General features: G+C 37.3%; 12 protein-coding genes, 1 long non-coding RNA gene and 1 pseudogene across 28 annotated transcripts in view; 6 read left to right on the top strand and 8 right to left on the bottom strand.

Annotated features, from left to right (window-relative positions):
• Window positions 1-6,766: 6,766 nt before the first annotated feature.
• rprm3 (reprimo, TP53 dependent G2 arrest mediator homolog 3) lies at window positions 6,767-9,294 on the bottom strand. Its single transcript, XM_048178414.1, has one exon. It carries the CDS (start codon window positions 8,035-8,037, stop codon window positions 7,726-7,728), a length of 312 nt encoding a protein of 103 aa, XP_048034371.1. The 5' UTR covers window positions 8,038-9,294; the 3' UTR covers window positions 6,767-7,725.
• An 11,018-nt stretch (window positions 9,295-20,312) lies between these two features.
• Window positions 20,313-25,819, bottom strand: nr4a1 (nuclear receptor subfamily 4, group A, member 1). 2 transcript variants are annotated; one of them, XM_048178138.1, is made up of 7 exons: window positions 25,662-25,819; window positions 23,306-24,087; window positions 23,068-23,197; window positions 22,817-22,980; window positions 22,442-22,644; window positions 22,185-22,363; window positions 20,313-22,085 (listed from the first exon to the last, which is right to left on the bottom strand). In XM_048178138.1, the coding sequence occupies exons 2-7, from the start codon at window positions 24,083-24,085 to the stop codon at window positions 21,829-21,831; spliced, it is 1,713 nt and encodes a 570-aa protein (XP_048034095.1). In that variant the 5' UTR covers window positions 24,086-24,087; window positions 25,662-25,819; the 3' UTR covers window positions 20,313-21,828. The 2 variants fall into 2 exon arrangements, with proteins under 2 accessions (XP_048034095.1, XP_048034096.1); XM_048178139.1 differs by having other exon boundaries at window positions 23,306-23,996; window positions 25,662-25,793.
• Window positions 25,820-48,863: 23,044 nt separating this feature from the next.
• Window positions 48,864-67,790, bottom strand: tamalin (trafficking regulator and scaffold protein tamalin). 2 transcript variants are annotated; one of them, XM_048177233.1, is made up of 8 exons: window positions 67,372-67,790; window positions 61,329-61,381; window positions 60,378-60,432; window positions 55,327-55,429; window positions 53,227-53,320; window positions 52,587-52,653; window positions 50,701-50,767; window positions 48,864-50,146 (listed from the first exon to the last, which is right to left on the bottom strand). In XM_048177233.1, the coding sequence occupies exons 1-8, from the start codon at window positions 67,582-67,584 to the stop codon at window positions 49,638-49,640; spliced, it is 1,161 nt and encodes a 386-aa protein (XP_048033190.1). In that variant the 5' UTR covers window positions 67,585-67,790; the 3' UTR covers window positions 48,864-49,637. The 2 variants fall into 2 exon arrangements, with proteins under 2 accessions (XP_048033190.1, XP_048033191.1); XM_048177234.1 differs by lacking the exons at window positions 61,329-61,381; window positions 67,372-67,790 and adding an exon at window positions 60,568-61,306.
• A 1,290-nt stretch (window positions 67,791-69,080) lies between these two features.
• dgkaa (diacylglycerol kinase, alpha a) lies at window positions 69,081-109,391 on the bottom strand. Of its 2 annotated transcripts, XM_048177231.1 has the most exons (24): window positions 109,182-109,391; window positions 92,960-93,058; window positions 89,783-89,859; window positions 86,331-86,460; window positions 85,549-85,623; window positions 85,410-85,459; window positions 85,213-85,287; window positions 84,768-84,884; window positions 80,279-80,396; window positions 79,326-79,414; window positions 78,022-78,141; window positions 77,764-77,862; window positions 76,472-76,558; window positions 76,287-76,360; window positions 76,112-76,186; window positions 75,796-75,881; window positions 75,596-75,685; window positions 75,355-75,515; window positions 75,092-75,156; window positions 74,094-74,184; window positions 73,527-73,704; window positions 72,757-72,874; window positions 70,651-70,711; window positions 69,081-70,120 (listed from the first exon to the last, which is right to left on the bottom strand). In XM_048177231.1, exons 2-24 carry the CDS (start codon window positions 93,033-93,035, stop codon window positions 70,043-70,045), a joined length of 2,190 nt encoding a protein of 729 aa, XP_048033188.1. In that variant the 5' UTR covers window positions 93,036-93,058; window positions 109,182-109,391; the 3' UTR covers window positions 69,081-70,042. The 2 variants fall into 2 exon arrangements, with proteins under 2 accessions (XP_048033188.1, XP_048033189.1); XM_048177232.1 differs by lacking the exons at window positions 84,768-84,884; window positions 85,213-85,287; window positions 85,410-85,459; ... (3 more) ...; window positions 92,960-93,058; window positions 109,182-109,391 and having other exon boundaries at window positions 80,263-80,394.
• Window positions 109,392-112,521: 3,130 nt separating this feature from the next.
• rnf41 (ring finger protein 41) lies at window positions 112,522-128,462 on the bottom strand. The gene is given in 9 exon segments (XM_048177871.1): window positions 112,522-114,891; window positions 116,309-116,412; window positions 116,555-116,593; window positions 116,595-116,691; window positions 116,916-117,100; window positions 117,102-117,188; window positions 117,640-117,755; window positions 125,899-125,998; window positions 128,161-128,462. Coding segments are annotated over 7 exon segments (957 nt in total). The 5' UTR covers window positions 117,730-117,755; window positions 125,899-125,998; window positions 128,161-128,462; the 3' UTR covers window positions 112,522-114,536.
• A 2,201-nt stretch (window positions 128,463-130,663) lies between these two features.
• slc39a5 (solute carrier family 39 member 5) lies at window positions 130,664-138,578 on the top strand. Its single transcript, XM_048177870.1, has 12 exons — window positions 130,664-130,758; window positions 131,275-131,443; window positions 131,847-132,070; window positions 132,252-132,402; window positions 133,850-134,024; window positions 134,121-134,290; window positions 135,494-135,613; window positions 135,750-135,807; window positions 135,896-136,042; window positions 136,846-136,926; window positions 137,012-137,202; window positions 138,292-138,578. The coding sequence occupies exons 1-12, from the start codon at window positions 130,739-130,741 to the stop codon at window positions 138,439-138,441; spliced, it is 1,656 nt and encodes a 551-aa protein (XP_048033827.1). The 5' UTR covers window positions 130,664-130,738; the 3' UTR covers window positions 138,442-138,578.
• Window positions 138,579-140,099: 1,521 nt separating this feature from the next.
• On the bottom strand, window positions 140,100-176,934 carry ankrd52a (ankyrin repeat domain 52a). Its single transcript, XM_048179284.1, is given in 29 exon segments — window positions 140,100-149,232; window positions 151,665-151,707; window positions 151,709-151,757; window positions 151,995-152,077; window positions 152,405-152,487; window positions 152,599-152,744; window positions 152,858-152,944; window positions 155,050-155,137; window positions 155,231-155,450; window positions 155,525-155,642; window positions 159,023-159,110; window positions 159,198-159,399; window positions 159,522-159,593; window positions 159,949-160,060; window positions 161,460-161,522; window positions 161,611-161,751; window positions 161,959-162,027; window positions 162,239-162,356; window positions 162,706-162,788; window positions 164,713-164,827; window positions 164,909-164,987; window positions 165,170-165,382; window positions 168,258-168,400; window positions 168,552-168,639; window positions 169,613-169,813; window positions 170,443-170,513; window positions 175,717-175,795; window positions 175,999-176,082; window positions 176,726-176,934. Coding segments are annotated over 29 exon segments (3,216 nt in total). The 5' UTR covers window positions 176,753-176,934; the 3' UTR covers window positions 140,100-148,981.
• Window positions 176,935-179,544: 2,610 nt separating this feature from the next.
• On the top strand, window positions 179,545-183,916 carry taf8 (TAF8 RNA polymerase II, TATA box binding protein (TBP)-associated factor). 3 transcript variants are annotated; one of them, XM_048178548.1, is made up of 9 exons: window positions 179,545-179,772; window positions 180,292-180,451; window positions 181,424-181,522; window positions 182,236-182,298; window positions 182,393-182,517; window positions 182,617-182,764; window positions 182,866-183,008; window positions 183,293-183,396; window positions 183,472-183,916. In XM_048178548.1, the coding sequence occupies exons 1-9, from the start codon at window positions 179,725-179,727 to the stop codon at window positions 183,476-183,478; spliced, it is 897 nt and encodes a 298-aa protein (XP_048034505.1). In that variant the 5' UTR covers window positions 179,545-179,724; the 3' UTR covers window positions 183,479-183,916. The 3 variants fall into 3 exon arrangements, with proteins under 3 accessions (XP_048034505.1, XP_048034504.1, XP_048034506.1); XM_048178547.1 differs by having other exon boundaries at window positions 183,293-183,916; XM_048178549.1 differs by lacking the exon at window positions 179,545-179,772 and adding an exon at window positions 179,828-179,949 and having other exon boundaries at window positions 183,293-183,916.
• A 140-nt stretch (window positions 183,917-184,056) lies between these two features.
• On the bottom strand, window positions 184,057-185,793 carry si:ch211-66i15.4 (uncharacterized protein LOC560315 homolog). The gene is made up of 6 exons (XM_048178550.1): window positions 185,649-185,793; window positions 185,411-185,556; window positions 185,232-185,330; window positions 185,015-185,142; window positions 184,335-184,452; window positions 184,057-184,196 (listed from the first exon to the last, which is right to left on the bottom strand). Exons 1-6 carry the CDS (start codon window positions 185,665-185,667, stop codon window positions 184,131-184,133), a joined length of 576 nt encoding a protein of 191 aa, XP_048034507.1. The 5' UTR covers window positions 185,668-185,793; the 3' UTR covers window positions 184,057-184,130.
• Window positions 185,794-199,656: 13,863 nt separating this feature from the next.
• LOC125259934 (gastrula zinc finger protein XlCGF7.1-like) lies at window positions 199,657-202,171 on the top strand. The gene is made up of 3 exons (XM_048177950.1): window positions 199,657-199,734; window positions 200,376-200,701; window positions 201,334-202,171. Exons 2-3 carry the CDS (start codon window positions 200,443-200,445, stop codon window positions 201,927-201,929), a joined length of 855 nt encoding a protein of 284 aa, XP_048033907.1. The 5' UTR covers window positions 199,657-199,734; window positions 200,376-200,442; the 3' UTR covers window positions 201,930-202,171.
• Window positions 202,172-202,838: 667 nt separating this feature from the next.
• Window positions 202,839-211,741, top strand: LOC125260745 (annotated as a pseudogene).
• A 1,793-nt stretch (window positions 211,742-213,534) lies between these two features.
• On the top strand, window positions 213,535-215,933 carry LOC125259935 (H-2 class II histocompatibility antigen, E-S beta chain-like). Of its 3 annotated transcripts, none has more exons than XR_007182932.1 (6): window positions 213,535-213,633; window positions 214,065-214,340; window positions 214,489-214,770; window positions 215,104-215,236; window positions 215,346-215,394; window positions 215,501-215,933. XR_007182932.1 is itself a non-coding variant. In XM_048177951.1 (6 exons), the coding sequence occupies exons 1-5, from the start codon at window positions 213,570-213,572 to the stop codon at window positions 215,361-215,363; spliced, it is 768 nt and encodes a 255-aa protein (XP_048033908.1). In that variant the 5' UTR covers window positions 213,535-213,569; the 3' UTR covers window positions 215,364-215,394; window positions 215,501-215,933. The 3 variants fall into 3 exon arrangements, 1 of the variants encoding a protein (XP_048033908.1); XR_007182931.1 differs by having other exon boundaries at window positions 215,341-215,394; XM_048177951.1 differs by having other exon boundaries at window positions 215,104-215,226; window positions 215,341-215,394.
• A 5,022-nt stretch (window positions 215,934-220,955) lies between these two features.
• Window positions 220,956-229,762, bottom strand: part of LOC125259952 — a 10,852-nt gene continuing 2,045 nt past the window's right edge. For both annotated transcript variants that reach the window (XR_007182936.1, XR_007182935.1), the window contains 4 exons: window positions 229,595-229,762; window positions 228,336-228,607; window positions 225,422-225,546; window positions 220,956-221,181 (listed from right to left, as the gene is read on the bottom strand). The exon at window positions 229,595-229,762 is cut by the window's right edge. This is a non-coding gene — a long non-coding RNA (uncharacterized LOC125259952). The remainder of the gene's footprint in view (window positions 221,182-225,421; window positions 225,547-228,335; window positions 228,608-229,594) is intronic.
• LOC125259951 overlaps window positions 227,309-229,762 on the top strand; it is an 18,060-nt gene continuing 15,606 nt past the window's right edge. For all 8 annotated transcript variants that reach the window (XM_048177984.1, XM_048177980.1, XM_048177985.1 and 5 more), the window contains exon 1: window positions 227,309-227,685. The gene's annotated coding sequence lies outside the window, so the exon portion shown is untranslated. The remainder of the gene's footprint in view (window positions 227,686-229,762) is intronic.

Raw genomic sequence — 229,762 nt, 5'->3', positions numbered from 1 at the left:
GGGGGAAGGACACTTAATAAAGGTTCATTATTTGCATGCAGTCTGATAACTGAAGGACTCGGAGCTTAGGTCGGAGTCTCACCACTGTCTGGGTCACCATCTGCGTAAGCACCGTGTGAAAAGGCCACTCAGCAGGACTCGATCTGCTGCAGTTTGAGACTGCATGTTTGAAAAGGTTCAGCAAGACGTTTGTGACACAAACCCATGGGAAGCACAGTTAAGCAGAGCGAGTGGGTGGACATCCAGCAAGAATTTGATTACATCAGTACACTGTTTAAGTCTCAGAGAAGTTGCCAACATGATTGTTTTGTTTTTTATTGTCATTTATCATGCAGCTTTCTGGAATACTTGATTTGATTCAATCATGACATTTTGGCTCTTCACGATCTCGTTTTATACAAATGCATCTCGCACATCGTCTCAGTTATCGACTGTGGTAAAAAAGACCTCAGAGGACTTAAGTATGTTACTGTAATATTGTTTCGAATGTTACTTAGGCCTACATCTATGGAAGCTTGTTTCCGCCACTGAATAAAAAATATAAGGTACAGGTAAATAAAGGTAATTCCATCTGGCAATTATGACTTTTTCTCGCAATTGCAAGTTTATATCCCGCAATTGCTAGTTTATATCTCTCAGTTCTGAGAAAATAAGTCAATTGCGAGATGTAATATCACATTTGTGAGAGGAAAAAGTCAGAATTCTGAGAGAAAAAGTCGCAATTCCCTTTATGTTTTATTCAGTGGTGGAAACAAGCTTCCATATGCATGTAATATAAATGTATAGTAAATGGAAAGAATGATTTGTTTGTTTTGTTTAATACATTTGTTTTAAATGTTCCATATGTGGAAGAAATATAAATGGTAAATTCATATTAAGAAATGCAAGCTTGTTTTGCATTCGAATACCAAATGTACGTCACAGGACGTAACACAAACCTAAAATTGTTTCAAGGTAAAGCTTTTGCCTACCTCATTTGACCTTGATATAAACACCCATAAAACTATAGTAAGCCGTTCATCAGAAAAAAAAAAAAAAAAAAAAAAGTATAATCTATATGCAGCCAGTAACTCAAGCTGTCAATTCTCATTAAAATCTTGTTATGCAATATTTGGTGTGCTGTAAAAACATTTTTGCTTTGCAGTGGCTGGGCTTAAAATGCCTTTTGCTGTCAATCACATTTAGACTCATTGGACTGAACAAAAAGGAAGGGATGGGGGGAAAAACAGTCTGTCACTTCCTGTTCCTCACACACCACTGGAGTGATGGGTCGCTCTGTCCTGACTGCGATGGAAAGGTATTGCAGCTGTTGCTCCCAAATGCTGAGCGAAAGTCTGGGGCTTGTGGGACGACAGAGATCGCATTAGAGCATTTGCATTTGTGCATGCAAAACAGAGAGGGGGAGAGAGAGAGAACAATAGCAACTATGATGCCTTGACAAAACAACTGAATTAAAAAGGATGAGAAGGAGCAGCCAGGTTCACTGTCTGGACGTCACGGTGCCTCATGTCGGTTAATTAAAGCATTTGTGGTTTGTATGACTAATGCTATACTAGAGCATCATTCAATTAAAGTCTATTTTAAGATCTTTAAATACTACTAGCCATTATGTTGTTTTTCTCCAATGCTTTCAATCATTCATATTTATGACACCAGAACTTCTCCAAAAAACTATATTCTAGAATTCTTCCAAATAAAGGATTCTGTGCAGAGAATGTTGAGTATCAGTCGAGGGTAACTGAGGTTGTGAGATGGTGTGATTAAATGCTGCAAGTTTTATTCCTGGAGTCACAGAGTTAGTCTCCAGAGAAGCTTTTTTAGACCTTGTCCCCTGTGGCTTTTTAGCAGTTCCATGATTTTGTATAACATCTGTCAACGATGAATAAAAATACTGATTATATGTGCGAGTTAAAGCTGTCACATATGATCTAAAATAAGAGATGGTGAAACCATTCATAGATGGTGAATGGTTTTGGATTCACCACACAGTAGTTTAGGGCATCGTTGTATTATGTTTATCTGTCAGTGAATGTCTCGGTGAAGGTTGGTGGCAAACGGTGTGCAAAATATCTCTAGTACTGCAGAATCACTTTAAAACTTCTTGAGTTTTACACAATTGCTTGTTGCATAACGATTAAGGTGGCTGAATCCCTCCTAGTCCCTTTTTTTTTTTTTTTTTTTTATGTTTTTTGTACATGTATTGTAGAGACCTCACATTTTTTTTCTCTTCTTTTTTACTCTGACATTTCCCCTGTTCCTTAGCCTTTCTATAGCTCTGTCAGTTTGTAATGCCACGTCACTTCTCAGGACCATACCGCTGTCTGACAGCCACTACCACCGGGAGTGACCTTTTCTTCCATTCCTTTCATCCATGCTACCACTCGCTCTGCCTCTATCTTTAAAAAAGGGCTGAAGAAATATAAAGCAATCACGGCATCAATCATTCAAAGCCTCTCTGAGGAAAATTCATGAGAACCCGTAGCAAGATTCTCTCTTTTTAGCTCTGTCATCGTGATATTCTGAGGGAGGAAAATAAGATATGCATAGACTGAAAAAAGTCTACATTTTTTATTTCATAACTGTGAAATATTTAAAATATTTAAACTCCAGATGTGCATAAAGATACCTACCCATAATATATATTCATCTTAGACAAGCCCAGATGGAATCTGCAATATATTTTTGTATTATTTGCACTTTTTGTAGTTCAAATCATTATCAAATTAGCCCATATATATGTAAGCAATAAGGTACGAGAGGCTGTGCTGTATCTTGAATAAGTCATGGCTGAAGGGCGTTGTTAGGTACGATGCGGAGCTTCAGCCGTGACTTATTCACGATACAGCACTAGCCTCAAGTACCTTATTGCTTTTATAAAACGGTTACCACACAATACAAATATTAAAGCCAAAAATAAAAAATATTTCATGCAACTTTCATGAAATAAACTTTCACTAAAAGCCTTCCTTCAGCCAGAAAAAATAGTCCCTGACCGTGAACAGCAACAGAAGTTACATTATTACACCATTAGATGGCGGCAAAGACTGTCTTTATGAGTGTGTCAGTCAGTAGCGAAGACTTTTACACTGAAAAGACTGAATTGTTGTGAACACGGAACAAGACGAAACTGACAAATGCTTTGACTAGCGACTGTCAGTCACGGAAAACCCCTTAACAGTTAAAAGGACAAGATAATATATCATACATTTAAACAGATTTTTTATTATGAACATAGGACTGACCTGAAGGAAAATGCTGGTAATTTCTCACAATACTCTTCTACATAATACAGTAAGCTTCAATGAACAATATCAATTGAGAACATACAGTTTACATTGCTAAGAGTGGTTGCTAAGGGTGTTGTGTAGTGATACACAGAACTGTTGGGTGAAGCGGTCATAGCTATGTTTTATCGTGAATAAAACACAACTATTGACCAATCAGAATCAAGGACAGGAACTAACCATTTTATAAATACGGTCAGAATTATTGGTACCCTTGGTAAATATGAACTAAGGCGACTGTAAAAAGATATCTGCATTGTTTATCCTTTTGATCTTTAATTCCAAAAATTCACAAAAATCTAATCATTTGTTGAAGAGAATTGAAAGTGGGGGGAAAATCACATTATGAAATAAATGTTTCTCATCAAAACACGTTGGCCACAATAATTAGCACCCCTAGAATTTTTTTCATGAGTAAACATCTCTGAAGTATATTTACATATTTACATTTCTGGCAAACAAGGAACATGAAATTGTCCATCCATGACTTCCTGTATAAACATGAGGAAACACAAAAGCCAAATTCCCACAATCATTCATCACAATGAGTAAAACCAAAGAATATAGTTCTGATGTGCAGCAAAAGATTGTTGAGCTTCACAAAATAGAAAGAGGCTGTCAGAAAATAGCTAAAGCATTGAAAATCCCCATTTCCACCATCAGGGCAATAATTAAAATTAAAATTAAATTAAAATCTGCCTTGAAGAGGGCGTGTGTCTATATTGTCTTAATACAGCAAGGAGGATAGTTTGAGTGGCCAAAGACTCTTCAAGGATCAATGAGAAATTGGGGTCAGAAAGCCTAAAAAAATCAAACAGCACCTACATCACTACATTATTTGGGAAGGTTTCAAGGAAAATCCTCCTTGCTCATCCAAAAAAACAATCTCCAGCATATTTAGTTGTCAGACAAGACTGAAACTTTAAACGGGACCAGCTTCTATGGTCAGATGAAACTAAAAAAAGACCTTATTGGCAGTAAACCCTGTACCCTAGAAAATGGTGAACTGAAGAGGAGAAGCACCAACATGGAGCTGGAATCTGAAGGATCTGGAGAGATTCTGCATGAAGGAATGGTCTCTGATCTCTTGTCAGGTGTTCTCCAAACTCATCAGGCATAGAAGAAGAGTCAGAGCTGTTTTCTTGGCAAAAGGAGGTTGCAAAAAGTATTTAATAAAAAGGTGTCATTAATTGTAGCCAACGTGTTTTGGATATAACATTTATTTCATGAGATTTTCCCCACATTTTTAATTCATTTACTTCAATGAAAGGTTAGATTTTTGTGATTTTTTTTTTTTTTTTTTTTTTTTTTTTTTAGTAAAAGATCAAAAGGACTAACAATGCAGATTTATTTTACTTCTTTGTTCATATTTACCAAGGGTGCCAATAATTCTGACCATGACTGCATACTGCATTTATTTGGTTACAAAAGCTGTAATATTGTGAAATATTATATATATGTTATTTATTCCTACAATGGCAAAGCTGAATTTTCAGCATCATTAGTGTCACATGATCCTTCAGAAATCATTCTAATATGCCGATTTGCGGCTCAAGAAACATTTATTATTATTATTATTATTATTATTAATAATAATGTTGAAAACACTTGTTCTGCTTAATACTTTGGTGGATACTGATATTTTTTTCAGGACTCTTTGATAAATCGAAAGTTTTTTGAAACATTATAAATGTCTTTACAATCAATTTTAATTCATTTAATGCATGCTTACAAAATAAAAGTATAATTTCTTATACTTTTATTTAAAAGTATAAGAACTGATTCTTCCTGGGCCTTATCATAGCTTGTTTATGAATGAAAAAAAAATGAAAACTTGATTTACGTTGTTTATGTTATCAGAAACCCACATCTATATAGTAAAGTGGTGCATTACAAGCTTCTTGAAAAGCACTGTTATTCAAAAACTCAGCAGTGATCGGTTACATGTGTCCAACTAGGGTCTTACGAGCTGGATTGGGGTCAGTAATAGCACGCAGCCTTAATCTCTAATTTGGATTATGGCCCTTTGTCCTCCAATGCATGTATTTCAGCCCCATCTGCTTTATGATTACAGTAACGTCTTTGGCACGTTCTCAGCTGTCACATGTTTTGTACTGAAATGGCTTTGACCATGTTCTTATGATGTCATGGAGTGATGTGTGTATAAAAACTGAGGACACAGTATTATAAAATTGATTTTAGAGAATTATGCAACATCACAGTAAAGTTACTTTTAGGTTTTGGTTTAAGAACACTGATATACAATGATGCTCATGCAAATAAAAACAATGCTGCTATTTTGCATATAGCAGTTTGTTAATGTAATTCAGATGCTGAGAGCCCCAGGTTAAATTACATAATGTTATAGTTTGCCTGTTTGGTTTGAAACATCATTCATTCAATGTTTGCGGTGCACTGTGCAAATACGGTCTTAAAATAAAATGTACATCGTCTCTTGTTATATTTACCTAAAGCTAAAACTGCTGTGGAAAGGCGGTTGGTGAGTCAGCACAATATCAAATTAAAAAGCTGACATTCTGAACCATTCTCTTTAGCAGCTTGCTAGTGTAAAATCATATTAGTTAAAAATAACCATCTGTTTTAAAATAGAACCAGCAACCAAGAACATTAGCTGTTAATTTGAAAGAAAAAAAAGCCTTTTAAAAAATTACATGGAGACTGAATTGTGCTGCACTGCTATATTTTGCCATGCTGAGATGTTTTAAGGCCTGTGCACAACTTGGGAGGACAGAAATTGCATTACGTAAACTACAGTTACTAAGAAATGTATTAAAAGATTTACACCAAACTGTGGTGTAATGAAGCCTCAAGATACGGCAGAAGGAATAGACTGGAAAAAACGGGATTCCATCATATAGAAAACGTCATGTGATTCATTTTTAAATGATTTAACTCATTTATTGTCTCATCTTTCTTTTAATTAATTTTCATTCTTTTTTTCTTTTTATTCTTGATTCACATTCTTGCTCAGCTGCAGACCTGCCATTTGAATATATATGTAGGCTATGTATGTATGTATATACAGTGTTGGGCAAAGTTACTTTTAAAAGTAATGCATATTGTGTTACTCCCTTAAAAAGTAACTAATTGCGTTAGTTACTTTTTATGAAAAGTAATGCGTTACATTACTTTTGCGTTACTTTTTCTCACCGGGGCTGGGCTGTTTGTTTGCTTTTTAATAACTGCAAAAAAAGTTCTATTTTTGGCAAATGTAAAGGCCCTTTCATGCCAAAAGTTAAATGAATAAACCTCAGGCTGATCACAAATGTGATGTTTTTCTAGTCATTTTTGTTTATTAGTATGGTTGAACTGGATCATTGAAGACATTGTTTAATAAAGTGAAATTAAATACATCAAATATATTTGTTTAATTTAATATATTTAATTATTGCAGGTTTGTGCAATATTCTGAGATTGCATTCCACACAGTTTTTGTTCATTTTGAGGAATACTGACTCTGTTTTTGTGCAAGTGAGATGAATAAATGTTCACATTTTCTAGAACTACAATATTCGTCATGTTTAAACACAACACCTCTGCACTTACTCTCGATTTCTCTCAAAATGGCGACAGGAGAGTTGTCAGTCAGTACATGGGAAAACAAAGCAACTTGCGTTATTATTTGAAAAAGTAACTCAGATATGTTGTTATAAATTTAAAAGTAATGCGTTACTTTACTAGTTACTTGAAAAAAGTAATCTGATTACATAACTCGAGTTACTTGTAATGCGTTACCCCCAACACTGTGCGTATGTGTATTTGCGCGCGTGTGCATTCTGATATTTACAGACATCTTTCATGAATTTGTCAAAAACCTGCACGTGATGACAGCTATGTACCCTGATAGACAAATGTTATGTAACTAATTAGTAAACTGGATTATGTTTTGATTCAGCCTGAATTCTGTTAGGAAAATTCCAAAAACGTCCTTTAGAAACTAAAACAATGTTTTAGAATGCAGAATGAAATTCATGTTTAATTTCATTTTAATCCATTTTGCATGCAAGTACACACAATGATCTTTCTTTAACCCATTAAAAATGATCGAATTATTTTAACGGAATCAATATATGCAAATCATGAGTAACATAAATCTAGATACAAAACAAGGGACAAATTCTTCTCATTTGGAATCGTCCATCCTGGATTAATGAATTTGGTTATCTTTCTCTGCTCTTGTTGTTTCAGGTGCTTTCACGGAGATGTGTTTTGATAGAATATGCAGAAAAATATTTAACACCTTTTAAGAATAAAAATTGAACGCACTGTTCAAGACTCCGGTCTTCATTGTCAGCCACATTAAATGGTTCAAGTCCAAGATGAAATAGCCTATATAAAAATCAGTTTAGTTTAGCAGCTGGCATGGAAATCATACCAACAGGTGTCTTTTATTAAAGATGATCAGTTTGTGTCAGTTAAGTCATGCAGCAATCATAATAATTTCCGCGTCTTTAGAGGGTCTTCTGTCCTCCACCAGCAGGTTTATCATACTCTCGGACTTGATGAGTAGATTGCACCCTAGGAAAAAGATGCCGAAAATGACTGTCAGTGACAGCACACAGAGAACCGCTATCTGCACCAAACGCATGATGAACTGATCGCGCTCGTCCTGAATCGGTGACCCAAACCCGTCGCTGGTGATCACCGAGAAGTTGCAGCATCCTCGGACGCTTTCCAAAGGATGCTTCGCTGTAGAGATCGTCCGGTTCAGTAGTCCGTGTGAAACATTCATGTCGAGTTTTCTGTGGCGTCTAACGATTATTGATGTTTTGGAACTTCCAAAGGGTACCGGGATTGCCAAGATCACTTGTGCGTTTCCATGGATATCATATTTTAAAATGAACAAACATTCGTCGGTACGTGGAAGATAGTCTGGTTTATTTGTGATATACGATAGAATGCATCATCCAAGCATCTCTGCAGCAGTCTTAGTGATGTCTGGAAGAGCGCACACGGTATTTCAGTGCGCCTTTGAGCGCGCGCTGAGAGGCGCGGCCACGCGCATACACTTTCTTCTGAACTGAGTGACCATAGAGGTTTGGAGGGAGGGGGGTCTTAAAAGTATGTGTGTAGGCTGCATATAACTGTTTGTTTTGAACCTCGAAAGCTACTTTATATGGCTTGGAATTCGCTGTTTGTAATGACCACAATTTGGACACTACGAGTCAGGACAGGAGACAACCGAGTCAATCAAGAACAGACTACCTGAGATAAAATGTGTGAAGAAAATTCATGATAAATCAAGGTAAATATCACTTGTGAAGAGAATATTTGTATCATTTCGAATCAAGATGAAATTCGGTTCAGATTGCAAAAAGTGTGAAAATAGCTAGGCCTATTATTTATTTGTGCGTATTTAGCATGCTAGCTATGAAATTAGCCTTAGCAACAAATGAGTCGAAGAATTTATTCCAAAAATGATTAAAATATAATTTCCACCACCAATATTTTCGTTTTCATAATGTTTTGAGATGTGGTAAAAATGACATTTGTTGAAGACGGTTTAGAGTTTCAATTACAATTCTGCTGTGACATCGAACATTGTTTGTTAAAAAAATAATAATAAACGAATCAGTGTGAAAAGTGGGGTTGTGCCCATATTTGAAGAAACCACGCTATTAATATGGCCACATATTAATAGTGTATTCAAATAACTCGGTGTAAATCTACCTGGGAACGCTAGATGGCAGTATTACCTTGCTTTACCAGGGTCATTGGCTGTACCTAGCCGTTTTCTATACCATTAAACATCAGAAAAGATTTTTTTAAAGTTTAAAATAGTTTTAAACCTCCAAACAGTGTAAGTGCACCTAGAACACTGAATTTGATTCATTTTATTTAGCATAAACAAAGACTATTGCATTTTTATGCAAGAAAGTCAAAGGAAATTTTGAAGAAGCAAGAAATGCAATCACAATACATTAGTTTAATTCATAATAAAGCAACATAAGGATTAAATGAATATAGCAGCTATAGTAAATGCAAGTGGCTTTCAGGAATAGTAGCACATACATTGTGTTTTTCATGTTATATTGCATTTAAATCCCTAATGGAATAACTTATTTTTTCAATGCCAAAGTAGCAGGAAAGTATATATGCACAAATGTGACTTTTCAAGTGTATGCTTTTAAACATCAAACAATGTTAATAAAACACATTATCTGAAATTCATTGCATCACATGTATATACATAATGCTTGTTCTTACAGAACATTGTTATTTGAATTATTTGAATGTTTTAAACAATTATGTTACGCTTTACACATCCTCATGCCAGCAGTTCTGAGAAAATGCACCTTCAGCCTTTTGCTTTCTAGAGCACATATGTAATTGCTGGTTTAAAGTTACTTTCTGAGTAGAGGCTGATGATCTTAGCTGATACATGACACAGCCTTATGACATTATATAAATAATATTATGCAACAGTTTTTTCCGAATCTCTCAAATTGATTGGCCGAGCATCCTTCCAAGAGTGTTGATAAACAGTCCAGCAGCACTTTTTAATCTTTGTTATTGTTAGTTAATAAAAAATTCTATTATTCATGTTAGTTCATGTTAGGTCCAGTAAATAAAATATGAATAGATAACACTATTAATAATTTTAATAGTGTATTAGTAAATGTTGAAATTAACATTAACTAAGAATAATAAATGCTTTAGAATATTTAGTTGTTAATTGTTAGTTTATGTTAACTAATGTAGTGAAGTAACAGTTAAAAGTAATGTGTTACAATATTGCATTACTCTCTAATGTAACTAACTATGTTACTTAGTTATGTTCTATGGAATGTAATCTGTTACATTACTTTTGCGTTACTTTTTCTCACCTGGGCTGGGCTCGCTTGTTTTTAATAATGGAAAGAAATTCTAATTTTGGCCCTTTCATTGAATGCGACTCAGTCTAAAGGAAATGCAAATTCACGTCTGTACAGCAGAGGGAGCAGCTCAAACAAATAACAGGTGTCGGCTGTGCTGCCAAGCCATTCTGGATTGTAGAAGAATAGGACATAAGAGAAGAAAAACACTTTAGCAACAAAAACAGAAAAACGAAAAACAAATGTGATATTTAACTTAAGTCATTTTTGCGTATTATTGGGATTGAATTGGATCATCGAAGGTCAGCAGCAAAGACATTGATTAATGAAGTCATATTAAATACATAAAGTATATTTGTGTTATTTAACATTTAATTATTGTTGGTTTTTGTAATATGCTGAGTTTGCACTTTATTGTTTTTATTCATTTTGAGGATTACTGAATCTGTTTTTGTGTAAGTGAGTTGAAAAAATGCTCACATTTAGTCTAGAACTACAATAACCGTCATGTTTACACAACAACACTTCTAAACCTTACTCATGATTACTTTCAACAGAACAGTCAATAAATGGGAAAACAAGTAACTTGCATTACTTATTTGAAAAAGTTACTCAAATATTTTGTTGTAAATTTAAATGCAATGCGTTACTTTACTAGTTAGTTGAAAAAAGTAATCTGATTACGTAACTTGCGTTACTTGTAATGTGTTACCCCCAACACTGTTAAAGGGTTAGTTCACCCAAAAAATGAAAATTCAGTCATTAATTACTCAACCTCATGTCGTTCCACACCCCCATTACACCATGTCCTAACCAGACGCGATGCGATAATATTACAGCGACGAGCAATTTGACTGTCCACACTAGACGCGACGCGAAAATGAGAAGCGATAAAATCAATCAGATACCACAGCCAATCAGAAGAGAGTGTGGGAGGGCTCTCTCGGCAAGAGCACAACAGACACAATGAAATGGGCAAGTACATAGTAAAATTCATAAATACACAATTTAAACATTTAAAGTACATACGGAGTGACTGAAATGATCTCAGAATACACTTGTTTGTTTGCATTGAGTTGACAGTTTGAATGTTCTTGTGCCCATTTATTTATTTTCAAGATATGAGGTGAATTATTACAGCTAAAAAGCTGGGAACACAGAATGATATTCAAACTCACATTAGATGCTTTTAACATTAAATAAAGCACATAAACAGTACCTGATGTTATCATTGCCATACTCTGTGTTGCTGTTTCAGCCGCGATGTCGCGGAGAAATAGAATCCTTTTCTAAAATAGAAAATTCGCTTGTCGCGAAGCTCAGATTAACATGGAAAAGATACCTTTTATCGCTTGTCGCGGTGAACCACTGTAGTCACATGAACTGTTTTAAATACGTTAGTAGCTTTCTGGGCATTTGAAAGTGTAAATTATCTTGCTGTCAATGCAGGCCTCACTGAGTCATTGGATTTTATCAAAAATATCTTAATTTGTATTTCGAAGGTCTTACGGGTGTGGAACAACATGAGGGTGAGTAATTAATGACAGAATTGTAATTTTTGGGTGAACTAACCCTTTAATTAATGTTAATAATTGGAACCTTGCTGTAAAGTGTTACCATTTTTTGTTTATGAAATATTGTAAAAAATCAAGCTCGTAACGCTTAAGTAGATTTTTCTCAGACCATAGTCAGAATGAAATTAAAATAAACAAGACGAGGTTGATTTATTCTGTGGAAAATTATTTGCTTCAACAACTTATAAGTAGAGAACCCTGAATATTGGTAGCTGGTAAAGTAGTCACCACATTGTTGTAGCAACTTGTTTCCGTTTTCCTATGGTGCAGGATTTTCCTCAGGTCCAGGTGAGAGTGATGGTGTCACTTACTCTTGCCAAGTAGTGTGATAATCCCAGAGGGGCCTGACTTCGCGAACACGCACTCCGTTACATCTAAGTGCCATTATTGATTTCATGTGATGAGAGGTTATTTTTAAACTCAAGGCTAATGTTAGGGACCGGCAATCCCCAGCCATGACACCCTTCTGAAATCCCAAAATATAATTCCTCTGGGGAACAACGTGTACACTGAGAGGAATCTACGCCTGTGGAGTGTGAGAGATGTGTATGAGCAGGTTAGAATGTGTTCACATGTTTGTATATTTGTGAATGATATAAAATATACAAATACATGACTGGAAAAAGTTAGGAATAAGCATATTTCAAATTTTAAAAGCATAAGTGGAAACACGGCAGTTCAGGTCAAATATTACTTTATATTTATGTTGGCATAGATGTTTTACTCATTCATTTGCATTTAAATAAACCTGCTCAGCCAGTTTCCTAGAAGTGCTGAGACAAGACCCTGCCTATTGTGGTTGACAAAACATGTAAATTGTGTGAAATGCCATGTTAATACAAACAGAGAATTTTTTACTATACATCATATGAAATGCAACATTCCTGTCTGTTCTCACTGTCTGTCATGGTAAAGCTGGTTTTCTAACAGCTGTGTTTTAACAATGCAGTTGCTGGGTGAACAGGCCTCTCTGCACATACAGCATTCCCTGCAGGTCATGCTGCTCTAAGAGGGGGTCCCTACGTGACCAGCTGAGCGTTATTATTTCCATATATTTTTGTTATGCATGTAAGATGCCATATACTGAAAAATTACATTTTCCTTATTAAGATAAAAGATCATAATAAAAATGACTAGTTCTGAATGTTTTGATGACAGGAACACATCAACACATGATTGACAAAGTTCACTTTATTATACTTATTCTAAGTATTGTAGATTATTGTTATTTATTAAAATAACATTGTCATGATCACCGTCTGTTCCTGTCACTTCCCGGACTTCATTCCCCATAATCCTCTCTGCCAATCACCTGTCCACTCATGAGGGGGAGGTGCCTGTGTTGCATACATAGACTGTAAAAAAATATGGACGTAGTGTCCGTGACGTCACCCATAGATTTCTGAACAGCAGTTTTGACGCATAACTCATCTTAGCTGCGCGTCACCGCACGTCACTCCCGGATAACTGAAAATGGGCAATATTTAAGCTGATGTGACTGGTTGCTGAAACCATGCCCGCCTGTCGACGTGACCATGTTAGCAAGCAAAGGAGCTATCTATCTATCTAGATACTATCTAAAATTAGCTTGAATGTAACTCTACACCCTTGCCTCAAAAAGTTTACAGTTTACTTCAATCCATTGGTTTGGCTCATTAGATGCTTGAACACCAGAAATTACATTCTCAAATAACAACATGGACAAATCTCCAAACCCCTTGGCAATTGTTCACAACAGAATTGAATTTCTCATTCATTTCATCAAATTGCAAATGTCTAAGTACATGTCTCAATGTCTCAGTACATCTTTGCAAATGATTAAGTACTGGTAGCCTACATTTAGCACAATTTCCAAGTGAATAGATCTTGTTGATCCATGAAACTGATTGTTGATTCTCAGTCTAATGGTCGTTCGCTCCAAAACGTGTCAGCATCATTTCATTGTATAAGTCATCACGTGCACAATAGTCTGTTCAATTGTCAAAATTAGTCAAGAACATAATACCATGAATACCATTTATGAATCCTTGGAACATTTGATAAATTTATTACAGCAATTGACAGTCAGGTGAAACTAGAACTTGACTAACGAAGGAGGCGAGGGGGCAATATAACTATGCGTGCTGCCATATCTGAGAATGGTGTGGTCACTCACATCCCCAGACTTGGCCCATACAATACACAGAAGCTTCACATCTTCTTGGACCGCCTTCATTTTGATTTGAACCCTGAAAATGAGAGAGGTCTCGTAGGGCCTCACCTACCACAATATGTCATTGTATGGGACAATGTGAATTTCCACCGTGGCCCGCTCACCTGGTTCACTACTCATCCAAGGATGGTTATGGTGTTCCTACCACCTTACTCTCAATCCTATTGAGGAGTTTTTCTCTGCTTGCAGGTGGAGAGTGTATGAGCATCTCAAGATCAGAGGTCCCTGCTCCAAGCAATGGACACTGCGTGTGAGGATATTACAGGAGATCATTGTAGGGGATGGTTGCGACATGCACACCGTTTCTTCCCTCGTTGCATTGCAAAGGAGAATATATACGCTGTGATGTGGGTGAGAATCTGTGGCCAGACAGACAGCAGCATGTGGATGGCCAGGAGGGTGAGGACGATGTCCAGGAGAGGGAGGGTGAGGACAGTGACCAGTGAAGAACTGTTAGTTGTGAAACTCCAGCTTTGTGTACAGCACTGTAGGCTGCATATAATTTTCATTGTTTTTGTTTGTGTGTTTATATTACAGTATATTATGCTGTATACATTTTCTTTTTACTCTGATGTATGGAAGTTACTTTATGTGTGTGAATGATAATGTGTGATGTCAAACCTTGGAGGCTACTCTTACCCTAAAATCCTATTTCTTTTTTTCAGTTTTATATACCGTGCATGTCACAACCATCCCCTACAATGATCTCCTGTAATATCCTCACACACAGTGTCCATTGCATGGAGCAGGGACCTCTGATCTTGAGCCCGATGCTCATACACTCTCCACCTGCAAGCAGAGAAAAAATTCCTCAATAGGATTGAGGAAAGGAGAGTAAGGTGGTAGGAACACCATGACCATCCTTGGATGAGTAGTGAACCAGGCCCTGATGAGCAGGCCACAGTGGAAATTCACATTGTCCCATACAATGGCCCATTACAGTTTTAATGTATTATGCTGGCTAGACAAAAACAGTACAGTAACCATTGTCAATGAAGGACTGGGGTAAGACTGAAAGGTGGGCATGAGGGATATTTCAATGGTCCTCTGCCATAGTGACAAAACATCTAAACATTTTGACTTGCAGTGCTTACACAATGCCAAAGGGACGAAGCATTTTGGGGGCACTGACTGTTTAAATGAGAACGAAATTTAGTTTTGACACATGAGTGAACTGTTTTGGGAGAGGTATGAGCTTTTGCAGGTGAACCATGGTGTTGTGCCGAACCATCCACATTATTTTGACAAAAGCACCAAGTGTGTTCAGAATGTCCGGTCTGTTTCAAGAAATGAGCCAAAGCAATTGAGAGGGATCTTTGCCATTTCTGTGGCACTGACTATTTATTTGGTAAAGGAATTTAGTTTTTAAATATGAGTGAACAGTTTTGGGAGAGATATGAGCTTTTGCAAGTGAGCTATAGTGTTGTACTGAACTGTAAGACTGTTTTGCCAAATGATCTTAGAGTTTTGAGAATGTAATTTCTGTTTCAAAAAATGAGCCAAACCAATGGAGAAAAACTGTAATATACACAGATCAATGAATATGCAAATTAGCCCCACCTCCACTCACTCACGCCAGCTCAGAGATCCACACTGTCAACTTACTGAGGTAAACACTGAACAATGGTATCGCTCTTTACAGCATCGGACACACAACGGTAATTAATATGATTAGCCTTTTGCTTGACTATGTTATCAAAGAGCTAATAATGTGTTGCTAATGTTACACAAACCATGTTCCTGTTCACCATCTGAGTCAGACAGCTGCCTTCTAACAATCAGTATCCTTAGAAATGCTTTGAACAACTCAGAATGTCAGTGGAGAAAGTTCATCATAACATCATAATATACATCACACACCTGCCATATTGCTAAATCTACACGATTTTTCATATCAACAGAAAAATATACCAGGATAACCTGGCTTCTTCTCTCAAACTCCCCTACTAGTTCATGTTAATGATATGCTAATGCCCGCTGGCACATTGACATGATTGATGATTGATCAAGACACCATCGATTTCAATCCACGGGTTTGAGACTGTCTTTTTTCACTGTCTCATACTCAGCAATGGTGCTGACTTATGAATTTGCACATGGTTTGTCTTAAAGCATATTAAAAACACAACATAGACATATAAACAACATTAAAATCTTGATGTTCACTACAGGTGGTCTTTAAAAATGACATGCTATAATGAATTATATTTATTTAATTTTAATTCCATTAAATGTGTGCTGAGTGTAATCATCTTTACGTTTTGTAATTTTTATAATAATAATAATAGTAATAATAATAATAATTATTATTATTATTATTAAAATAACAAACAAAACACTGACCAAATTAAAAGCATAACATTTAATAATAATAATTATTATTATTTTTATTATTTGATGTCACATTTTTAGGGGGAATTTTTATGTCACCCTTATGGCATTTGTTGCTAATGCATGGCAAACTGCATGCTTGTGAAGTTTAGTTGATAGAAACACTTGATGTTCTCATTCAGTCTCCCATCGAGATCACACTACAATATTTTGCGGGAATATTTGGTGAATTGTGTCCCATTTCAGGCAGGAGAATGAACTGAGAGTGTTGACTTGTCAGAGCTGAATTGTGGTGTTTGGAATCAGGAATTCTTGTGATTATTCTCGAGAATAAGGCTTTCTCTGTTGAGTGGGCCGGCTCATGTCCGGGAGCTGTTCTGTGATTTCTTTTATTATCTGTCCAAGCATTCATTCAAATGGAACGATTGAGTGTTGATTCGAAACAAGAGCTGGATAGAAATTACTAGAGATCCTCATTTTTAACACTTGAGTCATACAACATTCATCTATATCTTATCTATTATCCTTATCTCCTATCTCTCTATCTATCCTTATCTCCTATTATAAGTATTCTATCTCTCCCTCACCCTCTCAACACCCCTAATTTACAACTACAAGGCCATATTATTATAGATGAAACATGACACATTTTCACACTGCATGATATACCACATGATGCTCAGTGTGGATTGGTTTAGCATGTTCAGACTGAGTCATGAGTTCAGTGTGTACAGTAAATGTTCCCTCTGCTTTATGCTCCACTCACTATCGACCATAAGGCCACTGCACCTGTTTGGTGCCTGACAAGTCATCAACAACACTTTGTCAACTCTTTCACTGAATATACATGGGCTCACAGTTTATAAAAATAGCCTTGCTGTCTGTCCCCGAGTGAGAAAGGCTGCAGGCTTCGGGAATCGGGAAATAATTATTTTACAAATAACACAAAGTTGCTAAGGCATATTTTAGGCTAAATCCAGGAAGAGGACTTGCACTTAAAATGTGTTAGTTGGGAGTGCACTGTGCATGCAGTGTCCTTGGAAGTTGAATTTTCAGATTTATTTGCACCAAAGTAGCATAGCTTAAGACATGAAAGTCTATGCACCTGTTATGTAGTTATTAGGGTCATTCTGTACCTCCTTGTTCTTGGGCTGTTGGAAGATCTTAGAACAACCTTTGGGCTCTTTTCCAAAACTTGCAGCTCTCCTTCGAAACTTGAGCCGCCCTGTCGGTCTTGTTTTATATCCCAGCGTTCTCATGTTCTCTAGGCTGTCAGTGACCAGTGCAGGACATTGGTGGAGGTTAATATAATAACTGTATTCTTTGAAGGTAAACCAGTCTAGTTATATTGTCATCATGGCAATGCGCTTTTCAACACCTTGTTCTGATGTTGCACCAGTAACCTGTCTTTAACAGAGTCGAACATGGAAACTGTGGATATTTTTGTATGTTGTTCCTGGCCCTGCCCACATAACTGCTGTAATCGGAGTGATAGTGACTTTATCCAATTACTTCTTGTGGATGAGCTCTGGTATTTTTTATTAGGGTGCTGCCATGCCCTTCAGATGCTCCTGTAAAGTTTCCAGACATTTTCTTAACAGTTAATAGATCTATCTATCTATCTATCTATCTATCTATCTATCTATCTATCTATCTATCTATCTATCTATCTATCTATCTGTCCTTCTGTCTATCTATCTATCTATCTATCTATCTATCTATCTATCTATCTATCTATCTATCTATCTATCATCTGGCTGTCTGTCCTCCTATCTATCTATCTATCTATCTATCTATCTATCTATCTATCTATCTATCTATCTATCTATCTGTCTGTCTGTCTGTCTGTCTGTCCTTCTATCTATCTATCTATCTATCTATCTATCTATCTATCTATCTATCTATCTATCTATCTATCTATCTATCTATCTATCTATCTATCTGTCTGTCTGTCTGTCTGTCTGTCCTTCTATCTATCTATCTATCTATCTATCTATCTATCTATCTATCTATCTATCTATCTATCTGTCTGTCTGTCTGTCTGTCTATCTATCTATCTATCTATCTATCTATCTATCTATCTATCTATCTGTCTGTCTGTCTGTCTGTCTGTCTATCTATCTATCTATCTATCTATCTATCTCTTTGTCTGTCAGTCATTCTGTCCTTCTGTCTGTCTGTCTTCAGTTTGAAATAACTCATTTCATAATAATTCATAAACCAAGAAAATGTGCCTCTTCCCCTCTCATTCATCATTGTCAAGTTGACAATGGAGCAGATTGAGTTACATGGAACAATAATGAGCTGAAATGTATTTACCACAGGGTTTCCTCTTTCCTCTCAATGTCTGTGTAAGGTGCTCATAAGAGCTGTGTGAATTCTTTATAAAACTATAAAAATATACACCAGACAAGTTGTTTATACAGACATAAAGTTCACTGCAGAGAGTTTTAACAACACACTATGCAAATAATTATATAATGTAATGTGTTTCACGGGCCAGGTCTCAGAAATCTCATTGTTTTTTGGGATATCCCTTTTCTGTAATGACTCAATTTCATGAGACGTAAGCCACTTTCAGGCCAATTTCATTGCCACCGCCCAGGTATTATGTATTATATAGTTAAATTTAGAATGGTCTGTGATATTACATAACATTTCTGCCCAGGGTCACTAATGTTGAGGATCCTTATCAATTTAAGCCCCCAAAATGCATCTGTTGGTCTGGCTGCTGGAGGAAGGTATCACACGAAGTCCCTGGCACTTACTCTGTCTGCTCAGTTGTACTTTCCTTGGTGGTACCATCGGCCACATACCTTGGCAAGCACAGGACATATCAGAATAAATTACAGTGGCCCAAAATTAGGCCACAGAATACGGTGTTCTCTGCAGAGGAGGAGGGGATATGTGACACCCTGCAGGCCTTGTGGTGTGTAACGTGACAGTCAGCCATCAGACAGGCTCAGCGTTTTGAAGCTACTGCACAAAATGATGTAGAAATACCTCACTGTAGGCCTAGTTTACCTTAATTCAGAGTCGGGTATGTTGAAATCCCTAACCTATAAAGCAATAGTAATTTCACTGCTATTGTTGTCCTCATAAAGTAATATAATGACGTATGTTATGATCTGATTAATGGCCTGATAATAAAAATGAAAAAAAAGTTCTAAATATAGTTCAAGATCGACGTCAAACTGATGTGACGACAGAACATCAGGTCTGAATCATTCACATGACACAAATTAGCCGACTAACTGTCCATATGGAAAATGTTCAAAACCACAACTTCCTTCTAAGCAGGGAAAGCTAAACGCTGTGAAGTAAACCAGATGACATCATGATTACTCAGATTACAGCTGTTATGAAAGCAGTGTTGAAACCCTATATAGTAAAAAGACAATTTTTTGTCATTTTATTCTAGTTTTTTGTTTGTTTGTTTACTTTTTTCATTGATTGATGTTGTGAGAATGTAAGAAAGTTATATTTGGGCTATATAATAAAGGAATTAAAAATCATTTAGAAACTTGTTGTTCTATGACTTTCTTTCCTCTGTAGAACAACAATGGTTCAATTTGGCAACTCTCTTCAATATAATAAAGTGTATGAAGGCTGGAGGTGTCAAGGTCCACAACGTCAAAAAATGTAATAAAATTCATGACTCTATTTTAAGTCTTCTGACTTCCATGAGATAGCTTAATGTGCAAAACAGACTGAATTTTAAGTCATTATTCATATTGTCTTGTACTAGGTCTCTTTGGCGTGTTCATTAGAATGATTCTTTTAAATCAGATATTTTCAGTGAATCCAGTTCACAAACCAGGTTTAATGATTTGTTCACAAATCAGACTCACTGACAACATACATTTCAATCAGAAGAATTAGAATACAATATAGAAGTAGTAAAGGCATGTTTTATATTTCACAGAAGAAAGAAAAAACATGGTTTGGAATGGCATAAGGGTGAGTAAATAATGATAGAAAACCATGCAAATCTTGCTTTATTTCTTTTATCGATAAACCATTTTGTGTCAAATGCTAACATATGATGTAAAGAAATGTTCAGAAACACCCAAGATGATTTTTGTTCAAAATTTATTTTATGTAGAGAGCTGCACAAAATCAGTGAAAGATAAGCAATACCTCTCATTTATGTAAAAAAAATTCAGAATGCCCGATCTTGATTTTGTCATTATGAGAAAAAGAATTACAGTCTGGAGGAGCTCTAGCCATATCTATACATACTTAAAATATATACATACAAATATAATTACTCTAAGGTTTGACAGGTACACTATGTCAGGCATCTGTAATAATACTCAAAGTATTTGCATGTAAGAGGCTGTACGTGGTACATGTACAGTAGCTGCACTGGATCTCTTGAGAACATATTCATGAACTGCCTTTATGTATAAACTACTGACTCTTAAAATACACTTATATGCTAAAGTTTTTATTACACAAGTGTACCACAGTCCTCGAATGCAGTCACATCAGTCCTGTACTCATGTGTATCAGTGTATCTCTGTTTTCAGTGTAAGCACTATGGTGCATGTTTTTGAGCATGTTCAAGGGAGATAATGCTTGGGCACTTGAGAGTATTTAAGGCTTTGTCTGATCTTCAAGCATCCAAGCTTTTTGGTCCATGGCTATTCTAACTTGAAGTTGGAAAATGAGCACTGGATTCTTGGATGCTTTCTATTTGGAATATGCCCTCTGAATATAGCTGTAATACTGATGGGAATATCATGTCTTTCATTCGGAAGTCACATGTAGAGCATTTGAGCTTCTTGATTTGCTCCACTGACATGAAATGCTACTGACTCAAGCTATCAATTCAGCTTAAAATATGCAAAGATTTAAAATTCCATGGGGCCTCATTTCTAAAACGTGCGTATGCACAGATTTGAACTTAGAGTGTGCGTACGCTAAAATCCACGCCAACATTCATATTTATAAAAACGGTGTTTGACGTGGAAAAGTGCTTAGCACCACTTCAGGGTCTGAGCAGATGTACGCGCTTTTCCTCGTGGCAGAGAGTCGCAGTACTGCAGGTATTTGGAAATCTAAGCAATTATTGCTGCTCACCATTCTCTCAAGTAAAGCATTTGGACGTTCATCTGAAGCTATTCAGCTGCACACAGTTTCAAGATCATTTGCGATTTATAAATTTCACATCTTGAAAAGAGGTGCACGCATGTTTTTTTGTGCATACATTCGTTCTCTGAATCACGTACTGTACGCATCATTTGAGAAATGATCGTAAGATCAAATGTAGGATGGTTTCTATGCAACATTTTATAAATGAGGCACCCATGTGTGTTTAGAGTTACCAAAATGTTCCACCAAATGTATATTTCTCATTATGTGTCGGTTAGTGAGTTCATTGTTGAAGATTGTGATGAAGGTTTCCAAATGCAGGCGCAAGTAGAATGTCATCTTTCTCCGATTCCATTCCAAGAAAGCAGAGAACAGTAAGCGATACAGTCCTTTGACTAGCCAAACCATCAAGAGTTCCCCAAACATCTCATATCCATTTCTTTCATCGGTTTAAGTCACCACGGTTGTCCATTTATAAAATCTCTTTGGTGCATTCAGAATGGCAATGTGTCCATGAAGATTTTATCCACAATGGGTGGAGGTGGCACCAAGTCTTCCAGTTTAAGATAGAAGATTCGCTGGAGGCCCTGGGTGCACAGTGTTCTCAGCTCCGGAAGCTTGCTCAGGAGTCGGGACAGGTAGTTGGGCCGGGTGGCCTCAGGGGCACTTGTGGAGACGTGGTCTCTGAGACACGTGACCAGGCGGTTTTGGAGGTCTTCGATCCGTTTGGGCTCTTTCAGGCCGTGTCGATCTGTTGGTCACAGTCAGGGTTAGAGATTTGCTTGGGATAAAACATATTTCTATATTCTGTGAAGAAAAAATAGAAACGGACTAAAAGACAGTCATGTACCTGTGATTATGACCAGTGTGGCAAGACAGGAGAAAGACGACAAATCCAAGTTCAAGCGATGTAAACTCTGAGAGAACTCCATAATTGAGTCAATCCAGTCACCGAAGCTTCGTACGCACTGCGTCCGGTGCAAAACCACACCGTTGCAGAAAATAAGTTTGTCTGTCTCAGGGTTTGACCTAAATGAGATAAATGAATGCTTAGTCACTTCACATTATTACAATACTAAATTTATTGTCATATGAACTGACTTGTACCTGTAAGCTAGCCGAAGTATGAAGAGCTCAACAAACGCTGACTCAAGAAGAAGTTCTTGGTCCTCCTTACAGAAGGCACTGAATCCAGGGATGTTTCCAGCCCACTTCCTGATCACATCCATTGAACCCGTTAGCAGGTCATAAAATTGCTGTATGTCGTTGGCATCCTCCTTCTCAGACAATCCAGATACTGATTCCTGATACTAGACCAAAAATACAATATATTAATTAACATTGTAAGTGCACAGAAATATGACAATACTATTAAAAAAGCAACCCAAGTTGGGTTGAAAATGGATAAACTCAGTGATTGGGTTTTTTTAACCCAGCAGTTGGGTTAAAACATTATGCAAGCTTAAATTTTGCTTTCCTCACCTTTGAATAGTCTAGAGTTCCACTGGCAGGGTTTGAGTCCATATGGGCAGTGACGAGAGAGGCAATGATGTTTACAGGTGAAGAGACAGACAATGAGTCCTGAACGACTTTTGGCTTGGACGGCAGACGACCTCTTCTACCTTTCAGGCTGTCTGTTCTCACAACTACACAGAGGAACAATATGTACACTTATTAAAAACGCTTAGTTGGTATGCAAGTATAATAATTAAAAAAAAAAGATTAATTCCCACCTTCTTTCACCATCCCCACAGCTAGGCACTTTTGGAAGCGGCAGAACTGGCACCTGTTTCGCCGCCTTTTGTCCACTGGGCAGTCCTTGTTGGAGAGGCAAACGTACTTGGCGTTTTTCTGTACCGTGCGCTACAAAACCAGAAAGGTTGAAGTTTGTCAATAAAATGAGCTTAATGGCCAAATACAAAATGCAGAGGTGAGTTAACATGATTTATCAGCAAGATCACTCTCTCTCACCTTGAAAAAGCCTTTGCATCCTTCGCAGGTTCGCACCCCGTAATGCTGACAGGAAGCGTTGTCTCCACACACTGCGCAGCGTCCCTCGTTTCCTGTGGGGCTCCTTATTTTAGGAGACAGGTGTCCGTCCATCATTCCTGAGCCATCCCGGCTGCCCTGCTCCAGGCCGAGGGGGCTGAAGGGATGTGGAGAACTGTGCTGTGGGGTCTGAGAAAAGGGATCCTGCTCCTGAATCTGTGGCTGCAACGAGCCACGTGGAGAAAGCTCATCGTGCCCGAACGTGAAGAAAGAGGCAGACTGGTTCATAGGCTTCTCTGATCCCCAGCATCCCTCATCGGGAGAGCAGGGACCAAAGGTGCTATCCCAGGTAGACATGGGCTGGAACCCCGGGGTAGAGGGTGACGGTGCAGACGCCGGACTCCCGAAGCAGTTTGACCCACCTGAAGAGGACAGCGTCTCATCTAGGTAACTCAAAGCGAACGTTCCTGGGTAACAGCCGTACACCTGGAGGTCGTCCAGCTTGAACGAGTCTTGCCCAGAGGTGCCGCCCACACAGGTAGAAGCAGCGCCTGTTGCGATCTGGCATGAGTAGGTATCAAACTCGCCGACGTAGCCTCCGACCAGAGAGGTGATGCTGGGCAGGGAGGGCGCGGAGAGCTGGTCCAGCTGGTCAGTTACATCCATGGCCAACCTGGAGGTGAAGTCAGGATTCAAAAACTCTGAGCTGAAGAGGGAGCTCTCATAGGTCTGGACTCCATGTTGACTTTGAACACAGGTCATTTCTGTAGAACAGAACCACAACATCTACTTTTCAATACCGTAGATATTGCTGCGGAAATGTCATATGCCTCGAGAGCTCAACAGCGCATTCTAACCTAGACAGACTTGCTTGCCAGCCAAAGAGTCTGTATAGACACAGTTCTCTGAAGTGATTTCAGAGAAAACTTAGAGAGCCGTCTGGCTGGAAAGGACAGCCATGCTTATTGTGTTACCGCATTAAGAACGTCAGACGAACACGACACGTGGGTTGCCTCACTGAGAGGGCGTGTGTGTTTGTGAAGGCGCGTGTGAGTGGGTGGTGTATGTATATGGAACTTTTTTAGATAGACTCAAATTTCCCCAGCAAAATCAGACATAGTGTTCCATAATGCAAATGATAAGATAAATCAAAGGGGGAAAAACTATTTGCAGTGAAGAAATACTTATATTCAATCAACATTATCGCTCTACATGGGTTAAATATTTAGACTGGCAATTAAAACATTTCTAAAATGTGCCAATATCACTTGTAACTTTATTTTAAAAGAGTCATTCTGCAGAAAGTATTTTAATGCACTATGCAAATGTGAAAGATAATTATGGCTTAGCAGTTTGACAGACGTTCATGACCTTGCACACAGAGCAAGGTGAGAACACGACACCTAATGATCATTTGACCCCTGAACGTTTCATCACCTCCATATGTTGACTAAAACAGTCAATGCATTTGTTTCTTAAAGTCAAAATGTGTAGTTAGTGTAACTGTCTGAAAATTATATAAAAAAAAGTAAAAATAATTAAAAAACAAAAATATCTGCCAAATCAGCAGGAATCTGAGTCATTTTGTTGACAATAAATAAATAAAGATCAAAATAAATAAATAAATAAACAGACAGGACTCCTTTAAGAACAGGTCAAGGTCATTATTATTATAAAACTTTACAATTACTCGTTTTTTTCAAGTGAGTGACTAATTCTAAGAAAGCTTCTTTATATTCATGACTCAAAATGATATTACTAAAAACAAATTAGCTTGAAACACGTTAATTTTTTATTATTATTACTATTGTGTGTACACCAAATGAAGGCGTATGTCGTGTAATGAAGTTTAGAGTCAATCAAAATGTGTATTATTCAAATAGCCAAAGTACAGCCAGGTTTATTAGGAGAATATGTGCAGCTAAGTTCTCGGCTCTTGCGCGAGCACCTGTTGCATCGTGACACTGCGCGTGCAGAAGCGAACCACTGTACCACACACCCCCTTTTAGTCTATTCCTTCATTTCGTACGGTTTCACATCGCGTATGTATATCCAAATTGACTAACATTTTAAATACTACAGCCAACTCATTCTGCGAATATAACTGTTGTGGATACGCACTGTGCTATTAGTTTCGAAATAACTCGCGCGCACCAAGTAGTAAAACATACAAATACATTCAATTACAATGCGTAAATATTTCAGCTCAACACATACACATATTTTATATGACTAAAAACACATTTTCTGTTCGTATAGGATTTAAAAGAAGCATAAAAATACAAAGAGAAGAGTATTAACTGACTTCCGAATTTTAAAAGCAAAAATCCTTACGTACCTGAAAATGTATTGTGGTGAGGGACTTATCAGCGTCCGTATTCCAAGTGATGGATAACCATGTATAAACGTCCCCGGCTAAGACAAGACTGTTTTCTCATATTTCTGTGAGCGAGCAGATATATAGCACTACTTTATTGTGCCGTTACGTCAGAGGTGCATCCTCTCGAGGCGTTCCACTGGCAAATATGGCCATGCAGGGGCGGAGATTCTCGGCAAATCTTTCCGGCTGCCGACCAATCAGAGCGCTCGAAGACAAAAGACATGACGCACACACGGGATTCCATTGACGCAAACAATCCGCACGTTTATTGTTCTAATTATAGCAGCGCACTGCTGTGCAACTGGCTGAATTTAGTTAAAAATAGGGAGGAGAAGACACAAATAACTAGAAGATAAGTAAAGACGATCAACAGAAAGAGTAAAAAGAAACACACAAAAACGTTTTAAACAGGATTCACTGAGTGGAATGAGGAAAATGAAAAGGTTTATCTTTTTTTTTTTTTTTTTTTTTTTTTTTTTTTAAATAAAATTTGAAGTAGCCTGTATATATTTTGTTAATAAAATAAATAATATATGGGTTAAATATTTAGATTTAAAAAAAAATAAAAAAAAATCCCCCCTTAAAATCTCAGTTATTACTGTTAGTGATTAAGACATTTTCCTCCCCAAGAAAACCACAAAGAGCCCACGAGGAGAGGGTAGGGCTACACCTGCACAAGCTGAACATGTCAAAACATGATAGTGTTCGAAGAAAAAAATCAAAACGGAAGTAAGCGCTGTCTGAAGTATTACAATGCAGGGTGTGTGAGGGATTGACAGTGCCAGTAAATGCCACGTCTGTTGTGCCATGCGGTGATTCTCAAGCTTAAATGTTTTCCTTTTAACTGAGAATGAATATCAAGCATAACTTCAAGTCACAAATATCATTTTAGTGTGTCATGCATCCTGCACCACCAGTACTCGGGTCTGAAAAATAAGTCTATTTTAATGAACCTATTTTTCAAAACATATTAAGATATTGAGCACAAATAAAAAGAATGTAACGAAATATTCAATATTACGGGGAACCAAATGTAAAAGCAGCATTGAAAAAGCACTATTCTGAATATTTGGTGGTTATGGCCCTGTCTGTCATATCTACAGACATGCTCCTCCATAAGGTCATCAATCTGACCTTACTGTGTGCAGTACCTCCATTTCACTTTAACTTGCGGATATAATCACAAGACGAAAGACATTGAAAGAATAGCGCTTTATAGATGTCCATCCTCTTTATAGGTTGACATTTGAGCATTATCCTGTCTCTGCATGTAGTAGGTGTACATTTCAATAATGAGAGTCTTGTTGGCTACCTTTTTGGTACAATAAATCAACAGCCAGCCATGAACGTCTGAAGGTAAGATGCTTGCTATTTAGTGTGCAGCGTTCTGATCCAGACATGCCTTCTGTGATTTCTGAGTGGGATGATATGTACAAGCCGTGTCCATATCAGTTATTTCTCACAATACTTTCACGCCTCAGGCGCAGTTTCCATGCCATAATCCATTTTTCTCTGCCACATGCCAGCCAAGTATGACCTTTTTCAGTAAAACGCAGTGAGCGAGTGACCCAGTCTTGCTGAATAGGTTGATTTAGTGCAGGGGGCGAAGTAACATGAAATGCAGGCCGCTGACACAGTATCCAGCTTGGGTATTTAAAAACAAGGCTGATGGGTCTTGCAGAGGAATTCAGAGCCAGCCAACATGGTAGCAGGTTGGCAAGTTGACTTGCATACTTTCTCTGGGGGTGTCACACGGAGAATATTTTACCTGTTCTTGACCTGGGACAGTGTTAGGTCAATATTGGCTGAAAGGATAAAAATGTACTACCATTTATTCTCATTTATATACAACAACATGCTGCATGGAGCTATTCCAGTGATCTTCTTTATTCTTTATAAAGGTTGATTCTCTTGTCCAAGTAACATTTCAAACCAATATACACTGCCAGGGGTGTTTCCAAACTTTTGGAGGGCAAAGTGTGGTTTTGGATGATATCAGCATATATCCTTATCATTTTTTGGTGCAAATACATTAAAGTAACTTGACATTATCATTGAAGACCAGCAATAATAATTTTCATTTTGATTACATAATAATGGCAATATATACATGTCAAAGTCAGACATGCCCCTTTGCCAGCTGTGATGCCTGGTTACTGGTTTAAACTTGGCCCAGGTTTGTAAAAGATAGGTTAGCACACCTTAATTAAGTTTAGAATACAATGAACCAATCAGAACCCAGTTTCGGTCAGATAGCTGCTAATGCTGGATACTTTGATGAATCAAAAATGTAAGTTTTTTTCTATGTATAAACTGTTTATGTAATAAAATATGTTTTCGTAGTTTGTGTTGTCCCTTATCAGTGCAAAATTATCACAAATTAAAAAGGATTCATGCCAATATTGTCCAAAGCCCCACTTTTCTAGGGCGTTTCCAAACTTTTGGCCAGTGTATATGTAATACTATATATACTCAAATAGCCTACAATCGTGATGTATAAATTCCTGGTACACCACATTACATTAATTATGCAAATGAAAAAACATAGACTAACTGTAAAGCAATTCATAATATAATTATTTATTCTTTAAGTAAAATGTAATAACTTCTTTCTTATGATTTTTGGTGTTAAATATGACCTGGGAATGTTCTTGGAAGGTTTCACCCAAAAACACACATTTTCGAAATGAAGTCTTTCTTTAATCGGTCTTTCCTGACATTGTCGGTGTTTTTGCCAATTTCCATCTCGCAGTCTGTAGCTACTCAGAACTGGCTTTACCGCTTCTTTCCGCCATTATCACGAGTTGACATCTTTTCCTGATCAAAGACTTTTGCTCACGAGATTGTTATTTCTCTAGGCAGCCGCGGAATCTCCTTCTTTCTTCCACCTGTGATGCGCAGACAGGACCGGGAGCCGCGCGCGCGCGCGCATCGATCTCTGAGTAGATTCGCTCTTCCTCTTTTGACTGTGCGGTCGGAGAAAAGAAAGGATGTGTCTGTCTCTGTCACAGAGACCAAAAAAGAGGAAGCTCCGCCAATGACGCAATGAAGCGCTTTGGCTGACGTAGCAGGAATCCCTCCCGCGCGCGCTGCCATATGGGGAAGCCCAGCCGAATACAGCAGAAGAGCCTGTTGCTAAATGACGCGACAGTTTTCCATTACTGCGTCCATTTACAAGCCGGATCGCGAGCTTAATTACTTTTAAAATAAACCTTTTAGGAACTGATGATAAGGTAAACGAGCACCGAGGGAGAGTTACAGTTCAATTAACTTACAGCTGCTGAGTTGTTGGCACATAGGTTGAGCTGAAGTTGTCACTAGGGGCGGGATAGGAAAAAGACGACGAGGAAGTGGTCACAAGACCATGAGAAAAACATTGTGCAGACACGCAGTAAGCGATCAGATCGGAACAGGTGTTACGAGAAAAAAAAGATAAAAAAAAAAAAATAGCCTACATATTTTAAATAAGTAAGAAAAGAAAATAGTCTAATTAGAACTCAACAGGACATGCAACAGTCACTATAGGCTATTGATTCCACATAGTTTGACAAAGTCTGTTTTAAAGGTGCACTCAAGTACAGTAGTTTTCACAAAGAAATTAACCACACCGAAATTAACAGATAGGCTATCTTTAAAATGATAAACACTCCAAACATGTCCAAAAATGGCACTACTGGTCATGTGATCTCAGCAACCTTAAGGGGGAGCTGTCTGTTTAAATTAAAAACCTGTAAAATGAAACCGCTTTTTCAAGGCCACCGAAAAAGCTGCAGTGCCAGTGGACAGCCATGGTGTACTTGTCAAACATTTGATTTCAACACCATAGGGGATTGGTCCTCCTTCACAACTTCCACTCTTCTGGCAAGACTTTCCATTAAATGTTGGAACATGGCGGTGGGGATTTGCACGCATTGAGACACAAGAAGACATTAGTGTAGTCAGGTGCTGATGTTGGGTAATGGGTCTGGCTTGCAGTCTGCGTTCCAATTCATCCCAAAGGTGTTCAGTAGTTCAGCAGGGTTCAGGTTTGGCCTAATTGGAAGCTCTTCTGCATTGGGATATGAAAGTGCCACGTTTAAAGTCTGAGCTCTTCCATTCCACTGAAAATGTTTGTCTGAGGAGATTATATACTTGAGTTCATGCAACTGTTATCTTTGGGTGTAGTGGGAAAACCCAAACCTGTTAATTATGAAGGGGTGTCCACATACCTTTAGCCATGTTGTGTATTTATAGAAAGCACTCTTCATGTCTTTAGATCTAAATCTTTTTTTATTTTATTTTTTTAGTGGACAAAATACTTGCTGTTAAATCACCTTTTCAGTCGAGTCGTTGCTTGGTCTGTTCAACAAAGCAGATTTGCACTAGCTATTTTTGATATTATATATATATAACAAAATAAAAAGTTAAAATGTTTGAGGTTGATAAGATTGTTTTTGAAAGACCGAAAGGTTTGTTTATTATTAAAACAGAGTTTGAGAGCATTGTGTCAGTGCCCTTTTGTTCTTTCTTGAAGGCCTTCTTGGATGTTTCTGGTCACGCACCTGCTTTTTTTTTGGATGTGCACATACCCATTTCGTTTTGTTTGAGTAACGTTATGCACCATAGAACATTACGCACTGCTCATTTAAACATATAGCACGTACCCGGTTACTGCATGGGCTTTTTCGGGCACCTGTTGTTGAATCAAAGTGATTTACGTACAGCTGTTAGCTTACAGGACAGAGTGAGCTCCCCCTGTCTGTACGTTGGTAACTGCATCATGTGGCTTACCACACTGCAGCATGCCTGGAGAGCCTTGAACGCAGCCTGGCTTTTGAATCAAATCAAGAGCATATCATCCCCTGAATAGCCAGTTTGTTGTCTCGAGTGAACCGTAGCTTAGCACACTGATTATGCAATGATATGCAAACGTGCTAAGATAAGGTCTCTTGACTTTGGCTGGATCTTAAACTTGACCTTGACAAGTACCAAAAGGCTTAGCTGAAGCCTGACAGCTGCCTTATACATCCAAGCTAAAGATATCAAATGTGAACCACCAACTTGATCACTGTAGTTTTATTTCAATGAGGACATCTGTTGCTCTTACATTATTTTTAGTCAAATTTTTTAAGAACAATATTCAGTAATTCTTTATTCACAGAAAATCTTGTTATACGCACTAGCTCTGATTGGCATCTTTATGACAGAAATAAAGTCTAATTCCAGAACAAATCATGCTTTGGAGTTTTTTTTCCCCATTAATCATTTGATTCAGTTCATAAAACTGGCCTAGAAGATTCAGTAAAAAACTTCATTGCATCCGAAATCGAATACTTCCCTATACATAGTATCGAAAAACAGTACGCCAAATGTCCGAATACATGGTATTCATAAAAAGTTGGCGAAAAGTACCAGGATGACCTACTACTTGCACTAGATTCTGAAGTGCGCATTTGATGAACACTTTACTATCCCATGAGGCCACGGGAGAGGATTTGTGAATGGCGTTCAAGCGACACAACTGACGCCATAGGTCACGTGACAGTAACAACATGGCGGATGAGAAATCGAGTCCCCCAACCCAGGAATTGGGTTTCCTTTAAGACCCAGGTGGTAATGCCTGATCAAAAGTTGTTATTGTGATGTCTTGACTAATTATAACCTATTTCACTGTTGTATGTTTATTACATTAAGTGCATAAACAACATGCTTGAAATATAAAATTAATGTTTCAGTATTGCATAATAAACAGACTGGAAACATTAATTGGAAGCAAAAAACATAGCTAATATAATATAAGCTAAGCTAGCAGGATAATTGGATAGATATATGCTATGCTAGTACATAAGCTGAAAAACAAACAACAAAAAAAAACCCAGTAAAAACAAGAAATGCTTGATTTAACAACCTATAGCTTCAGTTATGTACTAGTATATGAACCATGAAATTTAAAAAAAAAAAATTAATGGTCATTATAACGCATTTTAAACTATATAAATCATAATGTGATTTTGCAGGAATTATAATCAGGTGCTAAAAATACTACCTATTAAAAGCCTGATAAACCAATGGGATCACTCGGGGTCCTAAAGGAGACCCAATTCCTGGGGGGACTCAATTTCTCACCACACCGGATTACATTTATACTACACGCATTCATACTATATAGAATGGTCACGAAGTAGTTTTCAGACCAAATGTAGTAACAACTATACAGTATGAGATTTCAGACGCAGCGCATATGAATCTGGTTCTTGTGTTCAACTGACTGAGTCAAAGATCCATCAGCAAAGATTTACAGCTCATTGGCAGGGACAAATATCAAGTAACAGCTTAAATTTTGTTTCGTTTTGGTGGTTTCAGAAGTCGTTTGTAATATCACCCACAGATCATATGCTCTTTTGCTTTTTTGGAAGGCATTTGTCAGCTCTAGTCTTAAAGGGTTAGTTCACCCAAAAATGAAAATAATGTAATTAATTACTCATTAACCCTCATGTCGTTCCACACCCGTAAGACCTTTGTTCATCTTTGGAACACAAATTAAGATATTTTTGATTAAATCTGATGGCTCAGTGAGGCCTGCATAGACAGCAATGACATTTCCTCTCTCAAGATCCATAAAGGTACTAAAAACATATTTAAATCAGTTCATGTGAGTACAGTGGTTCAACCTTAATATTATAAAGCCACAAGAATATTTTTTGTGCGCCAAAAAAAACCCAAAAATGACTTTTTAACAATATCTAGTGATGGCCGATTTCAAAACACTGCTTCAGAGCGTTATGAATCTTTTGAATCAGAGATTCGGATCGTGTATCAAACCGCTAAACTTCTGAAATCATGTGACTTTGGCACTCCGATCCACTGATGTGATTCGTAAAGCTCCGAAGCTTCAAGAAGCAGTGTTTTGAAATCGCCTATCACTACATATTGTTGAAAAGTCGTTATTTTGTTTTTTTGGCGCACAAAAAATATTCTCATCGCTTTATAATATTAAGGTTGAACTCACATGAACTGATTTAAATATGTTTTTAGTAACTTTACGGATCTTGAGAGAGGAAGTACCATTGCTGTCTATGAAGGCCTCACTGAGCCATCAGATTTAATCAAAAATATCTTAATTTGTGTTCCAAAGATGAACAAAGGTCTTACGGGTGTGAACGACATGAGGGTTAATGAGTAATTAATGAAATTATTTTCATTTTTGGGTGAACTAACCCTTTAATTCACTTCAATTCTATAAAAGCCAATTCACACCACACAGACAAACGACAACAAACAAATTGGCTGTTGAATTTAGAATTTTATGAAAAATAACTGTCATGTTTACACTGCCCCAACAGACACCAACAAATGCTGATTGAACATACAGTCGGGTGAAAACAAACCCTGACCAACGTTGACAGACGCTGACAAGGGTAACACACTGATTCAACAAAATCCAACAAATGTGTTTGTCTGTGTTAACTGTCCTTAAAGAACCAGTCAGGCGCTTCATATATAGAATCTTTTAGGGGTTCCCAAATGGGATCATTTTTTATATTAATTACATTTTTATAAAACATGAAAGTATTATATAATCATTTAAGACATTTACTGATGACAAACCTTTTTGTCTTAAAGGTGATAGAGAGGATTTTTTCGTCAACTGAGAATCCAAAGACTGTTACTGAGTTTTTGAAATGAGCGTATGCGTAAGAACAGCCCCCCTCTTTCACATTTCAAAGGAACGCCTCCCAAAACTCGTGCACGAGTATTGGAACACGAGTGTTTACCACCGGCATTCGCTGTGTTGTGTTTTTTGGATTATGTCGGACTCACCGCAGGTAACTCATAATCTGCAGTTGTTATTCCTATCTCATGCAGCGCCTGTGGAGTGTGGAAAGTTACTGGAGCGCGCAGGCGCGCATGTCTCTCACAAGGAACGTCACGGCAGTGATTGACAAGCCAGAGGGCCAATCGTTTACGCGATGATCGCGTAAACGATTGGCTGATGTTTTTAAGGCCCTACCTCGTGCACAGATGATGTATATTAATATTATTACTTTCAGTGCACCTAATAAATAGTCTTTTATCAGTTAGTAAAGACAGTTTCAAGTAATATTGCAAAAATGTATAAAACAAAACATCCTCTTTAGCACCTTTAAAGGTTCTTTAAAAGTGAGTCAAAAATCCTCTGGTTCTATACAGAGCCCCACAGAAACTTATTTTTCCTGAGAGTGTAGTATTCAGGATATTCTTCAAAAATTCACTTTGAACTGGACCACATTATTGTGTTGGAATCCCAGAGCCTCTAGTGCAGTGCTTTCTAGAGTTCAGGCATTCCTCCAGCAGGCTTAATTCACCATTCACCTTATCCAGTTCCACTCCTGGCGCTCCAGTAAATAGATAGGAGGCCATATTTAAATATAGACCACATAAATTACCCCAGTGAATTTGTTAGGGGACCACAAGATATTGAGTCTCAGCTCTGTAGTCCACTGTCAATCCCTCTGTGCATTCCGGTTTTGGTTGAAGACACTGTCATTGCCTTTGAGGTACCAAGATGACAAACACTGAGTCATTTGGGTAGGGGTAAGGTGGAAGAGTAGACAATGTCTTAAACTGATTTTAGGTTAATTGGGATATCAAACATTCAAAACAATAATACAGTAATGTTTTATAAAAGTAGGCCCTAAAGATATTCAATTAGAGTCATAATGAAAAATCCAGGTTTATATAAAGAAGTTTTTCAGAACCTGTTGTGTCTGTTGGAAGCTTCTGCATTAAATAGGTTGTCTTTTGCACTTATTGGCCATTACTTTAAAATTTCACATTAAGCTACTGCTATAGGACTCATTATAGGCCCATTATTGATCATATACGCCCTCTGCTGGTGCAAGAAGTTAATTAAAAAAAAACATTGGATGAGGCGAAATGATGTTGATTGTAGTGCAGTGATATCTGGTCTGTCATCAAGTAAAGGACAGCTCACACCTCATGGATGCACAAACTCAATACTTATACACAGTTCTCAAATGAGAAGGATGTCTCTCCAAAGCCTTTGACACTTGATTCGTGTCGACATTTAGCACATGGTTTAGCAGCGTTGGTGTGAATTCATAACCATATTAGACTCCCGGTGTGCCCTTGACGAACCCCAATAGTTTTGAAAAAAATCCTACTGGCTGAAAACAAACTACAGCCTGAAAATTAAAGCATATATATATATATTTTATATATATAAAATAAAAAACGTATATATATATATATATATATATATATATATATATATATATATAAATAAAAAACTTATATACTTCTATAGCCAACCATGGTACTCGACAAATCCGTCAAGGCTTCAGTGTTAATTTAATGAAAACATTTATATCCATTAGTATACACTACTGTTCAAAAATTAGGGGTCAGTAAGTTTTTTTTTTTTTTTTTTGGAAAGAAATTAATACTTTTATTCAGCATGGATGCATTAAATTAATCAAAAGTAATAGTAAAGATATTTATAATGTTCCAAAAGATATATTTCAAATAAATGCTGTTCTTTTGAACTTACTATTCATCAAAAAACTTGGAAAATGATTTCAACAAAAACTGTTTCCAACATGTTTCTTGAGCAGAAATGATTTCTGAAGGTTCAGACATGTATGTATGTATGTATTTCCTTTATTTTTCCACATTACATCAAATGAATAAATACATATAATAGTTGTACATTAATGCACTTTCACAAAATTACCCCTTGGTTAATTATCTATCCATCTGTGGATGACCACTCTGCTACATGAGGACACACACTGCCATGTTTGTTGGAATAGTGCTAATAGTTAAGAGCTTGGCTCTTAGTTAGGTAGTGTCCAACTGACTAAATTTCCCATAAACACTGGTTTATTTTGCTGTGTTGAATTTCTGCTCGGGGCAGCACAGGGTCAGGTGTCTCGGCTGTGTGAAGCTGTGGGACAAGAACCATTCCTCAAGTTACACAGCTACTGGTGCTAATACTCCCCTAGCATCGCTTCAGGATGTGTCTGAGTGGAAAGATAGGAGCTGGAAACTGTACAAACACTATAAACGGAACCATATTTAGCATACTGTCATATGATTTGACAGTGTGAATGCATACACAAACAGCAAATATAGAGAAGCACTTTAGTTATAAAGAACTTTCCATATCATTTTCATATTCTTTCAAACATTATATGCCTGCAAACCCTAACCCTTTCTAACCCTAACTCTACTTGTATGACATTCTTTTTTTCTGTGGAACACAAAATTAAAAGTTTAGCAGATTATCTTGGGCTTTTCCATACAAAATCATTATTAAAAAAAATAGATAAATGACAATATTATCTAGTGTTGTAACTGGATGATTGATTTGACCCACTAGAGGGCAGTCTGTGATCAAGTGCATGGAATTCACTCTACAATTCTGTTCAAGTTTACAGTGCTGTTTAGCACGGACTCTGTTGCAGCATATCTATCTTTATGCCATTTTATGCACTTTTTGTGTCTTTTGTGTGTTTTTTTTTAGTATATAACGTTCAGTTTTTTCAAGCCATCTGCAACTATTTCAATAATTGAGTATAGATATAGAGTACAGACTTAGTCTTTTCTTATTGGCCAGTCTTATATGCAAAATGCTTTGCATTTCTGCAGTCATAAATTATTGCTGGCATGTGCTGAATGAGTCCTAGAGAACACAGATCAACTGTTTCCCCTTTTAAAATGTGGAAATTAGCAAAGCCTCTCAACAATATTGCTCATTGTTGAAGAGAAGGCCGTTGTTCCAGATTTCATTTCCTAAATACGTCACAACTTTGAAGACATCTTTAAGTTTAACATTTTAATAATACTTGGCCTTTTCTGTATGATTTCAGTCCAAGACTTCTTGATTCTTGCTGTTGCCTGTTTTCTGTCTCTCACACCAACATCATTGTCCCTCTGAAAGACCTCTTTTGATTGTGCCCACTCTCACATTCTCTAAGCTGGTAAACTACCCACTCTCTCAAACATGTGTAATGGCTGTCCAAGTGTGTGAGATTTCATTCTGATCTCTCACTTTTCCCATATGGCTCGAGTGATAACTCAATGACAAAACAAAGACTTCCTTCCATAAAGAACAAGTAAAACCTCCAACTTAGGAATATTTATGATAAATGATTTATGTGTGCACAACATTTTTTTTTTTTTTTTTAAATGTATGAGACTTCATAATCTTTAATCAAAAACAGTAACTTCTCCCCCTTGTAACAACTTCTCTGAGTGACGTGTGCACCAGCGTAAGAGCAGGACAATAATCTGGCCCTTTTAGAAAGCGGTCACTCGCTTGAGATCGCAGCAAACGACAATGATTCAGTTAAAGGTGCAGTAAGTGATTTCTGGAAAAAGCTGTTGAAAGTGGATCAGACACCGAGCACCACAACAAACTTGTAGCCAATCAGCAGTAGGGGGCGTGTCCACTCATGATGGGGGAGGAGAGAGATTGAGCAAGAGGAAGATTTGAAGAAAGACTGTAGAAAGAGAGATGGCTGAGAGACATTACAAAAGAGAAAAGCTATCATTGGAAAAAGAAGGGTTATAATCAGGCAAAAGCTTTAGGATTAGAACAGCTTTCCAGCGCTAGAGAGAATTAAAAAAAAGATGGAGAGGTTGTGTTGTTTTTGTTCCATACGTGGCTAACATTGCTTTTGAGTGTGTGCTGCTGGTGACTAACAATGAACTCTTGCTTGTATATACTAATGTACTGTATGTTCATTTTTTTGTTCTTCTAGTCATTCGTTCGTCATCTTTGCTTTATTTTTCACGAAGCTTTATTTTGCTATGATAAAGAGACATCCACTCTTGCATTGCATGTTTGTGCATTTTGGGGGCGGAGCAATGAAGGGTTGGTGTGTTTGTTTGGGTTGATTTTAAATATCAACAGTGTTCAACAATGATTTTTAGAAATTGCTTACTGCACCTTTAATTCTCGATGGACAAAATCAAGCCCTGCCCTACATTTTTTTCACCTTCAAGAAGTCACTCGGATATACGTATTTCACAGTAGGGAAGCAAAAACACACCTGATGCTCATTCTTTATTCATCATGTTGTAGAAATGCTCTAAAGTGACTTTAAATGCACCTGAACTGATAATTGCAACTTCCCAACTTTGACTTGCACCAGAAGATTCCATGAGTCTGCATGCTTTTTTTTCTTTGGAGTACTTTGTGTTTTTTCTCATTAATGGTGCTTGCTATCCAAACTTCCAAAAAGAATGAGCTATACTTTTGTGATCGGATCAACTATTTCTGCCTGAAGTAGTAGTCTTGCATTTAAGAAGTGACCTGAGCCATTTATAGGGGCCAGAATATCATTCAGAATCTTTTGAGGGCTTTTTGACTGAATCAACTACCTAGCAATGCTCTAAAATGACTAAAATGGCCATCCAAAACACTAGCATTGTGGGGGCTACTTAAATTATTCACATTTTCTTCAGAAAGTCTAGTTTATATTTAAATTTGGCATAAGACACTATTTCACTCTTAGTTTTATCCTGTAAAGCCTGAAATAATAATCAGAAAAATCTAAAGGCCTGTTCACACTAACACAGTGTCTACACCAGACGTGACTTTTTTCGTCGCCAAAGCTCACTGTCCTAAGATAAGATATCGCTTTGCTTCAGAAGGCCTTTATTAACCCCCCGGAGCTGTGCGGAACACATATTTATGATGGATGGATGTGGACGGAAGCACTTTCTTCAGCTCATACTCATTGATCCCTATTACTGCCATTATAAAGCTCGGATGCATCAGGATATTTATTAATATGTTCATCATAAAGAAGAAAGTCATATACACCTAGGATGGCTTGAGGGTGAGTAAAGCTTGGGCTAATTTTCATTTCAAAGTGAACAAATACTTTAACAGTTTACTGAACCTATAGATAAGATCTTTAAAAAAAAACATAGCATATGTGTTTTTGGTTGAGTATCATATTTGACACATCAGGCTATTGTAGCATATATAAAATGTATCTCCCAATAATATGTCTTAGTAAGATGATATTTAAATGCTTAGTTTTATGATCAAAGCTCTGTAGTTCTAAATAAACCAACATAGGTTTAATTATACATAAATTATACTATAATTTTATATTATAAAACACTATTACTAACAAAAAGTTTAGTCTTACGTTTACTTTAAAGTTACTTTGTGGATTTCACATGTACCATGACCTGTAAATTATCAGACAACTAAGCATGTAGTAGATTGTGTACAGCAGGCTTTTCAAAGTTCTGTTCATGTCGATAATTTAGAGGCCTTCAATTTGTGTATCCAATAGGACACAATAGGTTTAGGGTTAACTTTTAATATGGGACACTGGGTGTCACTATGAACTTCCAAATGCAGGGAAGCAGTGAAGGGTGGGGGTGCACGTAGTTTGCATTCCCTGAGCTGAACAGGAAAACAGTCAGGAAGCTGCGCTGAGGCTCAAGCTGAGGGCTCAGCCAGGAAAAGGAGAGGCGGCAAGTGCTAAGAGGGACGCTGCCTCAGCCAACACCTCTACCGTTGTGTCTGATTTCACTCCAAACCAGGACCGACGCCATCTATGACTCATTCATGCAGATTCAAGCAGTCTTTTTAAATTTCTTGAGTTTTTTTCTCGCATAGTCCAATACTCATGTTGATAGCTCCAAGGAACAGCTCATAGACAGCACAACAGTAATACTGTCTCAGAGTTTCCTTGATTCACTCAGGGTTGCCGTCGCCAAGTAAACTTTAATAGTGGAAGAAGAAATGGAAGAAGGATGGGGAAGTTATTCAATCTGTTTGTGTTTCATAAGAGGCTTATCTCATCTAATTAAAGTCAGACTGAATGTTTTAGCCCTACAGTATGTGTTCAGAAATGTCCTCCCATGTCATGCTCTTTCTGTTGTAACTAACCAATGCTGAGGTGACAAACCGCTCCATGTCTAAATCAGACTGGCTGCAGAGATCATGGAGATCTGTCAGCAAACGGAAAACTTGTGGCAACCAATCAGAAACCACAGAACTTCCTCTTGCTCCATAGAACCCAACGCCTACGTGATAACAGCGCGACTGCTGCTGCTTGCATTCGTCCATCTGCCTCTTTCGTTGTCGTCAATACTACTTTTTTTAATTCAGCCTCATCATGTATGCTTTTCATATCTCACACACTGACTAATAACATTGTCACTAATACATCACCAGTCGCTGGAATAGGGTTTTTTCACTTTTAGGTGTTTTTTAGGTGTTTCACTTCTCTGTCAGTTTGTTGTCTAATATCTAATTTCTGATATTAGTATACAACTCTTTTGCCTTATATGACATTATGCTCTTGGTCTTTATAAACATCCTGACCTCAGAGATGATGCAGATATGCATATTTGTCTCTTTTTAATCCATGTATGACAAACTGTCACATGAGACAGTCAGTGGGCAGACAGTCAGTGGGAAGGCCCCATTTTGGCACTCTAAGCTAATGAGATTTTTAATGTTTTGGAAAGAAGTCTCTCTCGGGCTGCATTTATTTGATCAGAAATACAGTCAAAACAGCAATATTTTGCAATATTAATACAATTTAAAATAACTGTTATCTACTTTAATATATTTAAAAATGTATTTCATTCCTGTGACGGCAAAGCTGAATTTTGAGCATCATTACTCCAGTCTTCAGTGTCACATGATCCTTCAAAAATCATTCTAATATGATTTGTTGCTCAAGAAAAATGTCTTTATTCTTTATTCTGTTTATTCTGTGATTCTGTGAATTATAGAATATTTAGTCATTGAAACTTTCTAAATAACAGAAGCCCAAATGTTTTTCAGTGTAAAAAAAAAATAAATAAATAAATAAAAAATTCTAAGTCAAGATTTTTATCCATCTTATCAACTGCAGATAAAATATGTGATCCCTGAACATAAACATTACAAAAGAAGTAAAAAAAAAACATTTGAAATGTTGGTCACACTTTAGATTAGGGTCCAACTATTAACTAACTATTAACCATGACTTTTGCTTTTTGTAAACTCTTAATTACTGCTTATTAATAGTAAGGTAGTTGTTAACTTTAGGTATCGGGTAGGATTAAGAGATGTAGAATATGGTCATGCAGAATAAGGCATTAATATGTGATTTATATGTACTAATAAACAGCCAATATCCTAGTAATAAGCATGCTAATAAGCAGCTAGTTAATAGTGATAACTGGACCCTAAACCAAAGTGTTACTTAATTTTTTTGTTTATCAATTTCTGACCTATTGTGTTTCTGATTGGCTGGTTGAAGCATCCGTTCATTAATATTGGGTGACAGTGATAGTTCAGTAAGAGAGAAAGTAGTGTGATTACAGGCAGCTGGTCAAGATGACCTACTTCATCTGGAATTTACACTGGAAAACACGCGGGAACGACGTACAGTATCTCCAAGTTCCATGCTTTCAGCTCTCTTCCTCTCGTTCTTGGAACGCAGTGATGGCTTGGCCTCTTGGAAAACCCTGATGAATCAACATCCCGACCTCCTGATAAACACGCTCACCAGTGATACAGAATGGACCTGCAGAGCCAAGCTGTTCAAACACACACACACACACACACACACACACAACAACAACAACAACATTCAGTTAGTGAGACCTGGCTGGACATTATGTTCCACTTGAGGTGTTTTTGGGCAACCGTAGTAATAACAACAAAGCATAAAAAAAAAAAATCTCTCAGTCTACAATTCTAAAATCCATTCATTGCAAGGCAAGGCAAGGCCATATTGTGTTGAAGTATCTTTTCTTTGGTGTTGTAGTGTGCCTTAGTTTTAGCAAAGACATTTCCTTTCAGCGTTGAGATGGAAAGCTTTTACTACTAATGCATGTGTTCATTTCTTTTAATAACCAAGTAGAGAAGGCACCATTCACGAGGCACAAACAGACGTGCACAAGTACACAGTGTCTTCCCTCTGATCTCCACGGGGCGATATGTATCTTTGATCTCTTGGAGAGAAACAATACACAGGACAATACAGAGTCACCAAAATAAACCCACATTATGTGCAATGTCTTCCAGTATGTAAATTCTATAAAGACTTTCTATAGTATTTAATTTCATTTTCATGTGCAATCTGTTGATGTTAGATTTGCGTAACGCAAATTGTTTTTTGCCACATTTCTCACCGTTAGTTAACAGTCTACTATCTTAAAATCCCCCTGTAGTCAATAATTTTATCCCTTTAAAACTTACCAAAATGGCATATTTAAGCATTTTTTCCTTGTGAAAAATGTCTTCATGCCTTAAAATAGCTTGAATGTAACTCTACACCCTTGCTTCATTTAATATACGCAGATCTATGAATATGCTAATTAGCCCCACCTTCACTCACTCGCACAAGCTCAGAGATCCACACGGTCAACTTACTGAGGTAAACACAGCACAATGGTATCGCTCTTTACAACATTGGACACACAACGGTAAGAAATACGATTAGCCTTTTGCTTGACTACATTATCAAACAGCTAATAATGTGTTGCTAATGTTACACAAACCATGTTCCCATTCGCCATCTGAGTCTGCCTTCTAAAAATCAGTATCCTTAGAAACACTTTGAACAACTCAGAACGCCAGAAGAAAGGCATATAGTTCATCATAACGTCGTAATGTACATTATACACCTGCTATATTGCTAAATCTAACCAATTTTGTATATCAACAGAACAATATACCAGGACAACCTGGCTTCTTGAGACTCTCCTGCTTCAGAGTGGTCCTAATGATATGCTAAAGTCCGCAGGCACATTTATGTGATTGGTTAATAGGTAGATTGTGATGTCACAAACACCAGCGTTGTCAAACCATGTTTCTGAAACTGTCTTTAGATCACTGCAGTTTTAAACAGAAAATACTCAGCAATGGCGTTGACTTATGAATTTACACATGGTTTGTCTTAAAAGGCTGCGCGTCCACCAAAGCGTTTTTAGCCAACTGAAAACGCTAGACACTGCTGAAAACGCGTATCTGTGAGCGTTTGAGAGCACTTCGGCAGCGCAGCGGTTTTTTTCCCCTTTTTTTCAGTTGAGACGCTTTGTTGCTATGATACGGAATATGCACGGCACTGTTACTTGTAACGTTAACTGATTTCGCAGATAATTAGTTTCAGACTAAAAATGTCGACACAATGTAGAGTAGCCTACTTACTACTATGTATGTTCGAAGACCAGCAATATTAATTTATCACCCATTTTGTTCCGTTCTCTACTTGTTGATGTTGTTGTACAGCAAGAGTGTTGTGACAGTTGGCCGATGTTGTATTTGTCCCGCCCCTCCTCTACTCTGATTGGACGGCTGGCTAAAAAGTGACAGTGATGAGCGCAGCGTTTTACTCAAAGTTGAACATTCATCATCAACTCGAGGCGACTAGTAAAAAACGCCGAGCTCTCATCGCTTGAGCGTAAAAAAGACGTTCAGCGCCGCGCTACGCTCTTGGCGTTTAAAAAAAACCGCTGTGCTCCCATTGAAAACAATTGGAAAAAGTACGCTAGCCACTGGAAAAAGCCAAAGTCCCTTTAAGACAAGTCATTTCACCTGGCGGCCATCTTTGAAATGCCTCTCGGGCATGCAAGTGCAACTCCTATCTCTTTGAATGGGGAAACATCAAATTCTCCAAAGCTGTTTTTTTTTTTAAACTGAACTTAAGTTACCTACTTATCAGTGCTTGTTATGTCAAATAGGCTCCGCTTCCTGCAACAACCTGCTTTCCCTTCCTGCTGTTTCTTTTGGGATTTTCTATAAAAAGCGTTAAGAATTGTTGTGAAATTCCCTTTTTCATCTACGTAATCCAAGTATTGACACACATATTTCCACATAACAGGCCAGATAATTATTATATAACGACTGGTCAGATGGCTTTCCTGTCTCAAAGGCTGTCATGGAAATAGACCTTGAAATTACGTTGGCAATCAATATAATCTTTTAACCAGGTGCACACTGATTTACCAGCACCAGACAAACATTACTCACAAGATGAGAGGAAAAACGGTTGTAATGGTGGGCAGATGGCGTCCACTCGAAAACTAACGTCCATGCTGATAACCACTATCAGAGAGGTTCTGTCATCATAAAACCACTGAAAATGAGGAACTAAGTCTGTGGCCAAAATACAGGATGGAGTGTAATTTAGATAGTCTTCTGTTTAAATGCCTGACAACGGGCCTCCATATCCTAGCTTTGGTTATTTCACCTGTCCATACAGAGACACACAATCCTAATAAGTGTATTGGCTCACAGCCATAGGGTTTAATGTGAATGGAAGAGCTTCCCATTTTGTTAGCAGGTTGCTCTTAACTCACTCCACTGAGAGCGGCCGAAGTGCAGCTGTCTGTACTTCTCCAGTTCTTAATCTTTGCTATCAGTAGATGTGTTATAGTCTGACTGACCCTTTTTGCTTCACAGTTCCAAGAGGAAAGACAGAGAGGCTGGAGAGGTGGAAGGAAGCAGTAACGTTCATTAACAAACATTTACACATCTGTTACAGCCTGAGGCACTGGAATGAATGTGTACTGTAGATGTGAGGAACTGAATAACCGCTTGCGAAGCGTATGTGATATATTAACAATCAAGCATTGAAAAATTTCACCAAAATTTCCAAATCAAACTACATTATTATCCATTAAAGTCAACAAAAACACAAAGATGGTCTATTCTCTATTGGCATAAATAACAAAGCTGCACAGATGCTTGTTTTGAATGTGTTTGTTTTAAGGCCATTATTTACTCACCTGCTATGGTCGACAAAGTCATATTAAACCCTGTAGACAGAGGGAATATTGTCTCAACTAGGTAATAAGCTGGAAGTACTACCCTCACCGTGTGTGAATGGAAAGAGTGAGTCTGTGCAGAACTTGGACAGTAGTTAGGAAAGTGGTTTATGTTGTTTCTGAGTCCTCAGGCATTACAGAGGCTTTCAACAACACCTCCTTTACAGGTTAAGGTGCTCAGTGAGGTTCACACACATTTACTTTTGCAAACTGACAATGAACTAATGCAATGTTTCATTTTGAAATTTTAAAGAAAATGTCAGTGATGCTTGGCTTTGCCAAACCTGCTGCCATGACACAATGGTGTTGTAGACTAGAGGTTGGCAGAGCATTTAAATCGGTGGTTCTCAACCAGGGGGCTGGACCCACTAGGGGGCCTCAAAAAACTTCAAAGGGGGCCTCGAGATGACTTTTTTGTTCAAAATTAACAAAATGCTTTTCACGCAAAATTTCAAACTTGTGTCACTCGTCAGTGTGTGTCTCGTCATATCCATAAATAGAGGAAAGTTGCTCTGGCTACTTTGACGTGTGTATGGAAACGTGAGAGTGGAATAGGTTAGTTGTCACAATGAGCGAGAAAAGTTGTCACGGAGCATGCTAAATCTCGAACCTCCGGGGAACGCCGGACAGAGGAGCTTCTGCTTGCAAAAACAGAATGCGACAGAGCTCGTAATAAAACAAGAATCAACATTGGCTTTTTGGAGATGGTGAGAACTGAGGGATTTGAAATGTTGTTCTGCAAAATACAAGCAGTTTTGTTTTTTAACCGCTAGAGGGCCAAAAGCTACCTGTACCTTTAAAATAATTTAAAATAAGACAAAACAAGCATAAAAATAAGCTGTTTTTTTATTATATATATATATACACACTTGAAGTCAAAAAGAGATCCACTGATTTAAATATGTTGCCAACTTGTTATTTTTTTTTTTTTGTATTGTAAAAATCACATTTTTAAAGTCAGCATTGTACTGAATTTGCAAAACATTTTGACATAAAGCGAACAAGAAAAAAAAGTTGGGCGGGACTTTAATTTTGTCCATCTGGAATTGATGGTTGGATTGTTGTGGTTTGCTATTTCTGTGACAGGTTCGCTCACCCTCGCACCAGTAAATGTCATCAGACAAGATGTGGGTGCAAGTGGGAGGGGAAGTTATTTTAGTTAAGGGCACATGAATAAAAAAAAAAAATGATGTGCACAGATAAATCATTTATAATAAATACTGCAATATTCCATAAAAATATGAATTGTCAATTTTGATTTCATGATGACTTTAACTATTTAACTTAATTAAATTAGATTACAATCCACTATATAAATGCAATAAAAGGATCAGCGTAGCATAGGTTAACTGAAATAAACTGGGGGGGAAAAAAACACCAATGACATTATTGGTGATTATAGCGGTAAAAAAAAAAAAAAAGATTCAAGCGATGCGATATAAATATGTCTTGTTTTAATCTGGGGAACTTCTCAGGTGGAAAAGAGGTTTTACTTTGATTTCAATCTCGAAACATTATCCTGTCCTGTGAATCCCCTTCAAATGGGACTAGATAACAAAAACTTTTCTTTCTCTGGAAAGAGTTGCAGTCTCTTTTTCATCAGGCAGCTTTGCATTGTGATGCATTTCCTGCACAATCTCTCTGCCACATCCTGTCTGCACATGTGACTTGAGTCTCTCTCGTGTTCATGTGAGCACACCAAGATGCACATATATCAATCCATTCAACTTCCTCCTTAGCAATAGGCAACAAAACACACTTGTGGACTGCTACAATATTCTTTTGCACTTGTCAGCAAAGGGATTTAATGATTGTTACTGTTTCTCAATTAATATTAAATATTATTTGTAATACTGGCATGACATCTGTTTTTCAAAAATGAAACTCATAAATTATACTTGTTTTGTGACAATCTTTTTTAGTCAGCAGTTTTATGCTTTAAAAAAATGAGGGCCAACAAATGTCTTCCTTTTTCCAAATAAGTCTGTCAACAGCAAAACCTTCTTAATTTATTTAAAGTCTCTATATTACGTAGTTTAAGTTCAAACTAATTTAATTAAACTCCAATGACGTACATTTTTTAAGTTAATTTCACCAGGATAGTGTAATGAGATGCAGAAGCAGCTCAATGCATTCTGGCCTATTCCGCAAGTTATTATATAACACGCTCTAATTAAAAGCATGAACATAGACTGTTCTGTGTGAATGTTGGAAACACAGTATTAAGGATGCAGACAGTCATGCAGTCAGTTCAGAAAACTGGAATATCATCACAGGCAAAGTAAGTCTCTCGAGTTTTGCATGTCAGTTGTAACGTCTGGGGAGAAAAGCCGTTGTCCACATGTTGTTTTTACTGTTGGTGCTGAACATCTAAACGCCTCATGACTTTTGGGACTGTTTACTTACTTTCCCGTGTTGGCAATCACACAAACAAATATTTTTATAGTACACAATATATTTTATGAAGACTATTGAGCTCTTTAATTAATGACTGCAAACAAATTACGTATTTATGTGTACCGACTTACGTTTTCGTGCAAAATTTCCCCCGGAATCATAACACGTGCCAGCGCACTCACATTTCCTACCCTCGTTTGATATTAATGAATTCAAAATAAGGGGGCGCGTGCCTGCAGGTAGTAATTTGCATAAAACACGCCCAAACATTTCCATATAAGGGCTTTCCGCAACTTAATCGGTCTCTCTCTCTCTCTTGCTTATTTTCGCCTACGTGTATTCTGATTTTTTTAATTTAATTCAGATTCATTTTATGATGTGGGTGGTTGTTTGAGCGTTGCTGTGTGGTTGCAAAAGTGTTTTAGCGTGTCCTTTTGCATTTGTTTGGTGGTACTGGCCCAATTTAAAAAAGTCCACTCCTAAGTTTCTGACATTGATATTCTGGCCAACATATGTGACTCAGGTCGCTTCTTTAATGCAAATACTATATTGGATTTTTATTTTTTTTAAATAGACCTGCCCCTTTTCAGCGCTGCGCTCGTTGTCTGACTTCTGGCTTGTATTTCCACAGCTATCTTATGTACGAATGAACTGCTCATTTTAAAATCTTCCCGGTCTACTGACATTTGTTAAGACATCTGCTTTAAACATAACAATGCTCATGATAACTTTCATTAACTCTACAACACGTAAATCCACTTCACCAGCTAATTATTCTTCAACAGCGATGCCATAGAAATATACAGGGCTACCGCAAAAACGGCAGTTCAAAGACAATATTCTAAAGATGGCGGCGCGCATGTTTCTCTGAAAACCCTAACCAAGTATCAGTCCAAAGCACACATGGTGCGAAACAAGTTACACATAAATTTTTTTTTTTTTTTTCATTTAGTGGTTTAGAACAAACCCAAGTATAAGCAATAATAATAGTGACGCTTACTTCAGCAAACATCACTAAGATATGAATACACATATAAACTCTAGTGTCCCATCTCTACCAAGCTCCCATCTCTCTTGCTGTGCTAATTACATGCAACAACTGTCATCCCATTGTTTTGCCCAACCATTAAATGGCCCATTCATGGCTTAGCTTTAGGTCCCCTTGTCTTCTAACTAATTATGCATTCACTTTTTTTTTTAACAATCGTCATGACTTGAAATGACTTCAGCCTTCAAAATCTGCTCAAAAACCCAATTATGTCTTCAGCTGACAAGTTACCCACACACCCATCTCTGTAACTGAAGACAAAACAATAGCTAATCAAGACACAGGGAGTTATGCAGTACTGACACCACCAGTGACCATCCAAAGAGGCTCTGACGTAACGGGCACCGGCTGTGAAGGCAGACAAAAGGGAAACGACGTAAAGAGAGCCATAGAAAACAGAAGGGGGGGTATTTTGTGACCTGGAAGGTCAGGCGCTACACTGGGATGATGATGCGGTTTGTGTCTTGTCAAAGCACCATGGGAGAATGTGTTTGTGTGTGCAGGCAGAGGGCAAGGGTTCAGCTCTGACCTAAAGCAAGAGAATCAAGGCTTGTGGCCTGGAATCCTGGGGTCACTCTTTAGATGCACATTCCAATAGATATTCCTAACAGCGATCCACACATTCCCTACAATGAATTAGTTTGACATCACTGAAAGTCTCAAAGAGCCCAGCATTAGAGGAATGTAACTAGCCCCTTCATACAACAAAACACACAGTCTCTGCCCCATAGGAAGATGTTGTTTCTGAGGTTAGGAAAGCACATTAGGCTGTAGTCTTTTGTATGAGCTGCCGGTATCGTAAGTGCAAAGAAAAATATTTTGGGAAGAAATCAAAGCACAATAAGAGCACTTGTGGGAACTTCTGGGAAAAATTACCTGAGCAATGGCAATATGAATTCAACATAGAAGAAAACAAAAAAAGCATACTAGAGAAATTATAAGCGAAAATCCTTTTATTTTCAATATGTATTTTCAAAAAAAAAAAAAAAAAAAAGTTATTTACAAATACTTGCCAAAAAGGCAGTAATTAAATATCCTTCAGGACCCAAGTATTTTCAAATATAAATGATCAAATTATAAAAACAAAAAATCCTTCATTTTGTGCATCTTCAAATATCAAAAGAACAACAACAACAAAAAAACTTCACAAAAACTGAAAACAAACATTAAATAAATAACTTAAACATTAAACAAAATATGTACAAACATCTGCTTCTTGATTTAGATGAAAAATGTGCACCAGGAAATAAAGTTAGACAATGTTAATAAAGTTTAAGGGGTTGACAAAGTGATTTTTTTTTTAGTCTACATTTTCGCCACATATTTAGGTCTTGTTAACTGTTACTGGTTATAGAACTTTAAACAATATTCCAGCAACAAACAGAAATACATCCACACCTACTCAGCATTTTAGACAAACATTTAAGTTGCCCAACCAGTCCTGTGTAAATGTTTTGTGTTCAGATTTTAAAAGCAAAGGCTTTGAAACTTTTGACACACTCAAATTAAATGACTTCTAAACTGATCTAAACATTGGAAATGAATGAGGCTCTCATTAACAGGCTCTCTGAAAAAAAAAAAAATGATCATCACTAGATTCTTTGGTTTATCTTGGCCTCCAATTTTGGTCTTCAGTGTGCTTTATTGGATACATTTCTCTTGTTTTAAACCTTCAGTCTTTGGCTAAGTGAATTTCAGTTCATTGTAGTTTCTCAAAGTTTGCTTTCCTCCTCTTCCAGGGGTCGGTTTAGTCCAGGAATGTATTTCAACAGCCTCCGTCTGAAGCTCTTCTGTTTGGGTTTGCGCTGCAGTGTGCTGAACCCTCCGCACTGCTGTTTTTCTCCATTAGGCACCGAGGATGACGACGATGCCGGGCCCCTCATGTAGCTACGTGTGCTGGCGCTGCGTGTCAGGGTTGTCTTGGCAGTAGCAAAGAGCTCGCTGGCGGGCCGGATGAGCCGTGGACGGCCGCTTTGAGTCTTCTCTTGGTTTGTGTCGAGCTCATCATTGCTGGCAGTGTTGGCACGTTCCCCCTGGAAGATGCAGGTTTGGTAGAGTGGATCGTCCTCGGCCGTGGCGGCACTGAGGCGGCTCGCGCTGCTGCTCGTGCTATCGGTGCCACGTAACGCACGCATGGCCGCTGGGCTTGGAGCTCCCAGACTACCGTACACTCCGGCTGACTCCAGGGACTCGTACACAGAAACGTCACTCATTACGATGCCTGTGAGAGTGAAAACAGACAGCTAAATTAACCTCTGAAAGAATGAGAACTTAAAAGAATTTAACTAATAGATTGACCAGCCATTGTGGCTAGTGGTTTTCAAAAGTTATCAGCCACTCAGCATTTGCCACAATTTTGACATCGTTATCATGGGGAAAAACTGCCTTATAGATGTTTTTAATATTATCTCATAATTTGGCAGCAGGTATATTAGGCTGCCGTCACTTTAAGACCTAAGATTTTCTACAATTAGTCTTTAAGAGATCCTGCAGGCTAGTAAAGTACTATGCTAAGATGTTTGGTTTGAGCCTTAGTCCCGCCGGAAATATACTAGCATATGCTTCTAAATTGGTTTCTCTTTTAATACATTCTTTAAGTGTCTAATACAACATTGTGCTAACAGGAAGTGTTTTGTGTTATATAAATACACGCAGAAGTGTTCAGATGTCACACGTCCAGCATTTACATGCTTCTAAAACAACCTCATAAGCAACTGGTGGCTTATCATTCAAAGGCCTGGGTTAGCAAGATTGGTATCATGTGCTAAAACTCACCATGCACAAGCCGCTGTTCTTGCACCATTAGAGATCTGTATTCATCCCATTTCTCATGCAGAGTTTGCTGGAGAAACAAAAGACACAGTAAGAGTCATTTCACATGTCGTTTGGCTGGTCTGTTCATTTATTTTTTCCCAGCCATCATCATAGAGAACAGGGAAGTGTGTGGTCAGTGAAGTCAGACATAGCTCTCAGTTCTCCATCGCTACTTCTCACACCAACAAGCCATCAATATATGAATGAAATGCATAACAGTTTTTTGTTGTCTGGGTCCAATTTTTTAGATCATAGTTCTTTTCTTAAAGTTAATTTGCTGAAGGAATGACTGAAAAAGTGGTTTGTCATGATATTTTTAAGCTTTTTGTAATTATTGAGGTTTTGATTGGTTTTATCTGTTATTCTACTGAATCTGAAATAAACAACAACAACAACAACAACAATAAAAAAAACTAAACTCATGGCAAGTATTTTACTGGTATGCACTGATATTCAAATTCTGGTCAATAGCAAAGAGCAGATAATTATTTTTATGTTATGGGAGATAACTGTTATCGGCTGATATTAATTCAACACTATTTTGTTTAAATATATAAAAATTAAAAAATTAAAATCAATGATACAAGTAAATTTAGGCAGAACAACGTTATAATGTTCGGTATGAAAAACGAATATTCATTTTAAGGTTTTAAAACAAATTACATTCAACAGAGTTATTAAATTAGTGTTTTTAAATATTAACTGTAAGTGTTATTTTAGTATTATTTATATACTATTATAGTTATTGTTTTGAATTGGCTTTTATATTTTCAGTTTTTATTTTAATTAGTTTTTTTTATAGTAATTTTGTTATGCGACTGCCATTTTATTGTTCTTTTATTATTTCTATTAAGCTTTAATTGTTTTATTTTATTTATTTATTTATTTATTTTTAATTACAGTTTTAGTCATTTTGATACTTCAACTTAAATGGAAATTAGATCTGTTGCTGAAATACAAAGTTTAGGTTTCATCATGTAACATTATTATATTATATTATATTATATTATATTTCAGTTTTATTTCGATTTTATTTTTTTAACCGTTCCAGTTAACGATAACACTAAAGCATGAGCATTACATGATGGCCAACATGCCCTAAATGTAAAACAAAATGTAAATTAGCATTCAAAAAAAAAAAAGTCTGATTACGAATATGGCACCATTATATGGTGCATCCCCATTATTTTCCCATTAGCCACTAGTTTAATTGGTAGATATCAGACATTCCTGTCTACTACTCCACCGATTGACTTTAAATGAGTTTTAAGTTTGTATTTAAATAACTTCTTTCAACCATGACAAAGGCATGTGTGCCAAAACATACTGGTTTAAAGTTCTCCAATGAACGACTGTAAAACTCTTCCCGTCTAGTCACATCATCAGCTCAGTTAATATTATAACATTTACAAAAGACAGCCTCATATCCAACTGTGAATTCAAAAGAGCTCTGTATCAAATATGACAGGAACACATTTAGAAGCATGTTCACCATCACGGTGATTCAGCTACTCTCAAAGACTGCAGAAGTGAGTACCACAATGAAACCGTAGTCTTTTTGTAGTTAAACTTTATAGCCTAGGCATCTTCTTTCACATATGAGAATGTCCCGAGGAATGTAAAAATGTGCCTTGCTTCTTTTCAGCTGTACTGCGGTATGTGAGGATTAAGACTGGACTGTCATTGGAACAGGTGGGGTGTGAGAGGAAACAGGTGTGATCAGCACTAGCGTTTGGTGCCAGACCGGGGCAGCTGTGTGAAAGCTGGGCTTACATTACAACACTTGTAAACGTCTCGGTATACGAGACGACACGCACGACGGTTTGCATGTGGTTGGAGAAACTTACCTTTAGGTACTGCAGTCGGGCTTCCAATTCTGCTTTTCTAATAGAGTTGCTGTAAACCGTTTCTAGCCTAGACAGGAACAAAATAACAGAGTGTTGCATGATAAAGCCACTTCCTATACCGTGCGGTATTACACGTCTTCAAACCTTCAATTTAATAAACACACCAATTAAAGTCAAAGAGCTCTTTAAAACAGACTTCAGACCACAACGTGTGCGAATATGAGCTTAATGGTAATTTAAAACTCCCCTTCCCCCAAATGTGTATGATTTCAAAACCAGCACTGGTGATATGGATATGAAGAGGAAACCTCTTTTTACTGGGTTGTTGTAAACTTTCTCATTTACAACATAACCCCGTGTGTTCAAAGCCGTGGAGAGCGAAAGCATGAACTGCTGTGCATTCATGTGGTTCACATCCACACTTTATAAATGGAGGTTCATTCTCACTGGGCTTTCATCTTTTATTAAACAGGAAATAAAAGGGGGGAAGGAAAGTGTGGTTCCAATCAAGTAATAGCAGATCTAATTCTTCAAGCTAATCAGAAAAGACCACAGGTACACTTAAAACAATTTAGTTTCAATTTAAACCATTCTATTTTGGGGAAAGTGTGACATGAAAGAACATCGAACATCTACATACCTAATGCTGTCGCCTGATGATTTAATGAGCTGGACGATTTCTTTATGGCGAAAGCCTTCCACAGAAGTGTCGTTCACGCTGGCAATCGTGTCTCCTACAAACGCCAGAGAAGAGTGTTCAACTGAGAACAGATCTGAATTGGAAACTGTATACTAACATTTTGTGTGCTGTGCTGCCAGCAAAAAATGTCAATTCTTTCATGATTATTTACTCACCCTCATGTATTTTGAAACCTGTATTGACTGATTTTCTTCTAAGGAACACAAAAGACGACACTTATTGCAGAATGTCCCATTTCAACACAATAAAAGTGAATGGTGAATGACCACAGGTGTTACGCATGAGTTCAGAGGAAACATTTTCAGTGAAAACGTTCAGTTTAGTCTGTTACTCACAGAAAGCTATTGTTGAAATATAGTTGAATGGACTGCTATTATGGAGCTTTTTCAAAACTTGACATCACATTCACTTTCATTGTACAGAAAAGAGCAGCGTAATCATTCTGCTAAACACCTCCTTTTGTGTTCCACTGGAATAGATTATAATCTTGTGTTTTTTTTCTTCTCACATTACAAATCAACTCAAAATAACACTTAATTTTATTTGATGTAAAAATGTAGCTTTTTCTCCATACAAAATCAACTTTGTTTTTGGGACACATCTGCCGGGGAGGGGCTGGACTTCACACATCGATATGTAATGAACAAGAGTTTTGGGTTTTCTTGTCTTAAACGGATGAGGTCATGTGCTTTTGAGAGACAGACTAAGGACGACAATAGCGCAAAGCATGCAGGGAATGCAGGAAGCGAAACCAACACACACGCACAGCAACTCTGAGTAGGAGTTCCTCTTTACTACTGATCTGACATCAGTTTATCTATGAATAGTATTTGTTATATTTTAAACTTTGGAGAAGATCAGCTGATCCTAGGACAGAGCAAATGGGTATTTTAGATGCAGAACTGTTTGTTCTCTTTGAGATTAGACAAAAGATTGCAGATTTTTGCATATATTAAATTTCCAGCAAGTGTTAACAACTCATAAAAGCCTGAATATGGCATTATAGGACAATGACAAAATCTTGCTTAAAAATCTTTTTTAAAAATCTAAAAAACCCTAGTTTTAAAACTCTAAATAAAGTTGCTTACAAGTTTTTTTTAAAGATTAAACTACCACAAAGATGCAAAATTACATGCGTGACGAACCGGACAACCGTTGTAACAAACGATGCTTTCAAAATTCATGGTTGAGATATAATACATTTATTTCATAGAGCAAAATTAGTTTAAGCAATGTTAACCACAAACCTACTGTTTAAAAGTTTCCGCTGAATAAGTTTGCATTAAAGTGACAATAAAGATACATAATGTTAAAAAAAAAAAAAACTTATGTTTAAATTGTAATATTTCACAATATTACAGTTTTTACTGTATTTTTGACCAAATAAATGCAGTCTTAGTGAGCATGAGACTCCAAACATTTTAACATAGAGTATTTATTAAATTTGAAAATTGTCACATTTTCTAAAGGGAACTCATGGCTTAAAAATGCTAAATTATCTTCTAGATTTTTTGGACTAAAAAGCTCCATTTTATTTATGCCCGGATAAACGATTTATGCCAAGTACAACAAGAGCTCAAACAAAAAGGAAACAAAAGAAATGTTCAGAAAAAAAAATTTGCAGATTAAAATAGAGCTTGTATATAAACATGCAGCCCACAAAAAGCCACAGAGTGGCTTGACTGTATCCTGTTTTACAGTTTGAAAGAGTAAAAATCCATCAACTGTCTGCGTGGGTGCTGCGCTGTAATATTTGCTCTTGCTTAAACAGTAGGGCTGCCACTCAACTGTCCTGCTGTCAGAAAGCAAGACATTTGCAAGCCTTCTGAAATATTACTCCCGTTCACAGAGACTCATTTTACTACAAAACAGGATGTTCAAGAGGTGGATGAGGGAAACTGATCCTTGTTATTGCTTTGAAATGTACTCCCTTTGACCCCGAGGACCACTCTGAATATTCTAGCCTTTGTGTCAAATGCTGGTTTAGAGCAGGATTGAATGAGCAAACATTAAGGGTGGTGTTAATGTAAGCACACTTACCGATTTTAAGGCCTGCAAGTTGGGCAGGACTGTCTTCGTGAACTTTGCAAACAAAGGTGCACATCTCCACCGAGTTCTCACTCTGGTGATGCAGTCCGTACGTCTGCAGACACACACACGAAAAGGATGGTAAACAATGCTGTCTCTTGTGCTGGGAGTAATGTTATTTATAGATATGCATTCAGATTATACTAAAGTAAACAAAATGAGTCATAGACTAGCTAGCAAAGGTGTGCCATTTTCTTGAAAGCTGGGGCTTATTGTTCGACGTAGCATTGCTAAATCAGGTCTGATAGCCTTTCCACAGTGGCTTAACACCAACATGTGCTCAAAGACTAGATTGTTGACCTGCACGGCTTCACAAAGACTGACTGACAGACTCAATGGCTTAAAGGAAGCTGAACGTGAGGAATGGCTCCAGGTGGTTTACTCGCATGCAAACATCCTTGATAAACAAGGCACACCGAAACTAGGCCATTTGAAAAGTCTGTGTTTTGTTGTCATTTGGATGTTTGAACTCTATAGCAGTTCATTACGCCCAAATAACTCCAAGCCAACTAGCTGAGGCTAACAATATTTTTTGGTTGATCAGCATTTTACATTTTAAGACCATTTCTGAGCGTTAGCAAAAGATACAGCGAGTTTACTTGGTGTCAAAACACATTTTACTTCTGTAACATGAAGCATTTTAGAGTGATAATCAGTCAAAAAGGAAAGATTTTCAGAGGTGTAACAAGTTACATTTACTTTTAATAATATAATATAATATAATAAAATATAATATAATATAATATAATATACTTTTATTTTGGATGTGATTAATCATGAATTAATCGTTTGACAGCACTAAATCTACAATATATAATATAATATAATATAATATAATATAATATAATATAATATAATATAATATAATATAATATAATATACTTTTATTTTGGATGTGATTAATCATGAATTAATCATTTGACAGCACTAAATCTATAATATAATATAATATAATATAATATAATATAATATAATTAGTGCTGTGAAAAACGATTCATCACAATTAATCGCATCCAAAATAAAAGTAAATACAAACTTTTATTTTGGATGCGATTAATCGTGAATTAATCATTTGACAGCACAAAATATATAATATAATATAATATAATATAATATAATATAATATAATATAATATATTAGTGCCGTGAAAATCTATTAATCACAATTAAACGCATCCAAAATAAAAGTAAACACAAACTTTTATTTTGGATGTGATCAATCACAAATTAATAATTTGACAGCACTAAATAATATAACATAACATAACATAACATAACATAAAATATAACATAATATAATTAGTGCCGTCAAATGATTAATCACGATTAATCGCGATTAATCACATCCAAAATAAATGTAAATACAAGCTTTTATTTTGGATGCGATTAATCACAAATTAATAGTTTGACAGCACTACATAACATAACATAACATAACATAACATAACATAACTAGTGTCGTCAAATGATTAATCACGATTAATTGCGATTAATCATATCCAAAATAAATGTAAATACAAACTTTTATTTCATTTTTCATAACATAACATAACATAACATAACATAACATAACATAACATATATATAATGTAGATGGATAATACAAAATATTATAATATAACACAATATAATACAATAAAATAGTATATCCATGACCCTACATGGGTCAAGTGGTTTTCAAAATGGCTGGATAATATATGTTTTAAATTTAAATTATGTAAATTGAGTAAAAAAATTAAGTTTATAAAAGTAATATTTTAAATAATAGCAATACAATGAAGTTTGCACCAGTAAGATCTTGTGAAGTTTATCTACTCTACAATAAAACAACTTAAGTCAGCTTCAGTGGACTACCATATGAATCTCTGTGTAAACTGAAGGATGTTAAGCAGCTATAACACATCAGGTTGATGTGAGATATTTTAGAGAATTACACTTCAAATTCTATGAGTTAAGAATACAATGCACCTCTGCACAGCAAGAGCTTAAAACAGAGCAGGAAGAGACTCAGTGAGAAGTCGATATGCAAAATATCAGCTTCAGTTTCCACCATAACTGTAATCAGTAGCTCATGTCAAGACGCACATGCTGATATACTGACGCCATTTGGAAGGGTCATTTGCATGTTAGTGCCTTTAGTATCAGTGGTATCTTTGGTTCTCTGACATGAGCAGATTCAAATGAGCATCTCAATTTGCTGCTAGTTTCCTGATGTGCATGGAGCCATAATGTTTTTTTGCGGCGCGCAATGTTTTCACCAGTCACCAAAGTGACGCGCTGTGGCTCTAAGCTCTCACGATGTTTCGCTTTCACAATGAATGACAATTTCTTAAGCGTGTAAAATGCGTAGGAACGCTTCATTTCAACGGCTTTGAGGATGACTGATGTTGGTGCTCATTTCCTATTCTGAAACCCAAAGCAGTTGTTGAGGTTAACAGCTTCGTGAGCGGAGGACACTGTTAAACCTCATTTTGTCAAAAAAGAAAGGTGAATCTGACTAAACTCTTGATGACTTCATGAAGATTATCTTAAAGGTATGGTTCACCCAAAAACGGTCATCATTTCTGTCATCATTTACTCACCCACTGTTACAAACCCCTATGACTTTCTTTCTTCAGCAGAGGACAAAAGATGTTTTAAAGAAAGCTCACGCTGCTCCTTACCATTACAATGAAAGTGAATGGGGACTGGGACCAAAAAGGCACCATAAAAAGTGGTCCATATGACTTGTGTGCTATATTTCAAGTCTTCGAAAACCATGCAACAGATTTACGTGAGAAACATACTGACATTTCATCCGATATTCACTGAAAATCTTGCAGAACAGCCAGTCACCATTCACTTTCATTGTACGGAAAACCAGCATTTTTGATATTCTCATTCTGCTACAAAAAACTTATTTAATATATTACAGAAGAAAGAAGCTAACACATGTTTCAAATATCACGAGGATGAGTAAATTTTGAAAACATCATTTTTTGGGTGAACTGTCCCTTTAAGAAAAGCCACAAAAAAAACAAAAAAAAAATGCAAACATCTCTGAAACGTGAATCATTTGTAAAGTGTTTTCAAACGTTTGGAATCGTCTGCTTCCTTCCTCTTCCCACACACTCCAAATGCTTACACGAATCTCTGAGACACTAAGAGCCTCAGGATGCAAAGTACAGACATATTTACATAGTAGATATGGCCAACCGTATCCCCGCTGCAAAGAGACTCAAACAATGTTGTCTACAGTATGCCGTCCCAGAAAACAATTCATTTCTTGATATGTCGCCTATCATGTGACAAAAACTTGATGTCATATCCTATACTAGAGGACAAGGCAGGAAAGGAGGGGTCCTCCATCCTGCATCTGAACTATTATACATTACTAAATATAGCTATCTGGCACATTTGTCATAACAAATGACATACTGCTTTGAAGCGGGATAAATAATTACTAATGTAGAGTTCATAATCGGTTCCACATTGAGGAACCGGGCTTTGATAAAGCGAGTGTTGTGAGGAATAAATTACAAGAAAACAAGCTAAGACAGACAATTAGGTTCCCACACCGAGATTTTTGATTCTGTCAAAACTACAACTGGATTATACATGGATAAACCTTAGCTAATACTTGATTCTGTTGAAATGAGGTGCCATCCACTGCAGTGTAATCACAAGTGAGACCTTAAAGCTAAATATAACCGCTATTTAACAATGAAGAGATCTTTCATCCAAGGTCTTGCTTTTATTTAATCCTGAGCAGCCCACCCACATGTACAAGCTTCATGACACCATTTCCAACTAAAAACAGAAAACTTTTTGCATTTTTGGGGTCCTGAAAATGCAAACTTTTGAAAATGGGTTTCAAAGTGCACTTTTTTTTTTTTAAACAAAGATACTGTTATCGTTTCCGTGTAAACTTCAAAAAAGTGAATTTGTGAAAACGGTGACGTCATGCGTGTGCGTATTACTTGTTCAGTCTACAGGCGTGTAGAGTTTCTTTACAAAGTGACATCGCCAACTACTGGCTAATTCACCCAAAAATGAAAATTTGATGTTTATCTGCTTACCACCAGGGCATCCATGATGCAGGTGACTTTGTTTCTTCAGTAGAACACAAATGATGATTTTTAACTCCAACCTTTGCCATCTGTCAGTCGTATAATGCATGTCAATGGTAACACAATCTATTAGAGTCAAAAAAACACGCACAGACAAATCCAAATTAAACCCTGCGGCTCATGACGACACATTGATGTCCTAAGACACGAAACAATCTGTTTGTGCGAGAAACCGAACTGTATTTATATCAATTTTTTTACCTCTAATACACCGCTATGTCCAACTGCGTTCAGCACTCGTTTAGTGAGGCCTGATCGCGCTCTGACAACGGCAGTGATGTCTCGTGCTTATACTTCAATGAGTGCTAGACATTACTTCCATTGTCAGAACGCGATCAGACCTCACTAAACGAGTGCTGAACGCAGTTGGACATAGTGGTGTATTAGAGGTAAAAAATGATATAAATACTGTTCGGTTTCTCGCACAAACCGATCGTTTCGTGTCTTAGGACATTAATGTGTCCGTCATGAGCCGCAGGGTATAATTTGGATTTGTCTAAGCAAGTTTTATTTACTCTTATAAAAGAAGTTCCCATTGACACCCATTATATGGCTGACAGACCCCAACGGTTGGAGTTAAAATCATCATTTGTGTTCTACTGAAGAAACAAAGTCACCTACATCTTGGATGTCCCTGGGGGTAAGCAGATAAACATCAAATTTTCATTTTTGGGTGAACTATCCCTTTAAGTTGTTTTTAATCTGTGTGAACGAGGACCATTTTGACAACCTTGTCATCGGTATGTGAAAAACGAGGGAAAAACGGTGCCGTTATCATGTAAACATACCCTAAATCTTTTTTAAAAAGGTTTTACATTATATATTATTTTACATGATATATTACTTATAATATACATCTCATTTACAGTGACTGAGTTTCTAAATCCCTCTTACCTGGATTTCAAAGCCAAAGGCCTCCTCCTCTTTCTTCTCCAGGATCACTGTTTTCCTGGAAGGAAATTCAGCAAAGTATTCTGTTAATATGAGCAGAGGAAAGGGCTGCTGTACAGAGACGGTCTTAGTAAAGTGACGTTCTGAATGGTTTAGTCTCAATCCACAACCTTGTCAAACTGTCAATGCTTACAGGAACAAGGATGATGAAATATCACAGAGGAAATGCATAATCAACCCCATGATACTGCTATAGTGGAGGATGTGTCTTCATGGCGTAATAGGAAACGTGTGAAAAAGGACTAAAAGCAAAAAAAAAAGCACCCAATTCTGGGTGTGACATCTGAACAGCTCATTCTTAAACTATGCTTTCAGTGTGCTTTCAGTTTCATACATATACAGTGTTTTTTTTTTTCTCAATAACATCAACCTCAGGGCATGAATGACTACCACACTTTAAACTAGAGATGACTTCTGTAATAGTAGCCGTCTAGACAATTAAGAAATCTGTAGATTCAAACATGTAAATCATGAATACTTCGATATGACAAGACCCCTGTTTTTCTGAAAGCACTCTTACATCATTAGGCACTCATGAATTATGCATCTGCATATACTCAACAATAAAGAGACACATACATACAGTGAAGAAAGATACGTGTATCTGACCATCTGGCTGATCCAACACACACTACCTTTTTATTCACAGGTTCATTCAGGCCTCATTTCATTCATTTGGTCCTCTGAAAAAGGCCATTTATGTAAACATATAATTGTGTTTGTTCAAATGGGGTTATTTTTATTCCATTACACCTTGTAAAAGGCGTGAATGACTATGGTCTGACGTTTTCATAACTGTCTGAATAAATAGAGTGTATTTTAGGGAAATAACGATGACGCATGCATACGCCAATCAAATCTGTGTAGGTGGAAGAAAAGAAGTGGCAATCTTACCTTTGTGGTTCTGGAGACTGTGAGAGGGGCTTCCATTTTTGCAGCCCACCGTTCTGTGCAGCAAGACAGATAGATGAGGAGGAAAAATAGAAAGATAAGAAGGAAAATTAGTGTCTGTGTGATTTTTGGAAGATCTGCCCTTGTGCACTTGAAATCCCCCCTGATCAACAGGTCTTTTCCCAAACAGTCCGAGCTGTAGGTTGTGCAATGTGTTCATTTCACACTTCTTGTTTGACAGCTCGGATGACAATCACAGACATAACCTGAAAGGCATGTCTGCCTGTCGCCACTCTGAACCATTTCTGTCGCAGCTTTCTCTGGTTCATGCTCTTTTATCTCCAAACTACAGGTATACATATCACTGTAAATGTCATGGAAATTATCACAAGGATGATCTAAGATGTAGCCAGATTGGCGAATACAGGTTCTGTCATGTTCTACAACAACTTCCCTGATTACTGGCTGATAACTTTGAAAACACAACCTAAACCACACAACGGACATAAGAATTCATTCATATTACACCCGCACTTACAGACGTCTATTCAATCGGGCTTCTACCTCAACCCCAACAACTTCAGCTTTCCACAAAGTGCACTTTGTGCACGAACGCTCCTAAGCTAGTAAAACGTTGCCTTTCTTTATTTTCGTACTCTTTGAGAATTGTCGTAGGGACCCCTCAATGACTTCATTTATTTCCATGTAACTAAGAGGGTCCCTCGAGGGCAGTTGGAAGGAGAAGCAAAGCTCTCCGCCGCACAATACCCTGTTGTGGCCCGGCGTTCACGCGAAAGTGTAGGAGTCCAGATACAGAGAGCTGTTCATAAACCTGCCCTGCCCGACAATCCGAAAGCTTGCCATGTAGTACTCCGCTGTGAGTAAGCTTTGTTTAGGACTCATTTCTGCAAATTAAAATACAACATTTAAATGTTGCTGTTGGCTAGTTTTTGAGTAAAGCAGCTGTCAAGGAGCTATTGTTTTTGACCTTAAAATGGCAAATTGAAAAACCATTCCACCCAATACATCTTAAATACGCCAACATAAATGGATAGCTCATCCAAAAAAATGAAAACTGTCATCATTTACCCACCCTCCTCTTATTCCAAACCTAAATGACAAAGCATTGGACCTCATTGGCTTTCAATGCATGGATAACACAAAACAAAACACACTGAGACATTTTTTAAAATATCTTCTTTTGCATTCCACATTAGAAAGTATGGAAGCTTTTTTCCGACATGGAATAAAAAAATAATTGTTTTTATCTCACAATTCAGACTTTTTTCTTCGCAATTGTGAGTTTAAATCTCGCAATTCTTACTTTTTTCTCAGAATTGCATGATATAAAGTCACAATTACATGTTATAAAATCAGAATTGTGAGATATAAACTCACAATTCTGAGAAAAAAGTCTTTTTCCCCACAGAATTGGACTATAAAATTCACAATTGCAAGTTTATATCTCACAATTCTGAGAAAGTCATAATTGCGATGTATAAACTGGCAATTATGAGTAAAAAAAAAGTCAGAATTGCGAGATATAAACTTGCAATTGCGAAGAAAAAAGTCAGAATTGTAAGATAAAAACTGGCAATTGGGAGTAAAAAAGTCAAAATTGCGAGATATAAACTCGCAATTGCGATAAAAAGTCAGAATTGTACGTTTATATCCCACAGTTCTGACATAACTCGCAATTGCGAGTTGCGACTTTATATAACTCAATTCTGAGATAAGTCAGAATTGCGAGATATAAACTGGCAATTGTGAATAAAAAAAGAATTGTAAGATATGAACTTGCAATTGTGAGAAAAAAGTCAGAATTGCGAGATATAAACAATTGCGAAGAAAAAAGTCTGAATTGTAAGATAAAAACTGGCAATTGGGAGTAAAAAAAGTCAAAATTGCGAGACAAACTTGCAATTGTGAGAAAAAAGTCAGAATTGCGAGATATAAACAATTGCGAAGAAAAAAGTCTGAATTGTAAGATAAAAACTGGCAATTGGGAGTAAAAAAGTCAAAATTGCGAGATATAAACTCGCAATTGCGATAAAAAGTCAGAATTGTACGTTTATATCCCACAGTTCTGACATAACTCGCAATTGCGAGTTGCGACTTTATATAACTCAATTCTGAGATAAGTCAGAAATGCGAGCTATAAACTGGCAATTGTGAATAAAAAAAAAAAAAAGAATTGTGAGATATGAACTCGCAATTGCGCTAAAAAGTCAGAATTGAGAGATATAAAGTTTATCGTTTAAAATTATTGCAATTAGGGCTGACCGATTTCGCAAGCGATTGTCACGCGCATTTCGTCATAAAGCCGGTTCCCTGATTACCGCTAAATCGCCATCACCTGCTTTCAAATGGAGCGGCATTTAATAGACAGAGCCATATCACTGACAAGCTACGCAATATCGCGTTCATTATCGAAGGCGATTCATCTGCGATAATGAACGCGATATTGCGTAGCTTGTCAGTGATCTACGGCTCTGTCTATTAAATGCCGCTCCATTGAAAGCAGGTGATGGCGATTTAGCGGTAATCAGGGAACCGGCTTTACTGACGAAATGCGCGTGACAATCGCATGCGATATATCGGTCAGCCCTAATTGCAATTATCTTTTATTATTATTTTGTGACAGAAACAAACTTCCATAATAAAGAGAGTCATACACATTTGAAATGACATGAGGGTGAATATATGATGACAGAATTGTCATTTTTGGGTGAACTATCCCTTTAAGAACATCAGAGCCATAACACATACTAGATTATAGATGTTGTTTTGATTGCCACCAGACAGCTACCCAGAGGTACTGAGATCATATCAGACCTATTTGAATTTCAAAAGCCATTTCATGACACGATCAACAACAAAACCACACTAAACCCTGTTTACTCAGGCTTTTTCAATTCCACAGTAAATTCACTTCCACACCACAGAGGTCACAGACAATCCAAAAAGGGCTTCACTGCCCCGGACACTTGGTCAGGTTCCATAAAATGGCTCGGCTGGCCACACAGGAGGTGGACTGTAAAAAAGCAGGGCCAGAATTCAGCAGGGACACATACGAGCTGTTTACAGTTACTCAAGAGAGTCAGACCTGCATGTGGGTGGTCCAAAGGCACCGGGAAACACTTTACACCATGAGTGACCATGAAACACACTTCAGTGTGTCTAAACCCAAGGGCCAGAACCGAGCTGGCTCACATCTGTACGGTCAAAGCCCAGGAGAGCAACTCCTTTTGCCGAAAGCCGAGTACGGTGTAGAGGTAAGCAGCAGATTAATGTCTCTCTTTAGATTTGGAAGGAAGCGTGGGATACTTTATACTAGACACTGTCTATACCTACCTACCAACCATCCATCCATCCATCCATTACAAATTGGTGTAATAATAATAATATCAGCAACAGTACCGGGAAACATTTTCAGATATGTAAGTGCAAATCTAATTTGCATTATTAATAATAATAATTAGGGGTGTGACGAGATCTCATGTCACGAGATCTCGCGAGACTAAACTGTGACGAGATTTCTCGTCGAGGCGAAAAGTAGTCTTGTGATGTTGCCATGAAGAGTGTTAGGATATTAGGAAAGAATATGCCACCGCTACATTTACATTACGCCTCCACTGTCCTTTTGCTTTGTATTTAAAAAAAAACATAAATTCATTGGATAACGGTCGCCGCCGCTCCATATTCACAGAGTACGCGCGATCGCTGAAAGTGAAAGTAAACGCGAGCGCGCATTCAAACGCGATTTCAATACCTCGCATTTTGAAAGCGGCTCCCTGATGAATGCAAGTATCTCTCAATATGAAAGCTATTTTAGGCTGGGCAGTGTAGTTGTAACCATCTCTCAGCTCTGTATCAAAGAAAAATTTGGTCTTATTTGCACTTTGAATATTGAGAGAGTGCCATTATGTTGCACTTAATGAAAGTGTTACCAGAAAACGAATAACAGTTTTCTCTTAATCGTATTAAGCACAAACAACAAGGTTTCATTTGTTAACATTAGTTAATGCACTTTAAACTATGAACTAACAATGAATGACTTTTTTATTAACTAACATAAACCAAGATTAATAAATACTGTAGCAAATGATTGCTCATGTTAGTTGATGTTGGTTAATACATTAATGTTAATAAATGAGACTTTATTGTAAAGTTTTAACTTTTTATTTAACTGTTTTTATTAGTAGAACTGAAATGACATTCATTACAAGATGATTAGTTAAAACTTTCAAATACACCTGAGAATATTTTTTCTAGTCTTATTTCACCATTGAGGATTTCTTATAAATAATGTGTAAAAATCTTGTCTCGTCTCGTCTCGTGAAATTCGAGTTTGCTCGTGAAACTGTCTCGTCACACCCCTAATAATAATATAAATAGAATAAAATAAATAATACATGTTCTGATATGTAAATGGAAATCTAATTTAAATAACAAAATATATATAATATTATTAATAAATGTTTAATATAAAATGATTCATGTGAAAATGTATTTTCCTCTTGTTTGAGCCAGTTTAGGCTCTATGCATTTCTCACTTGAGAATGAATGGTTGCTACCTAAAGTTAAGTACACAACCTTTGACCTTGGGCAAATTTTTGCAAACTATGAATAAAATAAGTTAGTTCTGGTGTTTGATTTGAATGCGCAGTGGTGTCATGGCATTGCAATCTCTACTTTCTATGGCATGATATGAGAGATCTGTGTTTTATGATCGCTAATGATTCAGAATATACATGAGATTTGACCGCACACTCACTTGCAAAAAGTTTTACCATGACAAAGGCTTTGTGCCGAAACGTTGGTTAATAAAAACTTTTTTCAAGTGAGTGTGCGGTCAAATCTCATCACTAATGATTCAGAATCATTCAGAAATGAAAAAAAGTGTAGCCACTCCTAAATCTTTGCATGACTGTTCACACACATACATGCAAATAAGGTTCTTCAGGAGGAACCGTCACACGCTGATGGTCACAGATGCACACAGATGGACAGGTGTGAATGAACGCAGATCTAGAAATTCTTCACATGCCAAGCAAAGTGTGACAACTGCTTGAATCATTCAGGACAAGACTCATACAAGGACTACCTACTTTAACTACTCCCCTTCAACTATGGTTATTAAACCTGCAGCATTCCAGAATTGTACATTTTGAATGTCTCCTGCCCAGTTCAGAGCATCAAACAATGTGCTGATGATACGAATCAGGTGTGTTAATAAGCGAAACATCCAAAATGTCCAGTTCTAGCCAATGACGATGGCATATAAAGTCATTAAGAGAGATGGAGATGAACTTGTGTGCCTTCAAACTAATCTAACTTGAGTGGCGCATGAACACTGCTGGTTCTAATCAAGCAAACTCATCACAGGATTGTTTCTGTGCTTAATTAAGGCCAGACAAAATCATACAATACATTCAAGATGTTCATGCATAGAGGACAGATATAAAAGTGGCTAACAAGTGTAATATTACTTCTAAAGTTTTTACTCTAGTAGCTGATAGTAATGAAGTGTGACCGAGTTCAGTATTAACATACTGTGGAAACTACAGCTCAACCTAGCTGAAGAAAACAAAAACTGGTGTGCTGGTCTCAGCTGGTCAAGACCAGCTAAACATTAGTTTGGCCAGACCAGCTTAACCCAGCTAAAATCTTAATAACATAGTTTAAGATGTTTTAGCAGGATTTCCTGCTTTTTTTTTGTCATATAATAGCTCGACTGCTGTGAAATAAACAGCTTAAACCAGTCTAAAATGGTTCATTGGTCTGGTTTAAGATAGTCTTAGCTAGCTGAAAAAAGTGCTCAGAATTTTTCTAAAACCACCTAAAATACCAGTTTGACCATAGAGAGGCTGACTAAGCCCAGCAAATCATCTAAGCCTGGACTTTTTTTTTTCCAGCAGGGAATTAAAAGTTAGATAAATATCATAACATAAACTGATGACTTGTGTGTAAACTGCCAATGCACATGTAAACAGGAGTCAAATACAGCGTATCGAATCTAGAAACTAAAATGAAATGCTCTAACCTTCTTAAAGTTCCTCGGTAGGGTCCCTCCAGAGTAAGCGAGGGTCTTATAATTATAAACCTCCGTGGAGTTTGAGGGTCCACGCTCCACAGTCCCACAGCTGTCCGATTTGGAGGACGTAAAGTAGATATCTCCGCTGTCATGACACAACGACCCGCTGTCCGGCTCGTTTGAGTTCAGCTTCTTCACGCGTCGGAAAGTCATATTTTTCATAGTCCGCGTGTCACTCAATAAGCAAGTAACAGCAGATGAAAGAAGAGCAAGAGATGAAAAGTACTGAGTGTGGGTGAGGAGACACCCACTCGGCACCAGCCTACACTTTGGCTTGTGCAATAATCCCCAGCTCTAGCTTTCAGTCTCAGCAGCAGCAGCAGCATCTGCGGACAGACTCGTCGGGTTAACAAAAGCAAAGCACATGTGTGTTGGAAGTACTTGAAAAGTGGGAGGGACCTAGCGATGCTAAAATATTAAAAGGGGGGCGGGGATATACAATTGGCGCGATGCGATTGGCCGTCATGCACAGAAGCGATGTTTTGGTTTTTTAAGAGAAACTTAGGAACGACCATACATTGAAACTGTTTTGCAGGTATAAGTAGTATTATTTACGATTACATTTAAGGCATTTAGTTAACACTATTTTCAAGGGTGAATTAATAAGTCTTGAAAAGTACTTTAATTTCAAGTGTTTGACTTTTATTTATTAAAACCAATTATGTGGATTTTGTGAGTTGACAAAACGGTTACACAATAAACGTATATTTCTAAGAAATTTTATTTGTAATATATCGTTGTGTTTTTATATTAAAGTAACTTACTTTTAGCCACATCATTCAACTCCTCGATTCCCTCCATCAGCTCACGATCGGTTCGTTCGAACGGCTCAGTGAATCATTTAAAAAAAAATTGATTTCCAGCATATAATATACAAGTACTTAACAAATATAAACTACAACAAAGAAATAGAAAATGTACAGCATAGTATAAATAATATTATTAATAATAAAATAATATTAGTATAAATAATAAGGTAATAATAATACAAAAATAAACAGGAAAAAAGAATCATCATATAAATAACATAAAAGCTTCACAAAGAAATCTAGTGCGTTTTGCTTTACTGTTTTCCAACCCAAGTAGTAACTCTATATAATTTTGGCTCAATGAATCATTGAGTTGTTTTCAGTCCGATACATGGCGTACGCGTTTGGTGAACCGAGTCATTAAAAAGATTCGACTCAAAAGAGCAATACGTCCACTGACTAATCAATCACAATCAGATAGGCTATAGCTAATATGTATATAGGTTAGTGAAAGTTTTTAAAATATGGTGAACCTTGAGTTGAAACCAAACACAATTAAGGATTAGACAACTATTCACAACATTTTGGTAAAAAAAAAAAAAATTGAGCTCATGTAAATATTGATATTAATTTATTAATATTTGGGCTATTTTAAGAAATTATATGAGAGCTAAGTATGAGAGTCTACTCGTTTCAGTTGAGTATTTTGGTGTATGCCTGGCTATACATACAAAACTTAAGATTCAGTAGCCCAGTTATATGAGAAAATGAACTTGAACCCGATTGCTTGATCAGGCTAGTGTAAAATGATTCAAACTGATGGCGCCCTCTAGTGCTTAAATGCGGTTAAAAGCGTTGAGGCAATATGACATTAGACTTATCAAAACAAAGAGACATCAATGAGAATCATTAAACATTGAAATGTTTATTCAGACAAATTCACAAAATTAATAGATCCTCTACATTCTCAGGAACAACATAAAATTATAAAGCTTGCCAGAGTGCCATTCATTTGCAGTGTGCAATCTAAAACCTTTAGGATTTTGCCCATTGAGTTATCTTAAGGAAATAGAATAACAGAGAACTAGCACTATGCAAATGTATGAAATGTTGCAAAATCATTAATTTACACAATACATTCTTAATACAATGAAACCTAATAAAATTATTTAACATTCCGTGGATTTCATTTCAATATACTATTAAAATATTACACCTACTATTTTAGGTGTACAATTTAACAGCAAATAAATTCTATGTCTCATAAAGCTTATCAGATTTTGATTTGCTAACTCTAGTCATTGTTCTGGTAAAGAGCACACTGGCACCTTGGATTAATCTTGACATTCATGATTAGTAACTGCAGTAGCAACAGAAGATTTAGGCTTAGCTGAGAAAAACAAATCTAAAGGAAAAACAAAAAGCACTGCAGAGTTGTTTCTAAAGTCACTGTGCAATCAAACGTTGGGTACTTTGGAGTGATGCATATTTTTATGTATATCTACATAACCTTAACACAAATATTCAACCTATGTACTGTACTTGGAATGAACTGTGCATATGATATATGTATATCACAGCAAAAACAAAAAATGCATGCAAAAATGCATGGCCTACCATTTAAGAGCACTACATTTCTTTAAAGAGAGCGTATGTTAACTGATGTTAAAGATGGACTAGTGAAGAGTTTGTACCTCATGTAAGGATAATCTCCTAAAAACACACAAGGATTTGAGTAAGAGCTAAAACCTTAGTAAGCATTTTTTGCAAAATTTACATAGCGGCTTTAAACGTTCATTGGCTTCAGAGTCCTTGTTAAATGCACACACAGTTTTGAAGCGATCTGGATCATCCTCAAGCGCAGGTAAACTCTATTTCAGGTTGAAAAAGCCAGATTTGGCTTGAGGGCCCATCAACATACTGGCTTGGTTCTTATGTGTGATGTGAATCTGAGGAAGAAAAATAAAAATGATAAAATAAGTTAAATCTCATTTAATGCTGACATGTTTTAATTGGTCTAAACTAAAGTTTAAATACAATTAATTAATATTAATATTTGTCATTTAAATTTAAAGCGAGTTTTAGTGATGAATGAATCAGTATTTTTAAACAAATCCTTTTTGTTATCTTTCACTACAAATCTTAATTTAGGCATATAAATGATAGCTGTATTTTTTATTCATCTGGAAACAACACTTATGATGCTTAAACACAGTTTATGTCATTTCTTAGTAGATTTGTAGACGCACATTTTAATAAGACTCGTTTTGGTCATGAACCACTAAGCTGAGTGAATGAATCAAATGACTCACTCATAAAACACAAAAAGACACTCACTTTTCACCACTTACAATGTAATCTGCAGAAATGGTTACTGAACAAATCAGTCTATGAATCTGAATAAATCTTTTTAGTGATCAGATTCAAAAAAGGTAAAAAGGTGTAAAAAGGTAGTATTTTGAAAGTGGTGGACTCTTACGGTGCAAGGTGGCTGCATCCACGGTTCTCCATCAATCTGCATGGGCAACGGCTTCTTTGTCCTATAAATGAGTGTGCATTTTTGAATTAAACACTTAGGTAACATTTTTAGAAACAAAAATAATGAGTGAATGATATAATGCACAATTGCTTGGGTGACTAAGCACACTTTTATTTTGACAATGACAAATGACAAAAGAATTAATGGGATGTAAATTGAATATTTCAATTTTGAATAAAATGTGAATGAGTATGCAAATGTAGGGTATGCAGACTGACAGTAATGAACATGTCTGAGCATGTCTTGACTTGTAAGTATGGAAGCTTGTATCCACCACTAAATAAAAAAATAAAAAAGGTAATTGCGACTTTTTCCCCCTCAAAATTCTTCACGCAATTGCGAGATTTGAACTCTATATCTCGCAATTCTGATTTTTTTCTTGCAGCTGCTAGTTTTTATTACACAATTCTGACTTTATAACTTGCAATTGTGTTTATATCTCAAAATTCTTATAAAAAACATTAAGAATTGCAAGTTATAAAGTCAGAACTGTGAGATATAAACTCGCAATTCTGACAAAAAACGTAAGTCTTTTTTCTCCTCACAATTGAACTTTATAACACGCAATTGCGAGTTTATATCTCACAATTGCGAGAAAAAAGGTCAGAATTGCGAGATATAAACTCGCAATTTTGACTTTTTTTCTTCACAATTGCGAGTTTATATCATGCAATTCTGACTTTATAACTCGCAATTCTGACTTTATAACTTGCAATTGTGAGTTTATATCTCGCAATTCTGAGAAAAAAGTCAGAATTGCGATATATAAACTTGCAATTGCGAGAAGAAAAGTTGGAATTGAGAGATAAACTCACAATTGTGAGGAAAAAAGTCAGAATTGTGAGATATAAACTCGCAATTGTGAGAAAAAAAGTCGGAATTAAGAGATAAACTTGCAATTGCGATAAAAGTCGGAATTGAGAGATACAAACTTGCAATTGCAAGAAAAAAGTTTGAATTGAGAGATACAAACTTGCAATTGCGAGAAGAAAAGTCGGAATTGAGAGAAACATACTTGCAATTGCGAGAAGAAAAGTCGGAATTGAGAGATACAAACTTGCAATTGCGAGAAGAAAAGTCGGAATTGAGAGAAACATACTTGCAATTGCGAGAAAAAAAGAATTGCGAGATATAAACTTGAAATTGCGAGAAAAAAGTTTGAATTGAGAGATACAAACTTGCAATTGCGAGAAAGAAAAGTCGGAATTGAGAGATACAAACTTGCAATTGCGAGAAGAAAAGTCGGAATTGAGAGAAACATACTTGCAATTGCGAGAAAAAAAGTTTGAATTGAGAGATACAAACTTGCAATTGCGAGAAGAAAAGTCAGAATTGAGAGAAACATACTTGCAATTGCAAGAAAAAAAGTTTGAATTGAGAGATACAAACTTGCAATTGCGAGAAGAAAAGTCGGAATTGAGAGAAACATACTTGCAATTGCGAGAAAAAAAGTTTGAATTGAGAGATACATACTTGCAATTGCGAGAAAAAAAGTTTGAATTGAGAGATACATACTTGCAATTGCGAGAAAAAAAGTTTGAATTGAGAGATACAAACTTGCAATTGCGAGAAAAAAAGTTTGAATTGAGAGATACAAACCTGCAATTGCGAGAAAAAAAGTCAGAATTGAGAGAAACATACTTGCAATTGCGAGAAAAAAAGTTTGAATTGAGAGATACATACTTGCAATTGCGAGAAAAAAAGTTTGAATTGAGAGATACAAACTTGCAATTGCGAGAAAAAAAGTTTGAATTGAGAGATACATACTTGCAATTGCGAGAAGAAAAGTCGGAATTGAGAGATACAAACTTGAAATTGCGAGAAAAAGTCAGAATTGTGAGATGTAAACTCGCAATTGCGAGTAAAAAAAATTGGAATCGAGAGATATAAACTCGCAATTGTGAGAAAAAAAGTCAGAATTGCGAGAAAAAAAAAGTCTCAATTACCTTGTTTATTTTTTATTTCATGGCGGAAACAAGCTTCCATAAGTGTGAGCTTGTTTACAGACATCCATTGCTGACATTTGTTGGTAACTGTTTGTCTCACCTGATGGTAATCTGAGATGTTTTGGCAAGCCGGACTGCGCTCTTCAGCCCTGTGTATATCTGTCCCATCTCAATGGCTCCTTCCAATCCCACCAATTCCACACGTTTATCGCTCATGTCTGTTTGAAGACATTCATTTGAGTGTTTTAAATAACCTTAATGTTAGTGCCCCTATTATACTTTTTCAGATATTTTTGTGAATGTAAAAGGTCTGCAAAGTTTCAAAGATCAAACTGCACAATAAATGGAGTTATTGTCTCCCAAAAGAAAGAAACGATTCTGAACTGCCTGAAACGAGTTGTAGCTGAGGCCTGGAAGAGTTTGGTTAGTGTTGTCAACATGTCGAGAAGATGCCGTTTTCTGCACTGTGAAAGCAAATCCACTTGTGCATTTCCAAAGGATGAGGGATTGATAAAACAGACACCTGTTCATATCACTTGTATACAAAAGCTGAGGAAGCATCCGGAGCTGAAATTCAGTTATGGTAATGTCCATTTAATTTCCAACACCAATCACAACAGACTGGGCCATTTGACCAATCAGAGTAGAGCAGGCTCTCAGAAAGTAAAAGTTTAGAGAGACCGAATCTGAACTGTTTCAGACACTGTGAGAAAAGATGTGATGCTGCAGTGTATATTATGAGAAAATTAAAGTGTTTTTTGACCTGTATTTAAACCTATTGTAGGTGACCTCTAAAACAAATTTAGGAACTTTTAAAATAACATAATAGGGGCACTTTAAAAGTTTATCTCTATATATAACGAAACGTACCTTGTGGGCTCACTTTTAAGACTTCAGGGTCTACTATGACCTCGGGCAAGTCCTGGTCCCCTCTGTCACTTTTTTTGGCTTCACCCCACAGGTTGGAGCCGCCGTGCATGCTGGGAATGTTGAGGACGGCGATTCCCTCCAGAGAAAGACTACTGAGATCCAACTGGTTCCCGCAACACTGGATAAGGCCAGACAGAGGCGCTGGAGTCAGTTCCATTCCGTTTTTCCATATTTAAAATTATTTCAAGCGGATACTTCTAACGTGCGTAAGCAGATTTTTAAGTAATGAATTGCATTTGCTTCATATTCTGAATGAATGGCCCTGATCTGGTAGATTGAAATGGGCCTGGCTTGAGCTCTGACAGACGACTAATACCAAAAGCAGGTTAATAACAGGTTTCATCACTCTAATGCCCTCACTGTGTTCATGCTTTTTAGTTGATGCTTTTTGATGGGCTTTCAGCACAAGGGAAGAAGGAACAAGGGTAGCTGGAATGATCAATAACCTCTTTGAACTCACATGGGAGTGTGATCTCTCTTTTTTTTGTGTGAAGCATTTTTTCTTACCTCAATGGTGAGACACTCCTTGAGTTTTTTACAAGATGCTGAGATTGTCTCGGATGTGGCAAATTCAAAATACCAAAGTTTGTTCTTCATCCTGAAAGAAAGATATATATGCATGAAGTGGAAGCCACAAACTCATGCAAGCCTTTTCAGGCTTGAGTTTTTTATGGTTTATGGTTTTGGTCATATGGTTCCTCCCAAATCAGAAATTATCATTAAAATGGATGCTGCCAAGGCAAACTGCTTTTCAAAAAAAAAGAAGTAATAAATCAAACTATTACAAATATACACTTCCATTCAAAAGATTGGGGTCAGTAAGATTTTTTTGTAATGTTTTTGACAGAAGTCTCTTATTCTCACCAAGACTGCATTTATTTGATCAAAAATGAAAGTAAAAACAGTAATATTGTGAAATATTATTACAATTTAAAAAAACTGTTTTCTATTTTAATATATTTTGAAGTGTAATTTATTCCTGTGATCAAAGCTGAATTTTCAGCATCATTACTCCAGTCTTCAGTGTCACATGATCCTTCAGAAATCATTCTAATATGCTGATTTGTTCCTCAAGTAACATTTATTATTATTATAAATGTTAAAAATGGTTGTGCTACTTAATATTTTGTGGAAACTGAGAAATCTTATGTAGCAATATAAAAGTTTTTACTGTCACTTTTGATTCATTTTAATGTAACCCTTGCTGAATTAATTAAATTTAATTTTTTAGTTAAAAAATATTTTTATTTTTAAATTAAAAAATTAATGATTTACATAAAATCCACTGTTCAAAACCAATGTGCATTGTAATGGACATTAGATATATGCCCTGTGTACAAACACAGCATAATTATAAAAAGCCAAGACTAAGTTATTGTCTCATATCATTAACTACTAAAATTAGGTGATGGATTTTGTGTATTTTTAAGAAAATATCGTAAAGAAATACTTATTGCTAAGTAGACCTGTTGCCTCTAGTGGGGTTTAGTGTGTGACATGCTCACCTGCTGTTAAACTTCTGTGGATGTTTCTCTCTCATAGTGTGGAAGCGGTGAGCAATGGAGGCATCCTGTTCCAGACACAGCCAAAACAGAGAGAATGATAAATATACTATTAGTAAAATATTCTTTATTATTATAATTTGTATTTTTCTTCACAAATAACATATCATATTAGCAGAAAAATCAAAGAAAGAAAGTCTTGAAACTACCTTTAAAGGTAATATATTAGACGATTTCAGATGAATGCTGTACTGTAAGTGTCTTACCACTCCAATGGAGAAGTAGTTGTTGATGATTTCATAGGGAACAGGATCACCTCTCTCCTGACTGTCCTCCAGGGTCACCTGTATGCTCCAGCGATCCATCGGGACCACAGAACTGCTCTCAATGTCCTTCAAGATCCGGCCCAGATCCATCCCATCATAACCTACGGCATCATAACCGTGAGACACTAAATATAGACACACAGGAACGTGTTCAAATTTCAAGTTCAGCTTCTGTCCTCACCTCCTCCCCACCGAAGACAGCGTGCAAGATCATTTCCTGTGCCAAGAGGAAGCACGGCCACCGGGGGGCGCACTGGCAGGTTGGCTTTATCTTTGAGGAATTGAAAAGAACAGTTGATTGAGAGTGAAATGAGAGCAAAACATGTTCATACTGTTTTGCTTTGAGCGTCACAGAAAGTATGTTTCGTTTTAGTTTCCAACCTATAGCATCGAGGATCCAGCCCACTGTGCCGTCACCGCCACAAACTAATATTCTAAAGTCTGGCAGATTTCTGAAGAAACATAACCTGGTTTGGAAACAGATGATCACATAGATTACTACTTTGAGTTTCTACAAACTTCTGTTAAGGTATTATACACAGTTTAAGACCATCCACATCTATGAAACATAAAATGTGGATGATATCATGCATTTTTTTATCTTTAGTCCATTTTTAATAGTTTTTGTTTTCCAACCAAGTGGATGCAGGGCACAAATAAATATTTATATATGCTGAAATGGTAGTGATGTCCTTACCCTGGTCCTGGTCCACCATTGGAAAGGTTATAGACCTGCCGAGGATTCAACAAGTATTGGAATTTCCGAAGGACTCTGTAAAAATACATATTTAGTGATTAAAAACTGCGATTTAAAATACACATATCTAACACATTCAATTAGATAATGGATGGATGGATGGATGTGTTCTCACCTCTCTCCCTGTTTACCGCCGCTTTTAGGATTTACAAACACCAAAAGAGGATGAGTGTCAGGAATTGGGTTTATCTATTTGGGGACAGGAAGCTGTGCTTTAGTTTCACTGCCGTCATTCAGTGCCTATTGTCTCTGCCTGGTAAGGCAGCAGAAACATAAAAGAATGTCCATGCTGTGTCTTACCTGTAGTACCTGTCCATCAGGTGTAGTGTTGTGGTCACTGTCATCACCTGCAACTGTACAGCCGTTCTTTATGCAGTTTTGCCTCTCCTAAGTGAGGAAACAAAGAACAAAATGTACAAAGGAGAATCACAAATAATCTGTGTTTAACTATCTTCATGATGTTTTTAGTATAACAAAATGGTGGTGTTGTGCTTTTGTGCAGCCAAAGAGCTTTGTAGGCAATATTTATTATCTGATAAACCAGGAACATATTTCTTGCTTAGGTAAAAAAAAAAAAAAAAAAAAAAAAAAAAACTTTTTTGACTTGAAGGCCCCCCACTGTCTAACAAAATAGGCCCCTTATGTAATAAAATATTATCAGAACTATATTATATCATATTATATTAATCTATATACAGACACTGATAAGCCAAAACTATGACCAGTCACAGGTGAAGCGAATATCACTGATCATCTCCTAACAATAAGATATTAAAGGGTTAGTTCACCCAAAAATACAGTGGTTCTGAAAAAAAAAAATGAGTAGTACAGTGGTTCAATATTAATATTATAAGGCGACGAGAATATTTTTGGAGCGCCAAAAAAACAAAATAACGACTTATTTAGTGATGGCCGATTTCAAAACACTGCTTCAGGAAGATTCGGAGCGTTATGAATCAGTGTGTCGAATCATGATTCAGATCGCGTGTCAAACTGCCAACGGCTAAAATCACGTGACTTTGGCGCTCCGAACAGCAGATTCGACACACTGATTCATCTGCGCTCCGATGCTTCCTGAAGCAGTGTTTTGAAATCGGCCACCACTAAAGAAGTCGTTATTTAGTTTTTTTGGCGCTCCAAAAATATTCTCGTCGCTTTATAATATTAATATTGAACCACTGTGCTCACATTAACGGATTTAAATATGTTTTTAGTACCTTTATGGATCTTGAGAGAGGAAGTGTCATTGCTCCCTATGGAGGCCTCACGGAGCCATCAGATTTCAACTAAAATATCTTCATTTGTGTTAATGAAGGTCTTACGGGTGTGGAACAGCATGAGGGTAAGTAATAAACGACAGAATTTTCATTTTTGGGTGAACAAACCCTTTAAAGTCTTGGGTAGATTAGATGGTAAGCAAACAATCAGTTCTCATAATCATGCAGGAGGAGTGACTTTGACCACTGGCCTAGAATTAAATTAATTAAATAAGTATAAATGAGTGTATTTTGCTGTATAGTATGGTTGCAAATACTGCAACTTGTATCCATGTTATTTACTGGGTCTTCCAGAGAGACTTTTGTTTGCATTACCTTGATGACGGGATAAATTGCCCATGGTGGTAAGATATGATCTCTGAAAGGGCCACAATCACATTCGAAGGGTTCCTGGGTTGCACACTCATCATGTCTCTAAATTATGACAGTAAAAAGTAATAAAAAATAATGAACCAGAGTGAATGACAAATTGACCTGCTTCATGAGGCCTCTGATATTGAGAGTGATATTTTATCAACAGTGTTTACAGTAACTGTAAAATGTAATGTAGCTTTTCAGAAGTCCCAATCTCACCATGGTGTGACACCAGACACATCGTTTCCCAGTAAGACCGTGCAAACTCTTGATCTTCTTCTGACACCGGTCACACTTCCCAGAATCACAGTTTCCGCTCACCCAGTCATGGGCCGCAATCTGCATACAGACAAATGAGGTGAACATTTGCAGTTTACATTTCCACTGTCCACTGGATGGCAGTACTAAAGAAAGAAGCTTATAGGAGATGCTTGAAGAGGGTCCCTTCTCCGCTAGGCCCAATATGTAGGGTTTACAATAGAAAACCCTATTGAGACACCCTCATTACAAGACCTGGATAATGTTCACAGTTGAAAAGAAATAAACAGATTTTTTTAAAGACATGCAGCCCATTTTACACTATTTAAAAGAGATGAGCTGAGGGCCTAAAACTAACTTTTTGCCACACTTGCCAATGGCCAGTGACTTTACCAGCCATAAATATTTTTTACCAGTCATGAAACATAGATTAATCCTTATTAAAGTTACAAAAGTTATTCAGTCAAGAGCAATGAGTGACTGTCCTTTGTTTTTGTTGTTTGATTAACATTAAAAACGCAGACAGCAGCAGGAATATTAGGCTGCTGTCACTTTAAGAGCGAATGCACAGATCCAGTATACTGATTCACATGCGTATTAACCGATATAACTGATTATGTTTACAAGGATACTTGCCAAGACGGGCATTTTGATGTAATTTTGTTTGAATATGTCTGTTCAAGCGCAAAAAGGCATGAAAGAAAGCTCAATTCAGTATTCGCGTGTTGTCAGTGACTTTGTGCGCTTCGAATGTCTGCAACATCCCACACAGCATGCGACTAACGAACTGAGTTCCCTTTTGCGTTTTCATGTGCTTGAATATTTAAATTGGCAAGGCTTAAACTTTTGTGACAATGCAGTCCCATCAGTTGTCCCGAGCGTCGTTCACATTTGTTCACAATTGTTCACATTCATGTTTTCACAATTTTGTTAGAATTCATAAAAATGTTAATGACCAACTGCCGATTGACACCGTTTCATATACCCGCCCAGATTTTTATTATAAATTTTAATTTTTATTTAAATTTTATAAATTATATAATTTTTTTAGTTTTATTTTAGTAAAGGTTTTTACTTTTGTATATATAAATTTATAAATTATATAACAAAGGTGGCACAAAAGGTTTCCTTTTTTTTATGTTTTATGCATATTGATTTTATGCTATTTACTGTTACTATGTCATACACTCCTTGGATGTTTAACAGTATTGGTTTTAAACTGAATTTAAAAATGAAAAGAAAAGAAAAGAGTACAGTGTACTTACCCCCGTTTCTTTCTTTGACATCACATATGTGCGGGTGCAAGGAGACGGGTTTTTATTGGCACACCGGCCATGGACTGTGTATTTGCAGCCTGTGTATGATAGCGAATGGTTGTCATACCAAACTGATCAGAACTAAACATATGGAATCACTAGATTATGCATAACTATAATAATAATAATAATAATTTTTATTTGTATAGCACCTTTCCAGAGCTCAAGGACGCTTTACAATGTTCATTTAACAAGGAAGAGATAATACAAGTAGAGTAGACAATGATGACAAACAATAGTTAGAAGATACAGTAAAGGAATATTATATGGACAGGGCAGCATACAGAAGAAAAGAATCAAGCACAACAAAATGCAAAACAGAACTTAAGAGACATAACATTCAGAGAATTATTAGTTAAATAATCAATAAATCAATCCATCAATTCAGAGACATGACATTCAGAAAATAAGTGAGTTGAGTATTGATTTAAATTCAGAAATATTATTAGCACAACAGAGTGAGCGGGGGAGAGAATTCCAGAGTTTTGGAGCAACAACACTGAATGATCTGCCCCCCATTGAGGGTCAATGAGAAGGCCAGAGTCAGAGGAACGTAGTGAGCGAGTCGGAGTGTAGGGGACGAGCATGTTACAAAGATAAGGGGGAGCCAAGCCATGCAAAGATTTAAAAGCGAGCAGGAGAATTTTGAATTTAATATGGTAAGCAACTGGAAGCCAGTGGAGATCAGGGTGATATGAGCAGAACATAGCTAACTACATAACTACATAGCTAGGTAGATGACCACAAAACACATTGATACATTGGATTTCTGGACTGTATCTTGACAATTTCAGCATTTTAATTGTTAAAATGAAACATTTTATTGGCAGTCTGGAAATATTAATTGCATTTGCAAAACAATCTGTGAACCTTTCTTGCAAATTACCCAGAATTCCACTCACAGGTGCAGCAGAGACCCTGTTTGCGGAGCCCCAGCAGCATATTCTGACAGACGTTGCAGTACACAGGCTTGTTGAAATGTTTCATCCTCCACAGGTGCTGGCCATCTCTTTGGGTCATCTTGGGAAAACGGAAAAACAGGTTAGAGAACAGATTATGTTTTTCTTGATAATCTAGCTCAAATATGTTTTTATGAGGCTAATGCTTTACATTCTTTAACATGCCTCTAACCAGAGTGTTACTGTAGATACAAGGTAAAAAAAAAGGTAAAGAAACCGCTATGACAGAGTATGTAGCCTCATGACAAGAAAAATTTAAATTCTGTCATAATTCAATCACTCTCATATCATTTCAAACCTGCATGACTGACTTTCTTCTGTGCAACAGAAGAATTAATATATTTTAAAAAATGTTCACATTGTAAAAGTGTAACAGTAATATCTCACAATGATAATTCTGAATCAAAAAAATTGCAAAAAAGCATTCCATATGACTTTTCCAGGTCTTCCGAGATGAAGTCATTATTCAGTGATATTATCCCTCTCCAGTGAACTGTTAACCTGAGAACCACTGTGAACGATTACATTTACCATTATTCAGTAAAGTTTTGTGAGTGAAATCCAGTCATTTTAATGGGAATCCATGTGATTGAGAATTTTGCGTGTGGGCGAAAGATTTCCCCAACACAAATTTCGCAACATTATGTTTTATTAACATAGTTCAGCAGGAACAAGTCAAATAAGCTACCCAATCATTACGTCATCTTAATGATTACGTCATCTCAACCAGCTGTCAACAATCTGTAATCAACGTATCTACCCAATCGGCATGAGTTCAGGCCTGTATATAATCACAGTCAAAACTCACACAAGGATCCTCGACAGTTTCCAGAATCCCTCCACCACCCCGTCTCCTCACACTCTCTGGGTTACTTCATATAATCTAAAGGGGGGGGTACTCTGTGTTCGGGCCGATTACTGAGCTCGGAGCCCTCTCCCTGGACAGCACGCCAAATACGTTTTCCAATTTATTTACCTGACTTATTTGTAAGTGTGAACTCGTGAAATACAAATTCATCACGTCGACCAACAGAAACGTGCATCCTGCAAAAATTAGCCAAAATTTCACTATAAGTCACGATTCATGAACAATTTGTGATTCATGAACTAATCTGTTGGATCTGTGAACAAGATCAATGAAAACAATCAGATAATTTATTCACAGATTCAGTTCTTGAGTTCAATTCACTGGATGGAAAGTTTGATAAATCCTCACAAAACACTTTCATATGACTTCAGAAGACTTGGAATAAAGTGCTTGAGTCACTACTTTGATAGTGCTTTTTGGTGTTTTTTGCCATTTTTATCTTAATGAAATGAAATGTATTCATCTATTAAAGAAACAGATGACGACTTAAGCGTAAATAAAATGATAATCAGTGCAAAGTGTTTTTAACACTGTCGGTGACTCGCACAAGTGTCGTCTTGTTTATTTCACATTGTTTCCTTATCTTACACCTACTGGCTATTTTTTTATTAATTCAGCGGCTGGCTGAAGGTGGTTAGGGTGGGCTGAGGACATTGACTCATGCAGTCACATCAGAGAATTATTAATAATGCATAATATTATTGGTTTGGATGACTCAGGCGGGAACTTCAGGCAGCCGAACAGGAGGTCAGAAACTGTAGCCCACACAACCATGCTGTAACTGTGCCCAATGGCTCAGCATAGCCCTCGTGCGTCGCTCGGGCAGGTAGAAATAGCACACGGGGAAGTCCCTGGCTTTGATACATGGTTGAGCATGACCATGCTACAAAGCTCTGGATCGCAAATGCAAGACATCGGGAATATGAGTTTAACATGACTAAATTCATGTCAGCCTTCTGTGTTCAAAACAATCTATGTGATCTGTACGTAACTGACTGTTACTGCTGGAGTTAACAACAAATTACTTGTAATCGTAACTTCCGCATTGACTTTGTGTATGTGGTTTAACTGTGAAGTATACTTATATTTATTTTTAGTGCGAAAGTGACATAAGCTTAGCATTTATTGGGTTGAACTTTGGTTTTTTTATATTTAGGTGTATTTAGTCATGGAAAAAAGCTGCTGTTAACCCTGTGGCTTGTCTCCAGGTCATGCACTGGCACAGTGTGGACAGACAGAGGAGTCTCGGGAGTTAGACGGCTTATGTTGCCCCTCCAGAGGAGTGTGAAGCCAGCTACTGCTATAGCGTTACTTGCTGGATGCTAGCATGAGCTTGCATTCTAAAGCTGCAAAATGGCTTGTGTGAAAAAAATGCATGTGAGGGATATTCTGAATGCATGCTTATTTTAATGAGATCTTATGTAAAGTAGATCCTATATATGGCATGCTAATGAGATTCATAGGATATCAGGTTTGCAAAGATTCACAAATCTATTTGCATCACACTGCTGGTATGTTTTTTGCTTCCTTCTGGTTGGGAACCACCACAGACATATGCTGCAATATTTAGATTATTAGAAAATCAATATGTGTTTATCACTGAAAAATTCTTACCCCCGGTTTCACAGACAAGGCTTAAGCTAGTCCTAGACTAAAATGCATGTTTGAGCTGTTTCAACTGAAAGAAACTTGTACTGATATATCTTAAAATATGTCAGTGCCATTGTTTTGTCTCAAGATGCACACCAGTCATGTTTTTTTTTTAATAAGGTAGGTTTATAAAAGCTAACTAAATACCCTAATTGAACTAAAACCTAATCCTGGCTTAGTCTAAGCCCTGTCTGTGAAACCAGGCCTTAAAGGTGCCCTAGATTATGTTTTTAAAAGATGTAATATAAGTCTAAGGTGTCCCCTGAATGTGTCTGTGAAGTTTCAGATCAAAATACCCCATAGATTTTTTTTAATTAAATTTTTTTAACTGCCTATTTTGGGGCATCATTATAAACGCGCCGATTTTATGCTGTGGCCCCTTTAAATCCCGTGGTCCACGCCCACAGAGCTCGCGCTTGCCTTGAACAGTGCCTTAACAAAGTTTACACAGCTAATATAACCCTCAAAATGGATCTTTACAAAGTGTTCGTCATGCATGCGGCATGTATGCGTCGGATTATGTGAGTATTGTATACTGTTATATTGTTTACTTCTGATTTTGAATGAGTTTGATAGTGCTCCGTGGCTAACGGCTAATGCTACTCTGTTGGAGAGATTTATAAAGAATGAAGTTGTGTTTATGCATTATACAGACTGCAAGTGTTTAAAAATGAAAATAGTGACAGCTCTCTTGTCTCCGTGAATACAGTAATAAAACGATGGTAACTTTAACCACATTTAACAGTACATTAGCAACATGCTAACGAAACATTTAGAAAGACAGTTTACAAATATCACTAAAAATATCATGTTATCATGGATCATGTCAGTTATTATTGCTCCATCTGCCATTTTTCGCTATTGTTCTTGCTTGCTTACCTAGTCTGATTATTCAGCAGTGCACATCCAGACGTTAATACTGGCTGCCCTTGTCTAATGCCTTTCATAATGTTGGGAAACATGAGCTGGCATATGCAAATATTGGGGGCGTACACCCCGACTGTTACGTAACAGTCAGTGTTATGTTGAGATTCGCCTGTTCTTCGGAGGTCTTTTAAACAAATGAGATTTATATAAAAAGGAGGAAACAATGTTGTTTGAGACTCACTGTATGTCATTTCCATGTACTGAACTCTTGTTATTTAACAATGCCAAGATAAATTCAATTTTTCATTCGAGGGCACCTTTAAAGTTTTAAATCTGCCCCCACCCCCGATCATGAATATATGGCCAAAATATGTGGACACCATCCATACATGCTTGTAAAAAAAGTAAAATAAATAATAATAATAATAATAATAATAAAATGAAAAATGTAACAAAAATTAAACATAAAAATATATAAAAAAATAATAAATTATATCAAATTTAAAATAAAAATATTGCTAATGTTGGTTGTGCATATAAGCGTTTACATGTATGCAAGCTTGCCTTAGAAGTGTCACTGTTACACCAGGGTTTAAATAAATAAATTAAACATGATTAAACATGACCTTCAGAAATTATTCTAATATGATAAATCAAATTTAAAAAAAAAATAATAAAATAAATTAATGAAATAATCAAATTTAAATGTAAATAAAATTAAATATTAAAAAAAAAGCAAAATACTCCTACTGTGTATTTGGTTGTGCATATAAGTGTGTGTGTGCATGCAAGCAAGGATGTGTTAGAACTTAGAAGTGTCAGTGTTGCTTACACCAGTGCAAAGTCAGCAGGCCTTTGGTGTAATATGGTGAGGCTGAGCTACACTACAAAACCAGATGTGTCCTTAGATAGACAGAGCGTAATAGATACATACTAAATTCTACATTGTTTCTTTCCTTCTGAGCAGTGTAATCTGAGGTAATAGCAAAAATAGCACTGCAGCTCTCTTGACTTTGCATCTGAATCTGTGTGAGAATCTGTTCTTACCTTCAGTCCCAGTAAAACCAGTAGCGGGACGTTATTCATTCCCCCTTCCACCCATTCCTGTAATGACACTGTTCCACTGCTGTCTGCGTCAATTGCTGTCATCATATCCTTCAGCACCTGAGAACACGCACAATGTGCAATGAGAATGTACATGTTTTTGTATTAGTGTATTAGTGCATTTCTGTTGTAACATGTACATGATGTAACTAAATGATTACCTCAGGGAATCATTTGAATTATAAGGAGCGACTTTATGCAAATACATCTTGTCATAATATTTTTTTCCCTTCCTTAACTTGCTTTATTACAAGTTGATTCATGCCATATGAGGGAGGAATTTCTCTTCAGCAGGGTGTGGTTAAGATGGAAAATGTCATGACGAGCGCATAGGCATTTCACTTCTTCTCGGCAAATGTTACACACGCACAAACAAAATACAACTCACAGGCCTCAGTTCAGACACATCCCAACCGAGGTAATCTGCTGCGTGCATCATCTGGGCAATAATGCGGTCCACTTCCTGTTTCATAGAAACATGACATACAGATATTACCGAAAGATGTAATTTGAGTATGATGATTCACTTTTGTTACATAATGGAGGAATTTGAAGTGGATTACATTTCAGGCTAAGACCACCTACCGAACTGTCCAGAACACCGTTGCCATCTCTGTCATAGAGTCTAAAGGCAACTGTGAAGGGAAAAACATGGGGACGTATTGCAAAGTTGTCAACAATCATTGGATATATTTGAAATGGCAAAAAAAAAAAAGAGGTTTACATTCTAGTTTGTCCCTGGGCTGCCCATCTTCCAGGAGAGAGAAGTAACAGGATACATCCTTCAGAAAGACTTCCCCTTAGAGAGAAATCATTTGTTTCATTAGTTTAATTATATTAAACAGGACTTTTTAAGTGTTGTTAAAAATCAATAATTATTTTTATAGAGTAAAAGATTCATTCCTTTAACTCCTGATGTGACTTTGACAGGGTTTTTTGTTTTCAGTAAATGAAGTCAAAATGAACTGATATTCATTTAAAAAAATGAATGATAAAAAGGGTTTAAATAAATAAACATGATTCCCAGTATTTTGACCAAATCTGTTGATTCACTTGCAGATTTGTTTATACATGTACAGATTCATTCAAAAGTTTGGTGTCAGTAAGATTTTCTTATTTTCACCAAGGTTGCATTTATCTCTTAAAAAATACAGTAAAAAAAAGAGTCATATTGTGAAATACTATTACAATTTAAAATAACTGTTTTCTATTTTTACTAGATTATTTTATTCCTGTGATGGCAAAGCTGAATTTTCAGCATCATTACTCCAGTCTGTCACATGATCCTTCAGAAATCATCACACTGCTTAATATTTTTGTGGAAACTAACATTTTTCAGGATTATATGATGAATAGAAAGAACAGTGTTTATTTATAACATTATAAATATCTTTATTGTCACTTTTCTTTAATTTAATGCATCTTTGCTGAAAAAAAAAAACCTTTTTTGAACCATACTCTATATGTGTATGTACATATACATATACAAGCATATACATGACCCACTGTTTTCATCTGATTTTGCCGACTCTGAGTTCTGGAAGGATTTGAACAGTCGCTGGCACAGATTAGTTGGGAAGTCCTCCACCTCCAAATATGTCTTCAGAAAGAGCCGGAAACCTTCCTCATCAATGCACTAAAAGAATACGAAGGAGATTAATCATTTTTGACAATAAAAGATGAGTGTGCTACATTAAAGGATTAGTCCACTTTTAAATACACTTTTCCTGATAAATTTACTCACCCCCATGTCATCCAAGATGTTCATGTCTTTCTTTTGTCAGTCGAAAAGAAATGAAGGTTTTTGAGGAAAACATTTCAGGATTATTCTCCTTACAGTGGATTTCAATGGCTACCAACAGGTTGAAGGTCAAAATTACAGTTTCAGTGCAGCTTCAATGCTTTAAACGATACCAGATGAGTAATAAGGGTCTTATCTAGCGAATCGATCGGTCATTTTCGAAAAAAATACAACCGTTTATGCTTTATAAACAAAATATCGCCTTGAACGTACTTTCCGCTTCCGCATTCTTCATAACGCTTACGCTGAATGTCCTACGCCTTCCCTATTCAAGTTACGGAAAAAAACGAAACTGGCGCCACATTCGTTCCCTAACTTGAATAGGAAAATGACCGATCGATTTGCTAGATAAGACCCTTATTACTCATCTGGTATCGTTTAAAGCCCTTGAAGCTGCACTGAAACTGTAATTTTGACCTTCAACCTGTTGGTAGCCATTGAAATCCACTGTAAGGAGAATAATCCTGGAATGTTTTCCTCAAAAACCTTCATTTCTTCATTTCTCTGACGAAAGAAAGACATGAACATGTTGGATGACATGGGGGTGAGTAAATTTATCAGGAAAAGTGTATTTAAAAGTGGACAAATGCATAAAAGCCTTTAAAGGATTAAAGGAACACATACACAAATATATATATATATATATATATATATATATATATATATATATATATATATATATATATATATATATATATATATAAAAATTCACACATATAGTGTTTTGAATATATCATTGGGCTTTTTAATAACATCTATTTTGGTGATCATTCAGAAGGCACACATTATTGGAAACTAATAAAGTCACTGGAACCTTCTCAAGGGGATGTCATTGAGAACCAATTAGATTCTGCACTACAAACCTAATCCTAGTTCTACTAACAGTGCCTGCTGTTCCTGTCCTAGTTCTTAACAGAGAAAAAAAACGGCAAGATGTATTCAAACTTCAAAGGCCTCAGGATACTGCTGTTCTATCTGGAGTAAAAAGAGGAAAAGCAAGGCTACATTCACATACTCCTCCCATTCTGACATACATAAGATTTCCATGACATCATTCAGTGTTTATTTTTGTTTTAGCTATCCAACACAAGCAAAATATAAAGCTCAGAATGAGACGAACACAAAATTCTGAAACAAAACTCTGAGTGCCAAGTCAGCACACAGTCAGCTGAAAAACTAGTGCACAGATCAGGTATACTGAGCAAATCTTTGCCACATGAGCCTGTCTGAATAGCAAATCTTTAAGAGCTACAATTTCATGACTTCTGAGCAGCCTCTTCCCATTTTACACTGAACTTCCTGTTGTTGTCATTGGAACCATTAAACTTAGGCTTAGGGTGCATAGCTTGTCACGCGTTATTACTCTGGACAAGGATGAACAGTTTATTGAACTAAGACAAAATATAAATAATAATAATAAAAAGCTTGCATATATTTTGTAAGTGTTGTATCATATTTGATACATCAGGCTTTTATGGCCCATACAGTATGATATAGGGAGAATATGGAACTCACAATTGAGGAAGAAAGGGCCAAAGTCCCAAACTGAGCAAAAATATGCAATATGGTGCAGATTCTGTTATTTTTATGGCCAAAAATTAAGATTAAATTCTGATAGCTTGTAATGTAAATCAATGAGATATTTATAACAGTATACGAGGCTAATTATATAAAATGCATATAAATATCAGTTGCCACTTTATATCTCCCAATACTTTGTTTTAGTAAGATATTTTAAAAGATTAGTTCACTTTGAAATTAAAATTTTTTCAAACTTTACTCACCCTCAAGCCATCCTAGGCGTATATGACTTCTTTCTGATGAACACAATCAGAGAAATATTAATAAATATCCTGACGCATCCGAGCTTCATAATGGCAGTGAACAGGGTTCACGAGTATGAGCTGAAGAAAGTGCTTCCAAGTATAATATGTAGCTTCTACCAGGCCGCCTTCCGTATTGAAGTTACGAAGAAAGTGTAAACTGGCGTCACATCAGTTACACTTTTTCCGTAAGTTGAACAGGGAAGGCGTAGGACGTAGCGTAATCTTTGTGAACTGCAAGAGTTTTACACTTTCTCCGGAGCCTAGATATTTGTGCGAAGGCTAGATATTTTACTTCATAACTTGTTAAATAAATATAAACACATCGCTTCGATTCAGAAGGCCTTTATTAACCCCCCGGAGCTGTGTGGAGCACATATTTATGATGGATGGATGTGGATGGAAGCACTTTCTTCAGCTCATACTTATTGATCTCTATCACTGCCATTATAAAGCTCAGATGCGTCAGGATATTTATTAATGTTTCTGCGATTGTGTTCATCAGAAAGAAGAAAGTCATATGCACCTAGGATGTCTTGAGGGTGAGTAAAGCTTGGGCTAATTTTCATTTCAAAGTGAACTAATCCTTTTATGCTTTATGATCAAAGCTCTGTAGTTTTTATTGTGGGGAGCAAAACATATAATTCAATGCAATATTTTAATGACTGAGTGATGTACAAATAAATGTTCCTCACAAAAGCCTATTGTATCATATTTGATTCTGACACTTTAACATGATTCTTCCAAAAAGAAAAATCATTAAAGATCACAACAATAATACATGTACCATGACCTGAAGAACATTTTTAAAAAATTATACTAAAGGTCCTTTTACTTACTAAAAATATGAACTATCTATCAGAGGGCTCAAGGCATATAGATGATTGTGTACAACAGGTTTTTTTTTTTTTCAGTAAAGTTGACCATGTTACTAATTTAAAGGCCTTAGAAATTCATCTTTTTATAAGGTTAAATTATGTAGCTTTTTTTGCCAACAAGTTGAAAAAAACGAGTGAAAAAAATCAATTTATATCATAACGACTTGTGAATGAGCTTTGACTCAGGCCACCCAGATACCCTAATAAACGCAGAGCGACACTATAAAAATCATATAAAAATGGAAAATGCTACTAAAATCAGTACTGAGGGACACACAACACTCAGTGACTAAGCAGGTACACATTGAATCGTCCAGCTTATGAGCTCTGATATGCTTAACCAGACGTGAAGTGATTCACATTACAGAGATGGATGGATCTGTTCATGGGTAATTGGACTAAGATGCTGTAAAAGCAGAGTGCTGACAGTTGGTCCCTGGCAGCCTGTTCACTCACCTCTCCGTGTCTGTACTTGGCTAACCTGCCATCTGCATTGAATTCCTTTAACACATCTTTTACTTTTAGACTGCAGTCTGCAGAGCGATAGACAGGGTGAGAGAGAGGGGGCAGAGAAGGAGAGAAAGGAAAAAAAAATGGATAGGATGACATTTTGACACAATTAACCACAGACATCACACCTTTTAATGAACTGTATCTGTGTTAACTCTGCATGACAAATAAGCTAAGCAGAAACTCAGTACATACTTAGGCAAATACCTACAACACCTTACTGTATTAAAATCCCTCAATCGTGCATAAAATGCATGGATGGAGCTGGAGCAACCAAGGTTTGACTACTTAGCATGACCCTGTTAGCCCCTGCTGGTCAGATGCTACAACTACAGGACATGACTGCAAAAATTATATTACTTTATTGATAAATGTTGTCAAAATATTTTTTTTTTAATGCAAAATTTAAGTAAAAATATATCATAGTATGGTTTATATATATTGAGTTCTCTGGGAATTCAACCCATGACTTTGGCATTACTAACCCCACATACTATCAAACGAGGTACAAAAACATATTTATTTCTTAGTAAACTTCTAGTTTTTCTTTGCAGAAGCTGGTTACATCGCTCAAACCAAAATATTAGTGATTTAATATTTTGTCCAATATATTAAGCCTATATGACAAGAACATGAAAATGTACTGCATAGTAGCAATGAGGATTGTACATTATTAATAATACTACTGTAATAATACTGAATTATTCTATGATCTCAACATATCAATTTTAAAAGAGGACCTATTATGCTTTTTTACATTTTCAACTTTCTTTAGTGTGTAATGTTGCTGTTTGAACATCTGCAAAGATACAAAGCGTTACTGACAGACTGGGTCGAGAGGTGCTGCAACAATATAAAATATGTGATTTTTTTTTTTTTTGAACATTCAAGCATGAACTATTCTAGTGGATCCCCAAAACAAAATCAAGTCTTTGTAAAAGGGCATAATATGGCTTCTTTAAATTTGAGATGTTGGTAAGAAACTTAAAGGATTAGTTCACTTCTGAATGAAAATTTCCTGATAATTTACTCACCTCCATGTCATCCAAGATGTTCATGTCTTTCTTTCTTCAAATTTAGGTTTTTGAGGAAAACATTCCAGGATTTTTCTCCATATAGTGGACTTCAGTGGGGTTCAACAGGTTGAAGGTCCAAATCGAAGGGCTTCAAAGAGCTCTACACAATCCCAGATGAGGAATAAGGGTCTTATCTAGCGAAACGATTGGCTATTTTCTAAAACAAATTAAAATGACATACATTTTAACCACAAATGCTTGTATTGCACTAGCTCTGCGACCTGCACACATGACGTAATCATGTTACAAAGGTCACGCATGACGTAGGTGAAAGTACAGATCCAGTGTCTACAAAGGGAATGTGCAAAGATTAAAGATGCCATCGAACGTTTTTTTACAAGATGTAATCTAAGGTGAAAGAGCCGGAAAGTCTAAGGTGTCCCCTGAATGTGTCTGTGAGGTTTCAGCTCAAAATACCCCATAGATTTTTTTTAATTAATTTTTTTAACTGCCTATTTTGGGGCATCATTAAATATGAGCCGATTTATGCTGCGCGGCCCCTTTAATTCTTGTGCTCTCCGCCCACGAAGCTCGCGCTTGCCTTAAACAGTGCATAAACAAAGTTTACACAGCTAATATAACCCTCAAATGGATCTTTACAAAGTGTTCGTCATGCATGCGTCGGATTATGTGATTATTGTATACTGTTATATTGTTTACATTTGATTCTGAATGAGTTTGATAGTGCTCCGTGGCTAACGGCTAATGCTACACTGTTGGAGAGATTTATAAAGAATGAAGTTGTGTTTATGAATTATACAGACTGCAAGTGTTTAAAAATGAAAATAGTGACGGCTCTTGTCTCCGTGAATACAGTAAGAAACGATGGTAACTTTAACAACATTTAAAAGTACATTAGCAACATGCTAACGAAACATTTAGAAAGACAGTTTACAAATATCACTAAAAATATCATGATATCATGGATCATGTCAGTTATTATCGCTCCAACTGCCATTTTTCGCTATTGTCCTTGCTTGCTTACCTAGTCTGATGATTCGGCTGTGCTGCTCCAGACGTTACTGGCTGCCCTTGTCTAATGCCTTTCATAATGTTGGGAACATGGGCTGGCATATGCAAATATTGGGGCGTACACCCCGACTGTTACGTAACAGTCGGAGTTATGTTGAGATTCGCCTGTTCTTCGGAGGTCTTTTAAACAAATGAGATTTATATAAGAAGGAGGAAACAATGGAGTTTGAGACTCACTGTATGTCATTTCCATGTACTGAACTCTTGTTATTCAACCATGCCAAGATAAATTCAATTTTTAATTCGAGGGCACCTTTAAGCCAAATGCCCTTTACAAAAAAGGATTTTGTAGTCGAACAATTTTGAAGCATTTGGAGGAGAAAATTAGATATAGTTTTTCCCCCTTACCGCAGTACTTCTGCCTACGTCACGCTTGATCTTTCTAACGTAATGCATGGCGTATCGCAGGGCAGTGCAAGACAAGCATTTTTGGTTAAAAAGTATATAAATTTTAATTTTTTTCAGAAAATGGCCAATTGTTTCGCTAGACAAGACCTTTATTCCTCGTCTGGGATCATGTAGAGCCCTTTGAAGCTGCACAAACTGCAATTTGGACCTTCAACCCGTTGAACCCCAGTGAAGTCCACTATATGGAGAAAAATCCTGGTATGTTTTCATCAAAAACCTTCATTTCTTTTCGACTGAAGAAAGAAAGACAATGGACATCTTGGATAACATGGGGGTGAGTAAACTATCAGGAAATTTTTAATTTTGAAGTGAACTAATCCTTTAATGTTCATTTTTATCAAAGTGAAATCATTATCAGTATCTGAATGGTGTCAATCAAATCAAATCAGTCTTTTCCACCACTAGTTATGGATCAAATATTTATGCAAGTGAAAAACTGTAAGTAAACCGGGCTGACAGACGTCTTGGATGCACACGACTGGCATGTTATTTCGACCCTTAGAATAAAGTGTCATTTCGCACTTAAGGACTGAGAGTGAGTCATGGTTTGTAATGATGCCGAGCATTTAGTGAGAGTGGGAGGGATGTGTGGGCATCACAGACTCACAGTCAATGTACTGCTGAAGCTGGATGAAGTCTATGGGCCTCAGCTCTCTGTCATCTGACTCGCCCGGGTCTGACATCACGCCAGAGCCTCTGAATAACACTGAAAGAGTGAAAAGGAAAGGTTGGTGAGAGGAAAACAGACAGATGAAAGCCAAATCCATCTTTACTTTTGATAGAGTTTTCATGCACTTAAAGCAAACAGAAAACCCTCAACACACAAATGGCATTAAGACAAGAAAATCGGAGGCCTAGACACATTAATGGAAATACAATGAATGCACATTGCTGTCAGTCTCGTAACATCCCCTCTGGCACATACCATAAATTCTTTTAAAATGTTTTTGCATGAATAACATTGATACTAATGTTGATACTATGTATGATACTAAAATTCTCCATGAACATGGTGAAATATTTTATAAAAGAAAGTAACAATTGAAAGTTCACCTTTAGACCTTCTGGTGTCTGAAATGTTATTTTTTCTTCTTTAAGGCTGAGCAAAGACATTAAATGTGTCCAAATAATTTGCCATTCAAATCTTACAATGTGTTTCTTTTTTTTTTCTATTTTGCAAGGAATTTATAGTGTTGCTAAATAAAGACATCTTGATTTTATTCATGCATGAAAAAATAAAAAGCCCTGTACAGTCACTTACACCATACAAGAATTTGATTTCATTTTGGATTTAATAAAAAAGTAAATTTTTTTATTTTTATTCAGCAGTGATTCTTTAAATTGATCATAAGTGACAGTAAAGACAGTTATTACAAAAATAATTCTATTTTAAATAAATGCTGTTTAAACAAAAATTTTAGGCAGCACAACAACAACGTTTCTAACATTGATAATAATATTAATAATAATAATAAATGTTTCTTGAGCAGCAAATCAGCATATTAGAATGATTTCTGAAGGATCATGTGACACTGAAGACTGGAGTAATGATGCTTAAAATACAGCTTTGCATCACAGGAATAAATTACATTTTAAAATACATTCAAATAGAGAACAGTTCTTTTAAATTGTAATAATATTTCACAATATTACTGTTTTTACTGTATTTTTGATCAAATAGATGCAGCCTGGGTGAGCATAACACTTTCAAAAACATTAAAAAAAAAAAATCTTACAGACCCCAAAATTATTTATTTATTTATTTACTTTAATTAAAAAAATATTTAAAATTTTATTTTATTTTTATATTTGCAAAATGATTTATAAATTAATAATATGAACATTGTTTTTGACATTAGACACTATAATGTATGCCAGCCTGGCTGTATGTAAATCAGCATGTCACATTAATCCCTCATTTACATACTGTCACTGTGACATGCTCAAGAAAACAAAACTATGCGAACAGAAAACAGCAAACGCACACTGCTCGTGGTCATTAAAAGATTAATCTTATGTTTTTGTGTATGACACCAATGGAATGCTGACAGAAAATAGTTTAAGAGTCATAAAAAAACATGTTCAATGTCAGCTGACAAGACTAAAAATGAAAGTGTGTACATAGCATTGATTCAAGGACCTATGGCTGAAAGAGACTCACAAAATCTCTCTTTTTGTGTGTGTGTATTGTACAGAAACACTGTTTCTGGGTCTCATCTGTAATGGAAAATGGATCAGCACTCTCATTAAGGAAAAAGGCTGTCCAGGGAGATTAGCATGCTAGTGCCAGACTAAAGTTTTTCTTCCTATGCACATTCATTAAGGTGTCTTCAAACTTTTTAACAGAAGCCAAACAGCTTAGATGGAGAATAAATGGGTGACCTACTTAAAGCAAGTGTTATGTCTACAGATCTTCTTTGTGTGTGTGTGTGTGTGTGTGTGTGTGTGTGTGTGTGTAGAATTAATAATAGTGGCCAGAGTAAAAGCCATAATAGTGATTCTGCACTTGTCTGTGAACACAGAAAATCAGCCACATATTTAAAGCCAACAAACAAACATATGCAAATTTCTAGTTTGAACATCAGGAGGAGTTCCTTAACCCAACCTCTAATGGAAGTTTGTCAGCATGAAAAAAAAAAAAAAAAACAGAACAAGGGTACAATCCACTTTAATGGCAGTTTACGTTCATCCTAGAATGAAAGAGCTTAAAAACTCTGATAGGACAGAAAAAGCAGAGAGAATGAAGCCCATACACCCACTCATCTCATGTGAGCTAACAAAGGGTCATACCGTTCTCAGTTAATTCCCTCAAAAGGTTAGTGTCGTTGCCTAGGAACTTTGTTTGTGTGGCCTATTCGGTGTATATATGGGTGGGTGGGTGTGAGTGTGTGAGAGAGAAAGTTGGGAGAACAGATGCAATACTTTTCTGATGTTCAGCGGAAGCTATAGCCGGTGCATGACAGACTATTTTACATACACACTGCAGTCTTATCAATCATTCCTGACAGATAAAAGGAAAAATACATTTTTAACTTTTCATTTATTTATGTATAGTTCAGTCATGACAACTCTGTGGATTTTATTATGTAAATATTATATAATGTATAATATATAATGTACATAGGGTTGGCCTTGGTGGACTAGACTGCTACTGCTCCAGATCAAGTACGACATGCTTCTGCTAAATGCTCAGAACATAAAATGAAGGGAAACATGCTGCTGCTGCTAGAGAGAGGGAGACCCCCTACAGCAGATCTAGGCAGGTGGTGCTGGGGAGGCAGAGGGATAGAATAAGAATTTGCATAGCGCGCAGAGATATTCATTTGGATGCGTCGTTATAAAGGGAAAGAGTAATGAATGTGTGAAAATGTTTGGCTGAGAAGGTTACATTAAACAAACCAATCAGAATGCAAATAGAGTTGATTTTATAAGTCATGCTTTTCTAACAGATAATCTTCTGAAAAACAAAAAACATGTGAAACAAAAGTACATTTAGTTGTGTAATTTTATCAAATGTCCAATAATACCTCATAAATCAATTTGTTTTAATGGCACATTCAAATTCAAATAGATAAATCTAATGGAGAAATGTCAAGGTCATATTTTGTATTTTGACTTGATTTTGCAGTAATTAACATTTTTGCATTATTTTCATGTCACATTCTTGTTCTAATTTAAAATCTGTGAAAAAAAATCTCATTCTTATTACTGTAATACAGTTAAAAATAAAACATAATTTTGTAAAATCAGCATTAAAGGTGCCATCGAACGTTTTTTTACAAGATGTAATATAAGTCTAAGGTGTCCCCTGAATGTGTCTGTGAAGTTTCAGCTAGAGGTCTACAAAGAAGACCCGAGACCCGAGGACCCGGGACCCGACCCGGGACCCGTACGGGTTCGGGACTATATTTTAAATGGTCAGCCGGGTCCGGGTCGGGTCCTAATCTATTACTTCGGTTCCTGGGTCTGATTAACATTGTGTGTATACCCGAGCCGATTTGATTCGGAGATCACCCGGCCGTGTTGGGAGTCAGTCAGCGCTGTGCGTGTTTTGTAACTTGAAAAGTATGAGCCGGGAAATAAGGTGAAAAAACACGAGTGACCCCAGCCATCAGAAGCAGAGCGGGCGGAGTTAATGCAAGCGAACGGCGATCATCGAGTTTTACTATTCCTATCGTGTGCAACAGTAATGCAAACAAACTTCAAATCTCAAGAACTGCTTGTAGTCTTGCACATTCGCATTTAAATAACATAGCCTATTTCAAATCATTAACAAAATATGAACTATCACACGAATGTTTTCTGTGACGCTTAAAGCTTGTTTCAGGTTGCTCCAGCTAACGCGCATGTGCGAGCGCACTTTCTTTCTCCTGTTTTTATAATAACATTATGCCGTCTTGTTATATCTAAAGTTTTGGTCAGACTCGGCTCAGAAAGCACAGAAATGACTGCAAATAAGTAATGCTAACGTCAGCGGCCATGTCACTGAACAAGCAATCGTAATTATAGTTCAAAAGGGCAAACAGTTATTTTATTATGTGAGTTGACTCGAGTCTCGAGATACAACGAAATAATGCAAAACTGCAAAGTCGCATTTGTCATCGTGACAGCAAGTGAACTTTTAAAGCTGGAATAATGAGTGGATTAAGCATTTCAATCGGCAAGAGAGGAATAACGGATGAACTTTCTTGGCAAGTGCATCACAGTCAGGTACAAGGGAGAAAGCTATAGCCTACTAATATTAGGTAAGACAACACGTTTTATTTTCGCAACTTGTTTATTGACTTATTAATAGCAATTTGCTGTGGAATAGACCTAGGCCTATGTGCCGATCGGGTCCAGACGGGTCCGGTCGGGTTCGGGTCCAGCTTAGACGGGTCCGGGTAGTACATTTATGGCATTTCTCGGTTCTGCACGGGTTCGGGTCCAACTTTCAAAATAATAGTCGGGCCGGGTCGGTTCCGTGTAGCACATTTACGGGTCTCTTCGGGTTCGGGTATGAATTTTTGGACCCGTGAAGACCTCTAGTTTCAGCTCAAAATACCCCATAGATACCCTCATAGATTTTTAAATTAATTTTTTTAACGTCGATTCAGGCTGCGGCCCCTTTAATTGCTTGTGCTCCCTGCCCCCTCCTGAGCTCTCGACTGTATCATTGCATAAACAAAGTTTACACAACTAATATAACCCTCAAAATGGATCTTTACAAAGTGTTCGTCATGCATGCTGCATGCATACATCGGATTATATGAGTATTGTATTTATTTGGATGTTTACATTTGATTCTGATTGAGTTTGAGGCTGTGCTCCGTGGCTAACGGCTAATGCTACACTGTTGGAGAGATTTATAAAGAATGAAGTTGTGTTTATGAATTATACAGACTGCAAGTGTTTAATAATGAAAATAACGACAGCTCTTGTCTCCGTGAATACAGTAAAAAACGATGGTAACTTTAACCACATTTAACAGTACATTAGCAACATGCTAACGAAACATTTAGAAAGACAGTTTACAAATATCACTAAAAATATCATGTAATCATGGATCATGTCAGTTATTATTGCTACATCTGCCATTTTTCACTATTGTTCTTGCTTGCTTACCTAGTCTGACGATTCAGCTGTGCACAGATCCAGACGTCCTGCCCTTGTCTAATGCCTTGAACATGAGCTGGCATATGCAAATATTGGGGGCGTACATATTAATGATGCCGACTGTTACGTAACAGTCGGTGTTATGCTGAGATTCGCCTGTTCTTCGGAGGTCTTTTAAACAAATGAGATTTATATAAGGAGGAGGAAGCAATGGAGTTTGAGACTCACTGTATGTCATTTCCATGTACTGAACTCTTGTTATTTAACTATGCCAAGGTAAATTCAATTTTTAATTCTAGGGCACCTTTAATTAAATTCAGTATAAAAATCCTTTTGTGATTATTCTTACAAATATACTTTACAAGTTAAAGGATTAGTTCACTTTGAAATGAAAATTAGCCCAAGCTTTACTCACACTCAATAATAAATATTAATAAAAATCCTGACTCATCCGAGCTTTATAATGGCAGTGAACAGGGTTCATGAATATGAGCTGAAGAAAGTGTCTCCATCCACATCCATCCATCATAAATGTACTCCACACGGCTCTGGGGGGTTAATAAAGGCCTTCTGAAGTGAAGCGATGTGTTTGTGTAAAAAAAAAAAAAAATCCATATGAATAGTTATGAAGTAAAACATATAGCTCCCACTGGACCGCCTTCCGTATTCAACGTACGAAGAAAGTGTAACTGATGCGATGCCAGTTTACACTTTCTTCGTAGCTTCAATACGGAAGGCGGCCTGGCAGAAGCTATATATTTTACTTCACAACTTGTTAAATATGGATTTTTTTTTTTTTTTTTTTTTTACACAAATGCATCGCTTTTATAAACTGCCATTATAAAGCTCGGATGCGTCATGATATGTATTAATATTATAATTGTGTTCATCAGAAAGAAGAAAGTCATATACACCTAGGATGGCTTGAGGGTGAGTAAAGCTTGGGCTAATTTTCATTTGAAAGTGAACATAAAATATAATTGTTTTCATTATTTCCATATTTTTAATGCCTTAACTAATATTAACTAACAATGAGCAATACGTTTGTTAAAGTATTATCTTTGTTAACCTTAGCTGATAAAAATACAACTGTTCATTGTTAGTTCATGTTAGCTCAGGTCCATTAAATAATATTAACAGATGCAACCTTTGATTTTTTGAAATCAACATTAACTTCTAAATGCTTAAGAAGTATTTGTGATTGTTAGTTCATGTTAACTAATGTGGTAGTAAGCTACAAATGCAACCTTTTTGTAAAGTGCTACCATTTTTTCCACATTGCTGTAATAAAGAGTTTTTTCTTACAGGCTACAAACAATTGGGGGAAGTGGCTTAGGTGCTTAATTGTTATGAAAATAATATCATAATGCAAAAACTGTTTTGGGGCCAAAAAAACATGCTTTATTTTCTTTATAAGAAATATAATTTCATATTTTTAGTCTTATGAGTTTGGGTTGAAATATGACACATAAAAATTGTTTTTCATGATATTCAACCAAACGACAATAAGCATTACAATGGCTGATGGCTGCAGGTCTTGGACTCTCTCTCTCTCTCTCTCTCTCTCTCTCTCTCTCTTTTTGAATCACTAATTGTTTGGGTTGAGCACAGAAGCGTGGTAATTTGATTCTGGCCTTTCTCATCACTTATTTGCATGCATAGCTCTGTTTTATGGAGGGAGACAAATCTCTGCTTCACCAAACACTTAGTGCAGTAAAACATAGCACTAGGGGCTCCTTGTGGCTTGGCAAAGTACACAGTCTTTGAGACCACCCACAAAAACAAGACATAAACCATAACATCACTGTAAATTGTTTTCAATTATTCAGAGAAACAGTTGCCAGTCATTTATACAATAAAGATGCACATTCATTTATGCCAATGTGTTCATTTGCTGAGGTTTTTTTTTTTTTCCATTATAGATGAGGGTTTCATTGGATACAATTATTCATTAAATGGATCTCAAATACTTGACTTATTTATTTTTTTTTTTTGTATAATGTCTGCTAATCTATATAATCGAACCTTTGTCCCAGACTACAAAAAATAAATACATTTATATTAAAAATAATTTCAACTCATGTCCGTTTATATCTTTATTGGGTAATTAGCAGCATAATACGCTGGATAATGTACAGTCAGCTGCTACTTATCACAAAATAAATATATTTGAAGCTGTTTTACTGTTTGCTCTACAACTCTAATATTATACTTGGCAGACCCCATAAATGCATGACAGTCATGTGTCTCTTTAGATCTTTATCATCATTATGCCATTCAAAACCATGCAGGTAGAAATGTCAGTAGCATTACAGAAATGTCAGTAGCATTAAGGAAGTAGTGGGTGTTTGTAGTAGTTAGTTTCATGTTGCTGAGAGATTCCCCTGTATTGTGCATTGTGGCATGCTTCTCTCTTCCTGTATTTGTAACTTGATAAATGACAGTTGTTTTTAATTAAACATCAAGATTTTAAGTTAAAATTTATATTAATGTATAAGGGAAAGTAATGCTGTAAAAGGTTTTTCCATTGTTTTAATCACATTTCAAGTTGTTGCAGTGCACTTAAATAGTCCTGCATTGTGACAAACACATTTTTAAATGTTAAAATATTCTATACTCTATTTTTAAAATATGAGCTCACAAAAATTAGAATAATGTTGTATAAAACAGTGGCATTTTTCAGGTGAAAAGGAAGACGCTGGACTCTGGAGTCCACAGAGAAAACATGCAAAAATGTAAATGACTGTACAACAGTACAACAGTAAATCACCCAACCCCTCACACTATCACGCCTATTAAGTTGCCTTTCCAACCCACTTTACCAGAAAAGCTGGACTTAGAACACAAAATAGACTAGACAGAGGGGCGTGTGTGATTCTCATGTAAGATAAAAATACTGAGGTTACAAGTCTGTTCTAGTGATCTAATATTAGCATATTATTTGCCTTAACAATGCCTTTTAAAACTATATTTAGGAACAATACTTTCTAAAGCTTCGTGCTGTTTGTACAAGCTGTCGCCTTGTGTCAAGTCAAACTGCTGCTTTCTATCTGCAAGAGTTCATATATTCAAGCGTTTTCCCTTTCCTTTCAGGAGACAAAGGAGGAAATACAGTACAGAGCTTTAAACTGAATGTGGATTTTAAAAAATATAGATAAGATATTAGTAGATAATTCAGTAGATCTCAATGTGTTTAGAGATAATTCACATTCAATCCAATATTCGCACATACATATTCAATCTACCAATAAACTGGACTCTATTCTTTAGACATTCATATGCGCCCAACAACACATTCAGGTGAGAAACTTGAAAAATAGGGTACGTTTAATTAGGCTACGTTTACGCGACAACGATGTACTAACAATAGGAAAACGTTTTTTCATTGCGTTTTTTGCGTACAGACGACAATGTTGTCAAAACAATCCCAGTTCACACGATTCCGCGAAAATGACTAAAAACGCTGTATTATGCATGCCAGGCCAGTAGTTGGCATCGTCACTTTGTCAAAAAACACTATGCGCCTATAGACTGAACACATAATACGCATGCACATGATGTCACCGTTTTCACAAATTCGCACAAATTTTAAAAGTTTACGTTTTCAGGCCCCCAAAAAACGACATTGTTGTGTAAATGAACGGCCAAAACTAATAAAAAGTTTTCCGTTTTAGTTGAAAGCTATGTTGTGTAAAGGCCCCTTAGATTGCAAAAATATTTGCAAACATATTAAAATACATAAATAAATATTATTGTTGTTGATTTTATTATTGTTATATTATTATATTCATAATATATTTATCTTTGTAGTTCAATAATTTAGAAATTACTGTGTCAAAAATAGAACAAATAGTTTAAATAACACAATAGATGTAGAAAAATTGGTTTTGCATATTGCATATCAGACAATTAAAAATAAAAATAATTGATTTCACTATCAGTTGTGACAAAAATTATAATTGTCTTTTTTTTCTAATGGGTTATCCTTCTGGTTCTGATGGGAAATGTTCATTTTGCTGGTTATGAGCTGCACTTTATTAGATTAAGTCAAATCAAATCAAGTCATTTCAGCTTTTGCAAGGAAACAACAATGTGCATCTGGTCAATAATTGCCAAATGTTGCTCACTCAGGAAAGAGTTTGCCCATCAGCTGTGCTGCCTCAGACCATTGCCAGGGGTGACTGACAGGACTAGAATGAGGAAGGGAGGAAGGGAGAGACGGATGAGGGGGAGGAAACCCGGCCAGCATTTGCGGGTCTTCCCCTGCTGGTCTGCTCCACCTACGCGAGCTGCTCGGAGAACACATCTTTCAAACAGACTGCTTTGCTTTCCACCTGCTGATGTAAGGGTGAATCATTCACCTCAACAAAAGGGGATGATTTTTGTCTATAAATGTGCACCCTTTGGGGCTGTGCAACACGCGTTTATCCACCTCGTACATGTCATGCATGACAAACTGTGAAACAATAACTGGAAATAATTGACTCATTCTCTGAGTGGCTCAAGATCATTTTTTGTTCACTAATTGAAAAAGATTTAGCTTTAAAATAAGCTAAAATCAGCTTGAAAAAAAAATGACAGGCCAATTTCAAGACGTGCCATAAAACACAGGCCGCAAACTGTAAAAGTCACACCTCATCTGAGAACGGCTGCTGTGCTCGCCTCCCTCAGCTTCTATTTTTCTTGCATTTCAATGGAAAAAAGCATCACTGACTATTTAAGTTGTGGCAGGACGACTTTTTCGTAAAAGCAAAGGGGCCTCAGCGGTGTGCAGGAAACTCTTTCAAAGTAACTGCTTAGCCGCAGGCACGTCTGAGCTTGCACAGCAGCAGTGCACGCCGTCCTCCTCCAGAAAAGCCTGCTGCGCGGTCTGTGCAAAGGCACACGCTTGAGGAGACACATGTTAGAAACGTACTTACACCCACACGGAGAGAAGACTACAGACAGCAGACACACAGCAACTGTTGCGCTAGTCTCCTTCCTACACAGTGCAATATCAAGTGTGTAAGTCATGAGTGAAGCGATTTAGATTTCATTACCGTGCACAAGAGAGGGCATGAGAAATCATAGACTATTAATTAAAAATTAAGGATACATAGGCTAATTATATCACTTATGCAGATAATTATGTCATTTATACAGCCTAAACTACACCCAGGGTTGCCAGGTTTTCACAACAAAACCCGCCCAATTGCTACTCAAAACTAGCCCAAAACTAGCCCAATGGCGTTTCATTCTCCCGGTAAAAATCGTGTTCCGGGGGGTAAAATCCACGTTTTTGTCGGGGTCCCCCTAGTAAAATTCTCATTCCAGGGGCTAAATGTGATGTTATTTGGGGTTGCTTCAACCCACGGACATGAAAAAGAACCGGCAGCAACACTGCTCAGGGCAAGGTCTATGCTAATAGGGCAGAGTCCATCAGCAGTTGTGGGCAGGGCCTGTGCAATGTGACATCACATTGCATAGAAACTGCAAACGGCTTATTCTGAGACGCTGCTTATGATTTATGGGGATTAAAAAAAAAAAAAGAGTAGGTGGATTTTATATACCATTATAGACTATGCGCCAGAGAAACAAGCGCACTGCCATCTTTAGAATTTTGTCTTTGAAATTCCGTTTTTGCGGTAGCTCTGTATATTTCCATGGCATTTCAATCATGACAACTCTCAGAAGTTTTTTAGCATGGTAATGGATATGACAACAGTAATGTATTTGGTCTTGATGGAACAGATCTACTACGCTGCTGCTGAATTGCTGGTGCTGTAGATTATTGCTGTTGTTGAATATTATTGCTGCTACTACTGCAGAGCAAGGACAGGAACTTGCTTCTGCCATTACATACGCCGATATGCTGCTGCAAGAAAGACATACTGTAGTGCTGCTGCACAATTAGCATATATCAATAACCTATAGCAGATCTATACAGGTGGAGCTGGGGAAGGTGGAGGGTTTTATTGAGCGTTCACACCAGACGCGAATGAAGCGTTAAGCGTGAGTGATTTACATGTTAAATCAATGCAAAGACATCCTGCAGGCGCAATTCGTGCGAATGAGGCAGGTGCGAAAGAAACAGGAATAAAAAGGACCTTGCTTGGAAGAAAGTAAGTGAGGAGGTCGGACAATCTGGTGAAGTTGTAAAAAACGCTCTTTACTCAATTTGAGCTATATATACATATTGAGACTGCCGCCTGGCAGAAGCCCCTCACAATGACGTGAATTCGCATCTGTTGTGAAGTGAATTTCACGCGTGAATGGATCAAGTAAACTCAAAATCTTCAAGCGTCCAACTGCGCGTGAATAGCGTGATTTATTCTCACAAGTCGCGTCTGGTGTGAACGCCCCATTAGAGGAACTCTGAAGTGCGCTGCAAACTGCTACAGAGAATGTAACCAGCCATTTAAATGTGTGAGCAACAAGCTCATTGGCTGCAGAAGTGACATAGGCCAATCAGCTTGTGCCAAGTAGTTAATGCTGTAATTATAATCAGCTTACATTAAGGACCCATCAGCCTGCGCCATCTAGAGTTTCATGACTGAACTATGTATATATATCACTATTTTAATTTTTAGTTTCACTCTAAAAAATCATGTATTTAAGAAAAATAATAATATAATTATAATAATTGTATTTAAAAGTACAACTGTAAAATTACAATGCTTATATTTAATTACAATGCTAATATTTAATGTGACAAAAATTTAAAATCTAGTCAGGAAAGCTTTGAGATTTTGTCATGTATTCTCATTTGGTGGCGTGTGTTTCATGACACAATGAACACAGTGGCAATGCAAGGCTGTAACCATGTTTTGAACATTGGGAATCAAAGTGTTTTTGCTTGGGGGGCAGGGGTGTTATTGAGTTATTGGTCTTTTTATTAAAGGAAATAAATAATTAAAGGTTTACAAGGGATTTAAGGGAAAAAAGAAATGTCTATTGTAGTTATGAAGTGATCAATTTAAAATATTTGCAAATAATATTTTTTTTAAATATGCAAACATTCACTCTTATCATGTCTAATATGTAAAAAACACAAAACCATTACTTGTCTCATCAAATTCAGTTATGAATTACAATCATGTAATAGCATATTTTCAATTCAAAACAGTGAACTTTCATTAAAAAAAGTTGAGTAAGTTTGCATCACTGGATATTACTTTCAGTCGCTGAACCTTTCTATCGTTAAACCGTCGTCAAATATTAAATGTTTAGCTATTTATATCTCACCACGCACTCTTTCACTGCTTAAACTAAAGCACTGAGTTGGAATTCTCACTCATCTTCTGTGAACAGTAAGGCCCGCCTTCATTGATTTGACTGGTTATCTCAGTCATTCTGACAGTGACTACTAAGGCAGACCAGTCTAAAAATTTAACATTTAAAACTTTTAGTCATCCTAACAACAAACAGAACAGTGCGCAATAGATTGCGGCAGAGCAGCATCAAATATTGGGGGGTACAATTTGGCCATTTCTAATTTATTGGGGGTGGGGGGGGGGACTTGTCCCCCTCAATGTCTATGGTGGCTACGGCCATGTGGTAATGCGAGTCGTGATTCGTTAAAAAAAAAAAAAAAAAAAAAAAAAAACTTTTTAATGACTTACGAATGAATTGATTTACTCAATCATTCAGAGTTGTTACTGAGTTCATGAATGATTCCTTGACTGAACCAAGAATCAAATTTTTTTTTGTTGAAAAAAATTATTGTTCAGAACCAGGAACAATTTATCGTGATGTGTGCATTGTATGTTCAAATTCATTTAATTTTTCATTCATTAAATCCATTTCCTTATCAGTTTTTGTCTGCAGTCCTGATAAGCTTGGGAATTTGCACCATTCTGGTTTCCAACTATTCAATCTATCCATAAGATGGAGTTTTACTGACCACTGAATGGAAATATGGGAATACAAACTCTTTGGAGCAGTAATTTCCAGGTTTTGTTCACCCGCTTTTATTTTTTTTTTTTTTAGAGATTAATACGTACCTCACCTGGTGAAAGTGAGGAAATTTGTAGTGTAATGAATATTGACCCACATTCCATTCACAAAGCTAGACCTTCATCTGTCCCTGTTGCGTAAATGCAGTTAGATCATGATTGGGGTTTAGGAAAGACTAGCTACTCCTGAATCCAATTTTTCACTACTTGGCTCATGAGTTGTAAAAGCATATTACTGGGAAGACAGTAAACTAACCCTGTGATTTTCTAGGCAAGACCAAAGGCTATAGATTCCTCCGAGAATGAGTTATACCATTATCAGGTAAACTAAGCCAAGAGCTCCAGAGAGAATGTGGGACTAAATTAGGAGTTTTAATTTCTTTAGGGACATCCACAAATTTAGTATAGGTTTTGAAATGAATCAGAGATACAAAACCACAAACTAAAATATCAGCATGTTGTACTGAGATGAATATGTTTTGGTGACGACAGCAGAAACAAGAGTGGAAAAACAAGAATGACTGACTTTGTTTGTAAGTAATTTGGCAAAGGTGTAAATGCAGGGGAACAGAAGGAGAACTTCAAAACCCTTTCTCTTCAACTGTCGTGACTCATATGGCCCAGTCAGCTAAAACTGTAAAAATATGTGACAAAATACTTCCAGTCTGTTAAAAATATGATGCCTGTCTAACTGGAAGAGTTAAAATCTCTTACGATGATGAAATGAGATGAACTTAATCAATGACATATTCAGTCCACAGTTACTGGAAACCTTTAAATTGAAGAAGGTTGAAATTAATATTTAGATAAAATCTGTATTATGAAGGCAGTTAGATAATTATCTGCCTAGTGAAGAGATACAAGTAAAATAAACAATTCAGGGGAAAAATCCAGAGAATGAAAATGTTACTTAACCAGTTCAGATAAATAACATCATGATAAGAAGCACAAAAAACAATAGTTGAATAAAACATCTTAAACCAAGCTAGGGTATTTGCCAGTCCATTTTAATGGTTTTGAATGGGTTTGGGGGACTTTTTGGCTGGTCAGACTGGGAGACCACCTAAACCCAGTTAGGATCAGCTTGGCTGGTAGACCAGTTAAAGGTGCAATATGTAAGATTTTCTGTCCGCTAGAGGTCGCTAGAGGCCTATTCAAAACAAAGGGGTAGCTTGATGACGCCAAGTTTGAGCGAGGAATGGGACATGTGGTCTTCACCTCGCAGCCTGTGGAAAATAATCGGGACAGGACTCTGGCAGAAATCATGATCATGGATGCGGTTATTAACTTTACTGTAGTATGAAGCAGAGCAGGACCGAGTGTTGTGGGAGCTGAACGAGGTCGCTGGAGCGATTGCACAACACACGCCTCACGAGCAGCATCTGATTATGCTATGTTAGCTACTTGACAAAATACTGTTTTTCTCTGAGGCATGGTAAAGCATGGTACTCGCAAAAAAAAAAAAAAATCAAGAAAATTAGATTTAAACAATAAGACTAAATGTGTTGAGCTATATAACAATAATTCGTTTTCTGTCTATAAATATATCAAAACAGTTGTTCCATTGTCTATTAAAACATGTAATATATTAAAGCGTTTCTACAAAATAAAACCGGAAACCGAGGGTAACGCGGGTATGACACAATTGACAGGTGGCGACTTGCACGTCCCGGAGCCTTGGTTAAAATTGCAATTTTCTAATGATTTACAAATAGTTGTAAACATTTGGTTTATATTGTAAGTACTCAAGTGAATATATATAACACTGGCCTAGTGGCTTTTGGATATTTTACTGCAAAATTCTTACATACTGCACCTTTAAGCCATCCTAAACCACTAATACCAGCAAAACTCCTTAAGCACTTTTTCCCAGCATGATATTCTTTGAAATATGTTGTGTAACCATGCATTTATATTTTTAAACAGTAAAAAAAAAAAAAAAAAAAAAAAAAAAAAAACTTCCAAAAACCACCTTTTCTAGGTCTTTCACTGTATTTTAAGTGCAAGCACTTCACATAACAGCATGACTCAGGGTTCACAGTCTATATAGTTCATTGAAAGAGAATAACAACACATCTGACAAAACTACCAGACGAAGCCAACAACTTCGACGCAAAGAGGAAAACCACCAAAATGCAGTTAACAGGTACAAACAAAAATAGACTGATCTGTGTATGACAAGTAGAATCGCTCAGCAAGGCTGCGTCTCAAAACCTAGTGAGCTGTTTATCTATCTGTGTTTAGCTCACTAAAATCCCTAAACAGAATTATTTTCACGACGTTCGGATCAGCAAACATACATTAATACGGAAGGCATGCTATTTTTTTTTTAGTTATGTTTCCTGCACTACTATTCACCTCCGCAATATACTAATGAATTTACAGTCCGAGACAACACAGTAGTGTAGTACGATTCTCGAACAAATTACTCATGTGAGTCGGTTCTTTTAAAGAATCATAAAGATACAGCGCAAGCAATGTAGATTGATTCTCAACGAATGGAATTTACGAACCGGTTCTTTTGGTGAATCAAAAACACATTTGAATCAGAAGCGATTACTGAATTAATCTGACTCATTTACTTAACCTCAAGTTAATTTCGTCATCATTCACGACTAGATAATAACTTTTATTGTCTTTTATGTTGTACTTAAGGCTTGTGAGTTACAGACTGGTTGTTCATATGACAACTGTATTCGAGAGAGCATACACATGATGAGTTTATTTCATAAAATAAATAAATAATTGAAATATGATAAAATTTTGTTTAGTATTTGTATTTATCATTTAGAGCTAATTATTGGATTATTATTATTGCATTTGTGCAGCCTCTAAAAAAGTATACGCATCCTTAAAAAAAAGTCTGTAAATACATTTTGCAAGAAAACTATTTAAATTGTTTTTGTACATATAGGCCTACATGTTATTTTGTTATGCTTTGTTTAAACCTGAAATCATCCCATCACTTGCTTGATTTTTAAAAAGACATTTCTTCGTCAAAATATTCTAAATATGGAACCGTTAAGGAACCGAACTCGTTAAAACGATTCGAAAGAATCATTAAATTCCTTACAATTCCCATCTTTAACTAGACAACATTCTCTGGGCATCGATACAGCAGTTCGAAGTCGCATATGAACACGCCGTTTGAACAGTTAGAGGTTTTTGGAGTCGCTGCCTTAAGAAATTATGCATAAAACCTACATGCAGCACAGTACAAAATCACTGCTACTGTTTTAAAGGTCGTCAACTCTCTAAAACTCGCTCGTCTCAACATAATAATAAAAACATTTGCGTTACCTTAATGTCTTGAGGTCTGCAGCACCCGGTTAGTGGTTCTGTCTTGTCTTTAAAACACACGCCTAGAGCAAAATCACTCAGAAACTGCTTCAGCGCTTACAAAATTAATAAACAAGTAACGAAGGAAGCAGAACCAGCTTCGTCTGTGAGAAAGCGTTTAGCTGTGTTTGTCCGGCTGAGAACTGACAGTAAAGTGAACACGCCTAACTGTGAGTGACACTCCCATAGAGTCACAGCACCGCCCGCGCTCATGAGTCTGAGCTGAGCGATGCACTTTGATCAGATGGATGTGAGTGAACTCTGTGCTTTTCATCGACTGCATTAACGATAGATAGATAGATAGATAGATAGATAGATAGATAGATAGATAGATAGATAGATAGATAGATAGATAGATAGATAGATAGATAGATAGATAGATAGATAGATAGATAGATAGATAGATAGATAGATGAATGATTAATCAACAGAAACTTGTTACATTTTTGGTTACACATCGACAATCAACAGGGTGGTGTGACATTATACTATTAAAAGTGTCATCGTTAAATGTCATCATTTTTCAGTTAGGTTTGGCATTTGAGTGATTGTATTTATATCTGTACTTTTATGTAGCCTAGTGCAATTTTTTAACAGTTGTCATACAATTAAGCTGTAATATATTTGATTGCCAAATGCTTGATTAACTGATACAGGAATTTGTGCTACCAGATTGTAAAAGCTCCAATCAAATCCTTACTTTTTGAAAGGGATTAAGAACCATTTCATTTTTAGGGAGACATGAAACAAAACTGTTGAACTGGTCGGGCTTTTGTGATTGCTCATGACATTTTTATCAGAATGAAATCAAAATGGCTCTTTGTGTTGTGTATGTTTCACATCAAACACATTAGATGATAGATAGATTTAGCAAGTAGCTAAATAGCAAGTAGGCCTACTGTTTTTATTTAGTGGCTTCCATGATAGATAGATAGATTGATTGATTGATTGATTGATTGATTGATTGATTGATTGATTGATTGATTGATTGATTATGGAAGTCTGTTTCCGCCACTAAATAAAAACAGTAATTGCATCTTTTTTTTCTCTCACAATTGCGAGTTATAAAGTCAGAATTGCGAGATATAAAGTCACAATTCTGACTTTTTTCTCACAATTCTGACTTTTTTCTCACAATTGCGAGTGTATATCTCAGAATTGTGACTTTATATCACGCAATTGTGAGAAAAAAAGTCAGAATTGTGAGATATAAACTCGCAAATAGGCCTACTGTTTTTATTTAGTGGCTTCCATGATAGATAGATAGATAGATAGATAGATAGATTGATTGATTGATTGATTGATTGATGAAGCCTGTTTCCGCCACTAAATAAAAACAGTAATTGCGACTTTTTTTTCTCTCACAATTGCAAGTTATAAAGTCAGAATTGCGAGATATAAAGTCACAATTCTGACTTTTTTCTCACAATTGCGAGTTTATATCTCAGAATTGTGACTTTATATCACGCAATTGTGAGAAAAAAAGTCAGAATTGTGAGATATAAACTCGCAAATAGGCCTACTGTTTTTATTTAGTGGCTTCCATGATAGATAGATAGATGATAGATTGATTGATTGATTGATTGATTGTGGAAGCCTGTTTCCGCCACTAAATAAAAACAGTAATTGCGACTTTTTTCCCTCACAATTGCAAGTTATAAAGTCAGAATTGCGAGATATAAAGTCACAATTCTGACTTTTTTCTCACAATTCTGCTTTTTTCTCACAATTGAGTTTATATCTCAGAATTGTGACTTTATATCACGCAATTGTGAGAAAAAAAGTCAGAATTGTGAGATATAAACTCGCAAATAGGCCTACTGTTTTTATTTAGTGGCTTCCATGATAGATAGATAGATAGATAGATAGATAGATAGATAGATAGATAGATAGATAGATAGATAGATTGATTGATTGATTGATTGATTGATGAAGCCTGTTTCCGCCACTAAATAAAAACAGTAATTGCGACTTTTTTTTCTCTCACAATTGCAAGTTATAAAGTCAGAATTGCGAGATATAAAGTCACAATTCTGATTTTTTTCTCACATTTGTGAGTTTATATCTCAGAATTGTGACTTCATATATATTGTATATATTGTGAGAAAAAAAGTCAGAATTGTGAGATATAAACTCGCAAATAGGCCTACTGTTTTTATTTAGTGGCTTCCATGATAGATAGATAGATGATAGATTGATTGATTGATTGATTGATTGTGGAAGCCTGTTTCCGCCACTAAATAAAAACAGTAATTGCGACTTTTTTTCCCTCACAATTGCAAGTTATAAAGTCAGAATTGCGAGATATAAAGTCACAATTCTGACTTTTTTCTCACAATTGCGAGTTTATATCTCAGAATTGTGACTTTATATCACGCAATTGTGAGAAAAAAAGTCAGAATTGTGAGATATAAACTCGCAAATAGGCCTACTGTTTTTATTTAGTGGCTTCCATGATAGATAGATAGATAGATAGATAGATAGATAGATAGATTGATTGATTGATTGATTGATTGATGAAGCCTGTTTCCGCCACTAAATAAAAACAGTAATTGCGACTTTTTTTTCTCTCACAATTGCAAGTTATAAAGTCAGAATTGCGAGATATAAAGTCACAATTCTGATTTTTTTCTCACATTTGTGAGTTTATATCTCAGAATTGTGACTTCATATATATTGTGAGAAAGTCAAAATTGTGAGATATAAACTCGCAAGTAGGCCTACTGTTTTTATTTAGTGGCTTCCATGATAGATAGACTGTATTTGCAATATCAAAACCATTAAGAGAATACTATTACGAAATATGAGCCCAGCCAATGTAGTTTGAGTCGAGCAGAAACTGGTCATGAGAGCTGCTGGGAAAACAATGCGACATTCCGTTCCTCACTGGTACTATAATGGGCTGGATTAAAATTACTTGCTGCATTAGTGGCTTTGGCCTAGTCAAAGAAAATACCAACAACAGGAGGATTATTCCTGCATGCATTGTTTGGGTTCAAACCATTAAATAGATCAGCAGATAAAAGTTACCACGTAGTCACCAAATGGTAATACTACCAGTTAAGTTAGCTGAAAAATGGAAACAGAAATACTTGAAAACCCTTTCAGACTATTCAATTTAACATTAAAACTGCACATTAGTGACATTGTGTGGCAGAAGAGAGGAAAAACAGCAAAAACAAGAGGAAGTAAGGTTTCTTTCTATGCTGATTAGCATTGGTCATTTTTAAAACAGCTGATTAATAACACAACCAACAAGAAGTTCCTGCTACCAAGTTAATAATAATGACAAAGACACTGGTTTCATATTGCAAAATCAATTATATTTATTCATATTCTTTCAGTAACCCACGGCACGAAAGCAAGAATGAAAGACAAAAACAAACAAACAGAAGAATGCCACATCCACAGACAATGCTGCAGCAGGAAACATGAGCTCTTTGAACGTTTCATCCCTGACATCAGATGATAAATCCTGAGAGTCAAGAAAGTCTTGCGTGTCCAATAAGAGATGGATCGGCCTCATTAAACTGAGCACAAAATGAAGTGAACCTTTATTTAATGAATGACACTTTCTAGCAGAAGGTGATCAGGATCCATCAGAACCAAGGAGTGAAATACACCGGGTCATGTTTAATCTCTCCAGCTTCAGGGTGCGATTGTGAGATGATGTGCAGAGAAGCCATGTGACACATTATACAGCATTCATGCAGTAAAGTGTCGAACGAAGTGTGATAAGGCAAAGTTCACAGACGTTTTTCTCTAATTCACATAGACCCGGCTAAATATTGCAGTTAAAAACATTCTGGGTCCTTAGTTTTCAGCTCTTATTAAACAACATTTGCAAAAAAAGCTACTGTAAACAACGCACTGAGCATTCAGGTCTATGTAACACTGAAGCAGGTGACACACAATAGCTCCAAAGATACATTTCAGAATTGCTGAACTTACATTTTCGGTGTCCACGCAAAAACAACAACAAAAAAAAGAGCAAGCACAATGTGGATTCAACAATAAAACACTTTGGTTGCAGAGACAACTGTCGTACAACACAAATTAAACTGATTCTTAAATCAACTATGTACAATGAAAGTACGTAAAATATGCAAAATAAATTCTTAAACCAATTGCACAATATACACAAACATACAACTGTCCCATCTCTCTTTATTCTTTAAAATTCGTCAAGAGGTGCTGTGGCAAATGATGGATAAAAAAAACAAAACAAAAAAACGGTTTGGATGTAAACCACAGTAAACAGGTCCAGATATGGTTGAGCATCTGCAGACATTATGTTTTTACATCAGCTGTAGGTTGGTCATTTTTCACAATGTTTGTATACTTCATATACATTTCATCCATCATTTAAGGTTTCGCTAAATCACCTAGAAGAAACCTCAATAAGACTGTCTTAAAGAAAAAAAAAAAAAAAACATTGTGGTTTGGATTAATAATAGTGAGAAAACCAGTGATGCCAGTAGAAAATAATACAAAATATTGTTTCTGGAGAAAAAAATTAATTGAAAATTTAGAGTGTCTGGTTGCACATAAAACTCAAGAGAGCAGTGTAGAATATAAAGGTATCAAATCGGCTGTTGATTTCCATCATTCAAATCCTCTCCTTCACTCTTTCCTCTCAAGAAAAACAAACATCTTCACAAAACGAGATTCATGACATCTTGTTTTTCCAAAACACCGAGCAGAGTTGTTTTTTTTAACTAGCATACTTTAATCATAGCTCTCTTAAAATAAAAACATTGAGATCCATGGTAGCTAAAACACACAGTACTTCTAAATAGCAAACTGAGATGAAGCAAAAATGTCTACCCTATTAGAACAAGAACAGATAGCAATAGCATATGTCTATATTTCTTTATCATCTGTATTTACAAGATTTAACTCGTCTTTTACACCACTGAAAGCTGCGAGTGACATGTATTTGCTCTCAAGAGGGAAATAAATGTTAAAGGGGAAATCAGACATCACTTCAAATCCTTTTGATTTCAATGTTAATGTTAAACATACGTGTACCATCGTCCCTGATAATGTTTCAAGTTGGTTTTTGTCATTAGGGTCCACTTTTTGAAAAATGTCCTTTTAAGGCAAAGAGAACGGGAATGCTGGAGGTCCTCAAACGAGCGGAGAGCTTCCTCTGCCTGCGTCCTTCCGGAAAATTTGAGGTAAAGACTGCTGACGAGGTCTTGATATTTTTAGTGGGATGAATTAAGAATTTTTTAGATGGGGGAGGGTGGGAATTAATTCAGTTTTTGTAAACCCCTTTCTGCTCTTCATCATTTGCACCCACCTATGTACAGACTATAAGATCTCTTCAACTCCGTGAGCGAAGATCATAACCAAACCCGGCTCCAGAATCATATCTTCACCCATGTGCTGATTCTCACAGGCCATCACCACCACGGCCTGCTTACCCGGAATGCGCTTGGCCACATAGTTTTCGTAATATCGGCGGTTCATCTGCCGTGTCTCCAGCGTGGCCAAGCCTTGGGGCCAGTTACGCTCGTGGGCGTTCTCGATGAGGTCATTAACGATCGACAAAGGGCATCCACTGTCTATGAGCGACCGTTTGATGACGGCCTGGAGGACGGCGTCAGGTGTGGAGATCATTCCTCCCCAGCGGGTCACGCGGGCGGGCTGGAGAGAGTTCACCCATCTGTGGCCAAACGAGTGTAGTTAGTTTGATAGTCATCTGATTGTCAATTATGGAATTAGCATTATAATTGACTTGCTCATTATTTACATAATAAACTGACATTCTATGCACAGAACAATACAAACAACTATGATTATGGATTTAAAGGCACAATATGTAAGATTTTTGGATTAAAATATCCAAAAACCACAAGAACAATATTATATATTGTGTACTTGTGTACTTAAATTATGCCAAATGTTTCCAATAATGCTTAAATCCAGAAAAATCAGCAACTGTTTGGATACCTTTATTGGGTTAGTCCTATTGTTTGAATCGTGTTTTCTTGATTTACTAAAAGTAACAAGTTTGTACCATACGTCAGAGACAAAACTATTTTGTCAAGTGGCTTACAATATATTTTAGCCACAACACAGCACTTGCGGCTATTTCATTAAAATGAAATAAAATAATGTGAACTTAACTGTAACTTAAAAGTTCAAATTCAGGGAAGGAGGAGGCGGATGTTAAACGTAACTTTAATCGTAACATAAACAACAAAACGAAAGGAGCGGCAGCGGCCGACTGCGGCATACAAGCATAATAAAAACAGCAACATAAAACGTCCCAGGCTCTCAGGGCGCCGTGCGTTCATGCCACAGTAACAGTAATAAAACTTTAATACATTAGCTCATCCACGAACATGATTTCTGCCGAGTCCCGTCAGATTGCTTTCCATCGGCTATGGAGGTGAAGACGACAGCTCCCATGTTTCCAAGCTCATTCACGGCGTCATCAAGCTACGCCTTTGTTATTGTTGTGAATAAGCGACCTCTAGCGGTGAAACTTACATACTGTGCCTTTAAGTTATGCATTTTTCATATTCTTTTGACAAATATATTACATTCACACAAATATATTTAACACTACCATTTAAATGTTTGGGGTCAGTAAGATTTGTTTCAAAGAAATGAAGTTTTATTTAGCAAGCACACTTTTGAACTTTTTATTCATCAACGAAATCTGTAAAAAACAAAAGTATTATTGGTTCTTAAAATATTAAGCGGCACAACTGTTTTCAACACTAATAATAATTAAAAAAAAACAATTCTTGAATGATTTTTGAATGATTTCTGAAGGATCATGTCACACTGAAGACTGGAGTAATGGCTGCCGAAAATTCAGCTTTGCAGCATAGAAATAAATTACATTTTAAAATATATTACAATAGGAAACTAATAATTGTAACAATATTTCACAATATTACTATTTGTACTGTATTTCTGATCAAATCAATGCAATAAGAGACTTATGTAAAAAAATTACAAGTAAAAAATACAAGTTTAAAATGTATTTTCTTATTTTATAAATAGTTTAAACAGTCTATTTTAAATTCATATTGACATAAACGGAGGCAGAAGAAGAACAGATCACTCACTCCAGGATCTCATTGTACTCTATGCTCTCCTCCAGGTTCTGTAGGTTAGGGTTAGCGCTGCGTATTGCTCGCATGTAAGCTTTCAGGAGCTGGATATCACGTTTCTGAAAAAAAGAAATCATGAGCAGATTAAAAAAAAAAAAAAAAACAAAGTGTGGTGTGTGTGCTGAACAGAGCAGAGAATCCAAGAATTTATGGGACGTTTTTAAATCAACAGAGACATTCATGTAGCCTCACAGTTCTGACCTGTTCTGCAAGTTGGTGCTTGTGCTCAGCGGCAGTCTTCTTCCAGATCTGCAATCTTGGTCTGCTGTTGCTGCACCACACTGCGTAGATGCTTAATACAGTTGTGATTTGGCATCTCATCTTTGGGCATTTCTAGCCTGCAGAGTAAAAAGCAGGTATGACCAAAATGGGGCAAAGAAGGAACGTTCACACAGGATGCGTTCTTGCAAGACGAAGAGCAGAAAAAAAACAGTGAGCCTGGGTGCAACAGTCAAACACATCAGTGTAGCGCATGTTGACAAACTATAAAAAAAACTTCATGTTCTCCCTCCAAAGACTGGCAGTGAATTACTAAGTAAGAACTTGAACTTTAAGTACATACCCGCAACCTTCCTCGCATGTGACGGGTCGTTTGGGGTTGTGCTCGCAGTCTTTGAGGTGTGACTGCAGCTGGTCGAGCCGAAGGGTGGCTGTGCAGCCGAAGCCGGCATTATCACAGGAGATCTGCAGCTTGGAAAGCATGTTACGCATGATGCGGGGGACGGGTCGAAGGTGGGCAAGGGTCACGAACGGTGCGGTCCACGGGGCAGATCTGCTGCTGTGCAAACCACTGTGTGATGCAGGCATTACAGAAGGCATGCTCACAGTGCGGGGCCTGAGAGAACAAACAGACTGATCAGACAGGAAGTAACTTGAACTCAATACATACTTCTTGCTAACTGATGTGCATTTTTCTGACCTTTTGCCCATGTGTAGTCCTTTCATATTAAAATAAGCATTTTACTATTATGCAAGGAAAAAACAGCAACATGAATTGTCAGAGATCGTAATCTATAAATAATAAAATAACCCATTTCAGTTTTTTAATTTTTATTTTTTAATTTTTTTTTTTTTTTTTTATGGGGGGGTGAAAAATATAGCCTGTAAATTTCCTCAATTGCCTCACCATTGGCTTTACAAAGAAAATTTTTGACCCTTGTAAAACATTCACACAATGGTTTCACAAAGCAATGATATCTGATAACCAGAAACCCATAATGTCTGAGCCTCTGTCACAATGTCAAGGTGTTTTATGATCTTGCGGTTGAATGAAAATAAATATCGACCTGCACTGGCTCCTCCAGCACCCCGCTGCAGATGGGACATAACAGATCCTCGTCCACCTCTCCTTGGAACCTGGTGACGTCGTACCCCATGGCACATTACCGGAACCCTTTGATATCTGAAATGAAACAAGCAGGAAGAGTGTTTAGTGAGAACTCGGCCGGTATGCTTGCCAATTGCCTCCGAGACAGAAAAGCATGAGAAGCCCTGGATGTACAACAAGATGAAACAGAAAACTTTTTTTTTCAAGTTTTTAAGTGAAAACTGAATCCAGCACAGAAGCAGAAGAACTGTGAAAGCAGGCCCAAAATGATTTAAACCAATGTACTACTTGAGTTACTTACATACTGGTTTTTTTATTACAAGTTAAGGATTTTAAGGGGTCATGGACTGCTTTTTTTAAATGAAAAATTATAACATTTTAATAAAGTCCACTTTAAATATTATCAAGAATTTTACATAAAAAAAAAAGTTATTTTCTATCCTGTTTTTGACCCTCTCTTTTAAACACTCTGTTTTGATGGGCGTGCTGCATTGAAAGCTTGGAAGTAAACAGCCACTGCAAACAGTTCTGGGTATATTAAAATAAATTTTCATTTGTTTATATATATATATATATATATATATATATATATATATATATATATATATATATATATATATATATATATAAAATGAAAACAATTTGAAAAATATCTTGTTACATAGTTACATATCTCAAAACATTTGTCAAAAATGTGAAACATTTATGCATATTACATAAGCTTTATAAGTCTTGGTTGTGGCAAATAAAGTTTAAAGGTGCCCTAGAACCAGTTTTTACAAGGTGTAATATAAGTCTAAGGTGTCCCCTGAATGTGTCTGTGAAGTTTCAGCTCAAAATACCCCATAGATTTTTTTTTAATTAATTTTTTTAACTGCCTATTTTGGGGCATCATTAACTATGCACCGATTCAGCGAGCGGCCCCTTTAAATCTCGCGCTCCCTGCCCCCCCCCCCCCCCCCAAGCTCTCGACGATAATACAGTGCATAAACAAAGTTCACACAGTTAATGTAACCCTCAAATGGATCTTTACAAAATGTTTGTCATGCATACTTCATGCATGCGTTGGATCATGTGAGTATTGTATTTATTTGGATGTTTACATTTGATTCTGAATGAGTTTGATAGTGCTCTGTGGCTAAAGCTAACATTACACACTGTTAGAGAGATTTATAAAGAATGAAGTTGTGTTTATGAATTATACAGACTGCAAGTGTTTAAAAATGAAAATAGCAACGGCTCTCGTCTCTGTGAATACAGTAAGAAACGATGGTAACTTTAACCACATTTAACAGTACATTAGCAACATGCTAAAGAAACATTTATAAAGACAATTTACAAATATCACTAAAAATATCATGTAATCATGAATCATGTCAGTTATTATTGCTCCATTTGCCATTTTTCGCTATTGTTCTTGCTTGCTTACCTAGTCTGATGATTCAGCTGTGCACAGATCCAGACGTTAATACTGCCTTGTGTAATGCCTTGAACATGGGCTGCCATATGCAAATATTGGGGGCGTACATATTAATGATCCCGACTGTTACGTAACAGTCTGTGTTATGTTGAGATTCGCCTGTTCTTCGGAGGTCTTTTAAACAAATGAGATTTACATAAGGAGGAGGAAACAATGGAGTTTGAAACTCAATGCATGTCTTTTCCATGTACTGAACTCTTGTTATTCAACTATGCCGAGGTAAATTAAATTTTTGATTCTAGGGCACCTTTAAGTACTTGGAGTTGCCAGTTATAATTGACAAGAGATGACTTACAGTGTTTCATGTAAACAGAATTATGAATGAATGTGCCATTGTTTGTCACAATGTCGTTTTTACAGGCTATTCATATTTTTCCTTTACAATAAAGTGAAAAACGTATACACTGTCATTTGCAATGTGGTGTTTTAATAAAATGAAACGTGTTGTAATGTTTTACTGATCACAAAACAAGATGTCGTTCACTGAAGCTTTTATTCAGGATTACAGCAAATGGTTTAGATCAAAACAATAACAAAAGCAGCGTGGTCTACGTGCTTTCTTCTGTATCCAATAATCCAACGCATTAACCCCATAAATGCTGAAGCAAAGGAAAGAACAATGAATCACAACTGACTGAGGCGCAACAGTATAAATACTCAGTACATTTCAAACGATCTGTAACAGACAAAGCAATAGTGACACATGGTAAAAACACTGTTACTCACACTTGTGTGTTACGACATTGCTGTCGGATCCAATATAGTCGGCACTGCATCATGTTTTATTTTTAGTCTCTCTGAAAGCCTGCGCCGGACTGTTTGTTTAAAAATTAATCCGCAGTAAAATTATGTGAACAAACGAACAGCGTCTTACTGATGCGATCTGACTGGAGCTTTCTTAAAAAAAAAAAAAGTTCATCCACACTTTATTAATGTTTGGATCACAAGGATGGCAATCCAAAGACTGTGTTTTTCCATAACTTGTCCTCTGAGGATAAGACATTTTGCAGTGCCATCTCTATGGTTTTGTTGCTGGAGTAATCCTGCGTTTGCGTCTGTCTCGCATTTACTAATGCATGACATGAGCGAATCGGTAGGCGGGGCTAAAGAGGCAATAGGTGCAAAGTAGGGGTGGATCTTCAGCAGAGGCGGTCTTTCGTCACACTATGTAATAGTGTGATAATGTGACAAAATTCGAAATGAGTCATTTTCTGAGCTTGGTTTCAATAAAAGCAGTTTTTGGACTGACGAGGAAGTTGAGAACAGAAACTTTACAGGAAATTTTTATAGTACAATGAACCTCTTCAAAAGATTATTTCTCAATTCATGACCTCTTTAACAGTTTGTAAGAAAATAAAAGGAAGTACAGTCAAATATGTCAACTAATAACATTCATATGTAACTGCAAATCTTATAGACAATCAAAATCATAAATCAATGCGGTACCAGATTTACAGCAAGACAAGTCTTTTATAATGCTTTATGTACTTATTGAATTACAAATTGTGCTATTCAATACAACATGGCTCTGTTCCAAAGCAATGCAATTTTTTAATAAGCAAAAAAAAAAAAAAAAAAAAAAAAAAAAAACTTCTGTGCACACAAATATTAGGTAAATAGTCATTAATTAGTTCTTAATTCTGTAAGGGATGCTAGCAATCCAGCCTTAAAATCTGGCCAAAACAATGCACTGCTTTCGCTTTTATGCCAGGAGCAAAATTATGCTTTAAAATGTAGGTTTCGGAACAAATATCACAAAACTCCTTAGAAGCATTAAAAGTAAACTGATAGAGGTTTAATGATCATGGCATTTTGAGCTGAACACGGAGGCACTCAATGTCCCGCTACAATACAGAAGTAACATGATCGCATTTCCTGTTTAAAGGTGACCTTTTTTCTTTAAGATTAATTAATAACACCGTTAAAGCAGTTATCACATTCATTCAACTATTTCAAACACTGGAATAGAGAGTTTTCACTAGGACTACACAGCTAAAACTCTCAAGTGTTTATCAAAATTCATTTAAATGTAAATTTAACAGGTATGAAAATGATTAAGAGAAAAACACTGTAATGGAAGACGAGCACTTGACGGCGGAGTGTGGGGAAATTATTTATTTATTATTCAGTGTGGAAGGGAAATATGCTGGTAAGAGATTACTAATGTGCTGTCAAAGAAATATGGGTCCACTGTGAAGTGTGGCGGCGAACTCAGTAATGCAGCATAATGGGAAACCATTTTGAGTGGCCTAGAGATTGCATTAAGATTAATATTGTGAGAATGGAAATTTCACCGCCTTTCTGACTTCATTTTAAGAAACAACAAACTGGAAGGCAATCAATCAGTTAGACGTAACAGATGTGAAACGATATAAAACAAGTCAAACAACAAAAGCCATCACTTATACAGGGATGTAAACAGGTAAGGGGGGAAAAAGGTGAGAACATTGCACAGGGTAGGGTAATGCTGAGCACACAATTTTTTTTAAAGTTATTTGCTTACATTGCTCATTTGTAGTTACTTTAAGGGATTTGTTTTTCATTTATTTTTTATTACCCTATATGCCCAAAACTGTAATTTTTCAAGAAAAAAAATTAACATATTGTTGCAACATTTTACCAAAATCCACATTTGGTTATAATCTCATGTTATAAAAGAGGAAGTGCTATGCAGGATATTTAAGACAATATTGGCTGATTGGATGGCAATACTGTTTGCCACATCTCAGATACATAAAATATTACCCATTACAGACATGGTTTTTAAAGTACAGAGTAAAGGAAACACTGTACAGTACTTATTGAAACAACCAGTTCTTTATTTACCCTTGTAAGTTCACAAGTACCTTTGAAAGCACCCCCAACCTCCCCCCCCCCTCCTATTTTGATCTCAAAAAGGTGAGTTCTCACAGAAAGGTAAGAAGTTTGCATCTATGCTTACATGTAAATTCAGATTTTGTCCTAACAAGCCGTGACAAGCGTCATTTGCTTGGTTTCTATTTTCCCACAATGAAATCTCATGGCACCAAAACACTTCATGTAGCTGTGTATTTAACATTAAATATGCCCTGCTTGCCTGTACTTTGAGATGCAAGTAAAACATAGCTTCATCTTATTTTGAAATAATGCTTAAGAACAAACTGAAATTCTATTTTTTTTTTTTAAATCTACACCCATTTCGGTTAATAATTTATGTTCACGGAGACTGCGACACCATATTTTGAATATATTTGAATGTTTCAAGTGTGTCAATTTGCTGATTTGGTATCAACTACTGGATAAACTCACTCCTAGACTACAAATAAAAGCAAAAACTGTCATTTTACATGTCAGTCTTTTTCTGTCTAAGAGAGCAATTATTAGCCAAAATAAACTCGTAGTAGACTTCATAAAGTTATTACATCTCTCCTAGGGCTGCACGATTAAGACAAAAATCATAATTGTTGATTATTCCCTTGAAATTGCAATTGCGATTATTAATTACTATTTTCACAATTTACACTGAATGATGTATTGTATAGCTTTATACCAAGCTGAAAACACTCTTCCTGAAATTTTTTATTGTTTTTCTATTGCATTAAACCTGAAATTTTAACTACTAGGGGTGTGGTGAGACAGGTATCTCACGAGACGAGACGAGACTTGAGACTGAGTTCACAAGACGAGACAAGAAAAAAATATTCTGCAGGTGTATTTGAAATGTTTTAACTAATCATCTTGTAATGAATGTCATTTCAGTTCTACTTTCTGAGTATGAATTATCATATGCAGTAAAAGACAACAATACAAGTACTGTAAAAGGTTTTGCCACAAACTCAACTGACTGACTTCTCTTCTGTATGATTTAAGTCTCTTCAGACCTTGCTGTACATGATTTATGAGCTTATACAACTTTTGACCTCCTAACTGAACTCCTTTCCACAAACTGATCATAGAAATAAAAACAGTATAAATGAAAATGTTAACACTTGACAATAAGGTCTCATTTATTAATATTAACATATTAACTAACATCAACTAACAATGAGCAATATATTTGCTACAGTATTTATTAATCTTTGTTTATGTTAGTTAATAAAAATATTCATTGTTAGTACATGATAGTTCACAGTGCATTAACTAATGTTAACAAATGAAACCTTATTGTTTGTGCTTAATAAGATTAAGAGAAAAATGTTATTCATTTTTATGGTAACACTTTACAATAAGTGCAACCATAATCGCACTCTCTCATAGGGCTGGGCGATATATCGCATGAGATTGTCACGCGCATTTTGTCAGTAAAGCCGGTTCCCTGATTACTGCGAAATCGCCATCACCTGCTTTCAAATGGAGCGGCATTTAATATACAGAGCCGTAGTTCACTGACAAGCTACGCAATATCGCGTTCATTATCGCAGATGAATCGCCTTCGATGATGAACGCAATATTGTGTAGCTTGTCAGTGATCTATGGCTCTGTCTATTCAATGGCGCTCCATTTGAAAGCAGGTGATGGTGATTTCGCGGTAATCAGGGAACCGGCTTTACTGACGAAATGCGTGTGACAATCGCATGCGATATATCGCCCAGCCCTACTCTCTCAATATTCAAAGTGCAAATAAGACCAAATTTTTCTTTGATACAGAGCTGAGAGATGGTTACAACTACACTGCCCAGCCTAAAATAGCTTTCATATTGAGAGATATTTGCATTCATCAGGGAGCCGCTTTCAAAATGCGAGGTATTGAAATCGCGTTTGAATGCGCGCTCGCGTTTACTTTCACTTTCACGATCGCGCATACCGTTATCGCCTCGATGAGAAATCTCGTCACATTTTAGTCTCGCAAGATCTCGTCACACCCCTATTAACTATACATTGATTTCTTCTTTAAAGGTGCCCTAGAATTAAATATTGAATTTACCTTGGCATAGTTGAATAACAAGAGTTCGGTACATGGAAATGACATACACCGAGTTTCAAACTCCATTGTTTCCTCCTTATATAAATCTCATTTGTTTAAAAGACCTTCGAAGAACAGGCGAATCTCAACATATATAACAGTCGGGGTGTACGCTCCCAATATTTGCATATGCCAGCTCATGTTCAAGCCTTTAGACAAGGGCAGTACGTCTGGATCTGTGCAGAGCTGAATAATCAGACTAGGTAAGCAAGCAAGGACAATAGCGAAAAATGGCAGATGGAGCAATAATAACTGACATGATCCATGATAACATGATATTTTTAGTGATATTTGTAAATTGTCTTTCTAAATGTTTCGTTTGCATGTTGCTATTGTACTGTTAAATGTGGTTAAAGTTACCATCGTTTCTTACTGTATTCACGGAGACAAGAGCAGTCGCTATTTTCATTTTTAAACACTTGCAGTCTGTATAATTCATAAACACAACTTCATTCTTTATAAATCTCTCCAACAGTGTAGCATTAGCTGTTAGCCACGGAGAACTATCAAACTCATTCAGAATCAAATGTAAACATCCAAATAAATACCATACTTACGCGATTAGACATGCTGCATGACGAACACTTTGTAAAGATCCATTTTGAGGGTTATATTAGCTGTGTGAACTGTGTTTATGCTGTTCAAGGCAAGCGCGAGCTCCAGGGGCGGAGAGCATGAGAATTAAAGGGGCCGCAATCTATATATCCGTGCATAGTTAATGATGCCCCAAAATAGGCAGTTAAAAAAATGAATTAAAAAAAATCTATGGGGTATTTTGAGCTGAAACTTCACAGACACATTCAGGGGACACCTTAGAAAAAGACGTTTTAGGGCACCTTTAAATAAATAATAATAATAAAGTCAATATATGCATGGTAATAATAATAGGGGCTTTTGCATCGGGTTGTTCTTGGAACTTAGATATAGGAACTAGCCACCAATGTGAGAACTAATGTTCCCCTAGGGCCTGAAGTGACGTAAACTGCGCTTGCCGTTGTTACTTTTATTTTGACGGTGCGGCAGACTTTTATTTTGATGGCGCTGAGAACAGTTCAGACAGATCCTAAGCACACAGTGCTCGCATTCTCCATCTTCATTAGTTTACAATGTGTTTAACAGTCCTGTCTAATACGTTATTAGATAGAACGGTTATACAAAGACAGTATATGAAAAAGTATTAGCTTTTACTGTGTGGTTGATGCCCAATGTCGCTAGCTTATCAGAAATACATAATCATGTTTTGCTTGGTCTGCTCAGTTGCGCTGGATTTTCTCCTTAGTGTAAGGTTAAGAGGTCCTATCACGGTTTTTCATGTTTGTAGAGTTAGTTAGTTTGTGGAGTAAATATACAGGCTGTGTACACGGCTTTTTAAAAGTGGCGATTGCTGGTGTTTCGTGTGCATTTGACATATCAGTGTACACCTACGTCACTGGTAGTTCCTTTTGTGCTGGGTTAGACCTTTTACATTCTGAAGTAGTCGTGATTCGCCTCTCTCAACACACCTCACAGAATAAGGTGGATATTTTTCCTTGTAATTGCGCCTTTGAACAATTACCAAATCGTGGTATCCGTAATCGCGATTAGAAATTCGATTAATTGTGCAGCCCTAACCTCTCCAAGAACTCACAGAAAGCAGACTTTTTTGTACCAAAGACTACAAAAGATATAAACAATACTAAAATGCATTAACTTGTATGAAATATTCATGATCTGAGCAATTAGAAAGTGCACAGTAGCATTAATGGAGTACAAGTGATTTATCTGCCATTACATCCAAAACAAAAGGCCATTCATACCTCACTAAAGCACAGCCCTCATGATCCCTGTACAATGAGCTGTCCTCATGTGTCAGGTGGGCAAGGCGACTTTCCTTATGATGCAAGACCGACCATCCCCCTTAAGAAAGAGAAAGTGAAAACAAGACATGCGTTACCATGAAATCAATACACTGCAACTTATTTCAAAGCAATTTAATTAAGCCTCCAAAAGCCTGTTTGAAACATTTCCTGGAAGCTTTAGACAAGTTTGGCATATTTACCGTCAATTAGTCCATTCCCTATTTCAAGATGTTTTGTATCCAATGGATGTCATCAATTAAGCTTATCGAGATGCTCTTTACTTCCACTTTGTCTCTTGAGTGGAAATCCAAAACCATTAAAGCCTTGATGCAGCGCAATCAAATTAAGAGTCAGCTCATTTAAGAGGCAGATGACGTAATGGTACAACAAGCCACATGTGCACACCCAATCATAGTTCTGGACGGTATGATGTGTTCGTTTTATGTTTTCGTTTTACAATATATATTTGGGTGGCCATCAGTGGACAGTGCTTTAAGAGCGATTAAGAAACAATGACTCAAATGTGGTTCATTCAACCAGAATTTACCCTGGCATGCGAAAAAATCCCATAGACTTACATTGAGCCATATATAGGGACCAAATCATCATAGAGGCTTGTGGCTGGGATGGCAGTAAGTAACCACCCAGAACACCCTAGCAACAACACAGCAACACCCTGGTAACCATCCATTACACCCTAGCATTACAGCAGTGAGTTTTCACTCCATAGAATCACAATAACTTGACATCATTGCTTTTCCACAGCCTACTGAAACAAAGCAGATGTGGTTTACAAGGATTAGACGTGTATGATGTGCTAGAAAGTGCTAAAAACACTTGAATCCATCAGCATTAAATTTCCTTTGAATCTTATACGATATAAAACAGGAGAAGGAAAATGCTGGGGTTAATACACAGATCAGATCTTCTCATTTATTTAAACCAATTCAAAGCAAAGAAGGGTAGTCACAGCATCTTTTCAGATTCATAACAGTTCTGGGAGGGGTGGTGTTTTGTCCCGGTAGGCTGGTGGTGACCTAATTTTAGCTTGTCTAAGCAGATGGAGGGGGAGAGCGTGGGTGGTTGAGAACGTTCTCCCCTAAACCCCCATTTCAGCGACAGAGTCCCTCACTTTCATTCCATAAAGATCTAGTCGATCATGCACGGATGCATGATCACCAAAAGTGCATTTGGAAGCACACCTTTACCAATGCCAAAAACATTTTGTCCAAACACAAGTGTAAACTGCCTCATGTTTTGGATCACTTAGCAGATGACAGGTCTGACAAACTCATAAATTGAAGTTGGAGACCTTTGGATGTCATCAAGAGGGTCCTACACTGCCCCATCACTAAAGGACAAAACAATATAATTATATTATATTATTTTATATATATATATATATATATATATATATATATATATATATATATATATATAGACAGACAGAAAGAGACAGAGAGAGTCCTGCAAAGATAGCAAGGAAAAAAACCGACTGAGGGGTTAATGTTAAATGGACAGAAGTAGCCATTTAAACAATATGCATTTTGATCATAAATAATTGCATCTGAACATTACAGACAGTCATGAATGTGAATGTCATGCTGGATTCAGACAGACAGGCTAACTATATACCCTTGCCAGCATACATACAGTAATGACAGCTGTAAACAAATGTACAACTATTAAACCTCCTAGCGATGAAAAAAAAAGCTTCACCTCTGCCAACCTGAAACACACGTTTGCTGATGTGTTTGAGCGACTAAAATGAGGCGCTTAGCATTAGCCGACTCTCTAACGCTGTTGTACAAAAACAACCAACTTAATCATCACAACCACATAACTTACTTATCGTGTTCACTGTTTTCTTCGTAAAACAAGGGACAAATGTCTCAAAATGTCTTTTATTCACTGCAAAATTACATTTAAAGTGTATGCGCTGATGCTAAAGAGCTAGCGTGGCTAACTAGCATGAAATCCAACTAGCTGACGCATGCTGAAAGAGCAGCTTTGGTCTAAAAACAGTACACCACACGCACTTAAGCGTCACATTACAATTTCTAGCCCCTGTAAATGTCATTTAAATACCGTTCTGATCAAAAAACGCCTTGTTGTGTTCATGTTTCTTGACTGCATTTGCATCCAGTTGTGCTACTATACGGTAATTTTACAAGTCGACATGAATAAAGCGTTAAAAACCTCTCAGCAGGACTATAATACCTGTTCCCGTAGATCGCGGTATTCCTCCAAAGCTTAATGTGATTTCTGGATTTAGAGACTGATATTTGTAGTGATCTGAGAGATGGCTGAATTCTCTTCCTGAGGCGAACGGATGAAGTCTGTCTGAATCTGCTGATGCGCCTACAGGACAGAGTGTGTGTGGAGGAGCAATTATACGAGATTTACCCTTAAACATATTACATGCTTACTCATCTAAAAGCATTATACATGTGTAAGGCGTATATATACGATTCATTAAATGTAGCCTATTTTTTTTTTCTTTCAAAAACTGAAGTCTGAGTCATTCCACGAAACCGGTACGATTTGGATTTGGACACCCCACAACATTAATGACACATTTAACTTCCAGAAAAACAGATTTTCCCATCTCAGGCATCAAATCCCTATTATTATTGGTCATTATTTAAAGTTATGGACACTATGGGAGCTCTCTGAATATTATTATAAAATGTATTTGTGATAAAAATCAACATTTTCCTCTTAATCAGATGTCCCTCACACTAATTCAGTAATTGCAAATATAAAAGTTACATAAAATCTCACATACTAAAGCCTGAAATGGGCACTTTTTGTGACAGCAACCTCATCATTTTTTTTTTATCAAAGGCTTAACTTCAGAATTTGAACTAAAATCAATATTCTTATGATTGCTCTGAACATTTCAGACAGAGTTCAACTAACTTTAAATTACTTTTTCATAAACTTAACAACAACAAAAATATATTAAAAATGTAGGTGTGACAGGGTTTTGATTTTTCTGCTCTAGTGAATAAATGGAGAGCGCATGGCATGCATGATATTAAGAAATCATAAATAATGTTGAAATAACAAAGATAATTTTCACAAGTAATAGTTTTCTATCTTTAATTGATGTAACGGGGGTGAGTTGTTAAAGGGTTAGTTCACCCAAAAATGAAAATTCTGTCACTTATTACTTACCCTCATGCCGTTCCTCACCCGTAAGACATTCGTTAATCTTCAGAACACAAATTAAGATATTTTAGTTGAAATCCGATGGCTCCGTGAGACCTCCATAGGGAGCAATGGACATTTCCTCTCTCAAGATCCATAAAGGTACTAAAAACATATTTAAATCGGTTCATGTGAGTATAGTGGTTCAATATTAATATTATAAAGCGACGAGAATATTTTTGGAGCACCAAAAAAACAAAGTAACGACTTATTTAGTGATGGCCGATTTCAAAACACTGCTTCAGGAAGCATCGGATCATAAATGAATCAGTGTGTCGAATCTGCTGTTCTGAGCGCCAAAGTCACATGATTTCAGCCGTTGGCAGTTTGACACGCGATCTGAATCATGATTCGACACACTGATTCATCTGTGCTCCGATGCTTCATGAAGCAGTGTTTTGAAATCGGCCATCACTAAATAAGTCGTTATTTTGTTTTTTTGGCGCTCCAAAAATATTCTCGTCGCTTTATAATATTAATATTGAACCAATGTACTCACATGAACCGATTTAAAAATGTGTTTAGTACCTTTATGGATCTTGAGAGAGGAAATGTCCATTGCTCCCTATGAAGGCCTCACAGAGCTATCGGATTTCAACTAAATTATCTTAATTTGTGTTCTGAAGATTAACAAAGGTTTTACGGGTGTGGAACGGCATGAGGGTGAGTAATAAATGACAGAATTTTCATTTTTGGGTGAACTAACCCTTTAAGCTTGACCAACACAATTTCACAACATAATTTAGCTATAATTATTAAAGAAGGTGGTAACTTGCCTGTGTCTGCTCACAATGTTGTTCAGAAGACTTCTATGATGTCACTTCCTATTAATGATGTCACATAAGTATCAGTTCATTATTTTATAGGGGGAGAATGGTTTGTGTAGCGGGGTTGAGGGGTTACTGAGGAACGGAACTAAATAATGTGATTTTAATGAATAATCATGCATTTACTAGAACATTACCAGCAAAAAAGCACAGATGGATGTATATGGGAATGGTAAAATGAATGGCATTTTTTTTTTATCATTTTATTATTCATATCCCAAGTACACTTTCATAGAAGGCCTTGAGGGACATGATAAAATAGGTGGTGTCAACTGAAAAAAACAAAATAATTTCTAATATGAAGATAAAATGTTTGTCATGTTTTTAAACATTATTAAAGGAGACATTTCAATTAATAGCAAAAGCTTTTAAAAATATATTTTGGTGACCCAATAGATAAAATACACTGAAAAGAGGGACTCAAATCGTACCGGTTTCGTGGAATGACTCATCTATCTATCTATCTATCTATGCAATATGAACAGATGACATGAAAGTTACTTGGACAGGTCAAAGTACTTAAATATTTGACGGGATGGGAGTGAGAATGTGTTCAATTTACATCACAGTCATGAGGTAAACCAACGTTGATCAATGCCTTCGCGACATGTGATCTCTGATAGGTTCAAAGCTGTCTGCTGGTGAAACATTAACCTTAGATTCATTAGAACAATGCGCCATACCTCGTGCTTAAACACTAGGATACTGAGAGGATACTGGAGATCATGTAGTGCACTTAAAAGAGACGGCAGAAAATCATGGGTGGACAGACAATCTGGTAAAGAGTTGATCAGTTAAAGCATAAATTCTAAATGTACATTATTGAAACTATAAGACTTTGCATGGTAAATGTATTGCAATGTGATTCCTGCAAGCTTTTGATTTAAGAATCTTCTAAAGTATTTGTTCTTTTAAACGTTTTATTCTTATAGTAACAAGTATGGCTTCAGCAAAATGTAATTTTTTAAACTCTACACAAAAACAATTGCTCAAATTTTGCTTTCATAGCTCTTAATGTTTGCAGACTTTGGTGTCTTAGGAAATTCGAGCACAGTTTGAGACGTTGAGAAACTATAGTAAAACTTTAGTAAAAGTCTCCATATCATATCCTCATCTAAAATCCTCAGATCTCATTCCATCTAAAAGGAACATTTGAGATATTACAGAGCTCTCACTTGTGATTTTTACACAAGTTTGGATTTTGCTTTTACCAACTGTGTTTGGGATTGATTTAGCAATGCATATTGAATTATGCTTAATAAAATTCTGTTATTGATTGCTAATTTTCCCCAAGGTTGACTCTGAGCTTCAAGCTTCTGCTCTACCACTGTATGATTTCTGTGATGATACCACCCATCCTCATACTGGCAACACATGCCCAGGTCGACAAGGTCAAAAAGTTGAATGAGAGCACACAAGTCAAATCTACAGAGGAACACTTAGTGGAAGCTTTTGAAGAGCAGGTACGTTTAGATGATCATATCAAAACTAAAGATTAAGTAGACAATGATTTTTTTTGTTTTTTTCTTGTCTTTGAGAATCCACAGTGGCTTTTGTGATTTACTCGTTCCTACATGTCTGGTGAAGTAGATCTACCACATTCCTTGAGGGATTTTTCAAAACATAAAGAGATTTTTGCTGGAGGGTAACACTGAGTGCAAAAAATCTTATCAACAATGGCTCTGATGCAATCACTCAAATAGGTTAGAGATGTAGTTTCATCATCTGTGATGAAATACATGGATTGGGATGGTTGCAGACTAAGTTTATGACCCCAATGCACTATCATAAAAATATATACATGCGTGGACCTTGAAAATGATGGCTGTTGACAAAATAGTAATTCAGATTTAATTTTCTCTCAAGGGCTACTACTTGCAACGCCTGTTCCTCCAGTATGGGGACAATGGGACTTTGACGTATGAGGGTCTGCAGAAGTTGCTAGGCAGTTTAGGTCTGGGGGAAGTCAGTGTCCTGGAGATCCAACATGGTGGAGTGAAGCATTCTTCTCAACCCCTGTCCCATTCCCACTCACATGAAGACCATAATCATCCTCAAAGGACCACAAACTCACCTCCATTTAAAGAAAGGTAAGATGATTCTGGTTGGTACCTATAAAGTTAACTTTTTGAATAGGTAAACTTTTTTTGAACTTCTATTAATACTACAAAACCATAGTTGAATTTTGTTTTTGATGATCTGGCTTATTGTTTACAGAGTGCAAATATAATTATATACTCATTTTAAAGACTAATTGATTAAAATATTCAGTCCTAGACCTCACATTAAATCAGTGCTCAGTGGATCTCCTGCAGAATTGGGTCACTCAGACTATTTTCCACACCCTGGCCTAAGACACAAACTGGAAGAAAGTGTGTCACCGCTGTCAGACCATCCGACAGAGAAACACCTTCACGGGAATGTGAGTATTTACTCCTGAACTTCCTGTTAGGGTGTTAAAAATGGACAAAGTCTACAAATGAATCTTCTTCACTATCACATGACCAAAGGTCTGTTGATATCTTGAGGTGTGCAGACAGTAAAATTCAATCCTGCCTTTCCCGTTCTGTGTGAGATACACTGACTATTTTGGAGAGATAATCATGTGAGAAGACCATGCTGAAAAGATTTGTTTTAACTGGTTAGTGCTGGTTTAATGCTGGTCTAATGCTGGTCTAGCTGGTGGGCCAGAATAGCCATACTGTATATCAGTAAAACTCAACTGGCAAAGCTTGTTAACCATCATGTCATGTTGGCAATTTCTGGTGATGCTGGTTTGGTTACATTTTGCTGGTTAAACTAGTCAAGAAGCCTTCTTGGACCACCAGCATGCAAACATCCTGTACTGTGGACTAGCATCTAAAACACAGTATATGCCAAGTATGGAAGCCCATTTCCACCACATTAAAAAATCATGCTTTGCTAAATCATAATTATGACATGGATAGTCAAAATTATGATATACGAAGTCATATTTTTTTTTAGAAATTATGACATATTAGGTTGTGATTGTGAGATTAAAAAGTCATAATTATTACATAAAAAGTCAAAATTATGACAAAATAACAAAATTTGAAATGACAAAATATTGAAATTATGATTATTATATGATTACTCAATTATTATTGAGTTAAAATGTAATGATGTTGAGATATAAAAAAACTTAATTATGACAAAAATTCAAAATTATGACACAAAAAGTATAAATTATGATATAAAATGTTGAAATTATGAGCTAAAATGTCATTTATAAAAAGTTGAAAATACAAAATTTTGAGATAAGAAGTCATAATTATGACATGAAAATGCTGACTTTTTATCTCATAATTTTGACTTTATAATCTCATTATTATGACTTAGTATGTCATAACAAACATGACTTTTTATCTCATAATTTTAACTTTTCTTTGGTCGTTATTATGATTTACCAAAGCATAATTATTTTTCCTTAAGTGGCAGAAATGGGTTTCCATTACAGGATAAAATACAATCAGGCAGTCATTATCACAAAATAAACTATTCTGTATATGATCATTCAAATATTAATGTGAGTTTGTATTATTTATAACTTTTCCTGTATATTATCTTGTGTCCGTTAAGGAAAAGAATAGTTCTTTACAATCAGCCTATAGCGACATGATGACCACTGCAATGATATTACAGTAATATTAACACTGAAGTCAGCTGTGTTTGTATAAAACAAAAGAAAACGAGAGACATGGAAGAAATGTAAGTTTTATTTGGAAGCACTGTAATATGCACCATTGCAATGGACAACAGCGGATATTAGGAAAACTGACCAATCAGAATTGAGTATTCCAGAGAGCTGTGTAATAATATTGAATCTGAATCTTATTACCTTATCGCAGTGTCTAAATGTTACCCAGCTCTTGTGGAACTTTGGGCTGGGCCAAGCATCCCATATCACGCCTGCCCACTTCACCTTCCTGTGCCCTGCCCTCCTGTACCAGATCGACAGCAGAGTGTGTCTGCGACACACAGATCAGCAGTCACAGGGAAGCAAAAGTGAGGGTTTCCTCAGAGGTGTGTGTGTGTAAACTGTCCATCAAGTGTGATATCAGAATCAGTTTGTGTTTGTTTTCATGATAGTGAGGATTAAACAAGGTCATTTTATCTCAGCTTTAGGTTGGGCCTCCTTGGCACTCTTTGTCATCAGTTTGCCCTCCCTGGTCGCCCTGGGACTGGCACCCCTGCTTCGACCTTCAGTCCTTCAAATATTCCTCTGCCCGATGGCTGGGATGGCAGTGGGCACGCTCTGTGGAGATGCCCTCTTGCACCTCCTGCCTCATGTAAGTAACACAATGCAAATGAAAAATCAGTATGTTATTCTGTATTTCTTCAAATATCCCAGCTTACAAAAATATGTTCTAAGAATGTTTTGCTAATGTTCTCATTAAGTTATAAAAACTTTTGAATGTTCTTTGAATGTTTAAAACATCCAGTGTTTTTTTTTTTTTTTTAATGTTTTAAAAACGTTTTTTCTTGGTTATGTGAATGTTAAAGGTGCTGTATGTAAAAATACCATATGTTTGCAGATATTTAGGAAACATGCTAGGTTTTCTCTGAAAAACAATAGTACAGCCAGACAGGTTTTTTACTTTGAAATGTGTGTTTCATGTTAAATGTGTGTTTTTGTTTTATTACATACTGCACCTTTAAAGAAACATTCCATTTGATCATTCTTCAAACATTACTGGAATGTTACTTTTGAATGTTCTCTGAACATTCTGAAAGAAGTAGTAACATTTAAAAAATGTTAGATGAACTAAAACATTTCAGATATAAATATTTACATATAACATTTCAGATATAAATAATGTTTTTGTGTTAATGTTTTGAGAAAATTAAAGACCAGATAACTTTGAATGAACAATTAGGATACAATTAAATTATTATTGAATTATGAATAATTTAATTTATTTATATACTATAAAATATAGATAATAATGATTTATACATAAGCAATAAGGTACGAAAGGCTGTGCTGTATCATGAATAAATCACGGCTGAAGGGCGTTGTTAGGCACGACGTGAAGTGGAGTGCTTGCAACCCCTTCACCCGTGACTTATTCATGTTACAACACTAGCCTCGAGTACCTTATTGCTTTTATAAAACAGTTACCACACAATACAAATATTAAAGACTTTCATGAAGCAAAATCACTAAAAGCCTTCCTTCCGCCTGAAAAAATAGTCCCTGACCATGAATAGCAACAGAAGTTACATTATTACACCATTAGATGGCGGCAAAGACTGTCTTTATGAGTGTGTCAGAAGACTTTTACATTGAAAAGACTGAATTGTTGTGAACAAGATGCAGCTGCTTTGACTAGTGCTGTCAGTCACGGGAAAACCCCTTAACTGTTAAAAGGACAAGATAATACATCGAACATTTAAACAGATTTTTTATTATGAACATAGGACTGACCTGAAGGAAAATAAAATAAAGTTTTTATTCAAGTGCTATAGATGTTGGTTGTTCATGATTTCAGGCCATCTTCAGTCAACACACTGAACACCAGGATGCTGTTTTCAAGGGTCTGAGTGTGCTGGGAGGACTTTATCTTCTATTTGTCTTTGAGAGCCTTCTGGGACTTAAGCAACATTTCAAGGTGAGCTTCATCCTGTGGAAAATATATTTATTTGGACTTTCATTATGACCTGCTGACTTAAATGAAAACACTTAGTTTTGAGGAAAGAGATGTGGAGTGGTTGTCATTTTTACAAAATTTCCTCTTCTTTTTACAGATTTTAAAGAAAAGGAGGCACAATGCAGAATCAGGAAGGGAGCTGGACACACTGCAGGGTATGTTTTATTTCACACATGAGAAAGAGCAAACCAGAAAGAAAAACATTATTATACAACTTCTAAATGAATCTGTACTCTGTTATAGGTACCTCATCAAGCAATCAGTATGAGAGTTCAGGGCATGGGCATTCTCATGGGCAGCCTGGACCAGGGAAAACAGGCATCAGAAGCATGGCATGGATGGTGGTCATGGGAGATGGGATACATAACCTTACAGATGGACTAGCCATTGGTACATAAAAAGATCACTCATTAAAGGTGTAATAACTAAGTAATAATTTTTAAATTATGTACACTCTCATTAGATGAAGACATTTGCAAAAAAAGTATTTTAAAATGTATTTATTCTTAAAGGTCCCGTTCTTCGTGATCCCATGTTTCAAACTTTAGTTAGTGTGTAATGTTGTTGTTAGAGTATAAATAAAATCTGTAAAATTTTAAAGCTCAAAGTTCAATGCCAAGCGAGATATTTTATTTAACAGAAGTCGCGTACATCGAACGGCCAGTTTGGACTACATCCCTCTACTTCCTTCTTTAATGACGTCACTAAAACAGTTTTTTGACTAACCTCCGCCCACAGGAATACACAAGAGTTGCGTTTGTAGAGGTCCGTTTGTCCAATCACCGGGTCTGATTCCGGCTCAAATTGATAGGGTAAAATTAAAGACATGTTTACAATAACACTGAGCGCGTGCATCTCCACGTTATGGTAAGAGGCGTGACCTTTCCGGGCAAGGTTCGCTAAGCTGCTGTCGAATCACAACACAGGAACCGCTGGCACAATCAGAACTCGTTACGTATTTCTGAAGGAGGGACTTCATAGAACAAGGAAGTCATCAGCCCGTTTTTATGACAGTGGAAACAGCGGTATACAGATAAGTAAATTATGTGAAAAATACTGTGTTTTTTTACACGCGAAACATGAACACATGTTATATTGCACACTATTAACACAATCAAAGCTTCAAAAAAACACAAAAAACGGGACCTTTAATTAAAAATAAGTTAATTATAAATAATGAATTTGTCCTCTAGGTGTTGCATTTTCTCAGAGTCTGACTGGTGGCCTCAGCACTACCATCGCTGTGTTCTGCCATGAGCTTCCTCATGAGTTAGGTATATAATTGAGTCGTTTCTAGTATAAATGGTCATTATGAATCTCATCAGTATTGCACACATATTTCTTTGCTCTTGTCTGCAGGTGATTTGGCAGTGCTGTTGGCCGCAGGCTGGTCTGTCCGCAGACTGGCTGTGTTCAGCGGCATCTCTGCTCTGCTGGGCTTTGTTGGTGTTTTAACAGGGACGGTGCTGGGAAACCAGTGGGCGACACACTCACCTTGGATTCTCACCGTCACCGCTGGGGTCTTCCTTTATGTTGCTCTTGCTGATATGGTAAAGATCTTGATTGCCAAAATACAGTAAAATTTTCATTTAAGACTTAATTTTATACTTGAAAGCTGTCAGAATGTTCAGAATGCCTGTCATGAAGTCATTGCTGTTAAAGGGTTAGTTCCCCCAAAAATGAAAATTATGTCATTAATTACTCACCCTCATGTCGTTCTACACCTGTAAGACCTTCATTCATCTAAGGAACACAAATTAAGATATTTTTGATAAAATACGATGGCTCAGTGAGGCCTCCATCGCCAGCAATAACACTCCCTTTTTCAATGCCCAGAAAGCTACTAAAAACATATTTCAAACAGTTCATGTGACTACAGCGCTTCAACCTTAATATTATAATGCGACGAGAATACTTTTTGTGCGCCAAAAATAACAAAATAACGACTTTATTACTTTATTATCTAGTTATGGGCGATTTCAAAACACTGCTTCATGAAGCTTCAGAGCTTTATGAATGTTTTGTTTCAAATCAGTGTTTCAGAGTCCCAAAATCACAATTTCAGTAAATGAGGCTTCAATACGTCATAAGTGTTTAGAAATTTCAATAGTTCACATGACTGGCAGTTTGATACACGCTCCGAACCACTGCTTCATGAAGCAGTGTTTTGAAATCGCCCATCACTAGATATTGTTGAATAAAGTCACTATTTTGTTTTTTTTGGCGCACAAAAGGTATTCTCGTCGCTTTATAATATTAAGGTTGAACCACTGTAGTCACATGAACTGTTTTAAATATGTTTTTAGTAGCTTTCTGGGCATCTGAAAAAGGGAGTGTTATTGCTGGTGATGCAGGCCTCACTGAGCCATCGGATTTTATCAAAAATATCTTAATTTGTGTTCAGAAGATGAACGAAGGTCTTATGGGTGTAGAATGACATGAGGGTGAGTAATTAATGACATGATTTTCATTTTTGGGTGAACTATCCCTTTACCTTCAATAAAAAAAAAAAACGTGACAATTTTTTACTCAGAAAAAAATAAAGTTGTAATGTTAAAGACTCCACTGCATCTCCATAAAAGTCATAATGAATACAAGTATCTTTATATAACTTTAACGTTGTGACACTGTTTCCCTAGATGCCCGAAATGCTCCATGGAGATCCTGGAACTCTGAGCCCTCTGAAGCGCTTCTTCCTGCAGAGTCTGGGCTTGCTGATAGGGGGTGCTATCATGCTTTGCATCGCCCTTTTTGAGGATCATATTGCTATTAGTCTGGGAGAAGACTAAGGATATAAATACTATTCATTTGCAACGTCATCATCAGGATATCACACCAGTGTGAGAATTTCCATCCAAAACAAAAGTATTGTGTACATACCTCATCCCATAATGAACTACTGTGTAGATGTGGATATTCTGAAGAAAGTACACTGGATAATGCTCCTATAAAAACAGGAACAGTGGATCTCATACATGGCATCCTCGTCGGTCAACATCTTTTTAACTGAAGCTCACTAAAATGTTTTTTTTTTTTTTCCTTTCTATATGGGAAAAACTTCTTACTGAATGATGATATCTGTAGATAATTCCAAGGCTCAACAATAAGGATGGTCTGAAGGGATTCGGGCCAGTTTATGTAACTAACTTGCCCTATGAGGCAAATACCAAGTTGTCAATACATCTTTTATTATATAAATGTTTCTATGCCTTGCATTGTTTTTTTATGTATTGAACATGGTTGTTGTTAAAATGATAATATACAATCTTTACCAATTTACAATAAGCATTATGTCATTGTTTTCAGCAAAAAGTGTGTTTTAAGAATTTAGTTATTTCAGTTCTAATTTTTAAATAGGTTATTTTTTTACATTAAAGTATTAGTTCACTTTGATATGAAAATTAGCCCAAGCTTTACTCACCCTCAAGCCATCCTAGGTGTATATGACTTTCTTTCTGATGAACACAATTTGGATAAATATTAATAAATATCCTGACACATCCAAGCTTTATAATGGCAGTGATAGGCATCAATGAGTATAAGCTGAAAAAGTGTTCCATCCACATCCATCCATCATAAATATGTGCTCCACACAGCTCCGGGGGGTTAATAAAGGCCTTCTGAAGCGAAGCAATGCGTTTGTGTAAAAAAATATTCATATTTAAACAAGTTATGAAGTAAAATATGTAGCTTCCGCCAGACCGCCTTCCATATTGAAGTTACGATGAAAGTGTAAACTGGCATCACGTCAGTTAACACTTTTTCCGTAAACTGAATAGGAAAGGCGTAGGATGTAGCATAAGCTTTGTGAACTGAGTTTTACACTTTCTGTGTACGTTGAATACGGAAGGCGGCTCGTGTGGAAGCTAGATATTATACTTCATAATTGGTTTAAATGTTTTTTTTTTTTTTTTTTTTTACAGACACATCGCTTTGCTTCAGAAGGCTTTTATTAACCCCCCGGAGCCGTGCAGAGCACATATTTATGATGGATGGATGTGGATGGAAGCACTTTCTTCAACTTATACTCATTGATGCCTATCACTGCCATTATAAAGCTCGGATGCATCAGGATACTTAATATTTCTGCGATTATGTTCATCAGAAAGAAAGTCATATACACCTAGGATGGCTTGAGGGTGAGTAAAGCTTGGGCTAATCCTTTAAAATAATTTTCAGCTATCACTGCAAATTAAAAACTACCATTAACCATAAAATGTAAAAAAAAAAAAATCTTCTGGACATATTCAGATGATTTGCTAAAGAGAAGTGAAAAGGGATTGACCTTAATTTGAACCCAGTCTAAAATTTCCAAGTTAAAAGTCTTATACGATCTGACATAACAGATATATCCCATCACAAATACATGTAATGTTTAATAAAATATGCTGTTACAACATGTTACCATTTTGTAGAGTTTAGAGAAACAGAAGACACACACAACAACTTGTATGTAGCAATAGCATTTTATTTCAACATTACCAATTCTAAGCCACGATACTGAATGACAAGACCTACTGGCTGCAGCAGTTCATGAACCTGACTAACAAAAAACATATGGGATTTTTTTTTTTTTTTTTTTTTTTTTTGTCTTTGAAGTCAGAGAGACCAATTCATTTTTAATAAGCTCAAATTAAAAATGATTATGTTCTTTCTTACTTAAATACATGTACAGAGTTTCACATCTGTTAGTAACAAGTAACCATTCACAAGCTCATACTATGAATTAACAAGGCAAAGTGCTTTCAGGATTGCATTGTCACATAAGGAAATGAATGGCTTGAGGTCTTTTTGTGGGGTTGAAAGGGTGAGGGTTCTCCTTCCTCAGGTCTAGGAGGGGTCACGTGACCGTCCTGACAGATTCAGGCAGAATCCACCGAATTCGCCCCGTGCCCCCAGGTCCAAAATGGATATGTACAGAGGTACAAAGTTGGCAGGGTGGTGGATAGCTAATGCAAATTAGCCAGTGACCGGCGTAGTGTTTTTGGAAGGGTGTAAGGCTAGGGAATTCTACATACCCCATATTTTAGTACAGAATGAATGTGCATAACTCAAACCAACCAACCCCCTTTCAAACCCCACCACCAGTAGAAAATTGAGTTGTTGCTTCAGTACCAAAGTCATACAACCATCCACGCACTCTACTGAACTCGACCAAATACACGTACATACCATGAAGAGCTGTAAACTTGAGTTCAGAGCGCTCACAGTGAACATTTAGAAGTGAGAAAAAGTGAAAAAAAAAAAAAAAAAAAAAAAAAAAAAAAAAAGTGAGCACAAATGTAAATGCCAGCTAGTATAGGCTGATATTTTTCTCCGTTTTGTCAAAAAAAAAAAAAAAAAAAAAAAAAAGAAGCGACAGAGGCAAGACACATTTGACATCATTTGAAATATAATGGGGAGAAAGTTGACTTTGAATAAAGAAAAAAAAAAATACACACTCAAATAAAAAAAAAAAAATCATAATACAGTCTGGCTTCACATTCCAGTGGTACTCTGTTGTGTATACACTAACAATTATCATGTTACACACAGACAGACACACAGTCGAGTACACTAACTGTTGTCCTATATCACCGATTGTTGGTTATAAGTTATATCTGTTCCATATACATATATATTTCCATTTGTCAACAACTGGTGGAGATTTCAATGCATCAAGCTGTAACACAGAGGTAGGATAATGCTACTTAAAATGCCTCACGTTTCGCTAATTCTAAACCATTGTGTTGGCGACACTGCGGGTATGGGTCAGACTTGAAGCGGCAAGCAAGTCGTAATCTTATTGTTTGATATGGAATTGGTGTGATGTCGTAGACCCTGCAATGGTCCCAGGCTTCTGCTGGTGATGGTATCTCCTACACGTTCAACTTAAAGACAGGATAAGAATATTTGCAGATATGTCGATGAGGTATACAGGGTTGATATGACCCCTGTTTGTCGCACTCGCACGCACAACACATACACACCGGGTGCTGCCCTACACGATCGTGACTATATTTCCATCGTCTAAACATTAGCAGAGAACAGCTTGGGGTTCAATACTCAAGTAAATAGTGCAGTTTTGTTTTGTTTTTTTTATTAATCAGGGTCACATTTCCTACACGTCGTGATGTGTTTTCCGTCACATCACCGAGTCAAATACTTGGCATGTTCAAGCAGAGCTTGGAAGCAGAGACAGTAACCCTGTTTTATCAGAAATATATAAGCCTTTCATCAATCCCAGCCTTTCGGTTCTGCATTTTGGCGATGGAAACGTAGCCACTGTGTAGTATTTTATTTTTTTTTTTTTGTAACAGCAATCTTTTGGAAAGTCTTAAAGACGGCGGGTCCTAGTGAAACTGGATTCAAACACGGAACGCAGGAGGTCCGCTCGATTAAAGCCAGTCGCTTTGAAATGGCCAAATCCTGCACACATCCAATTCACATTCAGTTTGACTGAAATAAGGCTCTCTCAGCACTGAAATCTCTTATGTTGGTTTCAGTTACAAGAAGAGGGTGTTAACCTAAGGTGCCACAGATTACATAGCCAGGCCAAAAGCAGCCAGAGCCAACAAATCTTTAGAAATATACAATTGTCTCTTGATACTTGTATTGCTTGTTCTTGAATGAATTCAAGTGGCCATCTCTACAGAGACATACATTGGTCCTATATTGTGAAATACTAGATTACTTTATTCAGTGTGCTCCCTGTGATATCAAATATGAAGTCATTGATTGCTTGAGGCCAAAATGAAAGAGCTTAAAGTAAGTTATTTTGAAGATTATTATATGACTTCTGGTATTGGCTGCCAATGGTATCTCTGTTTTCTTCAATGAAATTCAAAAGGAATGTTTCGTTATGGTACAAGTTCCACTTTTTTTAATTTTCCTAAAATTTACAAAGACATGAAACAACAAATATTGGGATCTTGATGTCAGACAAAACACAAAACCTGATCCAAAGATCAGCAATAAAACGTTCTTTGGTACCGCAGAACATATGGCCCAAAGTTCAAATGTTGTGTGGGGAGAAATAAAAACCTGCATATTTCACTGGTGACAACAATAACATTCAAGATACCATTTCCAAATACAGCTATCACAATCTCTAATCTGAAAAAGAACTGTAATTCCTGGCAATGAGCTTTGCTTTTGGTATCAATTGATCAGAGGTAAATGAACAGGTCTAAACACCCCCCCACACACATACACAAATGCTTAACATGCCACAAAAAGCAGACGCTGACTTTAAGTGGCGCAGAAGAAGGTTCATGGAAAACGGCACTCTCTGACCTATCGACCGAAGAACAAACAGAAATGCCATCTTTCCAGTAAGCAAGAAGTATCGATAAGGCTTTGACACCTATCACAGTTTCCACCAAGTCCATTGTACATTCCACAAGAAAGTGCCACTTATGGAGGCAAAGCAGGAAGGAGTTCAAATTTGTACAATCCAAAAAAATATAAAATAAAAATAAATAAGTGAAATTAAATACCCTGCTTAAAGGAAGAAAAAAAAAAAAAAAAACATGATGGATAATGTAAGAGGGCATTTTCCTCCATTAAGGATACTATGGCGCACAAAAAAGTTATTGCACTTCAGTCCATTTCAGGTGGATACTTTGACGTCAATACAACAGAGAAAAGGAGTCATGCCAACATTCTACAAGACACTGGGTTACAACTAATCTCCAATGCATTACCACACAAAAACGACACGGCACACGTCTACTTCACTAAAGAGTTCACACTTTGTAAAACTAAACACGTTTTTTTCCATACAGAGTTTGAACAGGTCACTAGCTAGAACCGATCAAATGTTTTGCTATTACGGTTGAATTAAATGTACAAAGATTTTTTATTCATTTGCGGTGATGTGACAAATTTGATCGCAAGTTTTGACGGCTCAAAACGCAACCTCGTGGATGGTGGCTATTTCTGAAACTTACAACAGTTGTTCATTCATAAGGCTCACTAAAGGTGTTAATGGAAGACCATACCCTGTGGCATGTACTTGATAACAAAAGGCACAATCCCACATACTCGTCACAAAGTGTAGTACTTTAAAGAGATGATGAAGATGCTTGCAGACTCCAAAGAAATAGCAGCATGCCACGCAAAGCAGTCGTTTTCTCAACCGAAGCCAACAAGCAAGTGAGGTCGGTGTTAGATTTACAGATGAACTTCTGAAGGTCCGTGATCGGTCAATGAAGCTCTTGGGCTATCTCTGGTGGCACTATGCAACTCTGTGAGATAAAAAGAAAATATTCCTGCATAGCTTTTTTTTTTTTTTTTTTTTTTTTAAATATGAAAATGTATTTTAAAGGGATCCCTATGTGCCCTGTCAGATCAGCCATTCAGTCAGGCTCCGGTGGTCTTCTAAACAGCCTTATGAAAACAAGCTGCTGGCGAGAACAACAAAAAGCAGCTTTTTTGACTAGATCATTCGCTTGCAGATTTACAATTTAAACTATTAGCGCTTATAAAGTAGAAACATGAAGTAACACTAAGCCAGGGTGAAGGACATCATTTAAAGTTCAAGAGCACCCCTTGAAAACTCCAATGTTTTCCATTTCAAGGCCTTGGAACGTGACCTCAGGATTCTAGTTGCACGGATCATGCGTAGCTAAAAAGCCCACCCGAATTTCATGTACCAGTAAATATAGCACGATAGATTTTAAGGACTGCTAGTTCATGAGGTAAGATTGCCACGTCAAGGCAATTCCAACCACACTTCAGGAATTACATCTTGCACATCTTCTTGTGCTTTTGTTATTTAACTTGTTAGAAAGATTTGCATTTATAACATTACACAAGTTTTTACAACCTAAATGTTTCAATAAAGACACTGAAAAATAAGGACATAATCGAACCTGTTTTGCAAAAAGAATTTATCATTGGACTATTTTTTACTTTATGTATTTCCAAAATCATTCCTGTGTTCCAATACTGATTTTTTTTTTCCTGCTAACTTTTTTTCTCCTCAAAGAGTTTCTAGTTTTATTAGCCGTTCCAAATTATTTCAGGTAAATACACGTGTATTAAACAAAAAAAACAAAAACAAAAAAAAAGAGATACAATTTTTATTTTTTCTATAGTCTAGTGCAAAAACTCCTAATATATTTAATGAAAATGATCATTTTTTAGGCCAGAAGCCAGTATGGTACATCTTTCAGCAAAACTGTGTGCTTATGAATCTCATCGAAATGAGATCCCAGGTTAACAACAAAATCTCTCACAAGTGCTGCGACTGCTGAACTATACCGTTTCCTCTTAAGGCAAAAAGTTGGGAGATAGACAAAGGTTAAATGAAACGGGTGTTTTGAGTATTGCCTTAAATGGATGTGTCTTCAAGTAGTAGGGACGCTGAGGTCCGCTGAGGTAAATCAGACATTCTATCAGCCATTAATACCTTTGCGAGAAAAACAAATGATATTGATACAAATATGCAAGGATGGACATACAATAAGGACACTGAGTTAGCTACAATTAATCTGCTTTCCAACAAAATGGTTACAATTATTAGACGACTCTAGTTTCCAACTGCCTGCAAGTAACTGCAACCATTATAGCTTGGTCAACAGGCAATGAAAGCTGGCCCTTCATAGCAAAGTTGTGTAAAAAACAAACACAAAAAGCTCCTAAAACTGCACAATTTGTTGATCCAGAATAAAACAAGAAAAGCTAGGTAAAGTGTGTCGTTTGGTAAATTTCAAAATTTGCCCTTCAGTTATTAATGAAATTAAGGCGTTTCATAATTCCATTGCGTAGACATAAACCTCAAATTATCAATGGTTCGTGGGTATGCTCGATTACAATGGAAGATTTATAAAATATTGTTTTTGAAGGAGCCGTTGACTGGATGACTCAAATCCGGCTATTCGATCGATAAGGGCAAATGCCAAGTTATGGCTTAGCCATGAAAGCTTTCACTTAAATGGGTGGAGAGGAGCTCCACCAAGAGCTAACCAGCCCATCAGTATAGCTTAGTTAAGAATATACTGGCATTTTGAGTCTGATTGTGAACGTACTGGCATTTTACAAAAATTAACAAACTATGTGGATCTCCAAAAAATATATATAAATGGGCACAGTAGCTTATGTTAGCTTAGACTTTGTTCTTTTTTTTTTTTTGGTAATGGTCTTGATGCACACTCAAAAACTGAACCCAAGGAATCATTCATTCACATTTTACAAATGTATCAAAATGATAAAGGGAAAAGAAAAGTTATGGCACTAAATGATTTCAGGGAGGAAACTCCCATTTATAAGTTATTCTCTACCCTAAAAAAAAAACATCTTGCCACTTTGTGACCGGTTCCCTTACTGTTCGAACACAGGACACCAAATGCACCAACTCAATCTATTAAAAGTTCTGAAAGGGTTCAGTTCCAAAGTTCCTGTTGTCAAGCTAATTATTTAATCGCTAACTACTGCATACAAGATTTTCACCAACATCGAAGCAAGCTGCTACCATCACGGCATACATTCGACGAAACAATTCAACAATTTTAGTGCAATGCCAATAAGACAATTAGAAATTTGAGGAATTAAAACAAATATGTTTTAGTTGGTTTTGGCTGGATAAGAATTATTATCGCTAATAAATAGACAAAGATCACCTCTAAAAAAAAATTAGCTCCAAGATACAATTGAAAGCAGCACTTTTTCCTGCACCAAATGAAATGTATTACTAATCACAGGCTCCACGGGCACTTGTTTTTCAAACTCAACTACATGTGGTATGACTAGCTAGACTAAATTTATAAATAATCATTTGTTTTTCTACAACTACAAGCAGTATAAACTGGCAGTGCAAATAACTTCAAGCTCATCATCAACTTGCACTTCATTATCGTACCCTGTGCTGTCTGTACACGCATTACTTCCCCTCCACCAAACTGCAGCAAAAGTTAGTGTACGTGATAAAGTCAAGATCAAGTACAGGTAAATAAGCTTGAAATAAACTCCCACAAAAGGAACTTCCTCTTAGTCATGTAGCCAATTTAGAAATATTTCCCAGGCAAAACACTGATATAACTTGACTAATCTGATTTGCACGCATGCACGTTTGTACTCTTGCAAGAGGAGGTCAGATATTTGCCCATTTACAGCTTGTGATAGATGCAAAAGCTTTTTTTTTTTTTCCAATCTTTTTTTGTTACCGAACAAGCAAGTGCTTTATATCAGGCCAGCGTGAAGTGGAGAAACTTGTTTAAGCAGCCAAAACTTATTACATCGACGAAGAGGTCATTTCATCAGTATAAATATGCTCTCCACACAGCCTTTAAACATCTAACGTTACAGTTTCATTTTTCTACGCGCCTTCATTCATCAATAAAATATCAGTTACAATACTACTCTATCTACATCGCTAAAATCCTGATATACTGTAATGAAAAGTAATAGTATTGGTATAATTGAGAACAAGTCCACATTTCAAGCCTGAAGTATGCATTAGTTCACTGAATTAAGGGGTATAGATCTTCCTAATTGTTAAAAAATGTTGATGCTTTTGCTTGTTTAGGAAAAACAAAATCTATGGCAAAATTAAAAGCCCTTTCAACTGATTGTCTCATTACTGACTGAGCATATATTGCCTGTTTGTGGTGCACAAACAAAAAAAAGGGATGTTTCTAACACTCATTCACATGTTCTTATTTTGTGTTTAGGTGCAAAAACCTAAAGGAAGCACAATCTTAACTTTGTTAATCTACCTTTGGCAATAAGGAAGCATTTTATAAAGAGGAGGGGTGAATATTATTTCAGTATTTTAATTGAAAAGATAATGTCTTTTTTTTTTTTATATATATCTACAAGTTCCTAATAAAATGCTATTTAGAAATCGCACAACTTTGGTCATACCCATGACTGCTCCCCAACACCATAAACAAATGTAAAAAGGTCCAATCAGCCTCAACACTTAATTTTTGCAAATTCGACATATACACTCCCCAAAGTGGGTTCTGATATATGAATCGTTCATTCATCTATTTAGGTAATCATTTCATAACGGATTATAGTGAAACACTTAACTCATGTTTCACTGGTCAAAGCACCATTTCGAAAACTTCGGGGAGCGCATATGGTGTGTTTAACTAATTGGACCCTAGGTAGACAAAATGAAATCAGTAGGCACTGTGAAAGCAACTCCACATTAAATATTATAATGATAAACTAGCAAAGCAATAGATTTAATTGAAGATATTGTACGAGGCCCTGCCAACCCAAAGCAAACCAAAATAAAACAGAAGGTTCCAAGGAGCAAGTACTGTGTATGACGTTTGCATCAGTAATGACATTTGTGCTTTCTATACTTCCTTAGTGTAGTATCTTCATAATGTTTTAAACGCCCAAAATCATGACACTTTAAACTCCTCTTTCTTCTGCCCACCTACAAACAGTGATCTGAACTACCTATTACCTTCATTGTAAACCTAATATGAATTTTCCAGCTCAAAACCCAACCAAACACTATCCCTTTTCTCTCTAACAGTAAACATGCATTTATATTATATCGGACCCCTCTACCAGGAGGTCATTGGTCTTTTGGCTTAAGGTAGTATGGTTTCCCTTCTGTCGAAATGATTCCGTTAGGTTGTTTTTTTTTTTCCTGATCTGTGCTAATTCAGATTGCACCTCACATAAAAACCTCAAAAAGTAAGAATCAAGTATGGGATGAAAAACTTGGACTGTTGCGCAAAAGTGGATGTCACACATACACGCGCACGCACTCACACAAACACACACACACACACACACACACACACACACACACACACACACACACACACACACACAAGACCACTATCAAATACATGGTCCCGCAAATTCATGCAAATCTAGTGTAACCCGTTTAAATTGTTCCTCAGGGCAGGCTGTAAATTCCTATGCAAGGCCACAGCGTCACGCAAATAGGAGGCATGATATGGAAACCCATCCATTATCACTGTTACCATGGAGACACACAGCTGCATAATTCTAACATAAACCAAGTCAAATCGACTGCAATGAAGAAATAAAGGACTGACTCGCCAGTGATGGATACTGGTTCGAATAGATGGCTTAGATTCAGATTTTAGACTTAGACTCATATTGAATGGACAGCATCTAAGATGGGAGTCAGGGGGTGGGAGGAAAAGGAAAGTGGGGGAAAATAAATAGAAATAAATAGCTAAATTTGTCCTCTCGTGTTCGCTCTCTACTGAGATGTAAAGAAAAGCTTTGATACTGGCACAGGAGGGATGTGTGGCTGTAATTGCATATAGGTTTATCTAGGTGTGTAGAGAGGACCAAATCAAGCGACCACACGCTTTTTTTTTTTTTTTTTTAACAAGTAAGAACGCCTCACTCGGTCAAGCAGCCATCCAAGCCGATGGTAGCACCATGGCGATCTTTGCCGTAACCATGGCGAAGGCCTCCATTGGGCAGGGGGGGGCAGGCGGCTGTGATGCCACAGTGCTTGAGCAGGTTGAGGCTGGGAGAAGAGGGCGAGGATGAGGAAGGTGTGGATGAGGAAGGCTTCATGGTTGACAGAATGAGAGCTAGGCAGTCGGCAACAGCTTTATTGGATGCGCAAGCCAGGGCTGGCGTATGACCTGTGACATCACAAAACACAGAGACATTTAAGTGAGTCAAGGAGTGAACGTTTAGTGAACTCATTCAAATACATTAGTTCCATGATTCATAGAGCAGGTGTTAAGATGAGCCTTATGCTAATGTACCATATTTTCTGGAACATAAGTCGTACTGGTTTTATCATTTGAAATGTGCCGTGACTTATATATTGCAAAGCGAAATATAATGCAATTAACATCTAGAATGCAATGCACACACATTTTCTATTGGTTCTAGCATTGCCAACTTGACATGGTAGCCAATTCATCATCAAATTAAAATGCAGTCAACAAAACTTAAAATTATATTACTCAATTTAAATAGTCAGTTGTATAGTAGGTCAGTGTGATGACCACCCCACCAAAAATTCACCAAATTTCATAAAACAAATTTGAATTTAGCCATTTGTCAATTTACATTCTGCTCAACTGATCAATATTTATCAATATTGGACAAGTTATTCCATTGGACTACACAGGGAATCTTTTGTTTCTCTTCCCAAATCGTCTCACAGCTGACCCTCAGCAGGTCATTTTTTTTTTGCAGGTAAATGACGTGAGTTTTTTTTGTTTGTTTTGTTTTTCAGTAAATGATGGTAAATATTTTATAGTTTTTGCTTGTTAGGCAAGGTAAGGTACGATCATGTTTATTTGTATAGTGCATTTCCCACATATTGGTAATTTAGCTTAGTTTAAAGGGTTAGTTCACCCAAAAATGAAAATTCTGTCATTAATTACCCTCATGTCGTTCCACACCCGGTAAAACCTTCATTCATCTTCGGAACACAAATTAAGATATTTTTGATGAAATCCGAGAGGTATATGACTCCTCCATAGACAGCAATTTAAACACCACTTTCAAGTTTCAGAAATGTTCTACATCAGAATGCCAACTCATTATTGGCCACTCCTGCGTCAGTATCACACAAATGCATCGGCTGCTCACATGAACAGCCTCTGGCAATACTGAGAAGGCGTTCTGACGTAGAACCTGGAAGTGCTGGATGTAAACAGTGTATGAGAATGACACAGAAGAGAAGATATTGTTGAATAAAGTCGTTATTTTTGTTTTGTTTTTGCGCACAAATAGTATAGTATATATATTGCTACTATAGAGACACATACCTCTTGGATTTCATCAAAAATATCTTAATTTGTGTTCTGAAGATGAACGAAGGTCTTACGGGTGTGGAACAACACGAAAGTGAGTAATAAATAACAGAATTTTCAGTTTTGGGTGAACTAACCCTTTAAGCTTGCCGTTTATAATAATTTTGTTTAAAATAAATGGTGCTTTATATTCATATTTTTCCATCTTTGTATAATGTTATATTTAAAGAATTTTATGTGGAGTGGAACTAAAGTACATGTTCATAGTGTTTATAATGTTTGTAAACCCATGACCCAATATGACATATTTAGGTGCAACTTTTTTTTCTAGAAAATATGGTATATGTATCAGCAGGCTTAAGGTCATTGCACACTGAGTCCGAAATTCGCATGCGGAACTTTCGCACGTTAAAAAATAAATTCGACCTCATGTTATGTCAATCGCGTTTGCACACTGCCTCCGAAACTTTCGTCCGTCAAAAAAATATTCGGATCAGGTTCGATTTTCTGCGTTTTTCGCATCCGTGGCACGCATTTTGAGAGACGTTTTGACAATTCAGAGCCACCGTACGCGAATGCAAAAATCCAGAATGCCATCTGACAAGTTGATCCACGTCGTCTACAGCACAAAACAGCAGCATTGAATGACAAACAACGTGAGGAATACAAAGAGACCAAATATAAAGACAGATTGTGCCAGTAGTAAAGCATCAAACAGAGCCACTGACATCCTGAAGTAAACTTTGAAACGCTCGGATAATCCCGCAGCTCCTTGATGAGGTGAATTCTCCTTTCTCTCTATGCAATCTCGGGATTGAATGGACCCAATATTTCCTCTTTCTTTTTCTCTTTTTAATAAGAGAGGAGACAACTAATCGTGCTCACTGCTTGAAGACTTCATTTTGTATTGTTTTGCGATTTGTTTTGCGATTTTTTCGCAACGCATTCATTAATACGCATCGGACTCAGTGTGCAAGGTCTCTGAGCGTGACGAATTTTTAGGATTGCGAATACGAAAAAACGCATGCGAAAATTTCGGACTCAGTGTGCAAAGGCCTTTACCCTGGCCAACCTAAACTGGCGATAATCAACAGACTTGCGATGTTCAGAATTGTAAATTCCTTGTGTAAAGTTTGTCACTAGTATGCTAATTTCAACAGTATTAACATACGCTATATTTGGAAACTAAATGCACAATTCACTTTTTACCCTAATATTAGTCCCGCCCATGTTGTCACTTACTGCTATGAGCAACTCACACAAACTGCCCAAAAATCACAAAACATGAATTTTCCTGTACTTACCTTCCTCATCCACTGCTAGCACTGTGGCTCCACGATTCAGCAAAGGCCTGAACCACGGTGGCCAAACCATTCCTGGCGGCAATGTGGAGGGGCCTGAAATATAGAGAAAATTAAGTTATAATGCTAAACGTTTCACTCAGTTTAATCACATTGGGAAAAGGTAGAGTGTATTTCTATGAAAAAAACAAACAAAAAAAAAGTAGTGCATAAAAACACCAATTTTGCCACTTCAGGATGCTCAAACAAAGAGCTGATGATAATGATAATGCTACAGCGCCATGCACAACCTACAACTTATTGATGTATTTGCAAACTGTGATAGATACTCACATCTGAAGCATACTGTTGGTTGCATTTATGAGGATAGGGTTGTGGATCTCCTTCAAGATCAGCATGGCACACATTTCATGAGCCTTTAAAAACAAACACAGCAATATGCACAACATGAGCACAAGAGTCTGGACCCAAATTACTTTTTAAAATTTATAGTGCCCTAAAATGCATTTTATTGTTAAACTTAATAAATTGTTGTTAAATTGTATAAAAGTCATTATTTCAAAGAATGTGACATGCTTTTTGATTGCTAAAATTTTAATTTAACCATTAAAACTAATTTTTCTAGATTAAAGTAGTAGTAGTAGTAGTAGAAATACCGAATTCCAGAAGAAATAAAACAGTAAAAAACTGAATTTGTGAAAAAAATAAAATGGATTTCATAGGGCCCTCATTACGTTTGTTACCTTGCTGCAGGCCAGGTGCAGGGCAGTGTTCTTGTTCACATCCAGGAGGGACAGGTCAGCTTTGGCTCTGTGCAGCAGCAGGGCTGCATACAACAATAAAAACATCTATTAAAACTGTGTGTAAGTGACATGTTTTACAATGTCTAATGGTTTCAGTCTGGGATTACTCATATGACACATGGTAAAACTCTTACCTACTGCACCGCTTTGGCCATTATCGGCAGCCACCATCAGTGCAGAACGCCCTGAGTGGTCCACGGCGTTGATGTCAGCTCCGTGCCGCAGAACCAGCTGCAGCCCAGCCACGTCCTCGGCAACTGCGGCCGCGTGAAGCGGGGTCCTGGAAGCAAGATATCAGACCAGTCATTTATCTGGTAACTAGTTATGTAAAATATGTAACCATTTGACAGCTAACTACACAGCAATTGTATTTTAATATGTACTTGCACTAACCTTCCTTTGGCATCCCTGATGTTTACCAGCGAATTACAACCACTGGATTCCAACAGCAGCTCAGCAGAACCACTATGGCCATTAATGCTGCAATGGGATGACAAGAACATGCAGCATAGCGATTAGGAAACGCATGCCTTAAATTATAATTTAATTAATATAGTCTTTATTTAAATACTCATTGCATATCAGAAATTTTACATATGCTATGTTTACACTACACAGAAAAGAGACTATATAATTCAAATTTCTGTGGTTCTGAAGGACATTTATTTGAACTAGTAATAGTATACTATTTTAATGATAAAAAAAAAAAAAAAAAAGTTGCTACATTTATTTGACCAAAAACAATAATGTTGTGAAATATTATTACAATTTTAAATAACTGGTTTTATTTTAGTATATTTTAAAAGGTAATTTATTCCTGTGATGGCAAAGCTGAATTTTCAGCATCATTACTCCAGTCTTTAGCGTCCCATGATCCTAATCATTGTAATATACTGATCTGCTGCTCAGGAAACGTTTCTTATTAAAGGTCCCGTTCTTCGTGGTTTTTTGAAGCTTTGATTGTGTTTATAGTGTGCAATATAACATGTGTTCATGTTTCGCGTGTAAAAAAAACACAGTATTTTTCACATAATTTACTTATCTGTATACCGCTGTTTCCACTGTCATAAAAACGGGCTGATGACTTCCTTGTTCTATGAAGTCCCTCCTTCAGAAATACGTAACGAGTTCTGATTGTGCCAGCGGTTCCTGTGTTGTGATTCGACAGCAGCTTAGTGCTCCTTGCCCGGAAAGGTCACGCCTCTTACCATAACGGGGAGATGCACGCGCTCAGTGTTATCGTAAACATGTCTTTAATTTTACCTTATCAATTTGAGCCGGAATCAGACCCGGAGAATATAGATGAAGAGGATCGAGTAGAACCTGTGCAAACACGTCTTTTACAGGATGTGTCACAATGGTAAGCTGTTTATTTACAGTAGGTAACGTTACATAGGCCTAAACATAGAACAATGATTCGCGTGGCTGCAGCTAAACCAGCATGTGGTTAAACAGTAAACAACAGATATAATCAACAAATAATTTAAACTGATCATAACAAACACCAACAATCGATGGTGTCCGGTTGAATTACTACACTTTTTAAAAGTTTTGGTCGGATAAGTTTCAATTGCCATCTAGTTAACAAAGCTAAACAGCGTTGCCCTTTGTGTGATAAGTTACAGAAACTGTTAAACGCACCAACGTAAATAATAAAATGCACTTACCGGTTGTGGTCCACAAACAACGCCTTCTCCAGACAAAGAGGGAACTGCTCCATCTTTCAAAAATAATCTTTGTGCGAATCCGGCATTAAACTGACTGAGATTGAGGAAGCTGTCCTCAGTAAAATGTGCTGCACATAGTTTAACATGTGGATTATAATTTTCGGGAACCGAGTTAAACATAAATTGTAACCACTGATTTCTAAGTACAGCGTCCCTGGGAAGGCCAAACAAAGGTGATTGGACTGCGGGATGAAAATAACAGCGTTTCGACGACATGGCGACAAACACACTTTACAAACGCAACTCTTGCTCTTCTCCGTGGGAGCGCAACAAGACCACGCCCCCTTTTTTGTGTATTCCTGTGGGCGGAGGTTAGTCAAAAAACTGTTTTAGTGACGTCATTAAAGAAGGAAGTAGAGGGATGTAGTCCAAACTGGCCGTTCGTTGTAGGCTATTTCTGTTAAATAAAATATCTCGCTTGGCATTGAACTTTGAGCTTTAAAATTTTACAGATTTTATTTATACTCTAACAACAACATTACACACTAACTAAAGTTGGAAACATGGGATCACGAAGAATGGGACCTTTAATGCTGAAAACAGTTGTGCTGCTTGATATTTTTGTGGAAACCATGATACATTTTTCCAGGATTCTTTTAATGAATAGTAATAGTAAAAAAAAAAACTATACTAAAAAAGTCCAAACAGCAAATATAAGAATATAAGCAAAAAAAAACTTAAAGGATTAAAAATATTTGAGAGTGGATATTAACTATAATTATTTATAACATGACTTTTTATATATATTTTTTTTTATTTCCCTGACTATTTCTAGTTCAGTTTCTGTGTTCCCAGGAATTATTACAACATCGAAAAGAAGTACATTTGAAACTAAAAAGACATTAGTTCAATACTCACAGAGCACAGTGCAGTGGGGTGAAGGGGTTTCCCTCCTGGATACTACATGGTTTAAGTTCAAGTAAAACGTCCAAACAGTCTTCATGACCTGTTTCACAAATAAAGCATGTCACTTATTTAACTTATAACAGATTTAGTAATGTGAACGAGCCGTTATGGCTCATAAGGTCTGAACTCTTACCGTGATAGGCTGCCCAGTGTGCGGGTGTGTAGCCGTGGCGGTCTGTGATTGGGTCGTGGGGATGGGAGTGGTCAGCAGCAGAAAGAAGATTGGAGAGAATGTCAGCATGGCCGCAAGAGGCAGCCAGATGGACCGCGGTTCGCCCCTGAAAATCTCTGCTAAGGACTGAGACGTTGTGGGACAGCAGGGCGGTTATACAGTCCTCCCGACCCATCACCGCCTACAAAAACAGTCCTGGTTAGAAACCCCTCGCATTATCTAGGTCTACGATGCATGTTGTTTTCAGGATCTCACCCCTCTGTGTAAGGCTGTTCTTCCTCTCCTGTCTCGCATATCAGGGCAAGCTCCTCTCTCCAGCAGCAGATGCACGCAGTCAGTGTGTCCCCCCAGCACTGCCAGCATTAGTGGAGTTCTATGAAGACAGAGAAACAGTGAGAAGGTCAACAACTGTAATCGGAAAATGCAAATAAGATGTAATACAGTTTCCTTTTTCAGCATTGTTTGGGAATATTCTATTTTTATCTAAAATTTGTATACAAGGATCTCTTATCCAAAATGGAAGCGCTATGCATTGCTTGCTTTGTGTTCGCACTGCTTTTTTTTTTTTTTTATATATGGAATGAAAAGTATGATTTCAGCAAATATCTGTAAATAAACATTGCATAGGGTTGTGACATGAAAAATAAACCAAAATATTTACAAATGCTTACATATCTCTTTTTTGATTCAAATTTGTTAATAACCAGGCAACCTGAGTATAGATATTTACAGATAATATTTATTATTATTATTAATATTATTATTAGAAATACAAGTATAATATTATTATGCAATAATAATTATTATTTAATTGCAATATGGTCCAGTAACAGGGTCAAGCCTTCATTACACAAAGATCTTGTAGTTATAATATTTTTTAATTTACTTATTCAAATTAAATTATGTTTTAGCTATATTAATACAAACCAATTTAATATAAATACAATTACATTAATATTATAATACAAATTCAATAGTACAAAAAAATCCTACATTTTAATGAGCTCATTCCAAACCGTTGCATATTTAATTATTAAAAATTATTAAAATCACATTAAGCAAGATGCATTACTTGTCATGCGTTTCCTTGTATATTAATACAGAATGCTGAGAGTAAAAAAGAAAAAAAGAAAAAAAAAAAAAGAAAAATTATGATCGACCAATATTGATTTTTTAGAACCGATACCGATAATTTGTGCGTTTATGTGCCTGATAACAGATATGCAGAACCGATATTTATTTACTGTTATACTTCTGTTTTTGACACGATTACAACACCACTGAACTGAAAAAAACGTTTTATTTATAACAATCACTCCCTCCTTGCATAGAAAACAAAACAAATCTTATTTATACACCAATAAATAGAGAAGTGCACTGTTACTAAACTGTTTTTGTTGAAAATTAGTAGTCTTTCATGTTAATTTTAATCTTCATATTACAAAAATTATTTTATTTATAAAAAGCATCAGCAGCAACACTAATGTTAACAATAAGCAAAATAAATGTAGAATGCCTAATGTTTTTAAATGGAAAAAAAGACAGGAGTCATATCAACTTTGCGGAAATGTAATAGTTCATTTTAAACTACAGTTTTAGTAGATTTATAAGCTGTTTAATAGGCTAAAGAGTGAAGAATAATTCGCTGGATAATATTCAATAACTGAACAATATTCTGTGGAATATCGGAATATAACAAACAAAACATCGTATTTTATTGCATTTCTCAACTGGTATGTTATATCAGAATTATTAATAATGTTTTTGTCGTTCTAGTTTATGATATATCTGCTGACAAAGCGCTGTTTATCTATTCATTTACACAGAACTATACTCAAACTGCGATCGCTCGCAGAGATAATAAATAATTAATTTCCATAGATTTGTGTTTACTTGCATGTTTATTAGCGAATTCATGGTTATATAGTAAATGTTGTGGTGGCCGTACTGGAGCATTTCCTGAGCATCATCCCACTGAGTGAACAGCAAAGACGACTTCACGAGACTAATGATGAGCATAGACAACAGAGAGAGAATTAAATTCAGCGCTTTTATTTCCAACATGTGCTCATTCATGGCTGTATTAATTAATTCATGCAAAGTTACATCTTTATTTGGACAGGACATGACGGATTATCTTACGTTACTCGGTGAGCTTGTCTCTATTTCTTAGAGACAAGCTGCATAAACTAGCTACATTTCAGGCATTTATGTAACATCTAATGTCTGTTGTGTTAAAAAAAGTTTACTAATAGAAGGTAAGTATACATTACATGTGCACGCCGTTGTCTCGTCTCCCCTTAGATTCACTGTAATGACGATCCTGCGCGCAATTCTCAAAACACCCACAAGATGGCGGCGTTTATCAGTAAATTCGATATTACAAAACCAACATCCGATTATGGTAAAACCATAGACTGTAAAAAAATATGGACGTAGCGTCCGTGACGTCACCCATAGAGTTCTGAACAGCAGTTTTGACGCCTAAATGAGGCCGCGGCCATCTTAGCTGCGCGTCACCGCACGTCACTCCCGGATAACTGAAAATGGGCAAAGAGGCGGGGAGGTGGTTTGAGCTGATATGACTGGTTGCTGAAACCACGCCTGCCTAGCTCGACGTGACCATGTTAGCAGCAAAGGAGCTATATATCTATCTAAGATACGATCTAAAATATTAATGAAGATAAGTTTTATCATCAGAACGTTCTAAAGGTTTACTGTCAATCTACGGTGTTTTTAAGATATAGATGCTCCAACACCAGTAGTGTTGGTTGTGCAAATAACAACATGGAAAATCAAATGGGACTTCATACCTTTATAATGAAATAGAGATCGCGAGATGAATCCAATCCGTGGCACTTAGGTAAAATATGAATGTCCATTGCAAAACAAATAAACATGTCACATTTCTTCTGAATGATCTGCTCTCTGTCATCGTTCTTCAAGAAAGGATGCAATCTGAGCAGCGATCGTATCTAACAAACAAATGAGCCTGTGTCCAAAGTATATTTTTTTCAAAATAGTGCAGCAGTTTTAGTTATAATATCCAAGCAGTGCTGTCGGATTTTGATATCCTCCCGCCATTGTCATTGCAGTAAATCTCACAACCAAAACTTTCAGCCAATGCCACGATCCAACAACGTGTGTTCTGTGTCTCTTCCCCATGCATGCACATCTACACAGACACACATCAGTCTCGAATATTATGCAGCAAGCCATATTTTATAATTGTATAAAATAATCGAGCACAAATACGGCTGAGATGCCAAATTCAGCAGCAGCTGAAGTAACATGACGGCTCACAGACAGCAGCGCAATCTACCTGTCACTCAAGTGACCACGCCCTTAATTATGCAGAACTTTAAGGCTTAATATAATTTAAACGGATAAGTTATAAAAAAATTCACCCCCCTCAGAGTTGTCATGAAGGGCAAAAATAGCAGTATAGACCAAAACCACAATTTGAACCAACTTGTAAACATGTTTTTTTCTGCTATAAACTTGGCCAATTTAACATGGGACTCTATGAGATTCTGCTCTCTTTTGGAGCCTGTCCCTAGCGGCCAGTCGATGAATCGCAGTTTAAGTTACTTCCGTATTGGCTTCACGAGAGAAAGGGGGAGGTTGCCGCTTGGGTAAAACGCTTAAATATCGGGGAAAATATCGGTAAATCGATATATCGGTCGATCTTTAAAAAAAAGAAATACAAAAAAGACAAAAGAAACCGTAAATAAGCTATGAGCTCATACGTACTGTCCCTCCACTTCTGTAACATTAACAAGGTCGGCTCCTCCCTCACTACAGAGCAGCATCCGCAGACATTCTGAGTGGCCGTTGGCAGCTGTCAACAAACAAACACAGGGATGTGTCAAACTCCCACACAAAAATAAGTTTCACAAGCTAATTCACACATACATGCATTCTGTACCTGCAACATGAAGAGGGCCCCATTTGCTGCAGTGTTCTGTGAGCAGGCAAGATGCTGACTGGCCGAGCAGGAGCTCTACGCAGCGGGCGTGTCCTCTTTGAGAGGCCACATACAGCACAGAGCGCCCCACCGGGTCACATGCATCCACACACGCTCCAGACTCAATTAACACTGTGACGCATTCCCAGTGACCTGACTCCACCTGACAGGAAAAGAATAAAGGAAAGATCAATATATACATTGCACCAACAGGGGTCAGAGTTCTGCAGAATATCTGCTGATTTATATGTCCTGAATAAGTAGAAGCTGTTGTTTTGTACGTACCGCCAAGTGTAGTGGGCTGACGGACCCATTGCTTTCCTTGTCTCCAATTGTGTTGAAGCACATCTCCAAAAGCTACAGAATAAAGAACAAAAAGTGATATAAAACTATTAACTAAATATAAACTATTAACTACAACTTTTCCTTCAATAAACTCCTAATTTACTGCTTATTAATAGTTAGTAAGGTAGTTGTTAAGTTTAGGTACTGGGTAGGATTAAGGATGTAGAATAAGGTCTTGCAGAATAAGGCATTATTTTTTTGCTTAATAAGTAATAATAAACAGCCAATATCCTAGTAATATGCATGCTAATAAGCAACTAGTTCAAAAAATAAAGTTACCTTAAGTGTTTAATTTTGATAAAAAAAATAAATAAAATAATGTAAAAAAATCACAGTGAACGATGCTAGAGTGATTGGTCAATCTCACCAGCTCCAGGTTTTGTTTGTTGCCGTGGGCCGCAGCGTAATGCACAGCACTGTATCCTTTAGTGTTGCACAGAGATGGATCAGCACCGTTATCCAACAAATGCTCCACACACCTAAAAGTATCAAAATGTATGAGATTTTAAGACTGAAATAATAAGCAATAATAACTCAAAACAACTTTCCTCTTACTTATACAATACCTTTCAAATGTTTGGGGTTCAAAAAGATTTTTTTAATGTTTTTGAAAAGTCTCTTATGCTCACCAAGGCTTTATTTAATTAAAATTCAGTAAAACCCTTAATTTGTGAAATATTTTTATAATTTCAAACAACCGTTTTCTAATTTAATATATTTTAAAATGCAATTTATTCCTGTGATGGCAAAGCAGAATTTTCAGTATCATTACTCAGTCTTCAGTGTCACATGATCCTTCAGATATTATTTTGAAGGCATAGTTCAACCCAGAAATGAAAATTCTGTCATTAATTACTCACCCTCATGTTGTTCCAAACCCATAAAACTTTTGTTCCTCTTCAGAACACAAATGAAGATCTTTTTGATGAAATCTGAGAGTTTTCTGTCACAACTACCACTTTTTTACCACTTCAAAGTTTATAAAGAGATTGTAAAACTAATCCATATGAATTGAGTGGTTTAGTCCAAATTTCACTTTATATGATGAACATTTAATTTAGGCTTTTATTCACATAAAAAATTGATCAGTGAACATAAACAAAAGCTCAACTGAACCTGCTTCACCCGCAAGAAGAAACCTCTTGCAGAAGCTCAAACATGCTGCGTAACACGAGAATGAACCTCACTGGTTCTCGCACGTGTCATGCAAACATGCTTGAGCTTCAGTTTTCCACAACTGATGTGTGAGTTGATGAATGTTTATATGTGAATAAGGGCCTAAAGTAAATCTGTTCAACATATAAAGCGATCGAGTCTTCAGAAAATTTGGACTGAACTACTCAATTCATATGGATTAGTTTTACAATCTCTTTATAAACTTTTTGAAGCGTCCAAGTGGTAGCTGCATAGCTGTCTATGGAGGGACAGAAAGCTCTCAGATTTCATCAAAAAGATCTTCATTTGTGTCTGGAAGATGAACGAAAGTCTAAAAGGTTTGGAACAACATGAGGGTGAGTAATTAATGACAGACTTTTCATTTTGGGGTGAACTAACCCTTTAATATGCTGATTTATCTATCTTAATTATTTTATATATCTTATTGAGCCCAAACGTTTGAATGGTAGTGTACATAATTGTACTGTTGTCAAATTCAGTGGGACAGCTGACGACATCTGTACTCATGATTCCATTTTAGACTGTCACAATGCACATATAGGTAACATTACAGTTTAAGCATAGATAATCTAATTTTAAAGAATTAAAGTGAAAAAACAAACTTCAGGTAATAGTTGCTAAGAAGAGGCACAAAACCTAATTACAAAAAACAAAACAAAAAGGGTGTCAAATTTAAGGAACAAATATTTGTTGTGGACTTACAGGAAGGATTCCTTCTCCCCATCCTCTTGGTTCTGATGGGTGCTGGCATGGGGCCGGTCCGTTCTGAGAAAGACACTAGACATTAGTACTGCTGTATACAACAATAGTGCACAACAATTATATTTAATAGATATGTGTAAGTGCATTTCACCTGCAGAATGCAGTCGATGCAGCCGAGTAGTGTAGAGGTGTACAGCCAGAGCGGTCGCGTTCGTTGACCTCTGCCCCGGCTCCAACCAGTACGACCACACACTGATACCTCCCGTTAGCAGCCGCATAGTGCAAAGGAGTCCTGGTGGAGAGACACAGAAATTCAAACACTTAACATACAGATCAATCTCATAAAAAGATATCCACATCATATTTCATGCCAATATCCAAAGTAAAAATAAGAAATTATACTTGGCAAGTTGGCTTGAGGATTCTTTTCATGAGGCACACTTCAGACATGTTCATGACAATTTATGAGCATCCCATTTTAAAGAAAGTAGATGCGTACCTTCCAAACTTGTCCTTCTTATTCATGTCAGCTCCACTGCTTAAGAGCAGGTTGAGACATTCAATATTTCTGAGTGGAGAGAATAAAGGATAGGAATAAATAAATCTTTTACACATCCTTTTCAATTACTTTTAGATGGTGGCTGTTGAGTGACATCTCTAAAAACGACCTTGGTTGGCATTTGTGTGCTTAAAACACTCTTATCGGGGACACCTGAAACCTGAAAAAGTGGGCCAGTGGCTTTTTAAATAGCCCATTCTAAGTAGAACTGCAGTCTCACCCTCCAGAGGCAGCAGCGTGTAGACAGGTCCTCCCAAAATTGTCTGGGGTGTTGATGTCAAATCCGGCCGAGAGCACGTGTTCTTTACTCATTGACAACACAATGCTGTAGAGCTGACCTGCAAAAGAGACACACACACACAGTCACTGCAATGATAGTTAGAGGAATACGCTTTCATTTTAGCTGGATGCACATCGGTCATGTGAGAAGCAGTTAATGGAAGAAAATTAAAAGAAAATCAAGACTTTAATCTATCACAAAAAAGTACATCACAAAAGTACCATGGCATTATCATGGTATTATTTGAATCGCCATGTAAATACCTTTGTACATAACATGACAATTATTTAGTACCATTTTGTTACAATTGGTGCATTTCCATAAGGTACAAGGACGTTATACAGACTAGGGACAAAATCATTTTCTTTTGGCCTTTACTGTAATTTGTAGGGAGGAAGTGTGCATACCTGAGGAAAGTAGCTTACGACAACAGTCAGAGGACCCGTAGAGCACAGCTAAGTGTAGAGGAAACATCCCATGAATCCCTTGTCTTTAGAAAGAGGACAAACAAGTGAATTATTTCACTACACATGCCACAGAAGCAGATTACATGCAAACTGACAAGAGATTAGTATCAAGTTTCCTTGTAAATGCAAATTCCTTGTCTCTTGTGTATATAGAGTTGGTTAAGCTGTGCCACTTTTAACTAAATTGTCAGCAAGACTAGAAGTGAGATGTACATAAAACCATTATATGTCAGGGTGTCTGAAATTAGAAGAAAGCAACTATGCCAGAGAAACTATTTATTAATGCACAATTCACTTGCAATGTCTTATTTTTACTATATTATACACATTTTCATAAACATTTCCAAGATGCTGCTCGTTTACTGGTGTGTTTGGGGTCACTGTCTTGTTGAAACACCCATTTTAAGGGCATTTCCTCTTCGGCATAAGGCAACATGACCTCTTCAAGTATTTTGATGTACTCAAACTGATCCATGATCCCTGGAATTCGATAAATAGGCCCAACACCATAGTACGAGAAACATCCCCATATCATGATGCTTGCGCCACCATGCTTCACTGTCTTCACAGTGTACTGTGGCTTGAATTCAGTGTTTGGGGGTCGCCTGACAAACTGTCTGCGGCCCCTATACCCAAAAAGAACAATCTTGCTTTCATCAGTCCACAAAATATTGCGCCATTTCTCTTTAGGCCAGTCAATGTGTTCTTTGGCAAACTGTAACCTCTTCAGCACGTGTCGTTTTTTCAACAATGGGACTTTGCGAGGGCTTCTTGCTGATAGCTTGGCTTCACATAGGCGTCTTCTAATTGTTACAGTACTCGCAGGTAATTTTAGACTTTCTTTGATCTCTCTGGAGCTGATCATTGGCTGAGTCTTTGCCATTTTGGCTATTCTGCGGTCCATTCGAATGGTAGTTTTCCGTTTTCTTCCACGTCTTTCTGATTTTTGTTGCCATTTTAAAGCATTAGATATCATTTTAGCTGAGCAGCCTATCATTTTCTGCACTTCTTTATATGTTTTCCCCTCTCTAATCAACTTTTTAATCAAAGTATGTTGTTCTTCTGAACAATGTCTGGAATGACCCATTTTACTCCGATTTTCAGAGAGAAATGCACAGTACAACATTTGCTGCCTTCGTCCTTAAATAAGGACCATTTGTTTGACATCAGTTTTTTCACAGAATTAATTGAAATTGATTAATCTCTAATAATTATTTTGAACACACCCATTTCAAATCAGCAGCATGCATGTCATGACTGTTGTGTCTGTTGGTTTTCTATTACTCTACTACATCTATTAGTAAAATATTTGCCATGTAGAAATATAATTTCTATCAAAAACAATGATTGATCTGGTTAGTGATGTTGGACTGCTATTATTTTGAACACAACTGTATAAATATGAATGAAAACGACAAACACATAAAAATACTAAACCTTCAACAAATTAAAATGAAAACTGAAATTTTAAAAATAAAAGCTAATAGAATACTATAATACAGGGGTGTCCAAACTTGGTCCTGGAGGGCTAATGTCCTGCAGAGTTTAGCTCCAACTAACCACAACACACCTGCCTGGAAGTTTCCTGTATGCCTAAAAACCTTGATTAGCTGGTTCAGGTGTGTTTAATTGGGGTTGGAGCTAAACTCTCCAGGACAGTGGCCTTCCAAGAGCAGGATTGGACACCCCTGCTATAATAGTACATACATATTACTAAAATAACACTGCTTTAGCCTTACATATATCATTTTGCATAAATGTTTTAAGTAATTCATGATCTTTAGCCAGATAATTTGCTGTAGGTTGTATATGGTAGAGACATTATACACAGTTGTCAATATTTAGGAGATGATCTTACACAAAAAAAATAAAATAAAATAAAATAATAATAAAATCATCTCATTATTAAAACATTCAGTCTCATTCAACAAACACATGGTTCTTTACCTGGCTGTGTCAGCACCGTTTGTCATCAAGGTGCTGATAAGCAGCTCATGGCCATACTTAGCAGCAACATGAAGAGGAGTATTGCCATATCTGTCCACACAATCTATCTCCCCACCTGGAGACAACAATACAAATTACGGGGTTTAAATATTACAAAAAGAATTGGAAATCAAGTTGAAAAGGATAGAGAACTAACCGTTTTGAATGAGGATCTGAGAGCGAGTGAAACGTCCATGAATGGCTGCCATGTGCAAAGGGCTTTTCCCTTCTTTGCTCTGCAAAGAAAAAAAAACATCCAACTTAAAAAAACAAACAAAACAAAAACAGAGTTCTGATTCTTGCTTAAAGCTTAAAAACCTGTGAAAGTGTAAAAAAAAAAAAAAAAAAAAAAAAAGTAAATTTAGATCATCCAATCAGAGAGGGGTCTTAGTAAACCAGTCCTATTCCCTATCCAGACCTGCATGTTGACATCAGCACCATTGTTGACCAGGAGTTCCAGGCAAAGAGCCCCATTGGTGGACACGGCAGCCAGGTGCAAGGGCGTGTAGCCACGGTGGTTGGGCTGGTTGACATTGGCCCCACGGTTCACCAGCTCGTTGGCTACGGCTTCCTGCCCCGTGTAGCAAGCCACATGGAGAGCAGTGTTTCCAAAGGCATTAGGCTCATCAATCTGAGAAACAGACACCATGGCATAAACCATCCTGTAAACTGAGGATCAACCATTATTCTCTTCCAGGAACAGACTAAAAATATTGATGACTCATCCTGCACTAGACAGATTTTTACAACCACCTAGCAAGTAGAAAATCATGGGTCATGACTGTGACATAACCAGTGTTGGGGGTAAAATATTACAAGTAATATGTCAGTAATATTATTGTCAGTAATAAGTATGTGTGAAATAATACAAAAATACTTTATGTATTTATTAACCTATGCCTTTGCTGCTGACCTTTGATGATCTAATTCAACCATAATAAGCAAAAATTACGTTAGATAAACATCAAATTTGTGTTTCATTTTTGTTTTTATTGCTGAAGAGTGCTGAACTTTCTTCTCCTGAAAGCAACGTAACATTACTTTACATAAAAAGTAACACAATTAGCTACTATTTTTGGAAGTAACACAATATTGTAATGCATTACATTTAAAAGTAACTTTCCCCAACACCAGACATAACTAATTTGTACTGATCCTTATGTATTTATTTTTAATTGACATGTCATTTGGTTACCTGCCAAATTATTTATGATAATTATGGTAGCTTGTTTCAGCCACAGAATACAAAAAATACAAAAGGTAATTTACTTTTTATCTCACAATTCTGACTGATTTTCCTTGCAACTGCGAGTTTACATCTTGCAATTCTTACTTTATTTCTCAGAATTGCAAGATATAAACTCACGATTGCAAGTTATAAAGTCAGGATTGCGAGATATAGGCCTGGTTTCACAGACAGGGCTTAGATTAAGCCAGGATTAGCCCTTAGTTCAATTAGGACATTTAAGTAGCTTTTATAAACATGCGGAAAAAAACAATACTGATGTGCAGGGCTTGACATTAACACCTGCCAACCCGCCAAATGCGGGTAGCTTTCAGCTGTGGCGGGTAAGACAGCCTCTCCCACTAGCCACTTTGGCTGGTTGAATATATTTCAGCCTACAGCCTAATCAAAGGTAGCCAAGCTTGTTGTAGCACAAAATTACAATTCAATCACAATTCGTAATCGATGAACATGCAGTTAGTGAAGGTGGGATAGGCGGAATAGCGTTGAATGACACACAACAGAAGTTCTCTGTTGTGCGCCCGATCAGTTCGGTTATGGCTTAAGTGGACGTAAACGGGTGGGTAAAAACCGGATGTGTCTCAATATATTAAGTCCATGCATTCAGCAGCCCAATTAAATACCTGTGTGTCATTAATGTTAATCCATCAGTTAAATAAATGTATACATTTTAAATAAACCTACTGTATCTGGAAAAAAAATAGTTTATTTAGTTTACTATTGTATTGGTAACTTGCTTTTTTCCCCCATTTTGTATAACCTAACAAAAATAACTTTACAAAAAATAAAATTATAAAATTTCTCATATTATGGTCATATTGCCCACCCATACATACCAGCTGATATACCATGTAGTTTTGATAAAGGTGGTCAATCTGCATCTGAAAGATTGAAAGCGTTTTAAATCTAGCTAAATCAAGTAAAATGACTCAAAATCAAGTAATTTTAGCATGCCAAAGTCAACTTTAATCATATAAAATGTAATTTCCCAATCAGCAAAATTGTGACCAGTAAAAGTGCTGAGTGGCTAATAACTTTGGAAAACCACTAGCCAGAGTGGCTGGTGAACAAAAAAAGTTAATGTCAAGCCATGCTGGTGTGCATCTTGAGACAAAACAATGGCACTGACATATTTTAAAGTCCCTGTAAAGTCAATTCTAAACACGTTATAAATGTTACAAATGTATTGCCGAAACACATTACAAAGACTGTGAATTGTGTAGTGCTGAATTGTGAAGTTAGAGCATTAAACAGTTTTTAACCAATTCTCTGTTCAGGATTTTTTTTTGGCGGAGCTAAAACGGGGGTTTGATGACGCACTGGAGCCCCCGAGCATAGCGCCGCCCCTAAGGCTACAGCGGCTCACTCGCTCAATCTCGAGTTTCATTACCGTTAGTTATACAGCCCTTTGCACATTTAGCTAGTAATGCCTTCGTCACGCAAATGCATATTACATGGTTGTTATAATATACAATACAGCTCTGTCTCCTTATTAAAATTTCCTAAAACGATGATATGAAGAAGGGGTGGATTAATTTTGTCTCCGAGTGATCGTTCTACACCGGATAGTTTTACAAACTTTCATCAGACAGCTGGGATTCACTGATAATCCGCTGTTTTTGGTGAATGGGGCTGAACAGACTATCTCCCGCCTCTGTCTTCATCCTCCCATCCCACCGACAACCGATGATATGGAGCCAGACAGAGTCTCTCCCGTCCCAGCCTTTATCCTCCCGTCTCGTGGCGCCGTCATTTGTTGTTTCGACAACAGTCGGCAGTACGTGCCCACCAATTGTGCTGTGTGTACTTGTGTTATAATTAGTAGGTAGTCCACAGTAACTCTACTAAAATTTACTTTAAAATTTGGTTTATATGCATCAGTATGTTTGATGTATTAGATAAGTCAGTTGAGACGGCAGCTCTCGTGAGTGGGTGTGGTTTCAGCGCAGACATCAGACACGCCCCCAGCGTTTGAGAGCAGAGAATACTGCTAATTTTTTCGAGATTTTGATAACATTTCATTTACTTGCTGATTTTTGGTTAATAACACATTTTTCTGCGTTGTGACAAACTCAGAACACATACTTTAAAATGACTTTACAGGAACTTTAAGATATGTCAGTACAAGTTGCTTTCAGTTAAAACAGCTGAAACATGCAGTTTAGTCTGGGACTAAGCTTAAGCCTCGTCTGTGAAACCAGGGAATAAACTCGCAATTCTGAGAAAAAGTCACAATCGTGAGAAAAGCCCTGCCGCTGACCTCGGCTCCATTGCGTAACAGGTACTTGACCACATCGACGTGGCCACTGGCAGCAGCAGCGTGGAGAGGGGTGTATCCCCGCTTATCCTTACAGCTCTTATCCGAGCCCTGAGACACCAGCAGCTTAACCACCTCCAGATGTCCTGAGAGAAACAATCAGGTTAATTTTACTAGAAATAACAGGAATCACCACTAAGTAGCAAAAGATGCTGAAACAATCTAACACAAGGAAAATTACTATTCAGCTATGGAAAACAAGTAAAACAATTCAAGATGATCCAAATATGGACTTACCAAGGTAAGCTGCCCAATGAATGGGCTGCCTGTCCTTCTTGTCACTGGCACTCAGATTTGCTCCCTTGTTCAGCAGCAATTTAACCATCTAGTTGGCAGCAAAAGCACAAAGTCAGATTGTGTAATCAAAACCATCTAGGCATTAGAGGCACCCATGAGAAACTGATAAAAAAAAAAAAAAAAATCAAAGTCACAATTTTAACACATACAGGCCTAGATGTAAAACCAACTGGCACAAGGGTAGTTAAATGTACTGGTACTTTAGTACCATGTTGACTAATTTTTATTGTAATGATACTATTTTTTGCAGTATTGAGTACTAAATGTACTAAAAGCATTCTTTTTATTGTTATTCTACATATTGTTTCAAAGCAGTTTTACAGAAATTGTTTAAATGTTACAATCAGGAAGTATTCTATTATCAGCTAGAGATGAGGGTGTCAAATTAATGTCCAAATGCCAGTAATATACAGTTATAAGATAATACATGTTATGTGGTTAGTAAACATCATGTACTCAGTTAGGCAGACATAATGAACATGGCAGCAAAAATATACAAATATAAGAAAAAAGTTAAACTATTGTAATTGTGCGCAAAATTGGTAATTTTCTCCAATATTATATATTTAATAATAAAAATATACAAATATTACAAAATATTTAAATTATTGTGAACAAAATTTGCGGTTATCTTGAATAACTGCGATCAGAAGATTAATAATAATAATAATAATAATAATAATAATAATAATAAAAAGGCCTAAAATTGTAAAAAAAAAAAAAAAAAAAAAATTACTGGCAACTACTACTGAAATTTTGTATTGTGTCATCTAAATAAACATTTCCAAATGAGGACCGCAGACCAAATGCAGCGAAGGTAAACCTGAGGAACCTAAAACATCTACAAAGAGACACGTCAAAACTGAAGTATCTGTATTTGCTCTAATAGCAATTTGCTCTTTCACAGCCTTGTGGAGAGCTGAAATAAAGATGTTGAGGGCTGATGTGGCCCACCGTCTTTTAATTCACGTGAGTGCATTTGATGACTAATTCCACCCTACCTCCTGGTATCCACTCTGAGCAGCATGATGCAGGGGCGATCTGCCCGTACGGTCAGCCATATTCATGCTGGTCACATGGGGCAGCAGGGTCTCGACACAACGCGTGGCTCGGTTGGCTGCCGCAATGTGCAGTGGTGTCTGCCAGAACTTATCCCGTACGGTCACGTCAGCTCCCTTCCTCAGCAGCAGCCCCACAGCCCTCTGGGTAAAAAACAAACAAAACAATGCATGAATCATATTAAACTGCTAAAATGCTAAACAATGGCATGAGTAAGCTGTGACGCAGACTGAGACTCCACTCAGGCATGTAAGGCTATGTTCAGACTGCAGGCAAAGCAGATTTTTTCTCAAACTAGATCTTTTCAGGCAGATCCGGCATATTAATTGCAAGTGATAAAATAAGATTTGTGTGTCCAGACATAACCAAACCATCTGAATGGGTTGCTTTGGTAATGACATAAGATTTTTCTTTCAAACAGGGAGCAGGAAAAAAATGGAGGCGCATCATCTCGCTCTCCAAATAAGCACCCTGTCAAGCTGCGGTGTAGAACTTCTCCATCGCACAACAAAAACTTGGCAATGGAGGAGACTGATATAGGTGTATGAATGTATGAATACTTCCGGCATTTCCGACAGCCAGAGAATCCAGACTGAGATGAATCTGTAAAATCTGATTGGGATCGCATTTCAAATGCCCTCCAAAAGTGGTTTGAAAAAATCTGATGTGTTTTTTTGCTGTCCAGACATTCAAAAACTCATGTGGATAAAACCTGTATATGCAACAAAAAAAAAATCTAATGAACATAGCCTAAATCACACAGGCTGCTTACCTCATTTCTGGAAGCAGCCGCTCTGTGCAGTGGTGTTAGCCACACATGGTCCTTTGCATTGACATTCGCACCTATGCAGAAAAAAAGAATGAAGATTTTAAAAAGTGACAGATTATTTTTGTCAATTAAAAAAAAAAAAAAAAAGTAAAAAGTCTTTTTATATTGTGAATCCATTCATGGCTAAATGGCATTGTGACATGCAGCAAGAGCTTTGACAATTTACACAATAGTAAAAACATTATAAACATTTTTTTTAATCAAAACACTGAAGTGTGTAATTTCCATCAGCAAATGAAATTGCAAAAATTCATGAAAAGGTCACAAATTCACACCACTGGTTGAGCCAAGGTTGCAAACGTCTCCTATTACTACTGCGGAGACATCCAGACACAAAGATTCTACTGCTAATGGAAAGTTACAATTTTTAATTTGTGCCAAACCCTCAAGCTTTTGTTTTGACAAAATATTGGTAAAATGCTGTAAACTTCTGTCTACAAATTGTTAGAAATTATGTGAATGTAAATAGTGAACATAGTGCACATTGAGTTCCCAAATAAACGTTAAATCACAGTGTTTGCAGAAATGTGAATGTTTATGTTTATGTGAAGCAGCATTTACTGTGAACACGATATTATAAGCTGCATACGTGTAAAAGCCGATCTTCAGTCTGAAACACACCATGATTATATACTTAATTAAATCACAGCCTTTGATTTGATAGTCATAATTTGATAAGATACATAGCCATTTCAGTTTTTTTGTGCAGCCCTTTATATATTTTAACTTGACATTGGATTTAAAGCCCCAATATACAGTATCTCACAGAAGCGAGTACACCCCTCACATTTTTGTAAATATTTTATTATATATCAGCCTGTCAGTGCTCAAATCATACGCAGCACACTGCATCAAATTGGTCTGCATGGCTGACGTCCGAGAAGGAAGCCTCTTCTAAAGATGATGCCCAAGAAAGCCCGCAAACAGTTTGCTGAAGACAAGCAGACTAAGGACATGGATTACTGGAACCATGACCTGTGGTCTGATGAGACCGAGATAAACTTATTTGGTTCAGATGGTGTTAAGCGTGTGTGGCGGCAACCAGGTGAGGAGTACAAAGACAAGTGTGTCTTGCCTACAGTCAAGCATGGTGGTGGGAGTGTCATGGTCTGGGGCTGCATGAGTGCTGCCGGCACTGGGGAGCTTCAGTTCATTGAGGTAACCATGAATGAGCTGAGCATGATCCCCCTCCCTTCGGAGACTGGGCCGCAGGGCAGTATTCCAACATGATAACGACCCCAAACACACCTACAAGACGACCACTGCCTTGCTAAAGAAGCTGAGGGTAAAGGTGATGGACTGGGCAAGCATGTCTCCAGGCCTAAACCCTATTGAGCATCTGTGGGGCGTCCTCAAACGGAAGGTGGAGGAGCGCAAGGTCTCTAACATCCACCAGCTCAGTGATGTTGTCATGGAGGAGTGGAAGAGGACTCCAGAGGCAACCTGTGAAGCTGTGGTGAACTCCATGCCCAAGAGGGTTAAGGCAGTGCTGGAAAATAATGGTGGCCACACAAAATATTGACACTTTGGGCCCAATGTGGACATTTTCACTTAGGGGTGTACTAACTTTTGTGGCCAGTGGTTTAGACATTAATGGCTGTGTGTTGAGTTATTTTGAGGGGACAGCAAATTTACACTTTTATACAAGCTGTACACTCACTACTTTACATTGTAGCAAAGTGTCATTTCTTCAGTGTTGTCACATGAAAAGATATAATAAAATATTTACAAAAATGTGAGGGGTGTACTCACTTCTGTGAAAGACTGGTGTGACAATTTCGAACAAAATCAAGCGAAAATGAAGCTCATTTGGAGTTCGAAACCGCTTGCTTCAGGCTGGTATACACCTGCAAATTGTTGTGATTACATAATTGGTAGGTGTGGCACTGAGGCTCCACCTTCTTTGACAGAAATCTTCTTCGGTTCATTTCTTCTGTTCAGTACGTCAAGGTCATATGCGAGTAAAATATGCATGTATCTATTACAATTGTATTGATAATAGTAAACTGAACACTACTTACCATTAATACAACTTCTGGTTATGCATGTTTTTGGTGAGTGCTTTGTAATTTAAAACCACAGATTCAGATTTCTCCACAAATGCTAATTCATATAGACAGACTGCAAAGAACAAGCCTTTTTCATCTTTGAAATGACAAACAGACAGCAGCTATGTAGTTTTCAACTGCTTTACATTAAGAAAACTGGTAAAACCTTATAAAGCTTCTCTGGAAAGCTAAAAACAAATCATGTTAAATGTTTACTTTGCATTGTAGCACAAAGGTTTCACAGACTGCATTTATTCACAAACAATATGGTCAAGAATCATATTTGGATTTATTACAGTAGCAGCGATAGAGTACTTGAGTACTCGACCGTGACAGTGACGATCGATCATGTAAATGATAATCGAAATGTTTTTTTTTTTCTCCTGATTGGTTATAGCGGCACTTTGGGCGGCGCCCTGAGCTCTGATTGTTTAGCTTTCCACAGCATGGTCAAAAGACCTGAGAAGAGAGAGAACGGCCTCGAAGTCACGTAGTGATGTCTGGCTTCACTTTGACAAGATAGATGAAAATACAGTTCAAGTGCCAAACTGTCACACAAATCTACAACAAATACAATGCGCTACCACATAACATTTGTAAATAATATGTCTGGCGATAACAGAGCGGCAACGCAGACGAGCATTGCATTATTTGCCGTAAGACCAAAGCAGGCAGAACCAAGAAGATGACACAGCTAATAGCTAAAATGATAGTGAAAGATTTGCTGCCCATTAGTTTTGTCGACGGAGCAGGTTTTAAAGATTTCAAGCATTACGTTAGGCCCCAGATTTTTATTTTGTGCTGAAAATATCCTTTAAATTTTATTCATCAATTATTCAGCAATAATCATCAGTGATTTTCACACTGTAAAATAACATTTTGGTTGATCAGAAAGTGCAAACTGAATTCAAAATATTGCTAAAATATTACAATAAATAGACACTAATGTAGCCCAATAGAATGTGAATTTGTTGTGCTTTCGTTGGCTGTGTTTTTAAAGCACAATCAGAGTTACACTTTCGGTCAAACTCACGTTTGCATTCACAAACTTTTTGCAGATGAACGTTTTAAAGGTGCCATTGAACGTTTTTTTTACAAGATGTAATATAAGTCTAAGGAATGTGTCTGTGAAGTTTCAGCTCAAAATACCCCATAGATTTTTTTTAAATTATTTTTTTTAACTGCCTATTTTGGGGCATCATTAACTATGCACCGATTCAGGGGCTGCTGGCCCTTTAAATCTCATGCTCCCTGCCCATCGAGCTCGCGACTCTATAATACAGTGCATTTACAAAGTTCACACAGCTAATATAACCCTCAAATGGATCTTTACAAGATGTTCGTCATGTATGCTGCATGCATGCTTCGGGTCATGTGAGTATAGTATTTATTTGGGTGTTTATATTTGATTCTGAACGAGTTTGATAGTACTCCGTGGCTAAAGCTAACATTACACACGGTTGGAGAGATTTATAAAGAATGAAGTTGTGTTTATGAATTATACAGACTGCAAGTGTTTAAAAATGAAAATAGCAATGGCTCTTGTCTCCGTGAATACAGTAACCAACGATGGTAACTTTAACCAACAGTAGCCTATATTAGCAACATGCTAACGAAACATTTAGAAAGACAATTTACAAATATCACTAAAAATATCATGATATCATGGATCATGTCAGTTATTATTGCTCCATCTGCCATTTTTCACTGTTGTTATTGCTTGCTTACCTAGTCTGATGATTCAGCTGTGCACATCGAGACGTTAATACTGGCTGCCCTTGTGTAATGCCTCAATCATGGGCTGGCATATGCAAATATTGGGGGCGTACACCCCGACTGTTACGTAATAGTTGGTGTTGTGTTGAGATTCGCCTGTTCTTCGGAGGTCTTTTAAACAAATGAGATTTATATAAGAAGGAGGAAACAATGGAGTGTGAAACTCAGTGTATGTCTTTTCCATGTACTGAACTCTTGTTATTCAACTATGCAAAGGTAAATTCGATTTTTAATTCTAGGGCACCTTTAATAGCTACATCTGATTAATCTAATACAGGATGTGTTGGGATATCAACATGTATTAACATGCTGAATGCGCTGCAAATCAGTGTTTAGTTTCATGCTCAAATGCAATGAGTTATTTGAGATGGTCATATTGCTTTTAGATGTTTCTTTTAAAAAAATAAAAATAATAAAAATACTGATGTTATAATAATACAGCAGTGCTTTTTTTGTCATATTTGTTCAATTGGCTCATTATTCATAAAATTCGTATGGCTTCGAAAACACGCAGGCAATTTATGGAATCACTTAATAATGTAGATAAAAATATAGCACAAATCTGCCATAAAAATAGCATTATAATGAAAACTTCATAGAAATCTATAGTAAATTCTGTCCTTGCCCGTGTTTTAGCGCGCAATCATGAAAGCGCACCACGGCGGGAGCTCTCTCTCACTCTCGCTATAGCACGTAACTTAGAGTTCACTGGCATTTGCATACTTTTGTGCAGATACAAGTTGTAATGTTACGACTATGTTATGTATCTAAGTTATCTGATTAAAATCATAGGATGTGTCATAGAACGGGCTTCAGTTTATTGGCATAAAGTCACTCACCTCAAGCAGCTATTCCTTCTTTACTAATAACATTGCTGCATCATAATCATAATCTAACAGTGTTCTAATCACATGTTCATGTTTTCAGAGACAGGTTTTTTAATATTCATAACGGTCTTCAGACATTTTCATTATCTCCATGATGACCATGCCCCGACCCCCGCACACGCCCCACCCCCCAATTACTTGTTTTTGAAACCTATCGATGATCAAAATGAAAAATTGCCAAAAATGCCCATCCCTACACAAGGCCTATGATCAGATGCTTTCTTAACAGCAGTTTGCTCACCAGACATTTTTGTTGTGCGTTTATTTTGTTATTGAGCTTGACCCGGGGCCTCAAATTAATTATTAGCTTTTCATCAACTCTCAACCTTAGGAAACCTTGAAATAGACTGAATTTAGGTGAATGGGCCATTAAATGTTACTATTTTGTGCATTGTAGCAAGGCTTGAATTCTGTATTGACCAATCAGTATTTGAGACCAGAATGATCTGTTTTATCAATAAAAACATAACTACATGTGGTGGCAGCAGTGCTGTATAACTTCATACCTGCACTGATGAGAAGATCCATTATATGAACGTCCCCCAGCCAGGCAGCAGCATGAAGAGGTGTGCGGCGCTCTTGGTCCTGACACGAGAATGGAGAAAAAAAGGTCAACAGATTTGTTTTTAACTTTCCTTTCCACAATGTCAATTTTTTATAGGCCAGCACAGCCCATATGTACAGTCATCCATAAAATCTGTCCGTTCATACTGAATTGTTACGCCATCACACATGCAGATGATACATATAATTTATGCCCACACTAATATATGCAATTCAAAACATACCAGTGCATTGACTTCATCTTTCTTGTGCAAAAATAACTTCACTTCATCAGTATTTCGGTTAAATATGGCCTGGACCAGAGGCGGCTGGAGGAGGAAAAAAGGTGGAGGTTATGATACTGCTATGAAACATGACAACAAAATTTAAACCCTTTGTTTGGGCAACTTATAGTTGCAATGCAAAACTATGAGTGTCAAAAGTGAGGTGTATAAGTGTATAATTATAATCAAATATGATTTTCACTGAATATCATTAACAAGCTGCAGCAAAATAACACACATTGCTATTGTATCTACGTAGATGGGATAAATATGCGTACAATATTGTTATATAATGAAATTTATTTTAAAAAAAGCCGGAGTATTTGTTAAATAGGTTAATACACATGTGCGTTTTAAAAATATAAACACACAATAGATGTTTTCCTATGCGGCTGGCTGACACCCAGCTCATTAGGCTAGTTGGCTGGCTAACGTCTGGGCGTGATAGAAGGGTTATTTTTCATTTTTAACCTCTCTTGGATATCCCTACCCTCATTATATAGTAAACCCGTGATGTTTTCACCAAAATTAATAACAAAAACACACGTTTTAATGCGAGAACTATGAGGGAAATGGGATAATCCATCGTCGGAGAGCTAGCTAACATATCAGGCACTGCATACAAGCGCAGAAAGCGAACAACAAACTGCTTGATTTACGCCACTCGTGGAGTTTCAATATCCCTCACCTGGTCTGAAATATTGAGTACCCCCATCTCCCTGTGTCAGTCGGGCCGAAAGTCCCTCATCAGTAAGGAATCGAGGCTGGGAAACCAAGACTACAATCTTGTGTTGCGATTATAGACGTGATGAGTGCGTCTTTAGCTGGTGAGGCAGTTGAAAATAGCGACACCAGCGTGATGGCCGCCTGCTGCACCAACTTTCAAAATAAATGCCTATGAGCTAAACCTAGCAAAGGACCCCCTTATAACATATACCCCTGGTTTCACAGACAAAGCTAGTCCTAGACTAAAATGCATGTTTGAGCTGTTTTAACTGAAAGCAACTTGTACTGACATATCTTTAAATATGTCAGTGCCACTGTTTTGTCTCAAGATGCACACCAGTAATTTTTTTTTTTTAGTGTATGTTTATAAAAGCTACTTAAATATCCTAAATGAACTAATGGTGCGTTCAAGTCATGTCGGAAAGATCGTATTTATGAGCAGAACCGACATGAACGCCACCACAATGTCGTAAATACCAGTGGGAAGCTCGCAATTTTCTCTGATCTGTACGAGTTGGGGGCGTGTCAGTCAGAAACATAGTGAAATACCACAATACTTACATGTATTTAGCAGTGACATTGTCAGGCTTTTCTATTTACAACGAAGTAAGCTGATTACCAGCAAAAAATACGATAGCATCACAATATAAAAATGTAATATGTAACAATAAAGTTTACAATGGCTTCATAAATTAATTAAAAAACATAAAAAAGCAACATACAACTAATGCACATTCTTTGCTCTACATTTTCTAGAAGCAGAAGTGTTGTTATTTTGTGTAATTAATTAAGAGAAGGCACACCGCCATCATACTCCGACGAAAGTGACTTGAACGCACCTACCGTCGTACACACGACTTCCCACCTCGTAAATACGAACTTCCCAGGAGGACTTGAACGCACCTTAAGGCCTAGTCCTGGTTTAGGCTAAGCCTGTGAAACCGGGCCATAAAGTTTATTAAAATATAAAGTTAGTTATATATTTCATGTATAAAAATCCCTTTATCTTGTGCATGACTAGCTTGATATTGTACTAGAAAATACTCAATAAATTAATCATTTAATTTTAACTTAAGTTAAATTAATCATTTTTTTACTGACTATTAGACACTGTTAGGAAAGTTACTTTTAAGAGTAATGCATTACAATGTGTTACTTCCTAAAACGTAACTAATTGCATTACTTAGTTTTATGGAAAGTATTGTCTTGCGTTACTTTTGCGTTGCTTTTTCCAACCTGCGCTGGGCTTGCTTGTTTGTTTTTTAATAAAAAAAGTTATATTTTAGCAAATATAAAGGCCCTTTCACACCAAAAATGAAATGAATAAGCCTCAGGCTGAAGGAAATGCAAATTAATGCCTGTACAGTAGAGAGTGCAGCTCAAACAAACCTTTCAGCTATGCTGCCATTCTGGATTAAAGAAGAATGTTTTTTTTTTTTTTTTTTTTTTTTACAGTGGGCAGAAGAAGAAATTTCAACACTCTTACTTCATCAATAAAAACAAAAATGAAACACAAATGTGATGTTTTGTGCATTTTGGCCATTCATTTACATGACAATGGCGTTTTGGGTACCTGAAAAAACAAACATTTTCGAAAAGTTTTTGAAAATGATACCATTATCATATCTCCATGTAAACCACAAAAACACAAATTTGTGAAAATGGTGACGTCATGCGCATGCATATTACAAGTTCAGTGTAAAGGCGCGTGGTGTTTCTTTACAAAGTGACATCGCCAACTACTGGCCTGGAATGCATAATACAGCATTTTTAGTCATTTTCGCAGATCCCTGTAAACAGGGATCGTTTTGACAACAATGTCAACTGTACACTAACAAAGCAAAGGAAAAACGTTTACATTAGTACATCGTTGCCATGTAACCATACCCTTAGTCTAGAACTACATTAACCTCATGTTTACACAGCCCACACAACACCTCTGCACCTTACTTCTGATTTCTCTCAACATTGGGGACTGGAGAGGTGTCAGTCAAAAAATAGGAAAAGTAATTTTGTTGTAAACATAAAAGTAATGTATTAATTTACTCGTTACTTGAAAAAAGTAATGAGCAGCATTAAACAGTCTGTGTAAAAACACATAATTGCAACTTCAAAAGCTCTTCTGTTCCACCTTTGCATTGTAGCATTAGATGTATAAACCTGAAAAGAAACAACTTAAGTATTTTTTAACAATACATTGTTCCAGCACAAAACTATGGATGAAATTATAATGAAGTATACTCACAATATCAAGATTTCTAGTCTTTAGAAAGCAGAATGACACACTAAATAATATAAAAATTGATTGTATAAAATTCTTTTAATGCAGATAATGATAACTAAAAATATTTTAGGCCTATTGAACAACTGATGAGACTTTACAGTAGATGTTCTATACCGGTTCAACAGGATGAGGCGCGTTCTGGTTTTTGCTTTTCATGACGGAGTTCATGTGTAAAATGCCCTCTTCTGTTCAAACAAATAAAATAAATTAGAATTAATTAAAATTTTAGAATGTTCAAGATAGATAGTTTTAGGATCATGCTTTTTTAAACATGAATGTTGGAGAAACATTTTCCATATGTTGTGTTGTTCAAGTCAAAGTTTATGCATCCAAACTATTCTGTCTTTTAAAGCAATTATAAATATGCATATGTATTAAAAGTTATTTTTTCAACGTTTAGGAGTACAATGGCATATAGACGATATCAAAGATAACACAAAATTCTTTTCATTTTTCATTCATTTTTTTTTTTACTCCATACATCTGTAACTTTTATTTTGGAAACAGCGAAACAACAACCTTCCGGTGGCACTGTTGGAAATTCTGACAGGGTTGCCATTTTCACTCAATATATAAAAAAATACAAATACAATCTTTAGGAAACGCAGAACTGAGAAATGAGAAATGAGTTTATTTGCGAATGCTAAACACCAGAGGAAAAAGCACTAGAGGAAAAAATGGCAGACTCTGTAATGATGGGGAGCGCATCTTTAAACTCCGGAAGCGTAAATATCTCCTTTCATTTCTCTTGCTTGCAGCCTGCTAGCTTAGCCAAACAACAATAACTTTATGACTTTGTTGAAATATAAGGCACTTTTAAGCGCAAATGTGTCCTATATTTAAAAGCAGACACTGTTTCAAATGCAAGCACGTTTTATTATGTTATGCATGAAATAGAAACGGTCAGTAAATGTGCTGAGGTATCTAGTAACAGTTCAGTGCCTGTTAGCAAAAGTCTCAAACTTAGTGGTCTTGATTCATATCCCCAGAAATGCTGTTGGAATACACACCCAAAAAGCTACCACTGTCTCTAAAAATGTTTAACTTGTCTGACCAGGCTGGAAGACCAGCAAAACATCTTAGGCTGGTTTAATCTTTTTGATTAGAACCATAAATGGCAGGAGTCAACATTTGGTTTTGAGATGGCCAAACAATTGCCTTATAGTTTTTAATGCAGATAAGTAAAAAAAAAAAATGCATGGGACATCCTGCTCTTTAATAATCTGCTCTTTTAATAATTGCAGCGCTCTGGAAGCAGTAAGACCAGCACAAGTCCTACAGAAAACTATCAGCTGGCCCGTAGACGCACACTGCAGGTGGTGGTCAGCTCTCTGCTGACAGAGTGTGGCTTTGAGAGCGCTGAGAAAGCTGCGGTGGAGACACTCACTGAGATGATGCAGAGCTGTGAGTCCTTCATTTACCTTTTGCCAGGTCACCTGTGATATGTTTAAAAGCTTAGACACTCTGTCAGATCATCCTTGGATGTAAAGCTGGGTTCACACTGTATGATTTTGGCCACTATTTGTCATTCTGAGGCAAATTTTGTGAATCCTAAAAGATTCTTGTGATCCTAGTCCAAAATCTGAAGTCTTTGAACGCTTGTTTGACGTTCACCGACAGCCGATTAATGACCATTACGATCAAATTTGACCTCAGATGAAATTCTGGTAGTGTCAGTCATGCAGTGTGGCCTCTCCCATGACAACCGTCAAAAAAAAAAGAGTGCAGAACCTGATGACCCAATTAGTGCGACAACAACAATCCACTACTTGGTCCACACATAAGTCTTCATTTTTTCCAGCTTTCGTTCTTAAGAAAAGCCATGATCAAAAATAATGCTAGAGATTGTATTTGTTTGCTAGCCACCATTTCCCACATGTAAATGCAGTTCACATCTCTGAAAGTGTTGTGGATGGATTGCTGTAAAAGTCTTTTTGCGCGCGACTGTTTTTAACGAGTGCACCCTGCTTTAGAAACATATTTTCCAGGAACGCTGGAGTTCCTGAAATTTCTTTCACTAACAAAAGTACCCTGAAAATTCCATGATATTTTAATTACATTGTAAATGCCATGATATATATATATCATGGCATTTACAAAATAAATAAAATAATATCATGGAATTTGCAGGGTTATTTTTTGTTAGTTACATTCCTAAATAAGTGTTTAAAACTTTTTATTATTATTTTTTTTTGTTAATTAATTATATATTAATTATAAAATAATTATACTGTTAGTATACTATTAGTATAAATTATATTACTAGTATTACAAATAAACATATCGTGTTCATTTGAAGTTTTATTTCAAATTTAAAATGAACAGAAGTTTATTTTACGTGTTTTCTACATTAAGAGTCTCATTGTCTTGTGATAGATATCACTGAGGTTGGACGTTGTGCGAAGGCAAACTGTGAGCATACAGCTAGAAGCACCCCTACACTCTCTGATGTGGTCATCACACTGGTCGAAATGGGTTGGTTCCCCTTTTATCAATATATAGTTAAAGTATAAAAGATTTCACTTCTTTACGGAGCCCCTAAAGGGACATTTGCAAAAATCAAAAATGTACAGACTTTAGCGTGCTCATGTGAAACTATTGCGTGCGCACAAGAAAATTTTCATGTGCACATGTGAATTTTTTTGCGTTCATGCATTACAATTTCCAGTTTATGTACAGTATACTATTACCTATTTCCTTTGTGCATCACTGCCATTTTACTATGAAGAAAACGAGAGTATGAATGCGCATGAATTAATAAAGATTGCAAAAAAATTTGCTCAATTTGCTTTTGTTAGGGCAGTATACCTCTAATTTCACTGCCTTATATCCGCTTATCCTCTGTGACGGCCCAGAAACTGTGCCGTGAAATGGGCTGATGGTGCAATACGGCTGCGTTCATTAGGCTGATAAAAAATGCTCAAATTTTATATTTTGTTAGAGCAATTTTTCTAGTATAAGGCTGAATCCAACTACTTATTCCCTTGTCATTATTGAAGCATGAGCCTCCCCTTTATATTCCGCAAAAAGTTGAAAAGTTTCTGAAAAGTTTCTCGCGCACATGCAAAAATTTCTTGTGCGCATGCAAAAGTCTGTGTTTTTACTTTTTTTTTTTTTGCAAAGGTACTTTTAGGAGCTCTGTACTTGTGTGGTTGAATCATTTTAGTGTTACTTTTTCACATTTGCAGGATTTAATGTGGATACTCTTCCAGTGTATGCCAAAAGATCCCAAAGGATGGTCATAACTGCACGTACGTGTACCGTTTTTCACTAATATATCCATTTATCTTATGTAATTTGCTGTAACTGTTCCTTTTTAAATGTATAACACTTTGCGTTGAACAGCTCCAGTAACAAATGCTCCAGTGGTCCCAAAAGCCCTCACGGCTGGACAGAAGCGCACTCATCCAACACACATCCCCAGCCACTTCCCAGAGTTCCCAGATCCTCATACATACATCAAAACACCAGTAAGTCCTCTATTGCTCACCTGTTGCCCTGTTATTATGTGATCCTTCAGCCTAATAACCGCTGATATTAAGAACATATCTCACTTTTGTGTGTTTTAGACCTTTCGAGAGCCTGTGTCAGATTACCAGGTGGTGAGAGAGAAGGCAGCATCACAAAGGAGAGATGTGGAGCGTGCTCTCACACGCTTCATGGCCAAGACCGGAGAGACGCAAAGCCTTTTTAAGGACGACATCAGTGCATTTCCTTGTGAGTTTTTCTGTCCCAGATATAACCAGTGACCCATTTTACTTTGACTGACCTTTTGCCTTTCTAATGAATGTTTATTCATGTGATGTGTGTGTAATCAGTGATCGCTGCAAGGCCGAGCTCCATCCCTTACCTGAGTGCCCTGCTGCCCTCTGAACTAGAGCTACAGACACTGGAGGAGACAGATTCATCTGAGCAGGATGACCAGACAGACACCGAGAACAACCCCAGTCACAGTATCCAGGCAAGCATAAAGCTTTTTTTTTTTTTTTTTAAGAAAATATTTGCATTTCTGTTGTTTTCTTTTATTGTAATGTTTAACATATATGTATGTAAAATACAAAAAAAATATATAAAGTATGCACAGACACATATGTAATGCATACTATTAGAATAAATAAGTACATTATTATTAATTTATAATATATTATAAATAAATAATAATAATTTACTTATCTATTCTATTAGTATACATCATTTAATATTTTATTTTTTTAAATAAATAATTATTTTTCTTTGAATTTCTAGGATGACTCAGGCACAGATAAGGAGAACTCAGTGCTGCCACCTGGTGGTGTTGTGCCTACAGGGAAGGCCAATGAAGAAAACATGATTGACAACCCATATCTAAGGCCAGTCAAAAAGCCCAAAGTGAGAAGGAAAAAATGAAAATTGATATATTGACTCGACTACTTCTACATCAGCAGGTTATGACGAATGATGACTTCTTAGCACTTGCTAATCACATTGTGCCCCTTGAAGTAACAGCTAACATGAGGAGTCTTCAACAACTGCAATTTGGAAACACACAATGGTCCGTCATGTTAATGACTTTTGATTCTTATGACAGACTGTTCTGTACATCTTAAAAATATTACATGGAATTCACAAAGGCAACCTTCCCTAAAGAGTAGCACCCCTTACAGTTGATTTTTGGCAGTGTGTTTTGATCCCTTCCCTTGAAACATAATTTAGTTTTTACAGTTCTCCACACATCAGAAACATGACATTCTCTTTTGATTTGTGTGTATTTGTTACTCCATTGTGAATTATGGTAATGTATTTTATTGTTTATTTTAAGGCATCCTTTCAAAAGGACAAGTTGAAAATTAAACCAGAATGTGGGGATAAAGTAAACATCTCCATTATGAACGTGTGTCCCGTGTCTTGTTACTTTACTTGCTAATACATTAGTTAAATTTTAAGTATGTATCTGGAATGTGTCTTAATATAGGACAACTCACAATTATGGTTCCGAACTGAACATATTATGAAATGGGAAACAAGTAGAATTTGTCTTTGAAAGCTTTAATGTTTGTATACTTTGAGAATAACGCTCCATTTTTGTGGTAGTATTTTAGTGTCATCAGTAAAACAAGCGTAGATATGCCACTCTGTTCCTCTGTTTCTTAAACTCTTTGTCATGGAGGAGCTGCATGGACAAAACACATGAAGTTAAAAATCTATATTAGCTAATGAAAAATACGTTAAGCTCAAAAGGCTGTTGTGTACACACTTTTATTGTTTCTTTGATTAGTAGTTTGTAGAAGAGTGTCAGACATATCAGTACCTCAGTCCGCAGTGCTCTTCTCTCCAGCAGTGGCACTTTTGACCAGTCTGGAGAGCCAAATTTCATTGGCCATGATACCTTCTTGTTTTGGATGGAATTATGAACATATGCCCCTGGACTGAAAAAAACAATATACATAGAAAGTCTGTGAATCATTTAATTTAAACCAGGAATTAAACATTTTAGGATGTTCTTTGAATCATTCTCAAATCAAATCGGAGAACATAACCATCAGGTTTTACGCAAACTTATGGAGTTCAAGACGGTCATTCTGAAATTCATAATGATTCTGAATTAAACTTTCACTTAGATTATTATTCTGGTGATATGAATTCTAATGCAAAACAATTAAATTACAAAAAAAAAAAACATTTTCACTAGTGGTTACATACTTGTATATATTCAGTATATAAATAGAATAAATATGGAGGAAAATTTATTCTAGATTAGCAGTTCTCATTTTATACATGCATTTTTATAGTATACATTTTCCAAGTTATAATACATTATTCCAACCTCTAGTATATTTTATCGGGTCAAAAAAATCATGGGGTCTTCGATTATTGTTGAGGACAATGGGGGGCCCTACAGCCAAAAAGGTTTAAAACTATTATTCTATATTGGTTGCTTTGTATTACTAGAACACACATCTTTTGATGAAAAAAGAAAAAAGATCATACCCAGGGCTTGAGTCTGCATTTGAAGGTCTGAGTCTTACAGTGGTACTATTAAAGGGAGTTTTTCCTGGAGGACACACTTTAGACTGCATCCAGTCCTGCTGATATTCCCATGGTGAAGGGGTGGCTGTCTATAAAGACAGGCAATGCAGTTTTTTGTTTAAATAAAAACAAAGGAAATGGTTGCGATTTTACATAGAAATGCATAAACTGTGCCTACCTTAAATGGAGGCAGAAAGCGTGGTGCAGTGCGGGCTGCTAACACATATCCCCTCTTACTCTCGGGTCTGTGTTGGAGGTCATATATAAGAGTGCCCACCTGTGAACTGATGAGTTAGATGAAAAGAATAACACGTCGCTTAGCATATAAATTATTAACTGCTCTGCCTTCATTCATACCGTGTGGTTGTCGTAACATCCGGGTCCTAGTGCCTTGGAGTCAGTTGATCCGTGCAGCGCGAGCATTTCATTGCCCATGCGATTAGGCGCAAAGTGAGTTGGAAAAATTAGACGTTTCTGGCAGCTGCCGAACGCGACCAGTGGAGCTTTAAAGTTGATAAACACATATAAAAAATCAAATGTTCATTTTTGATGGAATAAGATGCAGTTTTGTCTACTGATGAGTAAATTACAATACCTGCGCCCCGTGTCGCCATAGCGCCCTAATATTTACTAGAACCATGGTAACCAGGTGCAAACGAACTGATGATGTGGATCAAATGGAACTCCGATGTATTCATAACTGATTCAGAAGTCGTTTTTTTTAAATTATGTATTTATTAATTTATTATAATTGTATTTATTGGCTATGATTTTGGGCGTTTAGGCTATATGTACTTTTATATTGGACACATATACTGTATGTAGTCTACTCTAATGGTAGGATGTCGATTAATTATTATTATTATTTATTTATTTTTTTACATGTGTCAGATTGGGGATTAATAAAGATCATTAAAGCCAACTATGGGCGGACTGATAGCAGAACATGTGGAAGACCAGTCAGATCTCAAATATGCACTGTTTTCGAGTAACACCTCTCCATACGATGTCTGATTTACATAGCCGAGAAAATTTTATGTGTAATTTTACAAGAGTAATATAATTATTTTGTCTATAGTATATTAAAGCTGTTCTTAAGTACTTGTCATTGTCTATTCATGAATCAGGAGTGATGGAAGAAAGAGCTGTTCTGTTCCTGCAGTATTATCTGATCCTTGTGTTTGGACTTATAAATACTTGGCTGTGTCTTATGAATAACAACCAAGGGAAACAAGTCTTTTATAGGCCTACATATAATTTTTATCCTACATTTTCAAGTTGATAAGTAATGATAAAATTCTTTAGCTTTAGACGTTCTATGTAGACGATAATAAATAATAGTTGTTGCTGTTTTTTACCCTATAAAGTTGCATTGGGAAGAAGTCTTGTCAACTACCACTACAAATTCTATCTTCTTCGATCCATGTCATGATGTCCAAGTATCTGGAAGTGATGTACCGCTGTATATAATTTTGTGACTATCCTGCCACATAAATGTATTTTATATGTTTTGTGTGTGTTTTAAATGAAAACAGTCTCTAACTATTATTGATGTTAGATGCTGATAAATAATCTTTTAAGTTTTTTTTTTTTTTTTGTCTGAGAACAAACAAATTCACTTCACAGTGATTTCTTTCAATGTAGGGTCTATCAATGGAAACCTAGCACTGCTAAACCTTAATGGAGAACATTCAATGAGGTTCTAATATTTATTAAACTGGCCCATGCAAGTTATTCCCGATAGCCTCGTGGGCAGTGTGCTGATATCTAGTTCTGTTGCACATCAGAAAACCTGAGTTTGAGTCCCAGCTTGTGGACTTTTCCTGATCCTCCTCTCTCTCTCCTGTTTTGCTTCCTATCTACATACTTTCTTATCATAATAAAAGGCAAAAAAGACAAAAAAAAAAAAAAAAGAACATTTAAACTGATGCTGGTTAAGCTCCATCCACACACAGGATAGAATCAGCATCTTTTAAGACACTGCATCAACATCTCTCATCAAGGAGGTGGGGGAATGGATTCTGACAGCTGAGTTGTTTGCCATCAGATTCTGTTCCCCCATGTTTTTTTACACAATAAAGTTCTAATATTTATTAAACTAGCTCATGCTAGTTGTTACCAATAGCTTAGTGGACAGTGTGCTGATATCTAATTCTGTTGCACGTCAGGAAACCTGAGTTCGAGTCCCAGCTTGTGGACTTTTCCTGATCTCGTCCCCCCCACTCTCTTCCAATTTGCTTTCCTGTCTACATACTTTCCTGTCATAATAAAAGGCAAAAAAAGCACAAAAAATTAACCTTTAAAATGATGCTGGTTAAGCTCCATCCACACACAGGATAGAATCAGCATCTTTTAAGTCACTGCATTAACATCTCTCATCATATGGGTGGGGGAAAATATTCCGACAGCTGAGTTGTTGCAATCAGATTTTGTTCCCCCATGTTTTTTACACAATAAAGTTCTAATATTTATTAAACTAGCTCATGCTAGTTGTTACCAATAGCCTAGTGGGCAGTGTGCTGATATCTAGTTCTGTTGCACGTCAGGAAACCTGAGTTAGAGTCCCAGCTTGTGGCTGGTTAAGCTCTATTCACACACAGGATAGAATCAGCATCTTTTAAGCCACTACATCAACAAATCTCATCATGGGGATGGGGGAAGAGATTCTGAATTTTTTGCCATCGGATTCTGTTCCCTGATGGTTTTCAACTGATATCAGTGACAGTCGGTTTTTTTCGGTAGTGAGATCTCCATCAGTTTCATTTCATTTCACGGTTTTACGAGAACTCAATGATGGTCTGTTTTGTTCCTTTACAAGATCTCAATGACGGTTTGTTTTGCTCCTTTACAAGATTTCAATGACAGTCTGTATTGTTCCTGTAATGTACTGTATTGTTCAGTTTTCTTTCATTACGAGATTTCAATGACAGTCGGTTTTGTTCCTTTACAAGATCTCAATGATGGTCTGTTTTGTTCCTTTACAAGATCTCAATGACGGTCTGTTTTGCTCCTTTACAAGATTTCAATGACAGTCTGTATTGTTCCTGTACAAGATATCAGAGATGGTCGGATTTGTTCGGTTAAGATTATTAAGATTTTCATGACTGTCATTTTTCAATGACGGTTGGTTTTCTTCTGTTATGAGATTTCAAAGACAATCAGTTTTGTTATGAAATCTCAATGACAGTAAGTTTTGTTCCTTATGAGATTTAAATTATGGCTGGTTTTGTTTCTTTATGATATTTCAATGACGTTCTGTTTTGTTCCATTATGAGATTTCAAAGACGGTCAGTTTTGTTTTGTTACAAGAGTTCAGTGATGGTCGGATTTATTTCTTTACGAGATCTTAATGACTATGTCACGATCACCATCAGTTCCTGTCAGTTCCCGGACTACATTTCCCATAATCCTCCCTGCCAGTCACATGCACACTCCACACCAATCACCTGTTGCCACATACAGCTTAGCACTTTACCTGGACTATAAAAGACCTACACACACACTACCCCTTTGCAAAGTCTTGAGTCACCCTGTGACAATTCTGAGCGTTTATATCCTGTCTGCCTGTCTGTTATTGATCTTGCCTGTTACTTGTTTACGACCCGTTGCTGCCTGCCTTTGACCCTTGCCTTGTCTGCTGTTTTGTGAACGATATCTGCCTGTCCTGATCTACCGCCTGTATCCTGACCACGACTCTGCCTGTCCCTTGCTGTTAATGATGGGCAGATCGAGGCTTTGTGAAACACTGAAGCAGTTGAAGCAAATGTGCCGTGATGTGTCGAGGCTTCGAAACAATATGACACCTGTCTCCACGGTGACCCCTAGTGGTCAGAACAGTGTAAATGCAACAAATTCTGGCCAAACATGCATTAAAAATACCCTTTAACAAATCTAGTGCAAAATTTTATTGACAGTAAAATCAATCAAATGCAATTAACTAATCATTTAATAAGATTAAATATAGAGTGTCTGTATAATTTGTGTTCTTTTATCAATTTTCAAGGCTTGTTTCTTTGTTCCATGGCTCAAGCTAAACAGGCCAATAAGAGATTAATAGCTACCTGTTACGACAGAGACACGGAGGCAGAGATAAAAGCAATCCAGGTAAGTTTATTGCACAAACAGCTGAGCACAGGGTGATGGTAAGCAGATATGCAGTTCTTGAATGATAGAGAGAGTATAATACTGTCCTGATTTTGTCTTGCAGATGCAGATGCAGATGGAGAGATGCGTTGGAAGGTGATGGCTGAGACACTCACACACACAGGTAGGTAGGCACACGAGGAGAACAGGAGATGAGTGAGATGGAGTAGACAACTTGGAGCAGGTAAGTATAGCGTTTGGAGTCCTTAAGGTAAGCATACATGAGTTGTAGTGCAAACGAGACCGGACAGTGAGTGTGTGTGAGTGTGGTGGTTTTGTAGTGGTGGTGATTGCAGTGCTGATGAGTCACAGGTGGCGGTGATTGAGTGCGTGGGTAAGGGAGTGAGGTGGAACCTGACGTGTCTGTGACAGTACCCCCCCTCCCACGGCCCGCTCCTGAGGGCCGCGGACCCCGACGTCGTGGTGGTCTTCCTCTAGGGCGTGGGGCAGGTCTGTCTGGGTGGTTGGCGTGGAAGGTCTGTAACAGGATAGGATCAAGGATATCATTCTTGGGAACCCATGAGCGTTCTTCGGGGCCATATCCTTCCCAGTCGACGAGGTATTCGAGTTGACCACCACGGCGCCGGGAATCCAGGATCTCGTGAACCACGTAAGCTGTGCCGTCCTCCAGGATGAGTGGAAGGGGGGGCTCGGCGGCTGCCACGTCAGGTTCTGTGGAGGGAACAACAGAAGGGTGGTGAGGTTTTAGCAGTGATACATGGAATGTAGGATGGATTCTACTGTACTGTGCCGGGAGCTGGAGACGGTAGGTGACGGGGTTGATCTGCCGGATGATGGTGAAACGGGCCAATGAAGCGGGGACTCAGCTTCTTGCAGGGCAGACGCATCCTGATGTCTCTGGTGGACAGCCAGACCTTCTGCCCCGGTTGATAGACAGGAGTGTCGGAGCGCCGAAGGTCGGCTGCCATCTTGCGTCTGCGCAGGGCTCTCTGCAGTTGGTGGTGAGCTGAGTCCCAAACCCTCTCGTTCTCCAGGAACCAGTAGTCTACTGCAGGAACGTTGGAAGGTTCCCCATCCCAGGGGAACAGTGGGGGTTGGTAGCCGAGTACGCACTGGAAGGGTGTTAGTCCAGTTGTGGCTTGGCGGAGGGAGTTCTGTGCGTACTCGGCCCAACCCAGGTACTGGTTCCAGGAGTTCTGGTGGCCGTGACAGAAGGTACGCAGGAAGCGGCCTATCTCCTGGATCTTCCGTTCCGTCTGCCCGTTCGACTGAGGATGGTATCCAGATGACAGGCTGACGGTCACACCCAGGAGGGAGAAGAAGGCCTTCCAGACGTGGGAGACGAATTGGGGTCCTCTGTCGGAGACTATGTCTTCAGGTATTCCATAATGACGAAAAACGTGATTAAACATCAATTCTGCTGTGGCCATGGCGGTAGGTAGACCCTCCAGGGGTATCAGACGGCAGGACTTTGAGAAGCGGTCTACCACCACCAGGATGCACGTGTGACCGTCAGACTCAGGGAGATCGGTGACGAAGTCCACTCCCAGGTGTGACCAGGGTCTCTCAGGAACGGGCAGAGGAAGGAGCTTGCCGGTGGGAAGATGGCGTGGGCTCTTGGAGATGGCGCACTCCCTGCAGCCCTGCACGTACCTTCTGACATCGTTGGCCATGTTGGGCCACCAGAAGCGTTGTTTGAGCAACGAGAGGGTCTCATTGGCCCCCGGGTGGCCAGTGCCAAGTGAAGAGTGGGTATTGTGCAGGAGTGGAGTGCGACGTGCCCGTGTGACGTATTGCAAGCCTTGGGGGCAACCCGGCGGAGTGCGTGTGGAGGCATTGGAGGAGGGAATGGTTTCTTCGGACCACTGGATAGGGTTCACGAAAATGGACTCCGGCAGGATTGTTTCAGGATCTTCAGGCTTTTCCTCAGGGGAATGGAGGCGAGACAGGGCGTCAGCTTTGGTATTCTTTGAACCAGGGCGGTAAGAGATGGAGAAATTGAACCTTGAGAAAAACATGGCCCAGCGAGCTTGGCGAGGGTTGAGTCTTTTGGCAGCCTTCAGATATTCAAGGTTCTTATGATCAGTGAGGACTTGAAATGGATGAGTAGCCCCCTCCAACCAATGCCTCCACTCCTCGAGGGCCAAGCTTGACGGCCAGGAGTTCGCGGTCACCGATGTCATAATTGACCTCCGCCGGGTTGAGCTTGCGGGAGAAGAAGGCGCATGGATGGAGTCTACTTGGTGTCCCCTGCTGCTGTGAGTGGACCGCTCCCACTACGGTGGTGGAGGCGTCCACTTCCACGATGAATGGGAGATCTGGATTAGGGTGGACGAGGAGGGGAGCGGTGGTGAAGGCTCTTTTAAGGGTCTCGAAGGCGTTGGTGGCTTGTTGGGACCAGGACAGAGACTTGGGCTGGTGACGGAGTAAGTTGGTGAGTGGACTGACGATGGTACTGTAATTCTTGATAAACCGGCGGTAGAAATTGGAGAAACCTAGGAAGCGTTGGAGTTCTTTGATTGTTGATGGAGTGGGCCAGGACTGGATAGCGGAGACCTTCCCCTCGTCCATCCGGATGCCACTGTGATCAATTATGTATCCCAGGAACTGGACAGAGGGCTGGTGGAAGGAGCACTTCTCAGCTTTGAGGAAGAGATGGAATTGCCGTAAGCGTTGGAGGACCTCCGCAACGTGGTGGCGATGTTCGGCCAAGCTCCGGGAGTAGATGAGGATGTCATCAATATATACCAGCACGAACTTGTGGAGAAACTCCCGGAGCACCTCGTGTATGAAATCCTGGAATACGGAGGGGGCGTTGACCAGGCCATACGGCATGACGAGATACTCGTAGTGTTCGGTGGGAGTGACAAAGGCGGTCTTCCACTCGTCCCCCTCACGTATCCGGATGAGGTTGTACGTGCTGCGGAGGTCCAACTTGGTGAACACAGTGGCACCGCAGAGATGTTCCAGGGCCGCTGGGATGAGGGGAAGTGGGTAGCGAAACTTGACAGTAATCTTGTTGAGGGCACGGTAATCGATGCAGGGCCTCAAGCCTCCGTCCTTCTTCGCCACAAAAAAGAAGCTTGAAGCAGCAGGGGAAGTAGACGGGCGGATGTAACCTTGTTCGAGGGCCTCTTTGATGTATTCCTCCATGGCCTTCTCCTCCGGTATTGACAGGGGGTAGATACGTCCCCTGGGCACTGGCTCACCCGGTAACAGATCGATGGCACAGTCCCATGGCCGGTGTGGAGGAAGCTTGGAGGCGCGTTGCGGGCAGAAAACGTCACTGAAGGGGGCGTAGTCCGGGGGAACATCCACGGAGCGCTTCTCTACAGGGCTTTCGATGGATGTGGCGTTGATGGAGAGAGACTTGGAGAGTGGAGATTTCGGAACAGGAAGCGCTGGGAAGCAATCTGGAAAGCAGTGGTCGCCCCACTTCAGGACTTCGCCCGTGCGCCAGGAGATGGTGGGATTATGTTGTTCAAGCCACGGGCGCCCTAGAACCACGTCAGCGGTGGACTCCTCCAGAACCAGCAGATGTATCTTTTCCGAATGCAGGATGCCGACACAGAGTTGAAGTGGTCCCACACAATGACGGATGTTCTTACGGCTCAGGGGTTTGCCCGTGATGGAGTGGATTTGATAGTTAATCGGAGACGGGGAGATCTTGAGCTTGAGTTGTCGACAGAGGGCGCCTGAGATGAAATTTCCTGCTGACCCTGAGTCGAGGAGCGCCACCACTGGAACAGAGGTATTTGCAGCAGTAAGGATTACAATAGTAGTGAGTGGTTTCATTTTCTGAATGGAGGGAAAAATTGCACTCACCACGGGCCGAGGAGGACGGGTTGGGCATGTGGAGATGACATGCCCCGGAGATCCACAATATAAGCACAAGTTCAGGGTCAGCCTTCTTTGTCTTTCATTAGAAGTGAGACGTGAATGATCAATCTGCATAGGTTCGGTGGCTGGTTCTGGAGAGCTGACGGGTTCGGACCGACGGAGGAGGTTGGTGGTAGATGACTGGCCCTGGTGCTCAAGGAGACACGACTGCATACGAGAACCCACGCGGATGGCGAGTTGGATGAAGCGTTCGAGTCCCATGGAGTCCTCGTATGCAGCGAGATGCAGCCGCACATTGGGTTCCAACCCCTGACGGAATGTGGTGATGAGGGCTTGTTCATTCCATCCGCTGGTGGCGGCTAGCGTTCGGAACTGCAAGGCATATTCGTTAACAGAGAGATTTCTTTGTTTCAGATTATAGAGTTTCTCACCAGTCGAAGAATCCGCCAGAGGTTTCCCGAAGACCTCATGGAAGTGAGAGACGAACACCGAATATGATTTGACAACAGGGCCTTTTTGGGTCCACAGGGAGTCTGCCCATTGCAGGGCCTTACCTTGCAGTTGCGAAATGATGAACGCAATCTTAGCCGTGTCGGTGGTGTAGAGGTGCGGCTGCATCTCCAGGACCAGTTCGCATTGGAGAAGGAATCCGCTGCATTCCTCCGCCGATCCAGAGTAGGGCGCCGGTTTGGCCATGGGACTGGCGGTGAATGCTGGTGAAGAAGCGGTGATGGTGGGTGCGGAAGCTGCAGCGTTGGTGGGTGAAGGTGAAGATGGTTGTGGAGTGAGTGCTCGGCGCAGGGCGTCCACGAGCTCTTGAAACGGGTCGTTGGTGCTCATGCTGTGAAGTTGTTAAGGTCCGGTCTTCTGTTACGACAGAGACATGGAGGCAGAGATAAAAGCAATCCAGGTAAGTTTATTGCACAAACAGCTGAGCACAGGGTGATGGTAAGCAGATATGCAGTTCTTGAATGATAGAGAGAGTATAATACTGTCCTGATTTTGTCTTGCAGATGCAGATGGAGAGATGCGTTGGAAGGTGATGGCTGAGACACTCACACACACAGGTAGGTAGGCACACGAGGAGAACAGGAGACGAGGGAGATGGAGTAGACAACTTGGAGCAGGTAAGTATAGCGTTTGGAGTCCTTAAGGTAAGCATACATGAGTTGTAGTGCAAACGAGACCGGACAGTGAGTGTGTGTGAGTGTGGTGGTTTTGTAGTGGTGGTGATTGCAGTGCTGATGAGTCACAGGTGGCGGTGATCAGTATGCTGGTGATTGAGTGCGTGGGTAAGGGAGTGAAGGTGGAACCTGACGTGTCTGTGACACTACCATTATTCATTTTAATTATTCTAATATCTAATTAAAACATCTACAAATGTATAAAACTGATCAGAGATCAGGTAAAACCATAGGGTAAAGATCTAGACACTTGTTCAATAGTTCTCAGTGAATCTACATGATTCATGGCTTCACTTTATCATCGTCTTCTACCGGTGAACCATTAAAATTTCGAACTGTTTCGAAACAGTGATGACGTAATGAAGCCTCGTTTACTAAAATCACGTGACTTTGGCCGTTTGATACACGCTCCGAATCACTGATTCGAAACAAAAGATTCATGAAGCTTCGGAGCTTCATGAAGCAGTGTTTCAAAATCGGCCATCACTACTTGCTGTACCTGTTTGTTCCTGTTAGACCATGCCTGTACGACCACGCTCACCTTTCAATAAAGCTTTGCATATGGATCCCTGCCTGAGTCCCGTCCCGTTACAGAAGACTTCGCCACACCAAGATCCAGCAGCTTCTATGAGCGTTTCCAGCATCAGCATGGACCCATCTAGACGTCTCATCCGCCTTCGTCAAGGTAATTGTACCCTGGAGGACCACATTCAGAAGTTTCTGGATATTGCCTATTATGCAGACTGGCCTGACTGTGCACTGATAGACTTTTTCTGTGATGGCGTTAATCAACCCCTTCAGAATAAACTTAGACAAGAGGGACCGCGTTCATCACTTACTTGCTTTCTGGATTATGCGTTATTGACTGTTGGCTCTCCGTTTACTGTGGGTGTCGCGGAGAAATGCGACACTTTGCTGAATCACATAACGGCCGCCGTGCCAAAGGACATTCACAAGATGGCGGCTACCATCAAAACAACACCAAGTCAAGTCAGCGCTGATCTTCCAGAGCCAAGGCAAGTCACAGTTGATCTTCATGAGCCAAGTCAAGCCACCGTTGATCTTTGTGAGCCAAGCCAAGTTGAAGTTAAACTTCCTGAGTCATGTCACGTCCCTGCTGGTCGCCCAGAATCACGTCACTTCTCTGGATCCGTCCGGGAGCGGAGAGGATTGCGTTCCAGTGTGGCTGATCCACTGCTGACGTCAGCACGAGTGGCTGGCATTCCTAAGCCTCCGCCGGCCGCTTCGCTCTCAAACCCGTCGGCCGCTTCGCTCTCAAACCAGTCGGCCGCTTCACACACAAGACTGCCACTTCACTCTCAAGCCCGCTGGCTGCCTCACACTCAGGCCAGCCGCCCGCTTTGTACACAAGTTCGCCGGTTGCAACACACTCAAGTTCGCCGGTTGCAACACACTCTAGTTTGCCGGTTGCTACAGACTTATGCCCGCCGGATGCTACGCGCTCAAGTTCGCCAGTTGCTATGGACTTATGTTCGCCGGTTACAACGCACTCAAGTTCGCCGGCTGCCGCGCACTCAAGCTCGCCGGTTGCTATGCACTCAGGCTCTCTGGATGCAATGGACAAGATGGCCACCCCTTCAGTGTCTGTAAACATAGAGCCCGCTCCAGAATCCGCTCCAGCCAGTGAGTCCGCTCCAGAGCCCGCTCCAGCCAGTGAGTCCGCTCCAGAGCCCGCTCCAGCCAGTGAGTCCGCTCCAGAATCCGCTCCAGCCCATGAGTCTGCTCCAGAGCCCGCTCCAGCCAGTGAGTCTGCTCCAGAGCCCGCTCCAGCCCGTGCGCCTGCTGCAGCGTCCACAGAGGAAGTGAACACAGAGCCACCGCCTCATTCACGTAAGAGGAGGAAGAGGAGGAAGAAGGCTTCTTTCATCCTTCAGGGCTCGGAGGCCTTCCCAGAGCCTGCTGTGGGCCCGGAGACCACTCCAGAGGTCTTTCTTGCTCCGCCCAAGCATCTTGCCCTGCCGACGTCGTCCAAGCGCCTTGCCCTGCCGGCGCCGCCCAAGCGTCTTGCCCTGCCGGCGCCGCCCAAGCGCCACCCGAACTCCTTGCCCACGAACCCGCCACGGAACTCTGTTGAATTCCCCAAGAACTTTTTTGGGGGGGGGGGCATATACCTGAGGGTGGGGAGATTGTGGGTGGGGACTCTGCCCGGCCACGGCCATCTATGGCCTCCGAACTGTTATGGCCGCCCATGGACTATAAGCCACTAAGGCCGTTTATGGACTCTGACCCACCGTGGTCATCCACGGACTCTGTCTCGCCGTGGCTGCCCAAGCCACCTGACCTGCCGTGGCTGCCCGAGTCACCTGACCTGCCGTGGTTGCCCGAGCTACCTGACCTGCCGTGGCTGTCCGAGCCACCTGACCTGCTGTGGTTGCCTGAATCACCTGACCTGCTGTGGCTGCCCGAGCCACCTGACCCGCCGTGGATTCCTGGCACTCCTGACCCGCCATGGCTGCCCGTGGCACCTGACCTGCCATGGCTGCCTGAGTTCCTGGATCTGCATTGGAGACTTCCGTTTCCGTCTGCGTCTCCAATGCACCCCCCCCCCCATCTGTGCCATGTACGTCGCGAGGACGCGCCTTCCGGAAGGGGGGCGTTATGTCACGATCACCATCAGTTCCTGTCAGTTCCCGGACTACATTTCCCATAATTCTCCCTGCCAGTCACATGCACACTCCACACCAATCACCTGTTGCCACATACAGCTTAGCACTTTACCTGGACTATAAAAGACCTACACACACACTACCCCTTTGCGAAGTCTTGATTCACCCTGTGACAATTCTGAGCATTTATATCCTGTCTGCCTGTCTGTTATTGATCTTGCCTGTTACTTGTTTACGACCCGTTGCTGCCTGCCTTTGACCCTTGCCTTGTCTGCTGTTCTGTGAACAATATCTGCCTGTCCTGATCTACCGCCTGTATCCTGACCACGACTCTGCCTGTCCCTTGCTGTACCTGTTTGTTCCTGTTAGACCATGCCTGTACGACCACGCTCACCTTTCAATAAAGCTTTGCATATGGATCCCTGCCTGAGTCCCGTCCCGTTACAGACAGTCAGTTTTGTACTCTTGGTCCTTTACAACATTTCAAAGATGGTTTGATTTAGTTTCTTTACTACATTTCAATGACAGTCAGTTTTGTTCCTTTACGAGATCTCAATGTTTTATGGTTTTGTTGCTTTATAAGATTTCAATGATGATCGGTTTTGTTAGATTACAGGATCTCCGTAAGTTTTGTTTGGTTAGGAGATCTCAAGTCGAATTGAATTTAAAACAGTTTAAACTGTTGGTGTTGTTTAATTATGAGATTACAATGACGGTCAGTTTTGTTCAATTCTGAGATTTTAATGACAGTCGATTTTGTTCCCTAATGAGATTTTAATGACGGTCAGCTTTGTTTCTTAACGAGATTTTAATGATTGTTGGTTTTGTTACTTTACAAGGTGATGGTCGGTTTTATTTGGTTATGAAATCTCAGTGACGATCGGTTTTCAGTGTCAGTCATTTTGTTCTGTTATAAGATTTGAAAGACTATATATAAGATTTGGTTTTGTTCCTTTGTTCTTTTACGAGATTTCAAAGACAGTTGGTTTTGTTTTGTTAGGACATTTCAACGATGGACAGTTTTGTTTTGTTTACGAGATTTCAATGATGTCTGTTTTATTCGGTTATGTGATTTCAGTGACAGGCGGTTTTGTTTGGTAAGGCCACACACTTGAAGATTTTAAACCAGATTATAAGCCCAATTTGCACCCCCTAATGATTGAGGGGCATGGCCCAATTCAAGGCTTATTGCCACAATGTCCAAAAAATCCATGATACCCGTGATAGCCAATGAGAGTGAGCAAGCATCACCTACCGGATGTTGCGTGCTTCTGTAACAAGATTGTAATGACTGTTGGTCTTTCAGTGACAGCTGGTTTTGTTCGGTTATGAGATCTCAATGATGATCAGTTTTGTTCCATTACGAGACTTCAATAATGGTCAGTTTTATTTGGTTACAAGATTTCAATGACGTCTGTTTTATTTGGTCATGAGATTTCACATATTGTGCTATTCTAACTGCGCTTATTTCTGCCGTTGGTGTAAACAGCAGTGTGTGGTAATAGACAAGAAATGTACGCTTTTACACCATCTTGCAGATAATATTTCTTTAGTCATTTGGCAATCCTGAAACTTAGAAGTCACAAACATGCCAATAAAGTGGAGTATTGAGAAAGAAGATCACCCGTATTCTTTCCTTTTCTATTTTATTTTTCACTGTAAAGCAGAACGTGTGACAGGAGAGTCTGCTGACAACGTCAACTGTCTTTTTTTCCTCAAGTCACATTTGATCTCGCGAGTCTCACTGTGAAATCGTTCCTGCAGTCTGGTTGAATCATCTAGTGTATGCGTTCAGAGGATTATAATGCTAAAAATCAGTTGAAACTGTCATTATGGCTGTGGTCTCCCACAGTTTTAAAATTGGTTAAGATTTGAAAATCGTATACAGACTGATGAGCAGCTGTATTGTACCAAGCGGGATTATGCAAAATTAGCATCCTCGATTCCCAAAAAATTAAATAGTGTAGTGAAAAGGTGATGTGACACAGTGGTAAACGTGCCTCTGTCACAACTTTTTTGGAGTTCATGGCAGCCATCAAAATCAAAATTTGTTTATATTTATAAAAAAAAAAAAAAAAAAAAAAAAAGAATTAAATTTGTCAGTAAAAACAAATTTTTTCTTTGTATTTTTGTCAATCAAACAAAGTTTAAAGAGAATTAACAAATCACATATTCTTGATTTTCTTGTCTTGTCTTGTCTTGTCTTGTCTTGTTTGTTTATATAGCACAATTTAAAAAGCAACCAAGGTTGCACCAAAGGGCTTTACATGGAAGGAATGGAAAACAAACATCGACAACACAAAACACCACATTGATTTATAAAAACCCCCCACATCTAGTCATTGTATGCTACCAACATTAGATGAGCTTTCAACAATTTCTTAAATGTTGACAGTGATTTAGCAGACCTAATCGGCAGAGGTAGCTCATTCCAAAGTCTTGCATTTTATTGCATTTTACAAAACATCCCAACTTTTTTGGAATTGAGCTTGTATATTTTTAAATATTCTTTATGTAGTAAGTAATATCAATGTACAATCAGTATACTAATGTTGAAGATCCTTTGAACCTTCATCACAAACTTAATTTTGATATATGAAGTTTATATTTAATATATTTTTTTATATATTGACTTTAAATGTTTAAGTATTTAGTTTAAATCTTTTATAATATGAGACCAAGAACCTTGACTTCATCTTTGACTAATGTTGCTGACATTTAGATATATGCCAGAAGCTTTTTTTAAAAAAATCCCAGTGGTATTGATAGATTTGGAAATCTGTGATTTATCTGTTCAATGAATATGTTTTTTTGTTGGTGAATTTCTATTGTGTTTAGTGAGTGAACAGGACTTTTATTTTGGTGTGGTGACATGATGTCATAAGGCTGCGTCACGCTCCTGCATCTGTGATTCTGCTGAAGAAAGGTTTGTTTTTGATAATTTAGTGTTTAAACCAACACAACTTGTAGAGAACTGTGGAATGAGTTAATGATTAATGAGTGTAACACTTTAATGTTTCTAATAACAGTAATGAGCATAGTTTTTTGTCAGTGAAATGCATAAAAAACAAAAATGAACAGTTTTAGTGAGTAAACATGAGCAACAGAAAAGGTGCGTCTCATTTCGTTCCCTATATAATGAGCTGTTCATCATAAACAAACTGTTTAGTCACTGGCAAGTAATGACAGAGAAACTCTGTCAACTGAACCAAATGCTTATTGAAACAGAACAAACACAAACATCTTTAACAGTGACTTTAAAAACAAGTGCAAATGTTTAAAAGGAGTGCACTCCATAAAATTTATTCTAAGAGTTATTAGTTATTAATACTAAATATAAATCATCACACGATATTAATATACTGTTTAATATACTATTTGCATTTTTTAAAATTATTTCTAGTGCTTGTTTTGAGTGTTTTTGTCTAATCTGCACATTTATGTCCATTCATTCTCACTCTGACTCCCTTAGCAGTGCACTGAACTAGATCTGTTTGAGAAGCACTCAGAGATTTAGTTTGTATGTGTTTTTCTTTCTGTTAATTATTCTTTTCTTAATCATGACAGAATGCCCAAACACACAGAAAAACTCCTAGTGAAGCGACTGAGATCCCTGTGACACACTATTATAAAGATGCTGTTTATTAAAGAGGAGAGTGAAGACTTGAAGATTGAAGAAACATTCAGAGTCAAACATGAAGAGACTGGGGAACAAACAAAGATGGCGTTTATTAAAGAGGAGAGTGAAGATGTGAAGATCGAAGAAACATTCAGAGTCAAACATGAAGAGACTGAGGAACAAACAAAGATGGCGTTTATTAAAGAGGAGAGTGAAGATGTGAAGATCGAAGAAACATTCAGGGTCAAACATGAAGAGACTGAGGAACAAACAGGTTGGTTTTGTTCTCAAAGTCTTTCTTCAGTCATTCTGTGTCATGCTTCTCTTTATCTCTGTTATTTGTCTCATGACAAATTGAATGACATCACAAATTAAATTAGGAAAAACAGTAAAGAAATAGCCAAACAAAACAACTATTTTGTGTAACATTAAACCCAATATATCAATAGTCAAACTCTTTACAGGTTTGAGATCTGTCCGTTCCCAACCACGTTCCTGGAGGCCCCTCAACACTGGATATTTTGTGTCTCTCCTTTGTCTGACACACCCGTTTCAGGTCTTGGAGTCTCTACTGAGCTGATGATGTGAATCAGATGTGTTTGATTAAGGAGATATGGAAGACATGCAGTGTTGGGGGCCTCCAGGAATGTGGTTGGGAACCCCTGTGCTAGATCCATTAAAATGCTGAATTATTCTGTAACATAGCTTTCAAAATAAAGAAAGGATAATGGATCTAGATGTCTTTTTGCTAACTTGTTTTCTTTTAATTAGTACTGGTTTTATACTTCTTTTTCAAAATGATCTGAGCTTATGCATCTCTTGTGGTGTTTCTGGTCAAAAAAATGACCGGGACACAACACAAGGGTTAAATGGGTGCTTACGTGTTTTTGTTTCTGTTCACCCTAGACCTGATGGGGCTGAAAGAGGAGAGCCAAGAACTGAATGAAATGGAAGAGAAAAACCAGTACGAGAAATGTAATGACTTCATGCTTGGGGAAAAATCTTTTAGTTACTCACAGACTCATAAAACAGAACCTATAATCATTAAAGTCCACATCGAAGAAAGCACTTTCACCTGCCAACAGTGTGGAGAAAGTTTTAGTCAAAAAAAGAGTCTTAATGGCCACATGAGAATTCACAAAGTAGAGGGCCGTTTCACCTGCCAACAGTGTGGAAAGCGTTTCAATCGAAATAACAACCTTAAAGTCCACTTGAATATCCACACAGGAGAGAAGCCTCATGCCTGCACACAGTGTGGGAAGAGTTTCTCACTAAACAGAGATCTTAAGACTCACATGAGTATTCACACTGGAGAGAAGCCTTTTACCTGTCAACAGTGTGGAAAAAGTTTCAGTCGAAAAGACCATCTTAACATCCACTTGAAAGTCCACACAGGAGAGAAGCCTCATACCTGCGCACTGTGTGGGAAGAGTTACGGATATAAAGAAAGCCTTAATCATCACATGAAGATTCACTCATTAGGATTCATGTCATCTATGTGAAAGGAGATTCACAGACAGGAATCACCTTGAGAATCATGTAAAAATTTACATCAAAGAGAAACCTCACATGTGCCCTCAGTGTGGAAAGAGCTTCATAATGAAAGGAAACCTTGAATGGTTATTTCACCCAAAAATGAAAGTTCTATCATTAATTACTCATCCTCATGTCGTTCCACACCCGTAAGACCCTCGATCATCTTCGGAACACAAATTAAGATATTTTGATGAAATCTGAGAAAACAAAACAAAAATAATGACTTTATTCTACAAATTCGTCTCTCCCCTGTCATTCTGCTATGGTATTTACGCTGCAGCGCTTCTGTGTTTACTTCCGAATGCCGGCTCAGTATTAGGCATGCGTGTGATGCTGATGCAGGAGCTGGCCAATACTGAGCCTGTGTTCTAACTATGTTTTTACTGCTTTTCTGGACCTTGAATGTGGCAATTTCGTTGCTTTCAGTGGACGATAAAAAAAAAAAACCTCTTTTTTTCATAAAAAGTATCTTAATTTGTGTTCCGAATATGAACGAAGGTCTTACGGGTGTGGAATGACATGAGGGTGAGTAATTAATGACAGAAATTGAATTTTTGGGTGAATATTCACATGATATTCACATGAGTTCACACTAAAGAGAAGCCTTACAGGTGTCTTCAGTGTGAAAACTCAGATTGCTGTTTTCCTTAGAATGACAAAAGGTTTAAAAAAATCTGAGCAATTTAAGCAATAATCTGCATTCACTTTGGAAAAAGACAATTCAGTTGTGATTATTGTAATAAAAACATGACTTTTACATATAAAAGTGTTGAATTGTGAGACCCTGTTGCATTCTTTTTTCTTAGTTTATTCAAGTGTTCTTTTAGTATACTTCTTTTAAGCTAAAAATAATAAAGCAAACTGTGGCAAGCAGGATGAGGCCGAGAGCCGTGATTGATGGTGAGTGAAACCTGTGGGCCCCACCAGTCTTGAGTTTCTCACGGAGGAGAACGGCAATGAAGGAAGAGCGAGCACCAGGCCTTGACTATTTTTGCCTCTGTTTTGTTTATGTGTGTACTTTTACTTTCATTTTGTGTTTATTTTATATAATTAAAGTTGTTTAAAGGGATAGTTCACCCAAAAATGAAAATTTGATGTTTATCTGCTTACCCCCAGGGCATCCAAGATGTAGGTGACTTTGTTTCTTCAGTAGAACACAAATGATGATTTTTAACTCCAACCGTTGCCGTCTGTCAGCCATATAATGTGTGTCAATGGTAACACAATCTATAAGAGTCAAATAAACACGACAGACAAATCCAAATTAAACCCTGCGGCTCGTGGCGACACATTGATGTCCTAAGACACAAAACGATCGGTTTGTGCGAGAAACCGAACAGTATTTATATCATTTTTTAACTCCAATACACCACTATGTCCAACTGCGTTCAGCATCGCTTAGTGAGGTCTGATCGCGCTCTGACAACGGAAGTAATGTCTAGCACTCATTGAAGTTTATGCGCGAGACATCACTGCCGTTGTCAGAGCGCGATCAGACCTCACTAAGCGAATGCTGAACACAGTTGGACATAGTGGTTTATTAGAGGTAAAAAATGATATAAATACTGTTCGGTTTCTCGCACAAACCGATCGTTTCGTGTCTTAGGTGTCTTTTGATTCGTGTCTTTCTCTTTTGATTGAGATTCAGATTTACTCTTCCCAAGTCTGTCTTTAAAGACTCTTCTTAAATGCTGTTGTAGGCTCCACTGCACAGTTCAGGTGATGGTTGACCTCAGGTCCAGGGTTCTGTATGCCTTGACAAAGGTGTTTAGGATGCTATGATGATGAGTGTGCTATGATGATGTTATCGTCAACGTACTGAAGCTCTGTAATGATCCTCCTCGCCTGCCCGTCATCAACCTCTTCTGCTTAGCCAACCTGGAAAATACTAAGACTGTGACTGATCAGTTAGGTGCTACAACTCTCTCAACTACATTGTTTAACGTTTCTGTTTGCTCTTTCCTGTTTTCTAAAAAGTGGTCAAAAATGCTGGTGCTGGCTTGTATCTTTAAAACAACAACAACAAAAAGGTATATTTCAAATATAAACATTAATAACTGAATAAGAACATAGTAGTACTCCTAAAGTGCAAAAGTAATACATAAATGATAATAAAGTTGCTGTACAAATGAAAAACCCAGTTATAAACTAGTTGTATTCAAAGTTTATAACTGTTACCCTTAAAGTATACTGAAAAGTATACTTTTATACACTAAAAGTGGGCCAATTTAGTCCCAAGTAGTATTGAACTATAACACAATATACTGCTTGTAGGACATGGATATTAGTATACTAACTACATAAAGTATACTTAAAATGCAAATGAAGGTGGACAATCAGATGATGGAGTTTTGAAACAGCATTTTATACAGCCATAGCCTTACCAAAAATTCAATTTTTATTATGTACACTTCAGTAAAATTCAAGCATAATTTTAAGTTTTTAAGATGATTTGAGGACATTTTGATTTGCTTTTCTATTCTGGGGAGAAACAGAAATAGAAATGGATGTATGTAAAAATAAATTTGCATGACACCTCAGTGATAAAACTTGTGCATTCGGATGAAGATAAATTTGCGGTGGATGTGTGAGTTTGTAGTCCTACAAACCAGAATTGCGCTTCTCATGGACGTAGTGTCTGTGACATCAACTGTAGATTACTGAAGAGCATTTTTGAAGCCCAAAAGTGGCTGTTGCCATCTTGGCAGCGCGTCACTCCCAGATCAACTCAAAATGGGCAAAGAGGTGGGATGTGGTTGGAACTGAGGTGCCTGGTTGCTGAAACCATGCCCACCTAGTGCGATGTGATCATGTTATCAGAGCTATCTATCTATCTTAGAAACTATCTAAAATATTAATAAAGATATATCATTTGATAGTTCTAAAGGTTTACTGTCAATCTATGGTGTCTTTTTTACGATATAGTTGCTCCAGCACCATAATATTGTAATGGTAACACTTTATAATAACTGCACACTATGAAGCATTAGTTAAGCATTAGTAAATAGTCAATTCATCATTTATAAAGCATTAATAGACATTAATAAGCAGTTTATAAATACAGCTTTAAATGCTTTGTTCTATAATATGTTTAATAATTGTATTTTCATATTTTATTAATGACCAATTTATCACTCTACATTAAGTATTACATTATTTACAAACCAGTTATTTAGGAGTTGTTTTGGTTCATAAGATCATTTAGGAAGTATAAGTAAATGGCTAATAAACTATTTAAAGATTCATTTATGCATCTTATTTTTTAGACATATAGTAATAGTTACTCAGTGTAGTTACTCAGTACACATATTTCTACTGTAATTCCTGATTAATTCAGGTAGTTATAAAACATTTAGAAGTGGTCAGGTAACTATTTTTGTGAGCTCATCTAAAGTGGGGACTATGCCTCGTAAAGCTTTTATAAAGGAGATTTTGTGGACTGGTTGATATGGTCCCGGTGTTAAGAAAGGTGGAGGGCTTGGTTGCATGGTCAGGGTGAGATGGAGTGCCCAAATGCTTATGTGATGGGACTTGATGAGGGTTAGTATTGCCCTCCTTAACTTCAACCATGAAATCAGAGCCATTTAGCTAGAGGACATTATAAAAATAATATAACAACAAAAGACATATAACATTTACTGGGAGAAAGAAACTTAAATAATTCATCATCCAGTCCCATCCGAAAGCAGGCATCGAGCATAGTATCACTCCAGCTCACCAGATGGGAAAACTCCAAAAACTCCTCCACATACCACTCCATTGGCCATCCATTCTGGCAGAAGGTGTTCCAGAGATAATACTCAGCCTTCCTTCTTGCATCTGCCATATTCATTGGAGTTCTGGTATTGTGTCACGCTGTATACCCAGCAAACACAGAACGTACCCTAATGTTAGTTTTTGGTACCTGTTTGGTTATTTTTTTGAGAATCAAGAAATAACATTCTAGGAATATTCTTTCTAGGTTTATTTTTTGCAACCATAAAATAACGTTCCCAGAATGTTGCAGGGTGGTTGTTTTTAATAACCTAAAAATAACTTATACAGAATGTTCTCTTATGGTTATTTTTAGGTTATTTTTATAACCCTGTAAACTGTCCTTTCAATCAAAATGTTGCAGATGTTTTTGTGTAATGATCCATACAGAGCCCTGACATTCGTTTTATACAGCATTTTCTATATTACATCGAAACGTGTTTTAAATTATAATATTAAGCCAGGGTTAAGCATAGAGTGAAAACAGAAATAATAAATTTGTGGGTTTGTTTCATCCTCATTTACTGAGTGCCTCTAATCTGCATATGTTTCTCCAGCAATCACTTTAACTTGTCTTCCACAGAGAGGAGCATGGCAGAATTTAAAAATGAACTGTCCCTTTCGAAAGGCAACTCGCACTGTGTGCTGAGACACTATGGGGGGATGCCTCAGCGTGACTGGTATCTGAAGCAACTGTAAAATCATGACAATTGTACTGGCCGGCGACAGCCTATGATGTCATACTAATGTGACCAGGAAGTATATAAGGGTGCTTAGAGAACATGTCATTGTAGTGAATTCTAGGGCCCAGTTTATGGCCGGGCCCCCTCTCTGTCCATAACAGTGGACAAAGGTTTGCTACGTTTTGATTGGATCTTGGTGGACTAACACAAACAAACTGTCCAACGCCATCAGATAAAGATGTAAGGACAACATCCAGACCTCTCTTAGAGGGAAAGAAGAAGACCTCTTGTACCAAGCCTGAGAAGGACAAGGCTTCTCATTGGTCCACAGGCAGTTACTGCCCTTCACCCATCTAGTCACTACTTCCTAAGGAGACTGCCATAAAAATTCCTCGGGACCTTAGCAGCAATGGGTGAAACAAAGAGAGATCACAAAGATCCATCCAAATCCATTCAAAACTATGTTTGAAAACCTTAGAACTGATGCAAACTACACATCCATTTGATACTTATTTTCACAGAAATAAGTATTCTCAGTGACAGCTATTTGTAGTGCAACATCTGATACAAATACAGCTGTTAATGTACAATTGAATGACAGTTCAATCTTTTTCCATCATGTTTAGTCTCTATTTGTTTAGAATATTGCCAAGGTATTCTGGTGGTGGTTTGGAAAGTGAGAAATGCATTGGTAAACTTTAAAGACACTGTAAAGACGTCCAACTTTGTGCTTCATGCAAATGAGTTCCACAGGGGAGAGAAGGGTGGGCCACACTGTGTGTGTCCCCTCTGATGCCAGCAGCCAATCACAGCACTCGAATGGAGAAGCGCCAAAATGCAATCTCCTCCTCATCGGAAAGGGATAAAGGTACCCTTTCTACCGACACTCCTTGTTCTGAGTCTCCCATCGGGTGAGACATAACAGATATTGTTCTGAGTCTGTCCGTCAAAGGGGATAGACATTAACAGATAGACCGTTCTGAGTCCCGGCTTGCGAAGCTGAGACACAACAGATACATCGTTCTGAGTCTGCCCTGCGAAGGGAGAAGACATAACAGATATACCGTTCTGAGCCTCTGGTCCATCCAGAAGAGACAACAACAGATCCCGTGATCTGAGCCTACAGCTTGTGAGGCAGCAACAGAGATGACCACGTTCTAAGCCTCTAGCTTGTGAGGAAAGAGACGTCAACTAACACTACGTTCAGAGTTTCCGTCCAGCGAGACAGTGACGACATCTGCAACAAGATTAAGCTCAGGAGAGCAAACCTTCACTCCAAGGCACCTTCGTCTGCGTGTTCCAGATTGTTAAGGACCTTCTGCACCTACACCAGGGCCTCATCTGCGTGTTCCAGATTTTAGGACCCTTTGGTGCTCCAGGAGATCAGCATCCCACAGAGCTTCGTGTTCAAGACTGTTGAAACAGATTCTGGCTCCTCTCCCCACTGCATTGTCACCCAGCACAAACAGTGGAAGACGTCACCATCATCGGACTCGACCAAGTGGAACGTAAATATCACTTAACCAAACCTCTTTCCAGAGACCTTGGCATTGTTGTATATTATCAGTATATAATTTCCTAACTTCCATTAGATGTAATATAGCTGATTTTAGTTAATAACAAATAATCGTTCGTTTATTTGTTTGGTGCATAATAAGGTTCTCCACCTTATTATTTTCTGAGAAACAGTTTATCTTTCCATAAGATAGCGTAACTCTTCCATAGCCACACCCAACTTAACCACTTGTATTCTATGTATCTTATGCACTTTATTCCTTTATCATTCATGGTATTCATTTAGTAGTTGTGTTAGTTATTCTTGTTTATCTTTTTGTTAATAAAATTTATTTTATTACACTTGTGTCTTCCTTGTGCTGATAATACAGAAAAGGTTCTACAAGTTAGCAATATCACCAATCTTTCAGATAAATCAGCTGACCACTTTACATTAATTCTAAATGAATGAAAGCCCCTGTTGGGAGTGTTCTCATACTGCCAAGGTAACAGACCTTGACTGGTGCCCTGAACTAGGGAAAAAGGGGAAAGTGGTCATCTGATGTACTCATAACCACACCTCAAGAGACGTATGATCCAAAAATCACAACGTCAGCGGTGACTTGAGTACCAATCCCTATTTTACTTTGTGTCCTTTGATGGACAAAGTAAAAATCACTACATCATCCTCTCAAGATCTTGTATTGACAATGCAAGAGGTGAGCACGCTGTCTCCTCCAGCACATCCCAAAAACTTACACTGAGGTTAAGGTCAATGCCAATTCATGTGTGAAAATGATTCTTCATGCTCCCTCCCAACAATTCTTTCACAATTTGAGCCTGGTGAATCTTGACATTGTTATACTGGAATATGGCCATGATACATCTTAATACATGGTTGTTTAAAAAATGAAAAGCTACACACTCCATCTTTTAGGGTTAAAAGAACTGTTGCCAAACATATAACATGCTAGAAAAATACTAATCGCTGTAATAATGATCCATCCATAGACTCTTAAGTATTTGCCTATTAAAATCCAAATTTTTTGGCAGGGCAGTGTATTATTATATAGGAGCATTTAAACTGGGGCCCTGGAGCTCCCATTATTAGGGAAGGTTTTTGTGACACCCTTACTATGTGCTTCCTCTCCTCTGAGAGTCGTTTGTGAGGTCTTAATATAGTTAAGAGTGAAACCCTGTAGTGAGTGGGCTGGTCTCCTCTCAATTAGAGAGTCAGTTTGCCAAGGCCACCGCTCATCTGAGCTCTAGATAGTTGACATTTCTAGATAGTTGATATTAACAAGAGCTGCCTTGATAATCTTTCTGCACTGAGTGAATTGGCTTTCTCACAGTCAACAGTCAAAAGTGAAGGTCTAGAGCGTGTGCTGTCCTTTAATTTGGTATTTGTAACAAATGGATAATTTGTATAAAAAAAAAAACACTAATTATCAACAAATTATTGAAAGTAAAAGAACAGCAGTGTAAAAGAATACAAATAGAGATACAAAGAAAGAAATCATACAATTTAATAGCCTCAAACAACGAATATGTTACGTGTTGTATGCAATAGAGATGAGGCATCAACGGAAATCCACAATGATGGGTATTTTAATGAAGAAACACAGAGCTGAAGCATATACACACAATACAACATTAAGAACAGACAAGGAGTGAAGGGAGTGAGTCCAATATAAAGGGAGTGCTAACGAGGAAGTCCAGGTGATGATGATCGGTGATGATGGGGAGAAGACGAGCGAAGTGAGTGCAGGTGTGGAGAACAGGAGGATCATGGGAAATGGAGTTCAGGAAGACAAGGGATCTGTGACAGAATAAGGTCATCAGTCCTTTTTTTTTCTTTTTTCTAGATACTGCAGTGTTACTGCGAGTGCCACATTCTGAGTGGAAGATGTGCTTATGAAACTGGAACTAAATTGACAGGTAGGGATTCCTGCCCGCTCTCAGTGACCTCCTTTAAAGTCTGTTTCTCTGTTTGTTCAACTGTCACCGACAAAGACGGATCTGTATCTGGCCATTCTTACCATCACTGTTTTTCTCTCAACTGATGCTCAATGTAAGTTCATGCTTTGTATATTAAAATACTTCCACAGATTGGCAACGTTGTTGAATGATAAGTAGTCATTTACCACAATGGATGTTAAAATCAGCTGTATAGAACATCTTCACGTTTAAAAACTACTGGTGCTTTAAATCAGTGACAAAATTCCTTAAATCTGATATGCAGTTCATCCTTTATTGCTCTCTGCCTCTGGGTATTTCTCATATATCTTTTGCCTTTTGATGTTTCTTTCATTTCAGATATACACAACTATTTCAGCATTAATGGATGTTCAGATACAGTAAAAAAAAAAGTATGTGTGGATCTGACGGAGAAGAGATACGGCATGCTGACTTTACTCAAAAGAGGGGAGTAAATACATTACCTGATTTTGCAGATCCTTTGAGCTTTCCAGGATATTATGAAGAAAGTATTGCAGATCAAGAAGTATGCAAATAAAGCTTAGCTGTATGCATTAAAGCTTACCAGAGCCCACCAGAGGAAATGGGTATGATGTGAATTTGTGCTGTAAAGTATGACTACAGTTTTGCATGAGATTTAAAGTTTTCCTGTACTATTTTTTTTTCTTGACATTCACAATAATCAGTTTGGAAAGAGATAATTAAAGAGCACATTATGCATTCAGTGTCATCAAGATTTTGTTTGAGTGAGTTTTGTCTCACAACTGTATCTGATTTGTTTTCTTATGAATGAATTTTATTTGAATAAAGTCAGATTTACTCCTGCAAAGTTCAACACAATTTTTTGTGTTCACAAGACTCCCCCGAGACCTCCATCTATCCAAAGAATGATGTTCAGCTGGGTGTTGAAAACACTATCATCTGTCATGTGACGGGGTTCTTTCCTCCACCTGTCAGCGTCTCATGGACTAAGAACAATGTCATTGTGACAGAAGGAGTGAGTCTGAACCAATACCGACCGAGGAACGATGGAACCTTCCACATATTCTCCTCTCTTGAAGATCATTCCTGAAGAGAGAGACATTTACAGCTGTACAGTGAACCACAGAGCTCTCCAGGGACCACAGACCAAAATATGGGGTAAGAGCCACTCTCAAAGAGAAATCTAAACAACTGAGAACAACACAATTTACTGTAGTTTGATATCTACACGAATGATATACATATAAAAGAAGTCATCATTCAAATTACATCTGCATTACAGCACTGACAGTCACTCAACAAGGGCTGAACGGAGTTTTACAATGAAACATTGTGTTGAAAATGCATCTGCTGAGCAGCTGTTATAACATCCACACACCTTACAATGATCAACAGGTATCCAAGAGATGGTTGCTGTCCGACCCAGTGTTGGTCCGGTGCTGTTCTGTGGAGCTGGATTCACTCTGGCGCTGCTGGGAGTGGTTACGGGAATCTTTTTCTTTGTTAAAGGAGCTGTGACTGACAACACAGATATAGCAAAAAAAAAAGAAAAACATTTAATGCAATGGACCCCATCAATAAAGACAGTTTCTCAAGGATTCAATTTTGAATTCAATGATACAGTGCACCACTGCTGGTGTTGAAGATTGATAGATACATAAATGCGAAGAACTGGTTGAACCTTGGAAGTTGAAACTTGGATGAAATCACCTCATGAAATCTTTGCTTGCTAATGTAGCACTGTTCATGCATATATCTAAAAGTCTGTTCATACATTACATTTCCAGTTCATCATGAAATCTAAACAAATCACAAGCTTGACTTAATAATTTAAAATAGACACTTTTGCAACCTTCATACTAAATGTAGTTGCTTTTGTCATGGACTGAGATGCCTAACTTTTTTTTTTTTTTTACTTAAAAATACACTAAGTAACTTTTGGTGCTCTAGCAGTTAATAAAGATTTTTTTCTCTTATATTCCAAATAAATATTTAAATATCTATGGCAGTTTTACTGAAATGATTGTGTATTGCAACTTTCCCTGGAAAAAGCTGTTATAAATAAAGAAGACAGTGACAGAGGGACTGAGGAGAAATGGACATACAGAAGAACATTTTACATTGGTGTAAAGCGGTCATTTTAGCAGTGATGTGTCATTCAAGTTTCTTTTGAAATAGAAAATTAATTAAAAAGTTTCTGTTAAAGAAACATGATGGCCTTTAAATACAGAGGAACCAAGGGCTTAAAAACAGAGTGAAGTAAATAACTGGAACAGAAACTGGAATGTGAGAAATCAGAAACTGTAGAAACTAAGGCAAAAGGGGAACAGGGAAAATGAAACCAAAATACAAAGAAACTACACAGAAAGAATCCAGACAGCCATAAATGAGGGTACACTAAAAGCATTTTCATATATTAAAACCCTCAGGATTCTCAAAAAAAAATATGAGGAATTTTACTATAACATTTTCTTACCATTTTGATGAAATGGTACTTATTATTGATGTAAATATAAAATAATACAAAATAAATTTGGTCTAAATGTGGTAAGTGTGTCACATTTGTTGGCAGGCCTGGAAATGGGGGGAACTGAGACCAGGATGTGAATTTCAAAGGGCGAGGGAGTTCCAGTTCAAAATGTAGAGGACATAATAGCCTCTAAACACTATGCAAATTTCATATATAAAAATAATGCAATTTTTTTTGCATCTGTGGTTTAAAAATATAAACTATGTCCCTACCTAAGGTCCCTCCAGTGAAGTCGTTATTTTTGTTTTTGCGCACAAACAGTATTCTCGTCACTTCATGACATTAAGGTTGAACCACGTTGACGATGTTTTTACTACTTTTCTGGTAATTTCATTGCTTTCTATTGGAGATAAAAAAACCCCTCTTGAATTCCATCAAAATATCTTAATTTGTGTTCTGAAGATGCACGAAGGACTTAAGGGTGTGGAACGACATGACGTATGGCAAACATTTCACTTTTGGGTGAGCTAACTCTTTAATTAAATCTTTGAATTGAGTTTTTTAAGTTTTATATTTTAATCTTTGTTTTTTATGTTTCATTTGAAGTGTTTTTGACTACTTATAAGCACTGGTAGCTTAATGGGTATTTTGGTATGATCTCAGTGTTAAACTGGGTCTGGCAAAGTGATTAAAGTTATTTTGAGACTGTTTTGTTTTTGTTGTTTTTGTCAATTGTGGACCAACGAACTACAGCAAATAGTCATTTGTATTTACTATATGGTTTACTCTAAAGTAGGGGGAACAAGTTGTACTGGTTTGATTTGGTGATTGTTGTTGCTTTGGAGTTTGAAATGAATTTGGGTTATTTTATTCGCAATGGAGTGTGAGTGTGCACTTATTGGGGACTAACTGGGGACTCTTTGCCAATTCTACTTATCCTTTAGGTTATTTTTGAATATTGTTAAATAAACATTGTTATTTGCAAGGAAACACACGGTTGTTGCCCTTGTTGAATTTGTGTCTCTTGCGAGATGCTAAGGTTACATAAGTTAAAAGATCATTGTGTTTAATCTGTTACTGCACCATTATTTACTTTTTTGAGCTGTGATTTTAAAAAGAAAGCAGGATATTGCTTAGAAACACTTGACACATGTACAAAGAGCTGCTGATTGGACAGTGGTTTTAGACACTGACCTCATTAACATGAACAGTATTTACTGCTCTCAGTTGTAATAGAGTGAGTGAAAATGTCTCTGTTAAAGCTCTTGAATTTTCATCACATTCTAATGCTGTCTGTATTCACTGGAGCAGTTGAGATAAATGGGCTTTACTAATAGACAACAAAGAAATTACATTTTTAGTGGTGGACATATTGGTGTTTTTGGTGTTTAACAGTGTTGGTAAGATTTAACAGCAACATTTTCTTAAACACTGTATTTATGATGTTTTTCTGGTAGTGAAAGTAAGTACAAGCTCATAGCCATGGAACTAGGGGTGCTGGATGCTGCAGCGCCCTCAACCGACAGCTGTTTCACTGCCATAGAAATTACTTAGTACTGAACAGTGACAAAATTGACAATGCATAATTTTCCTGTTACCACTGTAATGCTGCTTTGAAACAATCTGTATTGTAAAAATGTCATGCCATGATGTGATGCTTCAGAAAGGACATTCCTGTAATAACAGAAACTGTGCTTGTATTTTTATTGTAGTAATAAACTCATGAAGACTTTATTTTTCAGCTAATGGATATTATTGCTACCAGTCGTCACAGTGCATCTACAGCTCCCCTGATCTCAGTGACATGGTGTACATTGAAGGCTTTTACTTCAATAAATATCTATTCGTGAAGTTCAACAGCACTGTGGGGAAGTTTGTGGGGTTTACAGAGTTTGGAATGAGAAATGCAGAGATCTGGAACAATGATACAAACTACTTACAGATGACCAGAGCTCAAGTTGATAGATTCTGCAGACATAATGCTGAACTTATGGAAGTAGCTATCTATAATAAAACAGGTATGTGACACAAGGCTCACATTGAACGCTTCTTTTAAACATTTATAAATGAAATAAAACACATTTTTTAAACAGTGTATCACACCTTGCATGTAATCACAATACACACAGTAAGAAGTTATTTAGGATGCGGCTGTTGTTGGTTCAGTGCAGCCGAAGGTGAAGCTCAGTTCAGTGATGCCAGGCGACAGCAAACATCCAGCTCTGGTCATGTGCAGCGTGTACGACTTCTACCCTCAACCAATCAAAGTGTCCTGGTTGAAGGATGGTGTAGTGGTGACTTCTGATGTGACCTCCACTAAGGAGCTGCCTAATGGAGACTGGTACTATCAGATTCACTCTGAGCTGGCATACACTCCCAAATCTGGAGAGAAGATCTCCTGTGTGGTGGAGCACACCAGCTTCACCAAACCCATGATCTATGACTGGAGTAAGAGACAAGACCTGTCATATCACACCTACATTTGCAAATGACACATATAGCATCATACTAGATATAATGAGCCAAAACTGATGAAAATAAGTGTAATTTTTACCCTCAAATACCGCACTGTGAACATCAATAACAGCTTTAAGTTGTCAGTGCTGGCAAATGACCATGGTATAAGCAGGATAATCCATGGCTAGATATGCATTAAATGATTTGAATGAACTCCGCTTCACGTCAAGTGGTTCTTTGCCTCAAACAATTTTAATGCACAGCTAGCTGTGGATTATCCCTTAGTTAATATTGTGTTAATAGAGCGATGTCTGTCCATCACAGACCCTCCGGCCCCTGAGTTTGAGTGGAATATTCAACTATTATTCACTATTGAATCTGTTGCATTGCTGCTGGGAATCATCATAGCAGCTGCTGGATTCATTTACTTCAAGATCAAATCAACAGGTCTGTAGAGGTGAGAGCAAGCCACTGATATAAATCTCTTCCAATTATAGATCAATAAACTATAAAAATCATGGCATTATATTTTTTAATTAATTAATCTTTTTATTTTGATAGAGAAGATCCTGGTACCACATTAATTAATGATGATAAGTTTTACATTTTACTCAGGTAATTGTATGACAAATTACAGCATTTCTGTGTGGTCAGACATTATGTACCAATCATACTGAATAATATGCTTCAGTAACATGAATATTAATCATACAAATTGCAGGTGCTCATACTGACTGAAAGGAACCTCATCATGGAGAAGCACAAGCACAAACTCTTCATGACAACTATCATACACAGTCTAACTCTTCAAATGATATTTCAAAATAAAACATGATGATGTAAATAGAATGATAGCCCTGTATGTGATCGATATTTCTGGCTAATTTTTAGGCGATATTGACAGTAATAATGTGAATGATTGATGGAATTACACTTTCTCCTCTTGTTCTTTCCACTGCGTCAGTTCCCTCCCTCCTTCTACATCTTTCACTCTTTCTCTCCTCCTCACCCTCCACTTCCCACTCCACCACCTCTTCTTATTCTTGTTCTTTCTCCACTTTCCACTAACATTTGTTTGCTCTGGGAATTCACATCCCCATTTATAGTTCATTTATAGCTGTGTAAGCAGTTTAATAAAACGCATTTTCTGTGCAGTGTGTATTACCGATCTGGCAGATACCAATTTGGAGATAACTGAGGAGATACTGTGGGCCTCATTTTTAAAGCGTGCGTATGCACAGATTTGATCTTAGAGCGTGCATACACTAAAATCCATGCCAACGCTCATATTTATAAAGACGTATAAAAACGTTACAAAAAGTCTTTGACATTGACAAGCGTTTAGTGTAGTGGTGTGGGTAGGCTTAAGGGGTGAAGGAAGAGTGGACGTATTTAATTTCTAAATTACAGGGGACACCTTAGACTTATATTACATCTTTTTTTAAAAAGTTCTAGGGCACCTTTACATGTCAGTACAGCAGTTAAAGACACCTAATAGACTTGGTTGGAGTCGAGTCAACATGGGGGAAAACGATCCATTCCCCCGACTGGAAAAGCATGGTGTTAACCCAGTATGGCCTACATAGAATCACTTCTGCCGCTTGACAGAGCAAGATATAGCCTACATTAAAAACAGCCGTACTGGGTAGGATTGTCGGTACACAGTATCTGTGACTGGAAAAACCACCGAATAGAATGGCCAGAGGTGTTGTTTTCTGACATTTATTGTCACCTGACTGAGTCACCAGGTAAGGCAATCTGACTGTAATGTCAGTATGTAATGTAATGTCTGTAATGACTGTAATGTCAGTATCCCAGGGTATTGTATTGTGTATGAATAAATACACAAACATTTCTTTTTATTAGGATAAAATGAAACATTGACATAGGCATCCCACTTTCAAAAATATGCAAGTGTCATCTACAGCCTTCTGTTATATAGGAGAAAGAGTGAGAGTGCGACTAGATGTCTGGCAACTTGCGGTAATCATAAAAAGGCATGAGCAACCATGATCCTTCATCATACAAGCTCCAGTTGGAAAAACATACAGGAGGAACAGAAAACATATTAAGACTGGAGAAAAAAGTCTTACAACAACAACAGACAACACAGTCAATGACACCAATAGTGAGATGGACTCGCATGTCACTGACACTCAATCATCTACGATTGACAAGGACACACAAAAAACAATTACCTGAGTCTCAACCGCAGGGATACATTACCAGGTCAGGTAGAGAAGTGAAAATGCCCTCAAGGTACAAGGACTGAACAGCAGTATACACTAAATGTGTATACAACAGTAACCTGAGTTTTGTTTTGAATAATTTGTGCAGTTTAAAAAAAAAGTTCGATGTTCATAAGATTGCTCATAAAGAGTTTCTATTTAGCATTTAAAACTGTTTAATTAAAATATTATGTTGTAAAGAGTTTACACTTACATTTGTTTACTAAAGCACATTTTGAGACTGCCTTTAAACAGACAAGACTGTTTTGCAGATTGATGTCAATATATTTGTTTAGTTGTTTAGTTGTTTAATTAGTTAATAATAATTACAAGTTGGATAGTTGAACTTAAGAAGGGGGATGTCATGTATTTTGTATGATTGGACTACCCGTACCTGTGTGACGTCATCGATAGTTGTTTTTCAGTAAAAATACCTCGCTGCTGCAGTCATCTTGTTTCTGTCGTCTATTTCTAAAGTATATAAAATACATAACAAGGCCTATTATGTGAAGTGTAGGCTGGCGAAATGGTGACGTGAAAGGACTTCATTATATTACCATTTTTGATAATTATGCAGCATTATGAAAAAAAGTCTCTTAAAGGTGGTATACAGGATGTTTTCGTCGACTGAGTTTTTGAAATTTCAAGTGAACGCCTCCCAAACTCGTGCACGAGTGTTTGTTTACCACCGGCATTCGCTGTGTTATTAAGCCGGGCACACATTTTACGACTAGCTAAAACATTCTGACTGTGCTCAACATACAGCGATAGTTTCCTGCTCCTGAAGCAGATTTATATACTTTCACATGGAATTTGAACACCGACTGTAATCGCAGACTGAACGCAACTGGCTCTGACTGGACGCGTTTGAGTGCGATCAGTCATAAGTATCAATTTACATTCATAATCGGCCTTACAATCGTTAAGCCGCGCACACACTTAGTGGATTCATTATGTCAGACTCACCGCAGGTAACTCATAATCTGCAGTTGTTACTCCTGTCTCCTGACAAAAACATTGCATGCGGCGCATGTAGAGTGTGGAAAGTTACTAGAGCGCGCAGCCGCGCACGTCTCTCACAAGGAACATCATGGCAGTGATTGACAAGCCAGAGGGCCAATCCGCGCACGTCTCTCACAATGGCAGTGATTGACAAGCCAGAGGGCCAATCGTTCACGCGATGATCGCGTAAACGATTGGCTGATGTTTTTAAGGCCCTACCTCGTGCACAGATGATCTATATTAATAATATTCCTTTCAGTGCACCTAATAAATAGTCTTTTATCACTTAGTAAAGACAGTTTCAAGTAATATTGCAAAAATGTATAAAACAAAACATCCTCTTTACCATCTTTAAGCTCATCCTGCATTTATTTGATCAAAAACAGCAATAGTGTGAAATAATATTACAATTTAAAATAATGGTTTTCTATTAATATACTTTAAAATATAATTTATTAATATATGCTGTTCTTTTTTAACGTTTTATTCATCAAAGAATCCTGGGGGGGAAGTATCACAGGTTATAAAAAACACTGAGCAGCACAACTGTTTCCAACATTGATAATAAATCAGCCTATTAGAATGATTTGTGAAGGATCAGGTGACACTAAAGACTACTGATGCCACAGATTCAGTTTTGCTTCACAAAAAAATATATATTTTTTGAAGTATATTAAAATGGAAAGCCATTATTTTAACTGTAATAATATTTCACAATATTACTGTTTTTTTTCTGTATTTTTGATCAAGTAAATGCAGACTTGATGAGACTTCTTGCTAAAACATACAATATCCAAACTTTTCACACACACAAACACATATATTATATATATATACGTCCCTGTATCAGTTTATGTTTTCACATCTGTTAAAGGATTGTTAGGCTGCATAAATTAGGTCGGCCGGAACCGGGAACACTTCCTATAACACCAAATGAACTCGTTACATCATAAGAAGAATGGCATCTGCACTAATATTAGTCTCTCTGTTTATCCTGAGGTCTGTCGTAGTCAATCGAATCCGGGCCGTGTCCAGGTGAGATCAAGGACCTGTGCCTAGACACGACGACAACGAAGGTATTACATTTTTAAAAATTGTTGTAAGCGAAGACACCTCTCAGAATGATAATCAACCCACAAAAGGTTTGTTCACTTTTTAGTCAAATTAATACAAGAAAGTCTACAGGACCAGATGGCATTTCAGCTGTACTTTGAAAATCATATGTGTTGGAGCTTACTCATGCATGGTGTCCTATTTTCCATCAATCTGTGGATTGTCATACTGTCCCTGATATTTGAAAGAAATATTTTGTTGTTTCTTTACCAAAGAAATCAAGTCCATTGGAAAACAATGATTATAGGCCCATAGCCTTGATAAAGTGTTTTGAGAGATATATGGTGTCTTTTATTTTAGTTTAATTAAAAAATTGAAGCAGTTCTCTTTATGTTCTACACAAATGAATGTACAAGTTCTGATCCTATAACCTCATAATAAAATATTCAGATGACACAGCTTTTCTTAGCCTCTTGTATGATAATAGTGGTGTGGTGTAGAGTGGTGTGACCTTAATCATTTCATTATAAATGTCAAACAGAGGAAATGATTTTTGATCTGAGGTCAATAGGAAACCACTCACCGATATCTATTCATAAGATACCCATTAATCACGTGTGTTCTTATAAATACCTGGGTGTATATGTGGATAACTTACTTACCCAGATAGCACACGTACGTCGCGGAGACGTCTGTGAAAGATCGTAACGTCTGGTAAACATCGCATTCCATCGACCGTTTTTAGTGGTTAATGAGCCGTCATCCTTACCTCTATACGACGTCTATACGATGAATCTTCAATATCTGAAATTACGTGCAGCCATGCAGCGCCGGATCAGCAGCTCGCTTGATTAAGTTGTCTGCATGGACGTGACAAAGCGGGTCTAGTCGCGTCGCGCCGCACGCGTCCAGTGTAGACACGGAAATATAAACTAATTATCTATGCATACAATTTGACAAGCATCGAATTCATGTTGTGTTGCATTTCCCCCAACGAGTAGCCTTACATAACGTGTAAAAACAACAACCACAAATGTAGTTATGCCTATTTTGAAGATTCAGCATTGATAAATGCAGTTTCACTGACACATTTTCACTGTTTTACATTTTGCACTTACACTTAAATAGCTTTTGGCTCAGAATAATCAAAAAGGCACTCATGATAAGCACTGCATTCATGGATTTAATTTTTAAAATGCTTTAAATGATTTGCAAAGGGTGACTTCTGATTACAAATCAGAATATATAAATTATAATACTAATAAAAATACAAGCTCATATGAACACTTTCTGGAACCCATAATGTAAAACAGCCAGTTTGTTCATCTATCCCTTTGTTTGATCCCTCAGACAAAAAAAAATAAAATAAAAAAAAATAAAAAATTTGCCAGCCAAGTTAAGGTAAGCTTGTTTCAAGCAAACGGTAATTCTACCTGCTTATTAGGTGTTGTTCACGTAATTTCGTAATGCAGAAAGCATGAATTTGACCCCATAGCCTACCATGCTCTGTATAAGGGGGTGATCCATGGCTTTGTGTCAGGTGGTTCTTCGACTCTCTGCCATGCACTGAAATAGTGTAACACCGAGCCATTTTCATATTTTGTTCCAAATAATGATGCTTATAAACTCCAATGAGCAAACCAAAGGTGACCCTTTTTGATGTTTGAGGAATGAGAAAGCAGCCTTTGAAGGAAACACGCTATACAAATATTCATTTGATTCAAAGCACCTTACAGAATTAATGATACTAACTTCCCAGAGTTGATTATGTCCCAAAGTTGATTGAACATTAAAACAATATTTCAATAATAATAAAAAATAATAATAAAAAGACACTTTAAAATGTAGGAACTGCTGAGAGCATGAAGGTAAAATATTCTCACAACTAAGGGAAACTGTTTCACAGGGGGGTGAACTTTACTCACAACACACAACAGCCTTTACATAACACCAGTCTCAAAGATTATAATGAGCTCTAATAGAACAATCCATAACATTTGCAATGGACAAGGTGCAGACACTGGTTATGGACTGCACTTAATGAATCGTTGGTGCCAGATGTGGGAATGAAGCTTGACCAGTGGTAGATCTGAGCATCTAGGCTGAACCATCTCCAAAGCTGTTTGGTGGAGAAAAGAAATAGGAGAAATGTTAGAGCATTTTATAAGGAAATGTACAAGTTAACTGTGGGTTAAAATACTTATTTCTCAAACAATATTGGGCAGTGAACACCATGTACAAGGCAGCAACATGCACACAATACTGTCAACAACCTCAGTACTAGATGCCACACAGCAGCTGTGCCAATGACTTCAGATTGATGATTCTCACAGTATTTATATATATTTTTGCTCATTTACCAGCATTGCTGTGAAAGCTGAGTAACAAATAAAACTGAACAATGTTCTGACTACCACATACAATCATCAGCACAGATCAACCAGCCCAAAGCTGTCTGTAGAAGTTGCTGACAGATTTTGGCTTCCCCATTTAGCTCATAACTGAATAAAACATGTTATGCAATTATAAGGAAATGATTATTACAAAAGCTAGACTGATGCAGGTACAAGGGACTTAATTTCAGTGGGCCCCTACATTCTGCCCAATTACATCCTCCAAACAATGTGAAAACTGTAAAATAATAATAATAATAATAATAATAATAATAAGTTAAAGAAAACAAATATAGTAAATGTATTTTTGTAAATAAAGGTTAAAATGTTACATTCTAAAACAAAAACTGTTTGCCCACCATTTTAAAATAAAATATATTTAAAACAAAAAAAACAAAAATGCAGATCAAATGTTAACTGGTAGGAGGAACACAAATTCACTCATCTGAATGTAGTAAATAAACAGCAATTGAAATACATGTAACAACTGTGGTAATTACATGTATACCCCCTTTAGAGTTAGTGCTCTCATAAATGCATGTAGAATATTAAACCTACATTTAAAATATGCATTTTACCTAAATATATATTTTAGTCAGAATTACTGTGCTCCTTTTCTCTTCATTTATTTCCAACATTTGATAAGGACACAACCAACAAATCATACACTGGAGAAACATCTCAAGTCCACACACATCTGCCGAAGCATCTGGCAGGGCAAACCACGATCAGCTATATGCTTGGTTATTTGAAGCCCTTTCTCTGTTCCTGTCTGTTTTGTGGTCTGTATGCGAGTCAAATCTACTCCACTTATAAAAGCTGCTGCTAGTTCAGACTTGACAGATGAAGTCACTCCTTGATTGGACTCTTGTCATTTGTGATAAGATTTTTGTTTGTATGGATGTTGCCATCTTTGATATTACTTTACTCACCATCACTATAATTACAGTTAATAGTCACAAATTGAACACAGGTTTGACTTTGGTTACATCATACAGCATTCAAAACACTACTGTAATTTCCTGTGTGCAGGACACTGAGACTCACATCTAAGTAAATGCTGTTGTTAAAAAGGGTCATGAAACCCCAAAACACTTTTTTTGAGATGTAAACATATGTATAGGCTGCACATCATTGAAAAAGCTAAAGGTACTCAATGTTATTCATAAGTGAAAAATAGTTATTTTTGCATTTTTCAGAGCGATTTCTGTCTTCCTGTTTGAAAAGCGAGTCGGAGCAACGTCACAAAATCTGATGACATTGTGTACTTTCAGCCCAAGTATGGGCATGGACGAACATGCTGATGTAGACTGTTTCGAGCGATTCTCGACATATATTCATGACATAAAGCTTATTTAATCCAATCACTGCGCTGTAGTATGCTTAAGATTATAATTGCGGTATTATGCATGAGGAAGTGTCACTTCTCTCGCCTCTGTCTCTTGTCATTCAGAGACATATCGTTTGTTCGTTTCCTCAGTGCTACAACCAGAGCTTGACATTAATACCAGCCAAATGCGGGTAGATTTCAGCTGTGGTGGGTAAGATAGCCACTCCCACTAGCCACTTTGGCGGGTTGAATATAATTTCAGCCTACAGCCAAATAAAAGATAGCCAAGCTCGTTGTATCACAAAATTACAATTCAGTCACAGTTCTTTATCGATTAACTTGTGGTTAGTGAAGGCGGGATAGGCAGAATCGTGCTGAATGATACAGAACAGAAGCACTGTTAAATAAAAATGTTAAATAAATTTATACATGCTAAATAAACATCTGAAAAAAGGTTTTTTTTTTTTTAAATTACTATTTGTAATTTTGCTGCTTTGTTCTTTTTATATAGCCTAACAAAAATAACTACATTCCAGCTGATATATACGATGTATAGTCTTCATTTGGGTGGTCAATCTACATTTGTAAGTATGAAAGGGTTTTAAATCTTGTAAATCAAGTAAAATGACTCAAAATCAAGTAATTTAAGCATGCCAGAGGCAACTTTAATCATATAAAATGTAATTTCCCAACAGCAAAATTGTGGTCAGTGAAAATGCTGAGTGGCTAGTAACTTTGGAAAACCACTAGCCACAGTGGCTGGTGAGCAAAAAAAGTTAATGTCAAGCCCTGTGTTACAACACGTTTTCCTGCGACGTGACCAGAGCAGAGGTTTGTGTGCATGTGGATTGTTTTGCTGTGATCTACCAGCACAAATGGAAAATATGTTCGCGTGAGATCACATTACAGCGGAGAATTCAAATGTCCCAAAAGTGCGGCTCATTCTCCTCTGCCTGCTCTAGCTGCGTTCAAACACGCGAGCCGTAGGCTGTTTCCCTCAGCACAGCAGCACGAGTTGTTTGTATTTTGCTCGCGATGCGGTCAGAACTGGAGTTTGAATACGAACACATGAAAAATACGATTGTTATGATATAGACGTGGAGCGCTCATATGATCGGTTTCAGAGCGGAGCTTCGCGTTGTGTTTAATAACACTAGCCACGTGAATCCTAGCTCATACAGAATAAAGTATACGTGTTTAAAGTTTTTATTTCACACATTCTCCTGCACTAAACATTAAACAGCACGGTGTAGTTATGCACACATATTTCATCAAGTCTTCTTCAAATTAATTATATGTGCAAACTGGACACTGATACAGTGGTGTAGCCTATCTGAACGCGACGACACGATTATTCTAATAGACAAAAGACTGATTTTGAGACTGCAGTGCTCGTAAATGTAATCAAAGTGGCCTATTATTAGCCCTATTAAATATTCTTTCAAATTTCTCCCTTGTGCTTGGGAGTTTGTCGTCATTTTCTCCATGCTCATATATTAATATTCATTATTCTGTATAATGAGTGTGTTCTATGTCTGTGCTTCATTGGTTGTTCTCTTCCCTCTTCCCTCCCTCTACACTCCGACTTATCCAGAGCTTTACATGCCCATTTTTACAGAGTTTTTTGAGCTTTGAGGTGTGAATGACCAGGCTAAAACAGGAGGTTTCATGACCCTTTAATCCCAAATAGTGCCAGTGTGAACACAGACTACCTATGAGTCATAACAGTTTGTTCTTTTGATTTTCTTTACTTTTTTTATAATAAATTGGGTTAAACTGGCTTCTGCTTTACAACTTACAAAAAAACAAAAACAAACAAAAACTTAATACTGTCATTTGCATTTATATCACAATCACAATTGTGTGCAATCCAAGTAAAGGGAAAACAGTAAAGACTGCAGGAGTCTTTAGGTGTGTATATGTTTTAAAGGTTCACAGTATAACAGTTTTTAATTTCTAAACTATTTAACAACAGGAAGTCAGTCTATTTGATGAGTTATCTCAGATTCAATGCGTTTCGAGTATTTGGATTTTAACATGGCCTATTTTGCAAACAACATGACTCTTGTCGATCTCCTTAGTGGTTTCTTTATAGTTGAAGCCAAAACTTCAGTTCTACACACCGCGGCGGGAGTGGAATAATTCTATCGTCTTGTGAGCTGGGTTTGTTAATGCTAACTCTAGAGATGTATGCACTTTGACGCACCTCGCACTTCTCCGGTTCCACGTCAGTTTACGTTCTAAGATAACACTGACATCTAGCGGTTGGGTTTTATACAGTCTGTGGTTTTTGATCGCCTAGAATTTTAATAGATGGACAGACAAAAAATAAATAAATAAATCAAAATCTATAACAGTGTATACATTTCCCCCCGTGGAATCAAAAATGGTATCGAATATCGGTACTTTTCAAGGTATCGTATTGAAGTTAGAAATTCCAGTATTGTAACAACACTACAGCCTATATATTTACTCCACGACGAAAATTTTGAAAATGTGACTAACTCTTTCACAAACATGGAAAAGAGTGATAGATGGACCTCTCAACCTTACAATGAGGAGAAAATCCAGTGCGACTTTGAGCAGATCTGTGGATAAAACACACAACGCTGTTTCAGCAAAACAATAAAAATTACCTGAGAGTGGAGTTTGTGGGAGAAAATGGTGGCCTCCATACACAGCCCAGTTGCCAGAGTGTCTGGATGATGGAAACCAAACAGGACAGAATTCTGCGCGAGTCAGGTAAGCAGAATAAAATGCACTGTAAATAAACATTAATAAAACAAATGAATATAATTACAGCATGATTACTTTTTGTTATGAAGCTATGGCAGTTTGTTTTCCATTTATATTTATATTAAATATGTTTTTAGGCTACCATCTTTCATAATTTCCATAGGTTTGTCCAACTTTTTCCTACACCTCACAGCGCTTTGCACAAACTATGGGTGTAACTTCCATTAAACTGTAAACATTTTTTTAAACATTCATCATCATAAGCAAAAGAAAGGGCTATCAAGACCAAACTCAACTGCATGGAAAAGAGTGTGTGGACCTCCACTTAAATGAGGAGAAAATGTGTGGCATTTAAATCGGGGGAGTTTGTGGGAGTGGTGGCCTCCATACACAGCCCAGTTAAGTGTCTGGAAAAAAAAAAAAATTCTGCGTGAAAAAAAAAAATGCACTAAATAAAAATGTACATTTTTTTTGTTAAAGCTATGGCATTTGTTTTGCATTTTATTTATATTAAATATGTTTTTAGGCACCATCTTTCATAATTTCCATAGGTTTTCCAACTTTTTCCTACACCTCACAGGCTTTGCACAAACTTGGGTGTAATCCATAAACTGTAAACATTTTTTTACCATCATCATAAGCAAAAGAAAGGGCTATCAAACCAAACTCAACTGCATTGTGTTCCACTTAAATTGTGTGGCATTTAAATCGGGGGAAGTGATTTAAAAAAAAAAAAAAAAAAAAAAAAATTTAAAAATGTAATTTTAAAATATATTTTCATATTTTCTTTTTTAGGATTAATTACACTACCAGTCAAAAGTTTGGAAACATTATTTTTAATGTTTTCAAGTCTCTTATGCTCATTAAGGCTGCATTTATTTCATAATAAATACAGGAAAAACAATAATATTGTGAAATATTACTAAAAATTAAAATTACGGTTTTCAATTTTAATATACTTAATATAATTTATTCCTGTGATCAAAGCCGAATTTTCAGCATCATTACTACAGTCTTCAGTGTCACATGATCCTTCAGAAATCATTCTAATATGCTGATTTATCATCAATGTTGGAAACAGTTGTGCTGCTTAATATTATTTTATAACCTGTGATACTTTTTCAGGATTCTTTGATTAAAAAGTTAAAAAATATCAGCATTTATTTAAAAAAAGAAATCTTTTGTAACAATATACACTACCGTTCAAAAGTTTGGGGTCAGTAATTTTGTTTTGTTTTTTAAAGAAATGTATTCTTTTATTCAGCACGTATGTGTTAAATTGATAAAAAGTGATAGTAAAGATTTATATTGTTAGAAAAGATTTATATTTTGAATAAATGCTGTTTTTAACCTTTTATTCATCAATGAATCCTGAAAAAAGTATCACAGGTTCCAAAAAAATATTAAAGCAACACAACCGTTTCCAACATTGATAATAACTGAGTATCAAATCAGCATATTAGAATGATTTCTGAAGGATCATGTGACACTGAAGACTGGAGTAATGATGCTGAAAATTCAGCTTTACCATCACAGGAATAAATTAGATTTTAAAGTATATTAAAATAGAAAACCATAATTTTAAGTTGTATTAATATTTCACAATATTTTTGTTTTTTCTGTATTTATTATGAAATAAATGCAGCCTTAATGAGCATAAGAGACTTCGTTCAAAAACATAAAAAAAAAAAGAAGTAATGTTTCCAAACTTTTGACCCGTAGGGTATAAAAATTTTTTGGGGAAAAAAATAAAATTGTTTAATAAAATTTATGCTAGTAAAAAGAATAAAGCCATAATACATACATTTTAAAATGTCTTTGACATAATGGTGATAAAACTAATATATTATATATAATAAAAAAATTAACTAAAAAAATAAATAATTAAACAGAATTAATGAATGAATGTCACGTGACCGTATACTATATATATCCGATGACCGTTATAATTTGTATCAGATGACCGTTGTGATTTCCTCAGCCTACTGTACTCTCAACTTTTTTTGATTAATTTTCCCACATTAATAACCTGTAAATAGCTCCAACTGTATATATTACGTTCCTGTTCAGTCGTTACACGTTTTTTTACTTTGTTGTTTTTCTAGTTCATTATTAGTCGGCTTTAAGTTTGTTTGTAGTTTGTCTTCAGTTCGGCGAGTTGTTGGTAAGTATATGTATACAGTATTAATCAGCCTTTTGATACCTTGAAGTTTAATTATATTCGAAATAAGTATTATTATACATGTATGTATACACAGACAATAAATAATCACCAACACAAACGTCGTAATTAAAACAAAATGCCTACAAGTTTTTATAGGCGCGTTTTTTCCGTTCCTCACAACAGCTGTGACTGACAACATCCGCGGGGGGCGGGGGAAAGGGGCGGGAAAATCTAAAGCGTTGCTTTGCTCAATACTGATTGGTTAGACCATACGTGTCCAAACTCGGTCCCTGAAGGCCGCTGTCCTGCAGAGTTTAGCTCCAACTTGCCTCAACACAGCTACTTCAAGTGTGTTTAATTGTGGCTGGAGCTCAGCGCAGAGAAAAGTAACGTGTAAAAATTGAAGTGCTGCTCTACTTAACACTTGTGCCGAATGCAAAAATCGCCATTTTATGCCATCAAACAGAGCACTTTAAGTATTTGGTATCCGAAACCATAGTGGACGTTATCGAGTGTAACGTTACTCACATTTTTCACAGACGGATTAAGTTACACAAGCACTAAACATATGATGGTCATTAGACCATGCAAGACCCACTATTTGTTAACATGCACAGCTAACAGGTCGTGTTAAACATGATTAACGTTACCTTCGTGAGTGACGATGACACCCTGGGACAGACCAAGCACAGGCCGTTTCCAGCTTGAATTCAGACGCGCTTTGGTGAATCACAGAAGGAGCCTGTACGATGATGGCAGTGCAACACACAGTCAAGATCACGAAACCAAGACATGCATGCTTTGCTGGTACCATGACGCCGATCAAACTCCGTCCATCCGTCGACTTGGGATTTGAACTGGAGTTCTTGGAGCGCGCGCACTTGAAAGTGTGACATCAGCAGCGAACAGCCAATCGCATGCCCTGAAAGAGAATCCGAATTAACTTCCCGCGAGACACTTGCTATTCAATACTCTCATTTGAAGAACAGATTGAATATGAAGTACAGAAATGCATCTAGACAGCAAGATAACTTTTATGATACAGCAAGATATTTAGTTTATATTGTTGAGTATAAATATGATCAAGACTCCATTTATTAAATCAAATGCAGTAAAACAGTAAAATGGCTCAATTTTATTACAAATTAAAAAAAACTTTTCTTTTTGAACATTTTAAAATGTAATTTATTCCTGTGATCAAAGCTGAATTTTAAGCATCATTATACGGTCTTCAGTGTCACATGATCCTTCAGAAATCGTTCTGATGTTTCTAACATTTCTTATCAAAGGATTATCCCACTGAAATCCATACCATTCTTAAATATTTAAATAAAATTACATTTTTTACAATTGTTTTTACTGTATTTTATCAGATAAACATAGCCTTTCTAAACATAAGAAACTTCATATCCTCCTTACTAGTCCCAAACTTCAAAAGTTTGTGTGCGTGTTATGTATGTGTCTGTGTAGACTTCAGATGCAAAAGCCTCCAAGTGCCATCTGAAATTTTCTTATAAAATGTGCATCTTTATCAGGCTTCTATGTTTAGGTTCAGTAATTTAACTTTAATGGCAGTTCTATTTAAAACAGGAGCCTGATAAAAATGCTCACTTTATAAGAATATTTTAGATGACACTTAGAGGCTTTTGCATCTGAAGTCATCATCCTTTGAGTTCAACTGATGATGCTTTATAGTACATCAATTGTGTTGATGCAAATATATTGGTAGGCCAGTAAACAAACAACAAAAAAGGGTTTTTTTTGTGTTAAGGTCTTAATACTATGGCTTGCAATGAGCCGTCCTATTGGACGCTGAGGAGAAAAGCCAAGGAGAAGGTGGATCAACAACTGCAGACAATAAATGCAACAACTTCAGGGAAGGAGTTGAGTTGCATGCACAGTGACTCACGTAACGCCTGTCAATGTCAAATCGATGATGAAGACACATTTATGGACTGTCTCTCTCAGATTGACGAGACTGAAGCTGTCAATATGGCAAGTCTTCTTGATGATAGTGAATCTGACCCCGAGTCGGAGTCTGAAACGGATCCAACTTCCCTAGAAGAAGATCTGGCAA

Source organism: Megalobrama amblycephala, linkage group LG24, assembly GCF_018812025.1.
Source record: "Megalobrama amblycephala isolate DHTTF-2021 linkage group LG24, ASM1881202v1, whole genome shotgun sequence".
Lineage (NCBI taxonomy): Eukaryota > Metazoa > Chordata > Actinopteri > Cypriniformes > Xenocyprididae > Megalobrama > Megalobrama amblycephala.
Note: the sequence above shows the minus strand (reverse complement) of the source record. Positions and strands in the feature narration are given on the sequence as shown.

Coding starts and splice junctions, on each gene's coding strand:
- LOC125259935 (XM_048177951.1), top strand. CDS start 213,570: ATGTCTCTGTTAAAGCTCTTGAATTTTCATCACATTCTAATGCTGTCT. Junction 214,341..214,488: donor AGCTATCTATAATAAAACAG/GTATGTGACACA, acceptor TTGTTGGTTCAG/TGCAGCCGAAGGTGAAGCTC. Junction 214,771..215,103: donor ACCCATGATCTATGACTGGA/GTAAGAGACAAG, acceptor TGTCCATCACAG/ACCCTCCGGCCCCTGAGTTT.
- LOC125259934 (XM_048177950.1), top strand. CDS start 200,443: ATGCTGTTTATTAAAGAGGAGAGTGAAGACTTGAAGATTGAAGAAACA. Junction 200,702..201,333: donor AGAGACTGAGGAACAAACAG/GTTGGTTTTGTT, acceptor TGTTCACCCTAG/ACCTGATGGGGCTGAAAGAG.
- taf8 (XM_048178547.1), top strand. CDS start 179,725: ATGGCAGACTCTGTAATGATGGGGAGCGCATCTTTAAACTCCGGAAGC. Junction 181,523..182,235: donor CATCACACTGGTCGAAATGG/GTTGGTTCCCCT, acceptor TCACATTTGCAG/GATTTAATGTGGATACTCTT. Junction 183,009..183,292: donor ACCCCAGTCACAGTATCCAG/GCAAGCATAAAG, acceptor TTGAATTTCTAG/GATGACTCAGGCACAGATAA.
- slc39a5 (XM_048177870.1), top strand. CDS start 130,739: ATGGGTGGACAGACAATCTG. Junction 135,808..135,895: donor GGAGCTGGACACACTGCAGG/GTATGTTTTATT, acceptor ACTCTGTTATAG/GTACCTCATCAAGCAATCAG. Junction 136,043..136,845: donor TACAGATGGACTAGCCATTG/GTACATAAAAAG, acceptor TTTGTCCTCTAG/GTGTTGCATTTTCTCAGAGT.
- dgkaa (XM_048177231.1), bottom strand. CDS start 93,035: ATGTCAGACCCGGGCGAGTCAGATGACAGAGAGCTGAGGCCCATAGAC. Junction 85,288..85,409: donor ACGGTGTTCTGGACAGTTCG/GTAGGTGGTCTT, acceptor TCTATGAAACAG/GAAGTGGACCGCATTATTGC. Junction 78,142..79,325: donor TGTCAAAGAAAGAAACGGGG/GTAAGTACACTG, acceptor GTCTGTATGCAG/ATTGCGGCCCATGACTGGGT.
- tamalin (XM_048177233.1), bottom strand. CDS start 67,584: ATGAAAAATATGACTTTCCGACGCGTGAAGAAGCTGAACTCAAACGAG. Junction 60,433..61,328: donor CAGTCTCCAGAACCACAAAG/GTAAGATTGCCA, acceptor ATTTCCTTCCAG/GAAAACAGTGATCCTGGAGA. Junction 52,654..53,226: donor TCATCAGGCGACAGCATTAG/GTATGTAGATGT, acceptor GTTCCTGTCTAG/GCTAGAAACGGTTTACAGCA.
- rprm3 (XM_048178414.1), bottom strand. CDS start 8,037: ATGAATGTTTCACACGGACTACTGAACCGGACGATCTCTACAGCGAAG.
- si:ch211-66i15.4 (XM_048178550.1), bottom strand. Junction 184,453..185,014: donor AATGCAGACTCAAGCCCTGG/GTATGATCTTTT, acceptor TGTTTTTTTCAG/TCCAGGGGCATATGTTCATA. Junction 184,197..184,334: donor GAAGAGCACTGCGGACTGAG/GTACTGATATGT, acceptor TTGTCCATGCAG/CTCCTCCATGACAAAGAGTT.
- nr4a1 (XM_048178138.1), bottom strand. CDS start 24,085: ATGACCTGTGTTCAAAGTCAACATGGAGTCCAGACCTATGAGAGCTCC. Junction 22,364..22,441: donor ATACTTCGGCTAGCTTACAG/GTACAAGTCAGT, acceptor TATCTCATTTAG/GTCAAACCCTGAGACAGACA. Junction 22,086..22,184: donor CACACTGGTCATAATCACAG/GTACATGACTGT, acceptor TGTGACCAACAG/ATCGACACGGCCTGAAAGAG.